Raw genomic sequence first — 263096 nt, forward strand, 5'->3', positions numbered from 1 at the left:
CCAAGTTTAATGCCTGGGATCAAATATTTCCTCAGAGCCTTGTGTATTTCGGAATATTTTTCTTCAGAAATGTGTGGTTTATATTAAAAACAAGAAAATAAATAAATAAACAAGATCCATTCAGACCCAACCTCAGCACTCAGCCCTCGCAGTGCATTCCATAGCACACAGCAGTGTGCTAGGGGCCTGGCCAGGTCTCACACAGCTTCAGGTCCAGAAGAATATGGAGATTTCAGGCAAAGAACACTTGATATAGTAATAATCAACATAACTTTTAACACTTTTAAGGCTGTCCATTGTTTATACCTGTAGTTCACAGAGATTTCTTAGAAATATAATTAAATATTAGCCAATATTTTACCCACACACACATTCTAATCAAAGCAAGTTCCGTGAACCTTAACCTTGAGCTTTATCAGCTACATATACCTGTCACCTCCCATGAATAAGTACTGCTCTTCAGGCAGCTATGCAGTGACCGAAAAACTTTTATCTTTTATTTTTGACAAGCTAGTTTTCAGCCACATCAGTCTCCAGAGCTGGTTCCCTACATAGTCCTTCAGGTGCCAGCACTCAACAGATCAGAGGCAGCAGGGCCAGGCAGCTCATGATGAACAAAAAAATGTGGCAACATCTTACATTTAGTCCAATTTAATGCAGTAAAAGTTAATAATGGGATTGCACCTTTTTGGTTGTACATGACTCCAGAGAGTACTTACCTGTTTGGCTGTGCCCTGGTATCTTGTAGGATTCTCAAAAACCCATTCAGTTATTCCATTGTTCCTTCTCAACTTGGTTTCCATCTCATCCATTCCACAAAAGAAAAAAAGAAGTCCAGGCTGTCTGTATTTAGTCATCTCTGAAAACCTTAAAATGGAAAAATATCAGAGGGTGGAGCCAATAAAGAATAATTTCTTGGCCAAAGTACAGTTTACACACCTCATTACCCCAAGGCAGATGTTGAACATGGAAAAATTTCAGCTTGGAAATCATGATACAAGGAAGGAAAACTGAACTTGATAATGAGAAATGCCAGGGAACTCTATTGAAAAGTGGCTTTTGTTGCCACATCAAAAATTATAATAAGGTATCACATTGTAAAGCTCTTTAGTAAAATGAGGGTCTTTACAGCCTGCTGGGTATCTTCAGAACATAGATCAATCCATTGTGGGAAGTCACATCCTACAGATGTACAGATGCAGATGATGTTTGTCAGAAACAAAGCTGTGGCAGCATTTCTTAGTTTAGACACATCTTCAGTAGACCTACTAACCTAAAAACATTGTTGCTTCAGGCAAGGGATGGGCCTTTAAGAAAGTAAACTAGCATTCAAAATTAAATTGTCTACAAGTAAATTCACAGAGCCAAGGAATTTGGAACTACAACAGGAACTACAACTACTACAGGAACTGCTTTCCTGTAATGAGGTACTGAGGGGCCAGCATTTTATGACAGACATGACAAGCTGTGAAAAACCCTTTGATATATACAGTTTTATACACAAAATAACTAACATAAGGAACTTGCTTCAAGATTATAGACAGAGGAGAAGGCCCATTTTCAATTTCTCTGGTTTTTGTGTCCTATTCCTAGGCAGCATTGCCTGCAAATCTCCTTATGTTCACAAAAGCATCAGCCTTTTCTGGTTTTAACATTTAGCATGAAGAAGCTTCCAACTTTGTTTCTTATAGAAAAGGATGGCCCCCTCCTTGAGGAAACAGCAATGTTTTGCAAAGCACGATGCTTATTTGTAATGCTTTTTCTCTTGAGATGCTCTACACATGAAAAAAGCCCTGCAGCCTCTGTGGGCATTAGGTACCAAGCCTATTTTCACAAAACCAGAGAAGCAGTTAGGTTGGAAACGACCTCTGAGACCACTAAGTTCAACCTGTGACCAAACACCACCGTGTGAAACAGACCATGGCACTGAGCCGTGTCCAGACTTTCTTTGGACACCTCCACCGAGGATGACGCCACCACCTCCCTGGGCAGTCCATCCCAATGTCCAATTCCTCCTAATGTCCAATCTAAACCTCCTCTGGCACATCTTAAGGCTGTGTCCTCTTGTTTTGTCACTGGTTGCCTGGGAGAAGGGGCCAATCTCCAGCTGGCTACACCTTCCTTTCAAGGAATTCTAGGGAGAGAAGGTCAGCGAGGCTCCTTTTCCCCAGGCTAAACAAGCCCAGTTCCCTCAGCCACTCCTCGCAGGACTTGTGCTCCAGACCCTTCATCAGCTCCCTGGCTTTTCTCTGGACTCACTTTCAGCACTTTAGAGCTGCAGAAGAAGTCCTAGGTGACAACAAGCAAAGCCAAGAATAAGAATATCCAGCCTTGAATCCTGTCCCTAAGTGTAACTGCTAAACCAGATTTCCTAGGCACTAAGCGAGGGTCCCGGGAGCATCACATGAAACAACTCGAGCAGCAGCTGCTGAAAAGCAGAAATACACGTGTCCTTCCTTTCCCGGCCTCGCCCCTGCCCTGTCCTCCTCAGAGTCCAGCCACATCCCCACGCCCGCGCCGCTCTCCGGAGGCGGCACAAGATGGAGGCGGCAGGGCGAAGCCTTAGGAACTGCGGAGAGCGGCCTCGGGCTGCTGGACGGAGCGGGAGCACAAGCACCACCACGAAGGGAACGGCCGGGAAAAACCCCGAGGGGCGCGTTTGTCCCCGGTAGAGTCGCGATCAGCCGCCCCCAGGGCCGGGGCAGGGCAGGGTCACGATTAGCCGCTCCCAGGGCCGGGCAGGGTCCGGCCCGCAGCAACGCCCGGCCGCAGGGGCGGGACATTGCCGGCCCCGCCCGCCCGCCCGCCGTGGCCATGGGAACGGCAAGCGGGCCGGAGCCGCTGGTGGGGACGGGCTCCCGGCCGGACCTTCGGCTGCTCCTTCAGTACCGGGCCCGGTCGAGACAGCAGCGCCCCGCCCGCGGCCCGGCCCCGCTGCAGCCCCAGTACGGCCAAGCCGAGCCCTTGGGCGGCCGGGCGCCGGGAGTTGGGCGGGACGGGGCGTGAGGCCTCCCCCGCCCCAGGGACCCCCCGCCCCAGGGCCCCGGGGCCCTCGCCGAGCTCGGCACGAGGTGGGTGCCGCCCGAGCAGCGGGCAAGCGATAGGGGTGGCGGCTCCGGCGAGGCCGGGACCGTGAAACATTAGCTGGAGCAAAGCCAGCTCTGTGTCCCAGAGGGAAGCACCATGTACAGTATGGTATTTCCACTGATTACCATTCCACCATGCTTTCCTTTTAATGTTTCATGTCATCACAGTTTCTGTTTAAGTTGATGGTGCCTCCAAAGAAAGCTGATTTTTCTACTAGATTTTTCACCTGTATCTTCCACAGAGCAGTAGGATTTCGGTTCTGAGGCTCATTTGCATGATGGTGACATCTGTTTGATACAGAGACATATATATCAGTTCTTTCTTCCTAGTTTCTTTCATTCTCTCTTATAGACAGACTTTTAAAGAAGGAAGTGGAGCCTGATGATTCATGCTGATTCCTCAAATATGTAACTAGTTATGTTTGTTCAGTTGTCTTTCAGGCCCTCCGTACACACTGTGAAGTGAGAAGGACCCTCCAAAGTGCAATGTCCACGCTCAACTTGGTAGGTGTTGGCCAAAGACAGCTCACATATTCACCTTGTCTATTTCTGCATACACATGGGTGGAAACTCTGTCTTAGTCCTAAGCTGCTCCCTTAGAACAGCAAAATACAAAGCAGAGAAAGAAATTTTATCTAAAACAAGACAACATAGGGAGTAGCCATGATTGCTGGCCTATAGTGACTCTGTAGCACCAGCCTAGAAATACCCAGCTTCATGCTCTGAGTCATTTCCTGAGCTGTGTGTCAGTATTTGTAATTGTCTGTCTTCAAATACTCTTAATTATAGTTTGTATATGTTACTTAGATCTAATAAAATAAGTGGGCATCTTCTGGGCTGTTGTTCAAGCAGAGCTGTCAGTTCCTTACCTTGGGAGATACTTACACTACAGATCCATGTAGCCTACTTAGACTAAAATGAAATACCCAGTAACATCTAAGCAGCCAATAAAGACTGCAAATCCATGCTGGTTCTTCGTACAGAATTAGCAGAGTTCAACTTCCTAGCTAATCCTTACCTAGCTAGCCCATGGTTAGCTGTCAGTGTTCCCCTTAGCTAGTTTAGAAGCAGCTAGGGCATATCTCTGGGGGGTTCAGTCACACCTTCAGACAGCAGTGACTGATAGCTGCACAGGATGAACACAGGTAGAATGCCAGAGGAAAACAGACTTGATGCAACTGCACGATGAATTGGATTTTACACAGAGTCCTCCTGAAGCTATGCATGTGACTGGGGCTGCAAGACAGATATTCTGAACTCAGACTTCATTGCTGTACAGCAAGGAGAAAAGCCGTGAGCAGCTTTCCAACAATGGAGTCAAGGAGCATTTTTTTTTTTTAAGAATGTTGCTGGATATCTCTTACTACATTATCTCAGAATATTTCTTATATCTACACGAAAACAAATAAGTGTTTGTCTGCCTGTCCCTAGAGAGACAGAGCTGGGAACATTGTCATCAGGGAGACCCTTGCAACAATATGGCTGTGCCAACAGTTCAGGCCAGATGAAGTAAACAGGCATCCTGTCACTAAAGTTGCCATGTCACAGGTGTGTTGCATGTCAATGGTGTAGATGGGTGTGGTGGCAGACTGTTGTATAAAACACGTTTTAGAATCAATCAGCAAGTGTACAATGTACAATTCAAAACACTACATCCTTGAATTCTTAATCTGTAGCTTCACAATTTGGGATGGACAGAGGTTGTGATAGTATTAGTTCATAGGGTATTCCAAATGCTCAAAAGTTGAACTCCTTTTGAAGACAAATGGAACAAAAATGCAATTTTGTGCACAGCAAGCAGCTACTCATGGTAGGGTGCCTAGATCTTCATCAACTGACACTGTCTTACATTCTGGTGAGTATTTCTGAAATGTCACCTGTATGCATTTGAGTTAGCACCTGCTGAAATGAAAGGGGCAATTCACAACTCAATTCTGATTTTAGTCTGTACAGAAGCTCAAGCCAATAGAGCTACATCACTTATGATTGCAAAGATTTATTGGCAGCCATAAATTTAGCAATTTAAGGCATATCTACCCAGGGAAATTAGTCCTTAAAAGGAAGGGTGTAGATGTTTAATGTGATCATTTTTGTATGCTAGCTCCCTGAGTTATTTTTAACAAATGCTAAAATTGTTCCAGTATAAAATAATGTAACTTTACCCTGCAAGTGGAATATGTTACTTAATTTCTAGAGCACTAGAAATAGGAGGGAGTTACATGGGGTAATGTGCTAGAAGTTCACATCGCTGCACATTCACAGTTACTGCACACTAACTTCTTTATGTAACAAACCGTTAGACCTTTTGGTTTTCAGTACAAGTTTAGCACTGGAAAACAGCCAGAAGACAAATCTGTGCATCTGCTGCTAGTCTGGTATGCTCCACATCTTGAGAAGAAGCATCTAACTAGCTGACATCATTAGCATACGTATGCCGCCTTCTTTCCCCATCCCAAATGTGCAGTCCTGTAAATCACAGCAGGCTGGAATTCTGCTCTCTTTAGTGCTGTTTGAAGGGGCTAAATTGCAGCCTCTCTTCTTTGTGTCCACACAAATGCTAGGTGAAGGCATCGATATTCTGAAGCATGGCTACCGGAGTGATTCATTTTCCAGCCTGCAGTTTGTGTTTAAAGAGTGAAGATCCAGTGCCTGCATATATTGGTCGACAATGGAGGGCTCAGCAGCGCCTGGAGGCTCTTCAGCGCCTTGCTGTGTAAGTGTTCTATGGTTGGACAATTTAAAACAAACACACAAACAAAACCAACAAAAAGCCATGCACACTGAAGTGGAGATGACTGCAATTTGCTCCTACTTATATCTCCCTTGAAATTAAGAGATTGCAGCTGTTGTGGAGTATGGTTACCCATCTGTTTCTTACAGGGTGGATGTTGCACATTCCTTCATCCCTGAGCTATCTGCTTTGCAGCGGTTGCCATGAAAAAGAAGAGAGTTATTTCAATCTCTTACAGATCAGAGGAGTTATGAAGACTTCAGTGACTCATGTGTGTTACTTCAGTGGGAGCTCTTTGATTTTAGTCCCGTGCAATTGCAGCTGGTTAGGTTGCTTTTGCTGTTCCTTCCAGAGTCTGTGGGGCCTGAACCAGGGCGCCACATTTTTAGTGCACGGGTTTCTTAGTTGAGCTATCTCCTGGTGTCTGGGCTTTGATTTTGATTTGGGTTCTGATTCAGCAGATATTAAAAAAAAAAAAAGTTTATGTGTTTTGCCACACCACAGGTTTTTTAACTCCTCTTGTAGCTGTATTCAAGACTGCGGGCATCAGCCTAGGTTTTTGTCTTCAAAGGTTCTTTCTGCTTTAAACAACTGACTTTAGACCATGGGCTTTTCAGATGGTGCTTGCTCTGGGGCTGCTGGTAACTGAGTTCTGCCATATGCCAGATAATAATCAAAGATGCTCAAGAGTGATACAGTGGATTTCATACCTGGTTTTGTTCAGTTTTAAAGACATATTCTTCTCATTACCATAATAAAAATATAAAATTTGGAGTATTTTTTTCTTAATACTATTTTCAGTGTTTCAGACTGTCCCAGTGCATGAGTACCTCAGTCACTTCTTACATTTTGCCTGCAATTCTGTAACAGCTTGACACCTGCACTGCTTTAAAGTTAATTTACATTTCAACAACATGTATTTGCAAAATGTCTTGCAATTAACAAAAAATGAGAAATACATCCCCTGTGTTTCAACCTGCACTGATTGACAGTGATGCTGATACGGAAGACAGAATATTTCCCAGCTGTCTTCTCAGTAGTTGCATTGCCTCTGCAAGGTTACTGGGAATAAATGCTCATTTATTTCAGCAAAGTCAGCAAATATAAGTCAAGGACATGCAAGAGGCAGGATCTGTGGAATAAAAAGGGCTATTTCCCTGGGTTGCCATTGTGCCTATAACTATACCATAACAGGATGAACGGTTTATGCTAATAAAGTTAGATCATAAGAATAAGTGCCCACCTGTGCTGAATGAACCACAAATCCATCTGGATGGAGCAACAGTCTGATATGTAAAGAGTCAGCTAATGGAACTAGCCATCAGCTCAATTAACTCATTTGAATTACAAACACAACCTCACAATAATAGGTTGATTAGTGCTGAGCAAGTATATCAGGTTACGACACTGCATCTCAAAATATTCCCTACTCTTTTCTTATGTGATGTGACTGAAAGCCTTGGGAAGAGATGACTTTAAACTTACCTTGGCAGTAAATTGTGTGTCACGGGAGGTTAATGAAGCATCTCGCTCGAAGCTTTCCTGTGGCAGGTAGCCATACTGTGCCTCCCCAGATTCCACAGCACAGTTTGCAGGAATTAGATGAGGGCTTGGATGACAACAGGTCTCAGCATGTAACCCTCTGTTTTGATCTCAGCTGTCAAGCAATGTTAAGTATTGTTAATTGTATCTCTGTAAATATTCCTTTGTACTTAAAATCAGGCGTCAGCAACCAACCCCAGTACCCACAAGCCCGTACATCTTGAGGTCAGAATTCATACAAGTTGCCAAAAATGGTTTTATAGAAAACCTGGCCTTCAGGACTTGCCTTGTACATAGCTCAAAGAAATAAATCATCATAGAATGGCCTGGGCTGGAAGGGACCTTAAAGATCATGTAGTTCCAACCCCCTTGCCATGGGCAGGGATACCTTTCACTCAGAGTTCTGTCCAGTGTGGTCTCAAACACTTTCAGGGATGGGGCATCCACAGCTTCTCTAGGAAGAACTTCTATTTTTTGTCTTTAACAACTGTGCAGGTTGAGAAGAGCAAGAATGGAGTATAAAGCAGTTGTTAAATCAAATAGCAATCCTGATTAATAACTTTCAAATTTCTCAGTTCTACCCATTATCTCACTGACTGCCTTAATGAGGTTTTCCATATAATCTTCCAAAGCCTTAAAGAAGACTCTTCAGGATGTTACAGTGAAAAATTTAAACCATCTGCAAAATTTAAATTCAAAATGGGGAAAAAAAAAGAAGTGTTCTTGCAAAAGATATGGTTGTTCCAGAATAGATTTTGAAACATTCCCATGATTGTCCTAATTTTTCTCCTTTACTGGAGAACTCAAATTGAAATTGCTGATTCTAAATTTTTAAACATTTGCTCAAAATCTCTTTACCAACTTTTCAAACGTAGAAAGTGTATTCTCCTTTGCTCATTCTGTCTTTACATGTCCTTGGAAACTGTTTCACTCTTAAGACAATAAGCCTGTTTCCCCCACTTCCAATAAAAGTGGTTTCCTGTACAAAGTAAAGCATGTACAAGTGGTTAATGCTTTTCATAACAAGCTCAAAAGTTTTAATAAAGGCAGTAAAGATCATTTCCTGACCACACATAGTGGGAAATAAAGTGTCAAACTGTTTTGCTACATAGGTAAATGTGAAGAAACCAAAATAAAATTGCTTGTATAAGTGTGAGGCTTGGGGGGAATTTGTAATGTGCATGTTGGATAGTGCAACCAGAGGGGAGAGAGAAAAAAAAAGGCATAAGGAAAAAATATAACTGCTCTGAACGTACTTTCTAAATGATGTCCTGTATTTTGGCTTTCAGAGGTCAGTCTTCTCCTCATCTGCCTCGGGTTGTGTATGAAGATCCTGAAGTTAATGGAAGGAATCGCTACAAATATTTTACACGGTAAGGAATGAACTGATTTAAAACAGGGTTCAGCTTCTTTCTGTGCATTTTCAAAAGCACCTAAATAAAGGCCAGAGCATTATTTTTTTCTGTATTTTCTGTCAGTACTTTGATCAGTTCTTTGATAAAATAAAAAATTTTAATAGTAACCAGGTCTTAAAACACAAGGTCTTTCTAAATTCACACTATGACAGAATTTTCAGTTATGAGTTACCATGTAAGCAAATATATCAGACATTCTGTACTTAATAAGAAAGCTTTGGGCTGTAGATCATCCTGCAGAGGAGGAAGATATTTACAAAGGCAGTGTGGTTCTCCAGACCCCTAGAAAGGTGTTTTCTTAAGAAGGAACCCTTTAACTCCGAGTTTCTTCCAGGAGCAGAAAGGGAGCAAAGGGAAGCCTTGATTAACTTTTCATCCATGTCCCCTATTGCAGGACTGCTCTGCTCCTTCCACAAGGACATTGTAGGTCAGCAATGGACTCAAGATCTGAACCAACAGCTACCATATAGGATTCTTGGCTTAGTGACATACACTTTGAATTGAAGTCACTATTTTACTCAGCAGCTATTGGCTGCTATATCCACTTTAAATATAAAAAAATTGCAAAGTTTAATAAGTTGAAGTGTATTATTGCTCCTTTATCAACAGTTTTAAAAGAACAAAGATGATGTTATCTTCTGCAATGTGAAATTAGCTTCAAAGTCTCCCAAAGGCTAAGGGAAATCGACAGAGAACTGCAATATGCAAACTATAAGAATGCCAAGGAAGGAATTATTAATATGTAGTTGAGCCCAAATCACTTTCAAGATACCTCATAAAGTATTGCAAAAAATGAAACAATAAAACTAGATAAGTCCAAACCAGCTTATCAGCTAATTGTAGGAGTGAATTTCAGGATTTCAAGCAGTTATTAAAAAAAAACACTACTCTTTCAAAAGAGTGAAAGTGAAGTAAAAAAGTAAGATACTTAGTGAAACATACACAAAATAATGGGAACACACTCAAAACTAACTTTAGTAATTGTCTTGTTTTGCAACTCCAATTTCTGCTTTGACTTACAAGAATAACACTCAGTCCTGGTGTTTATTGGTGAAACTGTAAACTCTGTTCCTCCTTGGCTATGAAAGAGTTCTTTAATATTTAGGCACAATTCTTAAACATGCAACTAACAGAACCACAGTTATGGAAAATCAGTATTAACTCCACTGAATTTAGTGGATTGCATTTTTTCTGAACCTTAATGATCTTTTAGGCTCCTCCTTGTTGTCTTACTTTCATTCTCTCTCTTCAGACCTCTCAGCTTTTCTAGGCTGCTTCCAGCAGGTGTTCCAGAAGCTGCTGCTGATACAAAGAAAGGGTAAGTAGTAAGACTTTTAGAAAATTACTGTTGTAGTGGGTAACATCTCACCAGAAAAAGATCAGGAAGCGATTTAGCTGTTGACCACCATTTTTCATAATGAACGAACAGGAAAAGCTTGTTAAGAGGTAAAGTGCTGCTCTCATCATTGAGAATTCTAGAGGAAATAGATGATGGACTGTTTCAGAATTTGCTTGCAGTATATAAGAAGTGCTTTGTGAATAAAGGATGTGCCTCTAGTGTGTTAAGACTGTGAGGCTTGAAAGAGAAAGCTTGGTGTCTCTGAATTCTAGAAGAGATGCCATTGCCAAGATTCTCTAGTAGAGCAATATTGTTGGAAAGTCTTCTGATATTTTATTACAATCTCTGATAGATGCAGTGCTGCTCAGAGATGTAGAGCATCAGTAATGTACTCTAATGTGGTTTTCAGAGAGTATCAAATTTTGAGGTCACATAAAAAAATTCACTTCCTGGTAGAGTTAATGGAAATTGCACATGCTTATATCAGAATTAAATTTTTATTCTGTAATTGTTGGGAAGAGAAACATATAAACTAAATTGAAGCAGTCCTACTTCATGTTACTTCGACAATTTTGTGTCCATTAAATGCAATGCTTTAGAATGGATTGGTAGGGAAGATGTGTATGTAATAATCATGAGAACTGAAACTAGAAGATTTCTGGATTATTTACTTAAGAAGGGTATTTCAGACTCAGTGTAGCCTCAGTCTGCTTTTACCAAAGATAATGGAGTCACCATCAACGGGAGTCATGTTAAGATAAACGGAAACACATTTAAGACTCCCACCTTTGACTGACATGTTTCTGGTTTGTTTGCTTGGAGTTTTCTTTAATGACTGTGACCAATCTTCCATCTTGCACCTCTTTCTAGGAGAGAGTCGCGTACCCTGTCAGCTGCAGAGGATGCAGCGGATGCAGGGGATGCAGGGGACAGCCAGGTCCTCAGCCTCTTGTTCCGAACCCTGGGGACACAGACAGATTACAGGGATGGTGAAGCACAGACAGATCCCTATTCCCCTGAATATATAGTCCGCAGTGGCTCAGTCCCTGAAATTCTGGCACTTGCTACACTCACTTGGGGTGAGTTGTGAAATTAAGATAAATTAAAATAATCATGTCACCTCTTTAGCAGGAAGTTCTTTTCTTTTCAATGTCAGGCTATTGCCAGTTTTGGTGGTCTTTTGTGTGCATTGGGGCAATTATTTTGTCTGTTTCTAAAATAAGTATGATATTTCACTACTTAATGGTTCTAGGGCATTTCATGAAGGGTTTTGAAGACCATTCAATATAAAAAGGTCATGTTTCACGAATGGGAACTAGGAGCAGTTTTTCCATTAACCCACTGTTCTTCAGCTGCTCTGAGTTTTGAACATCATTGCAAAAAAACAGGATGAAGACTGCTGCCCCAGAACATACTTGTGATCCTCAACTCCCAGTGTCTCACCTGTAACAATGATGGACACGGCACATGCCAAAGAAAGTGTTCATTCTCAGAAAGTATCTTCCTAGAAAAGCTTTTCTCCCTTTGCAGCCTGCAGTAGAAGAATGAAGTGCCAGTGTTTGTGTTCACTGAACTGTAGCAACTGCAGCTCTTACCACGCCTCGTACTGTAGAATCTCGCTGGCCTTAGAAGTATTTACTTCTGGCTTTTGACAGTTCTGCTTGTGTTTAGTACATGGTCCTGTACCCATCCAGCCCTCTCACACTTTTTGGTGGTGGCTATTTTTAGGATTTGCCAATTTCCCAAAGAGGTAATGCTTCTTGTCCCTGTAAGGTCGGGGGCTGCCAGCAGGACAAGCTGAGATGGAGATTATTGACCGCATCCGGGAAAAACGCGCTTGGGAAGCAGCCCTGCCACCCATGGACAGTCCCTCAAACATTGCAAAGAGGTTGAAGATGATGGAGGCTATGGAAAGGAAGGAGTGGGCCTATAGAGAAGCGGAAATAGATAAGTAGGAGTCCACTTATGCTCTTTTATTTCTTTTAATTATTTGCTGAGTAGAGGAGGAGCAAGAAGGTTTAGGGGATTGGCTGAAGGGTACAACAAGCCTTCTAATTCTGTGAAAGTACCCTGATTTTGGGAAGGGATATTTTTCTTAAATTTAGTCTCCAGGTCTGCTACCATAATATATTTTACCAGTGCTTAATTCCCTTTTTAAAATGAAAGATTGAATATGAGAAATGCAATATGAGCTATTTGTAAAGGTACGTAGGATTTGATGGTGACAGCATTGCACAGAACACTGCAGAGTACACTCAATACTGCCTGACCTTTTCTTTCCTTGCAGGTTGCAGAAGGTTCAAATGGAAGCCTTTAAGAAGCTGCTGCAGAGGCGAGAGGAGAATCGGAATGAGCTGAATGCCATGCGCTTGAACGACCACTGGGAAAATCATCAGAAGGCTAAAGAAGAGAAAATGAGAAAGATTCAGCATGACTGTGCATTGAGTAAGTCTGAAAGACAGGAAGAGAAGGGTATGAGACAGTTTTCAGACAAGCCATTTCCATTTTCACAAGGTTACCATCCATTCAAAATGAAATAGGTTGTATCCACAATATCAATGTGCATGGCCAGCATTTGGTTTGTCATGTTTTTATTTTATCTAGCAAAAGCTATTGTGAATTTACAAAGACTTGGCTTTTATAGAACTATTTGTGTGAACTGTCTCACATTTGTATTTCCTTTTCAGTGCTCAGGAAACTGATAGCTAAGAGGAAGAATTGGATGGGAAAGCTGGAGAGACGAGATATCATCAGAGAGTATAAAGACTTTGGATCACAAACATATGCTCCTTTGTCTCGAATTGGCTTTTTCCCAGACAACAATTTTGACTACTATGCGGTAAAAAACTACTATCTTAACACCTTTGCAGGTAAGGCATTTTGGAAGACTTGAGATAATGCCAAAATTCAAGTTTCCCTCCCCATCACTCCACTACTTAACCACTGTTTGTATTAAAATCCTTGTATATATCATAATCTTTCTTCATATTATAATCTTAGGATTGTGTGAACTGGAAAAATCTGCCCCGCCTTCTTTCTTCCCGATCAAGATTAAAGCTCCAAAACCTAAATGCCATATCACTAAGACTGGCTATATTAAAAGGTCAGGAAGACTAGAGGTAGTCCTGAAACAAGTTCACGAGGTATGAACACATGTCAGTTCCTCTTAGATTTGAGCTGCTCATAAATGCAATTGGGAAGATGTGTAAGCTTCTTCCCATTTTTCTGTACTGAATTCTTATTCTGTAAAACAGCTTCTAGGACAGAATGAATCAAACATGCAGACTATTTCAGGCTTGACCAGTGCTGCTCTGATACTCAGCCCATCAGTACTCTCACTTGTGCTTCTGCTCCAATCCTATAGTCAACAAGTACAAACAAATCTGTCTTCCTACAGATCAGGTATTTGGATTGGAAAATGTTATGTCAATTTGAAATTCCCACCCTTTTCTCATTCTTATTTCTTCATTTTATAATACACTACTGCCTACACTGTCAAGCTTCCAATAATTAAAGAAAGCAAATCTGGATTCGTATTCCAAAAATGTTGTACATTATTTTAAAAGTACATTTTAAGTACATATTGTAAAAGCATCTGTAGCAAAGCAAGATTAAAATGACCCCACTCATAAAATCAGGTCACTATGGTGGATGTATATCACTGTTCCCTAAGAACGGCATCTGATTTGCAAACATGCTAATAGCATTTTGCATATCTTAATTTATCACAACTGTTCATGCAGATGAGGTGTCCATATATGCAATTAACCACCAAAGAAAGAAGTGCCTCATTTGCATCTACAATCACAATATTTGTAAATTACATGTACTTTTAAGTACACTTCTTGTGATGCTGTTGAGGGTTACCTTCATGTAAAATCAGGAATATTCTTGGCTGGCTTCTGTGTCTTTGGAAAATAGTGACTCTCATATGTAAAGTTTGGCAAGTTTCACTTACATTTATATATATATATATATACACACACTTCTTTTGTTTTAGTGTAATGCAATAGTAATGTCAAAGCAGACAGTAATCTGCTATTGCTGAATTTTAAATTGAAATCTTGGTCTGAAAAATCAGTCATATTGTCTCAAATTTAAATTCTGCTGGATCTTGTAAAGATGGAGTATTGCATTTCATTATTATCCAGAAAGAAACTTTCAAAAAAAAATCTTGAGTGCCACAGGAATTGTTCAAGAGTAAGGACAAAACTCGTAGTTTTAAAGACACAGAAGTGTTGAAGAGATTTGAGTTTGGGTGGGTATTCATTAAATTCAAGAAGTAATTGTGTAATATGCATCATAACAGGGTTCTCATTGTCAGCAGAATGTTAGTCCAAGCTTTTGGAGCTGAATTCCAGTTACAGCACTTGTATTCTGTCTGTATAAAATACTCCTCATTGTTTGAAAGACTGTGGTGAAGTGTCTAAACTGCAGCCGCAGAGAAGAAGTGTGAGCAGCCAAATGCTGGCTGCTCACACAATAATGTCTCTTCAAAGAAAAACTGGTGGACAAAGGAAGATGGAATGCAGAACAAATGCAGAAAATTCAGCACATTTTTTTTCTCAAATTGGTGTAGATCCCTTGGTCTGCATTGAGTTATAGCAACTGGGAGGCTAACATAAGTAATACTCATTTCCCCACCACAAAAATGCCAAATGTATATTCTTTTAAAATCACAAACTGTTTCCTTTGCAGACAAAAATTATAAAATAAATCCATTATGCAAAATTTAACTGCTGCTTTTAGATCTACAGAGAAAGACACCAGACTGGTTGGTCCAGACAAGCAGAAAGTACTGACACTGAAACACCCAGACTGCCTCCACTGTTACATTTAAACAAACCTTCTGTTCAGAGAATCAAGAAATGACTGCCCCAATTAGCTGTTGAGCTCTGTGCTGCTGTTCCTGGTCACTTCTCCCATCAGAGGCTTTTGTTTCTGAAGTTGAATGGCTATAGCATGTTCTGGCTTGGCAGAGCCTTGCTGACAGGCCCAGCTCAAATGCTGCTGGAGCTGTCAAAAACAGAGCAGTAAAGCATGCAGAGTACTTGCATTAACAGAATTTAGGACAATCCTCCCTGAGAGGAGCTCTCTGACCACTAGGAATAAGCAGTCCCAATTGTGCCAACAAACCTCCCATCACACAGCAGAAAAGAAGTTTAAAGCAGATAATTGGGGATCATCTTACAAGGGCACTGTGTTGCTTTGCTTTATTTCTATAGCTGAGTAGCCAGATCAGTTTTCTATTCTAAAGCTTTATTTTAATGCTCTCCTAGCACACTTAATCCATAAATTCTCTCCCATAATCCTAGAAATAAAGTGGAATCCTAGAAAATTCAGAGTACATGGAGATCTAGGTCTACAATGAGTTTTTAATTTTTTTCCTGGATTATCTAGAGGCAAGTGACAAATATAGGAGAAATGCTAGATACTGACCTCAGAAGTAATTAGTTTTAATAAAGGAAGTTGTCAAGGCTTGCTTCTCTGGCCAAACACGAGGAAAGATGGATGAGTTCTCCTCATTATATTCCTTTTTGTTTGCCATACTGAGGGTGTTCCTAAGCTTAATGCTTTTTAGAAGGGATAAGCAATAATCCAGGTAACTACAAAAAGGATCTGTGTCCTCCTAAGAATGAGAGCTGCTTCTTTCAGACATGAAACTAAGCCAAAAGGAGGGATTTTAGAAGCAAACTTCTTTTAGGACCATCCTGAAACCTTTTGCAGAAGTATTATGTACACTCAGTAATCTTTGAATAATTCTGTAAAATAAGAGAACATGGCAGAAACAGAAGTGACCCAAAATTTACAGTAAAAACAAAAATCTTTATTTTAAGCCAGATCAGTAAAAGGATTAAGAAGGGTAGTTCCTAGCCAGCACAGCTAGCAGTGCTTTAAGAGTGCAAGTGAGCCATTATATAGACAGCCTAGTATGAAAATCCAAGACATTAAGGACATAACACCCCAATACACATAACTACTGCAGGGAGTAAATGCAGCTAGGTATAGTGAATGCACCAAGGAGTGGAGGAGGTGGCAGTGCAGAACAATACATGACTTCAGGCAGACCCTCTGTGCTCTGGTGGCTCAAGAGAGATGAAGCATCAGGTGGTTCCAGTGTTGTATCAAGATGAGGTCAGAACCAGAAACTTCTCACCTCAGCATTAAGTGCAATTCTCACCATGTCTGTTTTCCTTCATCCGGTTGCTGGAACGAGGTAGAGAAGTAGAGGGGCCAAGAATGTCTCTGGAGAAAATCTCTGCCAACTTCAAAGCATACGAAAGGCTGTTTAAGCAGTTCTTTCTTCAAGAACAGATCTCCACACAGGGTTGGTTGGCTCATGCTCAGACAGGCTCTGAGAGCTTTTATGTCAGTCTTGATCAGACAAGATGCAGCAGCCAGCCTGCATTGCTGAGCAGGTTGGCAGCCTGTCCTCAGTGATCCTACCTGAAAGGAGGCTGCAGCCAGGGGGAGGTTGGCCTCCTCTCCCAGGCAGCCAGTGACAGGACAAGAGGGCACAGTCTTAAACTGAACCAGGGGAGGTTTAGATTGGAATTAGGACGTGAAAAAAAAGACAGACTCAGTGCCATGGTCTGCTTGCCATGGTGGTGTTCAGTCATAGGTTCAACTCGATGATCTCAGAGATCTTTTCCAACCTCACTGATTCTGTGATTCTGTAATCCCACAATTTTCATTTGTGAGCAAAGAGGAAGAAGGAGAACCATGACTCCATACTTTGTGCTGTACACAAAAATCAAATATACCTAGGATCTTGTGGAATGGAGAGGATCACAGAGAAGATAATGGAGGAATCTAAAGAATAGATTGAATGCTTTCTTTGAATGGAGAGTTGCTTCTTAAGCTGTTCAGAACAGAAGAGTTCTGCTCCTCTCAGGAGCTGGCTGAGAAGCCAAGGTGTATGGTGAAAAGCATGAGTGTCATTTGCTGTTCACTGCGTTTGCCAGGAGAATGGAAAGGAGATTACTTTTGTTCTTCCACTGTCCAGTCCAGTCAGATCCTGCCTTGACTCTGAAGCTGCTACCTGAATAAAGGAATGTAGTCTGTATCAGGAAAATTGGAGTATGATATGTAGACAGTAACATTTGGTGTATGTTGCTCAGAAATTTAGCACTTTTAGCTTTTAAAATCAAGTATTTTTGTAGTGATTCTTGAGTCCTGGTGTCTCTGTTTCCAAAAATGAGAACTTGTTAAGTTGGGCAGAACCAGTTTAGGCAAACCCCCTATATTTTCTTTTTCTTTTGTTAAATCTTAAAATCATTTAAAGCATCAGATTAGGGAAAGTAAATGGTAAGCATTTTTTTTTTACTTAGTAAAGATAGTCAAGCAGGCACTAGATATTGTTGACATGAAAACATAAAGCCACTTCTAAGAACTGCAGTATATCTCAAGTCAGCATTAATAAGGAGTCCCTCTTGTCCAAATTAATCATAGATTTTTCTGTCTTTAAAAGTTGTTAGTCTGGTTATATTTTGTTATTCTGGTTAGCAGGAAACATTTTTGGAGGCCACAGTTTTATTAGGAAAATTCTTATGAATGCAAGATTGTACTAATAAACATAGTAGCCATTGTTTTCAAGAGAGTCACAACTTCAGCAGCTTTTTCTTTCTGCTTCCCTTGCCCTGCCATGCAAATCTCCTTATAAATCTCTGTTATAATCTTCATGCTAGGGAGCTCTAAGGTCTCTACATACAAAACACAGTTCAGAAAATCTCTCAATATTTTTGAGCTATAACCATTTCACATGGCTGAAAAGCAGTTTAGAGGCTCTGATACTTCCATTATTAACACAGACTATTTAAGAGGCTTTCAATAGGAAAGTATTTTATCCCCTCCACCTAGAAACCTCTTTTCTGGAGCAATTCATTATCCTGACCTGAAAGATCAGATCCTACATGCAAGAAGGGTTTTTGTACAATGACTACTGGAGTTTCAGAACTTCATTAATTTCACAATTAAATTCTGTACAAATGCCATCATTTTCCTGTTACTGGAGAGCTAAATTCAGCATTGAACTTTTTTCTTAAGTTTTTCTTTTGATTTCCCTCCCTGGTGCAATACTGTATTTGAACCTTTGAAAGAGAGAGAGTGAAAAAAGAAAAAGGCAGACTTTCCCTTGCCAGAATATGATCTTTCAATAATAAGGCTAAAGATCCAACCATACAGTAGTAGGATTATAGTTTTGAAGGAACTTTAAATGGACATACTCCCTTGCCTTTCTGTGCAAGCCAAAGTGTCATGTCCTGCAGCAGTCATGCAGTTGGAAATGCTTATCTGAATATCTAGTTCTAAGGGGCTGGTGGTGGGAAATTGGCAGGACTTGGGCTTTTTAAACAGTTTGAAAAGGTCTTGAAAGAGCTGTGCATGTGGTGGTACTTCCAGTCTAGTCTGCTGACAAAGTGTGGCATCTGCTGCAAGCAAGATAAACCTACACTTAATGGGCTTTTGCATTTTCTTGGTAGAAGGAAATTTTTGGACAAGACAGTTTCTCTTTTGCCCCCAGTTCACCTGTGCAGTTGCTGTGTGTGCCATGGGGCTGCTGGGCAGTTGTAAATGAGCAGAGCAGAGTTCCAAAACATATTTTGCTAGGAAGGGGTCATTTGGTTCAATCTTGTGCAGTAATAGCTTATCATACAAAGACATTTCACTGTCACAGAACAGTGACAATACCCTCTTCGAGTGACTCCATAAAACCTCCCAAATGCACAATATTTCTAAACCACAGTAAAAAGAATTAACTATCATTAAAGGAAAATAGTTATAGCATTCCTAGAAAATTAATTATTTGAGAATTAGAGATGAAGTTCATACCCATTTTAGATTATTTTAGGTGACTCACAAGTGCTGATGACTTATTGGTAAATACAGTAAAATAACTCCTGCTTCTTTCTTACATATGATTTTTGACATTCCCATCAATGGCTTCTGACCAACCAATAACCTTGTCTACTGACTATGGTCAGTTTTTCAGTTGATCTACAGGAAGAAGTAGAAGCCACAGGCCTGCAAAGCTTTCAGCTCCCTGTAGTCAGTGTAGTCAGCATCTAGAGGACTGGCCTGGTTATGTTGTTCTATCTACCCACATTCATATTAAATTGGATGTCTTTTGCAGGAACTTCTGGAGAAGAAAAAAGCCAAGGAGCCAAAGAAGCCTCCCCCTGTCTGTGAAAAAGTAGAAAGCCCTGTTCCTAAACCACCCACTCTAATCCTGGAAAAACCATCAATTGTAAGTGAGCTGGTTTTAGCATTTTCCCCTTTTGATCCCTGATTGTTTCCTACACAGTTGTTAAAGGAATGCCAAGGGAATGAAAGAAGGGAGTTTTATCTTTTTTGTGTGCATCCCTGTTAAAAATAGCCATCATTGTTTCTTAAGACTCTCTTGGTCTCTATTCTATAAGGATACTGGCAGCCAAAGATTTGAAAATAATTTACAGTATCTGTTGGCCAAATCCTGAAGTAAATTTTATTTTAAAAAGACAAAAATTAGTAGACATGTTATTTTCTTGTTCTTGGGGGACAAAAAGGCATCATCATCATCTTCATCATCATTATTATTATCATTGTTATTCAGTAGTTTCCAACCTTCTGATCTGACAACACTATCATAATCCAGTGAGGCAATTAAGTTTAGACTTACTGAAGTCAGAGAGGCATTGGCTGCTTAGCACTGAGCATGCACTTCATTAATTTTCTGGAGTGGAGCTCTTGTCATCATGCAGGATGCAGTGTTTGATGAACATGCACTAGTTCACAGATAATGATTCTCCTGCAGAGATTGAAACAGCAGTAATGATGTGTCATGGGGGCTGTGATATGCTGTAGGAAAAAATTACTTTTCAGGGGAGCTGCAACTTCCTTCCCTTTGTTAAAGTAACGGACTTAAGAGCTGGTTGCCTCAGTGGACTGTTTTGTCTTCTAACTAACACCATTTTCATGATGTACTAAGAATCAGACAGAATTACTGTTTAAACTTGTGAATTTAAGAGTCACACAACCATGAAAGTGAAGAGAGAAAGTCTTATTAAATCATCCATGCTGCTGTGTTCCTTTGTGCAGTATGATGTTCTATGTTTTATGCAGTCTATTTTAAGATGACTGGAACAAGAATTTTTTATCTCCTTGGGGAGAGCTTTTCACAGCTTTACCAACTTCTAAGCATTAGATACTGTATTGCAGTGGTGGGTTTACACTGTTTAGGCTTACCAGTTTGACAGATTTTTAAGTACTTTGAGGTAACATGTAAAGAAATCAGAAAAAGTTTTCTACCACTTGTAGCCATTCTTGAGTGTGATCACAGATTATAGTTGGGTGTTTTCTTTTTAAATTCCAATACAATAGAATTCCATCTTCATTAATTTTGTCAACATTTGGTTTATTTTCAAGAATTTTTATGTGTGAACACATAAAAGATGGAGCTCTCCAGTGAAACTCCCTCTGTAAAATCAGGCCACTTGAGCCACTGAAGAGCAGCCCTAACATCTCCTGCCTTGCCAAATCCAAGTAAGGTTTCTCCTACCAGGTGGCTGTGAGGAGCACTACAAACAAGGCTCTTCTGTGTTGTTAATGCTTCTCTTCCTGCCATACACCCATACAAGTACCAACTGCTAAATGCTTCCCACTGGAACTGAGGGTCTTGGAAAGAAACTGTGCCAGGATGAAGTGGAGAGAATGGAGACTGCAGGCATCCACAGCTTCTCTCCCCGGTCATTTCTAATGGACTTAATAGCCACAACAAGCTCACAGAGCACCTCTGAATTCCTTCATTACTTTAAAACTTTCTTCCAGCCTCCTCTAGTTTGCAGCCATCTCCTAGATTCTTCTATATCCTTTTTTTTTTTTTTTTTTTTTTTTCTGCAGGGCATGATAGCTTTTCATCTCCCCTCATTCTTTCCTTCTGGTCTGTAGCAGGCAGATGGACAAGCTGATGATTACACTTGCTAAGGCATCATTTGCAGCATTCAAAAACAGAAGTACAGAAAAATGCTCCTCATAAAAATCCAAACCTAATCTTAGTATCACACCAAGCAGTTTGGCTTACCAGTATGTGTGCCATCACCATCTCCAAAACTGTCCTGAAGGGATTTCACACTGTAGCCAGGTGATGTGGTAGAGTTTAGCTCTCTAGGACTGGAAATTCATTCCTTCTTTCCAGAGAAGAAGAACATACCAAATCACAAGTCCTCTCACTAGTTCTGCTTTCCTCCTCCTGAGTGCTGGTGTGGAAAGGCAGGAATGATTCCTTTTGCATTTGGAAAACTTAATCTTCAACACCTAAGAAAAAACAGATAACTAAGATTCAAGCCCACACAACTTCTCTCATCCCACACTCTTCCCTGTTTTTCCAGCACTTCTTAAATACCACATGTCAATGCAGACCTCATAGGTTCTTTATTTAAAAAAACATGCTTCCAGTTTTAAGATTTCTTTTTATTTTTCCCAGGCGCCCAATGAACTTTTTCCTTTTCCCACTGTCAACTCCCCTAGAAAACCCCTCACCTTGAAAAAGTGCTGCCATCTGTGCTTTGTCTACTTCCTCTATTAAAAATAAGCCTCCTTTTTTACCTTCAGGGGTCATGTTCCCTTTCCACCATGCTCCATCATTCTTCCAAGTTGTTATCAATCACACAACGCTAGGCCAGGAAAGCTCTTAAAGAGACAAATCACAATGGACTGTGGTTAATTTTGCTTCCAAACTATCACTTTCTGAGTCTTAAATTTACTGAGTTACTCTGATAAATATCACCACTGGAATAAATATCAAAAGAAAAATTGTAAATATTCCCTTTAATTTAAAACCCTTTTTTATGGTTAACAGCTCTCTTGGACATATTCTGTCCTCTTAGTGTCTCGACTTGTTAAATTAAGGTAGCTGATGCTTTTTTTGCAAACTTAGATTCAGTCAAGCTACAAATAGTACTTAAAATGCATACAGTAATTTTCTCCATCAACATCTCCTTCTCATTAGGTTCTCATCTCTAAAGACCCTCTAAAATTTCAAATAGAATCTAATTATACAATCTTTCTTCTCCATCCCTTGTAAAACATGAAAGTACATGTTATTCTGACTCACCTTCCTTTCCCTGGAAATTAAAAGAATGGTGTTCAGAAACAAGCAAGGAAGGACAGGATATGAGTTAGACTGTTTAACAGTTAGACAGATAATCTACAGAAATCCCAGTCTCCAAAGAAATAGCTGATCATTGTGTGGATATTTGTCATGTTTTGGCAGGAGGAAGAGGAAATAGACCTGGCAGTGATCTGTCTGCAGAAGTTGCTCCGAGGCAGGGCTCTTCAGAACATGGTATTGTGTCTCTTTGTTTATGTCAGTCTTCAGAATGATGGTGGGAATGACTGATTGCAAAGGGTGTTTGCAATCTTTCTTCCACAGCACTAAGCAGGGGTAGTGAGGCTCTTCACAGCAGAGTTACTCAAATGGCAAATTCTAGACTGGATCTGGACCATGAGTACATTCTGCCATGATTATGCCAAGGTTCTAGGCACAAGAAACCTCCCACATCCCAGGAGGGCAGCTTGTATTTCATATCATCTTTCTGGTTTCCACTGGTGGTGAGCTGGGCCCCAGATGAGGAGCAACTGAAGCCTACCACTGTGATGTGCAGGACCCATCATTCTGCTTTCAGGGGAACAGAAGGGGGTCTAACTAAAAATTAATTCAGTAGCCATGCCTTTTGGGCTTTATATTAAGCAAGTCTGTCACTTGTGATCAGACCAGTCCTGAAGGTTTGTTTTTGTGTCCCCAAAAAGTAGAGTTGATGCTCTCTCTTAAAGTAATTATTTAATGGTTTTTAGTGTTCTCATGCAGGACCCTGAGCTTTAGCAAACAATATAGTATTGTGGAAGTGGCTTGAGGTGGAATATAGAGTTCCCAAGTGTTCTCCAGTTGTGTGATGATCTGTGAGAAGGATGGTTGAGGCCACTGAAGGATTGTTGACTTTCAGACCATGAAATGTCCCACCATTTTAGGAATCTTCTTCCAGCCACTGCTGGATCAGAAATACATTACTGAGTTGGAGAATGGACCAAGCAGGGTTGAATGATCTTTTGTTGCTCTTGGAAGTTCTGTTGGAAGAGACTGGGATTGAGAGTAACACGGTGCCAGGGAGGGCTGGGCCACATAACCCCATAACAGGGATGGCAGCAGTTTTAGCAACCTCCCCACCAGTTTATGACTTTGGGCTCCCTCAAAATGAAGGTCAGAGGACATGAGGTGTTAAAACACTGTGAAGCTTTGACATTGAGGCTGATATAGCAGGGTGTGCAGAAGACTATTACCCTTTTGACACAGGCAGTGTTGTTGCACATTCCAGTGGTTTGAGTTTGCATAAAGCCAAACAGAATAATAATAATAAAAATTAAAAATAAAAAAATTAAAAAAAAAAAGTAGCAGCTTTACCTGACAGCTGTAGGGTTTGCTTATATGCAGCCACAGATTTGTTATAGAGAGGTCTTGGTAACAGCAGACCTTGCAACTTGGAGAAAAAGGGTGTGTGTTACTGGCAAAAACATGTTGCTCTATATTCTCCATTTGATATGCTCAGTTGTTCACCTTTGTTTTAAAGATATTTGAAGGGAAGGAGAGGAACCTGGATCTGATCCAAGAGCTGCGCACCACTCATGCGCTCCAGGAGGATGGACAGCTGCTCGTGAAGGCACAGAAGCAAATGACACTGTCCTTACAGCGACAGCATGACTCACAAATGAAGCAGGTTTGCTTGCATAGATGGCAAGGTTGATTCACAGCTCTGTCCTGACCAGACACTCTGTGCTTGCAGCACCACAACACTCTCACATTTAATTTTTTATGTTTTCTATTATCCACAGCACAGAAGGTATCCCAATAGCAATAAAGCTCTCCTAGCACAGGCCAAGCACTGAATGCCTGAGGGGCTAAAATTGCTCACTCACTGCTCTGGAGGCTCTGGGGAATCTCAGAAACAGACTGAGGCACCCTGACCACAGCTGCTATGCAGCCTGTGTTTGCTTTGTTTGCAGACAGAGCACTTATTTATATTTACAGGGCTTTGAACAAACAGCAGTGTCAGATGACCCTCAGTTTTCCCACATTTCAATCCATTTGATGGGTACTATGACCTGGTATCACAATACATGCTGGTCACTCACATCTGTTGGATGTTTTCCTGAGTGTTTGTTACTGCTCTGTCATTTTCTTGTCCCTTTTCTGGCTTGGCACCCTCTCAGGCTCCTCCTCACACATAAAACCTCACAAAGGCCGCCAAAGCCAACTTATTTTGTAAATCCTGTTGGGCTCAAGACTTCTAGAACCTTAACTAAGGTCACCATTGAGGTACCTACCACTGTATGCAGAGCAAAGAAATTTTGGGCTCCATTCTCTGCCAAGGATCTGGTGAGATCCAGGGATGCAAATTTCCATCCTGTTTCCTTACAGTGTCACAACCTTCCAGAGGAAAGTGAATGAAATGGCAGATGCTGGTCAGGAGTGGATCATAAAGAAATTCTGCCAGAATTCACTACAATTCAGAGAATGGAGTATCTATCACATTCCTGCAAGTTCTCTTGAAATTTTTACTACTCTGTTGATTTTTAATGACCAGCTGTGAGGCAATTTGGCAGCTTCCATTTTACAATAACTGCATGCACTGGCAAGTTGACCTGGTGGAGATGAAGCCAGACCACTGTTTCCTGCTGGTTGGGCAGCAACAAAATTTCCCCTTAGATCCCAGTAAAAATTGAACAGGGATTGAGTTTTATCATTTATCATGTAGCATTTCCAGATACTCCCTCATGCACAGCAAGTCCAGGTGTGGAATGCAGGAATACGGAATATTTCTGCTGAGGAATTAAGAGAAAAATAAAAGCTTAAGGTATTAGAAATTGGCAGTGCTCCATTTCTTCTGGAAGCCCAGGTGAGAGGGAAGGAGAAAGCAGTTCAAACATCATAATGACATTCTTAGAGAAGGAGAGCGAGCAAATGGTAAAGATACTGACCTTTGATCTCAGAATTTCTCTTTTGGAGTGCCACTATCCCCCTCTGCTGGTATTGGCCTCCTCTCAGTTTTTTTTAAACTGTCTGTAGGTTCACAGTCCAGGGCTCAGGTTTTCAAACATTGTGAACTTCAAAACTCTGGAATGCATGTGCAGAAGTTTTCTATGTGTGTGGCTGTTTCAGAAAGTCACTGATGACTCTCAGCTCTATAGGGTTCGGTGGTCACAGGTTTTTTCACATTTTTGACCATTTTAGTGTAAAATAAATGCTTCCTGCCTAAAGAGGATGGAAACACCACATAAAACAGTCAAAGATGAGGAGCTGAAAATTTTGGACTCATATGCAACAAAAATCTAACACAAGAGTGTTCCTGAGTTGTTTTTCTCCATTTTACACCAGTTTTCCATACAGCACCTGGAGCAATGAAGAGGAGGGAGCACTTTAGTTCCATGTTATCCCTCCCTGTGGGGTGGTGCAGTTACTGCATCACCATCTTCCATCTGAAACACCTGTGGGCTAAGTGCTGTCACTACTAGATCTGTACAACATTGACAATCCCACTTCCTTTGAAACACTGCCTGGGCAAATGGCACAGCTGTATAGCAAAGCTGATTTATTATTACTTGTCTGGGATATTTCAGCTCCACTTCAACTTTTATGTTTAGGTCTATTCTGTAATTGCCTGTTTATTTCAAGAGAACACAGCATCCCAGCCAGTTCCAGACATTCCCTCCTGCCAAGGCCTGTGGCTTCAGAGTCCATTCTGGAGATAATGAACTCCCCATAGATCTTGTCTCTCTCTGTAGTGCAATCACACACACCCAGCCCATAGAACAGGATGTGCCTGGAACAAGGAGTGAATGGCACAGTAATGCTGAACACCTGGAATCTTGTCTCAACTCTGTCACAGACTTTCTGATTTTCCATTACCCGGAATTTTGAGGTCTCATTTGCACTTCTGCAAACTTCATATAATTACTGTCAGTTTGAATTTGTCAGCAGTTAGTAACTTGTACAGTTTTAGGTTCAATGCCTGAAGCTGCAGGTACTCATGGTTGCACTGTGCAGAAACCAGTCAGGGCATGTAGCACATGAAGAGTGCCAAACTCCTGGGACTGTCCCATGCCTGCTCTGTGTGGATGCTGCAGAGCTGCCTCACATGCCTGTGGTAGTTCTGGGACTTTGTACAACATTCCTGGGGTTTGTAACACAATTCTTTGCATTTTTCTTTTGAAAGCTGTCAGCACTGGAAAGAGACTTGGCCACGGTAGAAGGAAGGGCACTGGCGAACATGCTTGATTTTCTGGCCAAAGAGCTGGTGAGGCTGCAAGAGGAGCAGAAGATCCATGCTCTGCTCATGCTGGCTGAGAGGCAGAGGAGGATGCGGGAAGCCGAGGAGAGCGGCCGGCGGCAGCTGGAGGAGAGCCGGCGGCACGAGGAAGATGAGCTTTTCAGACAGGCAAGAGAGGGACACTGCTGGGACTGGAGGCAGTTTGTAGGAGCTGCCTCCTTGTGGGAAGGCCCAGATGGATGGGAGCTGCTTCAGGGCTGACTTTGGTGGTGGCTAGTTCTAAAATTGAGGGGGAAACTTAGTGAAGAGAGGGTGAACCCTTCCTGAGAGAGTCATGCCCATTAAACTGAGGATGATCTGAATACCCCTACAGACAGTCCTGTCAGGCCTGTCATGAATGGGTGTAGGTTTCTAAATTTCTCCAGTAAACACCAATGGAGAACAGATGTACCTAGATCATCTCTAGGGATAACATCTCTAGGGATTTTGTCAGCACTTGTTCTGCCCATCAGAACTGGTATGTGCTTTGCCAGGTAGGATGCCTTTAAGCAAGGGTTTGGAAAGATTTTGCTCCTCCCTGCCTCAGCCAAAGCGGACTGCAAATAACAAGAGGTACAACACTTATTTTGAAGTAACAATAATAGATAAAATAACCTTGAAATCAAGAAAAAAATACTGATTTACCATATTCCATAACTATTCTATAGTCCCGTTCCTATTTCCTAGCTTTTGACTGCACAAAGCATATTTCTCCCCGTTGAAAGACATGAGTGGGAGTCTAATTGACTAAACCAATAATTTTCAAACCTTGTGGGAGGTGGTTAATACCAAAAGGGTCTGGCACCATGTTTATTTTTTTTAAATTTTAGCTTCTCATCTTTTATGTATTTCTGAGTGGTAAGCAGGTAAGGCCAAGGTGCCATAAGCTTATGCCCTGCAGATTAGCAGATGGAAAACACCCATTTCTAGAATCTCAGCTCTACAACCATTATAAAGAAACCAATAATTTTATCTTGGTTTTTGACTGGCTTGATGGAATTTTCTCCTTCAGGGTTTGCTTGAATGAAAGCTGATTTATTTACTGAAGTCGATATCCATGATTATTACTTGGGAATTGTTGCTCAGGGGACCGTGAGAACTGAGGGAGCAACTGCCATTGCATTCACAGGACTAACCTGCTGCACCAGAATTGGATCTGTGAATTGGTTTTCTTTCACCTGCACTCGTTCAATCAATTTTCAGAAAGAATTACTAGAGAATAAATTTTTACAGAAAGCATCTCTGAAAACAAATCTCAGGTTGGCCTGCCCAAAACAAAGAGTCTTGTGAAAATCTGTTGTTCACGCTGCTCTGGAAGTCTTCCACTTTGTTCCTGGCACTGCAATAGGCAGAGGAACAATATCTTGGTGTTTTGTTCTAGGTGGTGGATGTTCAGGAGAGAACTATTGACACCTACTTGGAAGATGTTATCCTGAGTAGCATGGAGAGGACAGCTGAAGAGCAAGCCAGGGAAGAGGTTCAGAAAAGGGCTGTAGAAATCAATGACATTGCTTACGAAATGGAGAGTCGGTAGGTTATTAAACAGCACGTGAGGGGCTGTTCACATCAGCTTAGAACCTGCCTGACCTTGTGCATGTGGCATCACCCAAGCCATGGGCAGGGCAGAGCAGTGCTGCTCGTGGTCACTTCATTTGTGTGGCTGCTGCATGGGAACCACGCTGCTCCTACCTGCTACACACATATAAACCCATCAGAGCCTTATTTCCATACCGTGTGTGCCAGGTTCCCTTTGCAAATCGCTTGTGTGATCTGTGAATCACCCTCTTTAGATTTCTCCACACTAGTATGAGGCTGTGACTGAGCTTTAAGTGAATCTGGGAACTGCCTAGAGCAATACCCATTCATACCGATCTTTTCATTTATTTACACTACTACAGAAAATCCATTTGAAAGAGATCCTAAAAGATACAGCTATACACAGCCTTTCATTCTGGGGTGGCTGTTCTTTAAGGAACTGCCAATTTCCATGGAGGTCACTCATATTGCTGGCTGCCTGGCAAGTCACTTTGAGTAAAGTAAGTTGTTGAGAACACCCCAGTCTGTGTTTGGCTGGGGCATCAGCAGTGAATACTTCTTAGGACCTGCCAAACCCCCGGTTCAGTTTCTATGCTCTATTTTTGGTATTGAGCCATAAAAATCCCAATGACACAGTGACTCTCCTATGGCAGAGCAGCTGTGTATTTTGTATCTAGATGAATACAAGCAGAATGCTGGAATCCTTGGGGGAATGAAGTGTAGATAATGCATGCAGCCCCTGAGCCAGCTGGGAACCCACCAAACACTGGCATGGAACAGAGCACGGGGCCAGCCAAGTGCAGAGTCACAAAAGGGAAGAATTTAGCAAACTCAGCAATGGACCAAAGACTAAATGGACAAAGACACAAACCCTCAGCGATATCTGTGTGCCTAATTCAGTTTGTCATCAGAGGGAACTGAGCTTCTCAGTACCTTTGAGGATAAGGAATGTAAGGTGCTCCTGCTTTCCAGTGCACTGTGAACACACTGCAATGCACAGGGGAACAGTCACACTGTCACCTATTTGTAGGATAAAGAGAGACCCCACTGACAACTACTACCCTCGGAAAGAGTATTTACAAGGGAGACCTGTTTTTGCAGAGGTGGTCTGGAGAGAAAATTAAAATACTAATACCACTGTGCATCTGTCCTGTAGTCGAACTCGCCTACAGTCAGAAGAGATTGTAGCAGAGCTGGTTTATAATTTCCTGATCCCAGAAGCTGAGAAAAACTTTATGAGAGAAAGAGGTAAGGAGTCCAGTAACTTTATTTTCTTTGTGAACTGGTTCACTCTCCTTTTTCTAACTCCCTGAAAAAAATTATGCAGCCAAGAGTTGTCTCAGTCCCCTGAGATTCCTGTTTGGCACTCTGCAGGTAGAAAGTTAAGCTCTTTCACCCTTTTTTCTCCCTGGGCTTTCACCCTTTTATCTTATGAGCTTTAGTCTTTTTAAATGGTAACTGAAATTCAGACCTGCTGTAAGATCTGGGCTGTGCTTTTGAAAGTTTGGATCAAATAATCCTTGAGGTACCTTCCAACCTGGCTTGCTATGATAAATTTGGTGTATCTGCAACAATAAAACTGCCTGAAAAGAAGCAGCCCATTGCACATTCAGAAACAAACTGGTAAAAATCCTTAAGCAGCACAGCTGTGAATTGTGTTATTATATATCAATTTATAAAACTGCAGAAGACTTTAACAAGCAAATTACTTAAATATATGTCATATATGCGAGGAAGGTTATACACTTTCCTATGCTTCTCTTTCCTCCCCAGTGGGCTGAGAGCAAGAGGTAAAGTTCTAAGGTTGGCTGTAGTGGCATCATGTTGTAAGGAGACAACCTTGCAGTTGTAAAGGATGTTTCTGTTTAACAAAAATGGAATGGCATCTGTCAAAATACAGAGGAGAATAATGTGTATTACAATAAGTAATGTCATGAGTAAGTGGCTGTTCCTAACTGGGATGTTTCCACTGACCAGCACAGGTGGTGAATATGACCTAAGCAAAGCAAGTGCATCACAACAGAGCTTGAAGGGGTCCTTGCTGCAGTGCACTTCTCTGCCTTGAGAACAAAGGCACTTAGTTCATTGCCTCTTTTATTGCTTTGTGGATGAGAACACAAGTCCTGAGTACACATTTTGTGGTCTCTGAATTGTGCAAACTTTCTTCTTCCTGGCTTGTGTATTGCCACAAGAACAGGACCTGTTCTGCAGCTGGCATTTCTGCACAAGCTTAAATCAGCTGCCTTCACTCCTGCACTGCTTCTGCCAGCCTTCCAGAGCAGGTGATGTAATGGCAGTCAGTGAAGCCTGCAGCTCAGGCACTGACACACACAGGTTAGCCTGTCTCAGGAAGGAGAGCAGAAGGAAGACCTGGAGATGGCTTAGGATTCTGGACATACTGAGGACGTACATCAAGGCTCAGAATACATACTGGGCTTAAATGCAGCAGCAGCTAATGAACAAAGCAGCTCAGATGCACTCTCAAACAACAGAAGAAAAAAATCTTCAGAATCTGTGATAGCTACAGTGAGTTTGCCTGGAAAGCAGAGCTAGACCCAATTAAAAATTAAAGTGGATGCTGGTGGAATAGAGCAGCAGGCAATTAAGATAGCTCCTTCTAATGTGATCAGGAGAAATTTGTCACAATATTCTTGTGACAGCAGAAATCAAATGTCAGGAAGGGACCTGGCTCATACTCTCTTCTGCTGTTGCTGCATGGGGTGGAGGGGGCTCCATTCACTTAAGACAGTTGAATTCTACCTGATGTAAACTCTGAGGAGCACACCCTGCTGTAAACCTGCTGCAGAGTGATACTTTCAGGGAAGCAGAATCATTAACTATTCCATGGAAATCCAAAGGAAATAGTATCAAAGAATGGCATTAGATCTCATAAACACATTAGTGTATTACATTCTGTGGTGGCTTTTAAAGCCTTCCCTACAGTGAGCCAAATTTTTCATTATGAAACTGTGTTTTAGCAACCTAACCCATGCTTGAGCATTCACCTTCCTTGAAACTATCAGGAAATTATCTAAGAGCAGTTATCTGGCCTGTCAAAGGAGCAAATCCATTTGTAGAACAAAGATTTGAGGCCTGCAGGTTCAGTCTTTGCCTATACTTTAGCTTCCCCTTAATCACCTGTTTTGCCATTACTTTTGCCATTATTAGTTTGGGATTTTTTTCCCTCCTCATTTGGTTGCATTTTGATGCATAAAAGCAGGGATTATCCAATGCTGGCTCACCCTGAAAAACCTCTGCACCTCAATTCTGAGCCCTGCCTCAGTGGAAGTAGAAGTCACCGTGCTGATATGAAAAACCTCACTTGGAAAGGGACAGTCACTCACCAATTCCAGCGCACTGTCCTTTAGATGGAATTCACTGTGGATGGAGAAAGGGACTGCAGCAATTCCAGGGGAGCATTCCCAGTATAGCTGATGCAGTTGATGCAAACATGATTGAAGCCAAAATGCCTTGGGTAGAGAAACCTCTCCTGGGAATGAGGGCTGGTGAAGGTCAGCTTTTCAAAGCAAGTGAGATCCAGTTGCATTCATTGTCGACAAAGTGGGCCTGGGAGATGGACAAACATAAACAGGGTGGGTTGGTAACGCTGAGTGACTGAGACAGGACAGCAGGACTGTGTGCCAGGACACCAGTGCTCCAGATTCACAGTCTCAGTGCAGCTCAGCCTTGGAACAGGCCAAAGTAAGCCTTGGACATCTGTAGGGAAGTGACAGGATGAGAGCCACCCCTTGTTCTGCATCATTCCTCACACCCTCTGTAAGGCACACGCTACCTCAGTCCCTGTGACTGAAATAGAGAGGGAAAGAGCGAACAAAGAACAGTGGAGCAATAAGGAGAGCTGTAGGGTGAACACTGAGGCTTGGCTAATTATTTCCTAGGAGGTGGGTTGGGAATACATACAAATGACTTTGGATGAAAGGAGGCAATCCTGCAGTAGCTGAGGGGAGGTGACAAGGTAGGCAGGTGACTTCACGTGTCAGTTGTGGCTCCGAGTCTTACTTTGAACTCAGTAAGGGTTTCCCAGTGCAGGTCAAAGCCTGGCACAGGAGATGGCAGATTTCAGCTGGGCTCTTCCAGAGGCTTGCTGCAATTAACAGACAGTAAAGGATTTTTATTTTTAAAAGCTTTTATTTTAAAGCCTGGTAATTTGTCCTGGCCAGGTGTTCCCAAAGCTGGAAAGGAGAACACTTTGGCTGTGCTTCCCACTGTGGGGGCCAGTCTTCAAAGTGAAATGCAAAGTTGGTTGCTGCTATTAGGTGGCAGTAGAACGCTTTCAGCCAAAGTTAGAAGGGCATGATTTTTTTTCCTGAGACAGACTTTTCCACAGCTGCAGGATTGCTAAAAGCTACTCCTCCCTTCTCCCCTACAGAGAACACTTTGCTGTGCATTTCCAAGTAAAAGCCTTACCTCTTTTTATGCAGTGAGGCAGTCCCAAAGAAAACACATCTATGCTGCTCATCACATCATCCACAGGGGCACAGAGAGGGCTCTGGCTCATCTGGCACTGCATCAGGAGACATCTGCCACCGAGAGAGAGGAGGATTCTCCTGCTGGGACAGCTGCTGGACCAAGTGCAGCTGACAGCACTCACCCTGCCACAGTTGCACGTGAACTTGGACAAGACTTCCACAAGGATCCCACAGCCTCCTAGGACAGAAGATGAGTGAGGTGGGTTTCCCTTCCCCTCTGTGATCTGAGTTTGGAGCATGGTGAGGGAATGGGAAGCACATTATGTTTGCTTTTTCAGGGCACCCTGAATGGAAAACCGTCTCTCTCCCTTGGGCTGTCCCTCCTGCTGCCTGCCAGCAGTGTTGTCCTAGAATCATTCTGTATGCATTTTGGTGTGGCAGCTCCCTCCAGTTGTCCCTCCCCAACTTGCTTTGGATTTCGTTAGCTAATTTTTCTGTTCTGATTATTTAGAGAAGCTTGAGTGAGAAAGCAGTGTTAGCATTCCTTGTTTGTTTTCCTGGCACAGACCAATAAAAATCTGCACCTGGGCTTTTGGTGTTATTTCCTTGCTTCAATAACATTAAATGAAAAAATAGTCCATAAGTGGGAAATTTTGAGTTGAGACCATCCACAGACAAGCGTGTCCCGCTGATTTCCTTAGTGGTTTAAGGCCCAGGGGCTTCCTGCATTAGCACTGCTATTAATAAAGCACAGGAGCTGAACAAAACCAGTCAGATTTTGTATCATCTTTTCACATCATTAGTCCTTGAAGAAAGAAAAGGTGCCCCTGACCTCATCAGGGTGGTTTCTGACAAGCAGGCAGTGTCTGGCACAAACCGAGGTGATAGCAGGATGACACAGGCATGGCGGGGCTGATGCATTTTCCAGAAGTGTTCCTCTTCGGGCTGACTGCTTCTTGCTTTTATCACTGCAAAGAGCACTTCTGGAAAGAATCTGATTTTGCTTGGAACAGTGTGAGTCCCTGTGGCTCTCCAGCTCCGAGGGCTGCACGGAAGGGATGCCGGCTCTGCCGTGTGCTGGCTCTGCTGCGTTTGCAGGCACGGGGCCGCTCCGGCTCCAGATGTCGGGAAGCAGCGCGGGCTCGGACAGGCGCGGTGCCTCTGTCACAGAGCTCACGGCTCGCTCAGCTCCCCAGCACTCACGCTCAGAATTCCCGAGGGCTGCGGCCTTAGCGCACCAAGGGACACTTACAGCAAGCACCGCAGTTTGGAGGGGCGGGCACAGCCACACCCACAATGCTCATTCATTGATAGCTGCAGCTTCCACAGCCAACAGCAGAGCTGGCCCTCAGTGCCACGGTGGCTGATCCCTCCCTGCTGCCATCGTCTTGTGGATCATCTTTTCCTTGTGCCGGGTCTGTAAAGCTCGGGTGTGGTTCGGCTCATCCCAGCCACAGTGCCTCTCCTACATAACACAACCAGCAGCTGGTCAGAAATGGTGCTCCTTAATGCATTCCTGGAAAATTCTGCATTGGGTCTTTTGGTTTTGTGGGTTAGGCTGGGGCAGGGTAAAGGAATTTACAGAGAGGGGAGAGGGAGGAGAAGGGAGTCTGGATACCCCTGTATTCCACTGAGGAGTGAATAACAGCTGGAGGGAGGAAGAAGAGCTGCACCACACCACTGCTGGTCTCCAGGTCACTGAACCAGGGGCACCAGGGGACTGCTGGGGTCAGGCAGCCTCTGTAAATCTGGTAGGAGTCAGGGAGGGGTGTCCAGTTCTGGTTAGGACTCTGTGAGGATGATCCCATCAGGAACTGGGATTTGGAGCAATTCTCATGGCATTCATAGCTAGCCAGTGAAAGGGAAGGTAGGAAATACAAAAATACAGAACAAAACACTCTCCACAGGTGGGAGGAGAAGCTGTGCAGGCATCGGCTCTGTAGCCTCAGGCCACCTTGGACAAATTTAGCCTGGGTAAAAGGAGGAGGGATAACATGAATCACAGGATCCAGTGTAATAGGAGAGACATGGAAAACTTGATGCAGCACAACAGTGGAACAGGAAGACCCATCCATTGAGGAATTTGCTGTATTTCTGAGGATGGTCTGTCAAAATAAACCTTCTGCATGTGGCTCATTGTACAATTTGGTGGTTTTAGAAAGATAAGTATTCCAACAGGTGTGGGAATGGACAGAGGTTGCAGCACTTCGGTCTTCTGTAGGGACACAGCTCTGCATGACAGCGAGGGAGCAGGGGACTCCAGATGCTGTGCACAGGCTGAGCTATAAATGTCTCAGCTTCTATCATGATCTAAGGGACACCATCAGGGTAAAGCCATCTTTTCCACATGACATTGCCTAGCAGGCAAACTGAAGGCCATGGCAGGATTCCTGCAGGAAACTCTTCTGTAGAAACTGCTTTCAATTGTCATGTGGGGTTTTTTTTCTCAAGCTTTGCAGAATGTGCTTTGAGAAAGAAAATGAGCACAGTGAGAGGGAATTGGGATCATAAATCAACAGCATAAGAATGCACCATTCCCTCTCCTAGCAGGAGACAGAACTGCCCTGGGGAGGAGCCCGTTCCCGAAACAAACACAGCAGATGCCTCCAGGGCTGCACCAATACTGTGCAAACACGGGGAAAATTCAGCTTGTCCCTTTTCTTTCAGCAGCTGCCCACAGGGAGGGAGCCTGGCAGTGCTGCTCTGCTGGCTCCTGTCTCTGGCAGGTGGGGGAGACAAGGCTGAGCCAAACGGGCCTCTGGGGTCACTGTGCCCTGAGAATGGTGAAAAATTGGTCTCTGCAGCAAATGAATGAATGCAAATTGTCCCAGGGCTTCCCTGCCGATACGGCTCTGGGGGTGTGGGAGGAGAAAATCCAGCTCAGCAAAAAGGACTTGGGGTCCTTCTTTACTGGAAATGTACAGTGTCTGCATTTCCGTCAACAGAAAACCACACCAAACCCACACCCACCCTTCTCTCCTGCCTCCCTTAAAAGCAACATGACCATCACAAAAGCTGCAGCCACAGATGTGGGTGTGGTGCTGTTAAAAGAGTTCCTGCCACTTTCTGAGCACAGCTGTTCCCTCTGCTCCTGCAAGTGTGCAGGATTTGCCTGATACTTCATTGGGCTCAATTCAGCCCTCACACCATTTTTTTTTAGGAGAGTGGGATTAACCCTACAAGTGTGGTCCTCACATGTTCAAAGCTTTAACAAGGCCTAATTGCATTATTGCTGACGATCTCCTCAATGTCCTGTTTCCCTGCGTCCACCAAAGTCCTGCTCATGCAGCTTTTCCTGTGTTTCAATGATTGGTGGTTCAGTACTGTGCTGGCATCCAGCCTGCTCACACAGTGCCCTCCAGGATCGGGCCTGGGCTTGGATGGGGAGCTGTTGCTTCCCGTGCCTGCCTCCCACCCCACCAGAGAGCGGGAACTGGTTTGAACACCTGCCAGAACTGCCAACTCCCCGAGACAGAATGTGTACACCTGGATTAGTAAAGGCAATTTTCCCGGGACCACCCTGGACCAAGGCTCCCACCTCTCCTCCCAGGCACTGCCTGGAGCAGAACTGGCAAGGAAAGCGCCTCAGCAGGCACTGTTTGCACGAGACAGAAAACGGCAGCAGGCCAAGGGCAAGGGTGTGCGCTGAAACCCATGGAGCAGGGCAGCTCCGGCTCTGCTCTGATCCTATCATTCATTCCTCTCATTCCTCCTTTTCTCCCACACGCTGCAGCAGCCCCACACACCTTTCCCTCCACTTCTGGCTGGAATCAAGGCCACTTCTCTTGGCCTCCTCCCATGTGCCTCATCCCAGTCCTTCACATAGCACTTGGAAGTGATGTCCTATTGCCCTTCCTGCAGGGCTGCTTACCTGTATCCACATGCACTCAGCTCAGCACACCATCCCCAATGGACCAGAGGGCTGTGGCTGCTCCTGCCAGCACCCACTGTTGCAGCTGCCAACTGCTCTAGAGTGGTTTGGACCCACTGCAGAGCCTGGCCAGATGAGATTTATCCCATCCAGTTCTCCCAGTGGGGAGCTGGCGTGGCAGCCTGCACTGCTGGCCGTGCTGGAGCTCCTCAGTCACTGGGGATGTTGGTCCTTGTCCTCGGGGAGTGGCTGGGGTGCCAACTGCAGTGAGATAAAGAGGGCAGAGACTGGAAAGCTGCATTTGCTGCTCTCTCCATGGGTTGCTGCTTAGGATTGATCCTAAGAATCTCCCTTTTGTTTGTTACTGATCCAGTGACAGCCGCTTGCAATCACCCCGCTGTTACCTGTTGAACTGAAGCCTCTCTCTGCCTACCAACATAATTCTTACACCTCCAGCCAAATGCAAACCATTTTTTCATTGCTGTGTGGGCCCCAAGTGTGTTGTCTCCAGCAGAAACAGCTTCCATTGACCAACCTCTTCCTAGGCCTGATGCTGTGAAACTAAAATCTTAAAAGAGGTGTAACTGAGATGGTCCAAAGGGTCCCCTGCTGGGTGGTCCCTTTGCCCAAGACTGCTAACTTATGGTAGCATTCCAAACAACATCAATGATCTCCTTGAGTAAAAACACTCTCAAACCACCTGGCTTTTTCCAGTAAGCACCATCTTTCTCCTGAGCACTCTGGCTTGGCAAAGGATTTGGTCACAGGAATGAGCTGGAAAAGGGAGGAGGAGGGCACAGCTGCTGTTATGCCAGAGGAAACAACCATAGAATTGTTTAGGATGTAGAGGATCTCTAAAGTCACCAAGTCCAACCATTGACCCAGCACTGCCAATCCACCACTAAACCATGTCCCCAAGTGCCACATCTTTTAAGTATCTCCAGGCACAGTGGATGACTTCACCACTTCCCTGGGCAGCCTGCTCCAGGGCTTGACAACCCTTTCCATGAAAATTTTTTTTCCCTAATATCCAATGTAAACCTTTCCTGGTGGAACTTGAGGCCATTTCCTCTTGTCCTCTCACTTGTTACCTGGGTGCAGAGACCAACCCCCATGTGGCTGCAGCCTGCCCTTGGGAAGTGGTGGAGAGTGATAATGGTATCTGCTGAGGGGTGGGAATGCCCTTTGCTCCCATGCTGCTCCCACCACACACCTGACCCTGCCTCGCTCCTGCAGCCCCCGTGTCCCTCTGCCAGGACCTGCCACACCCCTGTCCCTCTGTCAGCAGCAGGTGCTGGACCCTGGGACTGCTCAGTGCTTGGAGCTGAGGTAAAGCACAGGGAGGTCAGGACAATGAACAGTCCTGCTCCAACTCCTGCCTTCCACCAGTTTTTAGAAACTTTGCTTAGGGAAAAAAACATACCAGCCAAAAAGCCCAAACCTTTCAATCCATTTCATTCCCAGTTCCCTGAGCCTGCCATACACAGGGCCTGTGGCTCCTCTGCTGGGACAGGTACCTGTGCTCTGCCAGGCAGCTCTGCTGGGGACAGGGCTTGTTTGCTCTCAGCCAGAGTTTCTCACTCTGCAGCAAGCGAGGGGGCTCTGCAGACAGCCCTGGGCTGGGGCACAGCCCCCTGGTCAGAGACACCCTGCTGCAGCCACTCACAAGCTTCCACAAGGGAGGAGGCTGTCCTGGAGGATCCAGCCCTACCTCTGGAGTATGTGAGCAGAGAGGGGTGATGCAGAAAATTCCTGGAAGAGAAGACTTTACTGACTGCATGGGACACTACCCAACTGCATGCAGACTCAGGGAGCAATAGCATACCCCAAGAAATATCTGCCAGGGCATCAGGGATTAGCTGGGTGTGCAGCAAGATCCAGGGCTGCATTTCTGCCCTGGCCAAAGGCAGGTGTTTGCTGTAAGGTCCAGTTCTCCCCAGCAGCCCTGAGCGCTCACCTGTGCTCTCACCTGAGATGAGCTCCAGCAGGAGTTTGTTTTGGGGGTCTGTCTCTGCTCCAAAGCCTCGCACTGTCCAACACTCACACCCAGACAGAGCCTGGCTTTTCTGCCGTGCCCTGTGGCAGACACCTACTGTGTCTGGTGTGTTGACACCTACTACACACTTTCCTTTCCTAGCAGAGCTTGGATTTGGCAGCAGTTGGGTCTCCCAGCCTTCGTGCTCAGCTGGTTTAGCAAAGCCAGTCCTTTGCCAGGAGCATCACCCTTCAAGACGAGCAAGGGTCGACAGGACAGGGCCCGGCCAAGCCCTTCCCGAGCCCAGGGAGGGAAGGAGGTTCCAGGCTGGCTGCTGAGGTTGCTGGGTACCATCTGCTGGGCTCGCCGTCTCCAAGCAACTGGCCGTGGTGCCTCAGACAAACTGCAGTGCTCTTCTCTCCCCTCTGTGGCTCGCTTCCCTCCTCCTCCTCCTCCTTCTTTGTGGCTCTTCTTCTCGCACAGAAAGCCACTTGGACCTTCCCACCAGCAGCCCAAAAGCTGCCACCTTCCAGATAACAAAAGGTGCCAGTAGCCTTGACACTGACTTTTAATTCCAACGCAGATGGCTGGCAGCTCGCTCGATAAAGACAAAGCACATCCTGGAGCAGACTCTGGTAGTGCATTCAGCTCGGTGCTGCTTTTCTCTTGGATTAGCATTTTAAATCATCCCAAAGCGTTGGTGACCGACAGCTAAGTGGATTTGACCCTGGTTTGCAGATGGGTCTCAAAAAGTGTTTTCCCACAGAGTGACAGAATGATGTTCCCTGGAAGGTTGTGCAAGGACTGGCTCTTGATACTAAGGTGTTACGTGTTTTAGAAGGGTGGTTGGAATATAAACACAGTATGAAACTGCAACAGTCCCACTGGCAATGCTTGCAGGAGTTACAATGGGAGGGCAAGCTGGATAAACTGGAGAGCTGCAGCCTCCATGCAGGAGAGTGAATGCAATCCTCAGGTAAGGAGACAGACAGACAGACAGACAGCAGCTACCAGAAGCTCTCCAGTGCCTTCACTGACATGGGGGAGAGCACTGTGGGGAACCACTGCCTGCTTTTGGTACTACAGCTTAAGGAGGTTGTTCAAAACAACTGCAGAGGAGATCAAATTGGAAACATCACAAAGATATGAAGGAGTTGAAGATCCCCTTCCAGTCAGCTTAGCAAGAATTATGAGGTGCTTGAGTTCTGTTCATTTGGCTCTGACATTCAGAAGTGAGACCTGAGATCGCAGCTGAGAGTTCCCATGCAAAGACAACACACAGAGCCCACAACTTGCATTCCAGGTGAGGGAAGGTCAGAAGAGGCAGGAGATCCCAGTGCATGCCCAGCCAGAGAAGTGCCCAAGGATGACTGACCACCATCCCAAATCATCAGGGATTGTGATGAGCTCCCACCAGAGGCAAGCTTTAAACAGATGAACTCACCCAGAGAGGCGCTGTAATTTCGGCAGCAATGTGTTTGCAGGTGCAAGTGGCCACCATGAGACCGGCTGAGGAGAGCAGTCCTGGTCTCAGCACAAGGTGGATGCATCCAGAATCCTGGTGACCTTGTGGGACAGAGTAAGTGAAGGGACCCTCTACTCACAGTGCTGCTTCTGGAGCAGCCAGGCTGTGGGTGGCTGCCTGGCCCTGTCACCCCAGTGCCTGCCCAAACCAAACCCCGATCCCGCTCAGGGAGCCAGGGAATGCCAGCACCTGCTCCGAGGGGCCCAGCTCCAGCACCCAGGGGGGCCAGAGCAGCTCCCAGACACACATTTGGCAATCAGGAGAGGATCAAGGGCGTCCTGACTCAGCACTCACAGTGTGGACCAGCAAGGGCCCCTTCCCACCCTGCTCCCACTTGTCCTGGAGGGCCTCTGGAGTAGAGGCTCTGGCCCGGAGCCCAGCAGAGGTTTCATGGGAACACCCGCGGCTCGTGGCACACAAACAAAGCAAGAGGAGTCTCTTTGCAATATAAATTTGTTTTTATTGAAGCAGCAGTCACATGACCTCGCATCTAGCCTTTAGGATAGCGACAGAATGGATTCGGCCAGGTCAGCCAGCCCAAAAAAGGATTTTTATTTTTTTTTTCTTTTTTCTTTTTGCGCTAATAGACATGTCATGTTTAATACATACATTATCCAGTACCGGAAACCCAACTCAGAGATAGCTATGTGCTGATTTGCTGGAGGAACGGTCCACTGGACGTGGTCTCGACAAACTTTACAGATCACCACCAAATAACATTACTAATGGGATCCAATGATTTAAAAAAACAACCCAAACAACCATGAGTGCAGGATTCAAAGCCAGCAGTTTACACAGGTTCTTAAGTTTGTATCTATAGGTGGACGGTAAAGGAAGATTGGTTGGTTTCAATTTGAAATATTTATGTTCCAGGGTTCCTCTCTCCATCAAATCAAACGGTATCATAGACAAGCTGGCATCTCTTTAAAAATAGCATGGAATAACACAGCTCATTTAAGAAAACATGCTCATTTCTTGAGGTTTTTCTTTATTATTACAAAGATTCACGTCCACCTATTCTCGCAGAGTGGAAAGAGGCATGAGGGTGAGGAACAAGGGTCAGAGAAGGGAGAGAGGAGGAGGGAAGAACAGGGCAATTTTTTGAAATAAAGACCACACACTTGGTATTTTTTAAATTTCATTTCCAGGCTAACCTACTTTTTATTTAATGCAAATTACAGTACCAGTTAACTATTTCCGAACCGAGTCACACAGAACAAAACGTATTTACAAGGGGAATGGGGCGGGGGAAATAATAAAACATTAAGCATACTTTCCACAAAAAAAGTTTATATTTAAAATGAAAAAAAAATCAGTCACAGAGGCATTCAAGTAGTAATAATGTTATACAGGTTTTGCTTTTCCTTTAAATCAAGACAGATTTGCACAAGTGTATGCAATAGTTTGTATACAACCCACAGTCCTTAATATATATATATTTAGATTTCTGTTTTTAAGATGGAAGTGGTCACGCTAATTGGTGTGTACAGGCCCAAGTGATCCATCAGCAACACATTAATGAACGCAAATTTTACAGGCAAGCAAATTATATATATATAAATATATTTTATATATATATATTAAAAATAAATTGAGAAAGACCAACACAAGGAAGCTACTTTTCTCGAGCTAACCCCTTAGGTACTGTTTTCCTTTCCTGTCGTTTTGCCATTATTGCAGTGTTGCAAAACGAAGCCAACTACGACCAGAACCGGCCGAGAGCCCCGTGGAAATCAGCTGCCACCCCAGGGGTACCCGCTGGCAGTCTCCGGAAGGCAGAGCCCGGACCGAATACCCTACTGTGCTTTTCCTCATCGGCTTTTCCTTTTGCTCCGCGGTGGCTGAGGTTCCTAGTACAGGAGTACGAGTCTGACAGGCTGCTTGACTTCTGCTTTTCCAAGTACTGAAAACTGGGGGGGGAATTTTAGGTTGCAAGTCGCAGGCACCTGCCATTATTTTAGGTAAAGCTTGGCTTCGAAATAAGGGGACAGAGTGTTCAGGGGTCTTCTACCAGTCAATTTTCTTTTTTCAGGTAATTTTTTTTTCTTTTTCCCTAGCAAGGTAGATAAGTTTAATAGTAAAGAACACCAGTGTCTTGATGGAGCGTCCATCAGGGGAGACAGACTGCGATCCAGCCCGGCTCAGGGACCCACTACGGCAGGGCTGACGTAAAGGACACATCAAGACCACACTGGGTTAAAAAAGAAGCCCGAAACAGTGTAAAAGAAGAGAGGGACAGCTCTGAGCAGACTGTCGCCAACAGCTTGGCATCACTGACCTTCGTGTCACCAGAAAGAAAGTGCAGCCTCTGCTTCACTGGAATGAACACGAGATGCTTCGAAATAAAACAGCAACCTTTGGTTTGGTAAAGAGTTACGTGTTTTCCCATTCAAGACAATCTTATGTGGAATACTAACAAGGTAGTAAAACACAAGCAAACTAGTTTTAGAAACAAGGCCTTCGTGCTGGGCACAAGAAATCAAGAGTCATGTTAAACTTATCTCAAGAAAACAAAAGTGACTTGGGGAAGGATGTGGGGGAAAAACAGGGAGAAGAAAGGGAACAGAAAGTCCTCCCGGCAGAAAGAACCACCGCAGCAGTCTCCTACAGCGATGCCCAAACGCCAAATGGCTCCGAGCGCAGCAGCCCTGCGGGATGTGGGGATTTCCCTCCCTGGGGGCCCTTTCCGCTCGCCACTGCCCCCGGCACGGCCGCAGGGAGGGTGGGAAGGCTGAGCCTCCTGGAAGCTGCTGCTGCTGCCCAGATGCTCCTGGGTGCAGGCTTGAGGGGCGAGACAAGCAAAATCTGAATGGGCTGCTAGGGCAAGGGTCCGAATGAAAGCAGCTGCTGTAGCGGGAGGAGGAGGGCAGGGTGGGCACCTTGGAGACTCCCAGAACAAAGCCACGGCTCCAATGAAGAGAATGACAATGGAGACTGTTTCTTTTCGTTCCGCTACCGATCAGGGTATCACCGAAACCTTACAGCACTCAAAGAGTTAGAAAGCGGGGTGGGGAGGGGGGAGCAAAGATGTGGGTTTGGGGTGGGAGACATTGTTAATAAAGAAGGAGGAGAAAAAAATAAAAGGGAAATAAAATTCAAAAAATCATGGAAGCGAAGGCACTCCAAACTATATAGATACACTATACATCGCTAGAGTTATTGTTACAATAATACAGGCCGGTACCTACTGTACAGAGTTAAAACTATATGGCTTTAAAAAGCTCGTCTACATTTTGTCTGATTATTAAACAGAATCACTGCCCTGAACGGTAACTTTTTGCTCATTAATAACAGTTCCTGGGTCCACATATTTACATACAAAACAATAAAACTCAAAATTCAAAAACAACCAAAATAATAATGTACAAGCTTGAATTTGGTGAGGAGCTTTGTTTTTTGTTGTTATTTTTCTGTGTTTTTTTTCTTTTTTTTTTTCTTATTTACAAAAAAAGGTTGTTCAAAGACCTGGATCTAACTTGTATAAAAGAGTGTGTGATCCTGCTATGATCCTTGAAAACAGAAATAAAACCAGAGGGGCACCCCTGACCCTCCCCCCAGCCTAACACACACACGAGACACACACAGACGCCGGCACAGCCACAAAACCAGAGAGAAACGCTCTGACTCCCCTCCACCAGTCTTTAACAAAAAAATGAAAAAGAAAAGCCACATGTCCTGGCACAAGCAGCATTTTTCTTTGATATATTTTTATTACTTTTTTTTTTAAAGACTCTGTAATTTACTGCCTCCAAATAACAGCGCCTGTGGCCAATGCTTCAGCAGTCTTGTCTTTACAGCAGATCCATACCCTGCCACTGTCCTACTTTTTGAGTCTCCTGCATGAATTTGGATCACTGGGTCAACCAAGCCCCTTCACTTACCTTTCAGGACACTGACTAGCCGAGCGCATGCGTTAAGACGCTCTTCAGCCCTTATCTATTAAGTTGCAGGTAGGGATTTGGAAAGCCTTGTTTCTCAACGTGGGTGTGCTTTCCTTTGCAGCCAGCCAGAATGCAAAAAAGCTTTAAAACCTTTTTTTTTGTGTGTGTGCCCAACAGCAAACCGCCGAGGGGTATAACTTGAGGGTTTATCGGTTTCACCGTAGGTGGTCACTCACCTCTTCAATCAGCTCCTGCGTCCCCAAACCCACCGCGTGCCAGGCAGGAGGGAGAGGGCAGAGCTTTTAACAGTTTCGGGGCTGCTAAGAGACAGTTTCCAAAAAATCCCACGTCAACAGCATAAAAGGTACAAGAAGAAACACACCGAGCTCGTGACCAAGCCCCTGCCGCCCCTGCGGCGGCCGAGCTTCCAAAGCCGCTACTGCCGGTTCCCCCCGGGCCACGCGAGGTTCCGCGTGCTCCCGAAAAGCAACTGCTTGCCTTAGAGATCCGCAGCTCGAGGGACGGCTCGGTAAGCACCAAAGGCGACTACAGTTTCTCTGAAGAAGGATAAGGCTGGAGCGGACACCCACCGCAAGCCTAGCACAAGATCAGGTCTCCCAAAGTCTCGATTCCGCGCCGGGGCTGCGTCCGGCCGCTCACCTGACCCTTTCGCAAGGAATATTGCTTTGACTTCAGGAAGAGAGACGTGGATGCTCGCACCGCACGCCGTCGCAGGGAGGAAACCTGGACCCTGAACTGATGGACTAGAACAAGCATTCACCTCACGCTTCAGTCAGACTGATTCGAGATCGTCGACAAAATAAAAAAAGCAGTATTGTATCTATGTATACATGTATATATTTATATAATATATATACACACACACTCATATAGAGCCAGCTTTCCTACAAGTCAGCAGGTACAAATTACCATCAAGAGCATTCGGATGTGTATTTTAATATTCTACCAATGTAAAAACATAATGGCGACGTGGCAACACGCATCAATAAATAGATCAAAAAAAAAAGAAAAAGCAAGAGGTTAAAAAAGATGAAAATTAAATACAGATTCTACCTGTGGATTTAAAATCAGAACTATCGGAGAATGTGGCATCCTGCAAGTTAAAACTGCAGTTAAAAAAAAAAAGTATTACAAAATAAACCAGTAGCCTGTTACAGTTCACATTATAAACCCTGGTGTCCTTTTCCTGTATACACCTTAGGAAAGGGAAGCCTGTTCAAATCAAGAGCCAAAGAGGGGTGGGGAGAGAAAAAACCCAACCAAACACACTTTCACAGTGGCCACTTCCCAAAAAGTCCCTTAACATCCATCCACCAGCTGGGCCCCTGCCCCTGCCAAGGATTTTGTTCATCCGCTCTTCTCTGCTGAAGCTGGGAGCCAGCCCGAGGCACGGAAAGCAGAGCTCCGGCTGGGCAGAGGGGATGCCTCGGCAGAGCCGGCCACTGCCCTCCGTGCATGTGTGTGTATTATATTATATTATATATCACCCACTTGGGCAAGACTTTCCCACATGAAGCTGCAGATTTCCTCATCACTAGCACTGATTTTTAAATGAAAGGCTTCCGCTAGCGGTTCAAGCCTTAGACACATGGCAAACCCTCCCCCCCACCCCATGGCAACCTATTTTCCTACCACGTCGCCCGCTCCCCGTGCCGAGCCAGGGCAGTTCTTCAGAAAACCTGGGATATGGATTTGCTGACAAGAAACGCTGAGCTCTGTTGAATGACCCCTGCTAAGCTCCCGACCAAATTCAAGCTGTGCACTACATCAAAGTCCGAAACTCCACTTAAAAAGAAAATAAAAAAAGAGGGTAAAAAAAAAGAACTTCAGCAGAGAATGAGGTTTGGGATTTGTTTGTTTCGTTTTTTTCCTTCTTTCTGTTGCGGGAGGGGGATATGAGGCAAGAGTCCTGGTTCTGAAGTACACAACAGCAAACTTCCAACATGAAGAGATTGTCGAGGGGAGACATTGGTGTGTTGTATTGCTCCGCTTTCCCTCCTCCCCCCACCTAGTCCCCTGCCCCGGACACCCTGCAGAGTGAGAATACAATGAAACTGGTTTGTATTTATAGATATTTTACAAGGTTAAATAAGAACAACAATAATAATAATAAAAAATTGAACACTAAAATGAACAGGTTGGTTGGTTTGTTGTTTTGTTGGATTTTTTTTTCCTCTTTTTAATTTTCTTTCCAAATGTGACCAGTGTTGCTGAGCAAGACTCAAATTACTGGTGATTTTTCCTGTGCAGCTGGCTGCTTGGTACTGGTTCAGGTGGAGTTGGAGGCTGATGCTGTAGCTACACTATTGGTCTGAACTCGTTCTCCTGCGTTAACATCTGCAAACAACAGACAACAAGGGGAGAGAGAGAAAAAACAACCAGCATTACCTCCAAACCAGAGACACATTGGAAACAACTGCTATGACATTCTGCACAAGAGGAAACCCACAGCTCCCACCAAGGTGGGGTTTGCTTAGGATGACTGCCCTGACTTCAGAACATGCAGATGGAACAATGCAATCTGGGGGAAGATGGTCTTTCAGCAGGGTAAAAGGAACCTGGAGTGCTGAGGGCTGCAGGCTGGGCACCAGCCAGTTCTGCAGTTTGTAACACTGGCTGTGCAGTGCAAAGCCACCCGTGTTACATCCCACAGTTGCAGGACAAGGCACACTGGCATTGCTAAAGCCAACACCAGTGTCTGTTGTCACTATGAGGTTTCACATTGGTGAATGTGAAAGTTTCACATTGTTAGTTAGTCCTTCTTATAATAAGTCTGCCTGTGTGAATGTATAATGTATATGTGAATGTATAATAAGTCTAGTTGTGTGAATGAGCGCAGATGAGGAATGTGACAAGCCTGCTCTCCTGGCACAAACAGCTGGTGTGCCAATGTGCAATTCATGCACTTGTTGCCTGAGAAAGTCTTTCAAGTCTGCTGCTGTTGCTCAACCCAAGTTGGATCTGCCACCCTCTGAACTGCTGAAGCAGATTAACATCAAGGCCTGAAGCCAGTAATGAGGTTTATGCAAGCACATGATATGTTAGAGGATTGGATCTCTGCAGTAAATGCCTCCAACACCTTCTCAGGGAGGGACAGTGCTTCACAGAGAGACAGGTCACAGGATCAAGGACACGTGCCAAAGTGCATTTCAAGAAAATGCAGGGCTTGCAAAGAAATACCAAAAAGAAATTAATTGTGACTGTGTTTCCATAGGCTGCATGCATCAGGTATTTCCTCTAAAAAATATATTCTTAGTATTAGAAGAATAGGTAGGGGAAAAAATGCACCAATTTCACTTGGAACCATTCTATATAGTATCTAATTAGCCAAGTCAGAAAGACTGTAAGATACTTATAGATAAGTGGGTAAACACCTAAACGTGTAAAATACAGGATGGGAAAGAGGTATTGAATGAGGTTTTCTTCAAGAGACTAAGATTAACTGCAAAGCTATTGATACTGCAGCAGCAAAGAACATCAGAAAGACTTATTATCTTGGTACAGAAGAGGGCAGACTGGGCAAACCATGTATTTGAAAAGACACATGGAAAGGGTTTCTAAAAAGAAAGAACAGATTGGGTGACCTCAGCCTGAAGGGCTGTGTCCAGCAGGAATACCAGGCATGACAAAACACACCGGTGGGTGCTGGGTGTGCAGTAACATTTCTCCATCACAGACGAGCTGGGCAATGCTCTGCAGTCACCTGTGAGCAAAACCCCCTCCTCTTCAGCCACACTTACCTGACCACAGCCATGAACAAAGGCAAGGAACTGAACATGGACTGTTTTGGGTTGGAAGGACCTTAAAGAACACCCAGTTCCAACTTCCCGGCGGAGGCCAGGGACACCTCCCACTAGAGCATGTTTCCCAAAGTCCCAAGCATCCTGGCCTTGAACAGTTCCAGGGGCAGCCATAGCTTTTCTGAGCAACCTGTGCCAGTGCCTCACCAGTCTCACATTAAAAAATTTCTTCCTAATCTAAACCTACTCTGTTTCAGTGTGAACCCATTTTCCCTTGTCCTAACACCTCATGCCCTTGGTAAAAGACCTTTTTTGGCTCTCTTGCAGGCCCCCTTTAGGTCCTGGAAGTTTGCTATATGGTTTTCCCAGAGCCTTCTCTTCTCTGGGCTGAACAGTCACAACTCTCTCAAGAAAGAGGTGCTCCAGGCCCTGATGATCTCATCACCTTCCTCTGGACTTGCTCCAGCAGGTTCCCATCCTTATGCTGGTGGCCAGAGAGCCGGGCACAGCCCTTCAGGTGGGTGTCACAGACCAGAGCTGAGGGGCAGAATCACCTCTCCTGACATGCTGCCCAAGCTGCTTTTGATGCAGCCTGGGATACATCTGGCTTTCTGGGCTAGAAGTGCATGTTGTCAACTCATGTCCAACCTCTCATCAACCAACACCTCCAAATCCTCCTCCTCACAGTTGCTCTCAATCCATTCCTTGCCTGGCCTGTGTTTGTGCCTGGGGTAGGTCTTGGTCCTGTTGAACTCTGGAGTTTCACACAGCTCCCCCCCCACCCCAAGCCTTCCAAGGTCCCTCTGGATGGCATTCCTTCCCCTCCAGTCTGCCAACAGGCCAGCCAGAAATGGGCAGCACTTGCTGAGTCACAAATTTAAGTAACATCGACAACAGCGACAAAAATAGGAAATCAAACAATCAGCAGCATCCAGAAACACAACTGACAAGTGGGAAGAGAGGGTGATGCCTATTTGAAAAGGAAATGCTGCAAGGAATGTGTGGGAAGAAAGACAAATCGTCCTGTGGGCAGAGGATGCCAGATGACTGCCCTGGGAGTTTCTGATTCCCTTTCATCTCATCCCAAATTAATTGCATCCCCTCCTTTACAAAAGAATGACCACCATGACAAAAAGCAAGCTCATGCAGTTAAAGCACCAAGGCAGCATCCCGACAGTAGCAGTGTTACGTGGGAAGCTGGTCTTGCAGGAGAGAGACGCCCTCCTACGTGGAGAATTCCCCTGAAGGAGCAATTCCCAAATCCCACATGCATGCAGACCAAAAATGACCACAGAAAACAGAAGTGACCCAGCTAGCCAGATAATAGTTTCCACACTTTAAACTCTCACTATGCCTGTTCTAGATTAATTTTCAAGTATGGATAAACTGCAGGTAATGCAACATCTGCTGGCAGTGTCTGATGTGAGCAGTCCAGCTGGAGTCTGGAGTGTTGGCAGAGGATTTCTCTGTATGTCTACAAAAAGTGCTCGTATTTCATTTACTGAAATGAAACATGTCTCTTGATCTCAATTTCCTGAAGACAGTAGAGGCTGAAATTGTTATCATTACATTGCTACTACATAGAGATAAAAAAAAAAAAAGAGGAGAGGATGGAGGTATTTCATGTAACATATGCTCCTTTTCTGTCATCGCTGTAACAGGGGAGTTCCTGAGAAATATATATGCCACATGTTAAAATAAATCAGGTGATGCAGGCCAAGGAGATTTTCTTGGGGCTTCTTACAACAATATATACATATATACAGAAATCCCCCCAGGCTGAGACAGAATGCAGAGCGAGCTCAAGGCTGCCCTGGTTCCTTGCCTGCAAGAAAATGCAGTATTTTAACATTTCAGCTCATTTGTTGACTCTGCTTCAACAGGACATGAGGAACAAAGGGGGCTTACTCCAGCATTGCTTTGCTGAAGCACCAGAAAAAGAGCACAACTGGGTGGAGTATGAGGTTCTCTGGACATTCCTTTTTCATCATGAAAAATCTGTATTTGGGCCTAAGAGAAGGAAATCTAGGCTCTCAGCAATGCTGACAGAGGACAGCAAAGCCCTGCTGGGGAGCACAGCTAGGAGCTGGCACGCAGCTTTGTGGCACAGGACAGACGAGTGCCCAGCTCAAGGCCAGGGCAGCCTCTTTGTCCTGGAGCACTGCCTGACCCCTCTGCCTGTGCAGGCAAAGAATGTCATCAAGTGCTAGCTGCTTCCAAAAGTTCTTTCAAACAGAGGGCAAAAGCTTTTCTCATCATTATAGAGAACTTCTTCCAATTCAGTTTTTCCCTCTAAGGAGTGCCTCATCTTTCTTGGAAGGTATGTGACACTCCTTAAAAACCTCCTGAAAGGGAAAGACAGGGCTACAGTTCAGAGAGTGACAAAGACGCCAGCTCAGACTGAGAAAGCCCATTAGCACTGCTGACAGCATTAGCTGGGTGCATTTGTGATGCTGACAGCCTGTGTTGCTCATCTGCAAAGATACAGAAACAAAGCCACCACTAGCCTGGGAATCCTCACAGGACAGCTGAAGAGACAAGTGGAAGGAGGAGGATAGCCTGGTTTTCATACTGTGCCTGACTATGGATGCACAAGTCCAGACTCTGAGCAAACCTGGTAAAATGTGCAAGTTTTACTTCTTTTGTAATGGATTCATCCTGTTCTGAGCTTGTAGATCTCAGAGAACTGCTTGCCCATCTTCTGGTTAAGGAATTCAAGTTTTTCAAAATTCCTTCAATGTGAATACCACAAATGCACTAAATCTTATTTCATGGAGCACTGTGGTGTTTTTCAACTACGAGACACTGGCAGGTAACACCAGCTCTAATCTGTTTTGTTGCTGAAAGTTCAGTCACACCATTGCATTTGGGATTACATGGGATCAACACAGCGGGATGCCTAAGACGATGACCCCAGAATCCCTGCTGGCACAACTTCCCTGCAGATGGCAATTATGCTCTTCTCATCTTAATGCTGACTAAAGAGAGGTAGCTACTACTGCTGGCTGATCCAGAAGAGTCACACAAGCAGATATGCATTGCATTCAGCTTGGTCTGCAGCTCCCCTCTCAGATGCTGTGGCTGCACAGTTATGCGAGCATCCTCTTCCTCCTCTAGCCATCCCTGGGAATACAACTGCACTGGCATTTTTCATCCATGGCCAGCATAATTCACAGAAAGCTAGCACATCATTTCAAGCAGGGGCCAATAAATCTCATCTTTTTTTTCCCTGCACTTTGCTTTAGACATGCCACTATGTCAGAGTGCTCCTCATAAATGTTTAGGAGAATTTACTAATGCCAGAGCAGCAAGGCTACACACTCCCACTGCAAAGCCAGTTCCATTACTAGAGCAAGTACAGCTTTGCCTCAAGAGAAGAGGAAATTGACAACAAATGTGGCTTTTTAACAGTGCTTGCCAGAGAGAGGCACACGTTATGCACTAGTAATGCGAATTACAGATATATTTGCTCTTCCCTTTATTGCTTTGAGAGCTACATTTTGCTGCATCATTGTCACTCAGAAAAGCAGTTTCTGAACCTGTACTGCTTATTCACACAAACATTTTGCAGAGAAGTTTCCTGGCCTATCAGGATGCTCTGGGTTAGGTGGGAGACTTGTTCCCACACTGCTTTAGCAATTACTGAGGAACTTAACATTTACTGCTCTGGGAGGTGCAGGGGGTATAGAGAAAGAGGGGACTCCTTCCATGAAAATCTCTTTGTAAGTGTGGCATCAGCATGCAAAGCAAAACAGATTAAAAGAACCTCAACATCATAACTCTGATGACATTCCCACCACCTGCTGTGAGAAACCCATGTCAGTAAGAAACAACCAACTGTAGAAAGCCAGAGCTGTGCAATACTAAACCTAATTTCACAATTTCTTTCCAATCAGCAAGGATATTATTTTTGGTTTTGAACCACAAATAGGAGGACATATCCCAACTCAGGGCAGTGCTTGCAAACAGAAGCTTTAAAAATGTTGACATCAATAATATGGGATGGGTTGGGGTTTTTTTGCTTTGTGGTTTTTTTAATACTTCCCATTTAGGACTTGGACTAATGCATTTTCTCCCTATATAAGCCCTTGAAAAGGGCTGAGTGAAAGCTGAATGAAAACAGATTTCTTAACCCCATTAATTCCTCAAGACTTGGGTCTTGGTGGAGACAACTCCTTAAAAGGCATGAAAGGGATATTAGGTGAAACAATATTTTTCAGAAAGGCTTAAAATAATTTTCCACATTTGTATTTTATACTTTTAAATCACTTTTACTACTTTCTGTTTTCTCACTTGTTGAGCAACAGATGCACATAAGAGGCAAACAGAGAACATGACTATTTGCAAAACACTGCCAAGTGTATGAAACAAACAGTAAATTTGAAAATAGCAGTTTTGCTTTCTCCTAAATTCAGAGTACATAAATGGTACAAGTTGTGCCTTTAATCTACTGCTACTGCAATTTCAGAGAGAAATCTCATCTTTCAAACCTGGCTGCATCTGTCCCAGAGTATGAAAATTCTCTGTGTACAGCACTGGCTGGACCAAGTGCATCTAATATCAGGTAACTGTCCAGCACATCAATCAGCAAATGCTTTCCTGCACATTTCAAGAGCAGCTTTTGAAGCAGGCCTTCTCCTCATCAGCTATCCTATGCTAAGGAAGTGTCCTGCACTGCAAAAGGGCTGACAGCCCTTGTGGGCTGGGGCTGATGTGCAGGCAGGACATCTGCAAGCACACCTGTTTTGCTGCCTGCCTTTGGTTGCCCAAGGCCCAAGAAAGCCTCTGGTGTGCTGAATCAGGGCTGACTCAGAGGAAGAATGCCATGTACTGAATCACCTCTGCCACATCCTGCAGCACCTGGGAGTTTCTTTGGGAGTCTCCCAACTGGTATTACCAGGTGTTAAAACTTTCACTGGAAACAGAATACAATATGGAGTGGCTAAAGGCCAACAGCGAGCTTTTAAAAGGTTTCTGACAGAAACCAGAGAGAGCAGGAGGCAAACAAAAAATTCACTCCATGCTGGCCAAAACCCAAAAATATCTGCCTTGTGCCTGAAGATGACACAAGCAAACTCAGTAGGAAGCAACTGCAACTACAAAGATGAGGCAGTGAGCACACTGACTGAACTCCCTAACTAGACTTTCAGATGCCAATGCCCTTAGGGAAAAATTCTCTTCATCCACACTACATGGAGGCCACATGCTCTGAGCTAGCTGCCTCTTTTCTTTCTAGGCATCACAACTCATTCACCAACTCAGAGTTAATTTCAGGATGGCTCAGAGCACAGAAATTAGCTGCAAACCAATCGTGAGAAGGACCAACAAATTACGCAATAAAATGCAAGTTTGAGTGGCTTGGGTTGAGATTTAGGCTGGTGACCACAGCAAGCACACAAATGACCACCTACCAAGACCAAGGTTCAGGTGATACAAAACCAATCCCTTCCTCCCAGTTCACTCTGTGGGCTGAGGTGGCTCGTGGGCTTGGGCAGAGGGAAGACACCTGGGCAGCGGGAGGGAGGATGAGGAGGGAGGGAGGCAGGCAGTTGCATGTTCTCACCTGAGGCTGCTGTAGCATTTGTAGGGGTTGAAGCAGCTGCTTGGTTCCGGGCATGAGCAGGGATGAGGACCGAAGCCAGAGATGGATTACTTGACAGTTCTGGAGGGGAGGTGGAACAAACAGTTAGCTCATCATCCACAAAGTGCTCCACATGCAGGATCAGATCCTAGGGTTTCCCCTGTAACGGCACCTCAGGTCAAACGTGCCCTTACAGCCCAAGGTCACGTTACATTTTCTTCTTTGCCAACCAGCGAGAGGAAACCACAGCAATATTTAGCGAGGCAGTCTCCAGAGCAAGACTGCCAAAACTACAGAGAGTGGTGCACAGGAGTCATTTCCTAGAGAAAGACAGTGGCTTGGGAGTGAGCAAAGAACCAGCCAAGCCTGTACCTTGTCAATGGCCTGATAATGCTGTTTCCTTCTGAACACTGGAGAAGGATCCCCTTCTTCACAAGCCCACCTGCAATCAGTCCCAGGGAGAAGGCTGATAACAGTGGTGCTGCTTTGGGCACTGGTTCAGCAAGCAAGCAGCTGCAACAGGTGCTCCAAGAGCTTCAGGGATTAGTTCTTTGGCTCACTCAAGCATCATTTTTTCTCAAGGACCCAGGAACCCAAGACCAATCTCTCACAGCAGTCTCCTTGAGCCAGGCCAAGAAGAGGTAACATATCCTTTAAAAGGACAGGGAAAGGCAAAGGGAATTGGTCAGGTGGGCAATTTAAATGGACAACAAAATGATGTAATCATTCTGTCTGAAGACATTAACCAGGGAAAAAATAGTCATGTCTTTTAGACTCCAAATCTAATATAGCTTCAAGTGTGTATCAGAATGAGAAATAGGCATCTTACAGCCACGACTGTGGGAGGATTAAGGGCAACACATTGCCAACAAATGACAATCTTCTGGCACCCTTTCAAGAGAATCTTGTGCTTACAGAAGGTGGGACTGAGCCGAGACAAGACAGGTCCTGTTTGTTTCTGAAACAGGAGTGACTGGCTGTCTCCTGAGAAAGCAACATCCGGTAAAAAGGATGTGAACAGTCACCTCACGGAAGGAGGCTGATGACTTTTGGAGCTCCAGGAGGTCATCTGGAGGAGAGCTGAGAACAGGAGAACAGACAGCTTTTTACGCAAGACCTCCAGATAGCACAGGCTGTACAGAAACCTGGCCAAATCGTGGCATAGGTTCAGTAAGGCGTTTTTGGAAAGTGTCACATTATTTGGGCTCATTTTTAACAGGCTATTGCTATTTTTTAATGCTAGCTTTAAACTCGGGGCCTACAGAGAGCAGCAGTCCACTTGATGATTTTTTTTTCTCTGCTGCTACATTAAGTTTCATTACTGCTGGGACGGCAAGGGGCAGAAGACTGCCCTGATTACAAGCTTCTTATTACTACACATTTTAAGATGGTATTTCAGCACTTATGAATGCAAGCAGGTTGCTACACTACCTGCAACCTATCTACTCTATCTTGTAATACTCCATTCAGGTCTAAGCAGACCTAGCCAGTCCTTTTAGAAAGCCTCAGTACTCACAGCACTTGTACAAATACAAAATCCTCAATTCATGTGGGAGTAATTCAGAATTCATATATTCATAATGTTACGAAGAATTTATGAATCTCCATTTTAAATGGAAAAATAAACTGAAGAAACATGAATCCTTACATGTCAAAGTGCAACACCAGTTATAAACCTATACTTCAATACTATCTTGGGTGTTAGCTGCTTTGTGCTAGAAAATGTTGCTCCCTTAGTATTTTTTTCCAAATCTGTTATTACTGGGAATCTACCCTTTACATTGCTCTATTGAAAGTTTCTATCACCTCTGCATTATTTTCTGCTCATCACTCGAAACAATATGGGGCTGTGATCCAAACAAAAGCAGAACTAAAACAAGGAAGCCCCATGACACTTGCTACCTTCTGGTGCTGCACGGTGCCTGGAGGTGCAGCTACAGACTGTCAGTGTTGCTGTAGCCCAAGGACCAGGTGATCAGACAGAACACCACCCTTGCAAGGGCACTTTGACCCCCTTCCCATTCCTTCTTCATCTTATGTTGTCATCTTATGTTGTCAGAACACCTCCTTTTGTATTATGGCAATAATAATTGCTTTTTGTTGAGTTTAATGCAAGTGCAACCACTTCTCTGAAGCCACCTTAAGGAACTTTCATGAAGAGTAGAAGACTGATCCCGTTCCCTTCTCAAACCTCACATTATCTTTCTTGATATGAAGTTTCTTCAATTCAGCATACTCTGAATGTTTTGAACTTAAGAGGAGCAGGGCAATTCAGAGGAGACATAAACAAAGTAGACTCTTTTGGTTGAAGTTTAGTAGCAGCTTTGCTTGAGAACTTGTTTGAATTTTTACTATAATGTATTTTTGCATCTATTCCATGTCTAAGGATGAAACATGGGAGTACTGAGGAGAAAGCTTTACCTGTGATTATCTGCAGTCCACAAAATACTGAGAATCTTTGTCCTTAGTGATTTCCCCCACAGTATTTGGGCAGGGTGTTCAACTGTAGCCTGGTTATGGAAACCAAATGTGCAGCTCAAGGCTGGGGTAATTACAACCAGTACAGCTGCAAGAAGCTATTGTGGTCAAGGCAATCCAGACAGAAGTTTCCAATATCATGATGTGAACAGAGCAGCTATTGCAATTAATTTATGAGACCCAACTCCCATCCACATCACCTGGGAGAACACCTCTGCCCTTCTGCTGATCAAGTCATACCATTTGCAGCCACTTAAGATCTCCAAGAAGGAGCAGGAATGAAAATGTCCAGTTTTACTAGAAGACCATATCACCTTCATTCCCCAAACACAAGAAAATGCTTGGTATTGGGAAATAGCACAGTGTTCTTTTTCAGTATTATTTTACTTGATATATCAACACTCCAAGAATTCCCTAGAAAAATTATTCTTTTACCATGTTTTTTTTTTCTTGTCACAACAACAAACTTTCCATTATATATACACATAAACACATACATATGTATCTCTCTAAATAAAAAAATAAATAAGGGTCACAGGCTAGGGTGCTTAAAAATATAAACAAACAAAAATCCCAAAGCACTCCCCTTTCAATAAAAGAGTAACTTATCTTTGAGAAGCATGATAACCATTCCTAAGTGCTGAATCACTGAAATAATTTTAGTCTTCAGTGGCCAACATGGAGTGACATTAACTTTTGTGATGTAGCAAAATTGCTGATATGTTACAAGTAGTTTAGGAAATGGCAGTCGTTTCACAGACTATTTGAAAATGTGGCTTCTAAGAGAAAAAATGCTTTTTGTCTTGCAGATCTAAAAGCCTAACTGAATTGCAGCTCTGTGGCTAGTAGAGATACTTCCTTAGCCAAAATAACTTTTTCAAACCCCAATTAGCATATAATGCTAATTTAAACAAATTAAGAGAAACTTACAGGCAAGACATTACAAATGACAATGGTCTCTTCAACAGAACTAATCTCTAAGATAAACACCCACATGTCCCACAACCACAGCTGGCTGCCAAAGACCATGATCCTGATCTTCCATGTATCCTCACTGGTCTTTTTCTAGACTATCTGAGCAGCATCAGTGCTCAGGTCAGCAGATTTGCTATGAAGTTTAATTTCTTTTTGAAAATCAGTCCAACGCCTTAATGGTCAGATTTATCTTGTCATTTTTAACAGTTTTGCCTTCAAGCCCTCTGCAGTCACCTAGTACTTCATGGGTTTCAGGCAACTGGATACAGCCAAATCAAACACTTCTAGAACTTAATATTGCCTGTTGAAAACAAATGCTATTTAAAACAAAATTGTCTTTCATTACTTTTAAAATTACCACAGATGACTTAACATGACTCATTATCCATGTAACAATCTGTTTCCCAGTTGGGATTTCTGCTCTAGAGCAGCCAAGTTGATGGAACCTTGCACAGTAAAGACCAGAGAACAAGGACTGAACAGTAGTCACAGCAGGAGCAAAAGCTTCTTGTATATCTTGAGTTCACAGTCAGGACTGCTGTACATTTATCAACTACAAAGTTCTTCTAATCACTGTGCAAAGCAACGTACTGAGGTATTTAAAAATAACTCTGATTTGGGTTTTTTTTTGAGTTTGACTGGTCACCTGTAACAGAGCTTGTGTGGCAATGCATTAATGATCAGCCTATGTCCTGCCTTCCCCTTACAGATGGTAAAACCGGCACCTGTAGATGACAGAAATTTGCTTTTTTTATCTTAAGAAAATTGCTCCACAGGAACTGTTTTCTCTTACTATTCCCAGGAGTTGCTTTGTGAGGGAGGGCACATGAGCTGCTTAGGATGGCAAAAGAGGAGCTTTAAACTTGCTTGAGCAGTAGGGTAGCTTATCCAGCAGCTTCTACACTATCTGAGGGGAACCAGGGACACACTCCCAATACAGATATCTGCTTTTCCCCTAAGAAAAACTAGTTTGAATTGACTCACTATAGAGCTTTCCAACTCTTTTTAAAAACCTTGTTTTTGTGTAGTAGGTAAGTTCAATCTTTATGTCATCATGAAACAATCAATACTTTCAAAAAGAACAGCAGTAAATCTGTATTTAAGATACTGAGATTGAAAGTATTTTAGCTGCTGAAGATGGCCTTAGAAGGGCAAAACAAAAGGCAATCCATGAGTACAAGGAAGCACTTGTAACACAACTACTAAATTTCTAACAACAGATGTAGAAATCAGTACAGAAGACAGTGACCTGGAAGCACAAACTATTTACTTGACCACTTTAACGTGTTTATGCTTCATAAATGCCTTTTTTTTTTTAAATAAAAGGGCTCCACAAGTGGAAGGAGAGAGCTGTTTCACATTTTGGCAGAAGGGCACAGCATGCAATAAAGAGTTTGAAAAATTATATTGATGCTAAATGGGCCAAAAGGTGTTTTTTAAACTTTCAACAGAAAATGCATACAGAACTATTCTTGCTCAAAGGGTGAGAGTTGGCAGCTAATCACTTAAAGAAAAACAACAGAAAAAGTGCTCCAAAATAATTACAAGCATATTTGTATGCCATACTTCTCACATGTTCTGTCTTGGCAGGCAAAACTATTCTGGGGGGTATCAGTTTTACATTTCTGATTTCTGGAGAAAAAAATAGATGAATGGTTTTAAAATCCTATACCAGCCTGGCTTCAAATAAGAAAGTTAGTTGTACATTTATTTTTACAGTTTCTAAATGACTGAGTCAGTGTAATGCCAGATGAACTGTACAGCATATAAAATCTGGACAGTAAAGCATCTGTATTTATCTTGCATCCAGAATTAAAATGGGCAGCAACACTACAAACCTTCCTGCCAAACCGAATATGCATGACTACTTGGCTATGGTGTTTCAAGTATGAAGAAGCAGGTCCATCTCCAAATGATATTCTAACCTGCATACTGTGATATTGCACACAAAGCCATCAGCCCAGCTGCAGAGTCTGAGCTATTCATATTCATACTCTGCAGACACATGCTATAAGCATGTAATCCTTCCTGATGCAATCCAGTAACAACCACTCTCAGGACCTCAGCAAAACTAAATTGGAAGAACAAAGACTCTGAAAATTCTGTAACTCCAAGACCCTTTCCTCCTCTTTTGAAAAGTACAGCTGGTTATCCAATTACTTAATAAACTTAGTACCACTCAGAGATTTTTACTTCCAAGGGAGTAACATCTGCACTACTACCAACATTTACGCCACCACTTCCTCCTAGAGAAGGGATCCTCCAAGGCTCTCAGGCTACCTTGAGTGGTGAAATTGAAGAGTGCAGGTTTATCTCGCCCGTTGGGTAGCTTGACGTTTGGGTCCCGTAGTTCATCGAAGAACGAGTGCGCGCAGGCCTCCAGGGGAGTCAGGCGGGCCGTGGGGGTGTACTCCAGCAGGCGGCTGCACAGCGCAATCGCTTCGGGCGGAGTGCGGGGCCGGAAGACCTGCGGGGACAGCGAGGAAACAAGCAAGGAGAAACACGTTGTCTGGCTGGGTCTCGTCTCTTTGTTGACCAGAAGCAAGTCAGAGCAATTAAACCTCTCATTGCCCAGCAAGCTGGAACAAACTTGCGGTTTGTGCTAATCAAAGTCCTGCAGTAAGTGTGGGAAAATCCATTCCTGGGGTTGAGAAAGGGTTAATTGCAACGCCTTGCACTAGAGTGAAGGTGCAATGCCAGCAAGAGACTTCATGAGAGCGCACTCAGAAAAACAACTTTGAGAATGGAGGGGAAACTCATTCAAAAAATCATGACAAACACACACAGGTGCTACCAGCCATGCATATGGGGTGGAGTGAAGGTGGGGAAGAAGGTTCAAAATGAGCAGGATTCACTGAATGTAAAAATATAATACAGCCCCGCTACGGTTTTGGGTTGGGGTTTTTCTGGCTAGTGAAGGAAGTCTTTCTAACATGGACTTTTGCAGGCAGGCAGGTCAGACTGTTGCTATGGAGGCTGCTGTTCAGCTTTGGAGAACAACAAGGAAAGCACGGGTGGGGTGCAGGAAATGTCTAGCTCCAATTTGCAAGTTACTCCTTCTGTGACCTTATTCTGGCAAGCTACTCCATAAGTTTATAGGGATAATTCCTGCACATTTGGTATTTATAAGGACAGCTGAAAATTGTGTCAAGAAAACCAACTATTTTAGTCTAACAGATTTACACTTAGAGTGATTACAAAAAGCAGTTCTACACTGCAGCTTTGTCTTAAGCCTCTAAGAATGGTTCTACCCACTGCTAACCACACTCTCTTATACTCCTTTCTCAATCCATTATAAGCAAAATAGGAGTTAATCATGTACATGACCTGGATGGCCTCCTCAAGCAGTTGCCTCTTGCTATGTTGCAGGTAAAATGCAGTCTAGGGTAAAGGGAGTAGGGTGGGCACAAGTGTTAAGTTTTGATGCTAGCATTTTTTTGGTAAAAATTGAGATAATGCAAAATGCCTTTGCACCAGTGCGGTGTGAACTCAAGCCACACAGCACCAAGGAGAGAAAGAAAGAAAAAAAAATAAAAATCAGTGCATGACATGCTAGTTAATCACAGATGAAAAACTTGCACAGGCACTTCTTTAGGAGGTTTTGAACCAGGCATATATGCTCTCTTGAATGAGAATCAAACACAAAGCCAAGTTCTGCAGGGACTGAAATTTCCTGCCCCTGGTACCCTGGCAGCCAGCTAGGCCAGCAGCACTGGGTTTGCTGCAGTGTGTGCTGTGCTAACTGAGTGGCAAGGAATCCTGACTAGCAAAGCCAGGAAGCCACGTACAGGAAGACCCAACTTTACTCCTATTACCAGGTTATTGCAAAACAAACTGCAAAAGTTTTCACACGAGGCCTATGATGACAAAAAGAAATGCTTTAGCTTAACCCTGCTGGCAGAGAGCCTGTACTGACCACTACGCTACTGAAAAGGCAGCAGAAGATGCTTTGTGCCTGCTGCCTGCAGAGCTTGTGACCACAGCACACAGAGGATGCAATTATTACTCCCAAGTCACAGCCTGACCAGAACAAAATCCAAGACTGTCTCCAGTTAAAAAAAAAAAAAGCCTTCTGGCTTCCCCCCACCTCCACACGGTAAGTAGCACAAATGTGTATGTCTTGAGGTAAACCCACAGAAGTGAAGTTGTTCTGTATTTAACAAGAGGTAAAATTACTGAGGTCACCCTCATGCACCTTCACAGTAATATTTTAACAAGTTTGATTTATCACAGCTTGAAACTTTAGTACTTCACTCTTAACTGTGTTTTTCTCCTCAGTACAGCTCACATATAAGCCACTATTGAGATTTTAAAAAGAAAACAATTTTATTTCCTTAAGGCAAAGATGTCAAGCCTTATACTGAGAAAATTAGTAGGCAGACAGTCACAAATCTGACATATGTAAAAGGAGTACTTGTTTGTCCACCCAAACTCTTCATTTTCAAGTCCTTGAAACCCTAACATGTTTCCTAAACCCTGTTATGAACTAGTCAGCCTGCTTTTGGATCTGGAATTAGTCATTTGGGGTAGGCAGTTCCCAAAGTCTGCTCTAACTGCTTCAAACCAGGAAGGGGGTAAGAAATACACATTAGGAGGGCTCACATAGCCTTCCCCTGCAACAAGTGGTGACTAACAGGAAGCAAGTTACAGGTGTGTGCCTATCTCATCTCTATCAGCTTGTGTTACATTTGCCTGGCTGCTGCCTCAACGATGTAGCTTGAACTCAATTATTCCACTTCTAGCATTTGTCTCCTTTTTTTTCAAGGCTAGGCCTAGTAATTTGAAAAAATATTTAAGTACATACCCGTACTCCTGAGGTGAAATGTCCTGTTCCTGACGAGTCCTAAAGATGATAATGCAGTGAAATAATCCAAACAGGGGGAGTCAATCCAAAAGAGAATAGTCCAGCAAGGAAAAATATAGCCAATATTATAAGAAATCCATGGTGTGGGGGACATAGTAAATGTTTATACAATTAGAAACTTTAAACATCAGTCTCCATAGCAGCAAGTCCAACTTCACCACAGTGTATGCCAAAAAAATCGATTGTGCAATGGTGAGGCATAGTATAGAAACATTTCTATATGAAATTTATGTTCCAATGCCAGTGCATTTACTAAAAAAATAAAAAAAATTGAAATCAAAACTCTAACTTGAACTAAAAGGGTAATTGAAATTGCCATAATAAGGAATTTTCAGTCCTCGGTCCTGGATATAAATGTCCACAGAACCAAGTGGCCAGATTAGTATGTCTCCAAAGATGCACCCCACTTGTAAATCTGTCCCAGACACACAATGTAAACTTTTGGACGGTTTTGGGTTTTTCTCAAAAAACCCCAAATCCCTAGCAATTTGTAATTTCTGCTGAAGACGAGGTAAAAATCTGAGATCTATACTTTAAATTTGGATATTTTTAATTTGTGTGCACTACGAGTACCTCAGGCCGCCGCGGATTATTCTCCATTTTGGATTGACTTCCCCCTCCACTGGATTTTGTTGGCTGGCATTATCTCTTTAGGATTCTTCAGGAACTGCACGTACCACCTCAGGAGTGCGGGTATGGACTAAATTTCTCTCTACTGCGGGTTTATTCCCCCTCATACCCGTCGCACCCGTTACTTAAGAAAATTTTTTCTCCTCAATTTTGTCCCCTCCCACCTCCCTTTTGAATAACACCCTAAGAAATAAAAGCAAAGCCCTCTATGGTCTTTTAGCTCTTCCCATTCAGCAAAGTTCCCCCGGGAAAGCTGCCCAAATTCACCCACCGAGAACTACACGAGCAGCTGCCGCCCACGGCAATGGCTACGCCAGCACTTCCCTGCCACGGGGCACCGATGCCAAGGCAACGCTGGGCTGATGCTCCGTGGTGGGAAGGGGCAGGAGGATGGACAGACAGTGGGACTTGTGAGCCGTGAAGCCCCTTGCACGTACGTCTCAGCAGGAGTTTAAAGTCTCTGTAGTTCTCAGTGAGGGAATCAATTTAGTAAATAATCCGCGGATTATTTTTAGTCTGCGGACTAAAATTTAGTGCACGGACTAAAATCCGGCCCATCGGAGCAAAGTCTGTCTCGGTCTAAAATACATTTGGGTGAAAGCAAAAGAAAAAAAAAAAGAAAAGAAAAAAAAAGGAAAGAAAAAAGAGAAAGGAAAAAAAAAAAGAATAAAAGCTAAGTGCACAAAGTGTTTGGGTAGACTAACATTTAGTATGCAGACTAAATACGGCCGGGCAAAAGGCACAGCAAGTCCACAAACAAAATCAAAACCAAAAATAAAACACTGACAGGAACTTTTAAAGCAATCAAATACTACCCCACCGGCGCAGCAATTCATTTTTCTAAAATGAAACAAGACCTTGTGTAAGGCTATTTGTCCACAGGAGGGACCGAAGGCTCAAGTTTTCATTTTAAAAAATGAACCTGTTTTGGAGATAAACAAATGCAAAAAAAATGCTTTACATACAATATTCTTCAAGAAAAATTTGCACTTGAATAACTCAAAACCTCTTGTTTCTGCAAAGCAAATGAATTTCAGGCTGAGACCCAGGTTGCTGTTTTTTCTTTGGGGTTTTTTTGGATGAGTTACAAAAATCTCTGGATGATCATGTCAAATGGAAATGCTGACTCATCCAAAGCCACAGCTTTTGGTGCTTTTGTTGGTTTTTCCCTCCCCCCTTCAGATGCCAACAAATCTATACCTCACCAAAAAGCTGAGGGACCAGTGCGAGTTGTTTCTTTGTTCAGGCATGCTGGTGATGCTCAAACACTGACAGACCATGAGAGCCAGCCAGCAAGGCCTGACACACTCCTCTCTCCTTCTTAAGCTGAACTGCTATCAATGCAAATTTTTTTATGTTACTCCCCCCCTTAATTTTTCTGGAACTATCACCTTCTTCAACATTTCAGCTTAAGTGTCCCTAGTTCACTACGCAGCCCTCATTCCCAAGAGACTTTAGTTCAAATGAAGGCTTTGTGCACTAGCAGAGCAGTCACAGTTTATCTTACTAATTGGAAATAGTTCCTATCAGTGCAGTGGAGTTTACGCCCCTTCTGAATTTTATTTTTCAGCACATATGGAAAGATAAAACAAAAAGGATGGAAAGCACAGAATTCTCCTATTTCACTTCACTTCACTCACATCAGCATTCCACTCTCAAATAAAACCACATGGGGCAAGAGCTAAGTATTGTTTTACCAAAATGGTTGCTCTGACTTTCAATTCATTGACATTCCTCAAACAAACTTTCCATGCACAACACGAGCTCCATCTTCTTGGCGTAATTAAGCCCCAAAGCCAAAGCTTCACAATGTGACAAGGTGCTCTTCTAGCCAGTGTGTATTAAAAGACATGATTTCATGCCATCAACCACTGTGTGTCTTGCATGCAGACTGTGAATGCTGCCCGCATGCTGTGCTACCTAAGAGAGCAGAGGCTTAGGAAAATGACATCTGTTGCTAACACATCAAGTTTGTGACACCATGGTTAAAAATTTCCTCACCAGCCTCAGACTCACACGCTTTGCCAAGAACCACCCACACCACCGATTCAAGGCTGACAGTCTGTGCACATCCTTTCGGCTTGTAAGCACATTTTTTATTGCACATGAACATTAGGTAAGAGAGAAAGCTCCTCCCTTCAACCAAAAGCTTGTACTGTTTACAAGCCAAGTCATCAATGTAGAACAGAACCCTCAAATCAACTTTTAAAAAATGCTATCATACAATACAATTACTATGAAACAGCATTTTGATCAACCAAGTTTAACACAATAAGGCTCATGAGAAACACAACACATTCACAAACAAAAGAAGAGGGAAGAGACACACACAAGACAGCAAGGCATGCACAGAGCTCTACCTGGCACAGAAAAAAACCCAAAAAAACCCCCAAGGCAGCACCTGAAGCTCTTGGGATTAGTCTTGTTCCAAATGCCTGAGAATTTCAGCATGGGATTTCTGATATATGCCATTTGGCTATTTTGAAGTGTGTAAAACTCACGTGATAAAAAACAGAGGTTAAAAGATGTCCACAAAAGAGGCACTGGTGTTGGGAGATATTTAAAAATATATACAAGCCTCCCAATTTCCTTCTCTGATTAAATCCCTCTATTTTTTTTCTGAAGCACCTCAGAAATACTAAATGCCTGATTAGTCAAGAATTCCTGTCTGATAGCACTTAGGCAGGGGAAAATGAAGTAAAGACAGAAGGGTTAAGTGGCTAACAAATGAGCCAACACAGAACTGGGAACAGGACCAGGAACCTGTCTTCAAAGCTACTTCTTGTTGAGACCACACACTTTTTACTGGGCTCCTTCCATTGAGGACCCTGTGGAGACAGAACGAGCTCGTGTTTATTACCCAGTGCATGTGCTCCGCTTCTGTTGAGCTCCAAAGGAAAGCAACAAAGCTAAGAGGAACAAAACAGCTCTCCTTCTCTTGAAAGAGAATCCCCAAAAATGTACCTCAGTGCTCTCAACCTTGCTGGGACAGCTGCTATGAATAGCCTAGACAGATGTGTTGCAGTGGCATGGCTAAACAGCTGGCACATTGCAGAAGACATGTTAAACTCAGCATTTGATTTCCATAGTCACTGATGGAAATCCTTTCTTGATGTTGCATTAGTGCTCACTCATTTACTGTTAAGCAGTGCTTTCTTTACTGCATACGAATTGGGCAGAGGCAGGGCAATTTACCACCCAGCAAACCTGGCTTCTTTTCTCAGTCATGTAAAATAGGAGATTTGCACTGTCAAAAATCATTGGTGGTGCAAAAGGAGCTGGCAAATATGAGCTTGCCAGAAAAACTTTTTTCTTCTTCTAAGTTAGTCTCCAGAAAAGCTGCTTTCACTCTTTGCTTGTAAATCATTACACATAAAGCAAAAAACAGAGCTGTACTCTTTAGAGAAAGGTCAGGGCACCGTTTCACAACAGGCATAAATCAAGTCCAGTTCATGCTGGAAATGAGATTTTTGCTCTTTTGGGCATGCAGGTCTGCCCTGGTCCCTTGTCCCAAAATCTGCAGTCTGGGCAGAATGGTCAGTCTGATAAAAGAAATTGATCCAAATCCTGAACACGTGTTTCTCAAGAGGTTTTTACCACCCTGCAAAACATAATGCATTTCAGGAATATGCAGGAGGGAGGTGGAGAACTGACCCACTCCATGATGAACTTAATGCCAATTATGGAAGTGCAACCAAAGAAACATCTCATCCTCACTGTATCTTTGTTCCTCTACAAAAGAGCAGACTAAATCTCAGAAAGAAGAATTTGAATTTTCATCTTGAATCCAAATCCAAGTCCACTTACAAGATTTCTGACAAAAGAGTTTTCGCTTTCTTTTGTCATCAGTTATAATTAGAAGTGACAAAATGAGCTGTCTGTTTATCCATTTGACTGTTTGGTATTCTTCCTTGAATCTACAGTATGAGCAGTCACTTTGGAAGCATTACAAGCAAAACAATCTGCTTAAAAACTAGACAAGAACAAGGAGAGCAGGAGCAGGACAGGATGAAGACATGAAACCAATTCTGAAGGGTGGAAAAACATGTTCATGAGAGAGACCAGGGTCTACATCCCAGTCCCAGAGTGTGGGGAAGACAACAGGACTGTCTGCTACAAGCACAGACATTCAAGGTTCCATGAGTAGTATTGGAAAAACACACATAGAGAACACACACATATACAAGAGGATATCAAGACTAAAATATTAGGCTAGTAATTTACAGTATTAGCAGAAATTACTTCATAATATGGCAGAAATATGAATTCTAAAGTCACTATCCGAAACTACTCTTTAACACAACCCAACTGTGGTTCTGCACAACTTCAGCTGCAGCCAGAATTGGCCAATAGTTTTGGAGAAGTGCCAGAAGGGATGAGCTGGAGTCTGAAGTCTCATCTTAGGCACTGTTTTCCTATGTTATAACCATTTGGCTTAAACGCACAGACAAAAAAAAAAAACAAACCAAAAACCCAAAAACCAAAGCCCACCCTGAACAGTACAAACAATGAAAAAGCTCCTAAAACAAAAAGGAAGTGCTTACAAAGGACAAAGTTGGGAGGGATCCTGCCCAAATCTCCCACAAGTTTATTGTGAAGGCAAAGTAATGTAGAGAAATAGAGAAAAGTCCTCATGTATTTATCCACAAGAGTGCACAACAGAGGGACAGAGATGCTCAAAAGTAATCTAAACATGACAGTTTTTCTCTCTGTCTCTTCCCCTGTGAGGCAAATGATTCCTGTCTTTTTCCAACTCAACACTTACTTGGAAATTATTACTCAGACACCAGCTAAGTATAGATTTGGGGATGGTGAATAAAGCCATTCTCTTGAGTACACTTGAATTTATCTCACCAAAAGTATACTTTAAAAATGCCTGCATGTTTGAGAAATCATGCAAGTACTTTCAGAACAGGAGAAACAAAGGCAACCAAACCACAGCAGACTGAAGAAATTCACTTTCCATTTTTAAGAGCTGCCTGCAGAAGAAACTGTTTCCATGTCTATACAATGGAGACAAGGCAGAGGTTACGATTAAGTAAAAAAAACTGCCTTTGCTGTTACAACTTGTATTGTTCTGCCATCATGAAACATGGGCATATATATGCATACATATCTTTCATTATCCTGACATTATATTTGCAAACATGTGGCAGTATCCTTGGGTGGAGAAAAGAAAAAATCCAAGAGAGTCATTTTTCCTACACAGAAAGGGCCTAAACTACATAATTCTATTACATTTACTATAATCTTAATAAGATCCTTTACTGCCTAGATGCAAGAGGAAAGGCAGGTTGTCACAGCTGGACATTTTATATATTTCTGGAAGTTATCACAGCACTGCCTTTGTTTATCATTCCTGCAGGATTCTGAGACCTAAAGGCAGCATCTGAGTAATGCCAGGATAAAGGGCAGCACGGTAAGTAACACCAATCTACCACCAGCTTATGAAGAATGCCTTTAGACCTTTTGTTGACTGTCCCACTGTCCCTGCCCCCTCCCAAAAGGGCCAAAAGATCCACAGAAAATTAATCACCAGAGCTGAACTTCAACAGCCCTGTGATTTACAGTCCTGCACTTGATCCTGGATTTCCTCCTTGGCTTTCCAGTCACAGTTATATGGTGTAGATGAAGCTTAGTCAGAAGAACAGAAACAAGTATAAAGATTAGTAGCACAGATCAGACTGCACTTCTGAGAAGAAAGAAGGCTCAAGGGATCGAGGTGGCTCAAAGACACAGAAGCAAAAATATGACCCAGTAAAAACAATAGCAGCAAATCTCCAGAAAGGGTAGTAACTTTTATTTTATGAGCTGACATCATTGGAAAAAATGGACTGGTTTTCCAACCCAAGATATACCTGAAGGCATGACTGTGTGCTTAAAAGCCTACCTATTATTTTCTGACTGTTGTAAGTCAGCCATATTCACACCCCTGCAAAACACTGCTTCTCTTTTAACAGGATGTCCCTTCACAGACCAAAGCAGAAAGGCTGTAGGACGCACCTCCATGAATACAAAATAGTCTATACAAAGTGAAAATAAAGGGAGGTTTGGATGAAAAGAACACTTAAGTTACTAAACACACTGGTATTTTGAAAAGGATCCCCCCTGGTAAATATAATCCAAAATATATTAGATTCCTCCTGTTGAGGCTGGGGTTGTAGGGATAGGTGACAGAGGAAAAGAAGAGGGAAGCCCTGTTTCTGAAGAATGGTTTGAGAGATTCCTGGAAAGTTCAGATTCTCTTTTCTTTGGCTAGCCAAGGACATGAACTTCCATCATTTGGTGCCTCATGTATGTAAATTGATATAAAAACACATACATGCTTGGCCAACACAAAACTATAGTGGAGACAAGAGAAAGGCCTCTGTAAGTGTTATAAGGGGAGAGTCCAACTCTTAAGATACAAATTTACTTCAATCTCAAATTATCAACAAATTGAATAATCAGTCTGAGAACAGTTGGCACTGCAAACTCATACTACTGCTGCAGCATAGAAAAGTACTTTTTAGAGTGTTAGACTTCTCTCATAATTGAAGAAGGAAGGTATTAATACTGTGTTAGGATAATATCAATCCATTTCTACTAAAAAGCCTAAGATTCATCTATGAAGTTAGGATTCAAACATCTGTAAAACTTGTGCTCAAAATTCGAATTTTAGTCCAAAATGTACTGAATCTGAAAAATAATATTCCTTCATAGATTTCTCTGTCTTCAGAGTTAAACAGTTTCTCTGCCTCTTTAAAAAACCCAGAATATTTTACATTACACTATAGCACCAGCCACCATTCCTCCTCACAAGTAGGTAACAGCAAGTGTAAGCAGATTACACATCATCACAGCAATACTGAGTTATCTGTGCCTCCCAGAAATGCCTGAGAGCAGACCAGAACCAGATACATCCTATTCAAGCCAGCACCACAGAATTTGAGGTGCAACCTAAAGATACTACAGCTTCCAAAGAAAATTCTTAATTACCATCTGTGCACACTTTTGCAGACCAAGGAGGTCCCCTGAAAACAAGACCTTATTTTTGTATAGACACTGGAAACAGCCAGTTCAGGACTGCATAGAAGCATGCACTGGGCACCTTGAATGCATGAAACTAACTCCAGGCAGGGCCTACAAACCCAACTTTGACAAATAGCCATGTTCTATTACACAGCACAAAACAATGAGAATGGCCTTGTGTCTAAGAGCTTACAGCAGGGACTGACCATATTCTCAGTACTTCTCTTTCAAACATGCTGAAAGTAGCTGCCTGGAAGTAATTTCACACATACAAAAAATCCTTCTGTCTGCCGAGTCCTCTGGTCATAACTACTCAACAAAAATAGCCACCTTCTGCCTATTGTCATCTTCAATAATTCTTCAGCTTAGAAGGCAAAGATTTGTGCTTCTAAAGCTGCAAGTTCAAGTCCTGTTGGCAACTAGCTGCAGCAGTCTAGTTACTTATACAGTTGTAACAAAAGAACAAAAACCACCAACAACATCATGACTTTCACTTCTTCAGACACTCCTGTTTTTGCAAAGCCAAAGCTCTGACAAGGTTTCTGTCACTATTCAAGTCTAAGATAGAGAAGCTCTGAGAGGATTGCCGATGCCCACTGACATGTTGTCATACGTTATATCAATACAACTGGGTAAGAAAAACCAATTCTATGTAATACTACTACTTAAATCTATCATGGCTCAACATGCTCAAATCGTTGAAAGGAAAGGATCTTGAGAAGTATAACACCAAGAAGATAAGCATCATTACCAGCATCAAGCTGGGTAATCCATTTTTTAAATTTAGCCTTTGTATAATAAGTACAGATCTCACAAATGAAGTCTCACGTAACCCAATTGCAACAAACTGATTTAAATGCTATTCTACACCCAGCTGACATCAGCAAGGGCTGTGCGCAGAATGATTTGAGAACAAGAAGCTACACTGCAAGCACAACTCCCCAAAACTAATTATGACCTAATGGAGAATGCAAATTTGATCTTCTGGCAAGCTTATCTCACTTCTTAATTTCATCTGTGATCCTCTACTACAACAAAAAAAACCCCATTCTTTATAAATAGAAGGAAGTTCAGTGCTTTCGCGAAGCTTCCATTTGCTAAAAGCTGTGTTCTAAGAGACCATCAAGTGCATACAGATGATTTATAAGACTGTTCCAGCTAAGATAAGCTTTTCAACTAACTATGCAACTCAACTCCATGTCCTACAGTACAGCTCTGCACTTCTACTCCACTGTACATTAATTTAGCCTCCCCTAATCTGAATGCCTTCAATGCAAGAATCCAGATGAGAACCTAATACTCAGCGCCACAAGGTTTTTGGGCTTATTCATGTGACTTCTGCCAGGATACAATTCACAACTTGAAGAAATCACTCCCAGGAACTTCATCTGCTCTAATTTTTTCCCTCAGTCACATAAGGTACTAAAAAGCCTTGCTGGATTAACTAACCTCCCATACTATTATACATCACTTAACTAACACACAGAAAGTAACTCTGAGATGGAAACACAAACCATGGATTAGTGGGGAAAAGGTACATAACTCATTGGAGAATCTATCACAAGAACAGTGATGTATAGCACTGCCCTGCCATGTACCTGTCTGATATATGGCCTGCCATCAAGTACCTCTAATTAGTTTATTCAATGTTTCTATGGCCATAGAGTATTTGAAAACAATCTGCCCTGGACATGTGCTTAGCTAGGCATGCAACCCTTCCACACACAGATATTACTTTCTTAGCAGGACACCTGAGTGCTGAGACAGGATGGAAATCCACTGTGACTAAAACAGGCATTTCTCAAGCAGTCAGAGGAAATGTTAACTACCCAGGCTTCAGTTGTTTGAGATTCAGTATTACCTTATTCCACACCCAAGAGTTTGACTAAATGATTGTTACTCTGTCTGAAGTCAAATATTCATCATTGCTTGATATGTGGAAGACCAATTAATTGTGCAGCAATGTATTTATTTCATTGCTAGCAGTTTGCTCTTTGGTCATGGAGGTCATAGTATTTATTGCCTGTGTGTACTGCAATGGTGTCTCCCTATGAAAGCTAGATAACAAGAAATCTTAAGAAATAACTCCAAGAAAAAACATCTCCACTCAACAGTACACATACAGAAGTACAAACAGAATATTATCTATAAGAGAAGCATTTAAGAAAGTGACTCTCAGCCCTCATCATGCTATTTAACAGCACTACAAAAGTGCCACATACATATTGGAACACTTTCTTCGTTTCTATGTGACTTTTGCACATATCAGCTGATACCATGTTAGTATGTAGAATATTGCAATCCGCTACTAACACACACACACCATGATCAAAAAAACAAAACAAAAAACAATCCACCTATAGGCAACCCCCAGACCAACAGATATTACAATGTACTGCTTCAATATCTCCTTCTCCTCAGCTACATAAAAAGTTTGCAGGTCCCCAGCTTAGTTAAAGGCACCCAGTTTAGACTGAAAGCCACCAAATCACTGAACAAACTGAACAACTTGGATTTTTACTTTCAGCCCATGTCTTTATTATTCAGATCATATAGACTCACCTTAGTCCATGGATGTGCCTTAATCTGAGGAAATTTGAATTCAGTATAGTTTGGATTCATTTCTCTAATTTGCTCCCTTGTAGGCGTTCCCAGAACCTATACAGGAGAAAAAAAAAAGGCAAATTGTTTAGATATGCTTCATATGGAATTAGGACTGAAGTATTACCTATCAGGCATTGAGACAACTGAAGTCAATCTATGTAACTAGTAAGTTAATACAGTGTGGAGAGCAAGACAACAAAACTTTTGCACCCAGGAGAGGGAAGTCCTATCTCTGGGCACCATTCTCTCTGGACAGTCTTTGACCACTGCCCAGAGTAAAAAATGTGTTGTACTCTGTGCTGCTGCCACTTACCCAGCCAGTGGGCAACACTAAGAAGAGCCTGGTTGTCTCTTCATTCCCTCACACCACAAGGCTTTTACACACACACACTGATGAGATCCCTCATCCCCGGCCAAGCCTTCCCTGCTTCAGGCTCCAGCTCTTGCCATCTCTCCTCATATGACAGATGCTCCAGTGTCTCAATCACCTTTGTGACCCTTACTCCAAAATCAGTGGTCTCTTGCGGGCAATTCAGTTCATGCTCCAAGCCCAGTGTCAAAAATTTGTCCACATCTTATAAGAGTTTTTCACAAAATTAAAGCATCCCTCTCAAACTTAGCAATATTTTGGTGGGGTAGAGAATTAACTCTCATTAGGTTCATATAAAACAGTACTACCAAACGCATTCAGGGACTGCAGTTCACTGCATATGGTTCAGGATTAGACAAGTAGCACAGACTGCATTTTACAAGTCACAAACAGCAGTCCTCTGACAAGCTTAAAAGATCAGCCAGTTACTGCTGAGCAGGTCCTGCTCCCCCCACAAACAAAACTGTGTGGGTTTGGGCGGTGCTTCTTCATCTCAGTATTTCCACATGGAGGACAGACTTAGTTTAAATCTAACTTGGAAGTATCTGAAAGGCATACCACCTGTGGTTTACCTTCACCAAGCTGTGTGTTTCCTTCCCAGAATCTGCACAACGTTATTTATGGATGCAAATTAGTTTTACGAGAAATAACAAACAATTGCACTTCTCTTTGAAGGGTGGGTACATTTTGAAAGGATTTCAGAAATGTCTTGAGGGAATAAGACTGACAATATGGCATTAGTGCTTTCTTTTCAATTAGCACCAAGTGTGAGAGAGCCATTGTCTTCTAGCTATATATATAAATTGCAAAGTGTCTGCAAGAAATCCCATTGTTTTCTGCTTCCACCCAGTTCTGGGCACCTCTTTGCTCTGCTGATAGGAGAAGGCAGAAGGCAGGAGTGGCTCCCCTGTGCTGGGCTCAGGCTCATCTATATGAAACTTGTAGAGGCACTATTTTGGCCCCATGACAAATCCCTCCACACAGCTTAGCCTAATGTTATCACCTCATCTCATCAGACTGCACTGTCACCATCAGGCAACAAATGATCACATAATGCTGGCACTCTACCTTGCTGCTTGATAAAGAAATATCTGGTATCTGTGTACATTTTCATTCTGTTAGAAGAATGGAAACTACAAAAATGCACTCCAGAAAGTCAGGTAAGGAGGTAAAAGAGCAAGGTAACTGCTGTTTGAGCAATGTGTGGAACAGAGAAACTATCATCAGGTATTATGAACAAAACTTGATATCTCTCTGCTATTTAAAAAAGGAGTTGCACAACACAAAAACATACTATCCACAAAGCAACCTTTAAATAAAGAGCAGCAGTGGAGGAAATCAACTCTGCAACTTGTTCAGATAGTTCCTCCATGGATAACAAATTTGACTGACAAATTGTATAAAATGAACAAGAATGTTTTATAGATCACATCGCTCATGAGGATTTAAAACCCACCTAATTCTAAAAGCCAAGGGTTACTCTCAGAAATGTCAGCAGATTTTTTTGGGTGTGTCTGAAAACACTGGTTTTGCTTAGGGGGTAAAAAAGGAGAATGTCTACAGATTCCATATATTCTGCTCAAGTTTCAAAGGAAAAAAGAATTGAAAGGAAAATGTGCCCTTTCCCTGCTGGTTTTCTGTCTGGCATCCACAAGAGCATCAGCCACCCAGCTGCCAGCCCTGCCAGGATGGTGCTGCTCTCAAAGCTTTGATGACCATCACTCTCAAACCTTTCCTGTTCTAAAAGATGAGGGGATTTCCCACCCCTAAATATTATTTTCATCTGATTTTGGGATAAAAGTGATTTTTAGGACCTTGGAGGTTACTTAAATTAACTTTCTGAAAAATGATGGGCACCTTCTATTGCTCTCTCATGTTTTCTAAAAGCTAAGTTTTCATGCCTCCCTAGTATAAACAATACTTTTTAAAGGCATGTTTACCTTCTTTACCCTTTTTCTCCTCAAAAAATTCCTTCAATAGCTTTTCTAAGAAGCAGCAAGTAGATTTATTTTAAATTTAGCCCAAATATATCAAACTCGCTTGGTTGCCAAGGCTGCTCAGAACAGGAGCCTACACAGTGCAAGCATATTTAAAGACCACCTATAGCATCAGATAACTCAGATTAGATAAGCAAGGCCAATGTCATGGAAGAACCCACAGACAATGTCTATTCAAGCATTTCACTAAAAGCACAGCTGTAACTCCAGATGATGGGAGAGGGCAACTCCTAAACTCAAGCACAGGCATCTAAGCAATAGCACTTCAGGTTTCACAAATGCTTAGAAAAGAAGGTACTGAAGAGGGATCATGGTAGCTAAAAGAAGGGATTGTCTGACCTTTCAGCTACATAGCAAGCAGCCTTAGACACATAAAATAACTGTACAAAAGTGACTACTAGCAGCTACACAGTGTATTTATATTTACTCTGTTCTCTCAAGACTGTAAAAGCAGACTGCGCTTCCAATTTGTACTGATAGTGTATTAAAGGAAAAAAAACCCAACCACAAAACAACACGCCCCAAAATCCAACCAAAAACTGAAAAGAGAAGTAGTTTGGAAGGAAGAACAGAAGTTTTGAAGATTGTGTCAAATTCAAGTTACAGATTAGAACAGTGGGATAAATAAAGTGATAACCTGTAAAACTGTACCACTACCTAACTTATCTTGAAGAGGTCCTGCAGTGGATCTCTCCTCATCCCTCAACATACCAATTCTGCTCGCTACATGATTTGAAACTGTACCTCACTGATTTATACTGAATTTTCAGTATATTAGGAACACTTTCAAGTAACCTTGGTAACAGCAATCACTTAAGCTGCTGCAAAAATTGGTCAAAATTCCTTCTTTTGAGAAAGAAGCAGGAATTACTGTGCTCATTTTTGGCAGAATTACTCCATGAAACAGCTGGTTTGCGTTCAGATTGAATTTCATGTGTTTTAATTTGTGCCCATTCTTCTTGTCCTGTCACAGGATGCCAAAAAAAGAGGCTGGCTCCCTCTTTGAACCCTCCCTTCACATACTCTGTACACTGGTAAAATCCCCACCAATCTTGAAAAGTCAGAGAAATACATGGTCCAATACTGAATGATTCAGGTCAATGCAGATTGGCACATACTATTCTAATTCCTGGGGAATCTTATGGAAAGTAATTTTATCAAGGAAAAAGTTGAAGTTCGAGAAAAGTTTTTTTCTATTTAACACTTAAAAAACAGAAAGAGAACCAAAGTAAGTAGTACAATAATAAAAGCGCAGTTGCCTGATGGAATCAACCAGACCGAGAATGAAGACTCAACTTTCAAATGAATGAAGGGGAGGTCGATGTGAGAATACAAAGCATCTTCCTGCATGTCAAGATGCCAGGTCAATTAGTTTTTCTCTTCATTACCAACTGTCATTATCATCACCTCTTAAATAAAAATAAAGAAGCATTACATACTAAGATTAACTAAAGAATACACTTGCTGAGAAGAGCACATTGCTCTGATTCTCCTAGGACAAAAATTGAACACAACAGGTTTCACAGCATATTCTGTCAAGTTTTTTCTAGACATTAGTCTGTAATGGATGAAGAACATTTTTATTCCACGAACAGGGTTCATGAAGGTAGGGTAATGGTATGTATCCCCTGCAGTTAAAGAAAAGCTACAATAAAGAAAGGCTCACAAGAATGTCATCCTTACCAAACAAGAAGGGGGATTTATGAACCTGGAATAAGCCCTGAACTTGAACAAAGATTCTCAGTTTATCTTCTTACAATCAACTTTTTTAGGAGGAAAAGATGGATTATTCAGCTCCAAAAGACACTTCAGTTACACCTCAGTACCAAGACAGCTGCTGCCCACACCTGCTTCACTATGCAAAACTGCGCTGACTCATTTATGACCAAACCCACACTGTTGCAACAGCAGAGGAAAAGGAAAACTGCAAGAGTTTCAACAAATCCCAGTGGAATAAAGGCCCTTTATGACAACCATTGTTACTGCTGAACATTTGCCAAAATGTAATCAGTTAGAAGCAGAGGGACCTTGGTTAGAACCAAGGGTTCAGAAGCTCCAGCTGATAGTAACTGAACTAGAGAGGGGAGAATGTGATAATTTAAATCAGAAACCTCTAGAAAGCCATGGTTGCAGTAGTATAGTGGTCTTCCCTGGGAAAACTGTGCAAGTTTATGAGGAAATGTATTCCTTAAAGTCTGATGTTTATGGCTTACCAGATGGCATAATTAATACTTCTGCAAACATGACTGCACCTCTTCAGAAAGTTGTGAGAGGTGTGCCAATAGTTATTTTAAAAACTCACACTGTAGCACCTCAAGCAGCTAACACAGCTTGAGACAATACTTCAAGAGGTCTGTGGTAGAAAGTAAAATAAACTTACTCACTTTATATACACTTCCTTTCAAAAACACTTTCTTGCCAAACAATGAAAGCCAACTAAATATAGATATTTTTTCTATTCATAACACAAAAGGAGCTATACATCAAGAATAGGAAGAAACCGATTGTCACCGCTGACATGAATATAATTGCCCATCAACTTTTTATACTGCCTGCCTGCAAGCACTGGAAGTGATGAATTAAGTGAAGCACAGGAACAGCCAAGCTGTGATGTGGGGGGGACATCAGGGAAAAAAATGCCAGGAGCCTTCCCTTAGGGCTGAGGACAGAATCCATGTGAAAGCCCATGCAGGTCGTCAGCACAGGACCACATCCAATAAAATGAAATACTCTCCTATGGCTTACTCTCCCGGAAGAGAAGGCTCCTCTCTGCCCATTAACTACTCTGACTGGATTTATTTTATTTCAAAAACTGAGCCCAAAATAGTACCTTGACATTTGAGCATGAGCCATATTTTGTAATTGCAGTCTATACTTAGCATTAGGCGCAGTAAAACTGTCAAGAGCCTGAAAAGTTACACATGAATAGGATTCCTGATACTATTGAACTTGCTTTTTCATACATTTTTTTCCCCCTAGCTCCCCCTTACCCAGGGAACTATGAGAAGAAGATTTTATTATTCCTCTTAAATTACCGTGAAATGTCAGTTTTGGTGCAAGGAATAATCACAGTGCAGTAGCAACCAAAAAACTCAAAGCAAACACCACCCCCACCCCGTAACCCCCACTTCTTTCCTGCAGTTTTCACAAGTTGGTTGATTCATCTCATACTCTAAATAGCAGCACACGGAAAAAATATTTCCGGTAAAGAAAACACCGGGCAGATTGGCTGATGCTGTCCTCCCCATGTCCCAGGGCTGCTCAGATAATTACTGCTGCTTCGTTCTTTTGACAGATTCTTTTTTTTTCCTCATTTTGAGAGGAGTATGGGGAAGGTACCAAACAAACTTTGAGAAGATTATTATCTTCGAAACAAACCCAATTACCCTTCTGAGATTCACTTCCTGCAAGAGGAATACAGAGTAACCACTGTCTGCAGGAACTGTAGTCGAAGAGGTTTGAAGTTTGGAGAGCATATGCCAGCCAGTTTTACCTTGATGGTTCTGGGATGCTGTAGAGCTTGTGAGGCCAGGAATGCCAACAAACTCCCAAGCTTTTACAGGGAGCAGTCCTCCCATCCGCCACTGCTGCACTGCAAGCTGTGCACAAGAGACTGGAGATCTACGAAGGAGTCTGCCCTGACTGCACCTCAAAGAAAAATCAGTCTTGTGGTCTAAGTGCTCCTTCTTTCAAACTGTATTCAGCAGGGTCCCACTTGCACAGTGGATTTTCAATAGTGAAGTGGCAACTGCCACCTTCCTGGGCTGCTGGAAGAATCCATCAGGTACAAGGCTGCAAGACTGCTCTGAGGCACAGTGTTTAATTGTACATAATTTCTTTATGGGATCACCGATGAAATCCACACTACCGCCACTGTGACTGTTTCAGAAACTGAGCACATTTCTGAAGGAGATGCCACTTGAAAGCCAGTAGGGGCATGAATTTTAATGAGTATATTTGGTTACCCACTTGAGATATTCCCCATGATGGGACAACCTAACATCTGGGATAGCAAGCAAGAGCTAAAGAAAAAAAAAGTAAGAGTCACCATTCAAGATCAAAATTTGGAAAAAGCACATGATTTCTCTCCTGTAATAGCATAAGTATTCAAGGAGAGTGTACTTGGGTTAAACCACTTCTTCAGAGGGAGCTCCAAGACAGTACTCCCCTATATCAAATATCATTTTGTCAGGGGTAAGTGGTCAAAGATCTCTCCCAGTCACACTGAGAACATGTGGAAAGACAATATTTAAAGAAATAGGAACAAGTGGAAAAAATTTAAAAGAGGACTGTCTTTTGATGCAATTGAACGTGATGCTGTGGTTCTAGAGGGGCACAGTTTTTCAGAGCAGTTTGCAAATACACAGTAGGTCTGGAAAAACTCCAGGTGCAATTATATGGAGAAGATCTTGCAAGACTGCTTGAAATGAAACTACATTAAGCCTATTGAAAGTGTCTCAAAATCTGTCAAAAGCCAAAAATGCTTGTGATGCAGCAAGGGACTGAGGATGTTGAGCATATGGCCTGCAGGAAGGGCAAACTCTGCCAACTGATATATCACCATGAACACAGCTAAAGAGAGGATGTCATCAAGAACTGCATGAGAAAGGAGAACTAATTTAATGTGATGGCATTTTGAAGTCATTATCCAGTCTAATGCAAAAAACTTCACAGCCAGGTGTAGCATTCACTTGCTGTGTTGTGAAATAAAATCTGAATAATCATAGCTGAGTAAGCAACTGAAGAGAAAACTGGAAAGTTTATCTTGGCTCAAAAAAAACCTCCTCTAGTGTAACTGTGATTCAATCATCTTGAATTGATAACAACCAGCAGTAAAGCTTCTAAGCTGACCTCTTCCTGCAGTGGAATCAACCAAATAGAAAGGACGAAAGTCTGATGTATTTCCCAACGCGTGAGCAAGTATCTTCTTACTATAGCCCATTTTTGGAAGTTTAAAATACACCATCGTCCCTGCCCCTAACTTTCAGACACACAGTTCCAAACTATCTGAAAAGCAGGACCCCAGATAGTCAAACAGCAGCTCCCAGTCTGCAAGCTTCTATCAAGCTCACTGCTATTCTACAACTGTCAGATCCCACAGCTCTGCTCCTCCCACAGCCAGCTAGCATTAAAATAAGTCTGTGTTACAATGAAAGCTTGAAATACTAATTTTCTATGGCAGCAAATGGAAGAGGTGGATGCCATCTGTCAGATTTTTTTAATGAATCCCACCCTAAAGGAAACTTTATACAACATCACGTTTTACACGTTGTGCCAAGATTTAGCATTTCTGATAATTTTTATGCTGCAGAATTGCATGTCCTCAACCATACTGAGGCTATGAAACTTAAACTCAGTCACGTGGCTGCTTCTTTTATACCATCCTTTCAAATCTGACTTGAGTTTAAGCACCATTCTGGAAGTGCTAAGAGCAGAATGTTTCGATCTTCTTAATTCGATTATTGGTCATTTTTAAAAGATACACAGTAGATGGGTCAGATACCTCCCAACAGCTGACAGAATGGAAAAAAATTGACCTCACTTTGTACTTTTTCCCCATTTTCAAAAGGTGAAAAAAAATTTTAGGTAAACACACTTTTTCCTTCTATTTCCACCATGAGAAATATTGTAAATGTTTACAGTGTTACAAGGGAAGCACCTAGACAATTTCTCACAGCTGTTGATCTTGAACACAACAGTCTCAATTATAACTTTCCTCTGTATTCCCACCTTCACCTTCTGCTAGGGCTTTTCTGAATAGTTTTGTAAAAACTTCAGAAGATTAGGGGGACAAGGGCACTGAAAAGCAACCTATTTCTCCAGTTTGCACTCAGCTTCTCTTCCAGTCTTGCCTTCAGAATATATGCTGCATTGGTAACAAATACTGACAGAAGAACACAGTACCCATCCATTCAGGCTCACATTCTACAATACACTTCAAGTTTTAGTGAACATCCTTTTTTGTGATTACTGCAGTAATATCTACAGTATTTTTCTCCCAGATTTTCCTAAAACATACTGCCTCAGTACATTTTGTTTCACTTCACTTCTGTCTGTAGCAGACTACATATGTAACAGAAGATGAGAAAAAAGCAGCCCAACACAGGTCTGAATGGTCACTAAATATCCCCATTTCTATATTTAAAGAAATTTGTCAGAAGTTTGTTTCTGTGAGGGTATCATAATTTCAATCTGTAATTTACTGAAATACCCTTTACAGTGGGTGCTCTTTCAGTTGCCTTGAGAAATATCAGTTTGCCAGTACTATATATCGTCACTACGAGTTAGTCAAGAAATTTACCACCACAGATGGTACAATTTTACTGAAATTTTACTTCAGCAATTTTACTGAAGTACTCCTCTGCTTCAATACAATTGAAGTGCTAACAAAAGTGCCACAATTGGAGAATATATGTGCTATGAAATTCCTGGCTCATTGATATTTGCTTCAGGAGTGCAGAACTGATGTTAACAGCTTCTTAGCAAACTTTCAACCAAACAACAAATTTCTGCTTGCCAAGCATGTCAATAATAAGAGACCATCTATCTCCTCATTATTTTACTTTCACATAGTGAAATCAAAGCAATGGTAGGGCAGAGCACTACAGTTTTGCCAATAAGGTCTCTCTACACTCAGATTTCTGATCAAGCCATGGACAGTCACCATGATATAAAGCTCTATTTACAAAAATTCAGGTGGAGGTTGGGCTCTTCTTGTGGACAGCAGGGAAAGTTTAGGTTGGACATGAGAAGGCATTTCTTCACAGAAAGGGTGATTAGATATTGAAAAGGACTGCCCAGGGAGGTAGTGAAGTCACTGTCCCTAGAAGGGTTTAAGGAAAGACTGGATGTGTCATTTAGCACCATGGTATAGTTGACATGGCAGAGTTGGGTCATTGGCTGGACTTGATCTCAGAGGTCTTTTTCAATGTTGCTGATTCTTTGATTAGCTTTAGTTTTTCAGGATTTTAGACATTCATTAAAAAACAAACCAGAACTTTTCAGAAATGTCCAAAAGCAAATACCACACATTATCACACAAAATCCTGAGGAGGTCTGCTCATCTGACGTGGACCCCTTCACATCACAAAAGCAGTGCAGGAAAAAGCAGCACACCACTCCAAGACATTTCTCAAAAGTTAAAAATATTGTCACTTGTACCATCATCAGCCCTACATCTGAAAGCAACTCTAGTTTTTTTTGTCTTTCCTAGGCAAACTGACCCAACTTGGATAAACTGAGTTTAAAATACACTGGGCAGAAATGCAATAAGAAGACATCAAGAAAGTCATAGGAGAAGTATGTACAAGACATGGAGTCTCCAGAGACAAGCTGCTGACTGAAGGATGTCCAGCAGGACAGGCAAACTCACTGTAACAGAAGCCAGGTTTATGTGGTCAAAACCTGGAAGAGATGGGGTGACAGTCTGGAAATGTCACAGCCACCCCTGAGCCTCAGCCCAAGCCCTTCAGGCAGGAGAATGACCAGTCAGTGTTGGTTCATGTCATACACTCTCCTAGGACAGGGACAAAGACACTGGCAGCTCTTCTAGTCAATGACACAGACAAGTAGGAAGCTCTCCACCTACAAATTTGGGGTTTGAGGGGCTTTTCACATGCATGCCACACAAATATTTATGCATCAAGGAAGTGGCAAAATCAAGGAGGAAATTCTCTCGCTACAGTGCCCTCATGGTGATGAAATAAAAAAAACTGAATGGTATGTGTACACATCTAAGCCTCTGTAATAATGCCATCTTATTATGTGCATAGCATACATTCAGAAGAAAATTACACTGTTCTCTCTGGAAATCTTCTTTCCTTCACTGCAGAAGTTGAAAAGGGTGCTGGGAAGTCAGACACTTATCTATAAACAATTCTTCCATGCCTCCAATTTGAGAACCTCAGAATATTCACTGCTTTCCAAATGAAATTAATCAAGATGTGCTTGGACATAAGTGATATGTAAGTGTTACATATTTTGACATATTAGTTATTTTACCTTTAAAAACAAGACTCTTCAGGTGAAAAGTACCTTAGTCCTACCTGTCCTGATTCTTTATCTACAAAAACAAGTGCCCTTTCCCACCTTTAATTTTAAAAGAGCTAGGAGGAAGGAAGAAGAGAAGGCAAATACATATGTGAAGAATCTGGCATAAGGAATTTAACACCACTCTTTTCAAAACCAAGTATAAATTGTGTGCAACAAAGGAAAAAAAGACAGACTCCTAAAGAATGAAAATCATACATTAATAAATATTGGCCCAGTATGTAAGCACTTTTTCCAAGCACATTGAACCGCAATCCTTTATGAGGGAAAAAGCCCCAATATATATCATTATGCATTACTGCAAGAAGAGAAAGTAAAGATCATCAGGTTCTCAAAATAGCAGAAGTGTTTTCAAACACAGTTTACATGCAAAAACCTGTACAATCATGTCAGAAGATATGTATGTTCACCAGTTTATAAGAGTGCATTTTTCATACCTATTCCCAAGGAATAATGCAGTCAAAACAACACTTAAGATTCCATACCTTGATTATTTCCACCAACTGATCCACACCACTGTCACCTGGAAAGATCGGTTGTCCTAGTAACAGTTCAGCCAATACACAGCCTGCTGACCACACATCTAAAAAGGGAAAGGTGGAGGACAGGGAAAGGTATCAGTAAAATATACATATTAAGCTATTCATAAAAAACCCAGCCATTTTAAGCTACTTACTTTATCCTTTGCCATGTTTGATTGTGTATGCAACACAGCTAAAAATAAAAACCATTCCTATCCTAACGTTACCAGATACCTGGTATAAAACAACAGTGTGCAGACAGTCTTAGAAGTCAAACTGTGAGATAATGAGAACTGGAAAATCATGTTAAATGCCATAATATATTGACATTAAAATTTACACATGCAGGTGAAAGAACAGAGAATGCTTGCCATTTGTAAATTGCGAATTTCCCTGTGTTGGTTTAAATCACATTGACTATGAACTGTGCATAGGTATCATGCAACACAGTGGCTGATGTTTTTATTGTTTCTGAGTGTTGAATAGACTCAGTTTTTCATACATATATTGAAAGCACACATGCACTGACAGATGAACCAGTACTGCAAGTACTACTGGTATCCTGAAGTACATGATGATTAAGGGATCTGGGAGGCAGCCTCTCTACCCAGTCACTTCAAGATCTAATCTTTATCCCAATTCCATTTGCCAACTTGGATGAGTAACAGAACTGCAAGTCACAGATCACATGTCAACAGCATCTATAGAAGAAGCCTTTCTCTAATTTTTGTATGTATACCAAAAACCTGAAGAAGTCCTTAGGAGCTATTCCTCCTACATGAAGATAATTTTCATAACCTATTGCAGGTATATGTTCTTAAATAATTAGGCAATTAAATATTACAGCAGCAACTTAGGAATGTATCTAAGTGTACTACAGAATACAGTATTTTGTTTTTGGAATGTAATTAACCAAAGAGAAAAATCTAACAAAGCAAATGCAATAAATACTTTATCAGTGTTTGTGAGAATCTAATGTAATTGCACAGCAAATAAATGGGATTTTAAGCTGCTCAACACAGTAGAAGTATTGTACTTGAATGCAGAAAACTGCTTCTCCCCAAAACCAGATTCACTGTAAAGTTTTTTAGAAAGTTTTCAATTGTTGAATGAATACCTGAAACCTTACACTAAAATCCAATCTCAAACAAGCGATCAGCAACAGAAGAGCCATAAAGCCTAGAATATAAACAAACACCCCAAAAAGGAAAACCAGTCCCCTTCCACCCATATGTCTTTAAACTCTCACCTACTTTTATGAGCTAGCCTTGTTCCCCAGGAGAATTTATCTCCTGAGACCTGTTCCACTGAGATAATCTATGCTATGACAGAAATCCTTACTCCCTCATCTATTTGAACTATGTCCCATCTCTGGAAGTGTTTGAGGCCAGCCTGAATGGAGCTCTGAGGAACCTGGTCTAGTGGAAGGTGTCCCTGCCCATGGCAAGGGGTTGGAACAAGTAAACCTTTAAAGTGTGTTCCAACCTAAGCCATTCTATGATCCATGGTATTGTAAAGCAGGATATACACAACCCTGCCAGCTATGGCTAAAGGTCTGAGTAAGGGAAACATCTCTGACAGTTCTCCAAGCCATCTATTATCACTTTGTCACAACCACCACAGAGTGGTGCAAAATAAAATCAAATAAAGATTTCAGGAATTTAAGATTTATATCAAAATAATCAGCAAGTTAAAACACAGTTTTCCTTCCCCCATTTCTAAAGGAAAGAGTGAGAAGGCTATGCAAAAATACTTCCCCTCCTCAGGAATATGGTTCAATTGGAACATACAGTAGACTAACACCACTGTCATTGCTTCAGCTTCTGAAATTATTCCCTTCCAAATCAAATGGATGCACTTTTACCTAATATCTTGGTACAAACATTGCATCAGGGTTTATCCTATAAAGTAACTACTTACAATATAAACAGTACCAGAAATAATTTAACGTTTGAGTCTTGAATTTTAGCAAGCAAACATACAAGTTGATGCTTTTTAATGTTTTAGTCACATTTAATAAAAGCTGATATGGCCACTGAGGTGCTAAGATCTCTTTTGAACAACAAACTAAGAAGGAATCATGTAAAGAATGCTTAATTGCATCTAACTGCTAATCAGTGTCTCTCTCTGATAGCTCCTGCTGTTGGACCAACACATCCAGCAAAACCATGATGCAAAGCATCACTTTTGGTGTCTCTCATGCATATTAGGTTTAGAGGAATTACATAACTGTTCAACAGATAGATTTCTCCAGAGGTACTGAAGAGATGGATTAAAGGCACTCAGCAGTCAGAGTGCTGTAACTTAAAATTCTATTTCAAGATACCTTTAAAGGGTTTTAAATAAGCCAAGTCCTTTAGACTGTCCTTTACAAAAGAAGTAGCTATACCAAATCTGTAATCATTATTTACAACTCAAATCCTTATTTTGCACTGAAAATGTTATATATGGCTAGGACAAATATTTGACAGAACATATACAAACACAGAGCTGTCAGGAGAGTAAGTCTTTAATCACAATTCACTTCCTTTTAAGATTTTGAAACCATGCTAGCATTACTTTTTTCAGATTAGACAGTGGCTTTTTAAAACTGTTTTAAATAGCCTTCTGGTCTGACTGTTCCATTAGGTTGGCTTTGAGCTGGTTTTGCCTTTCCTAGTTTGCCTAAATGCTTTTGCACTCCACCAGTCTATTTCAGACAAGTCTGTAGGGCAGAAGTCTCAAATGCAATAGAAAAATTTTATAAAAACAGCAGGGAGCATCAGTGTTGGTGCCAAGGTGAGGAGGGTTCAGTCCTGGGGGAAGCGCTGGGATTCCCCAGCCCTGCCAAACTGCAACTGCAAACCAGCCAAACAGTGCAGGTCCTTGGTCAAGAAAGCCAAGCACGAACAGCAGAGGGCACACGAGAAAGCTGAGGGCGTCGCATGGGAACAGAGGAAAAAAAGCAAGGATGTAGGTCATGAGGAAATAGGTGGCAACGGCTGAGGAATACTTGCTGCATTCACGCTGGGTTTAATCCCTCTAACATACATCAAAATCCATCAGAAACCTATTGCTCCTTATGCACTGAAATCTTCCAAACTAGGCAATCTAATGTCTTGTTTAAAGTCTATTTACTTTTCCTTTATTTTGCCTGCTAACACTTTAAATACACAGTGCAGTAAAATACAGGCATTTCAACATCTCCATCTTTTTTCCAGGCATGTAATTTCACCAACTTCCAAATTAGGACTTGGGCAATGTTCCCTGGACAAGGAAGTGAACAAATCCTTGAAGCAACCTCAACAAAATCCAGACAGTGGAGGCTAACTTGAGCAGCTCCAAGGAGGGACAGACACAAAACACAATATACACAGGTATTTATACAACTCTTGATAAGCAAAAGCAATGTACAATAAGGAACAAACTAAGAAATTTCATCTCTGCTGAAACTTGATGGAATTTATGCCATTGACTAAAATTTGCTTCCAGGATAGTTTGCTCTTTTTTTCCCCCACATCCTTTATATCTTGCATTTCAAAATATATCTACCACATCAGGATGGTAAAATTCTTCCTCAAGCCTGAAGTAAACAAGTAGTAATTTCTGTATTTAAAGACATGTTACTTAAAGGAAGTGATCAGCTTACAGTAGTTCCTTCCCAGAGACTTTTATGTCTTAGTACAGTCAGAGCTAAATGCTACAGATTGGTAAAATGTGGTGTAACTACCTGCTCCCATGGGAGAAGAAGCATTTTCTGAACTATTTCTTTTAGTATGTGCAAGTTAATTAAAGCCATCTAGGACTCTCATTCACATACTTTAAATTAGCTAATAAACAAGAGAGAATCTTAAAAGAAAATATATCATCAAATGGTCCTTACGCCAAACTAGTTGGGACAATGTGAAATTTTAGGAGAAAATATTGAAAACTGTTCATATTAAGATAGCAGGCAAGGGTACTTTCTTTACACCTTCAGTGAAATGTAGTCTAAACAATACAGAGAATAAATACAACTGCCAGGCAACAGCAACCTTCAAATAAGCTTATTTTAGATAGCAGTCACACATTACAATGGTAGCTAATGCCATATCTTTCCTAGACTAAAGAACACTTAGACAAATAGCATTATCCCCTAACCTACCTCCATTAATTTAAACACAAAAATTCATACAGCCTCTTGTACTACAAAACTTTTCTTAAATTAAGTCTCTACTACTTTATTGATCTTCACTGCTGTTAGATGGACAATGTCTAATAATATAATATTCATAATGCCCTTGCTTTTGAATGCATTCTAGCATTACAGAAGGCAAGAAAACAAGTATTTATCTTTAAATCAGGAAGAGGCATTTGGGAGAAACAGTGCAAAATACACTCCTTAGCTTTAATTCTGTAAGTGTTCAATAGCCATTTGGAGTTGGAAATTAACACCCTGTCCACAAATTTCACTTTTTCTGATCTCAAACTCTGCCTTTCCAAGCTGAAAAGCTGGCCACATTCTTCACAGCAGAAGCACCATTCATTGAATTACACTCTAGCTCCTCTTACTCGTTATTTGGAGCACATGGAGGAGGAAGGGGGAAAAAAAAGACAGTTTCTCTAATCCACTTAGTACAAATAAAGAACTTCCATCTATCTGACGCTTTATGGGGCTTATTTACCTTCCTACTTTTTTATTACCCACATCTATTCATCTCTGCCTCACTATTCCTTCATCTTGATGGACTTCCTCCATCTTGGAGGTGACTCAAAGCTGCTGCTCTGGAAACTGTGGAAACAAACCAAGAGTCAGAAAAGCAGCCCTGGGAAGTCATAAAATCAACAGCTTCTAGTTGCCAAATGCCACACCCAAAGTGCTTTTCACTGCTGCTTGTTTGAAACAATATTTGGGATGTCAGAACAAGAGCAAAATTCAGGATTACAGGCAGGTGTGCTATTTTGGTAGAAGTTATCAAGCCACCACAGATCCATGGACTGACGAGAAGGAGTAAGGCTGAAACATGAAAATGCTTGAAAGACATGCTTGTTCCAGTATTTGGAACAAAAACTAAACATAGGTATCTCTATTCTCTTGCAATGAAGAGATGAAACTACAATGACAGGTGGCAGAGTAGTTCAGTAAGTTAACACACCTGCTTACTTTCAGCACTGGAAGTTGCCATCTGAGAAAGAAGCAAATCCTTCTGACTGTCTGGCAACTGTTCGGGGACACACCTTGTGGTGGTTCTTCCTCAAGAAACTCTGAGACAGGCCAACTACACATACCTGCAGAAGAGCTTCTGCTCCAGACTGCTGAGGTGAAACACTCACGCTTGCTAGTAAAGTGAATGAACAACTTGATGATACTTATTTTCAGACACCCCAAGAGAAGCCAGCAATGGTCATGCAGATCAATCTTTCCCTGCCAGTGGCTATAAATGTTCCCTCTGGAACACTCCCAACTCTGCCAGCGCAGTGGTGGAACAAAAGCACCGAGAGCAGCAGTCCCTCGTTGTGCAGAAGCACCACCAGGATCTGCTGAGTCCTCCCCTGCCCTGCCACCTCACCTGGGGAAAAAACCACATGAGATGGAGGCAAAGCTCAGCTGCACAGCTTCCTTCCATACAAAAGGAGCTCAAGGCAACAAAAACATCTGTATCCAGCCCTACTCCAGTGCCTGTCCCAGGACAATGCAGGGGAACATGGGCACCCATTCCAGGGTTTTTCAGCAGCAGCAGCACCCATATGACCAGCACAGTCAGAACCATGCCATCAACATATTCTGGGATGCTATAGCACACACAGACTGGCAAAGAAGAAACCTCAGCCAAAACGCTGTCAAGGCACAGCCGAAGGGCTTGGTTTGGAAAAGATCAACAAACCAGCCCTCCACTTCCCTCTCCCTCAAAAAACCCCAACCAACCAACAACAAACTCCTGCAAATCAGCTGCAGGAAGTAAACTATGTCCATTCCCAGCAAGCTTTTGAGACAAACACAAACACTTGCAGAATTCATAGCCAAAGGTGCACAAAGGCCCAATCTGTTCAAGCTATGAAGGCACCCAATTGACATGAATACTTGTGCCCGACCACTGAAAAATCCTGTAAAGTTCTAATGCAGTCACATAACAGTTATTATGGGTAGGGACTTGTAGCTATTTGGCAACAGTGACTATTTAAGAACTCTAATAGGTCATTTCCCAGGTTGTTATTTTAAAAATAGAGTCCCAGGTCTGCTGGAGGCACTAACTGCAGTAAATGTGATTTGATGCTGCTCTTACTATGGTATATATTTAAATGCAGTACTCATGTGGTACTTTACAGAAGTGTGACAAACATCACATCCCTGGCTCAGTTATTTTTTAAAGGGATCTCTTGGGTTAGAATTGAAGTCATGCACTTCAATGAAACAATCAAGATCCTAGAAGTTAAATGGCAGTTTACAATTTGTTGTGACATCCAGGATGAAGAGACACATCCTGGAATGAACTGCTACACTGAAGAGCAAGTAATGTCATGAGGACAAATTCATGTGTTTAAAGACAACGTGGATGAAGCCAGACAGCCTAATGCAACTCCTGGTTACAATGCTAAACAAGATGACTAACAACTGACATTGCCATAATGCAGCTGGCTGGGCAGTCAAGTACTGGGCCACCAGTGCCACTGCTTACTCTTAAAAAGGACTTCTTGCTCAGAAATCTTTCCAGTCATTATCCTGTTGCAGCACATTGTAATCATAAGCCCTGCAGTAACATTAACATACAACAAAAACCTTCACAAAAACAGCTGGAAGCCTTGCAGATAATGCAGGAAAATTTCTACTTGGAACACTTTTTGGCTTTGTATTCTTCATTGATTTTACTTTTACCACAGTTTTACTAGAGGATATTTAACTGGGGGAATGAAGATCCCTGCCTTACATGTAAAGCTCACTTTTTGTTACCACACACACACAAGTGATTCTTACAGGGTGATAAAGACTACAGTGGGAAAAGGCTGTTATGCTAACAACTCACAAGAAAAAAACTAAAAAAACCAAGCATGCCAACATATAAGTTTAAAAGGCAGCATTACAATACTGAAGCATTTCACAGTTCCCTACACTCTGAGCTATGGATAAAGCACTAATAATTACATGCTACAATAAGGAAGAGTTCTCACTATGCACCATTGCTGCCTACCAGCAAGAACTAAGGGATATGTACAAACAGCAGTACCACAAAATTAACCCTTAGAATTTCTTAACCCTTAGAAATTAGCATACTGCAGGACACTGGGAAACTGTAGAGCTTGTAAAAGCATTTTATTCCTGCTCATCTCTCAAATCCAAAGACTGCTAAGAAAGAAGAGGAAGGTGGATAGGACAGGAAGGAGGGAAGGACCATTAACTTAATTTTCAAGCAATTCAGTGCAAATTTCAAAGAAAGGATTTGGGGGGACAGGTGGGTTTTTTGGCACAAGACAGTCAGAACAATGACTGAAATTCAAGATATTTTTGAAGGCAAGTGAAAAATTGCACTTCAGAATGCAATTTTTATTAGAACCATTTTAGAGACCAGCAGGTAAAACAACAAAAATGGAAAGCACAAATTGAACAAGGGTCTGCAGCTGGAGCAAGAGACACTTCACAGGCTTATCTGAAAAGCAGTTTCTCCTGCTGACACATAAAATACACATTTTATGCAGCTATCCTCTGAAACAAGAGGTCTCAGTGCACTCTGATAATGCAGCTGAGCCAATCTATTAGCTCTCAGCTGGCAAAAAGCTGTCAAATGGGATCAGCCACCTTCCCCTCACTCACGACCTCACAACACTTTGCTTTTACCTGGGCTTTGCTGCTTACTGGACTGCACAATACTGCTGATTGCACTCGCTCACTCACACAGCAGGAAGTTAACCTGCCAAAATCTCTTGTCAGTTGATGCTGAATCAGCAAATTAAACAGTAAACTGTGAGAGCCAGGGTATCCAGGGACAAGTGCAGGGGTGGGGCTGCCACTTCTGGCAGCAGCCAACAGTAAGTTCTGCCCTTCTATCTTTATTGTGCCATACTTACCCTAGACTACTCTTGGTTCTGCCTCTTTTTCCTGCCAGGAAGATATGCAAGAGTTGCTACAATACATGCTGAATAGTAACTAATGTGAAAAAAATTTATGAGAGCAGGGAAGTCTTCAAGGAACATCCTGAGGTGGGGCTTTTTGTTCCTCGTTAAGAACTGCAGAGTTAAAACAAGTCAAGCCAGCCACTGAGTTTCACTCTAGTTCAAACATAGTGAGTTTAAATATACTGGTTATAAACACAGTCTACCAAGAGTTGATCATGATCTCAAAATCATTTTGGAAACATTAAACCTTGCCTAAATGACTCAAGGCCATAAGCAAAGTAAAAGGTTCCCCAATATTGTGCAGAGAGCCAAAGCTGCTCTCTTTTGCACTAGAACTCAGAAGGAGCCCAGGCAGTATCTTGACTGAAAATCTGAAGTAGCTACCAACAACCAGCCAACACACTGTTGTTCATTTCCAAGATTTTTCATTTTGCTGTTCATTTTTGGTTCTCTACTGTAAGAAAACTTGGCTATTCCCTGATCTCCATCAAACATCCAGCTTCCCTAGTATCTCCATGACACAGCCATGTGACAGGTATATAGAATGAGTTCTTTGTGTTCAAAATTAATGACTAAAGGACAGTAACAGCTAGCAGAATTAGTTGAATTAGAAGGACAGCTGTACATAATATATTAAAGTTGTAAAGAGAATTTAAAGTCAATCATTAGGCCACACTTACCTCCCCCTATAAACTCTTTACTAAAAGCCAAGTAAATAAATTACAGATTTATGTCTAAACCGCAGCACATCAGAAGCAGTAGCTGGTTTTCTGCAGACATTCTTTACAGTTATTTCAAGTTATTAAAAATGCTTTTCTGGCTTGAGATCTCATACCTGCTTTTAAACTAAATAGCAACATTACATGGAAATTTTTTTTCACTTGTAATCAGATTTGCCCCCTCTACATTGAATGAGCCCCTTTCCTAATGTAATTAATGCTGAAATCTCAAAAGGTGTAGAAAGCATAGCAGCCATCTACAAACCATTTGTATTTCTTTAAAAAGTGGCGTCTAATAATTTACAACCAAATTCAGTCCCCGGGGATTATGTCTGAGATCTCTGGAAACCTTTACACTTCAATAGAGGATAAAAACTGAGGCAGCTGGTACAGATGCCAGTGAAATGCACACACATACCTATACTGGAGGTATAATCAGTGGCCCCAAAGATCAACTCTGGTGCCCTGTAGTACCGAGAGCAGATGTACGACACGTTGGGTTCTCCACGAACCAGCTGTTTTGCACTGCAAAGAAAACAACAGTATTTCAGTAATGAACACCTGCAATATTGCTGTGCACACCAACATGAAGCTCTGGCACTCTTCGTCCACTCCCCATTCTCAAATGTTGAAGTATGATATTCTTTTAAGCTGATTCAAACAGACTCCTTGATTAACTGAGAAATCAGTCCAATCCATCAAGCATCTACTTTGTACTGGGGACAGTAAAGGAAATTCTGCATGCAATCCAGGTGAAAAATAGGACCAAATTTTTGGCTGCCAGTTGTCATTTGAAAGATACAAAGGCTTGTTTATAGTGGAAGGAGGACAGAAAACAGTTTGGTCAAATGTAGTCACTGTTTAAGGTTTAAAAGCTCTGGATACTCACAAGGACTGAGGGGGGTATTTTTGTCTGTTTGGGGTTTTTGTTTGTTGGTTTGCTTTTTTGTTTGTTTGGTTTTAATTTCCATCACAATATTCTGCTCCTTTGCTACTTAAGGGAGCTTGGTGTGAGGTGACACAAGGAAAAAAAAGGGAAAAAAAACCCCTTTGCCATTGTATTCACATATTCATGGTCCACAATTAATATGAAGGTTTCTATTATACTGTAATCGATCAGCTACAGAGGGTCTAACCTCCAGTATTGCCTCAATACTTGTCTTTGAAAGAATCCAAGAAAAGAATGGGCCACAAGATCACACTGCTTTAGGAACACGAGTCTATGGGCATATTACACTTCTTTCTTAATTAACAAGTGCAAGACAAAAAGGAGCTGGAACACAAAACTTCCCTTACTGCCCTTTTGGAAATATGACATTCACCTAAATAGCACCAAACACTGCAGAGCCAGTCAAATCCAGTGCTCAACTCTCCAGACACTCCTCTCAGCCTTCCATGAAGAACTTCCACCACCCATTTGAAAAAGTCTCAGGTTTCTATATAGAAACTACAGTTAACAAATTCCCACTGATAAAAAAAATGTATTCCCTTTATGCACTGACAGTTTTGAGCTTCAGCATGATTCTTACTTTGCCCCAATGCTGGTCAGGTAGAGCTGAGGAGATCCCTAGGCACCAGCCACGACAATGCACTGCATGAATAACCCCCATCTGACATTCCCACTCACTATGGGCAAGCAAATTTAGCAACAGCAGCCTCTGTAACCTCTCACACATATACCCCAACTATTTTAGTCTGCCAAGTTACAGCATAACCTAAAGACTGAACTTTCTCAGAGAGAAATCTATGTCCTGCCTCACTGCAGATTGCCACAATTTCTGTATCAGTTCTAAGGTAGGGGCTGGACTCTAAAGGTGATTCTGAGTGGATACTGGAAATAAATGTGCCTTTGGAAATTAGAACATAGATGTCCACTATCCAAGAGCTTCAACTGCAAGTGCTGCTTCTGATTTTGAGCCCCTATCATATTTGCAACATTAAGTGAATTGTTTAAGTGCAAGCAGACTGACTAGTGTAACATCATCCTTTTTAAGTTACAATGCCACCACACCTGTCCTCGCTTGTTCAAACACACTTCATTGCAATAACTGGTTCTGGTTTTCCATGCTGCAGTATTTTCCCTATGTCATGGTGTATTTATTTCATTTCTCTAATACCTACAAAAATAAGAGGCGTGAAGTTTAATTCCCTCTCTCTTAATACCCTTTTCCAGCTCTTCCCTGCCACTCCTTTGAACTCACTTTGGGGGCACACAGAATAGCAGTAATTCCTCTTTTAAGCTACAAATAAAAACCTTCTAAGGGACACTGAGAATTTCTTGGCAAAGTTGCATCAAGGTTCACTTTGAAGGAAGACCTCTTCACCAGATTTCAGGCCACAAATGCACTTACCTTCCAAAGTCACAGAGTTTTAGAACAGCTGTATCAGGGTCCAGCAAGAGGTTCTGTGGTTTTATATCCCGGTGGCAGATCCCAAAGGAATGGATATAGGCTAAACTCCGGAACAGCTGATACATGTACAACTGGAACACAGAAATAGCAGTCAAATCAGGGTAAACAATCAATCAGTTTAGCACAAACCCTTATCAGAAGAAAAACACAATCACTGAGAAAAAGACCATACTGAATGCCTATTAGAGCTATGAATGTGGGCCAGGTATTTGCATACCTTCCCCGCACGCCCTTTGCCACATGCACACACATGTGGATCAAATCTTTTCGTGTGTCCTTTAAGATAGCATAATTAGCAAAATTCCAAAGAAATAATTGTGCCAGTTTTCCAACATTTGTAAATAATGGCAATCATAAAAAGCATACACAAAAAACTTTCAGTTTGCTCTACAAATAAGCCTCTTCACAGCAGTGAAGTATTCCAGGTTATTAAAAAAACCCCAAACAAACAACCAAAAAAACCACCCCACAAAATGCAAAAGAAAACCTTTTAGTTAGTGAAGCTATATTAAATATAGCCCAAAGACAAGGGTAGTGTCTCAGCCTGTCACTGAAGTGAATCTCCTAGTGTTTCTTGCTGAGGGGACAGAGTCATTTTAATTTCCAATCTCTGGACGAAAACAGAAGGCAAATAAAACCAACTGTTCAAAATAAGTTTGTGCAAGGCACAACAAACAAGTATGCTGAGGGAGAGTTTTCTCTGCCCACTTTCCAGGGCTGGCTAACCCCTTAGCAAGGAAGAACACAGCAAGGGGAGGTATTATGAAGCCAAGAACTTCACAGGAAGCTTACAGGGCAGGGGGAGGATGTCCAGCTTCTGGAGATACACACTTTTTGCTATGGATAATGAAAAGCTGCTGGATACAATTAAGGATGTTTACAGTCATAAAGGCATAGAAAGCCCTGTTTTAAGGTTGACAAAAGGCTGCCAGATTATTTTTTATTTTTGTTGTGTCCCCACAAACAAAAATCAAGCTACAGGCAGGACACTATACCAGGGATGCAACTCCACACTTTTCTTTCACAAGCACATTTTCCCACAGTTCACCTTTAATGGTCTATATAACCAGGTGCAGTTACTTGATATTGATATCAGGTCATGTTTGCCTCTCTTTCACCATTATCTTTGTCGTCACACTTTCTCTCCCCCTTGTTTTATGTTGTTTATTTGGCAGGAAAGTAGGAGAGGGAAGAGAATTGCTTGAATTTTGGCTCTAGGCCTCTGGTTTTCATACTTGTTTCTGAAAACCACAACTCTGCACAAAGAAAAGCAAACAAACATTTTTTCCGAATTGCCTGTTCTAGTCCCTCAAGTATGTATTGTGCAAGTGTATTGCAAAATAATGCAAAAGACTGCTCTAACTTGAGGGGTCAAGTTAACACATGTGGGATTTATAAAGTATGCCTTTCATCTCCACAAAGCAACCCCAAAATTTCCAAGGACTCCTTACAGCAGGTTAGAAATTACACATAAAAATTAACCAGAAGATTACTAGAGCAGCTTCTGTGCAGCTTTAAGTTTCTTTGTTACTCAGGGAAAAGCAGCTCTCTGCCTGCCTAGTTATCCATTAGAAGTGAACAAATAGGTATGATCTGACCTTTGTGTAGCCAAGATGCCTGGAAAATTGCAAAATCTTTAATGACATTAAGGCAACATGATCTTTTTAAATACAGGATTATATAAAAGCCTTGCCAGAAAAATAAGAATAGCTTTCCAGACTACCTGGAACAGGAAGTTCCAGGCATCCTGCAAGATGAAAGAGTTGAAGCAGATTTTTCTCTGAAAGTGTAAGGAAGAACAATTTTCTCAAGTTCCCACAACGAGAACAAATAGGGCAAGAACACTAACAAAAGATATATAAACAAGTTACCAAAAGCCAAGCCTACAGATTTTGGGGAGCATATAATCTGAGGACATGATGTTCCACCAACAGACCAAAGTGAGACCTTGAAGCCTGCTGGATGATAAATTTCTGTCCTTTCTTAAAAATCAGGTAAACATAATGCCTATTGCAGAGACATGCTGTTTACAATTTATGCATGTTGTTATGGCACAACACTTCATTATTGAAATAATTACTATTTGTAGCTTTCACCTTTGAAACTTTCATCTTCTTTCAGCCAAAATGAAGTTTTTTCTTAAGCCAGCCCTTACATTAAGCATTACACTTTTAAGGAGGTGTCTGGAGAAATCAATATGCATCAGGAAATTTTGTTGGTAATTTCCATTAAATATTACCTGTGTGCCATGTTAACAAGTTAATGCCATGTGAAAACATCATCATTCACTAGTGTACGGATTGTGCTCACCACAATATAGGAAACAGAACTATGAGGCCACAGATGGGTCCCATGTTGGACAGCAAATGAGAAATGTTATTTACTTTAACTCCTGTGTAAAAGATGTATACAACTTGAATAAGTTTTTGAAATGTGCATACAAGCACCTTACCCCATGTAGCTTTTGAAGACATAAGCCAATGAGCTTCAAGTAGAAATAAAAACGTGCCTTTCATGACCACAACAAAAGCACATGAACTCTTACTCATATGCCAGGAAAAGGGGAAGATAACAGATTAGAGAACATCCTCCTGACATCCTCTTTCAGTTCCTGACCTTTGTTCTATTATGCCTTCACCTTCTCAGGAAACTGAAAGCTGCTAATCTGGCCGGTCTCAGTCTCTGTCCAAGCTGCATCAAAAACAAAACACTCCCCCCACACTCTGTATCCCCAGCCCATTCCAAGATTTCTGTAAGGTCAGAAATTGGGAGTGTTTAAGTCTCAACCCTCTATTCTTCCTTCACAATAACAACAAGTAATTCTAAATTTTTTTCTTGCCGCAAGATCTATTTGCTTCTAAAAATTTCTGAAGATTTACTATTATGTCAGAAAAGAGTATCCACAGTGTATTTCTGTACTATCTTGCTTCACCTAACCACATCTGTCAGTTACCTACCTTGACATAAATCATAGGGAGTGTCTGTTTGGCCCGACTATAATGTCTGGCAACTCTGTATACTGTTTCAGGAACATAGTCCAGCACCAAGTTGAGGTACACCTCATCTTTCTGAAAGAGAATAAAGAAAACAAGTAAATCAGCACTAGATTTGAGGCATGAAGTACAAAGTGTTAAGAGCAACCTAAAAGATGAGAAAGCTGTGGACATATGAAGTCCCATCTTTACCACGGAACTATTTAGGCTTTGTACTTGTGCATTCATACTTTTGTCAAACTGATGTTTAAGGTCATGTTATTGTTCTGGTCTCCTGTGTAAGATATTTTCTGATTATAAATGGAGACAAGGATATAATTGTTCTGCCCAGTCAATATTTTCATTAGGAGAGTATTTCAAGGTAACATCTGCATAATAAGTTAAAACAGCCTATTAACTCATTAGTCCCTTACCTGCCAAAACCCAAGAAGTGCAAATTTAAAAGCTCAAAATTCAGCCCCCAACAACAACACATCAAAAAAGTTCAAACAACCTTCATCTTTTAGAAATGTTACTTTGATCTTACTGAATTCCCAGCTATTAAGAGATTAACACACATTAACCATTTGTATACAGTAAGCCAGTGTTAAAATTTGTAACCTTTCTGTTTGCAGGTATTTCTATGTCCCAGTTATTTCCAACTTAAACATATGAACTTATTCTTTACAAAAGAGAACAAGCCAAAACCAAAGTCTCAAGTATAATTTTTAATATCTAGGATTAAGCTAGAAGTTCATGTGAACATAACACAGAGAAACAACAAAAGTAGCCTTATAATAAGGTACTTTGTTACATAATAAAGCACCTTATTATACATTAGCAAAGGAAAGAAGGAACAAAGAGGACTTAAACGACAAAGTACTATAATCATATAGTGCCTAACTGCAAAACTGAGAATTTTCAGCAGTGAAACAGGTCTTAAAGAGACTTCTGATATTTTAATGCAGTCTTCAGTGCAAATCCTACCAGAATTGTGAATACATCTAATGTTGGGGAATGGGTAAAATCAATTAATTCAGCATAAAAAATTATTTTGAGAGCTAGTGAAGTAACTAGAAGTAATCTCTCCTGTGCCTGTTATTTTATCACCTAGAACTTTCTATAGAGAAAGACAATACACAGAGAATCTATACAGATGGAAACAGCACAGAGCTCCCAGGTCTTCAACTGGAGGCCCTTGTCAGAAGATGCACTGGCTATCTACATCTTAACACCTGAACCTAAACCTCATCTAGCTACAGCAATTTAATACTACTCTACTGTGACTTGACCCAGCACTTAAAGCACAAAGTGAGGTGTGCTTCCCTCACAGGGCTCTGCTGTCCTGCCACAGCAAAGAGCAGCAGTCTGGTACATGCTAACATACAGAGAAATACACAGCTTGAACACATATGCAGGGAACTGCTGGCTTTGTGTGTTTTTAAAGGCTCAGAATTCAAGATCTCTGCTCACCCTTATTTGACAATAAAGGCTTGTATTTTCAGGACATTTTAATAGCTCTTACCAATACCTCCTAATAGACCAAGTCACCTTGCATGGCCCTGCCTATGTCGTTCTTCCCTACAAAAAAAGCTCTTTTCTTAATATCATTGCTTAAATGACAGTGGCAATAGCACAGCACCAAGCAAATGACAATGGCCCACCAACTTATATCTATCTGGTCTTATCATACTTCTCAAACATAGACAAGGAGCAGCCTCCAAGACCCTGCCTATGCTGGTGCCTCTCCCAGTGCCATTCCAGGAACTGGGAACAATGGGAAGGCTTCTGGGGACCAATCTGGGGAGAAGAAAATTTTTGAAATGGATGAGAAGGGACAACTACCAGCAGTGAAGAGGAAATACCAGACAGCTCTGGAACTCCACAGACGTGCAAATATATGCAAGGGGAAAAAAAACCAAAACCACTTGTGTTTTAGCACTTTTCCTGCAGCAAGGAAAGTTCTTCTTTCCCTGACTCTCACTTCAAGCCAATAAAATTCATCCACCGCCTCTTCTTAGGTCAGAGCTTTCAAGGTTTAGTTATAAAATACCAAAAATAAATGTCCTAAAAAATTCAAAGTTAGCTTATGCTGGTAAGGCAATCTGTAAACCATGAGAGAAAACAGTCACATGAATATGAATGCTGTTTGCTTCAGTGTAGGTACAACCTGATGAATATGCTAAATGTCTGCCTCTCAGAGGATGGGAAAGTCTTACTGGTGACAAATCACTTCACCGAGTACGGTTACTGAGGTTGGTGACTTTGATCCAAGTATTCATGTTTCATGTATCCAAAAGATTTACATGAGAGATTAGAGGAAAAAAATGAGTAAAAATTAAATTATAGTGATTTTATAATCCTCTCATAATACAAACAAAAGGACACATGTAAAACAGTAAAACATATGATCAATAAACCCTGTCTACACTACTTCACAGCAGTGACTCTTTAGAACTACAGAACTACTCTCTAGCTCATATAATCTTTGCTTTCAGCGCCTCCGTTTTTATTTCTAATTTTACATGCTATTAAAAATGGGACCAATTCAATATCATGACACAAGCACAAAAAACCTTGAGGCATTTGCATCTTTAGAGATGAAGGCTTCACTTCTGAGTTTTGATGCCATCCTGCAGTACCTGAACAAACAGCGTGAGTTTTGTGCGGTGCTGCTCCTGTGTAAATGTGGATCACACAGAACACAAAGGCACAAGAACACCTTTCCCCCCATCAACTATCAAGTTTTGATGTACCACTTGAGGGACCCAGAACTCCAATATGCAGCTATAAATGGCAAACTCTACCCCTGCCACACACAACTGACTCCAGAGGTTCTCTTAATGACTGCTATAATGAATTAAAGACTATCCAGGTGTTTTGAGTGACATCCTCCTGATGTCATCTGGCACTGGTCTGACAAACATACAGGAAAGATTTTACACGAGCCCTGATCCTTCTCAGTGAGCATGAACTGGATGAAAATAATACCCAAGTTACCTGGATTCCCCTGAACAAGATTCAGGACAAGCTAGGAAGCAGTCATGGCCTGACAAGCTCTGAGCATGATGTAACCTGGTTTGCCTACCTCATGCATTCCTCCTAAACACATATTTTTCCAGTGACCCAGATGCACTGCAGTAGGAAACAGGGTTAGCTCAAAGAGCTTGCCAAATGAGGGCAACTGCTTGAGGATCAACTGGGACGATCAAGGCTTATCTTTCCATTACAGGGAACCTCACCACATATTCCACAAGTGACTTCTTTCCATACTGCTGTTTCAAAACTGCTGCTCTGGGAACAAAACAAGGTAACCTGACTGTCACAAGCATGTCTGAAATTACCTACAGAGAACAGAAAAGACCAGAGAAGCTGCAGCGTACGAAATACAGAAAGCAAACACAAGATGTCATTAAATAACTCACTTTTCCTTAAAGACCTTGGGCTTACTAGCCTTCTGTTGCAGGTCAAGTGTACTTTTATTCTCCTGTGCTTACTGCTAAGATTACGACCATATACAGTTCAAAATAAAAAAGGGGAAGGGCAGAACACCAGATCCTGAAACCCAGAATCAAAAGTATTTCATTACGATTTTGACTTCAGCAATGCGGTTCATGTACCAGCATCAAGTGCTAGAAGCTGCTTTTTGTCACTTGGCAGATGAATCCTCAGTTGACAAAGACTGCTCCAAAACGAGCCATAGCAAAATAATCAGTGCTTTGCCATCAAATTGCTCTGCAACTCTCAAGAAGCACCAATTCAGGCACTGCTTCACTTTGGTGAGAAATACTTAATGCAACTAAATACTCATGCAACCTGTACCATAATAAGAGGCATGAGAAAGACAAGAACACAAGAGCCAAAACATTTTAGCAACTTCATTCTTTTTCTTGTGCCAGAAATTGGAGACAAAACAGGATGAAAGTATATGGGTATTACACACAGTGTGGCTGAGGACTGAGTAAAATTGAAAACACTGCCTTACTGAAAAAGGAAAGGCTGGAGGTGTCAAACTCCTTTTTAAAACTCTTGTCTCTTTCAGTCCACAGAAGTAATCTGTTTAAAGCATCCTCCAGTTGTGCTTGAGGCCAATATAAAGAAACAGCTATTGAATTAAAACAAAGCAAAGGCTATTGAATTCAAAGATTCACTTTTCTAGATTGTGCCTTGCAGTGATAGTTAAAATATTGCTTGTCTGTGATCATCCCCTACCTTGACAAACCTCAAATTGATCCAAAGTGGTTCCTACAAGCTTTTGTTTTCATTTATCAGACACACTACATTTACAACATGCACATATAAAGTAGCAACCAACATTAAGCCAGTCACAATCCAACTATTTCCCCTATTTACCACCATGATGACATAAGCTAGGGAGGTCATATATGCCAAACACCAAACTAATAGCAAAAAGAAAATTCTTACTCTGATAATATGCCAGCATCTAGTAAGACATTGGAAGTACTCCTGAACTGTCAAGGCCTAAGTGGAATCTCAGGAAAACTTCTCTGAACATCAAGTAATAGGGTAAAAAGGTCAAGAAACTATTCTGGGTGCTCTTTCTTTAGGGTGACCATATTTACTGCTGAGCATTTGGGAAAAGTGGTGAACATGCTCATTTCAGTTTTCATCTCCTGGCAAATCAGTAACAGTGTGACAGTGGTTCTGGTGTGGTTTGGGATGGGTTTTTGCTTGTTTTTGATGGACTCCACCTGATCAGCTGTATGAGCATAACTGAGAAGACATGAACAACACAGGAGTTTCTTAAGCTAACTTTGCATTAGGAGAAATAAATGTGGAATTGCACTCTGAAGAAACTCACTTCATATGCCTACTCAAGCTAAATGCACACAGACAAGCAATGCACCTAAAATTAAGTAATATGCCTCCAAAATGTACTTCTCATTTTTAAAATTACCCCAAGGCTTCAGTATTAGGGCTGTATGAGGTAAATAAACCAATCAGTTGATCCAGGAGGATTTTTTATTTAGGATATGACAGCACCCCACTGATGTTTCAGAGGTAGGTGCTGCACGGAGCAGTTAGTGACAGGATGCAGCAATGCAAGGGTTCTGTCAGAAAGCACCTGAGGGATTTACTTTTGAGTTGAAAGCAAGAAAATGCCTTTCAGCATTTCATGCAGATATGCCTTTTTTGAGAGTGCATTATTTGAACACTGGAGTGTCAACATGAGGTAAAATATGCCCTTCACCCTGATGCAGGCATCTAGATTTAGACAATACACAAAGTTCAAAGTCACAGTTTTTGCCCTAGATTCAAAAAAATGTTATTTTACTTTTCTTAAAGCCACAACCAGCACACACTTCACACTCCTTTATCAAGCACCATGAGAGACCCACCCTCCTTATCTTGAAGGCTGACATTGTACATTAAGGATACAAAGACTTTGGACACACTTTCAAAGACAAAGCAAAAATTTGCAGCCTTCCTGCCCTAACTACTGAGTAGACATGATACTCAAGAAATATTTGAAAATGCACAATATTTGCTAGCTGACCTTATTTGTATGAAGGAATGGTGACATCCAGTGGCCACGTGTGCCTGTTTTTACTTGCAGTTTACAACCACATCTATTTCAAAACAGAGCTTGGGCTGCCACCAAAGAAAAGGGAGCATAAGCCCAGAGATACAGTTGCAGTTTCACACAGATAAATGCAGGGTGTAAGAACAGTTGAAGACTCAACTTCAGTGTTCATAAAGATACCAATACTTTCTAATACTACTGCAAATATTGGGCAAAGTATCTTCTTTTCAAATCCCTCGCTCTTCATGACTGAGTTTGAGAACTGAGATCTGTACCAAAAGTTCTGTTCCTATTCCTACTTGACAAAACTCAGCAAACTGCTCTGTAATGCTCATTACTCTTCAGCAAAACACAGTCATGTTAGGTAGGTATGAACTGCCAAGTGGGTAAGCTGTGATGGCAGCATAAGGCCAGAAGCCAACCCTCCCAATAAAATTAGTATTTAAGAAATTGGTATTTAAGAACTTTGTTGGGTCTTGTTTAAAGCCAGCTGGTTGATATTATCTACCTTTGATCACTGAAAGAGTAGAGGTTCTTAGGTGATGCACTAAGATATTCTTTATCAGAATAAAAAAAAGACATTTTCTGACTTGTCTTCCCATCTAAAGAACAGCTACTGTAAAGGAAAAGGTGACACATTAAAATAATTTGGGAATCCCTGATGATTGTTGTCTATTTTATGCCCTGTGAATTCCTTAAGCTTACAGACGTACTTCCAAGGAGAATTTCTATGAAGTTGGAAACATCTGCCCAACATCTAAAAGGCAGGACTGAGCTATCCTCTTTGACATAAGTGATCTGGGGATGTCTGAACCCCAGCTCCCAAACAGGGGCTCACTGTGCCATAAACTGTTGCCATAGGTCTGCTGGAAGATGAAAATGAACAGATGATGTTTGAATCACTGGACTGTCCTGCACACCTCGTGGTGAAACAAAAAGCAGAGCCTTTGGAGACCCACCTGTTTTCTTGACTGTTCACTACCTTCCAGAGTGAGTATGAATTTCTGAATCAGGATACATCCATGACAAAAAGCTAGACAAGACAATACACAATAATGGTTCAAACTACATGTCTGCCTCAGGACAAACACCACAAGCTGCCTTCCTAATGGACATCCAACACTGGGAAGATGAGAGCAGGAGCTGGAGCTGGCAGAGGAATGACTCAAGAACAGAAGAGCGACCAACCAGATGCACTGGAGGGCTCACTGGCCTAGAGAGAAATCTCTGAGCTTCCTATTTTCACTGCATGCACCTCCCACACTAAGGATCTAGCCACTGCTGCCTACTCCACTCTTGTGAAGCCCTACCACAGGCAGACAAAACTGCTACTTCTAATAACAAAACCCACTCAAAACCAGAAACTGCTCATAACTACAATGAAGGAAATTCCCAGCCTGTTGTGACTCCTAACAGCAGTAACTGATAATCATTATATGGTGACTGGTGCCCTTTTTGAAATGAGCTTGGCAGGCCCCAGGCAAGGACTACAGAGATACCAACATCACAAAACTCCTCATAATTGGCATTAATTGCTTCTTTGTTGACAACACACAAGATCTGCCAGGGACTGTATGAATGGTAGTTACTAAATTCATCTCTAGTGATGGCCCTTCAGCACATTACTAGGCTGGTGCAAAACATCCACATAGACTATCAGAGCAAAATTGGACTCAAGGCTCTGGTAATTGCCCTTTTTATGCAGTAACTTCTTTTTATTCTTTCTTTTAAGTTCAATTAAGAAACCAAATAGTTCCCATTTTAACAGGAACAGAATGCATGGTTCTTACATGAGGACTCATCAGAACACTCCTGCAAGAAATAACGGTGATGTTCATGCCTCTCTGAAGGAAAAGGATATGACAGGGATTTAACTTGCAAATCAGTTGCCCCCTTGTTCCAGACTTCATTGCCATTTAATCCAGTGCTGCCAAAGCCCATGAGACAGTACACAGAAGCTTATAGATGCAGCTCAACATGTATCTCCTGCATGTTTATTTTAAACTTCAGCCTAAGTCTGTGGGAGTAAATTTCCATCCTGAGTCTTCATGGACTTCTGGCTACATGCCCTTATAGCTAAGGCTAAATAAGACCTGACATCAATTAGAGCATGCAGAAGGGCCAGCTCAGCCTCCAAAAAAGTGTCAGCATTTTGCCTGTTTGTGATCTCTCTGTGCTTCCATTTTTGCTTTAACTCCTCTGAATACTAAGCCACCTTTAAAAGGAAAAACTAAAGGACACAACTACAGGTGCAATTACTCAACAAAAATCGTATTTACTTTGATTTGATGCAGAAACAAATCACTTCAGTAACTTTTCATCCTCTTTTGGACAAAGGTATGGATCAATCAGTCTATTCAACACTCTAAAGTATCCATACAAGAAAAACTGACAGTTATGATATGCCACAAAGATCTAACCAAAAATAGAGAGGGATAAAAAAGGCAGAATTAGGAACTCATTTCAGGTTTTACACAGCTGAGTAATTTTACTTGACAGCCACTGATTTAAGAAGTTAGGTCATTCTATAAAACATCAGGGAATACTCCTAGCAAAGGAGTCAGAGGAATAATTTCCTATATTCATGCTTGCCCTGCCTTGGAATATGGCTTGAAAGGTTCTCAGCAGAATTAGGCTAGAAAGAACAAGTGGCAAGACTTGCCCCTCCACAAAAGTAAATCAAGACCTACATTTTTGTATCATGCTAAATGTAAAGCAGTTCCTGAAATTAAGGAAATGTAGCAAAAATCAACCCTGAAATATATGCCTTCCTAATACTCTCTGATGTGCAGTGGAAAGCTGACAGAAAAACCAGGCATCTTGTTCAAGATCTTATCCTAAGGCATAATACCAAAGCTATCAAATAGTGGAGCTGGCTAGTCCTAAAATCCTGCTCATTTTCTCTAAGAATTACCTAGAAAAGTATAAATACAGCATGGAAAAGTCTTGTGACTACTTTCAGAAGAAGAAGCTTTCATACACCATTCAACCCATTATTTGGTTGTATTTTCTTTCCCTCTGGCTCATTCCACCAGATATAATTACACATTTTAGATTACTGAAAAGCACATTGCAGCTATGGAAGTCAGTGCCCTGCTATCAGATATCTCATACAGCCTCAAAAGAAGAAAAAGTCAGAATCTACTCTGACAAATTCATTAAGGAAGAGGCTTTTGAAAAAACTGGCTATCCAACAGGTCTGACAAATGTATGTAAACTTTCAAAAAGAATGAATAGAGGAGGAAAGAGCTTATAGAGGCAACTTGAATGCCAAGCCTGTCAACTGTCATCTTAATATAAATTATGTACCTTCCATGAGCTCTTTTAGGCTAGAAATTATTAGTCAAACATAATTAATACTTACTACTCAGAACAACTTTTTATATCTATATATATACATAAAGGTATAAATATGTGTTTATATATATATATATACACACACATACACTTTGCTATATAAAGGCAAAATCATTTCAAAGATGCTCAGGCAAGAGGGAGTCACCCAGTCACAGAAAAGAAAGGAGAAGAAATCAGTCAAAGCCATGTTTGATGCACAATTTTTCATGCTGCTAAGGCTTGATGGCTTTTGTCAAAAGAAGGAAAGAAGTTTAAGCAAATGGGAGAAATAAAAATGAGAGCTCATCACAAGAAAAAAGAAAAGATAGGGAGCTCAAACCCTTCAACCAGTTCCACATAGCCTGCAGAAACAGTTAATGGAGAACTCCAAATCTCTACAAACTAGTGCCACAACTTGGACACAGCTAAGGAATGGTTGTACCAGCAAGTGTTTTTCAGACTTGTTTTTCTATTTGATACTTTTCCAGTTTTCCAATCAAGAAGGAAACCTCCTGTTTTGCTAGAATGAAGCCCGTTTTAAGGTTCCTCAGTGTCTAAAAATACCCAGCAATTGAAATGAACTAAAGTGATTGTTAGGCTCATGGCTTTCAAAGAGTGTCAGTCTGACTAGATCTGGAGAAATCCTTTGAAGTATATCTAAATTAAGTCAGATTTAAGCTTCTTGAAAACACCCCCACAAAAAAACCCCAACAACAACAAAAAACTCAACCCAACCAAAGAAAAACAATAACAACAAAAAAAGCCCTCACAAAACAAACAGAAAAACCAAACAAGCAAACAAAAAAAACCCAAACCCATCCAGAAAAAGAAGTCTCTGGGCTTAGGGATGCCGGTGTCAAGCACCAGGGAAGAAGGGAGAAGTCCAAGCAACATAAACAGATGGAGTATACAGTGGCATAAAAACATTTATGCAAAAGAATGCTTGATATATAAAAGTATCAAAATCTAATTAATGACAGCAGCAGTATAGCAGTTACCTCTGAGACTTTCCCATTGCTGCTAGACGTGAGTTAATTATCACACACACAGATTAATGGCAGAGGATCATCAAGTTCTTCACAAAGACTGTCAACAATTGCAAGCCCAACTCATCACTACACCACCACATTTTCTGCTATACAATCTGGATTTTTATATTACTCTTCCCATTGGACTTGCCTTCAATAATCAGTTTATATAAACCTGTGGGGACATACCATCTGTATCTGCAACTGCTTCCTAAACATCCTTCCTGGTTACCAGATGGGACATTACACTTTTCTCCTTTTCCACCCCACAGACAGTGTGATTATCAGGGAAATATGAAGGAAAAGATGCTATTGCTTCCCAAAACTGACAGAAGCATGATAAGAAACGTTCTCCTTCCTTCCCACACCAACTTGAGAACACCAACCTGCTTCTGTCTAGAGCTTTTCCCAAACAAACTCCAGCCCCTCTCCTCCTAGCAGAGAACCAGTCTGCTACAAGGCAAGAGCAGCAACCTGTCATACCCCAGAGTCCAAGGAGGAAAAGCTGTGGCAAGCTGCTGTGCTAACACTCAGCTTGTGTTTGCTACAGCTTCTCCTGCAGGTGTTTCCTGAGAGCTGCAAGAATGGGCAGGAGTCACGCACGCCATCCAGGAGTTACCTTCACATGCTGCCACCTACATGGAAACACTTGCAAGCCAATTATGTGTCATTTTGTACTGAACTGCAAGAGACCTTGCAACCTGAACTGCAGCATTACACTGCTGATGTTCTGCTGGGTGTGTGCTGGCTCCAGGGACTGCTTCCCATTTGCCCTATTTTGCAACAGGGAAGCAGTGGGATCTCAAAGGCACAGAGCAGAGGCATGAAGACCAAGGAGCAGAAAGTAACATGAAAGAGAACTTCTCACTGAAGCATCAAGATTCATTGGCCATGGATAGAGACATTTTTAAAAGCTACATTAGTGCTGCCAAAAATCAGCCACGAAGAGTTGAAACAGCAGAACGGAAAATCCAGTCTCAAGCTCAATTTCATTTAAAGATTTCCAAAAGAGTTTTTCTCAAGTTACTGTAACACAAAAGCTCCTGGGACAGTGTTCGGAGCAGTTTTAACATTCCACTGTTTGCAGGTTTTTGAAAGCCATTAGATAAGGCAGCTGTCTCATCTGTCCAGGAAATTCTACTTCACTGAAGTTACAGGCTGTTCTAAAAATCACAACCAAACCACCAACAAAAAATCCCAAACCCAAGCCCTCCTTCACAGCATTTTCCTTTTTGTACTCCTGCTGCTTGAAGCATTTCTGTTTACGAACAAAATACAGCTTAAAAAAACAACACTGCACTACCAACAAAACACATAGAGCTGAAAATGCTTGGTAGCACCATCCAAGAGTGAGGAAGGAAAGGGAAGGTTGAGAAAAAAAATTAAACCCCTAAATTATATTTCTTCTTGAATGCTGTAGTTTTGCAGGCTCTCTATAGACACAGGCAAGATACAGGGCCAGGTCCGCCACAAAACACCTCTCAGGTAACAGCAGATCTCCTCCAGTTATCTCCCTGTGCACAGCACACGACAAAAGCAACTTATCCTGGAGACATCAGCTCCATTTCTGGCTCCAAAGACCATGAAAGGGTTGGGCTGCCTCTCCCAGTCTGCTGACCCACTTCATGAACCTGCAGCTAACAACCTGCCAGTAGCTATCAGCTCTCATACACAGCCCTTTATAGCTCTGTGGACAAGTGTATCACCATCTGAAGACAGCTAAGGATGCAATCTGCCTTAAAAAATGAAAAAAATTGCAGCATTTCTATAAATTATATAAATATTTGATATATAGAAAGATCAGAGAAAATTCAGAAGGTCATCTAGCACATTTCCCAACCTCACAGCTTTCATTAACTCCCACATAGACCACAATGACTCTGCTTTTACTCTGTGGATGATCCTGCTTTAAGGATAAGGTTGGATCAATATCTTGAAGTCCATTTCATCCTGAATTCTCCTATGATTTGTAAAATGCTGATACACACTTAGATAAGGAATACATTATAATTTCACATTAAAACTAAACCCTGTAACCCCTTCTTAAAAAAACCCAGGAACTTTTAAACCCGGACTGAACGAAAACAAATGTCAGTATCTACTTCTTGAGAGTTATTAAAGCCAGCTATTTGCTCTTTCTTCTGGAGCAAACATTCTGACAATTGATACAATCACATGATCATACATTCCTCCTTCCTCAGGCTCTGAAACTCAGCCTGCACCTGGAACAGATGCACAAGGAAGGGAGGCAGAAGCATACAAAGACTGGTTCTGGGAAAAGTCAATAAATCCTTTAAATCTAAAGTGCTTAACACTGAATCCTAGAAAACACATATATCTGCACAGATAGAAAGGTAGTGCTAGAACACAAAGCCCAGCTGTGATCCACTAGATTAAGAAAGAGGCAGTGCATATGCAAATCTATGGCAGCCTTGCTGTATTTTTAGTGTAACACTACTCCTTATCGACCACACACTTCTATACTGAAAAACATCTGCTCCTGTATGACCTGCTGGGCACCATTTCAGAGTTTGCTCAGTAGTAAATGTCTGATATCTTCACATTCCTGCCTCCATACATTCACACAATCCAGTTATATCCCAGACAATTACCAGGACACATTCCTGTTTTTTGTTCTTACCTTCTCTCCACTAGAGTAGAAGAAATAACGCAATCGGACAATGTTACAATGATCCAACTTTCTCATAATCTGGAGCTCTCTGTTCTGAAACAAGAGAAAAGCAAACAATTAGGAAAACTTTCTGTGGAAAAGGTAAGGTACCATCGTGAACATTTTAACATACAGATATAGAAGTTGACAAACCAAAGAACAAGTAAGTTGGAAATGCAACAGCTTTCACATGTTTATTAGTATTTATTGCAATTGCTCTATTATTGAGAATATTGCCACCTTTGACTACATTTTCTCTCTAAAATAAACATCCAAAAATCCATCAAGTAATTCCTATTTGCTTTCCTAAAAATTACCTATTTGCATTTCCAAAGGGTCAGTGGTAAAAGGCAAGAAGACATTAACTTTTCTTTTTTTTCCTCCGATCTTATGATACTACAATATATCAACCAGAAGGACAGGAAGCCTATCCCATTTGAATACTGTAAAAATAATGCAAACATTGTCAAAGCAAGCAACATTTTCACCTATATGCCTCTACAGTGGAAGAGAGGTTTGTAATAAAAGATCCTTTCCTCTGCCATTCTTTTTGCAATACCACATAAAGCACCTGAAATTGATGAGGTAACTCAATTTCCACTTTTGTTCAACCAAGGTTAAACCAGTTTAGACAAACAGAATAATAGCATTATTTTCCTATTTTATATCCACCCGAAAAAGCTGTTAAAGTAAAATCAGTTCATGACATGTAAGATAAACTGGGAAATTTACTGCAATATCCATTGCATAAATAATGCCTGAACAAATGAATGATCTTGCAGCACAGCAGAAAAAAACAAATGAAGTTTTGAAATGCAGGTAGGAGTAAAAACAAGCAAGTAAAATTAGCACAGCTATGTTTGTCACACTTCATTCCACAGCTGTTGCTACAATACTTCTTTCCTCTAGTCACATTTACACATCGCTGTTTTCCCCTTCTCAATTAATACGCAATCTGCAGCTACAGAAATAGAAGGCATTCCATTTCTGACTTTGACCGTGGGATTGCTAATCATATATCCTAAAAGAGCAAGAACTAATACACTAGACTAATTCACTGTTCTTTACAGGCATCATTAACTCTGGCTAAGTTCAGGAATATTTGGGAAGAGAACTCTTTAGCCACCACACATTTTCACACTTAAATGCACAAAGCTAACACCCACTTTGTGCAGTGCTGCTGTCAAAACAATGATTTCAGATGCTGTGTTATCAGAGGGTCACATACGGTGTCTGTCACTACAATTAATTATTAAGGAACTCCACAAGAACCACTCAGAGCTTCTAATGTGAATATGCCTACAAACTCTGCTTTTAATTCCTCTAAGCCATGTAGCCTTAAAAAAAGAGGTGCTACATAAGATGCAGTATCATTAATCCTATCAGCCCTGCCACCCACTGACTGAAAAAATACTTCAGAATTAGGCAGCTCTTTACAAACACGAGTGACATCTCACACAGTTATCAGGTGGCAATTACCCAGCCAGTGGTTAAGGAGAGAGCAAGTCCCTCCCTGAGCCTGCCTGGCCTCTGAGCTGATTAAAGCCTGAGACCATTCAGTACATACCACCACAGGCCTGTTCTATACTGCAGGGTGAGGAGAGAAAGTAAGAGAAAGCAAGGAGAGAGGTTTTCATGTAGCTCCTGAAATCTTATGGTGTGAATTTGTGAAAAAGGAGTACAGGCTTCACCACATTACCTTGTCAATATGCCTCACATCTCACAGAGTAAAGCATTCTCCTGGTAGGAACAGGAGCTCACATATTCTCCACTTACTCATTCTTTATTAAATCCAATCTTAAAAAAAAGTTAATTTGGGCAGTCATGGCTGCGATTCCTGTGCTGCATAGCACAATTTGAACTTCAGATCAACAGAATTCCCTCCTCTTTCTTGTCCAAACCACTGCTAGCCATGGAGTATCTCCCTGGACCTTACAACATGGGGCAGATTTCAATCAATGAGTGAAAGCAAGGATGGGTCGAGATCCCACTGATTACAGAATCACCTATTATGACAGAAAATTAATTTCTCAGGTTGCCTTTTACTATAGGACTAAACCTAACACTGCAGGTTCACTTCAACCAAATTCCACCAGTATTTCATAGCCCAGTATATGTCAAGTCATTTATTTTTCCCTTTCTCCTACTGAGTGTGAGATGGGAGTAATACCTTTTATCTCATGGATTTACTGGAAGAAACATAAATATGCTAAGCATTAATGTGCAAATATTATTTTGGTAATATCTCTACTAGCTTCTTAAAATACCCATATATACTCCAAGTCAGGTTATTGCTTCATGTTCTTTAGACAGGGTGTACGTGCTGATTGGATACACTGGAAAAAAGAAATCAGCAGAAGTTATTCTAATGCCAGGCTGAAGTTATATTTATACTCTGGTATCTCATCCGAGTACAAGTGCAGTTTCTGCCTACTGTGATGCCTTCCACTTTGATCCCTCTCCTTCGGCTCTCATCCTGACCATCTGCTGCAGCTGCACAAAGAGTGTTTCAAGAGGTGCTAATATCAGGGATAAGTCATAAACCAGTTACACAGTAACCTATATCTTGCATCCTGTGACTAGGCAGAAGGAAACATATCTAAACTGCAATCTTAGCCAAACAGTCACCTCAGCTATCTTAAAACCAAACTGATTTCTAATCACCACTCCCTGGTGGAGTTAAAACTGGAAATACTTGAACAATTGCAAAGCTCAAATTGGATATGGCAGGGGAACAGCTACTGATGTTCATGTTCAAGAATTACTTTTTTCTCAGATGAATGTTTCAAGTAGTCTCACTTTACTGTATACTTCCCGGTATACATCTTAAATCAGTAACAACCTTTTCACATTAAGATGTGGGCTATTAAATACCAGTGCAGAATTGCATGGAGAGGAAATAGCAGATTATAACCAGGGAACCTTTAGTGAAATGAACATTGACAGATGTCATGCACCAAGTGCAGGAGACAAAATGCATGTCTAAAGATAATGCAAACTAAAATAATTTCAAAACATGCTGATGAGAAAGGCTGACAGCGCACATTCAAAATACAGGGTAGATTAAAACCTAAGGCGCACGCTTATCCTTAACTCATCATTTTTGTTTTCCAAGAAACATGGATGCAAAGTCAAAGACTCAAAGAGGAGGAAGTTGTTACACTTGCCTGTTCTCCCAGCCATTCAACATGAAGGAAAGGGTTGAGTTTTCTAACTGAACGAGTGCACCAGGCCTGCTAAGCAGTGCAGAAAGCAATACCCTTCAGCACCAGCCTGGCCACCCCAGAGGAGCCAGCAGACACCTGCTGCCACCAAAACGTGCTGCTGCGGCACATGTTCCTTTGAGGAGCCGCAAACCAATGGGACTATGAACGGATTACTCAGCAAAGTTTCTGCAGCTCAATTTCTTTATCTAAAATAGCTTTCTTTATCCAGAAGGCAAAGGCTGCTGATGTAGACTCTATGATCAGTGCATTTAAGCCCTTCACTAACTACTGAAACAGATGCCATGTGACAAAACCCTGTTCATCACTTAGGAAGACAACTTTCCTAGACCAGACTGCCTCTTATCTGTTCATTAAATTGAAGAAAACTGGTTGGTCATCAAGGTTAAAGATTTGGTTAAAGATTGCCAAGACATCAGATTTATAACTTCAAAGCACAGCCAGTAAAGTTCATGCAGGAAGATTCATGCCTTCTCTCCTAGGTTACATTCCCAATCCCTCGGAGCTGTACTAATGCTGCATGTGATACCACCACAGCAAGGTCATTCCTGCCTGTATTACTGCTGTAATCTGCTATTACAAAAGAGGATAACCGTCACTCCTGGCCACATACACTCTCTTTCCTCCCCATCCAGGGATTTCCAGAGCTAAACCAGTTTGCATTCATCACTCTTAGTCTGATTCTTTGCTTCTCCCTGCCTCACACCCTCCCCATCCCCTTCTCCCTCCCCTTCTTACAGCAAGGGATAAAATGACTGGCTCATCAGAGATGAGGCTTTATGGACTTGCAAGTTCCTGAACTGCACTAGAGCAAATGATGGTGAAAGGTTTTGTACAGCTCATGTCAGCATGGCATTGTCAATTTACACCCAATGAAGTGGAGAAATATTACCTGGATCCAGTTTGGAACAGAGTGCCTCAGTTTCCTTAGCTGAAGGACATGAGGCGTTTTGATTTTTGTTTTCCTTTTGAATCACCTTTTTAAAGTCTCAGCAAGGTTCTTTGAGGACTATGTTCAGAGCAGATAAAATGGGAGAAATTAGGAATTTATATTTTTGCTTTCTGTCACACCAAGGACATGATCTGGCTATTTTAAACAGATGAAATTATGTATGTCTTGAACTTTTCGAGAAGATATATTTTAGATGGAAAGGCAGGATAAGCTACCAGTCTAATTCAACAAGTACCTTCAGCATCAGACTTCCAGCTTAAATCAAATAGGAACAGCAACTAAGGTTAATGCTTATTTTTGCACTTTTTAAAGTAATTGTTTTTATTCTTGGTGTAATACCTTCAGATGATGAAGCTCAATATCTTGTGTTCTATCAGACTGAAAAAACAGAAAACGGAGCATAACTGCAAGAACTGTGGCATTACAGATAGATGGAAGTAGCACAGGTAGATACAAATTTCACAGTATACACACTATTCCTGCTCTTGTATAGGTCTTGATTACTGTTTCCTCCTTTTCTCAGCTTCCAACATAATATTCTCCATTTAACCACATTTCTTATCCTTCATAAAGGTTTTTCCACAACGAAGAGCATGAAGAGAAAGCCATGGGCAAACTGGGGAAGAAACCAGCTTCCAGCAGGAGGCATGAAGACAGTCATGAGCCAGCAGGGCTTGCTTCTTCCCACTTCTACAGCCAGAATGACTCATCACATCCACTCACCTTCACCTGCTGCACTGCTGAGCCTGCCCTGGCAACAAGCTCAGGCTGAAACATTGAGAGATTCAAAGCATTTTTCATCCAGCAGCAAAAAACCTCTTTATTCTGACCCCCTCCCACCACCACAACAAAAAGGCTGGACTCCAAGCACAGGGAAGCAGACATATGCTGAGAGGATTTTCAGTGTGATCCTAGCCAACTTTGCTTGATGCCTTGCAGAAACAGCTGCTTGCACAACAATGAAGCCACCCCTCCTAAACGAAGCTTTGCAAAACTTATTGAATCAAAGAGACTCAAGATCACAGAGAATGCCACTGAAATGCCACCTTGCAGGTTACCAAGGGGCAACCTGGGATCACAAACCCCAGCATATTTAGCACATTTTCATTAATACTGTTACTGAAGCTCGAATCCTAGTATATGTGGTTTGTCCTAAGCTTAGTAGTCAGTCCACAAAATACAAGCTGTACTGCATCTTCTCTAAAACCTCCTGAAGTTGCCTGCCCCATTCCTCCAAAGATGGATTTCAAACTCCATCAATCACCAAAGTGCTTTTAACACTGTCCTGCTGTCAGCACAAGTATTACAGAAGCTACTCTCACTGAACTGACTTTACTAGATATATGATAATTCAGGCTTTTTACAGAATAAAGGCCAACTCCTACATCCATCTTGCCCCAATATATCACAAACACATCAGTGCTTGGAGGCAAAAGTAGTGCAAAAGTGTAACTACCGAAGCCTGGGCTGAGAATCTGTCCATGCTGGTCATCAATAGCCACCCACCCACGTTAAGTCCATTTTTTAGGCAAGCAATTGAATGCAGAGATAAATGCCAACAGGGATCACAGTTTTCCTCATTTACATTTGAGGTGTGGATTAGGACAAAGCCTCAGTCTGCCCCTCCTGTCAGTCATGGCATATTTACAGCACCAGCAGATCTAATTTGGGGTGGTCTCCATTTTTAGCACACCTATTAGTCTCAAACTCATGCAATCATGACCTTTAATCTAAAAACAGGGGACAATGCCAACAAACACACACTACCTATTAAATATCTGCATCTATGACATACCAAGAGCTGTAATGACACAGCACCCACCACCCAGTTCCTGCTGTCACATCAATGACTGGTAAATACTTGGAGCCCAGCAGGTCAGAAAGTCCACATACCCTGTCCTGCTGCAACGTCTACCAATATGTAACACATGCACAGAAGCAGTTTTGAGGGTTAGCAATTGTAGAAACACTTCAAATTTATGACCCAGAAAGTCCCAGAAATGTAGATCAAATACTAATTTATACACTGCTGACGTTCTGAGATTCCCTAAGGAAAACAAAAAACAAAGACACAAAACTAAGAAAAACAAACAAAAAATTGGTGATAGACATCAGCAGTTTACAGTTCAAATATAGAATTGCTGCTTTAAATACCCTCACCCTCCACCCCTTCCTTACATCTCTTCCTGCTGGCCATTCACAGGAATCCCAAAGGAAAAACCCAAGTACCTATGCAACATGAGAACAACAAGTGCATGTGCACTGTGCCACACAAAGGGCATGAGCAGAGGAAGCTGCCAGGGGGTCCAACATACAAAATGCTTGTGTGTGCACTTCTGTGCAACTCGGCACATTGTGGTTGCATCATGCTGTGTTTTGCTGCATAACCAGAAGGAACCAAAGGCTCCAAGCCCAGCCACATCTTGCTATCAAGATCCACAATGCTGCTGCACTTTTTGCTGTTTTTCATCCCCTGAACTCTGCTACTGAAGATCCTGAAGCAGCAGACGACAGAGGCGCTCAGCACGGCGGCACCGCAAAGCGTTCCTGATCCGCCGGCCCGCAAACACCCAGGAGCAGGCACGGGCACAGAACGCCTGCGTCAGCTGTATTCTGTCCAGAATTTATTACTGAGCACAGCGACCTTCAGCCTTGGCAGGCCCACAGAGCAGGGCCAAAAGTGTCAGCTCTGAATGCGGCAGCAGCAGGCAGGAGCGGCCTGAAGAAGCCAGTGGGCAGAGTGTGCTGGGCTGAGCTGGAGCCAGACCAGGGCAAGCTGAAGGCACAGGCTCCAGGCAAGCATAGGTGGGGCCAGCAGCACGCTCCCAACCTGCAGAGCCATGCTTATCAACAGGTCCACTGAAATTAAAGCGTGGGCAGGGGCTGCAGGAGTCAAAAATACGCTTTCAACTAAAGATCTGCAATAATGAGTGAAACAAAAAAATCACACAGCTACCACAGAGGTGGGCTAGTTTTCATTAGCCCCTTCAGAACTAGGCAGATTTGAACCACAACCATGCAGTAATGAGTGAGCTGACAGGTGTACTAGATGAAAATCTGAGCTACTAACACACACCTTCTTTTCACCCTATTGATTCCTTCCACTCTATTACTGCTCCAAATAAACTCAGGCAATACATCCCTCTCAGGAAGAGACCACGTGCTCCCCAGTTCCTAACTCTTCCCCTGGATAGTCAGTAATGGCAAGTGCCATATTATGTCATCACCAGGCTGCTCTTTCCAACACAGAACACAGTCCTTAAGCAGACAAGTTGATCTTCATACAGCTATTACACATAGTTTCCTATAACTGGAAACAGAAATGGCTTATTTGTGTTCTTAAGAGATAAAACAAGCCTTGATCTCTCCTGGGAGAAGAGAAGAAAAAAAAAATCTGACTTTTCTTTCATTTTCTTCCTGTATCTCAGCAGTTAATTGAACAGTGAAGACGAACTCATTAGCTCACTATTGCCTCTCTGAATGGAAGTGGAGTTTAAGAGCCTCTCAGCGACTTAATACCATCTCTAATTTCCTTCCAGCTTGGGAAGCTTGAGACTAAACTTGGAAGACAAACTGATTTCCAGCATCAGGTCACTTCTAGACCACAATCTGAAATTCAGTGCATCATTTTTAAGTGGTGGTTTCAAATACTGTGACCTGATAAAAAGCTCAGTTCTACACTTCTGTTCTATAGCATCTGCTGTGCTCTGTCAGCAGCAGGGTCAGATGCAGGAGGAATTGCAGTGTACCCAAGATAAAAGTTAAAAAACCAGAACTAAGTCTGAAACTCACAGAGATTGCTCAAGTCCATTATAAGATTGAAATAAAGTGCAGTAGAAGAAGAACTGAAAGGAAAAGTATTCTGTAAAAGGCAGCCCTATGCTTTCAGAGATAATAATAGCCATTCTTTTTCAGTGGAAGCACAGAGGATCTCTGTTAAAACACTCTTACAGTAAAAATCCTTTTTCTTTCATAGAAATAGCAGTGAGATTTTTTCCTCGTGTTTTGATTTTTAACTCTTTAACTAAGAAAAAAGTAAGCATAAAAATGCCTTTAACATCAGTCCTCAGGGAGTCTGCAACATCCATAGAACCTTACACCTGCAATCCTAACCAGAACAGGTTGCAATTAATCTACTAATCAAATAAGTTCCAATCTCCCACGGGCATAAGACATTTGCTGGGTTGCTAATCACTATGTTATTAAACATTAATGAAATGTTTTATTACTCTTGGCCTTCTCTTCTTACATACGATGTAGCAGATGTTTCATGCAAACAGATTCCAAAGGACTTGCAAAACAAAAATAATTTCTCCTCACCATCAAAAAAAAATATTTATTTAGGGAACAGGTAAGTACTGCTTCCAATGTTTATTTTTTCTTTGTCTCAGGCCTATTGCTACATGACATGAAAAAGCCTGATATTATAAGTCGTGTGGGGCTTTTATTTCAATCCAAATTACTCCCTCAGACCTGAGAGACAAGGTTCAAATTAGAAGAGACAAAAAAGGGAAATGATGGGTGGAGACTGATCAGGGAGTAAAGGCAGAGTGGAACTGGCAAGTGGAATTAGCCTGCAGATGATTATTTACCCAGCAGAATTAAATTTCCAAGAAGTACAATTTCTTAATAGTGAGCTCCCAAATAACTAAGCTTTCAAAAGCATAAGCATTCCCTGCTGAATTCAGAGGTTGGGCAGCTCCTCCTCTGGGGCTGTGGGAATGGGAGAGGAAATTCACTCCAGCAGTGAAGTTAAAATTGGAACTTACACACCTTACCTTGTGCACACACAATAAGCTTTTCTCCCCACATCCACGTTGGGTTCCCCACCCCCTGGTATGCTAAGTTTGTCATCAGCAGATAACAAAATTTATTAGCTATTGCTATAGCTAAGAAACCATCACACGTGAATACCAGGTCTAGGATAAAACTAAAATAATAAATACCCTACCAAATTTCAGATGATAGCCTGACATATAAGAATGTTTCAACACTCCTTCATAGTTTTATATATAAAAGCAATTCAAGCTTCCCCAAATCAGCATAATTTCACCAGCTGACCTTTGCTAGATACAAACAACCTATCATACACTTGGAAAGGGAAAGCCAGCTATGTCAAAGTACAAATTTACTATAAGCTGTTGAAGAATTAGTGTTCCAAGTCTGATAAAACAGGTTATCAGACTTTGTGCTTGAGGGTTTTTTCCTTAGTCAGCATTGGTGCTTTTCAAACATTGTCCCATTTTTCAAGAAACCATTTCCTTCAGCAAAATGGTGTCAGAGCACTAAAATGAAAAGATTAGGAAATCTTCACATTCATTTCTAGCCTAAATTGCCCCAAAAGAAAAAGTACAGAGAAAAGCAAGTTTTAGTAACTATTTGCATAACAAGGTGTGTTTTTAATGGCATATTTAAAAGCAGAGACACAGCACTATGATTAGATTCACAATTTAGTCACACTGAAAATGAATAGAGATTTCCAAAAAAAGAAAGGTGCAGAAAGAAACTATTTAATATGCCAGATGAACACCATGAATTTAAAATGGCACACTTTCAGCAAATTTCAAAAGGCTACACTACCACCTCATGGGCATCCAGTTTCAGAGTTTCCCAAGCACCAGATCCAGCTTGACAAATTTAGGGCAGGGGCAACCTCATTACCATGAAGCCCAGTCCTCCTTCCCCCAGTAGGTGCAAAAATCACAGAATCACAGAATGGTTTGGGTCAGCAGGGACCTTTGAGATCACCTAGGTCCAACCCCTCTGCCATGGGCAAGGACATTTCCCATTATCATGTTGATCAGAGCCCCATCCAACCCAGGGGACATTTGCTTGGACATTTTCTTGGACATTTCCAGGAACGAGGCATCCAGTTTCTCTGGGCAGCCTGCTCAAGTATCTAACCACTTGCACAATGAAGAATTTCTTTTTAACATCTAATCTAAACCTAACCTCTTTCAGCTTAAATCCATTCCCCCTTGTCCTATCATACATGCCCTTACAAAAAGTCCCTCTCCAGATCTATTATAACCACCTTCAGGTGCTGGTAAGCTGCCCTAGGATCTCCCTGGAGCCTCCTCCAGGCTGAACAGCCCCAACTCTCTCAGCCTGTTTTCATAGGAGAGCTGCTCCAGGTAGCTTTGTGAGCATCCTGACTTCCACCTTGCTTCCAGAATAAAATGAGAACTTGTACATTACCCTGTAGCAAGGACATGGAAGAGAACCACTGAAAACAAGAGACTGAGGGAGGAACAAAGATGACTTGGTCAGACCAATCATCTTGGCATGACCTCATCCAAAGGTCGGTCAGCAGCCATCACCACATGCTTCCAAGGAAGTTCCTAGTCATCTGGAACCCTAAAACCTGAAGACATGGACATTTAACTTCTCTTTACTGAACCTGTAAGTTGTTTCCAAAAATGTAATTGTAGAAGGAGATAAGAAGCTCAATGCAAGTCAACCACAAATTACATCAGAAGTTGTTTCCTACACCACCTTTCCAATGGACAATGCATTCTTCTGTATTTAACACATAGTGCTAAAGAGCATTTTCATAAGCTAATTCATTTAAAACATCCACTGTTAATAATAATGCAAGTGGCAAAACCTTCACTGACCTTGCCAAATATTTCCCACTACATGATCTTATTTTCATAGCTTAAGAAGATCTCCCACTACATACATCATGAAATACAAACACGCTGTGGAGATGACCAGGAGTAAAGTAATGATCCTGCCCCTCTACCCAGCTTCCCTAAGGCCACACCTGGAGTGCTGTGTCCAGTTCTGGGCTCCTCAGTCCAAGAGAGACATGGAGCTCCTGGAGAGGAGCTGCTCCTGGGGTGGGTTTAGCAGAGGGCAACAAAAGTGATGAAGGTACTGAAGCATCTCGCTTATGAGGAATGGCTGAGGGGTCTGGGCCTGCTCAGCCTCAAAGAGACAACTAAAAGGGGACCTCACCAGGGTAAGTACCTGAAGGGAGGGTATGGAGAGGATGGAGCCAGGCTTGTCCTGGGGGTACAAACCATGAGACAAGAGACAATGAGTACAAACTGAAGCATACGAAGTTCCACCTGAATATGAAAGAAGAATTTCTTTACTGCGCTGTTAACCACCCACTGGAATATGCTGCCCAGAGAGCTGGAATCTCCCTAACTGGAGGTACTCAAGAATCATTTGGAAGCAATCCTATGCCATGTGGTCTGGAATGACACTGCTTGAGCAGGGATACAAGAACAGATGACCCTCTGTAGTCCCTTACAACCTTGCCCATTCTGTGATTCTGTGAATTAATTTCCTTGCCCCACACCTAACCAGTGAAAATATCTTTTTCCCATTTTGTTGAAATCAAACTTTCTACAAAGGGTGCTGAGAACCTTTTGTATTCAAAATCCCAGTGGTATGAAATAATGAAGATTACTGTCTGCTGAGGATGTGATACTGCCTGCCTTGCTTATGTAAGCAAGACAGTATCACTCCCTACACATTCTGCACATAAGGTTAGGTTAAAACAAGAGTCAGTGCATCTTGTGCTCACTGTCTACTTACATTCAGGAAAACTCAAATGAATTTTAAAGGTGAATAAGTTAAAACTTCCTACATTGTTCAAGTGGACAGCTGAATTCAGAAAGGTCTCGGACACATGTATGTCTCTTGGAAAGTTTATTATCTACTGAAGAAGTCAGCTACAGCATTATCACCCACAAGCAGATCTATGCAGACAAGCCAGTAGGACAGCATGCCACAGCTCAGTGCTCCACCAGGAAGGAACTTTCTACTACCACCTGCACACGGCATTGTGCTTTTGGACTGTGTACAGGCTGTTCCCACTAGCAAGGAGGATTCTTTCCAAGAGATATTCATCAGTTTAAATCCAAACAAGAGTCCTTGCACTGTTTATCCTTCCTGCTAATTGATGGCCTTCATGCTGCCACAGAAATTGTTCAATGAATACACTGACTCTGTTATGCCTCCAACACTCCAGGCAACCCTCAACATGCCCTAGTTTTTCCTATGTCTCATACTACTTTCTTGTCCTACTAGATCTGTTAGCCCTGCATGAAAGCAGATAACCTTTATGCCTGTTATGCAGTTACAGAAACAGAGTCACTGCCTACCAGGAAATCCAGCATACTATCTACAAACCATGTCCTTTCTTGCCCTTATGTTGACTTAATTAAAAAAGGGAAAAAAAGAAAGATAGATAGCACCAAGTTCTTGAGTATTTGCTGTGGCTCTCCAAATGCTGACTCCAATCAACCTGTTGTGGTTTCCTGCACGCAGGGAAAGAACATTTCCATTCCATATGTTCTCATACTCCTGCTTTTGCAGATATCTAAATGACAAGCAGATCGGGTTAATAAATCAAGTGTAATCAAGGAACCCCAGGTCTCACAGACAGGCAATTCTAGTACAGGTTACTGTGATACAGTACCAGAAGAATGTAACCTAGAAAGAATATAGAACTACTTTTTAAAAAACTACAGAGCTTCTAAAACCATTGCCTCAACTAAAGATTATTATCTGTTGTTGTAAGCTGTTACCACCTTCTAATTTTATAATTCAGAATTGCTCACTATTTATAAAGTATGTTCAGCAGGGCACTAAAAAGCAAAGAAGTATTATCCTTATTTTTAGGAGTTCTTCAGAAAGCTGTGCTCACCTTAGTTCTCCTGCTCTACATCCTGTTACGCCTGCCAGACTTCATCTGAAATGTGCTTACAAAGTTGCTCAGCATCAGAAAACAAAGCAAGTCCATCCACATAAGATACTGAACTGAATCCTCCTAATGCTCTCTAGCCCATGCACTACATTTTGGAGTAGCAAACTGCTATGTCCTCATTTCCACACCTGCACACTTACTACTAATTCCCATGGTAGTCAGCAACACATCTTCTCAAAAGTTCCTCTATTATTTAACAGCAAAACTGAATTTTCCACTAAAGTGCCCACAGGAAATGTCAACATCCACTATGAAGTTTTACTCTAAGAAGGAAAGAATAAAAGAAAGTTAAAACCCCTCTTCTGTCCACTTGCAGGAAGAGCAGTGCAACCAGTGGACAGCTCTGCAAGCAGCATTCATGTCTCGGTGCAACACCCCTATAAACTCCAATGTCCCTCTTCAGGGACTAAGCTGCCTGCAACTAATTACTTCATTTACAATCAATCAACATGCCTACACTGTTAAACTCATCTGGTATAAATGAAATGCCTGTGTTCAAGCCCAAAACACTTGGTACAACCTTCATGACTCAATGTGCCTGCTGAGATGAAAGGAAGATGAATGCAAAAGAGCCTGCCAACTCAGTCTGATAAGCAGATCCTTGGACATATCTCTGAATGAAGGAAAAAAAGAAGATGAATCTTTAAAAGACATCAAGTTATAGATTCTGTCTTCATCATCTGATAACGCTTAGGAGGGAAAACAAGGAGCTTTTTGTAACAGGGTGATTTTTGAAATTAAAAAACGTCTGAAATTAGATCCAGCTGTTGTTTTCCAAAAGCATTGTTATGCTTCAGTGATTCAGACTGGATGTTTGTATTTTGACTAGTTAGCTCAGGACCTAAGTAGTCTAATCACCATGGCTGGGGCTTTCAAAGGAACAGCACAAATGAAGAGGTGAAATGAGCACCTTTGTTGGGCCTGGAACAATTAGACCTGGCTTCAAATCTTAGAAGAACTAGGGAATACAGATGTCTGTAGTCTGCTTATTTGCATCATGACACATATAAGAGCGTCCATTACTCATCTCAGTTCACTGTACTAAGCACTACACAAACAAAAACCCACCCTGAAGAAAGCAGACTGCCTTCTCCTTAGTTAAAAGTCTGTAACATGTATTTAAAATATGATAAACATCACGCCTCACATTTCACCTTGAAGAAGAGTGAGTCCCTTTGCTCCTGGCCAGAAAAACATTTCAAATGCTCAATGACCACTTCCTTGACATCACTCACTGTATTTTAAAAGAAGTATCAACACCATGCCAAAGCATCATGGACTGTAATTAGAATATTCATTAATAGAATAAGTTTCTCATTGCCTTTCCAGAAACATTTCTTATTTTGGGTTATTACATGATACAACTCTTACAAAACCACTCCAATAAAAATCAGATTCATTTTTATTTCCTGTGGTAGATCATACAGGTGAGTCTAGGTCACCCAACAAAACCTCAGTCTACATTATCCTTCAAATTTAATCTTCCAGTGTGTTCAAAATGGACCATATTTCACTGCATAATGCAGACAGAAAATGTGATGGAAAAAAACAAAGTGGAACAAAAAGCCCAAACAAGTTTTCCTCAACAACATGCAAAGTAAAGTGGTAGTAAAGCAATTATTTGTATTGTGTATGCTGAAAATAATTCTCTTGGTCACAAACATCTCACCTTCTCAGTCATCAGGGACCAGGAAGTATCCAAGTCACCAAAAAAAAAGGCAGCATTGTTTATTTTAGAATATGCCCAACAGTCTGAACTGTCTCTGTACTTTAGATGCTTGACAAAACATTTAGAAGAGCTTCCTTTTATTATTTTCCCATGTCTTGGTACTACTTTTCCAAGAAGCAATGGGCAGTGCAAATATTGCCTTTAGCAGCAAAGAAAACAATTACCCATTCCATGGCTCTCCAAGTTCCAAACACTTCCCAGAAGGAACATGCCATTTGGTTATAAAGAGTCGGGTCTACTCAAGAAAACAAGTGGAAAACAAAAATTATTCCCATTTTCACATTTACTTAAACCTTCCTCATTTTGTTTGCTGACTTTGAATTGATTCTCTTCAAGGAAGAGACACAAATAAAAAATACCTCAATTACAGCTCAATTAAAAGGTTTTAAGCAAAGCCAAAAGGGTTGAACTACAGCACAGTGCCGGAGGGGACGGCACAGCTGTCTTGGTGACACAAAAATGAGAAGATCTGTCCCTCTTCTTTGCTTCAGGAAGACCTCCCTGAGCAGCAGGTGGATCTCTTCTGTCCCTTCGATGACTAGCATTTTATAGGTTATCCCTTCTTTCCCCTCAAGCTTAATAGCTGCCACAGCAGGATATTTGAATAAGAAATACTGAGTTCAAAAAGGACACAGAGTTTGCCGCTGCCTGATTTATCAGCCATGCATTTTAAAGACAAAAAAACCCCCAGTGTTCCCTGGCAAAAACTGAAGATAAATTATTTAATGATGTATTCCAATCATGCTCCAAGACTGGAACGTTGCACCAAAAATAATTTAACCAAGTAAGAATTGAATAAGCAAGTGAGAGCCACAGGTAGGTAATGTTGCTAGATATAAAGACTATTTAAGCTAAATCTTCCGTAGCCAGGCAATCTCATGCTGTGGGATTTCCCAAAGAGAATACATAATGGTACAACTAAGAGCCTTGAAATATCTGCACACACCAAACACCCAAGTAGTCTCAAAAGCCCCATTTTTATCCCATCAAACTAATCTTCTATTTATACTCTCCACAATACTGTTCCCTAACAAGGAGACAGGTGTGGAAGGTTCCTCCTGGGACACCATTTCCACCCAACACCTGCACTCATGCCCAAGCTCTCTAAGCAGCAGCATTACCAAGCTCTCAAGAGCATTAGATGAGCTGCTCTCTGCCTGACCATCTCAGCATCTACTCTAAGAAGAAAAAATATCAAACTAGCTTAGAATTTATATACAGCCTCATACACAGTCAACCACTAAATTACTGAGCTTCAGAAGGACTTCAGAAATTTTACTGTGACTTTGTAATTGACAAAGTTCAGGCTCCATTCACAAAACGACTGCCCTGGATTCTCTACTTGAATTGGCTGCACACTTAGAAAGCTCTGCTCCATTGCCACAATAAGACTGTCAGCATTAAATATTTTCTTTTTAGATGAGAAAACTCAAATCTGCTCCTCCAGCCTGTGACCTGCCGGTCTCAGAAATGCAAAGATATAGAGTCTCCTATATACTCTCCTAGAGCAGTGATCCTGAGAGGCTACCAAAGATCTCTCCATAAAACAGCACAAAATGAAGAACATTAAAATCAATTTTTACCTTTGTTACACAGACCTACAAATCCATGCCATAATCAAGGCTCCCTCTAATTAGCAGGTGTGACCCAGATGTAAAACTGATTTATAAATATAAAATGGAGAGGTTATTTCTACTGCATGCAGCATTGCTGTTTTTCTATCCCGGTCCTTCACACGCACTTAAAGGCAGCAATGTTAAAAAGTCAAAGGAAAGGAAATTATCTTCCAAAACAGAACTTAATTTGAGCACAATCAGGAATTCTGCAATGTCCAAGTACACTCTTACAGTTATAATGTGCTGACAGCATGTGGCTGAGTTACATCTATTCATGTCCTTTGAACTATGCATTTCCATACCTTGATGGGTTTGCAATTCTTTTAGACTGTACCCTCCACTCTGAAGGTCATTATTTCAGAATAGCATCCATTTAACTCGTGTCTCTCTAAACAGTCTCTAGCTAATTTGGGAATGTATATACACAGAATATATATTTCATACACTATATATATGTATTTTATGTAAACCAGACATAGGAACTCACTTCCTTTAGAAGACCTGAGAGACAACAGGAAGTAAACCAAAGCATTATTGGAGCAGCTCTATGAGTTATCTGGACTAGTGGGACAAAAGACTTTTCATAAAGGAAGATTCCAGTTCTTTTTGTTCATCAGTAAATTCACATAGGACAGACAGATTTAATTTTAAGTTATTTAATTTTAAGTCTCAAGTTATACACTAGAAGTGAGCAAGAGCAGAGAAAACTGACAAAACAAGTATCTTGTTTTAAAGTCCCATCTTGGTCCTAGTTTAAGGAGTACCACAGAAAAACTCCTGGAAATAGAAAAGCTCAGAATCCAAAATAAATGCACCACTTTAACTGTGGTGTGCATCTATAAAAGGCCTCATGCAGACACCCACGGGATAGGAGCAGAAAAGCCCTCTTTTGACTCCTCCCTTTTCAAAGAACACATTCCTAGGGCCTATTTCCCTACTGACATGTTGGTTTCCACATGGCAACACGTGGAAACACATGTCTGAACACGCACAAAGCACGTCTGCAGATGAAGAGCTTTTCCTCCTCTATCCTAGGCCAGCTGTGGCTGGATGACATTGCATTCCCTGGACATTCATTATCAGTCCAGACTCTCCTGCTAAAAAGCAGAAAACTGAAATCAATGCTCGTAGTACAAACTCCATGTCACCTCATGTGCCAAACTGAAGATCTATTTTGCACTAACAGCTATTATGCATCCACTTCAGCTGTCAGATTTGAAAACATCTGCAGGAGTAGCCATAACTACAAATAATTTTCTTGTACAGACTTTAAAATAAAACAAAGTTAGAAATATGATTCTTAGAATTCTTAGATGTTCTAGGCCACTGAAGTATGCCCAGGGAGGTTACAGCTGATACGCTGAACAGTGCACTGCTTTCTTCAAAGAAAAGCAAGAGTAAACAGTTATTTTATCCATTAGGAAAGTTTGACAAAATTGGAAAATGGAATGAAATTGTTGAGTGAAAATTCAGATCTCTACCCAGCCTTTTTGGTTGCTGTGAACAGACAGGCACTGCAACTGCAATTACAGTTAAATGATAGCATTGGCTCCTCCAGTAAGCTTCCAGGAGACAGCCAGATCAAGAACTGCTGTAAGAAAAGCTATTATCTTGGTAAGTGTCTCTGATAATCTGGATAAAGTAAGTTGGGCCAGAGCTACAAATCTGGCCTCTACACAAGAGTTAAAGCATAGATTAGAAAAAACCTCTCTGAAAGCAAGCATAGCCCTCCAGCTGTTTAGAAGATGGAAAAACAACCTGAACACACGCCCAGGCATCTCCCATTCTGGAAATCTTATCTGATAGCCTCAGTCTTAAAGAGGGACTGTATTCCCTCAGATGAGCTAGGAGTAAAAGGCAGTTTTCATCAGGCTCAATTATCTTTCTACTGCTGGTTTAACAAATGTTCACAATATTTGTTGAAGTCACTGAAAAATATTTTCAGCCTTCCATCCCCACTTCTGATCCAAACACAAAACATCTCATTAGTCAGAAGACAGATCTATTGTTTTGAGTGCACTTTCTAGCTATTTAACAATAAAATTAAGGCTCCCTTAAGAGAGTAAAACCTCCATGATAGTCTTATGAACAGTGATTCACTATTCCTCAGATCTTCAAAGTAGCTATGAAGTGCAAGCCCTCAAAGACTTAAAAGAAAGGTGCCTAAATGTTACTAATTCTCATCACCATGTTTTTCCTTTGTGACTTTTTATCCCATGGGTGCTTCCAAGTCAACTGAGATGCAGTAAATAAAGGCATTCTTCTAAGAGAAGGCCTTAGAGATTAATGTTTGAATATTCAGTGATCCTTAGATGGAGATATGAGATGAGAGAATGCATCTAACTCACACACAGATGAAATTTAAAAGGAAGTTCAGTCCTTAGTTCAGAGAAAACCTGTGCAGATAACGAGAGGTCACAGTGAAAGATAATCATGAATACATCAGAGTAAATCCAACCTCTACACTGTATTCAAAACTTTCAACACTGACTTAGATGAAGGTAGCATTCATTCTGAACCTCTGTGATAGCCTTCAATTCCCTTCTAGAAAAGAGTGAAGTAGGAAGGAAGAGGAAGATCTGGAGTGACCTTATTGCTCTCCATAACTATTACAAAATGAGTTTGTCGTAAAGTGGGGTTGGTCTCTGCTCTCAGGCAACCAGCAAACAGGATGAGAGGACACAGTCTCCAGCTGAACTAGGGGAGGTTTAGGCTGGACATCAGGAGAAATTTCTTCAAAGAATGGTTATTAAAGTTTGGAATGGACTATCGAGGGCAGTGGGTCACCACCCCTGGAGGTGTTCACGAAACAACTGGATGTGGCACTTAGTGCCATGGTCTAGTTGACAAGGTGGTCATCAGTACAAGGTTGGAATCAATCCTGGAGGTCTGTTCTGTGACTTCAATATCCACCTGTGTGCTTGAAAGAAAGGGTCCACAATTCAGGCACATACAAAGGAAGTCAAGGCTTCTATGAGATATCCAGCAGGAACAATGGCTTCTCTTCAGCCGTGCCTTTAACATTCTCATGACAAAGCTGTGCTACACAGAATTAGGAGTCTGGAAGATGGACCTGCTAAAACATCAAAAAGCAAGAGGATGCACACATCCTGTCTGAGCCCAGCAAAGGGAAAACAAACCTGCACAGAAGAGACAGTGGTATCACTTCCCTTAAAGCTTTACAACTGGGCTGCCCAACACATATCAACAAGATGGGTGTCTAACTCCTGTCTGCTTGTCAGTATATAGACATGACTACCCAGAGCCCAAGCTTACAGACTGCAAAACAAAACTTGTTTTATATCTTCTCTCAGTCACATTACCCAAGTAACTTGAGTACCTCTCTCCTCAAAACAGCTCAGATACACCAAAAGTGGCCTTAATAGACTGAAGCCCCCTGAAATGAAGCCTTTTTTTCCCAGTATAATGCTACTATCTGCTGTATCTTTACTGGCCATCAATAACCAAGAGCTAAGAAACAAGCTGGGGGAAGTCAGAAAAAAATGAAACTAATTCAACCCAATTTGAAGTCATATTCTCACAGTGGTCTGTTAACCACTGAGATTCTGAGAGCAGAAGAGGCAAATCATTAATCAACAGGTTCACTTTTTCACATGCATATTTACAGAATTATACCTTCAACCATGAGCAGAAACACAAAACCTATTAAGAAAAAAACTGGGTCAGCTCTAGATTTCTGAATGCTTTAAACAGAAAAGTCTCTTGAAAAGTTAGGAGAACTTAAAAACCTAAACACCTAGTCATTTTTCAATGGAAAGTCTTCCTTGTGGTTTTACATTTTTCATGGGAGCCGCTATGATCAAAGTTGCAGTAAATAAGGTAACACAAACAGCGGATATGGGCTACTTTGAAAAGAATCTTTTTATACTTAGCAGCTTGATATATCTGAGGCAGGAACTGAAGGAAAGTTGGTGCTTTCAGAAGCATTTCAAACAGCTCACAAAAGTACACACAGCAGCAGAGAAAGAAAGAAAGAAACCAGAACCTCAACACAAACTTATTTTTCCATTCTGCTGCTTTATTGGGCTTTAAGGCTCAAATTAACACTAAGACTTTACATATTGAAAAGCCAAAAAAAAACCAAACCAAAAAAAACCAAAAACAAACCAACCCCCCCCCCAAAAAAACAACAAAAAACCACCCCCAAACCAGTAAACCAAAACAAAGAAACAAACATGTAAATACTCACAACACCTATTCCTTCCCTAACTAAAAACAGGAAAGACCACTGCCTACTATTGAGTGGCCTCAGCTTTAGCAATGCAGTGCTTCACATTTATGGACCATTAGGGCCCTAGTCTGACATCCTCTCACACTCCAGAAGATCTGCCTATTTAAATAATTCACACAACTAAGCCAAGGGCACACACGGTTGGATGGTTAAACCAAGGCAGTCCCTGAATGATCTGACAGACTGGATGGCAGGAATGGTTCCCATTACAGAATTTGGCTTTCTCTTGCTGCACACTTTATGTCTCTGTGAGCCATTAACAAGAAATGTGATGCCCAATGTAGACTGTCTGAAAAGGTGTAGGAGGAGTACAAACTCTCTTCATCACTTAGATTTCAGCAGCCCAGTGCTAAAAGCAGAAACATCCAAGTATGCAATTCAGATGCAAGAAATTTAACTGCTTATTCTCAGTCAGCTGTGAAATACTTCTAGCAATTCACACATTCATTTCATTAGGATTTCTTAGAAACCTTAATGGAATGGGAAATAACAAAAAATAACTATTTATGCTAACATGCCTCTTTGCTTATTATTGGTTTTTGCACAATGAGACATCAACATCACAGACTCTTAATCTGAAGAATATTCCAATGAAAATGCTAACAACAGCAGTGCATGAATTTTTATGGTACCAGTATTTTCTTTTCAAGCATCACAATTAGGCTGTGTCACTTGAGGGCCTGCACAGACACATAAATGAAAATAATTGAAAATACTATGAACCTTTTAACTGCCCCTACTGATGCTTTGCATAAGAACCTGTTATTACACATTTTTGGAATAGAAGCAGAAATTTAGCATAGATCTCTGAAAGCCAGATCATTGTCTTTTGGAAATTTTGCCATTTGAAAGCACTTTGGCCCCAAAGTTTGTGAGCAGCTGCCTTATACTGTTTTTCAAAGAGAAACATCCCTCTCACACCTGTTAAACTTTTAACTGAAAAAAAAAAATCCAAAACCCACCCCCCCAAAAATATAACTTTCCTTAAGAGTTGGTTAATAAAGTAAACAATATAAAATGTTTCACAGATCATTGACAAACACCACACAGTTTGTGAACTACTGACTCAAGTATCAGGTAATTGCCCAAAATTACATTACTTAATTCCTCACACAGTATGGAGAACTACTTTACTGAAGGCAGAACTACAAACTGAAATTAAGCATAAATCTCTAGGTGGTATTTTATTTATTCCCTTCAGGGACTTACCACTTACTCCTACCAATACTATTGCTGTACATTACACTGAACTCGAGACACACACACTCTAAAACCCAGAGCAATTCAGAGACCCTGTTTAAAACACGGTCATGCAGGAACTGCAATGTCAAACTGAAGAACCACTGAACTGCAACGAGGGAGTAGAAAGAAGAAGGAGCATTGCAAACTATCTTTACCATCACAGAAACTGTAAGATTCAACTCTTCAGCACTGATTTAACACTCAACTTCTTTCTGGTCTGGACCAGTGCTGGGAGGCTGACTTGTCATAGTAATGGAAAAGGAAAAAAGAAAAATAGGCAACCCCTCTCTAGCTTTCAAGCTAGCTTCAAACCTGGACAAATGCATCTCAGCTTCCTGACAGAGATCTAAAATTGGCAACTGAGGCACATATTCCAGACCTACACAGTGATGGCCCTCTACATTCACAAAATGCAGCAAAAGCCTAGAGGTTGCACTCTCTTGGGACTTTCTTTAGTTTCTGAATTTTCAATTTCAAGACTATCCACTAGCTCCTCTCAAAGCACTTTTTGAAGAAATCATGACTAAGGAATTATACTGCATGTACCAAGAGAAATATATCACAATAGACAAGCACCAGGTAGATAAGGGATAAGCAGGCACCAGGCAGAAGCATACAGCTGAAAATTTTGTTCATGATTCAAATTTCAGGAAGCAACTTCCATACGTCCCTTTCCTCTTGTTGCTTGTTCACCACTGGGATCAGTGCAGACTGGTATTTCTGAAGTGCCCCCTCCTCTCTTCCCTCCCTTGTTTGATTCATTATCAAAGTGATAATAAATCAAACAAGCTGCCACCACGTTGGGCTGCCTGCAGTAAGGTTGGCTTTTTACCTCAGTCACTGCTGAAGTGGGAGCATGCATTAATGAGAGGGGAGTGGCAGATTTCAGGGAACTCCACTGAGCAGGCCTTGGATCTGGACTTGGGCAGCCAAGCAGGGATGGCGAGAGCCAGCGGAGCTGCACCCACAGCTCAGCTCTCTGAACACAAGGGAGGGTCTGCTCCTGCACTGCACTCAACCCATCCAGCCAACACACTTTCCAAGCTCCCTCTGGAACTTGTAGATTATGTGGTCCAGTATTTACTACCTAGATCAGGCATTCCCAAAGAGTAGCACTCCCTGGAGAAATTGTATGCTGCTCTTAATGTAATGTACATCTGTCTGTCTAGCTTCCAAATCTGCCCAGGTAGAGGCTGCCATCCAGCCTGCAACAATATACACCTCCTGCCAACATAACATACACTTCTAGATCAGACTGTGAAAAAATGAGAGGACTGAAGTGACAAATGATGGGAAAAATTAAGGAGATTAGACCAAAGGTAGATGATGTTGTGTAGCTGGGATAAAAGTTTGGGAAAAGAATATGAAAAAATGCATAATTTGGGTATTACTGCAGATGTGACCCATACAAATTATGAAGTTTAAAAAACTATTTTTAAATTAATGCTGGCTCTCTGCAAATCTATACATGGACTTAAGCATTAATTACACCTAGTTTAGGGATATTAAAGTCTGCAGGTATTGGATGTTCTCAGCTCATATTATCAAATGCAGACAATTAATTCAGAGTCCAAACTGGAAACACCCTACTTAGCTTTTCAGTTCAGCTGTTGTGCTTTAACAAAGGGCTAATATTCAAGAAACAATTTTTTCTATCATTTAAAGAAACACTCAAATAAGATATATAGTCAGGTAACAAAATGTCACTAAACCAACTACCAAAACAAAAAGCAATCAAGGACCAACATTTTACTCTAGTTGCCCAAGAGAGATTAATTTAAAAAAAAAGTAAGATGTCACAAATTATTAATATCTGATGGTCAGGAACTAAAATGCTTGGCCAAGTTTTCATTTTGACACACTGCAAAACCCCAGTTACAAGACTAAAGAAATCAAAGGTTCTTCTCAAAACCACTAGCTGACATCAACCAAGTATGACAGGGTATAGGAAATATCCTGACCTTCCCCCTTAAACCTATGCAATGGGAAGAGACCAAAAAGCTCCTTTTAAGTACTAGGTTTAGAATTGGCTTTTCCTTTTCTGTTTTACCTCTTCTTTCTTCTAAAATAAGGCACTCTTACATCATATTGCATGCTTCCCAAGTACTAATTACCTTCAACCCATAATACAGTCCAGAAATAACTCAGATGCAAGAAGTATGTAAGAACTCTATAAATCCTCCTTAACTGGAAGTAAACAATTCTGCATTACATTAATTTAAATGCATCTTTCCCATTTTCCTTCGAAATACTTCAAAACAATGTTTTTGCCACCAAAAAAGGACACAAACTACAAATATTACCAGTGAAACTAGCTGTGTATGAGGTCTTGCTTGAAAACAAAATATATTAAAACCAGGACCTCTGCTATCATGTACTGCTTGCACAAGCTGATCTGCAGGCCACCTGACTATAAGGGAAAGAGGTCAAGTACATTAAGTACCAAGCTGTGGACTACCAGAAGTGTTGAGGTGGCTTATGGTTCTTAAATTTATTTGGTTTAAAAATCACACAATCTCTTTGGAAGGCTACCAGTTTAGAATAAAGGACCACCAGTCTACTAAAATCACCAGGGTAGAACACATTTATAAATCAGATAAAAATAAATAAGTGAACTTCAGCCCAAACTGCCCTGGGCTCAGTATTTGTTATCTTGTTGCTTGGCCTTTATAATTTCTGATTTACTCAAATATAGCTTTCAACTTTATAGGTGCAGCAACTAAAAACAAAGCCTAAAGGCTCCTGCTCCTTCCAGCAGTTCAATTATTAATGACTGGAGAAGAGTTTATGCTAGAAAAAAGTAACCTTAAGACAAGCTTTTCCTTTGTTTCCACAGTTCACTGTCTGAGAAATTTGGCCAGCAACCTGGAAACAGCACATCAAATCAGCATTTTTAGCTTCCTGACTTGCACTAATACAAATAATCATAGCGACTCACCGATTTTCAAGTTTAACATAATCCATTTGTTTAATTTTCAGTCCCAAAAAATTTTAGGCATATTTATGCTCTCCAATGAAAATAAATTAATAAAATAAAAAACACTGCCATCAAAGACATGAAAAAGGAGATAACATTCATGAAAATACTATGAACTTATGCATAGGCTCACCTTAAATCTTTTATCCTGCAGGACTTTCTTAATGGCCACAAGCTCTCCTGAATCACAGAGTTTGGCTTGATACACAACACCAAAAGATCCATTTCCAATCACCTTGGTGTCTGTGTAGCTGACTTCTTGTGGTCGGTCTGGACCTTGTCCAGGAGTTGCAACTACTGTAGTCACCTTGCTGCCATCTTTGTCTCCTGCAAAGCAAGAGATACACAAATAATCAAAATACAAGTGTAAACAAGATGACCAACAAGACTAAACCAGGAGGGTAAGACAAAGCATATGTACTTCAATATTATATAGAAAACCAGAAACCCTCTGACAAAATGCAAAGAAAACACCGGACATGTTTTTTTACCAATATATATGTATTAAGTGATGACAATTTTTCGTTTAGATTATTGCTAAGAAAAATTTGCTCTCCAGAAGCAAATAATTGAGCAATAAAATGCAATGCACAAAGAAGCCAAGTATTTATCCCTACATCTGATTATCAAGTAAGTGATATTAAACACACTGTTTGCATTACCAAAATGAAGCATTTTCCCATATTTATCCTATAACTGAAGAAACCAAACTGCCAGTATGAGCTCAGATCAGCACTCTGATCTTTACAGAGTAAAGAGTAAAAAAAAAAAATAAAAAGAAACCAGGAGCACTTTAGGTCTGTTACAAATCCACCCACATGTAAAGCTTCAGCTTGTAGCACTAGGAAGCATAACCTTTGTCAAACCTGGCTGAGTCCACCTGAAGCCAAACCTAGGCTGCATCAGATGGCACACCCTTGTTCCTCCCTTCTTCCACTTCTGGACTTCCTTGCACAGAAGGGAGGCACCTGCTGGGGCAGGGGAGGAAGAGGGAGAAGGATGCCAACAGCAGAATCTCAACAGGAACCAGAGCACAGCCAGGGACAGGGCTCAGGATGCAGGAGCACAGTGGAAGCTGCACAGGTGAAGGTGCTGTGGCACACATGCAGCAGCTTGGGGCTCCAGCCACTTTCCATCAAAAGACCCTGTGCAAGCCTCCATCACCTACTCTTAGCTCCACTGTTACTACCAATAGTGCTTCACTCTGTTCCAAGTCTGATTTTGTTCATAATAGGAGCAAAGCTTTAGGCACTGTACAAAGCACAGTCTGGGCATTTTTTGCCATTCAGTTGCAATAAGGAGGCCTTCAGGCTTGGGTTACAGAACCAAACAGGCCTGCAAGAAAAACCAGAACCTGCTGTTGCACAGCAGTCACCACAATTCTACAGAAACTGTTCTCAAGAAACGCCCATCACACCTGCTTATTCACAAACCCTCTCTCCATGACTTTCTCCAGGAATTCTGCTCACTTCTCATGCATTCAGAAAAATCTTTCCAAGAGACAGCTTGATCAATAGCGTTAGTGTAGTTCAGGCAAAATGCTCTTTGTTCTGCTCCAAAAAGGGCATGGAAAAAAAAAGGCACAGCTCACTCTCTTTCCCCCCACTGCCTGCTTCAAACATGAGTGCTGTTGCAAAGAAAGTCATTATGATGGAGAAGTTATTTCTCTCTAGGAAACCTCTCCCCTCACTGCTAAAAACTACCCAGGTACAGCACCTAAAACCAGGCTCTGCAAGGGAAGCTTAACTCGGCTCTGCCCAGCATGCTGGTGACTTCTTGTGTCCGACTTACAACACACTTGTTTGCACAGCCCAGCACAATGTTTGCAGCTTGTGCAATGCTGCAATCTCATGATCAGCTTGTGTACCAAACTCTCCTCTGTGGAGCTGCTGCCTGTCCAATCCTCATCCATTCTCCAATTACACACCTGATTGCTCTTATCAAAGCCTAATATTCTGCATTTTGTCCTGACTGAACTGCATCCAAGGTTACTGAGCTCTCTTGCCAGATTGTCAAATCTTTCAATCACAGTCACTATCCAGAGATTTATTTCCCAGTGCTACATGAAATTTACCTAAGAAATTGGTGAAAACTGGTGAATCCTATGATGCTGCCTAAAAGCCCTGCAGAAACTCACAGAATATCTCACCCTTTTTTTTTCTTGGACCTCCTGTTATGCTCTAACAAAATAATCATTTTGTATGTCTTTCATGGGATTTCCCGTAGTCCATTGTTCTCCTAGATTCTCTCATGAGAAAATCAGTTTGCAAACTTCAGAGTCAAGATACCCACATCTACTTCTGCACCTACAAAATTCAGAAGAAAAGCAGGTGGCTTGACATGATTTCCTCCTGAAAAATCCTCAATAACTACTACTCATCTCCTATGTTGCCTCTTGGGTTCTTACAACTTGTTTCCTTTTATGAGTACAACTGCTCCATGAAACAAATTAACAAATCAAACATAAATTAAGTACATTAGTGCTAAAGGTGCCAATTACTTGCCAAGCAATACAGAGTTGACCTACACATTCCCCATAATGGTCACAAGAAGCTGAGATGCAGATTTATAGATTTGGAGAGAAAATGGGGCAGGGGGTAGAAAGGAACACTAGACAGATGAGTGAGAGAAAGAGAAGAATAAATAGAAGCATACTAGCTGCATGGAAAATTCATTCTCCACTTTGATAACTGTAAGAAATAAAAGAAGGAAGTCACAAATACAAAGAAATCCTTTTATCTATTTTTGTAAACAAACTGAAAGTGTAACTCTCATAGCAGCAATGCATTTTATTTGTCCAATTATTCTATGATTATCAATCTAACCTACCAAATATACAAAGGAGTTATATCTACTTTTACAGCAATCCTCATCAAATAAAAGGTAATCCCCTACCTGCTCAATTTTGAGGTGCATCTTTTTTTTCTTTTTGGCAGGGTTCACTAGGCCAGAGTATTGAGATTGTTGTTAATGAGTTTTATTCTCCATTTTTCCAAAAATCAAGACTAATGAACTCTTAGAGATAAAAATAATTGCCCCTGGAAGCCCTGGTTGAGATTTGAAGTACTTGATATCAAGAGATCTGCTCTAAGGGCTTTCTTCAGAGCTGCAACTCTCTCAGGGACCTCCTTGTGCACAAAAGCCAACCCTGAATTTCAGGCCCCGTCAAGTGTTTCATCCCAACGTGCAGCACACAAGCTGCACCATCCAGCCAACTCTTCCAGAGCTCAAATGTAAAACCAGTCAGCTTTAGACACTTTCCTTTAACTCCACAGGAAAATAGCTCCTACCTGAACTTGCTGAAATCATCAGTGCTTAGAAGTGTATTCATTGACACTTTAAACACTACACCAAGAATTACTTTGTTTCTTTACCAGAATTTACAGAGCATTAAGCCTCACAGAGCTTTCTCCCAGCTTCCTGCTTTCAGGAAACAACAGTTTTTGCAAACCATCCACAAAACACACCATAAGGGCTCCAATCTTTTAAAAGTTAAGGCTGTTAGAGTTTCAGTTATATTCTATTTCAGTATTGTTGAATCTGAGGGACTATAGGGTAAAATTCACCTTGCACCCTTCACAGCTTTGATCTCCAAGAATAAAACATCTCACTGCTGCTCAAAGTATACAGATAATGTGTTTGCATGGCAGCAGCATCCAAGCCTGTTTTGCCACTCCTTGCCACAAGATAGATGTAGGTGCTGCTCCCAAGATCATACACAGTTCAGAATGGTTATCCCAGTTCTCATTGTCTGGACAGCAAGCACTGACTTGCCAGTCAAACAGCACAGGAAGGAGGTCACTAAACAGCTTTCAGAAATGCTGGCTTTAGCCTCAGCATGATGGAAAATGGAAGAGAGGAAACAGCCCTGCCCAGCAATCTTCAGTACCTCCAAACAGATTCCTAACAGCATTACACCACAGCAAGTCTTAAGCAGAAGCCTAGACAGTTCTTATCTCATTCCCTTCACCTCTTATTTTGTTTAGGACTGTCACACTCTGTGACCCCAGTGGACAGGCAGGCACCACCAAACACTGAATACTCTCCACACCTTTGACTGTAAGGTCTATAACAGAACTAGGACATTAAATGGAAAAACTAAAGGAGGAAGAAAGGACTAAATAGCAAAATACTGAGCAGCTCCTACAGCACAGCTCACATGAAATGCATCACTAGCACATGTCCAGAGGCTGCTGTTTGCTAGGGCCAACAGCAATATGACCTTGCTTTACTGTAACCAAAAAGCAAATTCATGTGACTATAAAGTCATCATCTATGCTAACCACCTTTATAACAGCCAGGGTAGAGGTAAAAGGATAAATAAATAGTTATCACATTATAATACACTTGCATTTGGTATTTCATGGAAACCCTTAAAGCATTTCCTCACACAGTTCTAATGTTTACCATCCATGATGCTGTATTTGGGTTTGAGTTTTTTTGATTAAGAGCTTTTTCCACAATTCTGATGTGAAATTGAAAACAAAATGCAGACATTTCAACTTCCAAGTGCTCTGATTAATCTAGCTCACTTTCTACCTTTAGTACATGATGACCACATGGACAAATCCCAACCATTACATAAAAGCAGTGTTGAAAGCAGAGAATACTCATCAGCTTGTGGGAAGAAATGAGCATACTCCACTTAGAAGACCACAGACCATCAGTGCAAGCTACAACCCTATTTTTGCATCTAAAAAAAAAAAAAAAAAACCAAAACAAAACCTATGGTGGCGTATGTTTTTTTTTTTCTCATGTGAGACTGGGGATCCTGCTACTGGGCAAGCATTTTGTCACATATACCCCCCCAGCAGCAGATTCCTTCTGCTAAGCTCAAAGGTGACCACCTGTAAGTGCACTGCATGTACCTTTGGCCTGTGCCAATGAGGTGTCACTCAGTAAAATTCACTTCAGTCCTCAGGGACCATGAAAGGCATCCTTTGCTATTGATCATCCACACACACCTCTACTGAATGGGCCTGGAGAAAGTCCAAAATTATGTCTGCCCTACATCCCTTTAGCTGTTTAGTGTCTGACTGAGCAGTGAAACCACACTTTAATGCAGAGATCTAAGAGTGCTTTTTTAGCTCTCAACTCTATATGTGTGTGCCCCCTTCCTCCTTTTCAATGTGTTTTACAGTTGAAGAAACAATGTATTAGTACAATGATTACAGCAGCTTTACTTCTACTTCAAATGCAACCTTGATCCTTTGCACTGTCTACAAACTCCACCTTTTCCTCTCTTTTGACTTTACTTGTTTCCTCTCGCTTCCCTCCTGCTCCTGCTGCATTCCTCCTCACCAGCATGCTCACAGGCTTTTCCATTAGATATTACCTAGGTTGTTTTAAAGTCCTAAAAAAAAACTTTACAGACATACAACACACTCTGTACAAGGTCTGAGGTCACATAACTGTGCTCATTTAAATAGCTTCACTGATTTGTTTCAAATCTCAGTGTCACCTCCCTACTAAGACATGGCTCAATATTAAGTCACTTGACTATTTCTCCCCTTCATAAGGCTTAGCTGCACTGCTTCATCTTAATTTGCTCAATGCCCAACAGAGTCAGGAGTCACTTCCACAGAAATCTGACACGGCTGGATCCAGCTCCTGCTGATGGGATTAGGTTACAACCAGGAGCTGACACAACTACCTAGAAAGAAATGAGCAACCAGAGGGGGATGGAAGTTTATCAGAACTGCAGTAGCTCTTCTCAGTTGTGGATAACTGGACAATCAAAAGATCTGACTACTTTATGAAAAAAATGTTTTAAGAGAAAACTTTTCTTGAGCTGTCTGCTAGAATCTGGCGCTCATCATCACATAAGGCTATGGAATAAAACACCTGACTTCTCAGATAATTGTTCATGGCATGTGAAGGAAGAAGGAGGTCAGCAGCTGCTCTGAAAGTCTTTAAAGTGGCCAATGTATGCTTGAGGAAACAGTGTCAGCAGCAGAAATCATTACTAATTTTCTTTTTCTAAATAATTTTTCCTACTACATTTTTTAAAAAGTTAGTTTCATGAAGAGCTAATTATTATGAGTCAGTACAGGGGAGAAAGTATTAAAATGGTATTTAGGAACTGTTTTACTAGAGAACTTCCTTTCCTCATCAGGGAGCTGCAAGAATGTTACCTAGTGGGAGACAAGATAAACCTAGAACCATACAGAATCAGAAAATGGTTTGAAGGGACATTAAAGCTCATACAGTTGCAAGCCCTGCAAGCATCAGCAGAGAATCTGCACTTGAGCAAGTCATTCCAAGTCCCATCCAGGCTGGGACAGGGCATCCACAGCTTCTCCGGGCAACCTGTTCTAGTGTCTCACCACACTCACAGCAAAGAATTTCTCTGTATAATCTCAAGTCTTCAGTTTGAGTCCATTACCCCTTGCCCTATCACTATAAGCCCTCGTAAAAAGTCCCTTTCCAGCTTGCTTGAAATGAACATTCACAGACCAAATCAGAAAAACTCAGGGAATCAAAGAAAGGAGTCTTACAAAACACAGTGTCATTTGGTTTTTCAATTTACACAGAACAAAAGGAGTCCTTGGAATTCCAAAAATAGTTCAGGTCAAGCATTGAATAAAAACCTGTAAGTGTGCCAATCATCACCCAGATAAGGCAGATGCATTCACTGAATATTTATATACCCACACACTTGTTTTAGCACAGAAAATGTCACTTGACTTCCTGACTGTAACTGAATACTGCAATAAAAGAGTGGCCATTAGACATTACTTAAGATCAGAAGAATCTCATGATTTGTACCCAAGGATTTTGGAAGAGCTAACTAAGAAGTCATTTTTGAAAGGAATGAGAACACTCAGAGAACTTCTAAGATGGATGGGATGATTCATACAATCTTGTTATTTTGACAACAGTTTTGGCTTAAGGACCACATCAGTTACATTAACAATGAATAAAGAAGCAGTAAGGTACTTCAGAGACCCAGCTGCTGGATTCCATATTGTTACAGACTACAGGTTCATTTAGAATGAAAAAAAAGATAAACACAGTGGTGCACAAGCACTGTGACTTCTGTAGGGTTTCTAACTTGCCATCACATCACAAGTTAATGAAGAAACACATATACAGAAAGAAAAATTATTATTAATCAAATGATAATACACTAGCCCATAACTGCAAAATAAAATATAATAGGACGTGCCACCAGCATTGATTTTTGCCCTCACACTTACTGTTTTTATTGACAACCTGAAAGAAAAGTCATGAAGTACTGAAACACAAGATTTAGAGTTATGCACAGGGTAGGGATCTGTGAAAAAGCAGCTGACCTTCCTTAGTAACCCAGGAGCAAATGAGGCAGAGGGATCCAGAACCCAAGATCACAGGCCATGCAGCCAAGTCAAATAAAGTCATCCACAGAGCGGAGTCACCAACTCTGACTTGCAGGACATCCCAGCACAGACAGAAGCAAACACTGTTACTGAGACCTAAAGTAATCCTTAGATGTATAAGCAGAAGTACATCAGACAGACAAAAAAAAAAAAACAAACCAAAAACTCTTTGCTATTTCACACTCATTGAACAGCTACTGGAATAGGATGCTCAATCCTGATAGCTGAAATTCAGCAGTGATGATTCAAAACACTAGATTCACAAAGAAGCCTCAGACATCATAAGGTCAGCAAAAATACATTACTGTGAGTGAGACTTAAGAGTGCAAACAATTTAAGTCAAAGAGAAAGCTGGAGGATTATCTCTAAAAGGAAGAAGGAACAGACACTTCAGAGAGAGCTCTGATATGCAGGTGGAGGACATACTGCAAATAATGACTAGAAACAGAAATTGCAAGAGTTTGGGACACAACTGTAGGTGGACAAAATTTTAAAAAAAATCATTTCCTTACTAAAAGCTCTGAAAGATAGGGTTATTTTTGCAACACAGATTTTTATTTTAGACTACAATTTTTTTTTAACAAAAAATACTGCTGAACTGCAACTGCTAGGCTTGAAAAAAGAAAGCATGACAATTAACATGACGTCTCTTAGGGCCTTAAGAAGGTCACAAAAGCTCAAAACTCACAAAAATAATTTCTTTCAACTTAGCACTAATGCAATGGTGTCACAACTCAATATTAAATCTGCCACTTTCCACAACAGTCAAAATCCAGAATCTGCATTCAATTTAAACAAAAACACAATAACGTGATAAATAATGAAAATGTGAAGACTGGCAGGTCATTCTTTGGCTTTATTGCTAATGATCAAATTATAGGCACAGTTAATTGTGTGTCAATTCACTTCAGCTCAATCCCAAGACAAATAATCAGGACAAATTTCAGCAACTGTCAAGTCAAAGATCACAAAGGAGAAAGGTTTCTAAAACAGCCTGAAATCAAAGTTGCCATCACTTCTAGCTTGACACATGGGAAGGAAGTAAAAGCAATATTGTTCATTCCACTTGTACCAAGTAACAATGCTTTTTACATGTCAATCATTTGAAAAAGTAATATTTTTTTTCCAAAAATAACTTTTTTTTTTATTTTGCAGAAGGCCAAACCTGTAACTTCAAAACACCATAGCTCTGCGTTTTGCTCAACAGTTTCTAAAATGGCAAATTCAAAGCACTAAGGGTGAAGTTTATGCAGGAAAGAACTGAAAAACTGATCCAAAAGTAAACAGAATACCAGCGACTGACTTCTGTCTAGTGAAATAAACTATCCTATCACTACAAAAAAAAGTCAACTGTTTAGAAAGGTGATATAGCATTATTACAAAAATTAAACTGTGTAGCTCAACTGACCTATTTTTGAGGTCATTGTGTCACTAAAAACAAAAAAAGAAACTAAATGTATTTCCAGCAGACTGTGACAAGTAATGGAATGACTCATATACTTATATTTGATGTAATAAACACATAAAATTACATCAAGATGAGTAGCTGGAACAGCATCTGCATTTACTGCATCCCAGTTCAGACATTCAAAATGCCATTGGGGCTTTAAGTCTTTCTTTAGAGGTAATCACAGACTTTTGGAGAGCGTGTTCAATTCACTCTCTTTGAAAGCTTCACACTGAAGATTGCAAACAAATATTTAAAGAATAAGCAGAGCAGCGAGCAGGTTCCAGAACATTCACATGATAAGCTTGTTAAAATGTCCACTGAAAGGTCACATGAAGTTCCCAGGCACTGACTTTCTCCAGGTTTTTGTATCTTGCCCATGGAAGTCAAAGTGAGCACAGCACGGAATTGGCCACGCAGTTGTGCTTCCCTACTCCAGCATAAGCTTGACTGTGAACAGTTTAAAAAACAAACCAAAAAAGCCAAGAGGAAAAAGGATGGGAAGAGCCCTGTTGATGTAGCCCAGATGCCTATCACACTGGCCATCAGATGACCTCCCTGGATCCAACTGTGGCAGATGGGATTCCAACAATCAGCTGCTTACATCGGCCGCCATGAAATCCCAGCAAGTTAACACCCCACTGATTTATAAACCAAACAGCTGAATCCAGAAGGGATGTTTACTCACAGTTCGTGAAAAAAAACAACTTCATTTTGCTAGAAGCTGTCCCTCCTACCAATGTGTAACGTGGTGCCCACACCTTTCTGAGGCACATTTAAGGTCTGTGCTACCCATCTCTAACACAGAGCTTGCTTCAAGCACTCTTTCAGTTATGGCAAACATAGACCAAAACCATACATTTCCAAAGAGAGCAGCAGTTAACACTCAGGTAGGGAAAAAATTCTGCACAATTACCTTGGGGACTACCATAAAAAGAAAATTTTTTTCTGTGACTAAACAAAATATCCACAAGAATGCTTACACTTATATTTCTGCTTTGGAAAAAAAACACAGAAACATACAATTAAGGTAATCTAAACACTGGCTGCCAGTGGGGTTTCATAAGCAGTCTCATGCTTGTTAACAAGTTATTTTTAGTAGGCACTCTTTCTGTTCTCCTCTCTCTCCACCCACATGCACAAGAACCCACCCCACAAAAGCTATTTAGCTATATAAATCAAATTTAAACTTAGATAAGGTGATTCCACAGATTAGGAAGCAAGTACCAAAGCATTCGTAATAGATTTTGTTTTTATGATCCTGGTCATTTCAGCCCCAAAAAGCTTACAGGTTAAATGCAGCACAAGAGACAAGAACAGAGATAGGGAAAGAACAGAAACAGTATGACATCATTTTAGCATAAGACTGCAGCCTCAGTAGAATTCTCTTTTGCTTTTTAGCTCTGAGTTAATTTCTAGCTGAGAAATTCAACCCATGCAGTACTAGGATTTCTTATTTGAAGTTTCCTTTAGTTATTCTTTCCTCTTACATCATCAGGAACATGATTTAGCAAATATTTGCCAAAGACAGCTCTAGCAGTTCAGCTGACACAGAGTACCTTATAAACCCCTGTAACTGAGCCCTGACACGCAGAACCCCGAGTTACAAACAGATCGTGTTTATCCACTTGTTAGTGCCATTCAACAGCTGACCCTGAACCAGTCTGTCGGTGCCTTCCAGCAGGGCTGAGGGGTGAATCCATTGTTAGGCTACTGACACACCTACTTCAACACCACTGCCAGAGACTCCAGAACTCCCACCCCTCAAAGAATACCAAATAATAAACAGCTCATCTGGGCAATTCCCAGGTGGTTTACAAGCTTCCCATCAAAATATCTGGTATGACCTGCAAACTTCTCACTGAAGTAGTTTCTTACAAACTGCTTAAGTAGGGAGGCTGTCTACTTGCTGCACACCTCCCTAACTGCATTTGTTTGAGTTTTTTAATCCAGTTAAATGTACATGTCACCAAGACAAGCACGTCTCTGACCTCTGAGAACAGACATCACCACTTTTTTTTCCTTTTCACGCTGTCTTTGCATCCACCAAGAGGCTTCAATTCGAAAGAACGCACCATTAAGCGAAACCCACAGAAAGCCACCTGCAGTAGCTGCAAGTTGCCAAGACCCTCTCTACCACACACACAAATTAAGAACATCTTAATACATCTTAAAGGGAGTCTCAATTCTCCTAGTGGAGGTTTAAATAAAATGTCTTTCAGCTGTGTTAATTACAGCAGTGCTTAAGTATGAAGTGTGACTAGGACCCCTCTGTGCTAGCCACAGCACCAGGAATAAGAGACAGCTCCTGCCCCCGCTGGGAGGGATGGCCAAAAAGGAAACAGGCTAAAGAAAGAAGAAAATAAAGCAAAGGTAAGGAACAGCAAAAACACAGGTAAAAAAATGCAAAATGTCCCAACCCTCCAAAATGCTAGCACTGAAAAGTGCAGAGAAGCAGAAGCAAGAGTAGAGAATCCAGGAGAGAATTTGGAGCACGACTGTAAGCGTATTAACACTGAGCTGAGAGAACCCACAAGTGAGTTCTCCAGGGGTGTGAAACACTTGCTGTCACCACTTCTGCAGGCAGCCCAGGCCAGCAGAGCCTCGGGGTAGTTCTGTGGCCTCTGCAAGCCTTGCCAGACTGTGGAGAAAGGAGGGCACAAAGCAAGCAGTTCCTCATCTCAGTCTCCCTGGCAGGTGCCTTCTACCACACTGTGAAGCCAATCCTTACCACAAAGGTGCACCCTTAAACTTTGAAATTTTTGTCTAAAAAATGAAGAGTAATTTCAGTATTAATAGGTATCATAGGTGGGTTTGGAAACCCAGGTGCAATGAACAGCAACACCCAACTTAACCTGCAAAGCTCTGCTGGCAGGGCAAAGGATGAAGCTCTCGCTTTGCGAGAGCCATGGATTCTAACACATTTTTCTGCTCTCTGGAATACTAGAGGACTCTCCTTTCCTTTGCAATTTCTCCTTTCAGTCAAGTACTCCATAATTATGTCATCCAATTAGGACCTGACATGTTTTCTTGCTCTTCTGCTTCACTGAACACATCACAAAAATACAGCATATACTTGTCATGCTATTCTCTCTGCGACCAAGAAACAGCATCTTGGACCCAGAGTCCAAGACAGCGAATGAGACAGATCAAAATCACAGTGAGGAACAGATTGTTTGGAATCTGAGAGAGCAACCAAATCCCAAAGAAAAAGACAGATGAAGCTAGTTATGAAAATGCATTTGGTGACTATCTTTTAAGATTGGAGGAGGAGTAAGAGAACTGCCAGCTGCTGAGAACCAACATCCACCTTGGATAGGAAGTACAGTAAATAAAAAAGATAAAAAACTAGTAGTAGCCAATCTGAATCCCTGGGATGATGGTGAGCTGAGCTTAAACACAATTCTAAGACTGAAAGAGGCCATTGCCAACTGCTTCTCCAGAAAGCAAAATCAAGTTGTGCTACCCTGCTCAAACCATGGTGCAGAGCACAGACCATCTTTAGGAGACTCCAACAGCCTCTGCATCCATCTCGAATTACTGCTTCAGGTTGTGCCACAGAGAGCACAGGAATGGAACAAGTCCATTTAGGTTAAAGATGGTTTTGAATTCAAGGAGATCGTTATCTCAATTAACATTAAGAAACTGTAGGCATGCCATCAGTGCAATGCAGGTATCTTCCATATATCTGGCAGGAGCAGCTATCTTGGTGAAGGAGCTATTACTACAGATGAGGCAGCACTGTAGAAGCCAGATGCATAAACTATTCACCACTGGCAATCCTGCTTTTGAAATTTATTTATTTTTAAAAGTAATAAAAATAGTAGAGCACGAAGAGCAAGAGAACTAAGTGTTGGACATCTCTAAAGCTATTTAAGGTAACAAGAGAAACTACAGCTTATTTTCACATTGTACGTAATCTGATCAAAGTGGGGGCCACTGCCAAAAAAAGATGGTCTTACTTCCCACTTTTATGTTCCTGCCATAGCAAATCTGGCAACCTTGTAGCCTGAGGATGAGTCAGTTTAGCCTACTGATCTGACAAACGAATCCATCTCCGAAATAAAGCAAGCCTCCAATCAGCAAGCTGAAGTGACTCATGCTGAGGACAGGCAGTTGCTGGATCTGGGGAAAGGAAGGACTGGGAACAAGCGTGTTCCTCAGTGCCGGTACTCCCAGGAACGCCACGCTGAGTGCAACACAAACCCTCAGCAGAGGCACGGCAGAGCGGCACGCTGTGGAGGAGGGGCAGTCCTGGCCCTCCCGCCCCTCCCCGTGCCCTGACTGTTCCCTGCTGCCAGGTATCAAATGGCTGCTCTCTGAAGGTGCCCTGCATCCCAGCTCCTCCAGAGCAACACAAGGGCCTGCCCAAAGCCATGGGAGCACCAGGGCTGGCAGAGCAGGGAGATGGAAGCAGCCCGAGTGATTCCCTGCCGTGACAGCCCGTGCCAAGGGCACGCTGGATCAGCCAAGCTCTGGGTTGGCTGAACCAAAGTGGAAGCACCTGGGCACCACATGCCCTGCACTCCCAAAGCAAAACACAAGCTCATACTGTCAAACTACTGACACTTCTACTATGGTTTAAAAAAGCTCAACAACCAAGTTACATTACACCAGCATAGACTTCTGTTCTGGAGAGTAACTATAGTGCCTTAAAATGCATGTTTTAGACAATAAAAAGTATCATTTTCTCCTATGGTTTCTTAAACCTACTAAGAAGTTTATTCTTTTTCTCTCAGAAACAATACACCTATTTCAATACAATTTTTCCCCAATTATATAATTCAAACTACAGAAGATGTCTCCAAATATTTGATTGCAATATAAAGATTTTAGGAAAATAAAATCCTCTAAAATGGGAGTAAGTTTTCTCCAGAAAGAAAAACATGAACAAAAGTAATACTTCTCTCAAGAACAAGCCCAGGCATCTGGGGACTTAATTCCCTTCTGCCAGCATAAGAGCAGACAGAGGCTTTCAGGAAAAATACACATACAGCTGAAATTTTTGAACTGTTCCTGTAATTGTTTGTTAAGGAAGACTGCTGAGGCTTGAAATCCTAAAATAGAGACAGGTATCTGGAAACAGGGGGAAGAGAGCACCACTTTTTTAAGGAAAGATTCCTTTCAATCTTGCCAGTAAGAGGAAAAATAAGTAACAAAATCAGACCTTTCCCAAATACTGTTGCTTTCCATACTGGACAAAGGCAGTATCACTCTTGAAGACATCACAAAGCAGAAAATAAATTCTACTAAGTAAAAAGCCTAAAAAAGCATGAACAGTTTTTAAGGCAACAAACATTTCTGTTATCTATCTATCCATATATATGTGTGTGTGTATGTATATGTATCTGCAAAAGTCATATACCTATCCAGAAGGGGCAGTTTCTCAAGGGCTGCTGTTCCAAACCTACATAGGTTTTGAAGGCACTAGGCTTTTTTTGCCAGCATTACAGCAAGTTTTCTTAATTACAAGCTTGACTGTCTTGGAGGGAAGACAAAACAGGTCTTAACACAGCTAGCTTTTCTTTCTCTTCTTGCATACACCGTCCTAGGAATCTCAGGCAAGATAAACCAGGTATTATGAAGCCAGCATGCAGAAGATTTCCATTTTCTAGAAGGAAACAATGGAGCCTAATATTTCTCTACTGCTCTTACAGCTGGAGAATAATGGCAATGCTTTATCTTGGTCCAGGTAAGGAGGGTGCTTGCAACACAATAACAGACATCTGTCTCAGAGGAGAGTAAATACAGAGGAACAATCTAATGTTCTTGCAGACAAAGGTTTCATTACCTGCCTCAGCAGACAGTAACAAAGCACTTTGAAGAACACAATTCCTTTATTATAAGGACTCATATTAAAAAAAAAGAAAAAAGATACTCAAATATTATATTGATCAAGAAAAAGAATGCACATGGATTCATCTACTCCATTTTCCCTTGTCTTACAGCAGCGAAGAGTATTTCAGGAAGAGTATAAAACAGGACAAACTTGCAGGGATAGCTACCCCAGCACTCTCCCAGAGCTCAGCTATAGGTGGCTTGGGAACTTCCTAAGCCAGAGGCAGCATCTCTGGATTTTTCTTCCTGAGTTTGCAAACCCAGCCCAGGATCTGAAGATAATACACACAGTGAGCCAACCAACCATTTCTACATAGACATAAGGAGAAGGGACAGCTCCAAATAATATCAGTGTCAAGACTATCCAGTAGAAAGCTGAAATTTTATCTCAACATCTACAGTAGCAAGTAGTGACAATTCTGTTTAAAGACCAGGATGGCTAAGGCATGTGCCAGCTAAGGCATATTACTCAACATCCAGGCATTTTTTATTACATGGGATTAGTCTTTATCTTGCTCAAAAATTCATCTTGGGATAGAAACAATATAATCTAAACTGGTGTCTTTAAAGACTAAATTAACTAAGATCAAAGACAGCATGAATTTGGGAATAGGAGAGGGTCACAACAGCATAAAATAAAGATCAAGTAGCAGTGAGCAAGAGTTGAGAAGAAAGTAATTCTTGAAAAGGAGCATATAGAATATGCTTGAATGCTTGCATTTTGGCTGAGACAGGAAGTCTCAAACAGAAATTATTTTTCACAGTAGCAGCCACTGAACCACAAACCCACAATGAAATTTCATTAAGACATTACAGCCTGGCACTGTAGGAGAGATAATGAATGCATAAATCAAACTTATGGGAGCAGGATTTTGGCAAAGGCAAGATGAGACTCATCATCTTAAAAAGCTATGTCAAAACCCAACAAAAAGCAGAAAAAATTGCTTGTGTTTCAGCTTAGATAAAGTTATGACAAAGTACACTCTTTTTTTCTTCTAGTAGAAACGTTCTTCTGAAAAAACATGTTTTTGCAACAGTCAAATCAGTAATTGTCCTTTATCTGCCAAGAAATGAACCCAGGATTCTGTTTTTCTTTACACTTGCATTTAAGGAAGCATCTAATAGTTCACTTTTTGGACCCTTGATATAATCAAACAGCCCTACAATTCAGTGTGCAATTAAAGAGCCAGCTCTTCTCCCAGTATCTTCCTTGAAGCATGTAATTGAGTTGGTACATAATTTTGTAATTAGTGAAAATGTTTGCAAAATAATTATTTTCTCTGTAAGAGGACCTGAAAATACAGTCAACTTTTTAATCCAAATACTGCTCCTTCTAGTTTGTCACATCCCAAGAGTCTGACAGCTAACATGGCAGATACAAACTACTGGATGTAGTGCCTGCATCACAAACAAAGTAACAAAGAAAAACCTTTCAATATTTATATGTCTTGCTCTTATCAGAGGTGGTTAATGTGTGCATTCAGCAAAAGTAGCGGGGTGGGAAATATTCAAGCCCAAATTCTCGCCGTTTCCAACACCAAAGATTATGGCAATATTGCCACTACTCAAAGATGGCGTTTTTAGTTTATTGCCAGCTATCCCATTGACAGATGGCAATAAACCTTTGCTATTAGTTCATTTGCCAGGGCAGCAGAATTACTCCTCAGAAAACTGGGATCAGATGAATAAATGGACGTGAGGTATCATATTTGTATAGGATGAATAAAAATTGGCTTCCTCCACAATTCCAAGTACTTCTGAAGGTCTCTACACCACTAAATAATCTAGACACAAAATGAGGCCTTAAGAGTAGAAAGCAAGGGCACTCTATTACAGAATTAGAAATTGTATCCAGAGGAGAAAATGCCCTTGGTAATTACAGGACCTGTGGCCTTTAAGGCTTGGAAGCACAATGTGGCTTATGCAAGAAAGCTCTATCAATATAAGTAGAGCCATTTCTTAAAACCAAGAAGTTCTTTATTTCCTTGATATATTAAAACAGAAAGATCTACAGACAGGAACACGTTCTTCAAACACAGGCTTTGAAAACTATGAACAAAATCATAAAGTATCTTAGGTCTTCATGCTCATGTAAGAAACATCACTAGGTTAACAAAAAAATCAGTCACCAGAACAAACAAGGACAGCATTCACAGATTTCCACACAATTAGAAAAACATGCTGAGAATACCACTGCAGTGGTTTTCAGCATAGCAGATTAGATACACACTGGTTTTTAATAGTTCTAAGTTACTCCTTTAAATTTCCCAATCCATCCCCCTACCACTTCCCCCATCAGATAGAGAAGTCCCCACAGAACCCACACAGGACAGATCAATGCAACATTGTCTACAAAACACATTCAATCCGTGGCCATGATCAACACAACACAGACAATCCATCTTCCAAAGAATCACCTGAAGTCAGTCCAATTATGAGAAACAAAATATTTAACAGGATTTTTCCATTACGACAAAAATTAATGAATATACAGACCTGTAAGCTTACAACAGACAGGTTGAGTTCCAGGGCTTCACAGCCATCATTCCCACCTCCAAAATGATGGCTGAGCTTTGGCACTAGAACATCCCTTGCAAGTAGGAAATCACACACTGGTACAATGCATTGCAGTTTCACACGTGTGTGGTCTTGCACATTCTATTATTTCAGCATCAATGAGAGCAATCTGAATGTAACATAAAGGTTAATTCAAGCAGAAAAGCAATTTTCTGTCTTCCATATTTCCTATCAGGATTCAATAATGACTCACTGTCACCAACACAAGTCTTTCTAGATCAAAGCAATGCTACAGGAGTTCAATATTCTATTACCATAGCCTATGGCCACAAGTCAACATTTACTGCATATTACACATTTGCGCTTAAACAATGACACTTTGCCAGAAAAGGGTAGCAGTGAACTTCATGAAAACAATATCACAGTTGTCACAGCAGCCACAACTGCAAAGCAACTTTTTATGAAGAACAGGATTAGCACTCCTAACTTGATGGGTTTTACATACAAACTTACTGGTTGATATTGGAGTTGCATGTTGCTTTTGTCTGGTAGCTAAAAACTCAGATTAAAAAGTCTCCCACACACTGACAGCTCTCCCCTCTGTCATAATCCAGCACACACTAAACCATGCTGATGAAAATGTTTGTGTGACTATGCTATAAATACCAATGAAGAAAAGGAAAGCAACCTATGTTTTTTAATTAAAAAATACATTTGCAAGTCTGGATCATCTCACTATCTGGTTTCACAGCACAGCTGTGGGGGAAAAAAAAACTGGCATTGGGGATTGAACAGGTCAGGGTCAGACAGCCTTCCCCACTAGGAAAACTAATGTAAATCTGTACCAAAAAAAAAAAAAAATAGGCAGCGAGAGGTAAGGGGTTTGTTAGTCTTAACACAGCTAATTCTTGTCACTATTAGAAACCTGTAACACAAGTGCTAGGAATGGCTCAGCAATTGTGTCAATTTATTTTTAAATTTCACCAGAATTAATGTACTAGCACTGTAAGTCACATACATATTTACATGAAGCTATCTGCCCAGTTTGGGCCTAATCTGCCCTGTAACAGAGTGTAGTTAAAATCTGCAGGACTGCTCTAATTATAACTGAGTTTTCACTTCATATTATCCAAACCTGTGCTTCTGGGCACACTGAGTCAGGAGAGGAAACTTCTCATTACTTGCAAGTTTTTCTCAAGTTCTTCAACAACTGGCTCTCCAAAACAATTCTCCAGTGAGAGTCTCTGGGGGTACAGATGGGTAAATGCAATCTCCATCCATGGCAAGATTGCAAATATTAAGAGCACAGCAAACAACCTGCTGAAACAAGTTGAATATGCCTTTGGCTAAGAGGAAACCAGCCAGCACTCCAAGCAAACAGGTAAAAGAAATCCAAGGAAAACACATACTTGGACTTTCAAAAAGTTCAAACTACTCCTTTAACAGCCTATGGCAAAAAGTCAAGGCTATAGAGGAAAGATCCAATTATAGGCAAAAAAGCTGGCTAAAGACTAGGAAGCCATGGTGAGACTTAATAGTCAACTTTCCACTACAGAGAAGAGTCAATAGTGGAACTGACCTGGCAGCATTGCTAGCAATCATCCTATTCAACATCTTCACTGACCTAGATAGAAGTGCACAGTGAAATCCCCCAAGTCTGCAGATAGAACTAAGCTTTTTCAGGTCAGCCAGCTGCAATGGCACTAACTGTGAACTCTGGAAGGCCCTCACTAAATTGAGTAAGTAAAGCGTGGTAGATGAGCTTCAATGCAGAATGCAAACAAGTCTATGAAAATAAATAGAAGGGGGGAAAAAACACATTAGACTTCCATACTGAATTTATAGCTGGAGTTTACAATTCAAAGAAGTGATCCTGAAGTCATGACTGACAGCCCTGAAATTACAGGCTCACTGTGCAACATGCACTAAAATGTCACCTAGATATTGGACATAACCAGTTCTGGAAGAACTCAGAACAAGGCAGAAAGTAATTGTGCTGCTATGTAAAAATTTAGTGCACTGCAGTCTTAAGAACCAAGATGTGGAGACAAGAATAGCATATGAGCAGGGCAAAGCAAAATTTTAAAAGGTAAAGAAATGGTCAATTAAAGAATTAAAGATAGAGCAGCTGCCTTGGAAGAAAAGACTGAAGAGGCTGGGGCTCTTCAATATGAGTGCAGGATGATGGGGGTGGGAGGGTGTAACATTCAACGCTTACTTGAATGGCAGTAAATATTTGATGGAAGTAGGTAAGCTCAACATAGCTAGTAAAGAACATTGGAAATCTGTTCTCTCAGGATTGTGAGCAGACAGTAAAGGGAGCAGACAAGGATGCAGCCTCTGATGTTCCCAGTGTGATGACTGGATCCTAGAAAAGTGGGAGGATAGTGAGTCACAGAATGGCCATGCTCACTAGTACTCCCTAAACAGCAACACGACTGTCACAGTTGAAATCTGCATTTTTGGCCATACAAACACCAAATACCTGACTCATATGGTACTTTTTGCCTTCTAAATCAAAACTGGAAAAGAAAGTGTTAAAATGCAATATTTGCAATGGGCTTAATATACCAGGAAAGCTTATTAAAATACAATTTCATTATCTAATTTTCATTGTATTCTTACAAGGAGACAGACCTCAGAAAAGCAGAGATTCCAAAGTAGGTGTGGTAAGAAGCCTGGTTTTCAGGATAGAGAATGAGAAGGAAGATACAAAGCTTAGGTATTTCAATTACACATTACTCTGGATACTTCAGAGTCAACAAAAGCTTGGTTCCAAAACAGCTACACACCTCTGTGCCACAGGCTCCATCTCTGAGAGTTTCACCGTCAGCAAAGGCAGCCCAGGTTAGAAGTGGGCTGCCTGCTCCCAGCCATGTGACCAACCACAGTTCCTGCTCCTTGATGTCATCTCAAGGGAATTCTACCCAGAGTAAAACATACCTTTAAAAGGCTGTCTGATTCTTCATGAATGCCCATCCTCTCCAGTTCAATCTTAAATTAGGAGGAACAGAAATAACAAGCTTAAAACACTGAGTCACTGGCCAGTATCTCAGCTGCAGAAGTTTCTTCAAAAGAGACAAGGCCACATCAAGCACCTGCACATGGTTGGTTTCCAGTACTAACAACAAAGCAGCATCACCAGTATTCCCCTCTGCCTTGGAAATGAGTGCCACAGAGCAGGGTGACAGTGAGGCTCTCATCCTCATTTCTGCTTCTGAACAGATCTACAGCCTGCTCTTCTGACCCAAACCTCATTTACTGGGTCCTCTGCAGCTGGGCAGAGCTGTCTCCTCCTCTGGACTGAGTTTCAGGGCAGCAATACACGACCAGTGCACCTTAATATTACTTTTACCTTGTTCTTTACAAGATGGTCTGAAAACAGCTTTCAATACCACACGATGCTGGGATGGATAACATAGAAGACGGGTCTGGAGCACACAGCCTCTCCATCCCCTGAGACAAGAGCTTGCATAGACTGAAACTCTTACCCAGTGGTCAGTCACTGGACTGAGCTGAGGCCTGGCAACACAGACAGAGCTTGAATGAGTAGCTGCTCTGATCAGCCATGCTGGATGCAAAACCAGCTGCACGTGTAGGAACAAGCGATCCAGTGCAGTTCCTGCCTTGGGTCAGCACCCTGAGCCCTGCTGGAAAGGGCTTTCAGTGGCTCCTTCCAGGGCCTTGGGAAGCTGTGGAGACCAAACCATCCACCAGCAGAATCTTCTACAAGACCATGCTCCCTCTCACTCCTTTCACAGGCTGTGAGGAATAAGCACCCATGGCAACAACAGAGAAACCGTAGGAAAATTATTTGGGGATTTTCCCCAAATGTCTTTAGATTCTAGTGAAAGAAATTGCCCATTTAAGTGGCAGCACAGAGAATTCAGCCTGAAGCTCTATAACCACAAAGAACAACCATTTGCTTAGGAATACCAGCACTTGTGAATCCCCAAACACTACAATGGTACTGAAGACCAAGGGTTTCATCCCCACTTAAATGCTTCGACTGTCATTTTAACAGCACATCCACACATTTAACAACAAGTAGGTATAAAAGCAACAAGTTCTGTTTTACTAAAGAATTAAATTAGGAAAAGTGGGGTTTTTTAAAATAAGTCAGTTTCTGTCCATGTATTTAAACTAGGGTACCTTGGAGGTCTGCAATTCTCAAATATTACACTTCATATAACTATGATAAGCATGCATTCTAATGTCTTTGCTCACCTTGGGTTGGAAAATAAACACCAAACCAAAGTAAGAAAAAGTCAACCTGACCTTAAAAGAAAACTCCTAAATGACAATACACTAAAATCCACCAAATTATTCACTAACAGGTATCAATTTCATTTGTTTTGCCCCAACACTGCTGCAAAAATTAGATTTGCAACTTTCTGAAAGAGTATTTCAAGTCCAAGCATAAAAAGAAGTTCAGCCATGTTAAGAGTCCTGTGGAGCAGGATGCAACCTTCCCAACTCCTTCGTAAAGGTACAGATGGAACTGCCAGGTTGCAAAGGCATGATGGAGAGAAAACACTGTTCAAAAGCCCATTTGTAATCACTACATGCACACAATTTAAATCCTTATCACTGATTACAATAAAAGTTCCTTGAAGAAATTATGAATTTTTGTTTACTCCACAAGATACACAGTTCTTCCGATTCACAGGACATTAAAAACCTCGGTGTTTTGATGGATGGGTGTTGAGAACAATGTTAAGATTGTGGAGTTTTGCAATATATCCAAGCCATTTTAAGTATGTAACTCAGGATTTTCCATATCCTAGCACTAAATGCTGACTTGTTAATGCTTTACTACACACACTGCACATTTTTATTCTTCAAATGTAAGCAGTTTCCTGAACACAGTGTTTATGATATCACAGTACGAAAGCCACTGAACCTGTTACCAGAGGCCACCTACATCTTCTGCTGGCGTGCCTTCAGCTCATTTTATTTTTCTGGTGTTACTTATGCCTGACCACATACCCTTTAACAGTTTAACAGGGTAACTTTTGTGATTAACTCCAACACTTAAATCATGCTCTTTTTCAAATAAAGTGACGTAAGTATAAAAAAATATAAAAATATTTGTTGTGTAAAACTTTGTCGTATAAAAAATACAAGTCCAAATGAAATCATAGTTTTGTTGTATGACAAGACCAACAGCCTCCCTCCAGTGAACAGAAATCAGCAAGATGATCAATTTCTGCACTTTTTATCAGCTGGAGGAACTGGGAAGGCTTTCCATGGTTGTTTAAGTTGTATGGCAGTCTATCTATAGAATCCTCTATTCAGGTAAGTTTACCATACTGTTTGGAGAAATATTGTAAGTGATAATCTGGGGGCTTTTCCAAACACAAATCAGAGTAACAAAAATAGAAAGGAAAACACCAAGAATTACTTATTGTAATGGGTAGAGACAACACATAACAGCAAAGGAGCCCAGGAATTAACACAAACACTGAGATTCTGTCAATTAACTAACAGAGATAAGAAAAAAAGTGATACAATCCCTTGAAGTTAAAAAGGCTACAAAGCCCTGTGTTTATTACTACCACCTGGAATAGGTAGCACTCCTTTTTATAGAGTCTGAAGTTACTTGATCATACCATAAACTCAGCTCCCCTTAAAAGCAACCCACATTCATAATTAAGCAAGAACCCTGGGGAATACAAAGAGGCTTAACCTTAAAGACAAAAACTTCCTTGTCCCACCTCAAGCCTGCGGAGTGTCGCAATTCTGAGCAGTTGAAAATTACAACAGTGGGGACAACAGGCACCTTCTGATTGTTTCACTGCAAAACATGCCCAACTAGAGCTCAGCACATTTTGGTTTACTCAGAGGGCAAGCACAAGTTCAAACTCCTATAAAACTGCACTATATTTGCTTCACAAATCTGGTGGGCTTACTGAACTTGAATTAAAAAGAATGTTTCCAACTTGCATAATGTTCAAGACTAGTTATGTCCACCTAAACCTTATTCTACCCAGTTTCATTCTATCTCTTGCCTGATTTGTATTCCCATTCCTTCCTCCGTTTATTCCAGTTGCTCTTCAGATCTATTTTGCTCCTTTCAGCTCTTCTCCCGTTCTGCTTCTTCCCTATCTGTGACCCAGAATTACAGCCAGCCTCTAGTTTGCTCCTTTCAATTCCCTCAAATGGGAAAGTGTATCTCTCCTCATACCCAAGCACATGCTCCAGTCCATCTCAAGAGGCGAGTGACAGTCACTGACTTTCTTTCAGCCTTCTTTGCAGCTATACAGCCTCCCTGTGACTAAAGGCAAATTCTAATTTGTGTACGAATCACCGCTGCTCAGATAAGAGCACAATCAAATGCTGCTCTACAGAGTGTCTGCCCTGCACCTTGGAAAGATCCCACCTCAACTCATACTTCCTAACTTCTGTGCAAACAGCATCATCTTCTTCCCAGCAGAGTTACTGAACATCTACCCTGCTTTACTGCAAATTCATTGAACAACCACAAACATCCTGTGGCATGGGGACAATAATTGTTCATTTTAGGCTTTAAAATCTCCCAGAATTTAAACTCATCCCACCTAAATGCTAGAATGCAAGAAAATCAATTCCCAAACTGTAAAGAACTACAGACCAAGAGGCACACAAAGTTGCTGTCCCCTCACCAGCTCTGGCACTCCTGAAACACACGAGCCAGGAGTAACAGACCATACCTGCAGTAACCAGTCTGATGCCAGGACCGGACAGAAGGCCACCAGCTAGCAACCTGGAAACTGCTTCCACAAAGTCAATTATTAGACTGTCATTACATTAAAATCCAAGTCAATTTTAGCCTCTGGCTACCTTTTAAAAGGTGCTTCCAACCCTTGAAGTCAAACTACCTGGCAGCCAACAACCCATTCAGGTTGGTAAGATCGGTGTCCTCTCCATGTGGTGATATCTCCAGGTACATCACCCGCTGCACCTCATGTGTATATGCCTCAAGAGAACACCTCTTTTTTGCAACATATTCGTCTTTCAAAAGTTGAGCAAGTGCTTGTAAAGTTTCCAGAACTCATAGGGAAGTTGAAAGCTCCTAATCCAAGTTTATGGGAGCAATTATAGCAGCTTTTGAGTGTCATTTTTAATGCCTTTGGCACAGATGCTTTTTAAAGGATGGACTAGAAAGCACTGAGTAAACTGTATTTCTGTACTTAGGAAACAAAGCAACTTGAAACATTTCTATTTCTTGTACAGCAAAACACATTATCTTCTCCCAAAAGGGATACCAAATTCTAAAACTATTTCTTAAAGTATCCCTTCACTAACACACATTTTTCATTTCATCCTGTAATTCACACAGCTGTTAAAAATGTCTTTATAATACAGACAAGTTCTCAGAAGAAGACTGTCATATGACAACTGCAGATACGCCTTCCACTTATCACAGCATTCAACACCATACAAACAACATGTAAAGCACACAAAGATGAATTATTCACACTTAATATCAGGAGAATGAAGCATGAAATAAGAAAGAGGACCACCATCCTGCTACTTGCATGGAACAAGTGCTACTGCTTACAGACAAACACTTAACTTCTGTGAATGCGTCTAAACTACGACAGCTTCGCACTTCTCACTGGATTGCCACATCTCCAAATGCCAGTCTGGAAGAGAGAAGCTGATTACTTCCATGATGGCAAACAGCAGAACTGATTGTGCATCATTTCTGGAACTGCTTGCTTAATTTCAGAAATCAGCTTCTTTCAACTGATTTTTCCAAGCTGAGTGTAGTTAGAAGAAATGCTACACCACCACTAGCACAGGCTGAAGAATGTAAGCTTTAAGCAAGAGCTTTCCAATTCTTCCCCTGAAGTACAAGTTTCAGCACATGAGGTGAATGCCTCATGTGCATAGAATTATTTTAAATGCCAGCTGGTCTCTGTTAGGCTTGATATCCACCTTGCAAAGCAAAAAGCTAAAAATCTGAATGTCCTCAAACACCAAAATCATTTCCTTCATAAAAATCACTCCTAAGAATTATCTGCAGTTATAAAAAAATTAACTTAATATTGCTGCACCAAAAATCTGTCAGACTTTGAAATGCTGTTAACTCCACCTTTAAACTAGTCACAAAATATGACTAGTACACACAAAACACAAACCACCTAGTTTAATTAGGTCATATACAGACAGCAGTATCTGACTAGGCATCATGTCTGTATTTAAGACAATCCCTAAATAAAAAACCTGACTACAAGTTTCTACACTCAGCAAGTCAATTGGTATGCCAGAACAGCTACTCTTCCATGAAAAGCTCCAGGTACAAGTAACCCAGCTGCCAAGTACAGCTCACCACATACTAGGGCTTGTCTGAAGCCTGTTTACCCATTCCATTATCTTAAAAAGCAATGGTAATGCCAACAGAGATCTGTAGGTACTGCCAGGCTTTCTTTGGCAAGTGCACCCATCTTCCATCCCCCTCCTTTCCTTGTAGTTGACACAATTTGTAATCCAAGTGTAATCTTCACTGGTACCTGAAACAAGCACTTCACCCTCATTTGTTTGTTGGTTGAGGAGAGAGGGGTGGTAAGAACACATCGAAAATCACTAAGAAGAAAGTGTTATTTAAATGAATGAAGCTGAGGCCTTACTGTTTCAAGTCATAACTATAGACATTGACTTGCAAAAAATCCCCACTCTTTGCTGTCTCTGGTTTTATCAACTACCAGTATGACTGCAACATGAGAAACTGTTTCAGTAGTGTTTTCCAGCCCCTGCCCTGATAAAGCTCAGCTCTAAGCAGTTTTAACCTACTGTCACCATCATATGAGGCAAGTGATCTGCACACAGAGCTGTCTGAGAATCTGACTGCAGGTTTCCATCTAAGGAAGGAAAATGCTACTCAAGGAAGGATGTCTGCCAGCCCTCCAGGACAAACATGCGAGTGCCTTTAGTCTCTAACTACGCTGTCACGGGTGTGGTTACTCAAGGCTGCTGAAGTGACCTAATACTTCTTACTTTGCTGTCATCAGAAAGGACACGCCCTTCTGCCCTCCCTCTCCCCCCAGCCATACAGTCTGTCCCATCCCTTGTCATCATAGCTACAAAAATAAGCCAATTCAACTCACTACCCCAGCAGAAAACTGTTTACTCTCAGAATTAACTTTCTGATGAATGAGCAAGTTCAACCAGCTCGCTGTGAGGTCATTTAAGCTCCAGGAAGACCATATAAGAAGGAGTAGGAATATGACCACTAGTGGAAGTCCATTTTGATAGCATGAGAAAATTCTTCAAACATAAATATGTATCATTTACTTCAAAGGGTTTTAAAATCAATAAGGGCATTTTTTGACCTACCATACCAGTTACTGCTACTATGTGTTGTTCCTGAAAAATCACTGCACAGAAAGCAGGGAAGGTGGCTCAGAATATCTTACATAATGTCATTGTTTTAGAAGACTTTCGGGGTAAACTCAAATAGGCTCTGACCTGAGTAGTTCTCTAAGAAAAGTAATTTCTAGGCCTAAAATACACCAGAGGTGTGCACTGTGAGTAGAAAAACCATTACAACAGAGGCTTGTCATTTCAATGCCCTCTTGAGGCCATCTACTTATTTGGTCACCACTTCTCAGAAAAATAGGCTCAGAAGAACATTCTGCTGGCTCTCTCCTGTCTCATGAGCACGGTGCTGATAGAGAAGTAGTTAATTATTTTGTTGTTGTAACTTATTTCATTATAATTCACTGATTCCAGAGGCAGCTGGCTCGTCAAACTGACTTTATCAGAAGTTTCACATCAGGTGTTTTGTTACAGATACTGTGACCAAAATTCATTTGTTCAGCCTTCTATTAAGTGTGAGTATGACTCATCCTTAAGTCAGGATAGACACCATTTCTCACAATCTTTACTGCAAGTGGTAAACAAGTAGTGACAAAAACAAGAGTTACAGCCAATGTATCACACAACAGACTGAACTGAAAGAATGGCATCCCACACACTCCACAAAGAGAAACAAGAAAGGAAACTTCATTAGTAACAACAGGAGCTGATGTGCAAGATGCCAAGAAAGCTCAGTAGCCACAGAAGGAGTGATACCTGGAGAGAAAAAGGAACGTTTTGTGGAAGGCAGAATGAGAACAATGAAGGACAACTAAGAGCAAATATGCCAAAAAAGAAAATGAGAATATGCTTACAAAAGAAAAAGGAGAAAAATAAAATGCCACATCCCTTACTAAAGTTTTAAAATAGAGTAATGAAATTACTTTCAATCAACTGGAAAGAAATGGTTATTTAGACAAGGAAGACAAAGGGAAAACTACCATGCTTGGCAAGACTGAAAACACAGAATAGATGAAAGGGACTAAAGCAGTCAGGCTTCAAGCTCAGATGGTTGATTCAGTTCAGATTGAGTTATACTGGCAAATCTGTATGAGTAGGGAAGACCTCTGGCTTGAAAGGAAATCACCCAGACTTCTCAGAAGTACACTCAAAAGATTTCTTCTCTCCCATAAACAGATGAAAACTAACAAATGTGGAAGAGAAGAGGGGAGGAGACCACAGACATAGAGTATGAAGTAACTGCACTCAGCAGGGATTCAGGAGCAAAGAAAGGAAGAGGATGTTTAGTCACTACTTTTGAGAACTACTGAGATGAAGCTGCCCTACCTCTTCCTACCTAAATTACTTCAAACTTGTATAGAACAATGCACACTGGACTACAGTGCCTCAATACTTAACTAAAAAGAAAAATAACTTATCACATACTACTTATGAACTATTTTCCAGCTACATTATGACCTTTGGAAAAAGCAGATTTGTACATATCTTAAGCAGTCCCTGGCACCATTCCCTTGGCTGTACAGAGAAGTCCTATGCACACTGCAGTCTGTACCTCTGAGCTCAAGGGGAAGAACTGCAGCGTGAGCTCAGAAATGATTATATTCTGGCAGCATCCTCCTGTCTTACTTCTTACTCCCCCCACACGTTACCACAGAAAGTGGGTCCTAAATATAAAACACTTACAATCCATGCTACAATTCCTTCCCAGTCTTATGAAGGAACAGTCTCAGGTGGACTGTGACTCTCTCCTTCAGAAAATAGACATGCAAACAACCCACCATGTAGAAATTATGTGACTGAACTTACTATAGAATAGTGTGCTACAGCTTTCCATCATGCCCTGAGATAGTTTCACTCTTTTTATTGACTTTCTTTTCCTGTGCCTCTGAATGAACACACACAGCTATTGAAATTTAGCATTTCACTCAGCTGACCTGCAAGGCTTGGCCATGTGTCCACACCCTCGGGTCCCTATCACTGTAATACACAAGGGCTTCATAAACTGTAAGTGGCCTCAGAATATCTGATAATATAGGAAAAGGCCCTTAATCACTTGTTTGAGTTGAGGCACTGGACAAAACACTATTTGCCTGCATCAGACTGTAGTATTGCCTGAACAGTAAGAACCCTACCATGGATAAAATCAAAAGGTGATAAAGGCATTTTTACATGGGAGCCAGTTTCACATGGAAGAAGAAACTGCTTGTGAGATAAAGTTTCTCTATACTGGCACAGTGACCACACCAGAGCTTTCCACAGCATAGGCACCACTTCCTAAAAACTCAGAGCTAGCAGGATGGCAGCCAGGCACACACAGTTTGCTCAGGGTCCCAGGACAGCAGCAGGAGGTGGCAAATCAACCCAGACCTCCCAGCTTCCATGTTTTCTTCACCTGTAAAATATTGCTGATGCTCTTCACCATGCTCTCATTGTTTTCTTCCCTGTCAGGATGACAAGATCCAAAGTTTTCAGAAGCTCTGCAACCAAGTACTTGTTTAGAGTTCACCTCACAACAGGCATTGCCATACAGAAGTACTATGGATCAACTTTTGTCTCTCTACCATTAATGAAAAACTGTCCAGTGACTTAAAGCAAGACAAAAAACTGGGATAAAGATAGCAAAAGTAAAAACTGGGAAGGACCTCAGGACTGAACTGAAAGCCTCACACAGTGAGCCGGTCTTTCTGGCTGACAATTTCTTTAGGAGGCAACGTTCCATGACAGATTCATTAGATTCATTAGGAAATGCTTGCAAGGCACTCAGTGTAATGATAGGGATTAAAATACTACTTGCAAATTGATACGTTGGATATAAAAATTAAACTTTTGCCTTAAGGGACAAATTATAAGAAAAGTTCATCTCTGCTTTTCTGTATTTTGTATTCTACTCTGCTTTTTTTCCTGTGGATTCAGAATCTTGGTATCCCACTGCTCTTAAGCTAGTTTCCTGAGCTAATTAAGCTCATTTGGTCACTCCTTTGCCCATCTGTTTTTCCTCCCCACCACAAAAACACCTGGACCTCACTGGTCATCATCAGCCTAGTCTGATAAAGCAGAAATCTCTATCTGAGATTTCTGGATCTCAGAATCTGAGATTTTGGATCCCCTGTCAATAAGCAAACCAGGAATACTCCCCCAGCTCTTTCATCCTGGTTGGCAGCAAGGAGCCAAGTGATCAGCATACACACACCAGGCACCAGCAAAAGCATGCTCTGCTCCAGACAAGTCAAGGTCCATGCCTTCTCTGCCTGGGAGAGGATGAAACCAAGGTCACCAAGCTACAGCACATAAATAAGACCAGGCAAATCCTTATAAAAGGGGCATCACTACTTCCAGTGCTGGGGTGGGTTGACTCCAGCTGGATACCAGGTGCCTACCAAAGCTGCTCTATCACTCCCCTTTCTCAGCTAGACATGGAGGAGAAAAAATACAACTAAAAGCTGACAGGATGAGATAAGGACAGGGAGAGATTATTCTCCCATTACTGTCACAGATATAATAAACTCATTTTGGTGAAAAATCAGTTTAATTTATTACCAATCAAACCAGAGTAAGATAATGAGAAATAAAAATTAATCTTATTTCTCTCTACCCTCCCTTCTTTACAGGCTTAACTTTATTCCTGATGTTGTCTACCTCCTTCCCTACAGCAGTGCAGGGAGACAGGAAATGGTGGCTGCAGTTGGTTCATCACCTGTTGCCTCAGCCTGCTCCTTCCTCCTCAGGGAAGAAGGCCTCACACTCTTCCCCTGCTCCAGCATGGTCTCCCTCTCACTGGAAACAGTCCTCGATGAACTTCTTCAATGCCACTACTGCCCACAGGCTGCAGCTCTGCACAAACTGCTCCACTGTGGGTGCCCCTTGGGTCACAAGTCCTGCCAGCAAACCTGTTCCAGCATGGGCTCCTCTCTCCACAGGTCCTGCCAGGAACCTCCTTCAATGCAGGACTCCCACAGGGCCACAGCCTCCTATGGGCATCCACTTTTCCAGCAAGAAATCCTCCATGGGCTGCAGGTGGATCTCTGCTCTCCCATGGACCTCACTGAGCATAATCTGCCCCACCATGGCCTTCATCACCAGCTTCAGGCCAATCTCTGCTCCGGTATCTGGAGCACCTCCTGCCCCTCCTTCTGCACTGATCTTGATCTGCAGGGCTGATTCTCACATATTCTCACTCCACTCTACCATTTCTATTGCATAGGCATTTTTCCCCTTCTTGATGTCATCACTGCTGTCACCGTCACCGATGGCCTTGGCCAGCAGCCGGCCTGCTTTGGAGCCAGCTGGCATTGGCTCTGTTGGACATGGGAGAAGCTTCTGGCAGCTTCTCTCCAAAGCCACCCCTGCAGCCTCTCTGCTACCAAAACATATCCACACAAACTCAATACAACTGCTCAGAACTCTATTCCATACAAAACTTCTGCCCACAAACTTCTGAACCTATGCTTTGAAGGACTGCAGGGCTGTTTCCACTGACACTTGATTTAAATTTCTTTACCTGTCCTGTCTCACGTCACAAGTTTTTATATCTCGACAACACACCCTTAAGAAATTGGTAATAGTGAGAGCCATGTCTTGGGCAGTATGCTCACCCCGAGTTTGCACCTGTTTGTGTAAGAAATAGACATTCAGACTGTAAACTGAATTATAACTGCAAGCCAGATGTGGGTTTCTATACCAGAGGACACCTCTGCCACCAATTGCTACCTACATCTAAGTATAACAGGCCATAATGAAAGTAGTGACAGAAAAATATTACAAAACCATCTGAGGTTATAAATAAATGTAACTCTAGCATGAAACCTTATTTCCAAACCATAATCTCTTAAGTGGTGCAGAAATCTTTGGCTTTAATTTTTTTTTTTTTTTTTTTGCAACAAAGCAAAACAGACTTCAGGCAGACCCATCTACATTAAAGAGATACTTGACCAATCTACCTCAATGCTACATTCTATGGAGAATTCCAAACTGCTAAGGACTGACTACTTTCATTTTCTTAATGCTACTGCCACCTAACAGATTTCAACAGCAAAGCCACCAACCCACAAGTGCTCAAGGTTTTCTGGGAGAAATACTTCAGAGACAGGCAGGAACCAACCTACACACAGCCTGGGAAATTAGCATTCACACATGCTCTAGCTGAACACATCACTAAATGAGAAACAGCTCTAAGTGAGACAAGGAAATCTTAAGCAAAAAAAAAAAATCTCAAAAAAAAAAAAAAAAGGTCAATTTCTCCTACTCAGAAGGACAGCAAGCAGAACAATTAATTTCCTAACCTTTACATTGTTAGAACAGACTGCTGCTGTAGGCATACAAAAGCTTAGCCAACATGTTTCCAAGTAAAGTGTTCAAGATCTACAGAACTGACAATTTGGTTTTCTATTTCTGTCTGCTTACCCTGCTGCTTCTGCCTGTAAACATTTTGTAGGAGGATGTGAAATTCAACAGAGAGGACTCTGAACTATGAATGACTCCACAGTGGCACATTCTTAGAAGTGCGTGGTGGTGCCTCTGAGCTCACTCGCACATGATAACGTCACCAGTTAGGGTCAATTCAAGGCAGCTACAGCTTTACTTGGTCACAGCTGAATGTCAGCTCATTAATGTCAAAGTGCCCTGTCCTCACCTCTGGTGGTAATTCGAAGACAGAAGAAAAAAGAGAAAGAACAGGGAAAAAAAAAGAGAGAAAAATATGTCAATGTTTCATGTTTATGGGGGAAAATTAGGTTATGAGAACACCTGGTAATACCTTTGATTCTTTGCTGGTCTTCAACTTCTGGTAAAAGCATGCACTGAACACCGATGTCTTATCTCATTAGGCCTAATAATTTGATTTACCCCACTCATTTTGTCCAACCTGGTGACTTGAAGAGCTCTGTATACATTGCATAATTTACTCTGAATGCCTGAATTCTGCCTTGTGAGGTACCTATGCAATATTTGCTTCCTGGTGTGTATTAACAACATAACCAGCTGACTGAACTAGTAAATTATAATATAAAAAACATCCCAAGGTCTTATCTACACAGGGCTGAGGAAAATTAAGTAAGATTAAAGTAAGATACATTATAGACAGATATTCTTACTTCAAATTATGTATACACAACTCACCTTTAAATATACCTTGACCTGATCAGCCAAGGTCAATGCAACTGCTTTATCTCCACAACAAGGAAAAGGTTGGCTTTATAATCACAGCTAAAAGAGACAACCTAATAGTTGAGTAGAACGTTGTCTGAACAGATCAGAACAACTACTCATTAAACAACTCCTCACTGCTTCTTCAAAACACAGTCTCTGTTGATTCAGCCATCAACCTATATCATATCTAAGACTCCTACCAAAAGAACTTGCTGTGCATGGCACACCACATCATTAAGGATCTGAGCAAAAGAACAGATGGAGGTTTCCCCACCAACATGGTTCTTCCACAAGCTGAAGACAATGTACAGGACTGCTGGCTGCAGAACATGAACTGCAGTAACAAGTGACTTGGAACCTCAACATCCCAAAAGACAGCAAAATTGCATTTTCTGTTTTACAGATGCACATGTGAACACATGGAGGAAAAAAAATTATGAACCAAAAGAGGAACCAACACCTGTTTTAAAATAAAAATGCCATTATACCAAACGTTGCAGTTTTAAGTCAACTAAAGCAGTAAAAAAGAGAATATCACCTAATCTTTTTAATTCTAAAAACCATCATTTTAACAACTTTGGTATACCTTGAGTTTAGGATAAGACACCATACACATCCCACATATTTGTTATACCATTTCTATAAAGCCAATATAAAAATGTACACCACATGGAATGGAAGGATGAAATGCCATACAAAACACAGCCTCTCAGAAAACCTTGGTGTCTTGCTCATCAGAAATGCTCAGCCAGGGAAGCTGAAAACTTCAACACTGCCCATCTATAACATCAAATCAAGCTAGAAGATATAAAAAGCTACCACAACACCACAAACTGATTTTACCACAAACTCAGGCAAAACACTGGATAGTAGTCCCCATCATTACCACAAAGTAAAAAAGTTTGTAACCATACAGATATTTAGTGGAGCTGGAGCCTCCCCAGCACACAGCACCCTGCCAACCACAGATCAATCCATTTGGTGATCCAAATTCAGGAACAGCTGGTTTAGACAAAATATCTCTAAGTCCAACAACTTTTCCTCTGCCTGCAGCAAAGAAATAACACTGTCACTGCTAAAGTAAAGCACAGTTGTATGAAAAAAATAAAATCACGAGACCAGAGCCTCTTCAGAAGAAAGGAATTTCAACAACTTATGAATAAGGTGTTTGGTGTCTACACAGCTTCCAACTTTTATAAACTCCTTCAGCTTCAAAGTATGTACCACCACAGTGAAGCTGCATTAACTTCTGCCAAAAAAGAGCACATTTGCACCAGCCCCATGGCAATGAGCAACAATTTGAACTCAAGTGCCCTGCAAAGGCTTGCAGCTACAGTACAGCAATCCTAGAGATGAAAATAAAATTTTACACTGAAGACTCATCCTGTCATAGGACAACTCTTTGAAGAAAAAGTGCATTTTACCTTTTTTGGATCTCAGACTTCCACATACAAGGAACTAAATCACGAGACAGAGCTGACAAAGCAGGAACTTGAATGGAAGTCAAGATTTTATCAACAACCAGATTTGGTAAGTAGTTGCCATACAGAAGCTCAAAGAAAATGGTTTTACACTCTGATAACTCCAAGGGTGCCATCTTTAGAGCTATTACCACAACACAAGAAACAACTCCTACAAAGTAATACATGCATTCTTCACAACTCTTTCCATAGCAGAAAATCCAGTGCACCACCATTTCAATAGTCCAAACTAACAGAAACTCACCATGCTTCTTGCTGGAATAAAGCTTCCTAAAGACAAGACAAGTACACTGAATATATTTTTAAAGTTTGAACAAAAATACATTTCTTATTTCAGACATTTAAGTGTATAGCAATTTTTACCATTAAAACAAGGATTCAAACACTGCTGTGTAAATACTCTAGTGTTGTCCCAACAAATTAGTGGCTTTCTCTAAGCACACTGCATGTTCTGAGATTTTTAGGTGTATATAAATTGTAAATATTCAAGTAATTGAGTCCTCTGAGATGACTCAAAAAGCCTAATATTCCACATCAGTCAGAGATTCCAGTAGCATGGTTGTTTAAGAAAGTTGACAAAATTCAAATATATTTGCATTCTTTCTGAGTTGACACTGAAAGACATGAAACCCTTCAACCTTGGAACAGTAACTGTGGCCATCACTTCAGACACCAATGTATCAAACAAAAATCTATTATCCTATAGATAATCACTGACTTTCAGAATCACTGTTTTTTTCTAGTAATACTGTACCACAATGAAGAATGCTTGCTATAGCAATCTAACTGTACTTCCTTTGGGAAGAGAGAAAAATAGGAAATTTTGAAGGCAGGCATTTTTATTTAAGTACAGTTTCAGCCTCATATTCAGAACAATGGACTGCAGCCAGATTATATTTCAAGGAATTCTGAGTAGAAACATGTTATTTTTTTCTGTAAAACAGTAAATTCTGAGTCCTGAATCACAGCCAAAAACAACAACTCTAATTTGGGTGTATACTGAAGAAGTATGGAAGCAAAACAATGAGTTTGAACACACAAAGAAACATGAAGGCCAAGATTTGGGAGCAGAGGGACATACAGCCCACGTGTTCTGTCTGCTTCCAACCAAGTTCAAGCAGCTAGCTAATTCTTACTGGAAATTATTCAAAGAATAAAATGCTTATATAAATATTATATTTTCAAATATCAACCAATAAGATGAGAGCTTTTATTTCTTTGGCTACTATTTTCTTAGATAAAAATTAGATTGAGAGCCCTGTTTGTCAGCAAATAAAAAGCAAAGCATACTTACAAAATAAACAGTTCCATTCCTAGAGTGTAGATGATCATTTAAGTTGAATTCACATTTTAAAGATAGACACAGGCAAAATTATCTCAATTCCTCTTTCTGGAGCCACCAGCAGGAAATGTACTAGCAGTCAAGAGGAAACCAAGGAGAGCCACAGTTGGCCACACACAAAATTCAGATGCAAAATTTCTCACCTTCATAGTAAATGTGGTTATTTTATGGCCTTACTACAAGGTGGAACATCACCCTCAGATATATGCAGCAACTTAAATGCCTCAGCACCTCAGATTACACCTGCAGGTGTACTTTGGTCAACTAAACCAGACGGTGCTACATCAAAAAGGCTAAGTATTTTGGTTTTCACCAAAAAAAAAAAGGAAAAAACAAGAAAAACCACAACAAACAAGAAGCCTTTAAGCCAGGATTCAGAAGTTCAAGACTGTTTACATGCAGTTATAAGCCATATGTGACAGCACTGGAAGGGGTTGGCACCTCATAACCAGAAGACATGACCCGCCAGGTTTCACAGAAGTTTTCGAAGGGCTCTGCCAAGAGCTGAGCAAACTTCTTCTCAACCCTGCAGTGATCAAGCTACTTCAAATGACCAGGTGATTCCCTTGTAAATACAATTCATTTCACTGCCTGCAGTCTTGAAGCTTCACAATAACCAAGAGACCAGAAATGACCTCAAAGAGCATATTAAAGAGGTGCTTCATTTTTATGTATCCCAGTTTCTTTTTATCTGCTACAAACAAAGTGCACACAACTCTGGACTACTTTATAGGAGCAAAAAAAGCATGTTATTTTCATGGCACAAGGAGATTTACAACAAGAGCTCAGTGCTACATATCTGGTAGCATCCTGTAGGATCAGAGGCAGGGTCTGTCCCACAACAACAACGCTGTCACCAGACTGGCTGAGGCACTGAGCTCAACCATCCAAGGACAACACACTCCATGTTACCAAAGGAATGCAGCAGCAGAAATTCCTTGGAATGATTCCTCTGAAGCTGTGCTTATCCATTTAAGAAATGCCACTTGGAGAAAGAAAAATCACAATAAAACAACAACCATGAGTTAAGCCAAAATGTTCAATATAAAAGAACCATGGCAGGAAGAGTCAGAGAGAAGAAAAAATACTTAATAAAAACACAAACTGGCACATCTCAACACTGCATTAAAAATAAATACAACATGATAAGCAGACACTTGCATGCACTTTTATCCAAATCCAACAGAACTTGAAATAAAGAAAAGTTTAGTGAGTCATGATCCAAACAAAAGCTCATCAAGGCTACCTATGCTTGGGAACAGCACAAACTGTACTGATGTTTTACTACTTGATTAGAGTTAAGACCCTGCCAAAATTAATTTTTGTTGCTCTTGTCTGTGCATTTATCATGCTGAACCTCCTCACCTGCAGAACCATTAGAAAACAGGTTCAATCTGGTTGATCGTTTTCATAATCAACCCCATTGAACACTAACAGTCTTAACTTGTCCAAGATTTTTGCCTAATGAGAGAAAAACAGCTTTCTAGAAAAGGTGTTGCTGTTAGTAGGTCAGGGATGTGAGAACAGTAAGTGGAAATAAGTGAGGCATTCTGACCAAAACCAGTTTTGGTTTCAATTTTTTTCCCCTTCACGAAATCCTTTTAGCAAACACGTCAGGAAGATCAGAGAAAGAACTCTTCTATCCACACCTAGAATATATTGTTTCACTAAAAGCAAGAGGCACTTAATTTATTACTTACAAGAAGAAAAAAAAAAAAAACAAAACAAACCACACAAAAAACGACTAAAGTAAAAATCAGACTAAGACGTAAAATTTTGTTTAAAACAGAACTCAAATTTATCTAACTGCCTTCATTTATAAGGCTTACAATTTTGATAAAGATATTCTGCAGAAAACCTGACCTGTACTTTCCAAAAACCAACCACAAATCAGTACTTCGTTATGACTTTTAAGTATTGTCCCCCATTTTTCTCCAATACAGTGAATTCCTACATAAATACTCTAAACACTGAATTTAAAAGTCTAAGGTGTCACACTGATGGCTTACAGAAGGCTGTTCCATAACAGCATGACCCCATTTAGCTCAGGAATTCCTCAGAAAAATAACTGTAATACTTTAAGATTCAGAAGGCAAAGCATGCCTGTAATACTTTCAAATCAAACTGGTTTGCACCACATTTTAACATGCAGTACCAGTCAGTACAGTCTCATGTCAGACACTACTTCCAACCCCCCTCTAAATGTCAAATAATCCAAGTTCCAAGCAGGCTGCACAAACAGGGACAGTGACAGTGAAAAGCAACTTAAACTTCAAGTGATACATGTTCCTTGCATAATACTCATTCATCCCTAACCTGGATTACAAGCAGAACATTGGTAGTTATGGACTTGAAAATGAGAAGGGGATTCCCCTAGATTATCTGTGAGCATTCCCAATATGCTAGAGGCAATGGCAAAAAATATTAACGTCTCTTCAAGAATGGCAGAAAAGTTAACCAAATCAGACAAATTCAATAGAGGATAGTTTTTTTATTTATTTTCTCCTAATGGAAAAAATTCAGAAAATTTTATGCTATCCCACAGACAAAATGCTTTTGTAGAGGTCTCAAATCCTAAACAGGAAACTGGAAAATAAGTCTGCTGGTATAGAAAATTCCTGAACTCAATGCAAGTCAAGACAATTCAACATCTGATAAAGCTTCATGGCTGCTCTAGTTACTACTAGCCACAAAGAAACATTTCATACATGTTCATGAATAACTAGATTAGAATGTTTCTATTTATTCACTTTAGCTTTATTTCAGTCACTTTAGTGGTCTGGATGAAGGCACACAATTGTTCTTTAACAAGAGCAACCAAGGCTTTCTCTTCAAGCCACAACAGAGGATGTCTCCATATACACCAGAACGTCCCCTCAGCACGTCGGAGGTTGGCTTTTTGAGTTTATGTTGCTAGTGTTATATAATTATGAAAACTTATCAGCTTGAACTTCTCATATCTCTTAAAATAACTGGAAAAGTAAAAAATGTCTTTTAGGTTCTCAAGTCCAGCAACTTCTTACTGAAGGATGCTATATTGTATAGCCCTGGGTGTATGCTCAGTCAAGACAAGTCTTTAGGATGTATAGTTTTTCTTGAGGAAAAACATTCTAAAAAACCTTTTCCACTGGGTGGGGAGAACAGAAAATAGAGACATTTCAGTAGAAAATATATCCTTTAGTAACATCAGTGCCGTTATTTTTACACAGGCAGCGTACTTGGGAGAAGTAAAAGCAGCAATAATGTTTGCTCACTCTGCCCCCATAGTACTTACAGAGAAGAAAATACCATTTACATCTGACTTTTACTAAAGTTAAGACAAAGATCATCAGTTTCACTTCCCGATTCGCCTTTGCCTGATATCCCAGCTCGTGCTTCAGACTGAACTGCTCTTTTTGTGAAGCCCAAGTGATCAGGTGGGTGTTTAGCTCTCCACATGTATCCTGAGCTGCAGCCCAACTCTGCTCACTTCCCTGTCTCCTCTGCAGACACCCACCACAATCCCTTTTCCCCCTGACAGCTGTGCTGCTCACCTGTCCCCCTCACACAGCATCCTTGTGCACAACCTTGTCCAGGCTTCCAGCACACGGGCTCTCCACAGCACGCTATTGCTGAGGCACCTGGGCTGCCAAAAGTAAAGAATCTGTCCCATATTAAAGGCTGTTTAAAAACAGAAAAAGGCAAGGTGCAGCAAAATAAGAGTATAAATTTTGCTTCTGTACTCAGATTTTTTTGAGTGACTTTAGATACCATATTTTCTTCCCACTGGCAGGAGTTAGAAGAGTGGCTCAATGAAGTGTTTCTCCTTCATTCGCCTCCAAGAAAACTGTTCTTCTCCCCTGTAATAAAGTGCTGCTTTTGGGTACACCACATGACTTAATTAGCATGCTTAATTAAAAACTTCCCAGCTGGATCCACTGATCTGCACATGAATTTTAGTCCAAATCTAGAAACTTAGCCCACTTACATATGCTTCTACCACCATCTCTAAAAAGGCACCAAGACAGTCTCCACAAAGTTCTGTTCAAAAAATGTATTTAAAACATTGGTAGGATATGAAACTTTAAATTCTCACTGCTTTCTTTATTTAAACCAAAGGTGTGTTGCTGCATTCTTTAAACCAGACCTATTGTCAAGCTTGCTGTTCCACTTACTCTTTTCCCTCAAAGAAACACCACTGTATTTGTAAAACAGATTTGCACAGAACTGAAACTCACAAGAAAATACCCTTCTTGTGAATGTAACATCAGCAGAACTCTGGTATTGCGAACACTAAAATCAACATTTTCCAGAGAACTCCATTCAAGAGTTCTGGTTGCCTGCACTTTAAAAACAGATACTGAGTGCAAGAAATGTAAAGGACCAAGAAAGTGACATGTGACCATTTAAACCAGAGGAGACTTTAAACATGAAGACAAGTTACTAGTATTTTACAAATATGGAAGAGAAGGAATGAGTACTTTTCTCCATTTCCCCTTCATGAGAAGGGCACTTTAATAATAAGAACTGCATTAACTTAAAATTTCAGTTAGCTCACCAACTGCCTCATGCTCGTCTAATGCCCAGAGCCAAGTTCAGGGAAGAGAGGGGATTTAAGCATTTAATTTTGTTGTTGTTATTTACTTTGAAGCCTCATTTGCAGAAACCTCAATCTGAATGGTTCCCATAACCCAAAAAGACCACTTGGTTAGGCTCTACCTTACTTCTTTCCTTGCTCCCTTTCCTGATGCCAGGTTACTTTGTTGACTTCTTGTTGCTGTCACAGCACTGAAGAATGTCAGCAGAAGCATCCCAGTCTCTCACAGCTCCCAACAGGGAAGGGGAACAAGCTTCCCACAGTACACAAGTTGTAAACTCTTCCATCATTCAGATAATGACAGCTGCAGACAAAAAAAGAACTGTACGCCCTGGCAGTCTAAGGCATGTAAGAGATGGGACTGTTTTGTGCATGTTGAAGTCAGATCAAACACTAAAGCACAGCCTTAAGCCAAGCACTGCCTAGAAATGAAGCATGACCGTCTCCAGCGAGAGCCTCGTTTACAGCCAACCTCCTAATCCTTCCATCAGCCAAAGATTTCAAATGGAAAAAATAAAAGGCACTTAGGACTACTACTGTACCTTAGGAGGACTTTAGTGAGTCATCATTTCTTCTATTTTTTTTGAGCAGAACAAAAGGGAAAAAAACCATTAATTTGACATCTACCAACTTTTTCACATTCAAAATCATATGGAATGTGGAAGCAAGGACTCCACAGAATTTTACAATTCAGTTGTATTTACAGTTCAGGATTCCAACCTTCCACAGTAACTTCACATGTGTACAAAATAAGACTATAGCTTTGCAAGGCACAGAAAAAGCATTTCCTTAGTTCTAGTCAAAGCTTCTGTATCAAAAGGGAAACCATCTACCAAAATATAAATGATCATTTCAGCTCTTAAGTATCTTTATAGATTCTCGTGTGACAATTCTAGACTTAACAGTTTCACACATCCATCTTACTTGCCAGAAAGCTACATATAAGTCAATTAAAATCCCTAAAAAATTTAGATAATAAAGTGACAAAAGGCAACACTTGAAGATCCTCTTTGAATCTTTGAATTTTCAACTAATAAAATGAAAATAATGTAACAACTATCTACACTCCACAAATGTACAAGACCAAGAATGTGTTTTCTGTCTTCGTTTGTGTTCCATGCAACATCTGGTTTCTACACGCCATCTTCAAACACTTGTTCCTTTATTACATGAAAGCTAAAGCAACTGCTGTGAGCAGCCAGTGGTTATGTACCAATGGATGGATATTCTTCTTGCACTGGCATTACACACCCAGCAATACACTCCAAGTTGTCTGGAGCACACAGACCCCCCTAACATAAGCTTGGTACCTGTGCAGCTGCTGCAGTGTGGTCCTGGTCTCTGCCTGGAGCTCTGAGCAGTTCTTGACTTGTGCTAAATTCTTTTGTGTTGAAGCAAGAACCACAGGATGAAAAACTGAAGGAAAGCATTGCTTTTCTCAGGACCCACATGAAGCAAGATCTAGAAATGTCCCACAGAAAGGCTGTGGTTGTCAAATGCAGTACAGGACTACCAAAGAGCAAGCTTTCCTTTCAACAATGCTTGTACAAGAAATGAAATTCAGAGCAGATTTAAACCTCTAACTAAAAATACTCCCCAGCTGCTTTTCCAAATACAGTACATTTACCTAAACTCCAACACTAAGGAAGCTCTATGAGTCTAGATATTAGAAAGATTTTTTTTTAACAACGAGGATGGTGAAACACTGGAACAGAAAGGTGGTGGGTGCCCCATTTCCAGAAACTTCTAAAGTCAGACTGGACAGCACTCTGAGCAATCTGATGTGGCTGAAGATGCCCCTGCTCATGGCAGGGGGACTGGACTAGATGACCTCTCCAAGAATCTACCTTGCTTTTAAGTGTTAAAGCTGTGACCAGTTTCACAAATCCTTATCTCCACAGCCACTACCTGCCAGCAAGCTGCCAGTAACACAAGGCTACCTCATCCCAAGGGGAGAAGCAAGAGGATCAGTGTGCTGTAACTGAAATTCTTCCCAACACCACACAGAAATAACTGGAATGACATAAAGTAATACCATAAGGGACTACAGGCTGTCTTAATTAAAACCTCTCCAAACTTCTATATATAAACTACCTGGCAAGCATCTTCATCTTTCAAACAGGCACTACAGGGAATCTGACAGCCTTCCCTAATCTATTCCAGTGCTCCTGTTCTCAAGAGTTGACTTAACTAGCTTAGTAAAGTGTTTGCTACAATTTAAGCCTACAAATAGTTTCATCTCCAGTAGGGAAGTTTTGTCTTTTTTTCCAGCTATCTTTTACATATTGAAAGAACATTATCAAAAGAAATCTCCCTTCCACCTCCTCTAGAAATAAAAACTATCATCCAAAGGGTTTTCAGTTTTCCCCTAACAGCACTAAAGCACTTCAGTTTCTTTAGGGGAAACTGAAAGTTCCTCTAAAGCACTTTTTTTAGACTTCTGACCATTTTACTTCGCCTGCAACTACTCTTCTCCCAGCACAATACCAAAACCAGATGTTGTACTTTGGCTCATTGGCATGCCAAGAAGTGGGAAGGCTAACTCCACGTATTTTACACGACATTGCCATCAATACATCCAGTAAAAGATTTGCTGGTTCTCAGCACTGGTTGACTCATGGCCACTGTGCAAATACCTGACTCCAGATTCTTCTCTGCAGATCTCCTACTGTCCCAGTCCCCCCAAACCTGTCATCAGCACAGTCAAACCTGACTGAAGAACAGATGACATCAGCCCCTCCTACATTTCGTCCTACTTAGGGTACCACTTGGTTAAGATCATTTTGAACACGTGCTCCTTACTCCTAGGAGCACCTCTGACAGTGCAATCCACAAGTCTAGAAATTTTACTTAGATCACTCACACACAAAACATTACTACACTAAACAAAAGTGCAGAAGGTCTGATTCTGCACATCCTTCTCATTTGACACGAATCTTGACTTCAAAGAACATTTATTTTATAATGGCTGCAGACCTGTTCTTAGACAAAAATCATTTTCTGCCATGACATATAAAGTAGTTAACACTGTGAAAGTGAGCATACACAATATAAAGATAGGTCATTTGTAAGAACAGACATATTGGGTCAGATCAAGGCATTGCCTAATCCACTTTCCTGTCTTTGACAGCTGACATAAGGAAACACCCAAAAGAATAACATCCAAGCTATTAACAGGAGATATGAATACAGACACTTGCCTTGAATTATACATCTATATAATGCCACCTATTTTAAGCACATTCAGTAATTTTACCTAACAATAGTTCTCCAGCACTGCATGTTGTTACCCATATCCAACATCAGTTGAAGGGAGCTAAGAGCTCTCAGCTGTATAAAGCCAAAGAAATTAAAATGATGCAGTGACAAAATTACTGGAGGAAAAAAATTCACAGTATTCTGTAAAAGTAGACATCTGAAGGTTTTAGGTGATGATGTGTTTTTAAACAAGCACTTTCATGCCACATAGCTGACTCCATTTACCAGCACAGCTGATCTCCTTTTAAGAGGTTTCATTTATGTGGTCTACATATCCTTTTCTTCAAAGAACAGCCATAGGATGGGTCACTTTGTAAGAATCTGAGGAGCACCAAATTTTTTAAAAGGGCATTTTTTAACAACTTCTGGAGGTTTGCAGCTATTTATGCTAGTAACACAAAGAAGTATTTTTTTTCTTAAATCTGTGCCAAGTTGAAGCAAAAGTGATTCATAACTGCACCAGCCTACTCTTCTGTGTCCTAGAGAAGAAATTCACTCTTGAACCTTCAGTAGGGACACCAGCTCTCAAGTCAGACCGCCCAGCTTCCAATAATGTCACTACAGTTTCACTCAATTTTTCACATTTGAAGAGTTACACTCTACATAGTCTAACCCCAGACAACCAAAGAGGTACATTTCATAAGGGAGAACATTCCAGATATAATTTACACATCTGGTAGAATGTTAGAATTATTGCACTAGTTCTTTATATCTTCATTTTAGAATGGGGGAAAGGTATTTTTAGGTAGTTGCATATTTAATGTTTAATGACTTACTTTCCACCTAAGCACAAAAACTAGTAATGTATATGGAAAAGCAGTTTCCACGCACAGAATAACTCCAAGTTAGGGTTGAAGAAGTTGTAGAAAACAAAAATGGTCAATTTACCATTATTTAACTCACTGAAGGTTTCCTAAGTATGAGATGGTTTCACATTAACACAGACAAAACAAGAAATCAAAGGTAAAAAGCACAAGAGATGTCCAGAGAAATTCAATGGATTTCAACGAACAAACCTCCAGGAGTTCAGGAACATCTGCTCTCTTCAGTGCCAGATGAAAGCCAATTACTCCTCTTCATCTACAGACAAATTCCCTATCCCTTTACTAACCACTTTTCCTGACAAAATCCTGGACATGACCTGAACTTTTGGAAATCCTTGCCTTTATTCTCTACTATTCTTAGAAACCACAGCGCTTTCAAATACAGTCATAAAAACTTGCATCTGTATCTCAAAGCAAAACTGGAATAGCCTGTGTACAGCAGTCTTTGAGGAAGCTACAGCTCAAAGTCCTTCCCATCAACTTTTTGTTCTACTTACTTCATAGACACCCTGCATCAGTTCTACAGTTTAACTGGCTACTGATACACTTTCCATACACTTCTTCCTCATATTTCCCAGAAAAATATTTTGCAGACCAGACACAGATGCCACCCCTAGCAGCCTTGGCATTTCCCCCTCACTAGCATATCTTAAGTCTGAAGGGTGTAAGGTGTACCTGGAAAGCACTGGCTGAGGGCTGCTCACTTCTGCAGCAAGGCCCAGGGCACCACAACTCAGAACTCCACTGGAAGCACAGCAGTGCACAAGAACACTGGGAGAGGTGAAAGCACCACAGCACAATGATTGTACATGAAATGTGAGTAACCAGAGCAAGCAAGTTAAAACATACACCTTAGCAGTCTTCCCAGATACTCAGACAAGAATACCATGAGTACCTTTGCATGTAAAGATAAACTTTTGCAATCATACATGTAGAGCAGTCTGATTTAAAGCAGAAGCCTTCACACATGGCCTAGGTTTAAATTCCAGATCTCAGAACTCTAGATCATCTCCTCCCCTTCATGTCATATTTCTGACCATGTAAATGTGTGCGTCTCTCTATAATCAAATGCATGTAAAAAGTACTAGAGCAAAAGGAGCTGCTAGAGGACAACTTAACATGAATTTTCTCAGTTAGAATCTATTGATTTTGAAATAGTCTCCCAGGAACTCCTTCATAAATCCACTTGCTCTTCACTTAAAAGAAAAAAGGACAAAACAAAAAACCCCACCTTACAATGTCTGCATAAATTAAACCTAAAAAGCATATGTAGATACTATATGTTTTAAAATAACACTAGAAAATACTTATGTTTTGCAGTTATGCCACAATGCAAGAATAAAAATTAAGCTTTCACCAGATATTTTGAAATGCAGACAGTGTCATTGTTTCAGTAAATGTTTCTGAAGTATCATAATTATTAAAAGTTATAGACACAGCATAAACATTTCTGCACTACTTCCTTTTAGGGTTGGCCGACTGTAATAAATATTTACAGTCAATCATTAACTGCTCAAACATTACCACTGAAAAAACAGTCTGGGTTATTAGAGAAAAAAAAAATAAATCCACAAACTATTGCTTAAAGCCAAGGCACTGACACCAAATAGAGAATGCTGCTCGTTGCCTCATGAACCTCTCTACCTGTCTCCAAAACCCCCCAGGCATTTCAAATGTGCCACCTGGGAAAACAGCTGCCGTTCTTCTGCTGCCAGAGATCCCATGTCACTTGTCATGCCTGAACCTTGTCAGCTTTCATGGCCACTGAAAGCCAGCTACTGCAGCTGAAGGGAACTTCAGTCTACTGAAGTTGAATCTATCCCAAAACAGAAGAGACTTGCAGATTTGGCAGCATTGATGCCCCTGGGATCCTCCATTAAGCCCAATACATTTCTGAAACATGCTCTGATTGCTTGAATGAATTCAGACATTCCTGCTGCTGAGCTTCAAGAGTCCATCAAACTCAACTGCCATCCCCATAACACCTGAGTAAGAACTTACACACAACCCCAAACCAACCCATGCCCACTGCACTGAGCAAGGAAGAGCAAGTTTGAAGTCGAGCTCAATCTAAAATTGACAGTACCTTATTGTGGGAGCTGCAATTAAAGCTTTCCCTGCCCTCTCACTGACCAGTATCATCTGAAGTTTGGGCCCACAATTTCCAGAATAGTAAAGTTCTCCCACACCACACAAACCTCATGCTTTTGTCTCCAGTACATTTAATAGATGTTTCACTAGAAAAAGTATCACCTCGCTTTCCATGGGCCTCTAAAACATTTCCCCAAGACTCAGATCAGCTCTGCAATCCATTGTGGTTACTAAAACATATTGGTAAATCTATTCCAAAGTCTCTAGAACTGGAATTTGATTAGGAAGGTTCTATTCTCTGAGGAACACAGCAAAAAAACAATTAACTTGCAACTGCTGTGGTGCATGACTATACATACCAGTGGCCCCCAAGGCAGCACACACAATCATGAGTAAGATGGCAAGATTAGAAGTGAAATGGCCAACAGATTCATTCTTCTCAAGGACAACAGCATTTTCCACTTCTTTAGGTTTCAACTGAGCAATTGTGTATATAAAGAAAACAAAACATTCCATCTACTCACCTGCACAGAGGTTGCCCTGCCAGAAAGCTTTGTTCTCTAAGTGAGGCACAAAATATTTTTTCTGATGCTGATACTGAACCCCATAAATTGAGGAAATACATTTATGGTTATGGGCTTCATTCATGGGGATACAGATCCGTGCCAAATTATTCACATTTACTTGGTCAACATCCAAATATTCAGTTTATTTAGGCTGATGAATTTGTGACCCCCTTCCTCCCTCTAGGAAACCTGCTCACACAGGTCAATTCATTGTGCTGCTTTTCTTAAACAGACACTTAAAACAACTAAGCAGATGAGATGGGGTACAAATAGCATTGTATGCTCCATGTAAATGTTTACAGGAGGGTGTGAATCAAAAAACCAGATTGACACTATCAACTGTGACTAAATAGTTTTCCTCCTTCTACACAGCAAGTAAAACCAAATTCTTCTCTGCAGCAACAGTCACAGTTTATCTTTCTGCAAAACATATTCTTGGCCTGTCTGAAAATTAAACAATTGCATGCATTCCTGGCAAAAGACATTACTATGAGCTACAGGGCTTGTATCTGACAAGAATTATATTCCTACTAAAAAAGTCAAAAGAGATGATATGGCTGTAAGAAGTCTGCCTTGGTTGGAAAAATTCAGCTGCTGCTTCCCTTCTGGTTACAACTTCAGAGCCAACACCCAACTTTTCTCCTTCTAAGTGCTCTGACCCAAAAGACTGGCATTTTTTGCAGCTGCACTCAATCATTTACCCTCATGTACATACAACAGCACAGTGCAGGGCCAGAATTTCTAAGTTCTATATACCCTCTACAGCATTGCTTATCCAGGGGCAACAACAAGCAATATCCTCCCTTTCCCTTTTGATCAGCAGGTCTCTTAGGATGATCATCTACTGTCAGGCCCTTGGGATACTAAAATGTTTCTCCATCTCGGTGCAAATGCCTGAAAAGACACATCAAGCAATGTAACTATATTACTACATATTTTTGTGACATAGCAAGTCTAAGAGACATTTTCAGACACAAATATACTTTCACCAATGCTACATTGGTCATTACACTCTTCAAAGAAAGAGAAACTCAGCCCTACTCAGACATATTAAAAAGCTAAAAAGGTGTATTTTTCTTAGCTGTGTGTTCTCACTTCTGAGAGAAATTCACAAGCTGAAGTGAATTTCCTATGGGAGGCACCAAGGCCCACTGCAGCCCTGCATCATTGATCCTTCAGGAAACGTGACCCTGTATCACTCACACAGAAACCCTGGAAATCATCTAGAAATTAAGCAACGTAGAAAATAACGGGCAGCCCCCTTTCACCTGTGCAGGAAGCACTGGCACTGATACACAGCCCCTCCCTCACTGATGTAACCAAGCCAGAAAACACACAGCCCCTGCTACAGACACAGCAAAGCTCCTGGCAAGGACTGGAGCCAACCCTTCAGAAGGAGCTGCTGCTGTACGGCTTTTGTTAAAAAAAAAAAAAAAAAAAAAAAAAAAAAAGCCCTGAGTTCTTGACATTGACAAGCTATCTTACCACTTTCCTTTCTTCCATTATAAGACAGACTAGGTGAGAACACAAATTGCCTTAAATGCTTAGATCTACTTCCCGTCTGCAAGAGATAAAAGTACAGAGTGAACTGCTTTGCTTTATTTCCTTTTCTGAACAACAGACAAGTCATCTGTGGCAAGAGCACCTAATGAAAAGATTCTGTGATAGCACTGAACATACAAGAAAAATCACTGTCCACTTCTTCTAGAGGCACAGCAGTATGACTTCTGGGTATCCCCATTTCTGACAGCTCTCAGAGAGTGGTACAGGACTGCTTTCAGAAAGGTCTCCAACATGGATTTCTACTGAAATACCATCAGCTCGCCTCCCCTACTGCCTGACAGAACAGCAACACCTATAGGATACAGGATTGAGTCCAACAAGCACTGTTTTCATGGAAAACATCTAAATAATGACCCTGTCTCTGTGGCATTGTAAGCTATCACCTATGGGGGCTGGAAGGATTCTGAAGAGGTGGTGAAAGCAAACCATTGCTATCCAAAAGTTTATAAAAGCTTCAGGTAGAGATTCATTCCAGGCTTCTGTTTAATGAGATCCAGCAGCACTGACCAGAACAATTGTCTGAGCACAACTATGATGTTGTAGCCACTTCTCACAAATCTGCATCTTGCTACCACATCTCACACCTTTCTCACCTCAAGATCAGACTGCTACAGTGCACTCAAGCAGTTACATTTTAAATAAATTCAAAAAATATAAACTGGCACAGACCATTATGCCTCCAAACTTCCACCTCCCCCAACAGCAGCATGCAGCACTTGGGAAACAATCTCTGTGAGATGGGAAGTGACAAGAGGGTTTCTGGTGCTGCATCTGAAGAAAGGAGGTCTAAACTGTACACTGTGGGTTTTGAGCCTTTATTCATCACATTGTAAATGTTGTAATTGGCATTTATTTTCAATATACATAAATAAAACAGTACCTATGTGTGCAGCTTTCTAAAACAAGTTCTGAAGAGACAAATCTTTGAATTTTGAGTGGACTTGGATATTCTGTGAAGCAATCAAACTCTCAATATTTTCCATTTCCTAGTTGCTTGACTTTAAAAGTTTGTTTGTCTTTCAAGGCTGCTCCAGGCTGATGCTCATTAAATTCAGAAAGCAGCCAAGTAACTCCACCAGCCATATCGTTGCTGCAGGAGACAGCCACTTTAGCACTTCCCACACTAGCTATGGGTGACTAAAAGTCCTCAGAGTAAAGTTGATTTTAAATTTTTTTTAACAAAATCTAAAGAGAGAGAACTTCAGAAAAATATTCAAGTTTTGAGTTATCTACAGAAATGTAGATAACAGAGGTAACAGACTTTTCAGAGGTAACAGACTTTTCAATTTAAAATGGGACTCAGTCATTTCAAACAAAAATACTCCAATAGCTTGAACCAAGAGGCTTCAAGTGTTCTACAAGCACCTGGCACAGTTTAGCCACTGTGTTCAAATAACCAAGGGGTTTAGCATGAATTCATTTCAGAAAATGCTACAAGTGATTGCAGCATTGAGCTTGAACTGCAGGCTTTTTGCACACAGATACCCTGTACACTTTCAGAATCTTCTTCCCCCACCCATCCAGTTTAAGACAGAGCATGGGCAGAGAGAACAGCAACAGCCAATATCCCACAGATTGATATCACTGTGAGGATCTCTGATGAGTAAACTGAACACCAGTACTGGAAAATTCCTTTATATTTTATCTAAACAAGTTCTTAAAGACAGAATACAAGAAAATGAAAGAACTCTTTTGGGGCAATACAGAGAAACTCTTCAGGCTGTGGGGTGATCTTCAGCTTTTTTCATCTCCCTGGTGCTGCTGGTGATACCTACAAGGCCCTGTCAGGCTGACAGATGAGGTGACACAACAACCTCCAGAGGCAGGATGCATACAGCAGGGAACACACTCCATAAACCACAGCTGTGGCAACAGGTGAACAAGACAGTTCCAACATTGCTAGGAAACACACAAGGTGAATGAATCAAGGGGTAATACAAGAGGGGATCACCTCCAAGAAGCAGTGTAGGGAAGAGGAAACATGCAGAATAAAAATGGAATGCTCAACTAGCTAATGGTATGAATAAAGAGGAAAGAGTCTGTCAGCATCAGAATTATGTACAGCAGACAGTTCTATTCCTTTTCAGACTGCAAGGCACAACTTTGGGGCACTGTAACATGAAACACTTTCCACTCAGGCACACATGTTCATTAGCTGACCCCCTCAGTGCATTTCTTTCCAATCTAGGAATGAGGAAAGCTGCTCAGGCAGCAGCAGTCAGAAAGCTGGACAGGGCTAGGATGAGCGACAGGCAGACACATAACACTCAGCAGGCTTCTGGAAGGGAGTGATTTTCCTCTCTCCAGCAAGGAAAGCAGGATGGGCAGCTTTCAGTTTCAGAAACCAATTAGGCAGAAACTGCTATCAAAGCAATAGAGAGGGCCCTACCCTAGCTGGGTTGAGAAACACCAGGTGGTTTTATCTCAATGCCTTTGCCAGTTTCAACAGCCCCACTCATTCCTGCTCGCTGAAGGCGCCCAGGGTGCCCTTTATCCAAGGCTCTTCCCACACACCTACCTGGACACCACACAGCATTCAACTGAACTGCCACCTAGACACCACTGCTGCCTAAAAAGCAGTTGCTTTTATGTAGTGGCTGGTGGAATAACCACTAAAGAGCAACAAACTCACAGACTTTATTCCTCCATGAACCATTTCTAAAGAGCCATCACACTCTGTCCAAACAATACACAGCAATATAGGCTTACCAAGCTATTGTGCTTTCAGGAGATTTTATAATACAGAAAAAAACCAGTGAATCTAAGAAGAAAAGAAAAACTTCAACAAATCCCAAGTTTGGCACCACTGAAACATTCTTCCGCAGAGTCCAAAATGAATTATTACAAGACTGTCCTTTAGATTTTGCAACCAAGAGTATGTGGTCAACATCAGAATTAGCTAAAGCAAATAAAACTGCCTTCCTCACCCTCCAAGTTGACAAATCCTGCCTAACCAATTACAGACCCATGACACTCACACATGGAGCAAAAACTCTTCATGGCAAGTGTTAGCCAAGCCATTATTTACTGCAGACCATCAAGACAATTGGCTACAGTTACAATAAGTACTGCTGTCTGCAAGGACTTGGTGTTACTTGAAACACTTCTATTTCCCAGAAGCTCAGAGAAGGAAAAAAAAAAAAAAATCAATTCTACAGTCATTAGATGAAAATTCTCAAATTGCAAACTTTGAGACTTCTATTTTTATACTGATATTTTTAGTCATGTGTTGCATGACTACCCTTTGTATTTCAGGATTATTTTTGTCCCATTTGAGAAACAATATACATCCGTAAGCAGTGTAAGAGCAACTAGGTGAAGAACAAAAGAAAACTTCAAGCTCCTATCTCTTCTCCTACTATAATGAGCAGGTTGATGGTATCAGCAAGTGGAAAACTGGAAGCTTAGCTCCCTCCTTTTGAGGGACAGGCTTAACACAAGGAGTACACATGGGCTTTTTTGTTCAGGGAAAGCCTGCAAACCCAGCAATACAAACCCACACAAAGAATACCCTATTTGAGAACTATTTCAAGGTAGAAATCCATATGGTTGAGTGATTTCACGACCACAAAAATATAAATAGAGAAATAAAAATAGTCAGATTTCAGTAGACAGAGGTACAGCTTGAAAGAGATACATGAAGGCCACGGGGTTCCTACTGTTGCAGAGATGTTAAAACCCTTGTAACATCCCTGACAGAGCAATGAGAGCAGCATGCATGAGAAGTCATTTTTCCCAACAGCCAAAGGAGAAGCAGCTGTTGGTAACCCCCCATCCTTCCATTCAAGGCTTCATCCAGTTACCAACTTCTGAGAACATATTCCATCTAACAAATTGCACAGCAAAGAGGTGAAAAATCCTTGCTCACTCTTTCCTGCCCATATACCTTGGGAAGAAATGCAATGACAGCAGGGTTCTAGTTCTGCTCCTCCCAGGAAACACAAGGAACAATGAACCCTCCTCCAGTATTTTATGAATCCTTTTCTCATCCCTTAGATCTAGCCTTCCTAGGTAACAGTTGCAGCGCTCAGCCAGGAGAAGCAATAGCTGCACCAGACATCAGAGCAAGAGTGACTTCATCATCTGATTTCACCCCTCCTTACAAATGACAGCAAAAAGGCTGACATCGAACAAGTCAGTTTTGCTTCCAAAAGACCCACACCAAGACAGAAGCAATGAAGATGTCCGACACACTCAGAAGATACCAATCCATCAATTTTCACCTTCCCCACAAGGACTCTTTTGTCCCGGCTTTAACTCAAACTGGCTCAGAAGGTAACTAAGTATCAGCCTATAAATATATATCAAAATGAAAGAGCCGACCTAACTCTGTTCACCACACAAGCACTCCACACTGGCAATACACAGCTTGCTACATCAGGTGATAAGATGTTACCAGGACTCGGCTAACCAGAAAAATAAAACCTTTTTTGACACCCTGGAATTTTTCTCACTTAAAAAGCAAAGAAAAAAAGTTAACTTCCCAGGCTGTCTTACATGGCTGGATTAACTGCAAATAGAAACTACACTTCCCACAGAATCCTTGAACGTGGTTCTCTTGCTTTGTTCTGACATTTTTTCCAGACAGCAGAAGGACCAGGAGCACATGACTAGAGCGACTGGGGGGGTTATCACAAGTGCATGCGCTTTCTGTTACGGCCTTTGTTTCTCCCTCAGTGTTGTACACTTGGGATTGAATCATATTTGCAAACTTGTTAGTCTGCATCAGTTAGCACCCCCCTCACAGGCAAGCATCTGTCTAGTCTTTGACCTCAAATAAACGGGAAAGGAGCATCAATGACCTTTCAAGAATCAAGCTGCAGAGCCTGAATAAGGCAGATTCAGTTGCTGAGTATGACAGGTTGAGGTCTCGCTCGGTTTGGACAGCCACCTGCAGAAACAATGATCAACAAGACCTGCTTTCCATTCCACAGGCACATAAAGTGAGCCAGTAAATTAAAATGGAGTCACCCACAGTTCTCCTCCGTACAGGTCAATAATCCCTAATAAATACTAATGCTGGACCTGATCAAACCTATGCTGTCGTGCTGCTAATACGGGTTAACTGCACCCAAGGTTTTTGGAGGGCTCCTGGCACACTGACCATGCAGATATAAGGTGGACTACAGCCCCTGAGCCAAATGCTCTCTTCAAGGCTTCAACCACAGTGGAAGACATTTCGGTGCAAAAAAACCTACCAATATTTCTCATCTGTCAAAAAGCTCCCACTCTGTCAGCGCTCTGGCATGAAACATACGAGCCCCTGCGATGGATACAGGCATGCACCCACAGAGCCATGTCAGGTGTGGCTTTACACGAATATCAAATAGATCAATCGAATGGGAACGCATATCGAGCAGTCCTGGTCCCATAAAATGTCATCCTGCATTTCCGTAAGAAAAAAGAAAATATCTCTAGAAACTACACTGTTCATATGAATATGGAAGAACAATTCAGGTCTTAATGGGAACATATATAAATCAGGAGTGAAGAAATTCCATATGATAAGCACATAGCTGATCTATAGCAACTCAGAACTGGGCCTTTTTGTATCAGCAATGTACGTTTGTTCAGGTTTAATTCATATTTTTAATTCACATAAACCAGCTAACCCCAACGGATAGAATACGAAGAATGGGCACACATTAAGCATTTCTGACATGTCTGTGCAGAATAAAGCACAGGCCTCATTCTTAAAAAAATATTCCTCTGATCCGAAAATTGGGAAAAGAATGCCAAGCTTGACATGTGAGCCCACGGAGTAGTTATTTCAAAATAAGCATTTTCTTATGCCTTCTTCTGAGCATTTTACCAGAGCCTGGAGGATATTAGAGACACCTTTTGTAAGCTCCCCTCCCCCTCCTTTTTTTTTTTTAATGGGCTGGACTAAAAGGTGCTCACACCCGATCTACGGGTGCATGGAAAAACCTTCCATGCTCTCTCCCCTTAACAGCCAGGAGTGCTTTAAAAAAAACCCTCAAAAAAACACATAATGAACGTGAATGTCACGGTCATACCTGTGTGCCCGCAATTCGCTTCCTCCTTTCGGTGGGAGGAGGGGGAAACGAAAAGGAAATACAGACTACGGAGCTCCCAAACCGTTTCACAAAGGGGGAAAAATGGCTTTTTAATGAGCCAGAGGCCGCTGGCAGCGACCGGGAGCTAAGGACGAGGACAAACCCACCGGGATTTTCCGTCCAGCAGGCCCCGAACGGAGCGGCGGCGTGCGCCTATTCAAGGTTAATGGGGGGGGAAGGGGAGAGAAAGGAGCTGCCGAGGCCGGGGCTGGGGCCAGGCTCCCTTCGCCGCTCCCCGCCCGGGCGAAGGGCGGGGGCAGCCTCCCCGGCCCTCACCCCCCCACCCGAGGGGAGCAGGATACTCACGGCTGACTTTCATGCTGCCGAAGGCCGAGGGCTGCTGCACCGGCTTGCAGCTCTCCGCGAAGGAGGTGGTCCTGGGCCGCCCGGACATGGTCTCTCTCCCGCTCTGTCCCAACGGCGATCACCTCTCTCCTCTTCCTGCCTTCGCCCTCCGCCTCGCCCCGGCGGGCCCGCCTGCCGCTCCCTCGCTCGCTCAGCTGCAGGAGACGGGTGGGACGCGCCACATGAAACGCCGGGACCCCCCCTTCCCCCCCCGGGGAAGCCCCCTCCCCTCTCGGTCTCTGTCGCCCGGCGGCTGCTTCTCCTCCTGCTTCCTGCTGCTCCTCCTCACGCCGCCCGCTCCTCACACGATCATCCTTCCCGGCCGCGCCGGTGGGTCCGAGAGCCGCCTCCCCCCGGCGCCGCTCCCGAGCGAGGGGGGTTCGCTGGGCCTCGCTGCCCCCACCCCGGGCGCCAGTCACATGGGGCGGAGGCTCGCGGCCCGGCTCCTCCGATCCCGCCGCCGCCGCGTTTCTCTCCTTTTATTTGCTTTATCTCTTTTTTTTCCCTTTTCTTCTTTTTCTTTCTTCTCTTCCTTCCCCCCTCCCCGTTCCTCTCCTTCCCCCTCGCCTCTGAGGGAGGCGGCAGGCAACGGGACTATTTTTTTCCCTGGCGGAGGGATTCAGGGCACCGCCGAGCGGAGGCGATGCGGCAACGAGTCGCAATAGGATCCGGTGGTGGCGGCGGGATCCGCGGCGCGCGGAGGGGGGTGAGGCGGCCGGGCGGCCTCGCTGCTCGCTGACGCTGCTGCTCAGTGCGGCGCTGAGGCGGCGGCGGCTCCGGCGGTGCGGCCGCTCATTCCGCCCGCACGGGCAGCTGGCGGCGGCTCAGGCAGGGCAAGCTGCACTGCGGGCGGCGGCCGGCGGCGACTGCACGGGCCATGACGGCGGCAGTTTCCCTGCTCCTCCTCAGCCCGGCTTCAGAGTGCTGGCGGCGGTCGCCGCTTTTGCTGCTGCTTCCCCAGGCGCCCAAGGCACATAGGACTCGTCCGCCCGGCTGAAGTCTCCCGCCGGGCCCCCCTCCCTGTTCCTGCCGATCAGTCCCTTTGTCCCCGCTGCTCCCTCCGCTGCGTGCCGGGCTCCCGCCGCTGCGCTCTGTGCGTGCGCCAAAGCCGCGCAGCCGCCCGTACCCGCCGCCGCCCCACGCTGCGGAGCAGCCGTAAACGCCGTCTGTGAATACCCGGCCGAAGAGCCCGGCGCGCCCGCGAGCCCCCGGCCCGAGGCCTTTACGGAAACGCCCGAGCCTTTTCGGGGCCAATCCCGAGGCTGTTACAAGAATGCCTGTAACTGGCCGGAACCAATCACGGAAGCACCGCGGGCGCGACCGATTCTCCCCGAAGTAAAGCGGAGACCCAATCGGAGCACGCCGCCGCCGCCCTAGCAGCGCGGGCGGACGGCCAATGGAAAGGAGGGCTCTCTTCCGGCCATCGCCGGGCCAACCCGAGTGGAGGCGAGGAGGGAGAGCCAATCAGGAGGCGCGCTGCCTCCGTCACCCAGCCCTGGGACGTCTTCAAGCCGCAGCCCGAGGCGGAGAGCTGCCGCGGGCTGCGATTGGCTGGCGGCGATGAGGCTGCCTGCAGGGAGCCAATCGCGAGGCGCGGGGCCACGGGCGCGCCCGCTCCCGACGGGGCACGGTCGCTCACCTCTGTGGGGGCCGGGGGAGGGCAGCGCGCATGCGCAGTGCGGCGGGGCACCGCCCCTCAGGCGCGCCCCCGCGGCCCGTCCCGACGGGAGCGTGTTTGGGGCAGCGCGAGAGGAAACTCCAAAGTGTGGGGTTTGTGGCCAAAACCCGGCAGGCACAGAGGGTCTGCTTCAGTGAACCGTGAAGGAAATGGCGCTGATGCGCGCAGTGCTGCCATAGAATCACAGAACGGTTTGGGTTGGAACGGCTCTTCAGGACCCTTCAGTTCCCACCCCACTGCCACGGGCAGGGACACCTTGCTCTAGACCAGGTTGCTCCAAGCCCATCCAGGCTGGCCTTGAACATTTCCAGGGATGGGCCATTCACAACTCCTCCGTGTAGCCTGTTCCAGTGTCTCATGTGAAGAATTTCTTCCAAGTATCTAACGTAACCCTACCCTGTTCCAGTTTGAAGCCATTCCCTTTGCCCGGTCGCAACAAGCTCTTGTGAAGAGTCCCTCTGCAGCTTCCCAGCAGGAGACGGGGGTTGAACAGTCATGGATGTGGTTCATGGAGCCCGTTCTGCACAAAGTGGGCCAAGCAGGGGAAAGAAGATGAAGGCTCATAGAAAGTCCTCCTGGTTCAGCTGTTAACAGCAAGGCTTCCTCACAGGAAACACAGCTTGTATTGAGGCACTAAACACCCTCATCGTTAGGTGCCACTGCCACCACAGATTGAGCTTGGCCCTGGCCAGAGTTTCAGGCACTGTTCTGGAAGAACTTGTCCTTCTTCAGGGCTCTAGAGCATCCCTGGGGGCAGCAGCTCCCAGCCCTGGCACAGGCAGCACTGGAGCCCTGCTGCCTGCTGTGAACTCAGTGAAATTACTCGGCAGGCATCAGCAAAAACGGAGCACCGCTTGCTTATGCCATTAAAAAAAACAAGAACTGCTCCTGCCAGAATAGTTTATACCACAAACAAAATAACTTGGACTAGCAGGAACATATTTTGCCAGTGTTAGAGACTAAGACTGCTGTTTTCTTTTAAGGCAGCAAAATATTGCCAGATTTATTTTTTTGCAGCCCTGCTCTGAACACCATTGCTGTGTGACCAAACAAAGACCTGGCCAAAGGCAACTGAAATTTATCCTTTACAAGAGGTGTTTTCCAAAGCCAAAAACAAACCCAGGCTCTCAAAATGGTCCCGTTCAGCGTTTTGCTCGCCCTGGGGTGGTTGGCTTGCTGGAAGCCTTTTTTCTTGCCTGATAAATGATGAGTGGTTTTACAAAGGCCATGGGAGTGTTTAAGGTTTGATTCTTCAGGATCTACCTCTGTACAGCTGGGAGCCTGACAGGTGAGAGTGCTGTGCCCTAGCCAGGGCTAAGAGACACTGAAGTCACAGCACAGGAGTGGTACTGTGGCCACCCCAAGCCACCCTACCCTACTCATTGTTCCAACCCCCTCTGAAGCACCACTGTGTCAAATGTTACTTAGACACAGCTCCAGTGAGCTGCCAACAATGAAAATGATATTGTCTCTACTGTTTGCAGAGCAGTTGTTAAAAATTAGGGTTACAGATTGGGTTAGCTCTCTGAAGAACATTCTTACATAAAACAACAAAGTACATATGCCACCAGGCTGTGGCCAGCTCTCTTGTACCTGAAATGTACCACCAGGCATTCCAGTCATTATTTTTTCTGGCTTTGGGCATCAAAATGCTAACACAAATCACATTTTCTTATTTTCTGACAAAGTTCTTTCAAATTACTACATAAACAGGAGAACTGACTTAGGAGAGACAGCCGAGCTTTGTTTCTTGAAAAAGTTGGCAGTCTGAAAAACAGCAGGTGGGGGAGGGTGAGCTCTTTGCTTTTCAGCATTTGCTGTTACTCATGATAGTGGTAAATAAAAATCAGACCAATGCATAATTTATACTGATGGTGCCCATTTGAAAAATGTCCCTTAAAGCTTTGTAATGAGTCTGCAACTTGATAATAAAAATGGGAAATCAGCTTCATTTCCTTACAGAGAACAAGCAACTTCAAGAAAATAAGTTTGTGCTTGTTCTCCTTTACCTGGTATAGCCCTTCTCTAAAATCACCCTGTTTCCTCCTCAATACCAAAGTAATCTGTATCAAAACCACAACTTGGTTGCTACTAATGACACTTTCCTGAATACCAAGCCTACCCATCCACAGGGGGAATGCATATTACAAAAATCCCAGCTGCAGTATTTCATATTTGGCAGTCCTGCACATATTTCCATTTCATAATTAAGCAACCAAGTCTCCAAAGCCTGTCCATTCAAGTTGTAGTATCTCCTCATCCACCAGCAAACCACAACCGTGTTTTAAAGTAAAAATGTGATGTCTTTGAGGGGATGAAAAAGCATAAAGCACCTCCAATCTGTTCATAGATTCTTTCCTTAACTAAGACTACTCTCAGAAAAACCCTAAACACACAATAAGGGCATCTATTAAGCTTTCATCCTCAATTTCAAAAATGGACTGACAATTAAAACCATTTGTGAGAGTCATGAGTGAGCTAGTTGCTTTTTTAGCCTGAAAGATTCTCTTTTGACAACATTGCAAAGTCCATATTTATTTTTGGCCCCTTGGCTGATGAAATGACCTCCCTTTAGAATCTGCAAATATAAATAGAATTGACGTTTTAATGATGAGTTTTCACAAGCTATTGTAACCCAGCATCCCAAGCATCAATATTGTTCCAAGTCTGGATGCATGGGGCAGTTTTACACCTGCTGTGTCTCTGTGATGTGCAAGTGCCCAGGGAGGTTGCCTGAATACCTGAGGTGTCCGAGAGAAACCACTGAGGTGTTATCTCTCTGAAATGCCATAAGGTGGCAGTGAATTGGGAAATTGGTACAACTTCTGGGCAGAACAAAGCTCTAAGGAGCTCAGGACAAGAGTAGGGAGGGGTTTTGTTTGCTTTTTTAGGGGTTTTCATTTGTTTGCGTTTCATATATCAGCCATAAACTTCAATCATTTTAATCAGACACTGAATAGGCCTGCTCCAACAGGAACTAGGAGACGGTTCCTGCACAGGAACTCCTGCTATTTTCTTTCTCCACTGCTTCCTTTTCAAGTGATCAGCAGGAAGATTTTCTGTTTGCTTACCTTGCAGCTCTTGCTGGGTCATTCCATCACAAGGCATGGTGACAGGCCTACCTCTTGCTAGTCTGATAAGGATGAAATGATTCAAGGCTGTTTTGAGCCTTGCTATGCTAGAGAATCTAAATTATAGTAATGGATCTACCAGTCTTGTGTCTAACTTTTAGATATTGCCAAGGCAATTATCCAGAGAACAATTTAGTGAGACATTATAATGGCTTGTCTCTTGTTTGATTGGCATGGGCAAACTCAATAGTTGTGGTTGAACTTTAACTTTGCTTTTTTTTTTTCCAGTGGAAAATCAGCGATTGTAACAGTAACAAATTTACCGATTGCCCAGGCGTTAATGATTAAACAATAAATCCTGAAAAGGGGTTTTGATTTTTCTCCCAGAACAAAACCCAAAGGAATCCATGTTTAGAACATACCAGTTGCATGTATGTTTCTTGAGCAGAACACAAATTTTTAATCCTGAGAACCCACTATGTTGTAATCACTTCCTGTCACAAAATATGTCATCACCAACAGTTGCTTCAGAGCACAGCTGATGTTTTGCCGATCTGGATGTGCGTGGGTGCTCCTAGTCCTTGCAAGACTCCAGGTAACTTTGCCAGAACCAATAAAGCCAAGTGATCCAAACAGTTCAGTGTAACAGGAGCTACAGACAACTTCTGTATTCCAATTTGTAGGGGAGGTGAATGAGCAGGGACACCAAATACAGGTTCATGGCAATCTTGCAACACGTGGAAAACGTCAGTGACTCAGGCAAATGCATCCTTCTGTGGAATTAAGTTCTCCCCGCTGATGTTCTGCACACGTTTCAGGTTGGTTTTATCCACTAGCTCTTGACAAAGGCATCAGGTTTCCCATCATGCCAGAAGAACATCTTGTTCAGTTGGACAGTTGCCTTTGCCCCAGAATTTGTCTGACCACACTGTTCTCATAGATAACCCTGGAAAACAACAGTGTCCAGAGAAGCTCCACCTGTCTAATGAGCCTTTGACAAGTCTTCCAGATTCTTGTTTTCTGAAAAGCAACATTTATGCTCATTTCCTCAGGAATCTGAAAGGGTTCGAATCTAGAAAAAATGTTGGTCTCTTCTGTGTGTATCATCTCATTCACGTTAGATTCAGTCAAGCAGCCCAAGACTGACATCCCTTTGCTCTCTCTGTACTGCAGTTTTGGTGGAAGGCCCTGTGAATATCCCATTCTCACAATTTCCCTGCTTCCCCAGTCAGCTTCCAAACTGGCTGTTGAGGAGACTTTTAAAGTAAAGAGAGTTAAAGCCAGCCTGACCCTGAGACCTTCAGTTCTTTTAAGAAAACCATGGAGGGATAGACAGCCCTAACTACAGCCCCAGGATTAGGACTACTCTTTTAGCTGGATCTTGGTAGACGTATGGAAGAGGCATGAGCAGGGAAAAAGAGCCAGGCTGGCTTTCCAAGTCATCACAGTGACCTAGAAGTTGTACCAGGAATCAGGCACAACAGCCAACAAAGGAGATTTTTCTCCACTTCCTCCTTCAGACAGCTGGGGGATGTTGCACCAGGGTGATGAGGTTTATTGTGCCTTCTCACAAACGCAGGAAGAGGATTCGCTAGTTCCTATTGAAATAGTTTTTGGAAAGAAAGCATTGCACATGCAAGTGCAAGGTGCCAAGAGAAGAAGAGGCTGTTGAGAATAGGTGTTTGCACCACCAAAGAAGCAAAGAAAGCAGCAATAGGCCTGGTGAAGCCTGTCTGGGATGCCATCCTTGCTGGAAGGGCTCTCTGCAGAACAAAATTACCATCCTTAACTGCAATGAAATGCTCATCCAGCTCTTGCTGTTGCAGCTGTTTTTACCCAGGCTGAGAATAACTGCATGGGTACAGGTCTCCCCAGGACAGCCAGCTCTGTGAGGGAGAAAGAGGACAATAGTGCTTGGTGGGTTAGAGCTATTCTTGATACCCACAAGGCAAGCCGTGCTGTAGAATGTTTGCAGAGAGAAATGATTGCTCTGCAGAAGACAACACATAGCAAAATGGTTGAATGGAGCCATCAAACCTTGCTCATACATCAGCTGCAGCAGTGACCTTGTACTGTTGTACATCTCGCCTGTGAACTGGGGTCTCTGGTTTGCAGTCTTGCATTAAAAGTGGTGATTCTCCTCAGAATCTGAGGGAAAATGCACAGCTAATTATGAAGTGGCCAAAAGTGTAACAGTATTTTCATTTAGTTCATTGAGGTTTTGCTGAGCAGTCTAATTGATTTAATGATCCCTGTCCCTGGCTGCTCACTAATCACCATGGCACACTACTTCCTTCATCTTTGGCTGGCAAATGGTTACTAATTGTTGCTGCATCTTGCATTGTACATCTGGTGTTGACAGCTGTCCTTGCCCTGAGATGGAGAGACAGCTGTTTTTAAATGGAAAGCTCTCTCTCAAATCTCTAAAACATCTGGGAAAAGATGGCACTGAAACTGAGCTATCAAATATAAAAAGTTAGCAAATATGTGGACAGGCTAGAGGGTCTGCAAACACAAAACTTAAAAGTAGACACAGGAATCAGAACAGAGAAGACTCTGCTGTGTCTTTAAAACACAGGTCCTGGGTGTTTCCCATAAAACATGACTCTTTCCCCTAATTCCCTGTAGACTGCTTGACATCATAAAGTCTTTTACACTCTGCACACCTAATTTGATCAGGCTAACAACCCATGTTGCTTTTGCTTGAGCCTAATAGACATAATTCAAAAGCCTTTTTAAAAGGCAGGATTCAGGATCAGGCAGCAAGATCTAACCAGCTGGAAACAAGAAACCAGTAGCATGAAAGCACCAAAAAGCCCTAGAAATCAATGGAAACAATTGCATTCCTTAAAAAAATAAACCCAACCAATCTTTTCCAGAATCTCCTTTCCTCCTGAACATTTTGTGACCGTGATTGTTACGAGGAACCTATTTTTTTCCTCTGCCTGTTTATTTTGTGTATTTAGCAGCACTGAGCGTACAGTCCATTGTTTTGCTAATGGTCAGCAAAGCTTATCTCCTGATCTAGCCCAGCTATTGCTCACATGCTGTTCTGCAAGACTTGGATGAGCACTCCTCTCAGACCCTGCAGAGGCTGCAAGCCAGCAGCATGAGCAAGGTTGAACTCAACAGGCAACAATGAGCAGGCATGTAAGGACACAGAAAGGAAATGGGAGAGCTTAAACCAGGTTATCGTGATTGGAGCAGGAGACACTGCAAATGACCCCTAAGAAAAAAGTCTGCTAGCAGAAAAGGCCTGGCAGAATTAACAACGCCTTTCTACAAAGGAGTCATTTCAGGACATCTGACTTAAGGGAAGTGCCACATTTCTGTATTTTTAATTGGACTGGATTTAAGCCATATCAAGCTGATGATGCCATTCTGAGTTCAAAAGGATATTCTCTTTGCCTCATAGCAGAGGAACAAGGGCACAATGCAATTAACAGGAAAGGCGGCACTTTCAAAAGCAGTAGAAGGGAGTATTTTTAAATTAAGCAGTTTCTGTGTATTTCAGGCACTTAAAGTAAAAGTTTGTGCTAGTCACTGGAAGGTGAGACACTTCTCCAGGAGATGATTCTAATTCTCAAGTGTGGTTGCTTTTAAACTGCCCCTAGAGGAGCCTGTCTCTCCTCTACACCCATGGAAGGACTCCAGAAAGACCTGCCTGGTGAGTGGCCTCTGGAGTAAGAAGCCTCCCACGAGGTGACAGGAAGACAGTTACATTTCTACCTTGACTCTGAAAGCCAGTGATGCAGGATATCCCTGATGGGCAGGAACCTGGATAACACTGATCTCTTTTTTTGGTAAAGAGTGCTGTTTGGAAATGTGCTGTTTGAATTCAAATCACTCTCTAAGTGTCGATGTATAGGAACATTTATAAAATGCTCTGAAACGTCTTGTTCTGGCCACAAAGAGGATCAAGATCTTGAACAAGAAAGCAAGGGTTGAGCTGTTTAATCATCTCCTTAAAGCTCAAGAGTGGTTCATCCAGACAAGAAGAAAATCAAGCAATGGTGGCAGGAGGCATGTGTGGATGAGCAAAGAGGTCATGCCTAAACTCTGACATAAAAAGGAAATGCACAAAAGGTGGAAGCAGGGTAGGTAGCCCAGGAGGAAGCCTTACTGGTGACAGTGTGCTTTAGCAATCCCAGGCCCCTGAGCAAGGGGCCCAAAGTGCTGAGGAAACTGGATAATGTATTTAAAAGGCCACTCTTGAAAAGATCACACTGATCAGGAGAGGTTCCTGAGGCCTGGAAGAAAGCCAGAAGCCATTCCTGTCTTCAACAGGACAAGAAGAAGCATCTGGGGAATGAGAATCTGGTCAGCCTCACCTGTAGCCCACTTCTGGCCTCCTCAGTACAAGAAAGACAGGGATTACTGCAATGACTCTGGCCAAGGGCACAAAGATGGTTGAGGGAATGAAGCACATCTCATGTGAGGGAAGACAGAGAGCTGGGAATGTTCATCCTATTCATCCCAGAGAACAAAAGGCTTAGCAGGAATCTCATCAATGTGTATAAATATCTAGTGGGAGAGAATGAAGAAGAGGGAGATAGGTGCCTGCTGACAGGACAAGAAGCAATAGGCATTATTTAAAACATGAAACTCCACTGGAACACCAGAAAGCACCTTACTCTGTCAGTCATCAGAGATCTGGAGAGGTCATGGAGTCTCATCTTTACCATGTATCCAGTTCCTTTCTGTGAGGGTGTTGAGGTACCGAAAGAGGCTGCCCAGAGCAGTTGTGGAGGAAGTGTTCAAGGCCAGGTTGGATGGGGCATTGAGCATGTTGGTCTAGTGGGAGGTGTCCCTGCCACGGCAGGGGGGCTGAAACGAGATGATCTTTAAGGTTCCTTCCAATTCAAACCATTCTATGATTCCATCTGTGGAAATGCACAAAACCTGACTGGACCCAGTCCTGGATAACCAGGTGTAGCTGACCCACCTTGCATAAGAGCAGGTTGAACCAGATGATCTCCAGAGGTCACTTCCATCCTCCACATTCCTGTGATGCTTCTGTGAGCCACTACAGTAGCTCCTGGTGTCCTGAATGCTCTTGGTTCTTGTGTGTTTTGCTGATTTTTCCCTGAGGTGATTAATTGTTGGTGCAATTAATTGCCCTGAATGCATGTACCTCTGAGAATGAGGTGGTTGTGGAGAAACCTGAACTTAAAAAATACTCAGAATTGTCCATTAAAAAAAATGAAAATAGAGGATCTGAGAATCACTTTCATGACTGTGAGTTTCTGTACACATGCTTTCAGCAGAGTAATGAAGGTCCAGGGAGATGGAAGCTGACAAAGTGCACAGGGCAGGGTGGGATGAGAAGTGGGAGAAGAGTGACATATGACAGTCAGCACTGAGTATGGCACACTTTGGTTTTATTTCCCAATCTATGAGAACCAATGCCTCAAGGTCTGGGCAGTCTGGATGGAGGTGGTGAAATTAAAGCTCTAAGACTGTATGGAAACAGGGCACCAAGCATGGACAAATAAATCAGAGTCAGTGTTTTCAAACCATGCACCCAGAAAATGGAAAAAACACAATTAATGACTGCCTGGGAGAAGTCAGATTTACATGACCACCCAGGAACTCTGAAGCACAGACAGTTCTCCAGGGCAGCAGTCCACAAGCTGAACCATGAGCCTGTTCTTTCTCCAGCTGTGTTCCCAGTCTCCTTCACAGCATGGTCCCAGTATATTTTATGCACTAAGGCAGGATGCCATTAAGAAAAAAAAAAGTGACCCTGTAATTAATGTCTGTCTCACAAAAGAAGATTAGAGAAACATTTGTCAAGAATCATCTAGGAATAATTGTTCCTGCCTTGGAAGAAAGAGATGGACTGGAGTCCCCAGATGGCTCCTTGAGGTCCCTTCCAGGCCTCTTTTCCACAGTCATACATGCCAAAATTAGCCCAAATTAGGTTTGTGCACATTGTTTTAATTCTAGTTTTCTTGATCTTGAATTTCTAGTATGCTTGATTTTGGAGCCATTTTGGCACAGACTACAGTGTCCTGCTTTTTAGGATCCTGGTCAGTTTGTTTTAAAGCCAACCCAGCTTAGCAAGGATGCCATGATAAGCACATTCAGCCCTTGAAAGGCCTCCTGACAAAGACCTCTTGGAGGGACTGGCAGAGAAAACCAAGGTGACTGTGACCTCTCCAACCAACAAAGGTTAGGGTGGCAGTGGGAGGGGAAGCACCAGAAACTTGCCTTTCAGATCCACATGCTGGGAGCAGATAAGATGAAAATCTAAGGTTGCCTTGGTTCCATCCCACACTCTGGAGAACGATATGTGCCAGGAGCTTTTTGCTTCTTGTCATCCATGTTCTCTCCCATCCTATTCTTTTTTCAGACCTTGAAAGCAAACAGCTCCTTTGCTACCTCTTCTGCTCCCTCTCCCACCACTGTCAAGTTCGGGTCTTTCCTCTTCCCACCCTTGCCTCCACTAATTAAATCCCACCTCAAGTCATGCCCACACCCTAACTCTGTCTCCCTCCCAGTCCCCTGGCTTGTCCTGCCATCATACTTTTTTTTTTGACTTGTGCTATTTCCCCTACTTCCTCACCTTCTTTTTTGCCCAACAGCTGCTCCCAAACCCTGAATCCTTGGTGGCTTAATCCTTCTCTCTGTTCTCATTGCTGTTCATTGTTAATTCAGAAAATCAGCCTTCCCCCACTCCTGCCTCTGCCCCAGTCACAGCATCTTTCCCTCTTACACCACCTCCTCCCCCAGCTACTCCAGCCCCAGTCACAGCAGATACTTCAAACAGATTTCTCTCTCTCTCCTCCCACATCTGGCTAGCACAACCACTTCTCCTGCCATGCTGCTCCACAGGCAGTGTGGTGGTGGTCATCACTTCATGAGATAAACCCCACTTTGCTCTCAGCTCAGTGCAGCCTCCCACTGCAGTGCCTGGCAGGTGGGGTGGGCTCAGCCACCACCTGTGCACAGGTCAGGTGCTCCAGCAGCTGCAAGGACACAGAATATCCTCAGCCAGGACTTCCCAGGGATGACTTTTTGTCCTGTAAGTGCTAATAAGCCTCGACAGACCTATGTGGTCTATGATTTTTCAAAGTCGTAAAGTGTGGTCCAGTTTGGATAGCTTTTGTCAAGATCCATAAAAGCTAGATTTCCAGTTTGTATGGTGTAAGTGTCTCAGACAAAAAACTAAGACATGCTTGAAATGGGACCAATGCATTTTTTTTAGCCTTCTTCTTGGTAATGTCCTGAATCACTTTCATTTTAACTTTTCATCACTCTGAAAATTATAAGTGAGTGAATCCAAGATATTTTTATAGGAAATGCTGTGCAGCCTTAATATGCAGGGGATATTATACACTCCTATGCATAGGAATGTTAATTGTTAGATAATGCAATCATAAAATATTTTTTCACCTTTGTTTTTCTTATTTCCATTCTCACCAATTATCAAAATCTGCTAATTGCTGCATACTGTGGGCCTCTAATATTTTATTCTTCATTGGAGACCTTTTTGCTGCAGGACAAACTCATCATTAGCTGGAACATCCCCTGAATTAATTTGTTCAATTGGTGACTGCTGAGTCATAAAAATAGTGGTATTATACTGAGGCCTTAAGTCATAGGCAGTGTTAAAGGAATAATCTGAATTAGTCTGAGCGATATCCTTTTCAGCACAGTGTCATGAACTTCCCTTACACTGATCACGTTTTTTTTAACAAAGATGATATTCAGGTTTATTAAAGGTATTTCTCTTATCCTGGTCTTGGGCATTTGCTTGCTAAGTTGCTGAAAAAAAAAGCCACAAGATTTATGTCAAAAGTGGAAGTCATTGTGCACTTTCCCGCAGACAAAGACATCAGCAGAACAGCTCTTGCTGCTTGAATGGCATGAGCAAATCGATTTCTTACATCTGTTTTGGTCAGCCCAGCATTTCCTTTATACTCCACAGGTAGGTTGCAAACTTGCAAATTCAAGGAGACAGTGGAAATTTCCCTGTGAGGGAAGCGTGTCTCTCAACGCTTCCAGGCATGCTGTGGCAGAACAAAGCTGTGACCCATTCTTTCATCCGCCACCCTCAGGGAAGGAAGATCTTTAGAAGTCAATGTCTCATTTATGACTGTGCATTAGAACGGCCTAAACTGGTCACAGAGAGAAATTATTTTACAATAATCCTGTAAAAGGAGAGACAGAATCTCTGTAGCTCAGCTGTTGGCCTCCCAGGGCTTGGCACGGATCTGGAAATCCGCTGAATAACGTTGGGAACGATATTGTTCCTCGATTTCCAGCTGTACTGGGAGGTAGGTGGTCAGTGCAAAACCTACCCTACCTCCTGCTGCTGCTGCTGCAAGATTGATGCTGTCTGGATCAGGGGGAGGATAGCCCAATTCTGTAAAATAAATAGTCCCCTGCTGTGTCCAGCATAGAGGTGTCATCTCTCCTTGTAGGAGTGTGGCCCCCCTGCAGCCCAGGGTCTGATTGTGTTGCAGGACACTCATTTTTCTCAGTGGAAAGCTGCAGGATGATTTTTTTATTTAAATGCTTTACCAGACATACCTCACATGCTTGTGGGGTTGTTTCTAATGCTGTCATTATCTAGAAAAATCTTTGCCTCATGGTAGAAATTGCATACTTGCTGATGGGGAGCAGGGTTCTTTTCTATTTCTAATTGATGATTGTTAAATTCCAATTTTTCCAGACGGTGGGATGATCCTGAGAAAGTGGGATGTTTTTCCTCTGTGTAAAGACACAAATGTATGCATGAGCATGCACAGAAATATTATTCAATTCACTAGAACCAGCTGTTGTGAACAAACCACCCACATATAGCAACTACTGAACAGCAAAAACATTGGTCTCCCTTGTTAATACTCCAGACTGTTGTCTGAACTCCTTCTCCATCTCCTCTGGCCTCTCACTTTTTCAAGAGGACATTTGGGATTTTCACTGCCATCCAAAACCTGATGTTTAAGGAAGACCCACCTGGGAGCATCAGCTCCTGTTTTCCTGTTCTTTCATGGGTCCTACTGGTCACTCAGGCCTTGCTGGTAAAACACTCAGATCCAGTTTTACAAGCATATAGTGAAAAAATCTTGATGCAACTCAGGGAGGTGACACTTGAATGCCAGTGAGTGACAGAAGAGACCATGGTTTTTCTCTCTGAGATGGACATAACAGTCAGTAGGAGACAAGGCTGTTGACTCCTTGAGTAAATTAGACCCCATGTCATCCTTGGATACACTTTGTTGTTGTTGTTGGGTTTGTCTGCTTTAAAGGCTTAATTCAGACACCCTCAGGCAGCTGTGGCTGAAGGCAGTGGGGGATGGGAGCTTTTTTCCAGGAGAAGGCAGTGAGCCCAAAGGTGTTGTACTGAGGCACAGCAGGTACCCAGTAATGCTGCGCTTCCAGGGAAGGGAGAGCCTGGCTCCCCCACTGAATGCAGCACGCTCCTAGCCCTTATTTGCAGAGCTAGGAAAAAGGCCTCACCATTGGAGGGTTGTGAAGAATGGGCTGCAGAAGCAGGAGAGCTCTAAATGTGGTTTTATTACTGGCATGAAAAAAGGCTGTAATAGCAAGGAAATTAAGTGATTCTTGCCAAAGTGTAGATCGCCATCAATGTGAGATTCACCTGTCAGAGGAAAGAAGTCTTTATCCACCATGTCTCTTTGGGGGACTGCTAAAAAATACCCAACCAAAACCGAGCTGCTTTCAAACAGGGTTTGAATTTGCTGTAATCATGTGCAGAGTACCCTACTGTTCATGGATCCAGCACTAGCATTTGCAGCCTAGCACTGCTGTAAATTCAAGGTGCGATTGCATCAGCTAATATTATTCCTGCTGTTCTCTTTGGTTTGAAATATCACCCGACTCATTTGGGTTAGATACGAGAAGCAATTGCCTGGAAGCCTGTGCACACTCCAGAAGGGTGCCTTGCTCATTATATTGACCTTTTCCAATAAAACATCCATGCTATTCCTATGTTGGATCATGTCATCAGGACACTGCACAGGGGTGTGCTTTCATTTTCCCCTTCTGTCAACCCCTTGAGAGGTACCAGGGCCTTTCTAAGGAACTCAGATCCTTATGGATTTTCTAAGCCATGGGAAACTCCAAGAAATAAAAGCTCTTCATGGTTTTTGGACTCACCAGGCAGAGGTGCATCTCTCAGCAATTGCAGGAGGTGTGTTGAAAGAAAACAGGGATGAACAGCCCTTCTGTGAGATTTTTGACATACTGGTGGTAAATCTGGGACCCGATGGGTGCTGGGAACCCCAGGGCCATTGCAGACTTGCAGAGAAAATGTCAGCTTCCTGATGGCCCTCTGGAATTTTGCCTGCTTCTGGCCTGCCTTTCTGAGGTCCTAACTCCCAATGAGTGTTTCTTCTCTTTTCAAAGGTGAGCATGATCCTGTCCCAACCCCTGGGCCTCCTGTGCTGGAGGCAGGGAACAGTGTACACAGACATGCTCACATGGCTGCCAAGGGAAGGGCATGACCTGGTAGCAATAAAACCAGGGCTCTTCCTCAAAGCCTTCCTGCAGACTGAAAGAGGGGTAGGTATGAGCTGCTAGAGGGAACTAAAAATAGACAGTCTCTTCTCTGAGTAGACCAGGGATCCTGGGAAGAAGAGGCCACATTCTTCATCGGCATGTAAGAGAGTAGGTTGGAGAAGGGAAGGAAGCACAGCTACTAGCTAGAAGATAGCACTGGCATGAGAACAAGTAGACAAAAATAGGCTATGAAAAAATGTGGGCTGCAGATCAGAAACAAGTTTCCTTCTGTCAAAGTGAAGTTCTTGAATAACCTGCCAAGAAAATTCCCAATGACTTAAGATGGACTGTGATAAATTAACAAGAGGGACTTTATGACTCACTGTTTGTCATTGCTAGGAAATATGATGATGACTAGGAGATCCCTCTTCTAGCCCCACATTCCTGCTGGTATGATAACAGAGGAATCTGTGTAGGGTGCAATAAATGCTGAATCACTGAGTGCTTTATCTAGCTGCCTGGCAGGACAAAGTCCCTCGTACCCATCCTGTCTGCAAGAATTTCCAGGACAAAAAAAACCCAACAAACCTTACGTAAATGGTTGTGCTCTGGCAGCACAAAGCACGCAGCTACGGATGCCTGAGTTAGAAGAAAACCAGCTCAGCTCCGTGCACCTCTGCACAGGGGAAAGGTGGTGGTGTGAGTGTGAAAGCAAAGAACCCCACTGTAAACACTGAGAGGTGAATGTGCTCCAGCAGCTTCAATACAGTGTCCATGAGAGAAAGAAACTCTTGGAAGCCTGTGGCAGTGTCCCCTGCACTTGCCCAGCCAGGTGTGTGCAGGGATCGATCAGGTCCATAGGGCATGACCGTGTCATGCAGCAGAAAGTCCCTGCAGTGAACACTGAGCCGTCCACAATTCTCCTGTCATGCCAGCATCCACAGTTCTTTCGATGGTATTTTTTCCCTGTCTCCATGGAGTTCCCCAAGCACTTTCTGCCTGAGCACAAGGCCAGCAATCAGGATGCAGCTTACACTGATAGGTTTGGTGCCTCTCAACTGGCTGCAAGCGCAGACCTTGGGGTAACAGCAGCAGCTGGCAATTCAGCAGTGCAGAGCTGCAGGCAGAGGCCAAGAGGACAGCCCTGAAAAACCAGACAAGGGAAGAGATAGGCCTGGTTTCTTGGCTCAGGAGAGCAAAGCTGCTCAGGAGGAGAGCACTTCTCCACAGCCATCATGGCTGCCAGACGACTCAAGGAAAACTTTTCTGGAGCTTCTTCCAGACCTGTGGAGGTCATGTACAGATGTGGGTGCTCCCTCACCTCCTCAAAACCTGCAGCACAGGCTACTTGGAGTCGTAGGGCCCCTGACTTCTGCTCCCCACTGTGCCACAGAGTGTCTCCACACAGATGTGGCACCACTGTGTCCAGGGATTGCACGGTCTGGTTACTCTAGGCAAAGGACACCAGAAGGTTCTCTCTCCTGCAGTACTTTCAAATACTCATTATTCTCATAACTGCACCCAGTATCAAAGACCAGAGCAAAACGCTCCCAGAGATCCCAGCTGCTAATGCCAACAGGAGGCAGTGGGGAAACCTCCACACCAATGGTGAGCACTCCCATGCCAGAGAGCCTGTCATAATCCCTCTCTTCCATAGCTAACAAAGCTCTTATTCATCTTTTTTCCTCTTTTCTTTCTCTTTTCTTTTTTCTTTTACTAGGCAACTGAATCACAATCAATTTTTTTATTTCCTAAGCAGTGGCAGGCTGAGGGGGTAACAGAGGCAGACTGAGCCATGGCAGGTGGTTGTGGCACAAGAGCCTCAGGGCTTCCTTACCTTCCTGCCTCTTGCCAAGGCCCACCAAGCAGGCATGGAGAGATCTCATCCTGGCTCTGACATGACCCTTCCCCTAAACAGCAGTCAGCAAGGAAAGGGCCCAAAACTGAACACAAGATTGGAGCTGTGACCTCAGCAGTGCTGAATACAGGGGGATGATCACTGCCTGGTCCTGCTGGGCACACTATTTATGACACAAACCACAGGGCTCTTGGCCTTCTCAGTAGGTGCATTCACGGGCTGTGTAGTTTTCAGGTGGTGGCTGCTGGTCACTGCACAGAAAAGCAACGACCTCAAATTCCAGCAGTGAGTTTCCAAACAAACCCTAGGTTCAAAGTCCTCTGGAGAGTTTTTCTGCATTCACCAGTGGATTTAAAGTTAATTTTTATATCAGCCGCTTCCAGGTGGGTTCATGGTTGATCTTTTGCTTTAACTGTGCTGCAGTATTTCCCAGCCCCAGAGCAAAGTGTTATTCTAAACACGTTTGTGGGTGGGGAGAGGTTTTGACCCACATTTAATAGGGTCCCTGGAGCGCGCTTGTCTCCCCCCTTATCCCAGCGTGGCGATGCCGTGGATGTCCTCGGCGTTTGCCGGCACGCCCGGCGTGGCAGCAGCAGCACCTGCTGCGAGCGCTGCAGAACTGCAGGCGGCTGCAGGGCACGGGCACAGAGATCCCGAGCAGATCCCCAGTCCCACTGCAGGGAGCCGCCGGCCCCGGGTTTGCCCTGCACACGCAGGGGACTCTCCCGTCAGTGCACTTCTCCCATGCCAGAGCCACAAGTGCTCAGACAAAACTGAAAGAGAACGGTTTCTATTAGCAAAAAAGTGACAAAAAAAAAAAAAAAAAAAGGATTACACTCTGGGGTGTTTCCATTTTAAAAGCAAACAGGGACTGTGGGAATATTGTTCCTCATAAGATTACTGAGTTTGATGATTTGCCCTACATGCAAGCTTGGAAAACTGCAGAGGCAACAGGGGAAAAAAAGGTCACACCAGTGAAGAGACAGAAGTGAGGGATTTCATCATTTGGCTAATGGAGAGGGCAGTGCTAACATGCTTTGTTCAAAACCAGCTCTGGGATTCCTCTGACACCTGCTTTTTTAATCAAGCCCTTCTCCAGAAGGTTTATATTGCACTGGGCATCAGGTCTCAGCATCCTGAACTCCTGTGGAAGCAACGATAAGCTCAAATGCCACAATAAATATCCCAAAAAGGCACACACACATTGTTCTTGGTGTTTCTAAGATAAAAATTAAACAGAGCATATTAATTTAAACAAACCTTATTCCAGACTATATCATCCATACAAAGACAGACAGAAGGGCACAAGATCCAGAAATCAAGGTAAAAAAAGAACCCCCTTTTCAGATCCTCCTTTACAATGGCCTTGTCTTTCCCTTCAGCTCTGACCTGAGTCTCACCTACAACGATGCACCTGAAGAACACAAAATGCAAAGACACCTTCACAGACATCACCTTTGGACTCCATTTTCCCATTCAGATGCTACAAAAAAAACCCCACCAAAACCCAAAAGTTTGCTGTGCACCCCCCTTCCAAAGTCCTTGTTTTGCCTGGCAGCAGCACACCCCAGGTGCAGGACCGCCTGCAGCTGCTTCTGGCATCCATCTCCCATCCCCAGCTGGGGTGATGCCAGGGGGATGCTCTGCCTGGGCAGCCTCAGGGGAAGGAGTCTCCTGTCAGTCCATATGGAGAGGTGTGCAAGAAGCCATGGTTGTTTCTGAGGCAGGATGCTGCTCCCTGCCAGGGCAAGGTCTCACAGGGAAAGCTCTCTGAGGAGATGAAGTTTGGGCTCTCACACACCCCCAGCCCGGTTTCTGCACTGCTGGCACCAGGATGGACAGAACTGCTGCTACCTGTGGGACACAGGCTGCTGCTCAGAGCAGCCAGGACAAGGCCACTGCCACCTCCCTGAGTGCTGCCAAGCCCCTCTCAGCCAAACTCAGGCTGCAGGCACGGCTGACCAGGCTGGGGCTGACACTGCAGATCAGAATGGGGCAAATCCCCGCATTCCAGAACAAGGCACATTCCCCAGAGGGATGTGTGGCTTTAGCATTGCAGAGAACACGCAGTGTTTTGGGGGTGGGAAGGCACTTGCCTTTGGAGCAGGGGTGCTCCCAGTCACACGAAAGTGGGTTTCAGATCCTCTTTGAAATTCACCACAGGCTGGGGCCCGCCGTGGTGCTCTGTCTGGTGATCCTCACAGTCACTGGGCTCTGTGTCCGTGTCCGTGCTGCTGCTGTCCAGGGAGCCACGAGGGCTCTGAAAGCAAACCTCGCAGCAGGGTCGGTGGCAGCCATGAAACACCTCCTCAGAGCTGCTGCTGCTGCTGGAGTCAGAGTCTGGGTAATAGTACAGCGAGCGCAGGGAAGGCTCCGCGGGGCCCCTGGGCGTGCCCTGCCGCCGCCGCCGCTCCTGTGGGATGCTCGGTGAGGCACCCTGGCATCCCTGAGGCACCCTGGGCCATCCCTGCCACCCCTCTGGCTGGAGGCTGGCCTCCCTCGGGATGGCTGCAGCGGACGGTGCTGGGCCGTGAAGGAGCCCTCTGCCAGCCGTGTCCCCTCCCTTTCCCAGGGAGTTTTGAGCTGACTCCCCACGGCCCCAGCTGCCCACCTCCTTCACCCTGCAGCTGGCACGAGGGGATACGTGTCCAGGGAAGCGTGTGGAGGCAGGGGGCAATGGGATCCTCCGCTGAAGCCTTGCCAGGTAGGGGCTGAGGGCTGTGTGGATGCCTGGGTAGCCCTCCTGGCCTGCCCGTGTTTCTCCCTGCTCGCCTGAGGTGCCCCGGTTGCCGAGTGGGGGTCCTGCAGATAAGGCTGGGCTGTGGTTTTTGCCATCCAGGCTTAACTCTTGCAAGATTTCCCACAGCTTCTCGCTGTTTACATAGCTGATTTTGGGGGACGACTCCCAGGCTACGCCAGCTGAATTGTCCTGGCCTGGCAGCTGCTCCGGAGGCTGCTCCTGCACTGCAGGTGTCCCACACTCCTGGAGATCTTTCAGGCCACGTTCAATGCTGTCCCCTCCATTAAAAAGCAGCACCTGAGTGCAAACAGGCTCCTGGGTTGCATCTTTCTGGAGAGCCTGAGCATTGCTGCTAGGAGGTGATGAACCCAGCAAGCAGGGGGGCTGCCACCCATCCCTCCCTGGATCTGGGGGGCAGCAGTCCCCTGGTGCATCCCCAGGCTGCCCTGAGCTCCAGGTGCAGGGAGCTGCTGGCAGCACACGGGGGTCGCAGCCGCTCTCCGCAGACATCAGCCTCATCAGCTTCTCCTTGGCGCTGCTCACTTGCTCCTGCAGGCTTTCGATCACGGCGTTTTTCTGTGTCAAACAAATAAGCCTGTCAAGTGTGGGGCGGGCAGGGAGGAGGAAAACGCTGCCAATTTGGAAGCAGAAACTGCCAGAAAACAAATCACCCCTCTCTGCATGGCAAGAGCCACACCAGCAGCATGTGTGACCTCAGCCTCCCCTGCAGCCCCCCAGACGTGTGTGTGGGAAGGGGCTCACTGGGCAGGCAGCTCTTCAGGCTGGGGCGTTCCTGCCCATGCAGTGCAGGTGACAGAGCAGGAGCCTGGGGGCTTTTCTGAGACAGAGCATCTCCCCTCTAAATTAACCATGTTTGACAAGGCTGTGGGAACCAGGCTCTCTTGTGCTCCTCCCTACAGAATTTTTTTAAGCCCTCCAAATTATGCCTAAATTGTGGTGCTTTGGAGTGTAACAAAACAAAGCAGCTCTTCCCCTCAGGAAGGAAGAGGGTGGTGAGGGATCACCAGTGTGGACAGGGGTGTAAAAAAGGGTTTCCCACCCTGCAAAGCCTCCAGCCCACAAAAGGGAAGGGGGAAAGCTGGAGGAGGGGGGCTGGCAGAGCCCCATACCTCGGTGAGCAGCCGCTTCATAGAGTTTTTCTCCCCTATGAGCTGGTAGAGCTGCTCCTCGCTGTACACTGAGCGGCAGCTCCTGCTCGGGCTGGTGAAATATTTTGCCATGTGGCTCATGGTTTGGCTTTCCTCTTCAAAGGCTTTCCACTGCTTGAGCTGGGGAGTAGAAGAGGGTGTTATCCACAGAGCCGGGCCGACACAGCGGGAGGCAGGCGCAGCTCGAGCGCGAAGGAGACAAAGGGATGGAGGGGGGAGACAAAGGCAGGGTGGAGCAGAGACAGCCAGCCAGAAATGGCTGGGCGAGGGGCTGCAGTGTCACTTGGAGCCTCCCACCCATCTGAGCCCTACCCTGTTCCTGGCTCCAGCTTTTAATGCAGGAGAGGGTCAGTGCCTGGCTGCACTGAGACTGCTGAGCACACTGTAAAAGCCCCCTCCCTCTTCTCCCCACTCCCTGACTCCATGACAGACAAAGACAGTGTCATGCCTGCCCCCTTATCCCTGAATCACTGGTGACAAGCTGAAAACCAGCAATGTTTAGTATCTATTTGCTCATCTAGTGTCTGCCTGGAAGCCTTGTGCAGCCCAGCTCCAGCTGTTTATTGATCTCAGATGAGCTATAGAAAAGCAAACCCATTAGGAAAAACAAGGTAATGAATTAAAAGATCCAAGTTAAATAAAATGTTCAATGGCCCCAGGCTCCCAAAGAAAAATGGTACAGGCAGAGTGAAAGTACAGCTCATCAGCTTCTCTACCCTCAGTCCAAGGGACCTGGTGCTCCAGCAGGCCTGGAGCTCTCACCAGAGGGGGTTTGGATCCTTGCTCCCAAAGGCTGCTCTGCCTCAAGAGGCAGGAGGGGACCTCTGGAAATCATCCCAAGTGCCCTGCTCAAGCAATGTCAGAGGGAGCAGCCTGCTCATGACTATATCCAACTGGGCCTTGAGTATCTCCAAGGATGAAGACTCCACAGCCTCTCTGGGCATTCTGCTCCAGTGCTTTACAACTTTCACAGAAAAAACTTCAGCCTTTTCCTCATGTTTAAATAGAATTTCCTGTGTTTCAGTTTGTGCCCATTGTCCCCTGTCCTGTCAGTGGATACCACAGAGAAGAGCCTCGCTCCCCCTTCCCTATTCCACCCCCATCGATATTTATATACATTGCTGAGATCCCCTGAGCCCTCCCTTGCACAGATGTGCCTTCCTCAGCTTCACCTCTTCCTCCCTTTCTCACCTCATGTCCTTGAGCCCAAACATCCCTCCAAACATTCAACTAAGTAAATAACTGTTTCCCTTCCCTGTAACAATGGGAGCATTATTCCCACTAACGTGGTGGCCAGGCACACCAGGCCACTCCTGGAGGACACAGGAAGCAGAAGTGCCTCAGCTCACCACAAAAGGCTTCCTTTAAACACCTCCTCCTCCTCCTGGCTTGTGGCAAAGCCCAGCTTCCTTCTCCAAAAGTGCAGAGGAGGACAGCCTCCCCTGGGGAAGTCTCTGAGAGTGGCTGGGCCATCTGGATGGTCTGTGCCCGGCTCCATCGCTGCCAGTGGCAGGAGCTCCTGGAGCAGGTAGGCACGTGAGGCACGAGGGAAGCACAACTGCACAAAGGACACATCCCACCACCTGCATGGAGCAGGAGGAGGAGGCCAGTGGCTGCCTCGCCTCGTGTGTGCTGTCTGCATGGCTGTCACCTGGGGCACTTTCCTGCAGGAGGGTTTCTGAGCAGCAGTGCTGCACTCCTTGGAGACTTGCCAGGACATAAAGGGGACAAGGAACAAGAAAGCTGGAGATGGACATTTTAGAAGGGCACAGTGATAGGACAAAGGAGAATGCCTTTAAACTGAAAAGAGAGTAGTTTAGATTAGATACAAGGAAGAAATTCTTCACTATGATAGTGGTGAGACCCTTGATCAGGCTTGCCCAGGGAAGTTGTGGATAGCCCAATCCCTGGAAACATTTAAGGTCAGTCTGAATGGCACTATGACAGCCTGGTCTGGAGGAAGCTTCTCTGCCCACAGCAGGGGTGTTGGAACCAGATGATCTTTAGGTCTCTTCCAATACAAACAATTCTGTGGTTCTTTGAGACTCAGGGAACTTGCCTGGGGAAGCAGAACCACCAGGGTGGGGTGGGGCTTGGAGAATGAGCTGTACAGGTGAGTCCAAACATTTGGGGAAAAAAAGGAGGAAAGTGAGCGCATTGATGCCCACGGCTGCTGTTGTTAAACTCCGAAAACGTGCCTATTTCCAGCCAAGTGACAGGACAGAGATGGCAGCATACCTGTGGGACAAAGATGAAGCAGTTGATGGTGGTTGTACACACAAAGATGCCTCCAGAGGTAAAACCAAACAGCAGATTGTGCCAAGCACGGAAGAAACGGTGAACTAAGCAGATGGTACCAGCAGCCAGGAAAACCAGGTTGACCCCGACGATGAGTGTCAAGGACTGGTTCACTGGAGAGGAGCTGACGTTGTCGGTCAGACCGGCCAAGTAGGTCCCATACAGCAGGAGGATGCTCTGGAAACAGAAAAAAGAGGTTTCCAGAGTGTGGAAAATTACAGGCTGATGGTGTCAAGCCCCGTGTCGCACCAAGCCTGGTGAGCTCAGATCGCGCTCAGCGCAATCCTAATTAATGCTCTTTGATCTGTAATGCAGACCTGCAGCGTGCGGCGGTGACACTGCAGCAAACGCCCAGCACGCTGCTGCAGGCCAGGAGGGGGCTGGGGACACGGGGCAGCAGTGAGGGCACTGGTGGGCACAGGGGGTCCCAACCACAGGGCGTGAAGAGCCAAGAGTCAGCGGTCAGCAGGTGCTGCCACAGAGCAGGGCATGGCTGGGAGAAATTGTGAAAACCACCCCTTGGGCAGCCTGGAGCAGGAGAAGCAAAGGCAGACACACAGGAAGGGGGTCCCTGCAGGGATTTAGCAGTGGGTGCCATCAAGGACCAATAGCAGACCTCTGAAGGAGCAGGAAAGATATCCAGAAGGACTTCAAGAGGGAGGCAAGGAGACATGGAGGTTTAGACTGGAGGGAAGAGGATGTACTTGGTGCCTCTTTAAATAGCAATAATCCAGGAAACTACCAGGTGCAATTCTTTTCCCTTCCCTTGGCTGTTTCCTGACTCCAGTAGCAGGGAAGGGCACTACAGAAGTGCCTCTACAGAGGCTCTCCCTCCCCCCGAGTAGAGCAGCTGTTTCAGAGAAGGCTGTCTCACCACCCTCCTCCTCAAGGGTCTCATGCATGCATTTTGCCAGTGTGCTCAGGATAAAACTACCCAGCAGGATAAGCATCTCCTTCCCTAGGTGACATTAGCAGGAAACACCAAGTATTTTTTGCCTGCCTCCATAGAACTGAGCATAGTTTGCCTTCAGGATCATTTGGAAATACCATCTAATAAATCTCAGCTCCTGCAAGGACCTGGAATACAGGGAATGTGACATACATGATTCCTGTGCTACCCAGGAAGTGTCAGCCTTTTACTAAGAGTCATTGTTATTTGGGCATCAAGAAGTGCTTTGTGACACGAGATGCAGATGGTTTTTAGACCCTTCTGAACCCCTCTGTGCTGTGCCTGGTTGGTGACTGTGATGGCCACTGCCAGGCCTAAGGCCTGGAGGGACACAAGTAAGGGACATTCACGTCCAGATCTCTGGTGAGACTCCCAACTTCAAAGCAGCAGAAGTCTCAGGGTGGGGTTGTAAGAGTGAAACTTGCCTTGCTGGGAACTGGGCCGGTGCCTGACCCTGCTTTGTGGAATCTGCACTGGATCATAACTGTGTCCACCATGGGGCACCTCCAAACAGCCCAAAGGCAAGGCAACCCCTAATCCCTGAGCAGGAAAAAAACAGCACCAAAGTCCCATTTAAATTCATACAGTCTATCTGGGACACAGACAACAGCACTGCGTCTCCTAAACTAGGACTCTCAGTGGTTTGTTTGTTTGTTTGTTTTAAACTTGAGCAGAGGACTTTGCTTCTAATTCCAGGCATGTCCTTGGCAAGTCATTTCTGTTCATTGCTCTGTGCCAGTAAAATCAGGATAATACACGGAGTGTCTTCCCAAAGGGCTGAGCACATTAATGCTGTGGATGCTAAGAAGTGCAGTGTACGCAGAGATAAAGCCTACACTCACATTAGTGTAAATCCAGACTAACTCCAGAGAAATCACCAAGGAAATACTCCATGACCCCCAATAAGCAGGAAGGAACAGGGCCAGATTCAACACAACATTAAAAAGATTACCTGGAACTGATTATGGGGATGTTTTATTTCCAAAAGGATTTTGTAACGGCTATAGGCAGAGGCATTACCTCTCTAAACCCTAACACAAACTGCAGACAAAATCAGAGGTGGAGACACAGCACTGAAAGCCCAGGTAATGCCTACAATCCCTAACAGCAGAGGACTTTTAAGGACTTTGAAATTAAGTGCAGAAGGACTTGGCTGTGTTGTGAGGTCCCTTTCTGCTCTTTTTCCTATGATTCTGGGTAGATGGTCAGTGAGTATTACATTACAGTGAATCACAAAGAAAGTGCCTGTGCTGCATGCAGAGATTAAGCCATTCCCAAAAAAAGGCTGTGATCTCACAAGCTTCATCAACATCAGCTTTCTGAAATGTGTCCAGCCTCTGCCATACCAGAGACACATGAGACCACAGATAATTACAGTGATAATTATACCAACATAGTTACATCAGTATAACTAACACTGCTGGAAGAAGACTGGCCATGTGCAGAGATTCACCAGTGAAAGTGCACCTCAGAGGTGTAATTAACCCGATAAGCATCCTGCAGAGGTGGGGACCAAGCACTTGTCATCAGCACCTCCTTGGTTTGAAGTCACAGGACACAGAGATTGAGCCACCTCGGCAGTGGCCATTCACTGGAGTCTTTAGGGAAGGAGTGTTGACATAAAGACCAGGAAGATGTTGAGTTTCAAGAAGTGAGATGAAGCTCAGAGGGGTGCTGGGAGAGATCCTGAGAGACTCTAAGTGCACAGTGTACACAGAGGAGATGGTGAAGCAAGGAGAACACAGCTGGCAGGCTTTCACCCTTCCCAAGATGGGAAGGGCTGGAAATAGGAAGGCTTATGAGATGAACAGGAGTAGCTGGGATCTGCAATGGGCCTGCAGCTTGGGAGGGCAGCAAAATGACAAATGCTGCGAGACAGTTTAGGCTGAAAGACAGGGAGGAGGTGAGATACAATGCAAGAAGCACTCAAGAGGGTACATACCTTAAAGCCTAAAATGAGAACAAGCCAAAGATCGGAATAGAGCGATGCACAGGACTGCACCCGGCTCACGGAGCACGTCATGCCTTTCTCAGTGGCCTACAAGGCAAGGCAGAGGCACAAGTGAAGGCTGGCACAGACCAATGGGAAGAAGCTGGTCTCCTGTGTAAATTTCTGAAAGGAAAGGCCAAAGCTGGTGCTATCAGAGGCAGAGTCTTAAACAAGAAGGTTTTGGCCTTCTGCTGCTTACAGGGCTGGTTAAACATTTCTCTAAAGCAGATGCCTTGGAGCCCTCCTGTGCCATGCAGGTGATCTGCACAGACCTGGAAATTTTGCAGTGGACTCTCACCTCTGTAATAGACCAGACATAAACCAAATCCAGAGTGCCCAGAAGGTTTTTTGCTTCGTTTTTCTTTCTGATGTTTCTCAAAGACCACCCCCAAATGCCTGGCCACCCACTAACTCTGTTCACAGAGCTCAGGGAGGACACAGCAAAACCCCACCCTGCCCCTCCCCATCCTTTTACCCGCAGGGAGACGCTGAGGCTTCGGAAGCACTGGACTGGGTCAGAGAACACCCAGGTCAAGAGCAAGACAGTGTCTGCCAGCACCAGCACTGCCACCATGGCCAGCAACTGCAGGTCTTTGATAATCTGCAAACATGCAAGAAGTCAGAGTTACTATGGGGAAGGAATGGACCAATGACCTCCATCCCCCTTGGGTCCCTTTGTGTTGTTTCTTTCAAGTGGCACATCTATCCTACTACTTTGCCCAGAGAGGTGTCCAGCACTGACATTTGAGTTGGCCACAAGATCTCTGTCTTCGACTCCCAAATTCTTGGAGACCTAATCAGGCTTGAGACCAGGTATAAACCCTGTGTGTGGATAGCAGGTAAATACTATGACAGAAAACAGTTCTTCCAAAACAAGACTATCATCCCTTATGACCATATCACCAGCAGAGACAAAAAGGGCATACAAAACCACCTGGTACAAGCATCATTTTGCAAGTTTAACACAGATCCCAGTGTGAAACAGGAATCCTTGTGATACCCAGTTCCCCTGCATAGCCTCTTGTCCCATCTTTCATCTGAGACCTACTTTTTTCACTGCTGCAAAGTGACCACTGAAAGTTGTAAATGCACTTTTTTGTGCACAAATTTTCCATTTCCCTCCCAGTTTCTGAATCCCCATCCTTAAGTGCTGCAGAGGAGAGCCCAGCACTCCCTTCTTGCCTTCAAGAGAAGAACGGATCCACCTGGGGATGGCCCTAGATCAGATGCTTTTGAGGACACCTGGTTTATTTTCATGCCACAAAACCAGCTGATTGTTTTTGTGGGATGAAAATAGACCTGAACACAAACATTGGTGTGTAGTGTAACAAAGGCATGTGGCCAGTGTAAAATGAGAACATTGCTTGGTGATGGGGCTGGGACTCCACTGGGGAAGAGGCAGCCTGGCAGGGCACCCACTTGCCTGTGGAGTGGAAAAGTTCCTGCCTCATTGTGCAGGAATAAATGAAGGGCCCATGCCCAGCCAGGTGTGAAACCAGACCTGTGATTGTGGCATCCATCCCTGCCATGTGCCAGCTCCATCTGCTATCCCACTCTGGTTTGGGACTGGCTGGTGTTTGCCCTCCATGGAAAGTCTGTCCTCCCCTTCCCGCCTCAGTGCTGGGTACTCACCACGCGCTTGTCGGGCACCCGCTGGGTGAACACCTTGTAGAGCCTCCAGCTCTTCCCCAGCACAGGCCCGAACACCAGCGAGGTCCCCACGCACAGCAGGCACAGCCTCACCTGCAGGGGCACAGCAAGGGGCTGAAAGGGGCTCAGGGACACCACACACCCTCCCAGCCTGGGCTGCAGCGAGGATGGCCGAAGGACACAGCAGAAGACAGAAATCTTCTGACTTCTGGAGGGAGATACCAGATACTAGAAAGCTGTCTACAGGGTGAAATAAATTCAAAGGCAAACACTCCTCTGTAGGCATGCCTGCTGCCTACCTTTCTCTGCCTACCTAGAGACTCTCATTGGAAGGGCAGGCAGGGAGAGACAGGCAGCTTGTGAGCACCAGGGGCACAGAAAGTCCCAGCACCCATAAATCACTTGCTGGCACCTCTGTTAATTATCCTCAGGCCAGTGGCTGAGCAGGATGCAGGGTGTGCTCCATCCCACTCTCCCACATGGGTGCATGCCCAGTCCTCAGTCTGGCAGGGGGGCTGCCTCAGGCCAGGACATGGGGGCTCATCACACAGGTGAGTGTTTTGATGAAGATCTGCTCTGCAGCCAAAAAACTCACCCAGAGCACCTGTGCTGTGTCAGGCAGTGGTGGCTGTGTGGAGGGTCCCCTCTCCCTTTGTGCTCCCCTTTGCCTGCTGCACTTGTACAAGCCCAGCAGCCTGCCTGCCTGCAGGACCTGTCCCCCAGGGACCTCGGTGCAGATGTGGTTTGCAAAACAGCAAAGGCCCCATTCAGACAGAAAGTGTCTGGCTGCCTTTTGTGAAAGCCACAGCCCAGCTGAGCAACGTGGTGGTGACAGGCTGTGGCTGGGACAGAGCATGTACAGGTGACAGCTGGCTGGGAGAGAGCACATACAAACAGGCCTGTACATGTGTCAAGGTGCCCATCCCAGCCAAGCCCCTGCTCACCTGAATTAGCTTTTCCATTGAGTCTCCAGATGGCAGGCTCTGCTCCTGAATCCCAAAGAGGTAAGCACTTGTGTAAGTCAAGCCACTGCCCAGCAGGGTCACAATGTTGAGATTGGGGCTGGACATCTTCACAATCCTCCAGGAAACAAAGCAGGGGATTTGGTGACAGTTACTGAGCATCATGACCTGACAGCACTGGGGTGAGGTCCCCTTACAGGGATGATGACGGTCACAAGGAATGCTGACACACTGTCCACCCCCAGCCTGTGCTGTTCACCACTGCCCCAAAAGCTCAGCCATTAGTGCATGGTCCCACCCTCTCCCTTTTCTTGCTGGAGTGCTTCACAATCCTTCAAGTATTCATTTAGCCCTATGCCAACACTTCTGCTGCAGAGGGGCAGAGATGGAAAACCACACCAACACAGCCCAGGGTGACGGTCCCCAGCAGTAAGCTCTAGGTGCAGGAGCTACATGTGCCTCCAGAACAGGCCCTTCCCACTGCTCCTTCCTCTCAGGAGGTATCTCCACACTCAGCACAGGAAGCTGCCAGCAATGTTCAGGTTACAGTCTCCCCTCTGTAATTTCACCTCATCACTCATAATCCTGTAACTGTATTCAGGGAGGGGAGAATCAACCCACTGATCTCTTATGACCTGTCACCCTTCCCCAGCCAGCCTACTGAGTGAAAGCTGCACCTCCTGCCACCCTCCCCAACAGCTCTGCTCCTTCAACCTGCTGCCAGTTCATTACTTTTCTCTCTCCTTGAGCTCCTTCCTGCTGTCTTCCAGCCACAAAGCCTGGGGTTCAACTTGTCTCTCTCCCTCCCTGCCTTCCTCACCATGTCTCAGCCCTTGGAGAAAGATATTCACCAGCTCATGCTGTCAGCTGCAGCTGAGAAAGGTCTCTGCCCTGCCAGGTTCAGGAGACAGACCAGTATTTATTTACTACAGGGTAAATAAATAACACACATTCATTACAGCACATTCTGAGAATATAAATTCAAGCGGCCACTGAACTCAGCACCACTCAGTAAATGAAGTGCTTCAGACTGGGATGCAGTTGGGATGCAGGTCATGCAGCAGGCACAGGACTCTCCACACAAACCCTTATGGGCAGGACCTTCCCAACTGTGGTTGTCAAGAACATTAAATCCTTAAAGCCACCAGAGAAGTCCAACAACATCAGTGCAGGCTGCACTCAGATGTACCTCTGTGTGAAACAGTGGCACAGGGAGAGCAAAGGCTTCGCCTGGTGAAGCCTGGGAGAGGGATGTATCCCTGGAGGAGGAAGCAGCTGAAATACCAAGGGGCCAATGAGCCTGAGGAGAAGGTGGCAAAGAGGCAGCAGAGACATCCAGAATTGCTGAGGAAGGATCAGCACTGGCTGAGACAGGTTGAGCTATGAGGAACTGCTGAGCCTTCTGCTGGATTTGTGCTGCCTTCGGGGGAGCAGGACTTTTTATCAGAGCAGACTGAACAGCACCAAAAAAAGTCTACACTTCACCACCAGCTTTTCTGAGTAATGGAGATCATGTTCTCCACCAACACAAGCAACCACCAAGAGCAAAAAGGGTTATCAACATCTTCAAAGTATCAGTGGTCCAACAGCAGGGAGGACATGGCTCACTCTGGGGAGTATGATGGCCTTGCTATGGAGCTGTGCTGCTCCAATGCTCTCAAGCACGTGGAGTAGAATTGAGCTCTCCTTTTACCCACTCCTGTTGATGGTTTTATTGAGTAGCACCTGGATGAGACCATGCAGCACTGTCTGTGCCAGAGGGCACCCAGAAAGTCAGAGAACCATTAAGGTTGGAAAAGACCTCCAAGACCATCAAGTGCAACCTCTGACCAAACACCACTATGAGAACTAAGCCACAGCACTAAGTGCCACATCCAGTCTTGAACACTTCCATATATGGTTATTCCACCACCTCCCTGGGCAGCCTGTTCCAATGCTTGACAACCTTTTTGGAGAAAAAATTATTGCTGGTGCCCAACCTGAACCTCTCCTGATGCATTTCCTGAGGCCATTTCCTTTCATCCTGTCTACAGCTCCCTGCCTTGGGAAGGAAAGGAGCAGTCCAAACAGGACTGTCTCCACCAGTGATCAAAACTCTGTGATGGAAGAAGCTGCACCATCCCTGGCACTGCCCTTTCTTGCCCTGTGCTGCTCCTTCAGGCTTTCACCCTCCTGATCCGTAGCTGGTCATCAGCTCAGAGCTTGCTTCTAAAAGAGCCTGACTCTGCTACTCCAGCTCAGGGGGAATCTCCCAGGAGAAAAGGGGTGCCCTTACCTGTTTTTCCTGAAGCGAATAGTGAAGATGAAAAAGAAGAGTGCTAGCAGGACTCCTCCAGTCAGGAATGTCCACACAACTCCCAGGAGACCAGCAGAGAAGGATGGGGAGCTCTTCATACTGTGGTCAAACGATGTCTGCATGAAGCAAAAGGGATAAGGAAGAAGAGGACACTGCTGGGGCTCTTAGCAAAGAAGGTCCCTACTCCAGCATGATCCACAGTTATCCTGCTCAGCCAGAACCCACAGCTCCCAGTAAGAAGACACTCTGGCAGCAGACCAAGTCCTGCAGGTAGGGCCACTGAGATGTGTGTGGACAGGACATGTGCTCTGTCACTTGCTGAGTGTTCAGGAGGACACGGCAGTCCAAGAGCCCTCTTCTTATGCCAACTAGCCAAATCCATAATGAAGCTGTACAAGGGATTCATAAATCCCAAGCAGCCCTGCCTCTGAAACCCAGGAACATGGACACTGGTTCCCCACTGTCCTCTGGAAGGAAATCTTTGGAGGAAGGCCCCGTGGTGCCCCAGTTGGTATCATGCTTCTTTAGATGCTTCTTTCCCCCTTACCCCTCCCTGCAGCAGACAACTGATCAGCTGGAGGACGTGCCTGGGAGCCAGCAGCAGAGCTGCCAGTCGGGGCAGGAGCACAGCACAGGGAGTGTGACAGCGTTTTTCAGAGGTGGTGACACACTGAGCTGGAATCCACCCGTCTCCCAGTCAGATGGAAATGAACTTGGTCCCAGGCAGGCATCAGCTGAGAACTGGCTTTGGAGGGACACTCCCAAAGTGGGTATGATGGAGGCACCTCTCCCCTTACACACAAACCACCCTATGGGTTTAAATCTCCATTTAAAATAATCTCTGCTATCTCCTTATTAACATAAAACGGATAAAATGATCCCATGTGAAACAAGAAACTACTTCCGCTGCTGATCTAAAATGCTCCAGCATTTAACAGAGTGTGCATGTGTGGGTTACCAACTTCTTTTTCCTTAAAAAAAGCATCACTTCAATAAAAGTGCTGACACACCCCCTTTAAAGGGGGAGGGAGAAGAATGGGGTTTGAGCTGAGATCACACACCTCCTCACTAACTTCTCTTGTGCTGAGTCCTCTCTCAGGTATTCCTGCATCCAATTTCTATTGCAGAAGACTACTTTTCATGACAGTTAACACTGCCCCAAACTCCCAATTTTTACTTCAAGGTCTGAGCTGTTTCTGCATCCAACCTTGCTAGAAATAAATCTTCAGGCAGAAGAAAGGCATTTGTTCAGAGCCAATGCCTCATGTCCCTCTTCCCCAGGCAGGCTTCATCTCCTCTGGGCGAGCAAGAACAACGCACAGCTTGCAGAGTTAAAGCCACCCCATAATTCTTGACACAAAAACGTGTCACTGCCACACGAGCACAGCTGATCTGCAGGCTCCTGGCAGCTCACATGCTGGAGCCACGCTGGTCACAGGGCAACTGGGAAAGGCAAACCCCTGCCTGGGAGAGACATCCAGCTGAGAGCTGCTGCTGCTGGGATACAGCTGCGTGCACATCTCAGCCTCCCTTTGCAGCAGTGTGGAGGGATCCCTGGGGAGATCCTCATCTCCCTCCTGAAAACTGCTTCCTACCCCCTTCTCCCTCTTGCTATTCCCTGGGGAGTCTTTTGCCTCTCTGGGAAATGAAGACCACACCAGATGGTGGAGATGGTCAGCCAGGTCAGTGCCCTGCTCACACCAGGACTGTCTGTGTGAAAAGCCCATCACTCAGCACAGATGAGGGCTGGAGCTGACAGGGCTGGTGCAAGGCTGTAATGCCCTTCTATTTCTGTGTCCTGCCTGCTCGAGCCCAAGGGTAACACCTGGCTTTTGCCACTGAGGTGAGCAGGGCAAACTCAGCACCCTGGGGTGTCTGCACTTCACTCCCAGATACACCCACCAACAAAATCTTTTCACCTCTGGCTGCTGTCAAAAGCATTGCTGCACCCTATTCCCAGCAACCACCTAGGGATCAGAAACACCCCTATGATCTCCATGTTTTCTCTCCCACACACCCTCCCACCTGACTGCTGTTTCCCTGGATGTTGATGCTACTTGAAGTTGATGGAGCGCTTTGCTGGCTGCTGAGCGCAGTAAATCCTGGTCCTGGCAGGGGGAATATTAATTGTAAGCCGGCTGCCAGAGCCAGAGGAGCCAAGCAGCTTACAGCCTTTTAATTAAAGGCCCATGGTCGTGCAGGACGTGATGGAGAGCCGAGTGGGCCAAGCTCCCTGCTCCATCCAGCAGCCCCACGTGGTGCCAGCTGCCACTGAGTGCATCCCAGTGTCACTTCTACCCCTGCCTTACTGGTGGAGGGGGGAAGGTGCTGTTCATTACAGAGGATGACTTTTAATTAAATCCTGCTCTACTCATATTTGAAAAGCACTTTCAAGTTATAGGGGACAGCAAAGGTCAAGGGGAGACAGAGCCATCACAGGCCAATCCTGAGCAGCTGGCTGGCACATGGTAGGGCTGCTTGACATGACTTTGCTGTCATGGATGCTTTGTCCCCTTTGGATAACTGCTGGGTGTCACCTAGACTGGTGTGTCTTTTCTTTCTATCAACCAGGTGACAGTGTGCTGCCTTCAGCTGGACTGGGATCGCTTGGCAGCTGCACCTCCCTCTTCATCCCTCCCCCAAATCCACTTCTGCAGAGCAAACCTCCTGTCCCAGAGCACTCCCCTGCATCGTACATCCCACTGCATCCATACATACCACTGTCACAGTGCAGAGCTCCTGCAGGGCCCGCTGCTGCTGCTCCTGGCTGCCAAAGCTGGAGCTGCCATCGCAGAGCTCAGAGCAGTTGAATCCCGGCTCCATAGCACATCCTCAGCCGTCATCCAGCCGTACCTGCACCCTGCTGGGAGGATGAGCATTGGCTTTCTCCAGTGAGAAGACACCTTTGGCACACACCACATCCCCCCTGCCATCAGGGAAGGCTCTGAGGACAGCCTGGGGCTGAGCTTACCCAAACTGATGGGATGCACGTCCGGAGCCAGGACAGGGAGTGCCCCCTGCCAGCGTCCCTTGGGTTCCTCTGCAGCAAGGAGAGTCAGCTCAGGACCAGGGCTCCCACGGAGCACGGTGCCACCCCCAGCACTGCCACACCACCCTGCAAAGCAACACCTGTGGAGGGTCACAGTGGCCCCCAGCCCCTATATCCCAGCGGGGAGCTGAAATGAGGTGCTGTGCTGGTCCGAGAAGGAGCATGGCACCCTGGCACCCTGAACCCACCGCATCTTTCCTTTGCCAGTGCATTTCCCTGCACTGGAGCAATTTCAGGGTCATTTTGCAAGTACCCTCCTTGTGCTGGCAGTGACTGCTGGTTTCACGGAATATCCCTTTCTTCCAGCAGAGAACCAGCCAGTGAAGACAACAAACAGCAACACGTGCTGCCATTGCTTACCAGGACCTACACCCAGGCCTGGGAGGGCAGAGGGGAAGGTGCTTAACGCTGTGTTTTGGCTGACTTGGCTCCAGATGCAGCCTGGTTACCTGCAGAGCTGGCTGTTTATTAAGGAGACGGAGAAGCCTGACACCTCCGTGCCCTCCCTCCCTCCCGGTGCTCTGGCTGCCAGGTATTGTCCCTGCCTGCTCCCTTTGCACCACCTTTGCCTCTGTTCCCCCTTTCATTTCTCTTTTTGGTGTGGATTTTAATAGGCCTCATTACCATTTTAGACATGAGGTCATACTTATCCTCAAGCATCCTTACTCAATTACCATTGTCACCATGTTTAATTAGCTTCCAGCACACGACCATAAGTGAGTCTCTCGTCGTTAGCAGCTGGGGAGGAGGCACAACAGCTCACTCCCTACTTGCTCCTAACAACAGGTGGGAGGAAAAAATTACTCCTATGAAGCTCCTTGGTGCTGCTCCCTGGCTGAGCATCCCCTGTACCTGGCCAACCCTCCCTGTCGCTGCTCCTGACACTTTGATGCCCTCTCCTTCCAAGCCCTTTCTTTGGAAAAACTCCTGTCATTATGTGAGCAAAGAAAGAGTAAATTAAAAAGAAGCATGGTCACCAGGACCTGGTCTGAAACTTGATGTTTGTCACAGAGCATAATTGGGATTCGAATGCCAGAAAACCTACAGGTGTTGTTCTCAGCTCCAGTGCAGACTGATTTTTCAGCTTCAGAGTAGTTGCTTACAAGTCCCAGCCCAAGCACATCAAGCTAAGTGGGCTACTTGTCCAAAATTAGCAGGCCCACCTCTGAAGCAGGAACCCCAGCTCTCCTGCTGGCAGAAGCCTTCAGGTACTGCAGGTCCTGGCACTGTCCTGCCCCTGCCAGAGCCTCCCCCAGCATGAGATCAGCTCGCTGTGTCCTACAAACACAGTATCACACACCAGCCAGAATGAAGAGTTTACACTCATGGTGTGTAAAGATGTGTTTTTCAAGAGTGCTGAAGCCACCCAGCTCCATCAAGCCTCCTTCTCTCTAGCTTGTGGCAAACTGTGATGGTGTTTCCCCTCTGCAGCAGGCTCATCCTCTGGGGGTTTCCATGCCCTCTATAGCTCAGGCTGAGTGACTGGACAAGAGCCATGGGTGCAGGAGATTTCCAGCTGCTGCTCTGAATGCCAGGATTGCTACAATGCTGGAAGTGCAGAGGAGAGGAGGAGACAGGCTCCAGCTGAACAATTCCACAACGGACAGTGTGGAGGGACTGGGTGGGGATGGGGGTAGGAGAGGGGCACAGAAGCTTTGACGCTGAGAAAACCTGAAGGTGAGCACTGCCCAGCCTCCAAGGGGCTCAGCTACTCCCCATGGCCTGGTGGGTTTAGAGACAAAAACCCCTATAACTAACTCCTTGTAACCTTCTGCCATGTCAGAGGGGAACACTCCTGGCAGGTGGACCACTCCCAAGGCTGGCATGAGGCCAGCAGGCACAGCACACAGATGGATGTGCTACCACAAGGAGCCCTCATCCACCCAGGAGGGCACCCCTTGGAGAAGGGCAGAAGCCCCTTGGGGTCTCCCCAGCCCCCACCCCTGCATTCTGCAAACGGCTCCCACACTAAGTTGATAACAAGCCGAGGCTAATTAGTGTTCATTAGTATGCAACAAAGCAAGCACCAGCACAGTTGTCGCTGGAAGGCAACAGGCATTTCCAGCCCAGCTCCTGCCTTTTTGAGAGCTGGCAGGAATGCTTCTCTGTAGCCTGGAGAGGATCCAAGGGGGACCAGCAATTTAGGGGGTCACTGACCTCAGGGTGAGGCTGGGCAATGGCTGTCAGGACAGAAAACAACACAGGTAAAACACCACATCCTTAAAATGTAAGGGTCTGCTGAGAACAGAGACTTGTGGGGTTTGGCTTTTTGGGGGTGTTTTTAAGACTTAAAATGCCAACCAATTCTGATAGATCACTTCCAGAGCAGAATCACAGAATGGCTCGGGTTGGAAGGGATCCCAGAGCTCTGCTTGCCTTGCTCTGCCCTTGGTCCCTGTGGCCCTGCACCTGCTGGCTGTCTGGGACATGGGGCAGAGTGTTTGGCCACAGGGGAGCACCGGCTTGCACACAGACACGATCCAAAAAGACAAAAGTCAACAGGAAACAAGTGACTGGACCACGTGAAAAATATTAGCACCATCATCTTCTCAGATAAAAGGGAAACACTGACTGCTAGAAACAGTATTTGGATAAAAGCAATTTGTGGTCACCTCAATGGTTGAATCTCCAGGCCTGGAAAACCTGTTTCCTTAGATCTGTCGAGACCCAGGAATACTTAGCATAAAATCACTTAGGTTGGAAAAGAGCTCTTAGATCATCAAGTCCAACAATTAACCCAGCACTGCCAACCCCTCCACTAAACCATGTCCTTAAGCATGGTATCTACATGTTTGTTGAACACTTCAAGGGACAGACACAGAATCATAGAATCACTAAGGCTGGAAAATACCTCAAAAACCACTGAGTCCAGTATCTAACAATGCTTAGTAACTGTAGACTAACACATCAATAGCCCTCAAAATAGATGCAGTTGATGTTATCTAAATGCACACCTTGACTCTCTCAAAGTTTCTTCCCTTTCAAAACATTTCTTTTGGGAAAAAAAACAGAGGGAAAAAAACCTTTAAAGAAGATGAAAAATTTGGTGCAGCATGTGTAGACCCAGAGCAGGCAGAATGAACTTTTCACCCCAACAGGCTCATTTTGATGTAGTGGTGAAAGAGAGGCTTCTTCCCAAGGGTGACATAGCTGCTTGGTGAATCAAAAGGTGCAAAACCAAAGATGTCAAATCACAGACAACAGAACATTCACATTCAGAAATGTGCCAGTCTTCATGGGCTCTGCAATCCTGTCCGGTCACACAAGCCCTGACAGAGAAATGGTACATGCACACCTCTGCAGGGAGCACATCTGGAGAAACATCTGCTGAGAAGAACTTGTGGGAAGGCGGCGGTGTGGCCAGAGGCAGAGCAGGACAGCAGGGGAGAAGGAGGAATGTGCAAAGGGCAGAGCCACCCCTGCTGCCTCACCCACGATGGGTCTGTGCTGCTGCTGCCGGTCCTGGTGGGACATGGAGCTCTGCTGGTGCGGAGCAGCCAGGACTGACAGGACACCGGGCTGCACAGTGGGAAATCAGCCGGATAACTGTTCCGGCAACGTGAACACCGCGGGATGGGGTTTTGCAATTCAAAATCTGCTGCTTCCAAGACAGGCTCCTGCTTTTTCCTTCTGCTCTTCTTGTCCAACAAGATCGCTTCTAGTCTGGCCTGAGAAACCAGCAATATTGCCATCCCCAAGGTGATCAAAAAAAGTCACAAGCCAGACTTACTGCAGCACCCCCCGCAAGGAAGCTACTTAAAAACTGTGAGTTAAAACACACAGCATATCTGAAGATTATTTTTAATTTATATTTAAAACTTTGGCACCTACACTTTCATGCTTTTCCCTGCAAACACAAAAGGAAAAAGAAAGAAAACCAAGAAACCCATCACATCACATCACCCTAAAACCTGGGTTACAAAGGCTCAATCCCCAGGAACACAAAGCTGTCACCCTTCCTCTCAGGGTCTGCCCTGTGCTTGTGCTTCATTCTGCTCCTGTCCCTGGGATTTCCAGAGCCACTTCCAGGCCCTTCAGATATCTTCACACCTCAAGGCAGTCAGCAAGCCCAGTGAGGATAACCACCAGGAGCTGCAGGAGACTCTGCACACAAAGAAGGGAGATGCAGGACAAGGTGCTTCTGACTCTGCGTGCATGGGGAGCTCGCTGTGTGACTGAAACCTGACATTTTGTGTTGACTGAAGCTAGGTGAGATTTTCAAGCCTCCTATCATTTTGGAAAGCATGTCCCAATATCATGAAGGCAATAACTTCTGAATGCTGATCTTACTGCTTGTCTGTCCGCTGCAGCTCCCTCAGCTTGGGAGGATGGCACGAGGCTGGCACATTTAGCTCTAACTCTGGACTTTTTAACTTTATAAGTGCAGGCTGAATACCCACCTGGCTTTTTTCAGTTTTGTGGTTTACATTTTGAATTAAAGAAGCCTCCATGCACCAAAAACAAAACCAAAAAACCACATTACTTATTTTGAACCACCACACAGTCCTGCAAGGAGATGACTCACACTTCTCCCACTAAGGAGCTGATAAGGCTTTTAACTCTCTAACGATAATTGCTATACAATGACAGGCATGTGAGAAACAGAGACAGAATAGATTGGAGATGCTCAAAGGAAGGAAAATTAGGAGGGAATACCAAGAAGCATAGGGAGCATGCCACAGATGAGGCCAGTAAGACCAGAGCTGATGGGGAGGTAAACCAAATCCTTGGAGCTGCCAAGAAGCAACTCAAAGATCTGAGCCCTCCCTCGTGTCCAGCTGCAGCAGCTGCTGAGCAGCACGTGGATGAAATGAGCAGAAACCTTCAGGTTTCTGCCTCCCCAAAGTGGCTGGGAGCCCAGGGGTGGGGACCCCCCTGCCCCTCATGCTGAGCTCATCCCTGCTCGGCCAGGTGGCCTGGCACCTCCTCACACAGAGCCAGGCCAATGCAGAAACAGCTGGAAAAGTCCTTCCAGCCGAATCTTAGTGACACCACGGTACCCCCAGGTGGAAGCTCACCTTCCTGCAGCCAGGGAGGGAGGCAGTGGGATCTCTGCTGCCAGACAGCGTCACCACCTGGGGCCCAGGAGGGCACAGAAATGGGCAGGGGGCACACCCCAAGCACCCCTCTGAGAAGGAAGGAGCAGTGCTGCTCCCATGCCCAAGCCTCTGCCCACAGCAGCTGTGCTGCATGGACAGGAAGGACACACAGAGGCTTTTCACCACTTTGGGAAAAATCCTGGGTTTTCTTCACTCCATTTCATTTATTAGTGGGAGACCACACCTGTAGGTGTTGCTCTGCCTCCATGGACAACCCTCCTGCTCATTCCCAAGCTCTGAGTCAGGAAGGTCTCCATCCCAAGTGCTGGGCATGTGGCAGATGACCTGGAAGTGGGATGGCAGGGGTCACCTCTCCAGAAACACACAGCCAGTTTCATGCTGCACTGCACCTTCACCTCAAAGAGGCAGAGGTGGCCAGGGCTGGCTACAGGGCCAAACTGCGTGGCCACCACGCCCCATAGCCCCAGAAACACAGCTCCTGCCTGCCTGCCACCCTGCCAGGCACAGCCAAAGAGAAGCAATGTTGGAGGAGTGCAAATATCCCCAAGCATCTGCTTCACAATTTGCCCTGGCAGTTGCTGCAGGCAAACCATGAGCCCCCCTGTCTGCCAGGCTGGTCAATCCTGAATCCCTGCCAGGGATCACACCCATATCCCTGCCCCAGAGAGGCTGGCACCCTGTCACAGGACAAGGAGGCTGCAGGACTCACTGTGGCAGTGTGACACCCACACTTTTCCACCAGGACGCTGATTCAAGGTGCTGTGACTGGTGCAGCCAGGTCTCAGGGCTCTGTGCCCATTCCTGGTGCCTCTGTTGCCTTTCTAGCTGCTCCCATGCATCCACCTGCCTCAGAAACCTGCCTGTTCCCAGGCCATTCCCATCATCTGCTGCTCCCTTCTCCTTTGGGCATGTGCCCCAATATGCTGCTCTGAGGCACAGCTCAGCCCCAAGCACTGCTGCTGGAGGCTCCAACATCCCTTCCCTCCACAGCTCCCTCTCCCTTCGGGGTGTTAGCACCAGCCTAACAAACAGGAACATGCTAAACAGCCTTACAGGAAGGTGTGGCCTGTGATCTTTTTCTCTCTTAACTGTACCACCTTTAGAGAGCCACCATGAATAAGAGGTAAAAAAGCCTGATGATTTAGAATTGTGATTTACAAGGGAGATCTACCTTGTGGTTGAGGTGTGTGAGACTTAATTAAAAGCAGAAGCTCACTCCCACTGAAGCTGTTTGCTGCCGAGCTATCAAATGCAGAGGAGGAAGAGACCTCAGAAGGAATATTTCCATTAAGTTATGTTTCACATTAAGCATATGCCTTCAAGAGCTCTCCCTTTCCAAAGCTGGCAGAAAGCTGCAGCTGCTCCTTCATGCAATCAGACACCATCCCCTCACAGCCCTAGCACACCTGTGTTTTCACAAACAGGGCTAGGATGGCCAGGCTGCAAAGCCACAAAGCACCAAGCACGGGGACAGCTTCTAGCCCTAACAAGGTCAGCAGGTTTTTTTCTCTATTTTACTTTTTTTTTCTTTTTAATCTGGCAGGATTTTGGAAATCAAGTGACACATTTAGCCCTTAAAGAGGCAGGAAAACAGAGCACTACAGCTCTTTCACCTTACCCCTGATGACCAAGCAGCAGGGAATATTTTCCCCTAGGAGACAGACTTGACTTAAGGCTCTGAAAGGCAGAGATGTCCACGGCTCCTCTGGCTCCCCTCCCGGGCACACAGGCTGCCAAACTGCACCCAGCGCTGCCCTGCTCAGGCTTCTGCCCGCCTTGCTGGGCAAAACAAGCCCCCCACCAAGGGCCAGGGCCACATCAAGGTTTCCACGAGGTCTGCCAGCCCGGCTCCCTGCAGACAGCAGTGAGGCTTGCTCAGGGGTGCAGAGGGGCAGCTCCGAGACTGGAGGCAGCACCAAACCCGTGCGGAAAGGGCTGCTTGTAAACTGTGTCAGCTCAGGGTCTGCGGTGAGAGCAGCAGGTGGGTGAGGGGATGTGGCAGCTCTGCCAAGGCTGCATTGGAAATGCCAGCTGCAACTCAACACTGGCAGCTCCCGGTTACCGGGATCTGGTTCCCTTGGCCTCCTCCCGCCCCTCCGAGGATGCAGAGCACCTGTGAGGCAGGGGAAACGCCAGCCCTGGGTCCATGAGCCACCCTTCCCCGAGAGGTGACCAAGTCCCTGGAGTTGTGTCATGCCCAACTCTGGCAGCCAAGGAGAAGCAAACAAGCTGGGTCCTGAGTGTTTCCTGGGGGGGGGTCTCACCCCTTAGCAGCCCTGCGAATCCAGGGCACGGGGTCCCTCTCTCCCCCTCTCCCCCCAGCAGCATGCTGCACTGTGGAGTTGGTTGCAACTTTTCTTCCCCCTGTTTTGAACTCCGAAAGGCACACGGCTCGCCCAGGTGATAGCACTTTGGTTAGCACAAATTGACCTAGCGCTGCAGCTTCACATCTTTGCACCCTGCAAGGCAGCCCTTTCCCATCGCCAGGTGCTGCCAGGTTCCCGCTCCCACAGGCGCCTCCCGGGGGCTGCCTGGAACCTTTGGGACGGTGTTTTCTGGGGAGCTACAAAACACCGGCCCCAGCCCGCCCCGTTTCGAGCTCAGTGATGCACTCCGGGCACAGCCAAGGCCAGCGAAGGGCGAACGAGGGGCTCTGCATCGCCAGAACGCGCCCGAGCACGGCTCCGTGCCGCAGGGCGGGAGCGCTCGGGGGCTGCCGGCCCATCCCCGGCCCCGCCGCGCTGGGCTCCGGCCGGCTGTGGGTAACGGGGCACAAAGGGCAGCAAAAACACCAAAGCAGGAAAGCGACTCGGGAGGTAACCTGGGCGCCCCGTCCCATCCATCCCGCTCGCAGCCCCAGCCACGGCCGCCGGCCCCTCTCTCCCCACTCCGCGCCGGCGGAGCCCCGACCCACCTGTGGGGACAGCGCCCGTACCCGGGGTGCCAACCTGCGGGAACCTGCGGGAGCCTGGCGGGAGCGGCGCGCCCGGCCCGGAGCAGCCCCTCAGCCGCAGCGGGACGCGGGATGCGGAGCTCGGCCCCTCAGCGCCCGGCTCCGCCCGGCCCGGCCCGGCCCGGCCCGGCGGGGGCGGGCGGCGGGAGGGGCCCGGGCAGCCGCGCTCCTCCCGCCGGGGCGGCGGCACCGGCCCCGCTGCCGTCTGACCCGGGACAAAACTTTTCGGCAGCGGGGAAAATGCCCGGGGGCCGGGGCTGTCCCGGCAAGGCTGGACCCCGTTTCACGCCGGCGGCTCCTCCAGCCGAGAGCGGCATCGAGCCCTGCCCAGAACGCCCCGGAGCCGGGAGAGCGGCCCCCGGCACAGCCCCGGCTGACCTGTTCCCGCCGCAGCCCGTTCGCTCCTCTCCGGGCCCTGTCCCGGGATGCGCCCGGCTGGGAACGGGCCGCCCCGCTCGGCTGCTCCCGGCGGCTGAGGCAGCACAAAGCCCCGCGCCTGTGGCAAAACCGGCCCGAGAAGGTGAGTAAAGGCGAGGGCGGCCAACCTCGTGCTCCGTGACCTGCTTGTGCCGCCCCATGGCTAGTGGCGGCCAGCGTGACTACTGCGATAGGTATGTGTGTGTGAGCAGCGCTCGGTGTCCTGCGGACAGACCCACCGCCACTGGCAGCATCCCCGCGCTGACCGTTCCCTGTCTCGCCTCCCACGGTCCTGCAGCTCGCTCGCATCAACTTTGTGCTCTCTCTTCTCAAGACACCCACTCCATTGGAGTTTTTCCCCAGCTCTGAAAGCCAGAAGCTTCGCTCCAGCACCGTAGTTTCTCTCCCAGCCTGCAGCCAAGTGCCGGGTGCTGCTGGAAAGGGCTATTTGCAGACAGCTGTAGGGCTGTGCAGGTTTTCTCTCTTTACACCGTTCTGTTTACCTCATTTACCCATATCTGCTAGGCCTTGGCGTGAGCAGTGCTCCTTTTTCACTCCTGCCCATTCCCAGACCTGCAGAGCCGTGGACAAGGGGCAGCTGTGGTCTCAATGGGAGTGGAGAGGTTTGCACAGCACTGTTGGTCACTCTGTGCCCCACAGCACCCTCAGAAATAAACAATGACATGTTACTCCCCAAGCCTGGTAAAAGCATCAAGTCTGCAGCCTCTGGCTCTGGCAGCAGCTCCCACTGCCCTTCACTAGATTTCACTGATGTCCCAGAGGAGAAGCTGCCACAGGACCTCTCCACTCCCTTTTCCCATCCTCCTCTGAGGCTAAAGAGAGGCACGAACCTTGCCCAGGGAGTCTAACACCACCCTCCAGAAAGTGTTTTCCAGCCTGGGCAGTGATGGGTGATGAAGGCTCAGTGGGGCCAAGGGTCACATCCAGAGCAGGTGAAGGAGGCAGGAGCCACATAATGAAAAAGCCCCTTGGAAAGTCTTGGGCGACGAAGGTCCAGCAATTTGAAATATGGAGACCCATGGGTTAATTCTGAATTTTGGCACTGAAAGCAGCCCTCCAATTTGAAGAGGTGCAGATTATCTGCAGCTCACAGTGGCTTTAACGAAGGTCCCCATGTTTCAGTATCTCTGGAAATCTGATCTCTTTTAAGACATGCGGGCTCTTAGGCTGAATTTAACAATCTGGTCTCTGCCTCCATGAAACCAGGACCATGAGGAGAAACATCTCCCAGCAGGAAGAGGGGAGAGGAGTGAGACCCCGACTGTTCACACAGGAGCAGGAGTGAAGTGACTTATTTCTGGTTCCTCCCAAAGCTAGCAGGGAGCACTCCTGGTGCCCCACTGACTCATGCTTGTTACTAAGCCCTTTGTAAACTGTGATAATGAGAAATGGCCGCTTTGTGCGGGCTTCAGTTTTGCTCTCAAAAAAACCCAAAAAACCCCTCTGGGGGTATGGTCAGTTCCTTGGTAACTGTTACAGACACATGGATGTGCATTACCTCTTATTCCTCACCCAGCAGAAGTGGGACCACAGCCTCATCCCAGCTGGCTTTGCAGCCCTACAAAAGCTGGGACATCCTTCTTGTCTCTTGGCATTGTCAGAGAACATGCAGTTGCAGCCAGGATGTTGGGGAGTCCAGGAAAAATGCCTGGGTGTTTTGTCTGGAGGCAGGAAAGTGCTGCTGCACTGCAGGTGTGCACCAAAGAAGGAGTTGTGCTGCTGAGCAGGAAGGAATGGAGGTCTGGAAAGGCACAAATGAGGGCAGATAGCCCATAGTTAAAGTGAGTTGTGTTACAAACTCTGCAGGGACGAGGGTCCTGCTGTGCTTAAAGCACAGTGAGTGACCCCGTGTTGGGAACACATCACCCGTGCCAGAGAATAGCTGGAGCCCAGCAGCAGCATGGCTCAGCCCAAGGCTGGGTCCTAGGAAGGGAAAGCAAAAGCTGAACTCATTTGAAACTGCCAGGGGAGGCAGGATGCAATTTTCTCCATCTGTCTTCCATGTCTTTTCTCAGCCCTTGCTCTTTTTAAACATGCTGTTGAAGAGTTGAATTCAGAGCTCCCTGGAGGGATTCAGTATCCATCACAACCTTGCCTGGTAAGAAGGATAAACCACCTGCTCATGCCCCTTCACTGCTGCTCTGGCTCTTCATCCTTAGCACCTTGTTCATCCTGCATGGAGCTACTTACACATTACAGCTGCTGGATCCCTTGTGGGAGCTGGGATCACCTGGGATGCAGCACCTCATTTTGGAGGTCTGGCCCACATCATTTGCTCCAAGATGTGTACAACAGTTGGATCCTTGTTTCAAGTTTACTGTTGAAAAAAGTGGGCTTGGAACTGATTTTTTGTGGACTGAGACCCGCTCCCTGCTTGCCAGTCATTAGCAATTCTCTTCTGGGGTCTGGCTCAGGGTTTTAGCCCATTTAACACTTATGCTTTGTCCATCCTCAAGGGTTCACACCCAACCAGGGTGTCACAGAGAACCATAAAAAATACCCTCTACCTTAACTGCAGCTTTTGGTCGTCTGCTAAACTCTTCTTAAGCAACTCACATTGCAGTCAAATTTCACTACATTTGCCTGAGTTTTCTTTAGGATAAATTGCATTTGTTTTTTGCTTCATCTTGGGGAAAATGAATGCCTTGGAAAAGCCAAATTCATGTATGACTACCTATGATTGTCCTGACTTTGCAACTGCTCAGCTGCACTGTCTCTACCCATCATGATGAATCTAAAAGGGAGACAGGGTGTGCTGGACGGACACATCCTCTGCTGGGAAATCATCATCCAGCACACTTGGAAACTCTCATGAGACTTGACTGTGGCCTGCAGGCAATCTCCACAGATGTGTCCCAGAATTAAATTATCTATGCAAATACAGTTTTCTTTTCACACGTTGCAAATGAGCCTGTAGAGAGAGACCCGTGCTGGGCCTTGTTTGGTGAGGCACTCAGGTACACACAGGCTTGCACACCGTGCTCCCTCTTGGCTGTCCTGATCTGCATAGTCTGCTGAGTCCCCGCTGTAGAACGGGTAATGTTGCCATTAGCATGGAGCACCACCCTTCTCCCCTGCAGGGACTCTCTCTCAGCAACTGGCAGCCAGAAGTTGTAACATCCCCCTTTAAAAATCATGTGGCCACGCTTAGGCAATACTGGTTTGGTCCCATTCATTCCTAAAAGGGAAATTTTTTCACATTTTCCTCTTAAAAAGTTTCCTATTTGGGAGTTTAAACAACTGAACGTTTTCTTTTCACATACCCACCTAGTCCATGGTTCCTTGGGCATAAATCGTTTAAGTTTTACCCATTTGAAGGTTCATTGAAGCCATCCTGCCTTTCCCAGCCCATTTCCAGGCCATGAGGTTGGGCACTGGACTTTGGACAGGCAGCCATCCCGAGAACCCATCCGCAAGAACCAGGGCTTGTGCCCCACACAGTGAAGCCTCTCAGCAAACACCAGCTACTTCTTCAGCCTTCAGGAATTTCTATTCTCTTCTCCAACTCTCAGGAGCAGGACCTTGGACTTTTTTTCTACTTTTCTCAGATTTCTGAAGGCTTGACCAGTCTTTTGCTGTTCCCACACCATCCTGTTGGCTTTCTGACACTTTCCAAACAACCTCAACTCCTCTTTGTTCCCCCTGACAGAAGTTCCCCATTATAACCACTTACCTTGATAAGGCAACTGGGAACATGTGTGGACAATTCTTCCACAACGAACTGCCCTCAGGGAGGTTCCCACTGCTCACTCCCTTCCTCCCAGTACATCCTGGAAGACTGTCCATCCAGATGGTGAAATCTCTGCCAGGAGTAGTTAGGTGCAGCTGAGGACATGAGTAAGAACCAGGTCACATTCCCTTTGAAGCCCATTTTCCGTGGCTTTGTGAACTGCTTTAAGGTAACTTTGTAACTCACTCATGCCACAGAAAATTTTGAGCCCAGTTGGTGCCTGTCCATCCAGGGCAAGTTAAAAAACCTTCCTCTGTAGTACAAGGCTCGAGATCTTGCCAGATTTGAATCAGTCTCTCAGAAAGATCTTTCTGAGTTGGTTGATGTGGACCCCACTGCACTGTTGCTAGATGGACAAGCCAAGATCTTAGCAGTGACCCAGGTGGGAAAAGGAAAGAGTGGGGAAAAGCAGAGGGATCAAGAATATGGTGGAAGAATAACACCATGTGAAGAAAAGTGCCATGTGACCCACATCCCCTTGCAGTAGAAGCTACAGCACTTTGAACTTGTCTGGGGCAGGAAGATCAGCTCCAGCGTGGTTTCCACCATGCTTAGAACTGCAGCTCACTCCCACCCCTGAAAACTGGTTTGTTAGCAGCACCCTGCTCATCCTGCCTGGCTCTTATGCAAAGTAAGGCTCAGCCCAGAGTCACCTGACAGGGGGCCAGGTCAGAAAGTCACAGAGGGCTTGGGCCTGAGACATGATCTCCTTCAAAGCTGCTGCTTGGCAGCTCCCTGTAGAGTGGAGCTGGTGCTCACTACTGGAAGAAAGGCTGGTCTGCTTCAACTCTCCCTAATCCTTTCTGCTCCATCCATGAAGCCAATCTGTGGGGTGTTAGAAACTCTGTGTGAAGGCTTTTTGCATCCTGCCACTGGCATTGCTGGATAGGGACCAGCTGGATGGAGAAAACCCTCAGTCAGTCTGTCGGATGTGGGAGAGAGGCTGACAACCTTTTGTAAGCTGGTTTCCCACATGCTTTCTAATTATTGCCTTTTTGGGGGATAGCATCAAGGGGAAAACACGAGGTTATGAATTAGGTCCTGTGGCAAGGAAAAGGGAGCCAGGGTAGAGCTTCTGAGAAAGCAGCAGGATGATCCTACGCCGCAGTGTGTAGCCAGTGTGTGGGAATCAAGTGAGGCTGTGACCAAGCTTTCTGGTGGAGGAGGCACCGAGCAGCTCTCTGGCTCTGACAAACAAGGATGTTCATACAGATTTGGTCCTGGGACTCAGAGACAAATGGCCTCATCTTTGATGAGATCCTTTCCAAACAGTTAGGACCATGGCTCCAAACGTCCCCCCATTCCTCTTTCTTCCCTCCACTTTACCTACTGAGCATGCTGTCACAGGGTGTTGAATATTCCTTTGGTCAGCTGGGGTCACCTGTCCTGGCTGTGATCAGCCCCCCAGGACTCCCCAGCTGGCAGCCTGAAAAGCAGAAAAGGCCTTGGCTCTGTGTGAGATCTGCTCAGCAATAACAAGAACATCTCCATATTATCGGCCCTGTGGACAGCACATATTCAAAATGCAGACCCATACCAGTCACTGTGAAGAAACTTAACTCTACCCCAGCCAAAACCAGCACAAAGGGGAGAGAGAAACTTGGTGGATCATTCCCTCTCCCATGTGAGGTTGGAGCACATGCACAGCTTGTATTAAACATCAGCAAATCCCTCTCACAGGAATGGGATCAGGCAGAATCATACTTTATGGCGAAGCACAGTTTCTGCCAGTGGGAGGACAGGGCATCCTTGACTGACCTGTCCACAGCTTGACACGTTTGATTTCCCAAAATATAAAAAATAGTGCAGGAGGGTGGGCAGGTGGGGTTGGGGGGAGCAGAAGAAGAACCACACCGTTTTCTTCTTGTTTTTTTTCCCATTTGTGTTTTCCATTGAAGACTTGGTTTTCATCAGTGCCTGGTTTTGGTGAGGGAATAACAAATGCCCTCCAAGGACAGACGGTGCTTCAGTGAAAGGCCATGTCTGGTACCACCCTGTAGAAAAGCCAGCAGAGGTCTGAGCTCCAGAAGGACCAGCCAGGCTCTGCCCAAGCTCTAGTGCATGCTGACACAGGAGAGCAGGAGTTCAGCTAATTTTAGGTAAGGGACTGGTCATGCCAGATGCAGTCAGTAAGCTTGCCCACTCTTTCCTTTCGTACTGAGTCTTAATGTAGGATTTTTATTAAACATTTAGCATGACCTGGAAGCCAGAGGAAACGTTCAGCCTTTTGGATGCTAATCTGAACCACCAAAGCTTTTAAGGTTCCCTTGGTGCTGCCAGCAACACCCGGTGCCAGCAGTGATTAGTGGTCTCCTGGGAGGTATCTCAGCCTCTTAGGATTTGACAGGGAAACAATAAAGTTTGCAGTGGAGCCGAGTTTCAGCTGTGCCCATCTGCTAAATAACAAGTGGTAAATGATAGTTTCCTTCAATTGTAGCAGTCCATGACTACTCATGAAGTCATATAATGATCTCAGCTCAGTTAGTCACCGTGTTCTTTCTTCTACCTGACACAGTGAAGATGTTTTTCTTTCTAACAGTAAAGAGTAAAACCAAACCCAAATCCCCGTTAATGCAGATCTAATGCACATGCAGTGCACAACAGGAGTATCTCTTGTTTCTGGCTCTAGCTGCCACATCTGAGTATTTTTCCATCTAAGAACAGGAAAGACAGGCCACTGCCTTCCTCGAAGGTGTTCCCTTGTCACAGCAGGGGCCTGGCACTTGTCTCCCTGGATGCTAAGCACTCTGCTGCCAGGTAAGGACTGCACATCCTTGTTTCCAAATCCTCACAGACAATGCCCTCTTGCTCACGGCAGTCCTTAGAAACAAAGACTTCAGGCTGAGACAGAGCCATGTGGCACAGAGGGCATTGGTGGGAGATGTTCATCACTCAAACTTAGTTCCTGATGCTGGTGGGAATGTGTTGAATGAGAAGGATCCCATGTCCGTCCTGAATGGGCCATCCTGGAGCAGAGACCTGCTGTGTCCTTATCTGTCCCCGTGGGGACAGCTGTGGAGCGCTGGGGGCCAGTGTGGAAGGTGTTTCTAAGTTGTGAGGACAGAAGGAAAGGCCACAAACAACTTGCACCAACAAGCCCTGTGGAAAAGCAGGCCATGAGAGTGGGCTCCTTGGCATAGTGGATGTCTATGCTGGCTGCCAGAGAAGGGGCTGCTGTGTGAGCAATGGAAAAGGGTTACCATGGGGTCATGGAAAAATCCTTGTGCAGAAGGAAGAACAAGAAGACAGGAAGGGGGTGCTGTGTGGAGGCAAATGGGAGTAAAGATAAGCCAGTAATGCTGAAAAGCTGAGTCAGTCTGCTAAATCAGTGCAACACCTTGGCTTTCCCAAGGACAGCGCTGCTGACTTCAGAGACAAAGGCAGAAGGGGTTATGAGAAACAGAGCCAGGAAATGGAAGCTCCCACCATCTATGTTTGGGCATCCATAATGCCAAGAATAACTTAGTAAATGGGAAGTTAAAAGCCAGGAGCTCATCAGCTGAAGTGAACAAGGAAAGTAGAGCAGGAAGAGGAGGGGTGACAACTGAGAAAGAAGGCAAATGCAAGCCTGGCATGCAAGGAAACAGTTGTTTCTTATTCTCTGTAAAAGCTGGCACAAACAAATTTTAGAAACAAAGCTATTGTTTCCAATACAGCTTTCTGTGGATGTGCAACACCCAATTTAACAACCACTAAACATCCACCTTGGTGGATGCTGATCTAAATATGCCCACATTTTACAAGTCACATGATAGATTTTCCCTGGCCTTTAAAGCTATTTTGAGTCAAGGACATGTACCTGAAAAATCACAGACCTTTAGTACAGAATTTTAAGCTATGCAGTGAAGCACTTTGATCAATAAGTTCACTGCTTTGTTGCCACTATGAAATTCTAAGCAGCAACTGCTGATTGCTTTACCCCAACATTTAGAATATGAGATGGGAAAATATTGTACAAATCACAAGAGTTCCTGCTCACTGTCCTTTGAAGGGATTATAATCACAGGCTTCATAGGACAACACACATCAGCCTTGAAGTTGTGAACTCCTCAGTCTCTCTGAAGGTTCTGAAAGCCCATTCATCATGAGCTGCTTTAAAAATAAAAGAAACACACCTTTCTTTTCTTAAAAAGAAATAGAAAAAATGGATGTCTTTGAAAAAGTTTGACTAGATGCTTGCCAATGAAATTTGCATGAAGAAGACACTTGTTGCTGAATAAAAGATTGTGAAGACAAGACATTTCTCAGCTTTATTCACCCCGGAGAATACTGAAGAAAAGTTTGTGACAAAAGCAACAGGACCTGCAAGTACGGAAAGGTTGTTACTGTAAAAAGAGAGGAGAGGGGAGGAAACGGCTGGGCTGCCATGCACAACTCAACAGTCACAGGGAATAGCTCTCACATCTGGGATGTTCAGGCACCTTACAACAAGGAGAACACACAGGCAAGGGAGGATGTTTTTATCACTGTAGCCAGGAGTGCCAGCATTGATGTCTTCTCATGAAACAGCAACTCAACTTCTGCAATGGTTAGTTAAACCCAAGGAGGTACCAGGCTTCTGGGAAGCAGGCTTGGGAAAATCCATTATGCTGGCACCTGGAGCAGCAGCAAAAGATGACTGGAACAGCCTTTTCAAATGTCATTCCAGCCTTTATGTTGCCAGGCTATTACTCTGGACTTCAGCAATGAATGCACTGAATTACCTCAGACCCATGCACAACTCCTGTGGTTGCCTGGACTGAGACTGACCAACATAAAGTTGTCTGCAGAGCCTGTGGAAGGACAAAAAGCTTTATTGCTGGTCATGAACCAGCCATCACCTTAAAGATTTGCTGGGTCATGATATCCATGAACCTCCTCAACCATCCCAGGTTTCACTGGAGGATTCATCTGCATGTTGGTGCATTAATGAATGTGAAAGAATTATTTGTGGGGTATATTTCCATATTCCCACATCCCTTTCCATGGAAAAAGCAACATCAATTACCTTTACACATGATGAAATATATTCTGCTCTATCCAAAGGCCCTTTGTCACACCACTGTTGCTATTTAGTCATGTCAGACCAAGGCCTCATTTTGTCATGTCAAATTATCATCAGGCTTCACCTTTGGCCACAGAAATCTGGGGACAACACCATGATGGTTTAAAAAGCATGTGAGACACCCTCCCTAGACACTTGTGATGTGTGGAATGGCATAGTAGGCATCTTTGTTGAAAAGCTGTCTGAAGAGGGAGTGGCATTCAGAAAATGCCATTAAAGAGGATGTTTCCTTCTCACTCACCTGGTAAAGAAGCTGCCTTCAGAGCCCATGATGGGCGGCACAGATCACCCCTGGTGTTCTCCTTTTGCCAGGAGACCACAAATGGTGTTGGAAGGTGTTCTCTGTCAGGACGCCCTTGGTTCAGAAGCTGGTGTTGGTTTTGAGGAATTACCCTGGGGTCAATATTATTTCATAACGTGAATCCCCAAAAACCTTAGGTAACTGGCAGTGTGACACAGAAGTGGCACTTTAGCCACCCATTTTCAATAGGCTTCTCAAAGGGAGCCACCTTGGAGGGGCAGATCTGTGACTGTGGGAGCAAAGCTCCCGTGACACCCTGAGCAGAAGCAGGTAGCCACTGCTGAACCTCTTTCTCCACAAGAAATGACCTTTTGGATGCAAAAACTCAACTGGATAATGGCAAAGGCCATTTCCCAATCCTAAGGAGACACCTGACATGAGGCTCCCTTGGAGCATGCAGGGATGGGCCCTTTTGACATCCTAACCAGCAGCTAGGGCAGCTCTTAGAACGTGTTTTGGGCAGCACCAGCAGCAATTACAGTAACACCTCCTGCCCTTGCACATGCCCTTTTCCAGGCTGCTGGTGGAAGACAAGCCCTGCTAATCCCCTCCTGTGCAAATGGCATTTATGTGCAACTGGTGCAGGTAAACAAGCACAAGCTCAGGCTCCTCCTTGCCGCAGGAACACGCTGGCCCTGGGAGATGCTCTGCCTTTGCCCTCTTTCCTGTGGGGAATTCACCAGCCACAATGCCCTGCTTGAAGTGGGATCACAGGAGCAGGAATATACCCCATCAGGCCTTTGCCAGCCACTATTAATGCAGACCATATTTATAGCAATAAACCAAAGCTGATCCCTTATTCACTCAGAGTTTAAGTATAACATGTCCACAGCCCTCTATTGAGAGGTGTGGAAGCAAACAAGATGCTCCTGGACATGCTGCACAATGGTTTTCTTCCTCAGCTGGCCCACAGTTGTAGGGATCTCTGAGGACAGGGTTGAAAATACCTGCTGCCACAACAGTCAGCATTCAGTCAAGGGCAGATTTGCCTCCCAAGGCCATCCTTCTCCCCTCCACATACACACCAGACAAAATCTGTTTTCCTAGAAGCACCACGAAGTGTTTCTAGGCAGGATTCTTGGAGGGCTGTGCGTGGGACTAGGGACGAGCTGTGGCCAGGCACCACAGTGTGGGCTTTCCCTACAAACCATGGCAAAGGGTCATCTCTGAACAGGTTTTCAAAATGCTAGGCAGCCAGATGGGGCTGCAAGTTGTGAAAGACCAACATAAAGTTTCAGACATTCCTGGACCATTTCAAAACGTGTTTTGACGAGCCCAGTTGCATGGGGTTTTCTGCAAGGCCTTTTATGATTATATCTCTCAGTCAAAGACTCAGGACTGCTTTAAAGAAAGAAAAACAAACAAAAAGATGCAATTTAACTGCAAATGCCTGAAGAGACTAAGTAGGGAACCCAGCTTTGGAAAACACAGTGCAGTGTTTATATGAAGATAAAAACCACTGCTGCAAACCACTCGGGTCTGATTTAGATTGTAAAGGGTGGTTATATAAATGCAAGGGATGTTTTAAAGTCTTCCAGCAAGGCCCTTTCAGCAGTGCTACTCACAACAGAAACAAAGTTCTGGGTTCAGCCAGTGCTTTCACCAGGCCCCCTGTGCCTGTGGGGAGGTTTTATGAGCAGGGGTTGAGTTCAGGGCCCTCTGAGGGAGAGCAGGACAATGCACAGGGAAACAAAGCCCTGTCCTGAGTGGCCCAGGGGGATCTGCTGCCAAGAAAGTACACAACTTGCAGTGACCCATCAACCTGATACAAAGGATGTCCCCAAAAGGACAGATTCACCCAGCCTTCAGGAAATACCCAGCATGTTTGAAGCAGAGGGTTATTGTTAAGGGAAATGCAAGGTCTCTGATTTCTAGCATCCAGGTCTCCATCCATATTCTGCCCCATTCCCATGAAATGCCAGTTTGGTCAGGATTTGTTCAGTGTTCCCCTGCTCACACGGAGAATCCCTTAGGTCACCTACAGCCATCACAGGGCTGTTCCTGAGGAACCACAGGCTGCCCTTCTGAGTCAACAAACAGCATTTGCAAAGCTTTAGAGCAACCACGTAACACTGGCTGGCAAAAAGGACATTGCTCAATATTGTGCGTGTTTGTTGTACCAGCTTTTACTAGGGACGCCAGGAACACCAGGAATTACTCAAAAACATTTTTCCACAATGGCATTTTCCTATCCATTTTCAAAGGCATTAGTCTGAAATTTACCCTTTCAGGGACAACCCCCAAACAAAACAGTGCTGTGCCTTTCGAACATGTCCTTTCACCAGCAGTAACTGTCTGTGTCCTTGCAGATGCAAAGGGTGACTTTGCAAAGGGCCCAGCAAAGGTGCTGAGCTGCTGGGCTCACTCTGTGACCCCCTGCCCCCTGCTAAGCTATCACATCACCCAGATGAAGGGCTGGTTTGCCCTCCCAACTCACCTGTTCAGCAGTGCCCGAGTCAAGCTCCAGCAAGGACCCTGTAACACTCCAGTCCATCTCATTCCCTTACACGAGGAGTGACAGAGCTCAATGAAATAATGTATTTGCCAACACAGTGGTCTTCAGAGCTGTGTAAGATGGCAGCCAGCCTTTTGACACTCTGGTGAAAGGGTAACATAAGGATAAATACGCAACTCACTTACCAATACTGACTTTGGGTTCTCCTTTTCCATGGAGTCACAAAGGGGTTACAGACAGAGCACTTGGACAACACTCTGAAGATACACTGATCCTTTACCACTCTGAGAGTAGCTTGGAGCTGCTACCAGTAAGTCCCAGGCCAGGATAAAGAGATGGCCCTGCCCTCCTTCAATGCAGCACTTGGGACTTTCTCCCAATTTTTTTTTTTTTTTAAGGCAGGCAACTGCAACTCACAACCTCAGTGCAGAGAAGAAGGTGCATACATTCAGCTCTAACTGTCTTGATCACCTAAGGCAGCACGTCTGAGTAAGAGAAGTACAGCTCTACTTTATGATGACACACTTCCACTGCATCAACATAACACCTCCCTTTAGATCTGTACAACTGCATGAGCCTGAAATGTCACTGTGACATTCTGAGCATCTGGTTCAGCCATTGAGTCACTCACATCTCCTCTGCACTCTTCCTGCTGTTTTAGTGCTGAAGGCAGAGCAGAGGGTCTAAGAGCCAAGATTTGCTCCTAAAGACTAAAAAATGGGCAACTCATGTCACAAATCATCACATCAAGGATTTTGTTTCCATATAAAAGGTAGGTATTAAGAAGGCAAAGAGAAATGTATCCTTAAATTAGTTAACAGAAAGAAATAAGAATATTCTCAGCCTGGCTATGACCTGCAAGGTCACTGCACTCTTCTGTACTTTATGTTACTCAAAATGGAGCTGCTGCATCATTTGAGAGGATTTTCCTTACATATGAAGTTGAACCATCTCTGAAATAGTTCCCGCTGAAGTTAATATCAAGTCAGTCTTGTTTCCCACTGTCCCATTTTCCAATACATCACATTTCTACTCTGACAACTGGTAATTGCATGGAAGGATCCAAAACATTTTGGCAATAGATCACAAAACTCTTCAGGATGTAGGAGGAAACATGGGATTACTCAAGAAATGGGAACACATTAGCCAGTTAACACGATCAGAAAATTGGCATTCAAAAAATCATTTACAGGTTTCAAGGTTAGCATATCAAGAGGGAAACAATTAAAAAGTTTAGAAGTGTTTCATATTGTCAGAAAACTCCACCATGATGTCACATGTTCTTGTTTGGGTATTTATCCTTTCTGTGAGTTACTTCTGCCTTTGAACTGTGGAGCAAATCTCTGCAACACCCTGGCAGAAGTGAAACAGGGTCTGGTTCTGTAACACACACTGCTCTGTCATAAGTGGGCCCCAAGAGCCAGGAGTTTCAGCAGTCCTTTTGGAAGTCTCACCTACTCTTGGTTTTACACAGCACAGGTCAAATCCCACCCACTCCCCAACCACATACACTTTAATGCTCCCAATCCTACAAGAGTTCTTCCTGCAGAAACACCAAAACTGAGATGTTGGGAAATAATGGACAGACAACAGCAGAAATAACATTTTTGTAGGTTTAGTGTTTGCAATTTGTTTTACAGCTTATAATGAAATACTGTTAGAGAGTCTACATTCGTATGTTTCAGGCAAAATACAGTTTTAAAATCGTAAGGCACTTTAAGATGTCCTAAAACAAATGCTTAGATAAAAATTCAACAAGAGGGCTGGATGAGAACCCTTTCTACCCTTAGTGTTTTGGTCAGTACATGATCAATTCTCTAGTCAGGCAAGCAAGTGAAATAATCAATAGAAAGGTTTCCAAGACAGAGTTACTGCTGTATTAGTGTGCACTCTGGAGCAGTCTATTTGAAGTGTCTTCAGTTGGGGAGGGAGGGCATGGTATGAATAAAATGCATTAAAATAGTTCTTTGAACTGGGCAACAAAGATGCATTGCAAGGATTAAGTTTCATTACTTTCATTGGATTAAATTCCTTCCATTCATTATTGCCAACAAGAGTAAGGAACAAAAAGGAGTTGGTTCTCCCTTCCCTCCCCCCCACTCCCATTATAATTCAACACAAGATTTCAAAGACTTAAAATGACCAGGACAGAAGCCCATGAAACAGTGCATCTGGCCACTTCAGAGTATGTTTAAATATTCATTACTGACTTCCTCAGGTCTCACCTCTTATTAAAGAAAAACATAAAAGAATTGGCAACTGTCTGAGTTGCTTCCCATTGAATTGATATTTTACTTCTTTTTAACACGACGCCACTGTTCCCACCAAGTTGCTGCATTCAGAGCCCCACCAGCAGCCCTCCCTGGCACAGCCCTGGTGGGGCAGCAGATGAATGCAGGCAGGGCCCCAGGCCCCACATGGAAGGAGGAATGAGCAACTTTGCTTTACACACTTGTGTCCCAGCTTAAGAACAGCTTCAAAAGCTGGTCATGCTGGGCTGCTGCAGCAACAAGGGGACTGATACCAAAACACTGACTGAAGACTTCACTTGAAGGGGCGTCTTCAGGAGCTGAAATCTGCTAAAAACTGACAGGAAACAAACAGTGGCAAAAGCACTGCCTACTTCTCAGGGCCCCTGAGAAGGGGATGGTAGAAACTAGTGTCTGTCATGCTGCATATTTTCAAGCTGTGTCTCACCTATTTTATTGCCCAGTACATTTTCAAGTCTTTGGGGGTGAACAATTGCTGAAAAACAACTCACAGGGGCTCACTGTGTTAGGCACTACAGTATATATCTGCATCCCTAGTCCTCTCAAAAGTACCTCAGAGGGAAAAAACCTCAAACCCAACCAACCAACAATTTGTTTTTCATACAAGTTCTTGATTGTTTTAAATTCTGACCTGAATTGCACTTTAAAGCCCAGCAGCAAAAAGAAAACTTGGTAGCTATATTCAGGAATATATATATATAAATTTTTAAGACACATTTATAAAGTCTAAAAATGCATAGATATCAACTGCATAAGCTGTCAAGTTTTGACCTGGCTAGAGTGAAGAATCTGTGAAAAAACAGACTACCCTAACAGCCCATATAATATTTGGGCAGAAGTGGGATGGCTGTTCAGTTAGGAAAGACACTGCAGTTAAGGATGGAGCTAAGTTAGAACCAGCCACCACTGGTCTGAACTCATCACACACAGAGGTGCTACTGTGCAAGCAGGAACTCAGATGAAATCTAGCTCTGTGAAGTGAAAAAATGCATGACTTCAAGGCAGCTGTTGCTAAAGACAAGAAATGAAGGTGGTACCTCATGGCCCTGAGCTCAAAAGATCTTGAGATCTCAACTTGTGTGGCTCACTTTTGCTGGCAGGAGTGTCAAGCTCTAGATCACTCAGTTGATTGCTATGGTTATACCAGCAGGCAAGTGAAAATTGTGGCCCTGGAATCATCTTACTGTCATCAGCATTGCTGTGCCCCTGTGTTCACTTGGGACAGCAAGAAGTATCTAAAAGAGGAGAGGAACAAAACAGGCCACTCACTGGTTGTAATTTCACTAACAGCATGCAATTGGTTTTGTCTCAAAATCTGTAGGTTCTTCTTCCCAAGCAAACCTCATAGAATCTGCTAAAGTGACATCCAGTTGCTTGGCACATACACCTCATTGTGTCTCAAAAATATACTTAAAAAAATACTTGGAAAGGCACAGAGAACATGGAATTAATTCCTTGTGGATCAATGCACACAGGGAATCACATGTGTGTGTGGGAACTAAGTTGAAATGATTAACAATGGACAGGGTACTATTTTACTATCAGGTAATTTCAAATTCCAGTTCTTTCCAAGGGGAACTGGGGAAATAAAGAGTTCTCTCAAGGAAATGCAAGGCAAGAAATTTAACTTGCACACCAAGACGGAATGGAATATACAAAGTTTCACAACCATGTTCTTCAGGTCACATGAAAGCAAAAATTCTAGTCTAATTAAAAAAAAAAATCACTAAAGCTAGTTATAAAGAGCAGAATTATCAAAGTGCTTTAATACATAAAGTGTCAAACATAATTAAACAGGACCATTAACACAGAGCTGCCATAAGATGTTCAAAAGATATTTGTGTTTTCTGAATGCAGGAGAGAAGCACAGGTTTTTAAATTATCCTTTAGGGCCAAAGTGGGTTTAGAAAGTTTTTCTTGTTCATTTCAGCTTCTTAACATGATGGTTTTGCTCTCTTTGTGCATTCAAAGGCACAGTTGGATTTGCTCTATCAGAAACTGCATCAAAAGGACTGTCTACCATGAAATATTAATGAAGGGGCAGCTCTCACTGAGTGAATCACACAACAGCCTCATAAAGTAGATTTACAGATAGCTGTCAAATTGTAATATTAATTTTATAAGATATTTTTTGATGCTTAAAAATTCTAAGCTATTTTCTGCAGCTTTCCCTTAAACATAGTTTAAGATAACTGAGTGTATTATTTGAACCATCAAGGGACTGCCAAAGCTATTGCCACGAGAGCAAATGCAAACAAATAAGGAAGACATTTCAAAAGCACCTTGTGCAAGAAGCTCAGATAACATGCCTTAGCCTCTCTACCAGTTTTTCCTCTCCTGTTAGGAATCAGGAAAAAAAGACATTCTCCACAGCACTCCTCTGGGTGTTTCAATTCACCGAGCTGCTATGTACCTTAGGCCCATGACCTTAAAGATGGAAAGTAACTCTACCAAGCACAGCAGAGCAAACTGTGGGGAAATGTGGCTGATTATAAACCAAAAATGTCAATTGAGACCTTCCCTACAGTTCACAGCTATAAAAGCAGATTTGTTCCAGTAAGCTGAGACTCGAAAGTATGATACAGAGCATCACATCTGGTCCCTTGCACAGGCCTCAAGTCTGGAGTAATACCAATTATAACCCAACAAGTTTATGAAGGCACCATAAAGACAGTAACACTTCAGGTGTAATGGGAAGAAGGAGAAGGAGAAAAATAACCAAATATTGTTAAAAGGAGACACTAAAAGCAGCTCAGTATCAAAAGGGAGAAAAAAGGTGGCTCAGTTCTATGAGGCTATAACATCTGTAACAGTACAGAAACCCTACACCTCTAGGCAAAGGAAGAGTAACCAGAGTTTGGAAAAATCTAGTCCTGAATAAAAAAAAATTCAACTTTCATTTTCAGTGGATGAGTGTAAAATCTGTAACTGAGATCAAAGGAGACAGAAAGGAATCAAACTGCTATATAAAACACTGGGATCCATACATACTCACATGGCATCATTAGCCTGTTTCTGATTTACCACAGTGTTAAAGGATCTGGACAGTCTCCTTTGCTCTGCAGGATGACTGAAGTCAAGTTTCATATATTAAAATCCTTCTGAATCCGCCAGTGAGAACAAATCCCTCTCCCAGCCCATCTGAGGAAGGGGGGCCTCCCAGCCAGGAGACATTTCTAACAACCCCAGGCAACCTACAGGCAGCATGCTACTGAGTTAGATCTCCTAAGCAGCACTGCACCAAGCAAGTCCAGGCTTGCTAAGATGTTCTGTCCCTGCATGGACTTGAGGACAATTTCCCATGAGCCCTTCAGGCCGGTGGCTCATGCTTCACCGTTCCATTACTGCCGTTCAAATCCATTTTCCTGCCCGTCTTCCCCCGCGGCCGCCCGTTATCCCAGCAGGACTTTCTGCATCCTGTGCGCGGCGACGCTGGCCTCATCCTCAGAGTCAGACTCGCTCTGGGAGGTGGAGCTCTGGGAGGCAGAGCTGTAGGGAGAGGAGCACTCTGGGGAGCACAGGTAGTGCATCAGCGGGAGCCGGTACTTCCCACAGAAGTCAACGAACTTGATCTGTCTGACGCAGCTGTCGAAGTACACACCTGTGAGGAGAGGGAACAGAAAGACATGAGACCCTGTGCTCAGACTGCACAGGGCTCTTCTGCCTGGAGCACATGCCTTCAGTTAGGATTTCACTGGCACTGCACTGCAGGGATACTGCTGGAAGAGAAGAGACCAGGATAACTCTGAAAACGTGAAATTTCTTTTCTTAATAAAAAATTCCTGTAAAACTGTATTTGGTAGGTGACTCAGAACAGCACACTCTTCACATAAAGACACAGGGCAGTTACGTCCAAATAATGCAGCAATTTCTTCTAACCATTAGGGAGAAAACACAGGCTGGGAACTTGCAAACTTCTTAAACGTCAAGTGAATTAATGCACTCTACTTTCAAACTTGTAAAACCTCTTCTACCAGCTAGTAAAAATGCATTCACAAATAGACCTTCACAGCTCTACTTTTCTTCTGCTTGAGTGAAGCCACCATGCTGAGCTTGGATGCTACTTTCCATGGCAACAGTCTTGCTGTAACACACAATTACGTTCTCTTCCTGTCACAGCAAGTGATTTTAGACGCTGACATTTTCAGAAGTTTCCAGCAGTGTTTAAAGTCCTAGCTGGTCAGGAGAAAACTTTTCTCCTGCAGTGCGAGAGCAATGCTGCAGTACTGTGCGAGTTCATGTGGCATAGTGAAAAAGCACAAAAGCACTGTTACCCAAGCTGGACAAAACTCTTTAAAAAACAAACTTTTCTTTCTCTCCTAATATAAGTCCCAGCCCTTCCATCTTTGCTTATAGAGCATGCTTTGATATTGTCCTGTAAGAAGATAAGAGCTTGCATCAGACTGCAGGGTAAGATGCTAATTAATGATTTTTTTCCCCTTAATCTTCTAAATGCTAAATGTGCAGATCATTTTCTCTGGTTAAAGATTAAGATTGAGCCAGATTAAGCCCAGGCATTCCAAGCTGTTTTATGAAGTCCTCTCCTTCCAAGAACTGCAGGCTAGTGGTCCCAAGATAGAGCTAAACAAGTAAGTGCTAAGCACTAGAGAACTCTCCTCCTTTCCACCCAGAATGATGCTCACCATTCAGCAAGAGTGTGTGCAAAACTTCTGCCGTCCATCACTTGCTCTGCGCTATTTCAGGGCAAGTGCATCGGAAACTTCCAATCATAAAACCACAGTGGAGTGCTGGGATGAGCTACAAAGACTCTGACAGAAGTGCTGTCTTACATTCCCATGCAAATACAGTAAACCAGCACTGCAACTCTGAATACTGCTCCTAAGTGAACAAAGCTCCTTAAAGACAAGTTTCCAGGAGACCTGGAGCCAGGGAAATACAGCCAGACTGTGGCTGCAGTGAGTAACACCTCGAACCTGAGTGAGCTTATAAAGTCACGGCAAGTCAGAGGGAAAGGAAACCGTAAGGCAAGAGCAGGAAGCAGAGCTGTAAAGTGAACTTACCCCCACATTTAGGATTGGGGCAGTTGCTGGCCAAGCTCAGGTAGCGGACAAGGCTCTCTGGGAGGTCGCTGGGAGCGTAGGGGACGTTGCGGGTTTTAATGGTGCGCCCGGCCAGCTCCTGCAGGCTCGGCGGGTTGTAGGTCAGGTCGCGCACAAAGCGCACCACCAGCGGGTTCCCGCGCAAGCTCAGCTCGTCCAGGTGAACCAGGTTAAGGATCTCTCGGGGAAGGTAAGTCAGCAGGTTATTGTGCAGGCTAAGGGAACGCAGGGAATGCAGCCTAAGGATGGAGATGGATACCCCGTCAAGATGTGCAAGCAAGATTGCCCCACGGCTGCATTAGCAGACCTAATTACTCTCCCAGCTCCCACCAATTTCTTCTTCTTTGTTTTCTCCCCCTTTAAAACATAAATTTATGCTAAAAGAACTGTTCTTACTCCAGTACACACAATGCACTAGAAAACTCAGCTCAGCACCAGAATACCTGCTAAAGAAACAGTCTTAAACAAGCTGCTATCCCTCTCAGTATTCCCCACATACCCCAAAAAAGGTAGAACAAAAGTGCACAAACTGAGTGCTTTCAGGGGACATAACGTTTCCTTGTACCCAGCACATGCATCAAGAACAGTCCATGCAGTGCTCTGAGTAAGTCACCTGCTCTGTCTCATGCATTAAAGATGACTGCTGGGAGGGAGCCAGCCCTGGAAAGCCCCATGTTTTCATTGCTTGTGGCTGCACCACCTCACGCTGATACCACCAGATCCGAACGAGGTCAGGCCAGGCCAGCAGCAGCACAGGGGACAAGCAATTATTTTGCTTTTGGACAAGGCTTTCCCCTCTCAGGAAGCACAAAGCAATGCTCCAGCACAGGATCCAGGGCTGCTCCCAAACTTGTAAAAGTTACAAAGACATTGTACTTTAAGGATAATCCCACTACACCACCAAATTCCAACGTGGAGAACTCCATGCTGCCATTCAACTGTTATTAGAGTTACAGCCACACCTCCCATCTTCATCTCCCATCTCAGGCTACACATACAGAACTGCAGTGTCCTCTTCCTCCCTTATGAACAGATAAAGCAGTAACCTAGCCACTAGAACTGTGCTATAGGATTAAACAAACACCCTGACATCCTAAGGTAAGGAATGTCAAGAGAATATAGAGACAAAAAATACAAAGACAAGACAAGACAAAAATACACACAAAAAGGTTTTGGGTGAAAGGCAAAACCCACCCAGCATTCATTACTAATGCAACAGTACCATTCTTACTTCTTAAGGTAGCAATTTAATTTTTCCGAGTTGCCCAGGTACTTTTCAGTGTCCTCTATACAAATCTATTAATTCACTGTAAGGAGCAATCTCGGTGATGGTTTTTTAACATAACCCTTTCACTGAGTTTTCCAGATCATATATTCGTGGTCTGCCTGCAGTGCACCATGCCAAGGATGTTCTTTTTCAAATCCAGTCACACTAACAAACTGCAGGACAAATAGGTCCTCCCAGGTACTTTATCTACAGATACAGAAGAAGTAGTTCAAAGAGTTAATTACAGCTGGTGGCTGATGACAGTAAATACTCACTGTGCCAGCTGAGGTGGAATGCTCTGGATCTTGTTGTCACACAGAACTAGATACCTCAGAGAAGGCAGTTTGGCTAATTCAGGTGGAATTGCCGTAATGAAATTTCCTCCAAGGTACAGAAACTCTAAACTGAAAAACAGAAGAGAAAAGAGTGCATTATTTCATTAATTTCAAGTTTCCTTTAACACCTGGGTTTTCACAGCTACTGCATTTCTTAAAGGAAACTGACAGATGACTACCTATGAGATAATTTGCTGAGAGCAGGAAAAAAAGCTGAGTTGCACATCAAAATTACAACTGAGCTGCTGTTTCACAATAGTGTTGATATTTTTACCTCCAAACTCCTGCAGTCACCATTACAGCTGCAGGCAGGCACCAGACAACTGTGTATTCATTCCTACATCCCTTATGCAAAGCTCCTGCTCTTATTTCCAAGGATGTGCAGCCTGCAAACACAGGGTCTGCAGCACCTCCACAGATCCTGTGGCAGCCAGTGGGAGCTCTCAGTTCCAGCAAGAGTGAAGTATGAGTGCAGTGTCTCTCCCTGGAAATCCTGGCCCTGCACCAGCACTAGCTGCTCTGTTGGAATCATCTGACTCCTCGGTGACTAACTGGAACCATTAGTCAGAGGCAGCCAGTCCCCCTTAGATACAACTCACACACCAACACCACAGCTGCAACAGCACACAACAGCACAGGAGTGCACCTAAGTCACACAAGCATACACATGCAATTTCTCAGAGAGATTGATTTCACTACTCTGAAGTCATGAAGACCAAACCAGAAACCATAGCTGGGCTTCACTGCACTTTGGGCCCAAATAAAAGAATCATTGGATGTCCTGTGAAAACTCAGGAACACAGAGAGGCACTAGATCCCTTCTGCCAGGAGTAGCCAGTATGTGCTGTGCATCTCTGCCCTTCTAGGAAGAAAAACAGGCAAGCATTTCTCTTTGACACAATAGCTTAAAGTCCCCATTCCACAGACTCAAGCAGCTTTCTTTACATGTTCTCAGATGTTGTCTGAAAGAGGAGCAAAGGCAGGCTCAGTTTGGGTACATGTTGCTAACCACAGTCCAGCCAAGATTTTCCCCATGTTTGAAAAAGGTGGATCCCACAGTCCTGGTTCAGTATCTCCAGTACACACTCAGGCTGCCTAACTACAAAGCACCTTGGCCTTCTCTGATCCAGCAAGCATTGCCCACAGGCCACTTTCCACAGGGAAAGTGAACTCATCCAGGCTCCATCAGCCTTTCTTTAAGTATAGGTTATAACTTCCTTGGAGTAGTAGGAGATACCTTCACCTCACCCCAGCAATTGAGAAATGCCATGGATACAACTGGCACAGAAACACAGGAACACAGCACCCAAAGGAGCTGGTGGCCACCCAGGAAGGTCTGAGCCCTGAAACTCCGTGCACACAGCATATGTGGAGTGCAGAGGAGCTCCCCCAAGACCTCCCCTGGGATGGAGCAGGAGAACAGCAGGGTGAGTCAATTTCACTCAGTTCTTGCAAGAAACTTGAACCCCAGAGATCCAATGACAGCATCTGCTTGGGCTACAGAGGCCACTACTGCAGCACAAATGCACTTGCCCAGCAGCAAGGACAGAATGACAGACCTTTGCAACACACCAAGAGATGCTCGCAGGGCTCAGCTTTCCCTGGATATTCCCTTATATTTTTCAAGTATGTCAAAGGCAAGCTATATAATAGAAATTGGACAAAGTGGGCAGAAAATTAAGCCTTAAACTGAATTTGATTACATGGAAGGCAGTAACTACAGACCAAGTGGGACAGCACATTTGGAGGTTACTCTGAAGGTGCAAGCAAGTGCACAGTGAAAAACCACCACCAATTGCCATTGCTTCAAAGTAACCTTAACCTTTCTTCTACTCCAGCAACTTTTATGTTGAGGGGTAGGAGGAAGGCTGTTGTGCAGAGACCATGTCAAGGAGAGATTATTTTTAATTAACTTTTGATCCCCTAACAAAGCCCTGAGTTTTAACCAAAATTCCTCCTTCAAACCTCCATTATTTCCTGAAGTGGATTTAGGCTGCTTGGTTCTCATTAGGGACTTAACTGCTGAGTATACAATTCCATACAATTCCTAACTCCATAACAGTGCTGGAGCTCACACCAAAAGCTGTTGGGCAAGGGAATTCTAGCAATGTGGAGTTCAATATTTAAACAAAGCTTAGATGTGTATGAGTTTGCACTTCCTAGGAAAAGTGAATAATTAACTCCTCATCCTTTGTGTTTGAGGACACTAATGCCAGTGAAGTGACATGGCATAAAAAAAGGTAGGCACCTCCTACCAGGGAAGGAGAAGAGGGCACAAGTTACCCAGTAAAAATGTTTTGGGAATTAATTTCAAGGTATAAAATGCATTTGTTTCAAGAGCAGCCACACTGTACAAAGTACATGTGCAAAAACACTGCCTACAAACTTCTTACAGCTTCAAATCTGTTCTTTGTAAAGTCTGTAATGAGAGCACTCAGTGATACCAGGAAGGATATAAAGACCTAACATCAGAACACAAACTAAATAAGGTAATTCCTTCACTGGCAACAAAATGCTTCTTAAAAAATGTTTTCTTTTAACCCATCTTCTGAATCACCTTTTTGGGGTCAGTAGACTGAAAACTCATGGGGCCCAGTGTAGTACAGCAAATTCATAATTTCCACATCAACTTATGGTATTCATTAGATGAGTAATTTATTAAAAAACACAGGGAGGAAGTTTTGCAATGACAAAGAAACTTATTTAAAACATAGGAAAGATATTCTTATAGCTTCCACTGAAATACTGCTCAGTGGGAAAACAAAACCTGTAACTCCCATCCCTCTAAGAACCATTTGCTAGGAAGAAGGATTTAGGCTGATGAAGGTGAAGGAATCAACAACAGCCATTTCTGCATCAAACTGAAGTGTCAAGAATTGTCTGAGCAAAGCTAACCATGACACAGGAAAGGATTTTCAAGAGGCATGACCCTTTTATGGAGAACACTGACCACAGCAGCGGGATGCAGTTTGTTCCAGCCCATCTGCTCCTGGCCTGAGATTGGTGTGGCACTCACACCGAGCCTGTATCTGGAGGCAAAGGTGATGCTGGCTCTCGAGCTGTCCTGCTCAGGGCAGGGACTTTGCTGCTCGCTAAGACAAGCAAAAGCACTGCTCAGCTCTGCCCTCTTCACACAAGAGCCTGCAGTAAGGCAATCCACAACATCCAGCGCAGGTTTTGGCAAGGAGACCACAGCAGGGATGGCACTGAGCTAGGTGAACACTTCTAACTAACCTTTCACACTCAGACCTAGTCCTCCTGACAATCATTAATCTGTACAGTCATTCTGATCGATCAGCTAAGGTCTTGTGAACTGCTGTGTACACAGAGGTGGAACTGGATTTTTTTCTGTACTTTCAAAATTCCAGAATCTTCAAAAAGCCAGAGATCGACTACTATCAAACAAACATAAGCTCACCTCCATTTTTGAAGCTAGAAGGAGTGATTCATTTCCAACCTGCCACACAGGCTTGGCTGAATGAGCCTCAAGAGGGGACAAACACTAACAAAATCAATCTCAACAGAATCTGAAAAAAACCCCAACAACGATGTGACAGAGTTACTAATGAGGGTTGACACTTTCTCTCCTGCCTTTTAGCAATGTTGACAAATGCACTAATAAAAGGCCACAGTCCCTTTCAGCCTCACACCCAGCAGCCCCCTGCTCAGCACAACCCACCCTAACTGCTGCCAAGAACAAACAGCACGTTGAGCCCATCATGTGGTGCTCCTCTCTAGCAGCATATTTCACACCACTGGACTGTAGAGTGGCAATGAAAATACTTTTACCTACTAGGAAATGAGTGGAGAAATGCTTAAACAACTATGATCAATTCAGGGGGTGGCAGCAAAGTTTAACATGCAAAGAGACTGTACCTTCTCACTTGAGTATGTCCTTGATGTTTTCAGGTCATTATATAGCACAAATCAAATCCAAAAGCCCCCAAACATTCAGTAAATAAAAAGAGCCACTCTGAGTACTAGAGGTATTTTTTTATACCCTATCAATTAACACAGCACTCCCATAGTCATATTTCAAGGGGATAATATCTTCAGGCACAGGAGATACTCAAATTTTCAATCCACCCTGTTTCCCCACAGATGCTTCTTCGGATAAAATTTAACATCTGACATCAAACAGATGCATCTAAATAGGTAATATAAAAAAACCCAAACCAACAGTGGTGCCTGAAATAGCTCCAGGTCTTTTTAAGATAAACTTTTTAGCAAGAAATTTCCAGGGCAGTTTTGAGGCTCATGCAAGGGAGGAATTTCAAAGCAGCCCACAACACACTCCTGTTAACCCTGTTCTACGATTTGCTAATTCCTGAGAGAACTGCACAGCCTTTGCTGACACGCAAATTTAAGATCAAACGGTCGTCTGAACGCTATTTGCAAAACGTTTGAAGAGGGGAAGAAGCAGGGAGACAGCAAGCAGATTTCCTAATGCTGTATCTTTATCAAAGCTCTGCTTGCCCTTTTTCCCACACTAACAGCCGTCCTTTAAGCGTATGCTTGTCTAACATGCTTAATGCTACCCACGAATGAAAGCAAATGCTCTGGTTTTCAATGCATCTAAGCCTTTACACAAACCTTGCATGGATCCAGTTGGGCGGCTGAGGGCTTTGATCCCAGCCCTGGCACAGCCAGGCTTTATTAGAGGAATACCAGCAAGAGGGAAAGGAACGTGCACGGGTCTTTTCCAAGCCCTGCCTGCTCCCAGTGCTCTACAGAGCATGAGAGTACTCACCAGAAGAGTATGACTAAACTCAAAATTCCCATGGGAGACTTGAAGTATCAGCTGCATTTCGCTAAGCCTTTGAGAATTACTCATTTTACAGGACACCTGCAGGACATTTCCCCAGGCCTGCATGCTGATCAGGGTAAATCTTGCACGCTTTAAGCCAAAACTCACGGCTGCACCATGAAGATCAGAGCTATGTCTGACCAGATGTGCCCTACAAATTTTGTGCCAGGATGGGCACAAGTAGATGGCCACATTTGTGACTCACTAGCTGTAATACACCTTGCCCCACAGTGCATCCCCAGTTGGATCAGCAGAGGGAGGATAGGCAAACCAATGTGCAATGGGATCTCTCTGCAGATCACAGCTCAGGAGCTGCTGAGGGCTGTGACCTGAGTCAGAGAGAGTGACTGACCATAACATCTCCCACTGGGAACACAGCAAGGTCAGCAAGGAGAACTACTACTAGAGAAGATAACACTTGTGGCTGCCTATGCTAAGCTTGTATTTTATCTGGCAACAAACAGGAACGCAATGCAAAGAGGCTGCTCTCACATGTCTGGTGCAGTCCTCACCCTAAACTCACAGCAAGAGCCAGTACTCAGGTGTTGCACTGCACTGACACACCAGCTGACAGGAACTGGGATGCTGGGCATACAGAAGGACCTGGCATGGCCTCAACATGATCAAGGAAAAGCCCTCAGCAGGGCCAACACCTACATTTCTCAGAAACACATGAGGCTATTGCTGGTCACACTCGATGCTTACAGTGAAACTATGATGAAAGAGCGCTGAATTTTCCTAATGGAGAAGATGAAGCAGAGGTTATTCATCCCTGGTGCCAGCTTGCTATGACCAGCATCATCCTGGTCATCATAGCATCATCCTTCTGCAATCACCAGAGCAATCATGATCATACACTTAAGAAGCCATGCAAAGGAAGCTTCCAAGCATATTGGTGGTCCTTCCACAATAGCCTAGGAGATAACCAGTCATCAGGAACACAGCACTCACTTTCCATGCAGGATCTTGCACTGCACACAAAACATCTGTGCGGGCAAGGATGGGCTGAAGTCAGAAGGAGCAGGACACAACAGCAGCAGGACTGGCTGTGGTTCTTACCACCAAGTTCATTACCTTGCCAAGACACCAGGAACATGCCAGAGAAGTTTCTGCACAATGACCCAAATACAGCTTGTGTGAAGTGGTGGATTTATTACCTTCCTGGTGTGCAACAACACGTGGCACACACCTCCCGTTGCAGGATGTTCGCATTCGTAGTCACCAGCATGTTTCTTCTCCTTTGGCAGCTCAGACCCATCAGCTTTTTCTACTTTCAACTTTACCACATACACAGACTCTTCACCTGCTATATTCCTGGCCTTCACTAAAACTGACATGCTGTCCCTTCAAAACCTAAAACAGGAAAATGTGGGGTGCAGAGGAAAGACATGAAGCTCAGTTATCAAGAGTATTTAAAAAAAAAAAATTCATCACAGCTCAGACATTCCCTGGAAATCCAAGAATCATTTCTAGATTTCTGCAACTCCAGTCGGCTCTATAATCAGTGACTGGAGCAAATGGGAAGCTGCCAGGGTCGCAGGAAGAGGAGAACTGCTCGTCTCAGGAACTCTAGTAGCAGCAGGAGGAACTTGATCAGTAAGAGTGCTGCCTGCATTCCCCTGTGATCTCAGAGCCCATAAGATAAAAGAAAAAATTCTTTTTATGAGATACTGCCCATGGAAAAAGGGTCAAGGTCTTGGCTTGTCAGCAACAGCAAGACTGGCATTTGCAGATTGAGCTGTGAGTTTAATAGAAGCCACAACACCACGTCCCACCTCCAAATTCTGGAGCTCAGAAACTAACAGAAGTCTCTGTGTTGCTGTGCTGCAACAGCTGGCTCTGCTCTGTCCTTGCTCAGACTCATTTCACCCACTTCCACCACAAGCACGCTCACACTGAGGACACCTCTCGTCAGCAGGTAGGAGCAGAGTCTGGCAGCAGTTTCTCTCCAGAATGAACTTTCTATATTTTTGGGAAGGGTCACTGGTTATCTGGATGCCAAAGAATAGATTCAGTAGTCCCTCTGGAGGAACAACACATTATAAAGTGCTGTTTTCTCCCGGTGCTGGCAAAGCCATGGGCAGCTCCCTTTCATGACTTAAACAGTCCCAGATACAGAAGTCGCTGATGGCAGAGTGCTAAAGAAGCTTACAGTCCTGGTGGGGCACAGATTTGCTATCTTGAGCTAAAGTTCAATTATATTGTGTTGCCATGTTAGCAGAAGTTCAATGAGGTAGCAGTGGTGACGTGGGCAGCAGACAGCAGCTGTGTCTACGTGTAACTTTCCAACGCCACACATCACTTTGCAATGATGAACAGACAGTTCAACAGCTTTGTTTGCATTTGCTCTCTCCAAATTCTCCTGCTGGGGGTTCCAGCGTGACTGGTCCAAGAAAAGCTGCAGGACAGGACACCAGGGAGCCCTGCTCCAGGGCAGGTCAGAGGAACAAAGCAGAGTGACAGAGGTGCAGTGAGGAGCACAGGTCACGGCCTGCCGGGGCACCGTGTGCGGTGCTGCACAGCCCAGTACCTTCCTGGGGATGTCCCAGAACAAAAGCAGGGCTGAGGTTTGCTTTCTTGGGAAAAAAATGAAAGAGAGAGAAAAACCCACAACCCACAGAGACCACAGAAACAGCAGCAGGGAGCCTCTGACTCAGAGGTGGGAGCAACTATCAGATCCCAACCACATCCTGGATGCTATCAGACATGCTATGGAGAAAATGTGGATCATCTTCCTCATGCTGCCCTCTTCCATTGGCCTTCCCTCCCTTGCCTCATTTCCTTTTTCATCCCTCAAGCATCTGTTCCCAGACAGAAAAAAGCTGAGTTTCTTCTTCCTCATGACAACCCCAGCCCAGGAGGTATCATAACTCTGCCAAGGATATGGGCATTCTCCATCACTCAAAATGTCTCATAGCATCTCTCAGCCCAGACAGCTTAATCCAGAATCACTTCAAATCCTTACCAGGTACATGCTGTGATACCTGGACAAAAGCTACAAACCCAATTGTATTATACTGCAGCAGACAAAACCTTTGTCCAACAGCACTCAAGCAGTCATGGTACATCCCACCTACACCATGGGAGACGTCACTCCACACAAAACATTCTGTTCTTCCACTGGATGCAGCTCTGCTGAGCCATCAGAGTGAATCCAGGTATTTAGGGTCAAGGGTGCTGGAATTTGCATAAGAGAGGCTGCTTCTAGCAAGTCCCTTGGCAAAGAGCTGGAGCAGACAAAGGTCAGATCCAAAGTCTTAGCAGAGACCCACACAGAGGCCAGCCTGGGGCTTGGGAATGCGGGAGAACACACTGAGGTGCCTGTGCCACTTAAGCCAGAACAAGCATCGCGCTTGCCCAGGAGGACACCAGGCTTCAGGAGTAGCCAGCCCAGGGCTATGCAGGCAGCCAACACCCTGTGCTGTCTAAGGCCTGTTCCCACCCCAGCACTGCTCCAAGTGCTGTGATTCAGCCACAGGTTTCTGTATGACCGGCCTGCAGCGGCTGGACACAGCCCCAGAGCAGAGCACAGCCCAGGGCTCCATGCCTCGGGTCTGTCAGATCTACACGGGCCAATGGGTTGAGAGAAACATCGCAAAACCCCACCCATGACGGCAAGCCCCCACTGGGACTGCAGCTGTATGGGCAGAAAGGCCCTGTTGTTTGATGAGACACAAACACATCCTTATCCTGAGCAACCCATCGTGCAGCCACGAGCTGCAGGACACATGGGGTTTATCTTGCTGTCACCCAGAGATGGGCTGGAGAGGAAAACCACGGACAGCCTTCCTCATGCCAACACCCACATCAACCACACCATCAACAGGAGCATGGCCCTGAATCAGGGCAGCCCAGGGACTGGGCAGTGCCAAGAGGCACCCAGTTTGTGAGCACAGAAGGCCCAAAGTCACCCGAGGAATACACGGGATCGGCTGGGTTGAAAGAGACCAGAGCAGGTCATCTGTTCCAGCCTCCCGACTCAAGCAGGGTCACCCCAGAGCACATGGCGCAGAACTGTGTCCGCTGGAACAGCTTCAGTGAGGGAGACTCCACAACCACTCTGGTTCCAGTGGTTGGTCACCCCCACATTAAAGTTCTCCCTCATGTTCAGGAGGAACTTCCTGTGCATCATCCTTTTCTGGCTGCTGCCTCTTGTCCTACTGCGTGGCACCACCAAAAAGAGCCTGCCTTCCACCCTCAATACCCACCCTTTAGATACTTTAATATATATGTAGGTGGATGAAGTAAAGAACGTCCTGAAGTTTTGGTAACTCAACATGACGCAGAGGAACAGCCACGTTAGCGGCTGCAGTGCCTGGAGACACCTGAAGCTGGAGAGAACCGACCCTCTGAGGGGATGCGCGGCAGAAACCCCGGCCGGGCTTGCCGAGGCCGTCCCTGTTCCCGCGGGGACCGTCCCTCACCTGTGGAGCTCCTGGATGTCGGGCGGGATGCCGTGGAGCCGGTTGCCGCCGAGGCTGAGGCTGCGCAGCCCGCGGAGCTGCAGCAGCGCGGGCGGCACCTCGGAGAAGCGGTTCCCGCTGAGGTTGAGGACGCGGAGGGAGCGGGCGAGCGGCGCCTGCCCCAGCCCCTTGGGCAGCGAGCCGGGCCCGCCAAGCCGGTTGTTCTTGGCCAGCAACGTGTGGAGGCACGGCAGGGACAGCAGCTCCGTGCCCATCTCCGTCAGCCCCGTCCCGCTCACGTCCAGCACCTCCAGCGCCGGGAACCACTGCGACAGCCCGGCGGGCAGCGGGCCCGACAGCCGCCGCGGCGACAGCACCAGCCGCCGCGCCTCCGCGCTGCGCCGCGCCGACAGCTCGGCCGCCAGCGCCGTCTCGGGCTCGGACTCCGGCTCGGGCTCGGACTCCGGCTCGGGCTCCGACTCCGGCTCCATCGCCAGCTCCGGTCCCGGCTCCAGCTCGGGGCCGTCCCGGCCAGCCGCCGCCATCCCGCCCGCACTGACCGACGGCCCCGCGCGTCACGCCGCCCCGGCCCGCCCCGGAACCTGCATAGCCCCGCCGCCCTACAGCGTCATGCTCGATCCCGGGCGCGCCGCCCTCCGAGGCCACAGCGAGGCGAGCGCTCTTATGCAAGTTGCGGGGCACCTGCGGGAGGGCGGTGGAGGGATAGGGAGCGTTCGGCGGCCCCGGAACGAGCACGCGGCGCTGTAGGGCGGTGCGCAGGCGGGGCGGGAGGCGGCCCTATGGCGGGGCGGCCCGGGGGTCGTGGCTGCTACGGTGCCGCTGCTCGCTCCGCATGCGGCCACGGTCTGCGCCCGGCAGGCCTGGCCTGCCGGGCTGATGCCGAACCGCCGGCTGGAAATGCCACCTCCTCCCTGCCAAATGTTTTACTCCGAGCTCGGGACACCAGAGCTGCTAAGTGTAAAATTAAACCATAGCCTTTGCTGCGGCCCTTTTGGTCATCCTGGGAGCCCGAAGGAGAGGCGCTGCCTCAGCCCGTGTGCTCCGTGGCCTCTCCTTTGTGCAGCTGGTGGGGGAGCCCGGCCCAGCATCCCTCATCAGCGGGTATTTTGTCCATTTAATCTGCTTTGGTCCCTGCAGAACAGGGAGGCTGGAACTGAGCGATCTTTGAGGCCCCTTCCAACCCAAACCATTCTGTGGTTCTGTGAGCTGCTGCCGCGGAGCACCAAAAGGGAGGCGCTCCCAGTGCGTGTCCTTGCCTGGATGTGAGATAACAGCTTTGGCCTTGAGCGGGGGCATTGGCTGGAGTTAATCCATCACACAGGAGTCTGCCAGGCGAAGCTGTCTGACGCGGGTCACTGATCGACATGGGGCTGACCCCTGTTGTACCAACATAAGCAAACAGGCAGGTCAGGATCGGTGATTTCAGTTCATTGCTCTTTGAACGCAGGGTGACATCGCTGTAGTCAGTAATCAGAAGATGAAGCAGCAGCCATGTCTGATAACAGTGAGAAGATTCACAACCCAAGGGAACTTTTGCCTCGACTAAGTTCAGCCTTAAGAAGCATTCTTTCTTCCTTGTGATGCATAGAGAAGCCAAAAAGAAGGGAATAGCAATCTCCCACCTACTCAAAACAATGTACACAAAAATCTTCATCATCTTAGACTGAAAGAAACACAAACAAAATCACAGTTTGCAGGTACCAGCCAAGAGTTTAAAACATGTAAAGTAGCAACAATGCTGATTTCAAAGGTGTCTAGAATACTATGCACAAAACCCATAGTCCACTTGTCCTTCCCTTGGTGCTCTTACGAACTCTGGATTTTATCACCACAATATTTTGACATGACAGCTCCTGTTGCTGAGATGAGGAGGTTAGGGTTATGCCCAGCCTTCAAGAAAGTTTGCCACAGTGGGTAGGAATGAACAGGTCAATTTCCATTGGACTCCTTTCATTTGTTTTCCAAGAGTCTGTGGATTCACAAGTATGAGCCCTGATGTGAACTCAGATAGCTGCAGAACAGACACCTTACCAGTATTATTAACTTCTTATCAACATCATTTTCCCCACTTTA

The 263096-nt window shown here is 43.6% G+C and overlaps 4 protein-coding genes and 1 long non-coding RNA gene across 13 annotated transcripts; 1 reads left to right on the plus strand and 4 right to left on the minus strand.

Annotated features, from left to right (window-relative positions):
- Window positions 1-2847: 2847 nt before the first annotated feature.
- CFAP91 (cilia and flagella associated protein 91) lies at window positions 2848-33003 on the plus strand. Of its 3 annotated transcripts, XM_064702722.1 has the most exons (18): window positions 2848-3071; window positions 3517-3590; window positions 5648-5799; window positions 8649-8732; window positions 10027-10092; window positions 10984-11192; window positions 11887-12064; window positions 12401-12558; window positions 12801-12983; window positions 13114-13256; window positions 19244-19357; window positions 22361-22432; window positions 23712-23858; window positions 26355-26576; window positions 27829-27977; window positions 29140-29231; window positions 32426-32672; window positions 32752-33003. In XM_064702722.1, the coding sequence occupies exons 3-17, from the start codon at window positions 5672-5674 to the stop codon at window positions 32653-32655; spliced, it is 2175 nt and encodes a 724-aa protein (XP_064558792.1). In that variant the 5' UTR covers window positions 2848-3071; window positions 3517-3590; window positions 5648-5671; the 3' UTR covers window positions 32656-32672; window positions 32752-33003. The 3 variants fall into 3 exon arrangements, with proteins under 3 accessions (XP_064558792.1, XP_064558782.1, XP_064558802.1); XM_064702712.1 differs by having other exon boundaries at window positions 32426-33003; XM_064702732.1 differs by lacking the exons at window positions 2848-3071; window positions 3517-3590 and adding an exon at window positions 5402-5515 and having other exon boundaries at window positions 32426-33003.
- Window positions 10940-21381, minus strand: LOC135442668 (uncharacterized). Its single transcript, XR_010438701.1, has 3 exons — window positions 21170-21381; window positions 12384-12513; window positions 10940-11074 (listed from the first exon to the last, which is right to left on the minus strand). It is a non-coding gene; the product is annotated as an uncharacterized LOC135442668 (long non-coding RNA).
- Window positions 33004-40219: 7216 nt separating the features above from the next.
- Window positions 40220-189770, minus strand: GSK3B (glycogen synthase kinase 3 beta). Of its 2 annotated transcripts, XM_064722516.1 has the most exons (12): window positions 188661-189770; window positions 134103-134296; window positions 109226-109309; window positions 96661-96771; window positions 93644-93774; window positions 91711-91817; window positions 82471-82568; window positions 71528-71623; window positions 61265-61303; window positions 58741-58927; window positions 52990-53088; window positions 40220-46023 (listed from the first exon to the last, which is right to left on the minus strand). In XM_064722516.1, exons 1-12 carry the CDS (start codon window positions 188746-188748, stop codon window positions 45956-45958), a joined length of 1302 nt encoding a protein of 433 aa, XP_064578586.1. In that variant the 5' UTR covers window positions 188749-189770; the 3' UTR covers window positions 40220-45955. The 2 variants fall into 2 exon arrangements, with proteins under 2 accessions (XP_064578586.1, XP_064578597.1); XM_064722527.1 differs by lacking the exon at window positions 61265-61303 and having other exon boundaries at window positions 188661-189758.
- A 16862-nt stretch (window positions 189771-206632) lies between these two features.
- Window positions 206633-230991, minus strand: GPR156 (G protein-coupled receptor 156). Of its 6 annotated transcripts, none has more exons than XM_064722554.1 (11): window positions 230854-230991; window positions 222802-222945; window positions 222549-222690; window positions 219810-219946; window positions 217517-217652; window positions 216555-216665; window positions 215398-215523; window positions 214875-214970; window positions 211924-212160; window positions 209647-209805; window positions 206634-209092 (listed from the first exon to the last, which is right to left on the minus strand). In XM_064722554.1, exons 3-11 carry the CDS (start codon window positions 222651-222653, stop codon window positions 207896-207898), a joined length of 2304 nt encoding a protein of 767 aa, XP_064578624.1. In that variant the 5' UTR covers window positions 222654-222690; window positions 222802-222945; window positions 230854-230991; the 3' UTR covers window positions 206634-207895. The 6 variants fall into 6 exon arrangements, with proteins under 6 accessions (XP_064578651.1, XP_064578624.1, XP_064578608.1 ...); XM_064722538.1 differs by having other exon boundaries at window positions 222549-222693; XM_064722572.1 differs by having other exon boundaries at window positions 222549-222693; window positions 222802-222870; window positions 230854-230973.
- Window positions 230992-244459: 13468 nt separating this feature from the next.
- Window positions 244460-261597, minus strand: LRRC58 (leucine rich repeat containing 58). The gene is made up of 4 exons (XM_064722593.1): window positions 261024-261597; window positions 251733-251861; window positions 250152-250429; window positions 244460-248731 (listed from the first exon to the last, which is right to left on the minus strand). Exons 1-4 carry the CDS (start codon window positions 261545-261547, stop codon window positions 248523-248525), a joined length of 1140 nt encoding a protein of 379 aa, XP_064578663.1. The 5' UTR covers window positions 261548-261597; the 3' UTR covers window positions 244460-248522.
- Between the last annotated feature and the right edge of the window lie 1499 nt (window positions 261598-263096).

Source organism: Zonotrichia leucophrys, chromosome 1, assembly GCF_028769735.1.
Source record: "Zonotrichia leucophrys gambelii isolate GWCS_2022_RI chromosome 1, RI_Zleu_2.0, whole genome shotgun sequence".
Classification (NCBI taxonomy): Eukaryota; Metazoa; Chordata; class Aves; order Passeriformes; family Passerellidae; genus Zonotrichia; species Zonotrichia leucophrys.

Bases quoted from the DNA above. Each gene is read 5' to 3' on its own strand.
- CFAP91 (XM_064702712.1), top strand. From the start codon at position 5,672: ATGGCTACCGGAGTGATTCATTTTCCAGCCTGCAGTTTGTGTTTAAAG. The intron at 27,978-29,139 runs GTAGGTTATTAA...TCTGTCCTGTAG, and splicing joins GCTTACGAAATGGAGAGTCG to TCGAACTCGCCTACAGTCAG. The intron at 29,232-32,425 runs GTAAGGAGTCCA...CTTTTTATGCAG, and splicing joins AAACTTTATGAGAGAAAGAG to TGAGGCAGTCCCAAAGAAAA.
- LRRC58 (XM_064722593.1), bottom strand. From the start codon at position 261,547: ATGGCGGCGGCTGGCCGGGACGGCCCCGAGCTGGAGCCGGGACCGGAG. The intron at 250,430-251,732 runs GTGAGTATTTAC...CTCCATCCTTAG, and splicing joins ATTCCACCTCAGCTGGCACA to GCTGCATTCCCTGCGTTCCC. The intron at 248,732-250,151 runs GTAAGTTCACTT...CTCTCCTCACAG, and splicing joins CCCCAATCCTAAATGTGGGG to GTGTGTACTTCGACAGCTGC.
- GSK3B (XM_064722516.1), bottom strand. From the start codon at position 188,748: ATGTCCGGGCGGCCCAGGACCACCTCCTTCGCGGAGAGCTGCAAGCCG. The intron at 82,569-91,710 runs GTATGTGTGTGC...TTCCCTTTTTAG, and splicing joins TGATTATACCTCCAGTATAG to ATGTGTGGTCAGCAGGCTGT. The intron at 53,089-58,740 runs GTAGCCTGAGAG...CCTCCCCTCCAG, and splicing joins CTTCAATTTCACCACTCAAG to AACTGTCAAGTAATCCATCT.
- GPR156 (XM_064722554.1), bottom strand. From the start codon at position 222,653: ATGGAGCCGGGATTCAACTGCTCTGAGCTCTGCGATGGCAGCTCCAGC. The intron at 217,653-219,809 runs GTAAGGGCACCC...TGTTTCCTGGAG, and splicing joins ATTCGCTTCAGGAAAAACAG to GATTGTGAAGATGTCCAGCC. The intron at 214,971-215,397 runs GTAAAAGGATGG...CTTGCCTTGTAG, and splicing joins GCCTCAGCGTCTCCCTGCGG to GCCACTGAGAAAGGCATGAC.